General features: G+C 41.7%; 7 protein-coding genes, 3 long non-coding RNA genes and 1 pseudogene across 11 annotated transcripts; 2 read left to right on the top strand and 9 right to left on the bottom strand.

Annotated features, from left to right (window-relative positions):
* Nucleotides 1–627: 627 nt before the first annotated feature.
* LOC146716453 (ribonuclease inhibitor-like) lies at nucleotides 628–131,726 on the bottom strand (the record flags this gene model as incomplete). The annotated part of the gene is made up of 2 exons (XM_085441413.1): nucleotides 628–841; nucleotides 131,548–131,726. Coding segments are annotated over 2 exons (375 nt in total), but the record flags the coding sequence as incomplete, so codon positions are not given.
* On the bottom strand, nucleotides 9,446–14,608 carry LOC146716458 (protein NLRC3-like). Its single transcript, XM_085452557.1, has 3 exons — nucleotides 14,385–14,608; nucleotides 12,452–14,243; nucleotides 9,446–9,641 (listed from the first exon to the last, which is right to left on the bottom strand). The coding sequence occupies exons 1-3, from the start codon at nucleotides 14,590–14,592 to the stop codon at nucleotides 9,446–9,448; spliced, it is 2,196 nt and encodes a 731-aa protein (XP_085308683.1). The 5' UTR covers nucleotides 14,593–14,608.
* Nucleotides 33,672–34,908, bottom strand: LOC146716457 (uncharacterized; annotated as a pseudogene).
* LOC146716456 (neuroligin-4, X-linked-like) lies at nucleotides 39,166–41,180 on the top strand. The gene is made up of 2 exons (XM_085452505.1): nucleotides 39,166–39,288; nucleotides 39,594–41,180. The coding sequence occupies exons 1-2, from the start codon at nucleotides 39,188–39,190 to the stop codon at nucleotides 40,420–40,422; spliced, it is 930 nt and encodes a 309-aa protein (XP_085308631.1). The 5' UTR covers nucleotides 39,166–39,187; the 3' UTR covers nucleotides 40,423–41,180.
* LOC146716455 (protein NLRC3-like) lies at nucleotides 62,930–69,055 on the bottom strand. Its single transcript, XM_085452568.1, has 3 exons — nucleotides 68,832–69,055; nucleotides 66,920–68,690; nucleotides 62,930–63,151 (listed from the first exon to the last, which is right to left on the bottom strand). The coding sequence occupies exons 1-3, from the start codon at nucleotides 69,037–69,039 to the stop codon at nucleotides 62,956–62,958; spliced, it is 2,175 nt and encodes a 724-aa protein (XP_085308694.1). The 5' UTR covers nucleotides 69,040–69,055; the 3' UTR covers nucleotides 62,930–62,955.
* On the top strand, nucleotides 104,103–111,613 carry LOC146716454 (uncharacterized). The gene is made up of 2 exons (XR_014919218.1): nucleotides 104,103–105,285; nucleotides 107,177–111,613. It is a non-coding gene; the product is annotated as an uncharacterized LOC146716454 (long non-coding RNA).
* A 5,095-nt stretch (nucleotides 131,727–136,821) lies between the features above and the next one.
* LOC146716452 (protein NLRC3-like) lies at nucleotides 136,822–140,718 on the bottom strand. Its single transcript, XM_085452573.1, has 3 exons — nucleotides 140,457–140,718; nucleotides 138,513–140,340; nucleotides 136,822–137,002 (listed from the first exon to the last, which is right to left on the bottom strand). The coding sequence occupies exons 1-3, from the start codon at nucleotides 140,710–140,712 to the stop codon at nucleotides 136,822–136,824; spliced, it is 2,265 nt and encodes a 754-aa protein (XP_085308699.1). The 5' UTR covers nucleotides 140,713–140,718.
* Nucleotides 140,719–160,568: 19,850 nt separating this feature from the next.
* On the bottom strand, nucleotides 160,569–161,202 carry LOC146716451 (uncharacterized). Its single transcript, XR_014919196.1, has 2 exons — nucleotides 160,901–161,202; nucleotides 160,569–160,820 (listed from the first exon to the last, which is right to left on the bottom strand). It is a non-coding gene; the product is annotated as an uncharacterized LOC146716451 (long non-coding RNA).
* An 8,830-nt stretch (nucleotides 161,203–170,032) lies between these two features.
* LOC146716450 (uncharacterized) lies at nucleotides 170,033–173,028 on the bottom strand. 2 transcript variants are annotated; one of them, XR_014919191.1, is made up of 3 exons: nucleotides 171,012–173,028; nucleotides 170,501–170,684; nucleotides 170,033–170,339 (listed from the first exon to the last, which is right to left on the bottom strand). It is a non-coding gene; the product is annotated as an uncharacterized LOC146716450 (long non-coding RNA). The 2 variants fall into 2 exon arrangements; XR_014919190.1 differs by lacking the exon at nucleotides 171,012–173,028 and having other exon boundaries at nucleotides 170,501–171,001.
* Nucleotides 173,029–212,570: 39,542 nt separating this feature from the next.
* Nucleotides 212,571–215,925, bottom strand: LOC146716449 (protein NLRC3-like). Its single transcript, XM_085452711.1, has 3 exons — nucleotides 215,837–215,925; nucleotides 214,511–214,587; nucleotides 212,571–214,394 (listed from the first exon to the last, which is right to left on the bottom strand). Exons 1-3 carry the CDS (start codon nucleotides 215,923–215,925, stop codon nucleotides 212,599–212,601), a joined length of 1,962 nt encoding a protein of 653 aa, XP_085308837.1. The 3' UTR covers nucleotides 212,571–212,598.
* A 12,047-nt stretch (nucleotides 215,926–227,972) lies between these two features.
* On the bottom strand, nucleotides 227,973–229,851 carry LOC146716448 (uncharacterized). Its single transcript, XM_085452484.1, has one exon. The coding sequence runs from the start codon at nucleotides 229,783–229,785 to the stop codon at nucleotides 228,211–228,213; it is 1,575 nt and encodes a 524-aa protein (XP_085308610.1). The 5' UTR covers nucleotides 229,786–229,851; the 3' UTR covers nucleotides 227,973–228,210.
* Between the last annotated feature and the right edge of the window lie 13,942 nt (nucleotides 229,852–243,793).

Raw genomic sequence — 243,793 nt, 5'->3', positions numbered from 1 at the left:
GTGTCTGTAATCAAACCTCTGTAACTTTGCTTCACTTCAGCAGCATCAGCTCATGTTCACATGTTGATTCATGGTTTGCTTCAGTTTTTGATGGACTGCAGAATATTTTGAAGGTTATCTGCTATAAAAAGCCAGAACAGGAAAATCTGCTTCATGTGTTTCTGTTTGATCCTCAGTGACTTTGACACAAAGGCCTCTGCTGTGATGATCACACCTCTGATCAAGTCTCACAGTGTCAGCTTTGTTTTTATACATATGGATATGTGCTGATAAATGATCAGAGTTATAATATTTCCCACTGTCTGCTGTGTGCCGTGACCTTTGACCTGCTAAAGACAGTCAGCTGTGGATTATTCATTGTTGTGTCTGATACTTAGAACTGTGAGGAAGAACACTACACAGTTAATCAGGGTCCCCTCTCTCTGAATCAGGAAAGGTGGGCAGGCCGCGTGTGGGCCGCGGGCCATACGTTGAGTCTCACTGTTTGAAATGTGAACATTGTTCTGCTGCAGTCAATGGACTAAACCAGAGAAGAAGAAAACAGACTTTACCATGAAGATCCTCAGTGTGGATCAGTATAATATCAGCCTGATGTCTGCAGTTTAGTGTCAGCACAACTTTCACATCATATTCATCTCAGCACAACTAAAACATGCTGACTGACCCCAGAGTTTCAAGTCCACATCCTGGACTCTCCAGGAAACCACACAGATGCTTCACTCCTGAATCCTGCAGCTTGTTGTTGGAGCTCAGCTCCAGCTGTCTCAGATGGGAGGGGTTGGACTTCAGTGCTGCTGCCAGATAATCACAGCTGATCTCTGACAAACCACAGCCCCTCAATCTGTATAAAGAATGAAAGATGTAAGTTTATTAGACAAAGTGTGAGCTTGAAATCATTCAGTGTTTCATCATCTGTTCAGAGCTGAAGAAGGTTCAGAATGTAGAAGTTTAGAAAATGGAAACTCCAAACAGCTGAAGCCAACAGGAAGCAGCTTCAAACAAACACAACAAGAGAAAAAACTCTGAATGTTTCACATTAAAGTCGTACATTTCTCATAAAAACAGGACAAAGACTTGAAAAAGTCGTGTTTTTCCTTCCAGGAACCACAAGGCTTCACTTTTAAAGGTGAAGTGTGAAAGAAATGGACATATTTGAAGTCCAACACCTTTTTCCAGTCACATTATTAAAGCAGACAAACTACAAGCTCATTTTCATTCCAACAAGTCATCTTCTGACCTGGACTAACAACACTGGTCTCTATGTGCAGCTGGCTGTGAGACCAGTGCTCAGGGAGCGTCTACAAAGTGCAACACTGAAAGAACATCACACACTAGCTGTGTCCCAAAACGTCGGCTGCATCCTTCGGAGGACCCGGTATTCGCGGTCTACGTGGGCCGGGTCCTTCAAAGACCGAAAAGGCTGGAAGTGCGAGGCTGTGAAATGGGACGGTCTAGCCTTCAGATTTGCGTCACCGCTGTGTCGGTGGAGTTTAATAAACTCGGCCGTCTGCTCCTTGCTATCTAAAATATAACAGGACACTGGCGTAAATTCTCGACCGTCTCACACTTCTGTTTAATCAGTTTCCTGTTTAACGTTTATTCAGCTGTGTGAAAATCCCGGAGGAACTTTGATCTCAGCCAAACCGATTTACTCTGGAACAAATAAAACACAGAAAAAAGGCAAACAATTACATTTTTAAGTTATCCGAGTGACTTATATATCGTGTTTCACCTGAGTAGCCAAAGAGCGGGGTCTGAAAACGATGAAGCCGGGCGTCCGCTGCTCTCGCCGGCTGGAGTGACCATTGAACCCCCCGGCTTGCTAGCGAGCGGGTGGGTAACAGACATCTCCGAAAACGTCGGCACACTTTTGCAAATATGCGATGTCTTGATAAACCAAGCAGATATTTGAAGTTTACACAGCTACTTTCTCGCCTGAAAATATGTTAAAAGTTTATTTTGTGACCCAGAAAGATTAATAAGAGTAATTTGAAAACTTAGTAGCTGCCGCCATTGTTGGCAGCTGAAATTTGGCTGGGATATGAATTCTGGGATATGGTGGGCCACGAAGGACACACCCAACGAATCCTTCAAATTCGGGGAAATGAAGGACGCATTTGTCGGGCACATTTGAAGGAGTCGACAAATACGGACAGCCTTCATCGCCTGGCTGTGACGTAATCGGCCTTCAAATGCAGCCTCTGGAGGATGCAGCCGACGTTTTGGGACACAGCTACTAATTTGCTTCCATCATCCAACCTGAAGAGGAAACAGAGACGCCTCCCCTTCAAAGTAAAAGCTGCTCCTTTTGGACACAGTATCAAAGAAAGTCTACAGTATAACATAGAAAAGACAGAACAAAGTTTTGGTTGTTTTAAATTGTGCAGAAATGAAACTACACTAAGCTCAATTATGTGACAGACATTTCATCCCATGTCAGTTTGGCCTCATCCTGGGCCGGATTATCCAGCACACACTCTGACCACAGGCCCAGGGGCCACGCACAGCTGGGCTCCATCCAAGAGACAGCAAACAAACCAACACAATAATAAAAAGCACCATGTGATCTTCTTACATCTTCAAGACAAACATAGTAAAAACATGAGCATATTTGTTTCCTGATAAAATGATGTGACAGGTAGAACAGAGTAAAGTGGTGGTGTTACAGCCTTTCTCCCCTCTGCTGCCGAGGCTGTTAGTCTCTCCCAAACTCAGCTACAGGACTTCCAAATGAATGAAAGCAGCAGAAGTGGCTTTACAAATGAAAGAGGAAGAGGAGAAGAAGAGGAGAGGGAGGCCACCCTGACCATCACTCCAGCTGAAAACATCACACTTCCATTAAAGTTGGTGAGAAAATGTTGAGCAGGATGAGCTGCTGGCTAATCTGGAGGCTGTAGCAGCAGCTCACAGTCACAGTGGGTTTCCACTCATGAAAAAGCTCTGGCTGCTTCATTTCTCATCTCATATCAGAGACTTTAATGCTTCACTGAAGCTGTACTGTGATGCTTCCATATTCCAGTGAGGCCTCCATAATGATTTCAGCTGTTCTGTACACACACTGTGTGCCCTGTATGGCTCAAAGTCTCTGCAGCCTGTTTTTATCTGCTATCATCAGATCTTCATCATCCTCATTCACATCCCTCACACACTCTACAGCCTCATCAGCACTGACTTCATCTTCACTGACTGATGGAGCACAACATGAACCTGTGGAGGCTGAAACACTGTCCTGTCAAACATCTCCCCGTCACCACTCCACTTCTGTCAGCCTTTAAATGAACCCTGCTCAAGTCTGTCACTTCTGTTTGGAGCCAAAAGAGCTTAAAGATTACGCCACTACATTCTTGTCTAGAAAATATTAAAGTGTATTTGGTGACACACAAAAAAGGGTAAAAGTATAGTTTGGGTCCACACATGTCCAAACCCTGGTGTGTAGGCCTACTTAGTATTGAGAAAAGCCCACTAAAAGAACGCCCACCAGACCAAAGCAATGGTGTTGACTTGATCAGCATTAACCCCGCCCCCTGACTTTGATGGGTGAAGCTGACAAATAAAATGTATTTATGAACAGTGATGCAGGGCCAGGAGTAGCAACGTGAATTAAATAAATACATCATTAAATAATTCATTAAATGTGTCAGTAAAATAATTAAAATAGAAAACAAACCAACAAAATATGTAATTAACTAATTTGAATTGTACATAAATACTTAATGAATTATTTTAAATGAAATTAACCGATAATTCATTGTGATTTTGTTTTGTGTTTTGATGAGCTAATAATCAGCTCTCTTTTTCTCATTGTTGTTCTAAGCCGCTTATCCAAAGGTAAGGCACTACCTGTTGAATTATTTCCAAAGTGTGCCAAATTGGACATTACAAATTAAAGTCTACTCACTGAAATTACTGGGGAATGTCTGCTTTGATTTTGATGAGAATCTCATGACAGTACTGAGGATTTAATGCAGTTGGACTGCTAAAAATGATTGAATGCAGTTGGACCGCTAAAGGATTTAATACGGTTGGACCGTGGAAAGCAGTTGGACTGCTGAGTGATTTTAGTATATTAGGGAATTTGGTTATTGTTTGGGGTGGAGCCCGTATTGGTTATAAGGTTGGACCTGCTTCAGTCTTACACTTGTTTGGCTGTTTTACTGTTGTTCCAAAGTATTATAAATTATTCAAGAACGTCAGTTGGACTGATAGGAAGCACAGTGCTCAGAGGTAACGCTTGCCAATGCCAAGGACGCTTAGGCATTGTCCTCGAAGAGGGATAGTCAGTTGGTCACTGTGGAGCTTGGGGCACTCCAGAATAACTAGGAGTTAGAGTCTCCTTACCGTTTGGAACGGTAGTCTGCGCTTTTTTGGCCAGCAGAAGTTGGACTTCGGGCGTGTAACTTTAACTTAAAACTTCGGGGTAAGCCTTGGCTGTGAAATGCCAAAAATAGAGCTTCAGGCAAAGTTTGGGTTGGTTGACGCTTTTAAATTGAGTTAGGGATTTTAGAGATGAGGCCAGAAACTGTTGGACAGATACTGGTTAATTGATCACAAAAAAGTTGGACTTTATCGGTTGGACCGTTAACTTAAATTTGTCGAAATTGTTTAGGCGCTAAAGCTGACAGATGTGACAGTGGTTGTAAATATAAGACGTCTTTGTAATATAAAATAAGAGATCTCTGTGTGAAAGGAGTCTGAGGCAGTGCTGGAGCTATTTTTAGACTGTGTGTGTGTGAGTGTGAAAATGCAAATTAGTCAGCAGTGAACTGTTTAAACCACAGTTGGTTTTACAAATACTGCTGCAAACATTGTTGAGTGTGTGTTTAAGACGCCATTTATGTTCATTAGAGGGCTATAAATAAAGTTTTGAGTTGCCGTAGTGGATGTATAGTAATTGACTGAGTTTTGATATATAAATATAGTGAGTGCACTGTATATATTTAAGACTAACATATTACTTTTAGGAGTAACCTCTCATCAGCAATAAATGCTGGTGTGTTTTATTTTTTCTATTCTATGTGTGTGCTGTGAGAATTAATAGAGGTTTCAATTGTTTTCTTTGACTTGCTCTTTCTGATTATGAAAGGCATGTCTGAAATACTCTTAGGAAAGCGTGTTGTGAGTATATTCCTCAACTCTTGTCACAGTTTAAGTGTGTGAATGCTGTGAGTAGCAGGTTTTGAGTGATTGGGTGTGATTTGTACAAAATAATAAATAATAATAACACTATGAAAGTTGATAGTAGAGTGAGTGCAGAAGTGGAAGTGTGAGAGAAAAGGCGGTGTGTGTGTGAGACGATCTGACAAACGCAAAGAATTTAGTATATTTAGAAGTGTGTGCGTGAAATAAGGGTGAATTGTTTTAGATCAAGACTTAGTAAAACAAGAGTTTTATTAGCCTGTAAAAAAAACAAAACAGGAGAGATAGAAACAGAAAATATGGTTCTGAGCAGCTGCAAGGTTGACAGGAAATGGTGTGTGTGACAGGAACTTTGCATGCCCATAAAAGGAACTGACTGTGACAAGTGAGCACACAGAGAGAGAAACATACGAGTTAAACTCCAGGCAGATGAAGCAAATGGAGGTTTTAAGAAAAGAAATGAAAAGGATATTAATTGTATGCTTTAGTGTGTCAATACAGGTGGACTTCTTTCAACCTAGAATCTTGAGTACAAAACCATTGATTAACAGAATTGGGAGGAAAACAGGCCAGATTTTGGCTTAAAATTTTACAGCTTGACCTCCCACTTGTCCCGATCCTGAGAAGAAGCTCATAGGACAGTTAATCTCCTGATGAAGACCGACAGAACATCGTGGACTTCAAGAATTAACAGCAGGCAAAAGACAGTGCAACTGAAACTACACTGACGATACCAGCAGCAGCATGGAAGAAAAGCACGTGATGGAAAATGCACGGTGAACTGCAGGCTGGTAAGAACAGTGTGACATAACTGTTTAAAGACACTGAATGGGATATTTTGCCAGGCTGGGATTTAATCTAAAAGGAAAATACTGAAAAGAGCAACGGAGAAGAAACAGAGAAGAAACAGACTGTGTTTGCTGGGGATCACAAGACAACAAAGGACACTAAGAGAAGGGCACAGGGGCCAGTGGGAAGGTGAAGCCCAGACGAGTTCGACTGCGAGAATAGAGGGTACAATTGGGTTGAAATTGAAGCCGGAACTCAGGATGGTTTAGGGATGTCCACGTCACAAACAAAGAGGTAAACAAAAAGAAGGTAAAATAAAGAGAGAAAATAACTGACAATTACATTAATGAATAGAAGACACACATACAGATATTACATAGATTTATTTTTAGGATAAAGGGGAGAGCTTATACGTAGAAATGACTTTTTATACATATTGCATTTTGTGCCTTTAAGGGAGTTGTGGCTCAATTCGTCTCTTGTGGGTCACGAGCCTTTGGCTAGCGCTATGATTAGCCAATCTACTGTGAGGATGATATGAGTTATTGAAGGATTGCACACGCTTACAGACATATAGAGTCCATAAACACACATGACAGTATTGATTCCAGGCAAAAGGCCTCAAATTAATTTAGCGTTTAACTGAACTTGAGCTGGCCCTGTAACAAGTGACAGAAAAGAGGAACTGAATAGGAGTTTCTTGCTTTAGAGAAGGACCAAAGGAAGGAAAGCATATATTTTGGTTAAGTCTGATAAACTAGAATGAGAAGGTATTGTTACATCAAAGGAGCAAGATGAAATAAAAAGGCTGTACCAAAAACAGGCTATAACATAGGAAATGTGAGTTTTAAAATGAAGTTAGTGTTAACACACAGGAGTTGTTTCAAGGCAGCGTTTAGCTGTGATAAAATGTATGCAGGAGTAATTGCTTATATGTTTAAACTTAATTGATTAAAGTGGTTGTTTTTTTTTGGATCTTTTAGTAGAATAGGCGCTTATAATGATTTTCTTGTGAAAGGAGATTCTAGGTCAGAGTGGAGGCCTTGCAGCAGCGAGAGTTCTGTTTACAGGATGTTGATGATTAGATAAGGCAAGCGACAGGAAACGCATGCAGGGACGTGAAAGCAGCGTTTTAAGAGTTTTAAAATGATGAGTAACGTTGAAGAATATATATAAATACAAGTCAATAAGTCAAGAAGATAATTAGGATCAGGCTTTTGATTAAAGAGTCCCAAAGATGATAAGTTAGGGAGGTGCAGGAAAAGGTGTTTGGTTTGCTTTACACAAGATCTCGGCGACCACAGGGGGGTGAGGATCCTGGAGGCCCGAGGCATGATGGACCACAAGAGAGGGACGCAGAAAAAACCTAATCTTACGCATGGAGTGTTCTCGAGGGGGAGCTGGTGTTTATTACTGGACCACTTAGAGGACATGAGGTTGTCTGATTTGCTGAGCCAGAGGACGGCTAGAGAGGGTCAGAGCGGGAGTGGTGACCCCGATGTCCATGATGCCATGGATGGACATGGAAGCAGCTGAGTGGGCCGAGGAGTGACCCAACACAATGTATTGTGACCTCTGGTGTTCCAGAGGTCGAGAGAGGGAGTATTGAGATTGGAGAAATATTTTGCTGCTATTGTTAAAGGCTCATGTTCTCACTTAGATCATCGATTTCTACTTACATTTCTTTCTGGGAAAAATGGGGATTACTTTGGAAACAGGAAGCATTTTCCCCAATAAGCAGCCCTGGATTAGTAAATCACTCCAACATGTTCTCAGGCAGAAGAAGCTGTCTTGTTATGAGGGAGAGAAGAAAAAGATTGAGGCACAGAAACTTGTTGAAAGAGAGATAAAGCAGCTAAAATCAGGTGTAAAAGTAAAGCAGAGGATGAGCTGAATAAAGGACACTCAAGGCTGGCTTGGAAAGGAATGAAGTCCATGGTGGGGATGCAGAACAAGGAGCAAAGATGAATGTGATGCTGAATCAGCAGAAGACTTGGACTCATTTGATTCCAGCTTTGATATCATTGATTTCAATGAAGAGCTTTGTGATTGTAGCAAAGGGCTGGTAGCTCTGAGAGTCCCACTGATGAGGTGTTTGTGTGGAAATCTCTTAGTGGGACCAAAGAGAGAAAAAGCCCTGGTCCTGATGCTGTGGGAGGGAAATGATTGAAGTGTGCTGTGAGGAACTGACTGGGAGGTTTTCACACATTTTCCAGTCCTCCTTGGAACAACAGGAAGTTCCCAGCATATGGAAACAAAGGTTAAGTGTCCTATGGCACTCAGTGATGATGGTGCTGTGGCCCCACCACCTCCACCTCTTTGTAAAGGAACTAACTGTAATCTGAAGCTTCAAATGGAACTAAGACTTCCTCCACTAGGTGGCAGTGTCTGATGAGAAAGTGTTAGTGGAGCTGGCCTGGAGTCAGAAACAGGAAGATGCAGGATTTGGGCTGAAATGGGGAAAAGTGGTTCGCACTAGTGCCTTAAAGCAAGAAGGTTGTAGGTTGAAGCTTGTTGGCCTTTCTCTGGAGGTTGGATGTTCTCCCACAGTCCAATGAAATGCTGCTTAGGTTCATTGGTGCTTCTAAATTGGCTGTAGGTGTGGATGTGAGAGAGTGCTTCTCTGTCTCTCTCTGTTGGCCCTGTGATGGACTGCTCACCTGTGCAGGTGGACCACGCCTCTTGCCCTATGACAGCTAGGGCACAGGCTGCAGCCCTGTGAGCCTAAGCTGAATAAACAGTTAGCAAAAATGATCCATAGATGGCCTGAAATCCCCCAGTTAGCAGTTTGGTAGATAGCTATGACATGCTAATCCCATCCAGCAGCTGTATTCTACCTGTAAGCTGATCCCTGCTGAGCCAAAGCACTTTTTCATATACAAATTACAACCTTTAATAGAAACCTATTGGTCAGCATCTTATTAGCCTGCTGTTAGCTTCATTCCACAGAAAACTGAGAGAAACTAACAGAGTTGATAAAGAATAAAGAGAAATGTGCTGATTTACAGCCTTTGAAGTGCTTCAGATGATCTCTGTCCACTTCTGTCCACTCATTCATTCATGTAAGCTTTCTAATGCAGCTTTGATCTTCACAGTCTGCTTCATGAAACTCATTCTAACCCTGAATGTCAGAGTGTTCCTCCTTCTCTTTCCCATCATTCATGCTGGCAGTGGAGGAGATTTGGATGTTGGACTGTGTTTTGGATGATGTGTGTATGTTTGTGTTGGACTGCTGTCTGTAAAGCAAACGCACATTTTGCTTTGGATTTCAGTGTCAGACAGACTTTAAGGTGGAATGAAGAGTTGGAGAGTTTCACAGTGAATTATCCAGTGGAGGATTTTTCTTCTTCTTTGAAGGTTTGAAATGTGAACATTGTTCTGCTGCAGTCAATGGACTAAACCAGAGAAGAAGAAAACAGACTTTACCATGAAGATCCTCAGTGTGGATCAGTATAATATCAGCCTGATGTCTGCAGTTTAGTGTCAGAACAACTTTCACATCACATTCATCTCAGCACAACTAAAACATGCTGACTGACCTCAGAGTTTCAAGTCCACATCCTGGACTCTCCAGGAAACCACACAGATGCTTCACTCCTGAATCCTGCAGCTTGTTGTTGGAGCTCAGCTCCAGCTGTCTCAGATGGGAGGGGTTGGACTTCAGTGCTGCTGCCAGATAATCACAGCTGATCTCTGACAAACCACAGTCCCTCAATCTGTATAAAGAATGAAAGATGTAAGTTTATTAGACAAAGTGTGAGCTTGAAATCATTCAGTGTTTCATCATCTGTTCAGAGCTGAAGAAGGTTCAGAATGTAGAAGTTTAGAAAATGGAAACTCCAAACAGCTGAAGCCAACAGGAAGCAGCTTCAAACAAACACAACAAGAGAAAAAACTCTGAATGTTTCACATTAAAGTCGTACATTTCTCATAAAAACAGGACAAAGACTTGAAAAAGTCGTGTTTTTCCTTCCAGGAACCACAAGGCTTCACTTTTAAAGGTGAAGTGTGAAAGAAATGGACATATTTGAAGTCCAACACCTTTTTCCAGTCACATTATTAAAGCAGACAAACTACAAGCTCATTTTCATTCCAACAAGTCATCTTCTGACCTGGACTAACAACACTGGTCTCTATGTGCAGCTGGCTGTGAGACCAGTGCTCAGGGAGCGTCTACAAAGTGCAACACTGAAAGAACATCACACACTCATTTGCTTCCATCATCCAACCTGAAGAGGAAACAGAGACGCCTCCCCTTCAAAGTAAAAGCTGCTCCTTTTGGACACAGTATCAAAGAAAGTCTACAGTATAACATAGAAAAGACAGAACAAAGTTTTGGTTGTTTTTAAATTGTGCAGAAATGAAACTACACTAAGCTCAATTATGTGACAGACATTTCATCCCATGTCAGTTTGGCCTCATCCTGGGCCGGATTATCCAGCACACACTCTGACCACAGGTCCATGTTGAGCAGGATGAGCTGCTGGCTAATCTGGAGGCTGTAGCAGCAGCTCACAGTCACAGTGGATTTCCACTCATGAAAAAGCTCTGGCTGCTTCATTTCTCATCTCATATCAGAGATTTTAAAGCTTCACTGAAGCTGTACTGTGATGCTTCCATATTCCAGTGAGGCCTCCATAATGATTTCAGCTGTTCTGTACACACACTGTGTGCCCTGTATGGCTCAAAGTCTCTGCAGCCTGTTTTTATCTGCTATCATCAGATCTTCATCATCCTCATTCACATCCCTCACACACTCTACAGCCTCATCAGCACTGACTTCATCTTCACTGACTGATGGAGCACAACATGAACCTGTGGAGGCTGAAACACTGTCCTGTCAAACATCTCCCCGTCACCACTCCACTTCTGTCAGCCTTTAAATGAACCCTGCTCAAGTCTGTCACTTCTGTTTGGAGCCAAAAGAGCTTAAAGATTACGCCACTACATTCTTGTCTAGAAAATATTAAAGTGTATTTGGTGACACACAAAAAAGGGTAAAAGTATAGTTTGGGTCCACACATGTCCAAATCCTGGTGTGTAGGCCTACTTAGTATTGAGAAAAGCCCACTAAAAGAACGCCCACCAGACCAAAGCAATGGTTTTGACTTGGTCAGCATTAACCCCGCCCCCTGACTTTGATGGGTGAAGCTGACAAATAAAATGTATTTATGAACAGCGATGCAGGGCCAGGAGTAGCAACGTGAATTAAATAAATACATCATTAAATAATTCATTAAATGTGTCAGTAAAATAATTAAAATAGAAAACAAACCAACAAAATATGTAATTAACTAATTTGAATTGTACATAAATACATAATGAATTATTTTAAATGAAATTAACTGATAATTAATTATCAATATATATTTTTTTATTAATTATATACATTTTTAATTAATCACTGAAATAAATAATTCATTAGTGATGTATTTATTTAATACAACCATAAAATTATTGCTAGTTTAATCAAAATAAATTTAAGACATCAATATTAAAGGTTAAATTATGATAATGAATACATGCAACTATAACTGATGACGTAAGAATTTGGATTTTTTAAGCTAAAGCGAAGGTGCTGACTCACTTGGCATGTTAGGCTACGTTCACTCTGCAGGTCTTAATGCTCAATTCCGATTTTTTGATCAAATCCGATTTTTTTATCTGCTCGTTCACACTACAAATAAAATGCGACAGCAAACGCGCTCTAGTGTGAACGCTCAAAGCGGCCCGCATGCGCAAAAGAAGATGTCACACACAACGTGCTCTGTTTAGACCCAGAGCAAACAATATTGTTTGACAGATGACCCTTAATATAAAGACTTCGGACTTTACGTTTCCCAATTTTTGCTTTAAGTTATTTTGTTATTTACATAATAATGTAAATAACCTAATAATGATCCTTATTGCTGTTTTAGAGGAGCGGTGCTTCAAAGGATAGCTGCAGATTTCTGTCAGAATCTGCAGATTATACAGTACAAATAAAAAGTTCACGTTTCTCCAACGCTGTCTTCCCAACAGTTTCACTGACATCTACACGGGATGGCCAGGAAGCGTTTGCGATGTCTTATCGGGCGCTGATAATTGGCGTCTGTCTTGTGTTGGTGACGTAAAAGACGGATTTAATGCGACTTGACCATTCAAACAGCAGTCGCTTTCTAAAACATCGGATATGTATCGGATTCAGTACCACATACGAAAGTGACCCAGATCGGATTTGAAAATATCGGATTTACGCCGTTCACACTGTCATAGCATGATCGGATATGGGTCGCATAGGGTCAAAAAAATCGGATTTGATGCGCTTTCGCCTGCAGTGTGAACGTAGCCTTACTCTCAAATCCTCCCTAATAACAAGAACATAATTACACTTTAGCCACAAGAGGGCAGCAGCATTAAGTCGCATGTATATAAAGGTACAGTGATTATATTACAGTGATTTTGACAAAAACAAAACAGAGGTTCATGGCAGTGTGTTTTTCATAACATACCAACCAAATTAAATAATAAAAACTTTATAACTTACAGAACTTTTTTAGAGGCTTTGACCACTGGCAGCAGCCTCAGAAGAGCCTCCTCTGAAGCAGAGTATTTATTCAGGTCAAACACGTCCAGATCTTTTTCTGATGACAGTAAGATGAAGACCAGAGCTGACCACTGAGCAGGAGACAGTTTATCTGTGGAGAGACGTCCTGAACTCAGGGACTGTTGGATCTCCTCCAGTAGAGAACGATCATTCAGTTCATTCAGACAGTGAAACAGATTGATGCTTTTCTCTGCAGACAGATTCTCACTGAGCTTCTCCTTGATGTACTGAACTGCTTCTTGATTGGTCTTTGAGCTACTTCCTGTTTGTGTCATCAGGCCTTGCAAACGAGTTTGATTAGTCTTCAGACCCAAGAGAAAACGAAGGAACAAGTCCAGGTGTCCATTGGGGCTCTGTAAGGCCTTGTCCACAGCAAACTGGTAGAAGTATTTTTTTGAAGATTTTCTTGTTTGAAACACCTTCCAAGTTGTTTCTTGCTCTTCCAGCAGATTGAGTCCAGAGTTGATGAAGGTCAGGTGGACATGAAGAGCAGCCAGAAACTCCTGAACACTGAGATGAACAAAGCAGAACACCTTGTTCTGGTACAGTTGTTTCTCCTCTTTAAAGACCTGTGTGAACACTCCTGAGTACACTGAGGCTGCTCTGATATCGATGCCACACTCTGTCAGGTCTGGTTCATAGAAGATCAGGTTTCCTTTCTGCAGCTGATCAAAAGCCAGTTTTCCCAGTGACTCAATCATCTTCCTGCTCTCTGGACTCCAGTGTGGATCTGTCTCAGCTCCTCCATCATATTTGATCCTCTTCACTTTGGCCTGAACCACCAGGAAGTGGATGTACATCTCAGTCAGGGTGTTGGGCAGCTCTCCTCCCTCTCTGGTTTCCAGCACATCCTCCAGAACTGTAGCAGTGATCCAGCAGAAGACTGGGATGTGACACATGATGTGGAGGCTTCGAGCTTTCTTGATGTGGGAGATGATCCTGCTGGCCTGCTCCTCATCTCTGAATCTCTTCCTGAAGTACTCCTCCTTCTGTGGGTCAGTGAACCCTCTGACCTCTGTCACCATGTCGACACACTGAGGAGGGATCTGATTGGCTGCTGCAGGTCGTGTTGTTATCCAAAGGCGAGCAGAAGGGAGCAGGTTCCCTCTGATGAGGTTTGTCAGCAGCTCATCCAATGAGGTGGACTTTCTGGTTTCAGTCAGGATTTTAGTTTTGTTGAAGTCCAAATTAAGTCGACACTCATCCAGACCATCAAGTATGAACACAACCTGGAAGTCTTCAAGCCTGCAGATTCCTGATTCGTTAGTTTGATTGAAGAAGTGATGAACAAGTTCCACCAAGCTGAACTTTTCCTCTTTCAGCACATTCAGCTCTCTGAAAGTGAATGGAAATATGAACTGGATGTCCTGGTTGGCTTTGTCTTCAGCCCAGTCCAGGCTGTATTTCTGTGTTAAGACTGTTTTCCCAATGCCAGCCACTCCCTTTGTCAGCACTGTTCTGATTGGTTCGTCTCTTCCTGGTGAGGCTTTAAAGATGTCTTCTTGTCTGATTGTTGTTTCTGGTCTGTCTGGTTTCCTGGATGCTGTTTCAATCTGTCTGACCTCATGTTCCTCATTGACCTCTGCAGTCCCTCCCTCTGTGATGTAGAGCTCTGTGTAGATCTGATTCAGGAGGGTTGGGCTTCCTGCTTTAGCGATGCCCTCAAACACACACTGGAACTTCTTCTTCAGTTGGGCTTTAAGTTCACGTTTACAGAGTGGAGCAAATATTTCTGAAGGTAAGAAATTCAGAAACAAATATTATATAATAAATATCATAGCCTTTCAGTACCCTGAAAGGATGAATGTCTATTGGTCCATTTCTTGAGCTATTAGGAAAGATCAATATTCAGTCTTTAGAGAAATTCTCTTACTGCTCTGCAGATGGTCAGCCATCTCATGCTGCTTAAGTCTCCTCAAGAAGTGGAGTGTGATCTTCAGAAATGCTTCTCTGCAGCTCTTTCTTTCATCTTCATCCTCTCCTTCAAACATCTCCTCATCCTCCATCTGGCTCTTTAAAGTTTCTGGGTGATCTGGACTCAGAAGCTTCTGGATCTTCTTCAGCTCGTTCTTCACAAACATGGTGATGTTGTCCTCCAGCCGCTGGAAAAGAAGACTATATGAATTACCCAGTGGTAAATGGACTGGTTCTTATATAGCTCTCTTTGATACTCTGTGCACACAAAGCTTTTTATACAACATGCCTCATTCAACCAAGCACATTGTTCTATGCTTAAATACTTTCTTTCACACTCTGATGGATGCATCAGAGGGCAGCTTGGGTTTAGTACGTTACCCAGTACATTTGCCAGCCAGGGTTTGATTCACAAACCTTCTAACTAGTAGCTGACCTGCTCCCCTCCTGAGCTACAGTCACCCCAATCTGACTGAAATCATGGAGCCCAAACTCTGACTTATGTTGGACACACTGACAATCCTCTGGTCCACAAAGTGCAGCATAGAGGTGACTGAAAAGAACAAATGTAAACGTAGTACTACAAACCATAACCACAGAGTCCAGGTGTGTTTGATGTTGCTGTGCAGACTGACCAGTGGAAACCTCTGCTCTCTGCTGGTCCACTCTGTGGAGGAGTAATGTATAATTAGCTCATGTTATGTCTGTCCACACACAGACACAAGCTAAAGGTCCATGAAGTGATGTTTGGATGGGTTCAGTCAATCAGATGACTGTCATGGTGAAGCTTTGCTAGTCCTGCTGATCCCACTGAGAATTAACAACTCAGTTTCCAGATGTCTGTAGTTTTCTGCTCAGTTTCTTTGGTCCCAACAGCTCTTACCATCTCCTGCATAAAGCTTTCCCTCCATGCTCAGATGCCCTGGAACAAGGTGCTCTCTTTATATCAGTGACTGGTTTAAAGGGACAACTTGCAGTGCTCGCCAAACTTTGTGTCAGCAAAAGTAGTTCTAATGTTTCTTACATTTATTACATTTTTACATTTTTACACACACAAATCAATGAACGCAAAAACATAAACTTTCCAGATATTTTGTTTCACAATGTTACAAAACTCAGTTCAAAACTACACAGTCTGATTTACAAGTACAAAATATTTATGACCACAGTTTGAGCCGATGTATGTCCCGAGTCTGTGGACTCAGTAGTTTTGTTTTGATTGTTATTGTCTTTTGTTACAATTTCATTCTGATTAAGATTTTCTAGTTCTGAGGTTTTGGTTTCTGTGTTCCCTCTGTACTGTGTTAGTATTGTGTCTCTGTGTTCACTTCCTGTTTTATTTTGACAGTGCCATGTCCTACGTTAGTGTGTCTACTTTTGCTTCCCCTTGTCTGGTTATGTCCAATGAATCCTGCTGTGTCTCCCTTTTCTCATTCCCTGATGGCTCTTTTGTGTATATGAGCCCTTTGTTTTCTCCTGCTTGTTGCTGGTTCGTCTGTGTTGTCTCCCCGTGTCTCCGTTTAAGGTTTCAGGTTAGTTTTTTAGTTTTTCAGTAGAGGTTATCTTAGCTTCTGCACAGGCCATCTCCACTGCACTTCACCGTTTCAATAAAGCTCACTCACTTCACAGCAGTGTCGGCATCTTGGGTCCTTTATTAAATTCAACATGGCTCGCCCCGCTAGCCGTGACATAAGATGTGAAAACAATATCCAAAAAACACGAGAGACAAACAGGGAATAGTTTTTAAGGTGCAGGGCCAACAAACTGAGTCTAGCCATGAACTCAGAGTTGATTGAATTAGCATTTTGAATTGGCTGATCTGAGTTACTTCAATCAAGTCTATGTTCACTTTGAGTTAAGATTATACGTGATTAATGTAAAAGAAAAAAGCCGTCATCAGCAACTGATTCTGATTTAGCAGGTTTTCAAATCTAAACTGTACCCATCGCTAGCTGGCTGTAGTTAAACCTTTACTTAAAAAGCATCCCTAGACCCAGCTGTCTTAGCTAATTATAGGCCGATCTCCAACCTGACAATCCTTGAAAGAGTAGTTGGGGGGCGACAATCAGAGGGGCAGTGTGATGATCTTAGGTTACGAACTACCGCAGTCAAGTCATTAAGGGAGACGGGATCAAACTGCTCTAAGACAGCTGAGCACACAGGAGAAAGACTCTGATCTGAGGCAGCAGTCGGCGAGACAAGAGCCCTAATAGATAGAAGCTTGTTGTTAAAAAACGCTAAAAAGAGTGACGCTGAAAAACTAGTTCATGCATTTATTACTTCCAGGCTGGACGACTGTAATTCATTATTATCAGGATGTCCTAAAAACTCCCTGAAAAGCCTTCAGCTGATCCAAAATGCTGCAGCAAGAGTCCTGACAGGAACTAGAAAGAGAGAGCAGATTTCTCCTGTTTTGGCTTCCCTTCATTGACTTCCTGTTAAATCCAGAATTCAAAATCCTGCTCCTCACATACAAGCAGTGTTGGGACTAACGCGTTATTAACTCATTCACTGCCATTGACATCTATAGCCGTCAATGGCAGTGCATGAGTCAATGGGTTTAACTCATTCACTGCCAATGGCTGGCAGTGAATGAGTTAAGTAACGCGTTACAGTAACTACGTTATTATTGTGGTAACGAGCACGGTAACTAGTTATTATGCCAAAATCAGGAACGCGTTAGTCGTTACTGAGATTTAGATAGGGTCGTTACTCGTTACTTCGTGTGGTGGCTATCGCGGAGCTTCCACAGATTCAGTAACATTAGCAAGTGGTGGAGGCCAGCAGGTGGATGAAGGAAAGGGGACGCAGAAGGAAAAGAGACCCGAGGCGGCCGCCGGTCCAAGTGTGAACTGAACTTCAGGTAAGAAGTTATGACCTGCAGTCTCTCTGGGTCAGATATGAACCAAGTTTAGGTGGAGTTTATTTTCGTTATTCTGACTTTTTCCGTACTGCGTGCTAGCTAGCATGACGGAGTTTCTATACAGCTGGGTGGTGCTATGAAGTTAATGATGTTGAACTTTATTTTGTTCATAAGTTATTAGAGTTGCCAACCGTCCCGTCTGGTATTCAGAGAAAATATTACGCGTTTCTTATTGAGGTGAAAAGGATCAGTTTGTCCCGTAATTCAGCTACAATGAAAAAGGCACAAAGCTGGAGTTATTCTGTGTCTTTGCTGCACAGCTGCCTCTTCTTCTCTCATTCTCCCCCCTCCCTCTCCCGTTTCTACTTCAATCATGAAAACTGATCAATGATCAGCTGATCGGCTCTCTTGTTTGTTTATCGCTCACTTTGCGCCAGAAAGAGGAAACCAGCGGATGTCGCAGTAAACAACAGCAGCACTTTTAAGCTTGATCAGCTGTTGTTAGAATTTATTTAATATTAATTTCTAGTATCAGCTGATGTTTGATGGAGCCACAGCTGTAAAGCTGCTGGTCATGATGTCGGTTTGGTTATCTGGTGAGAGGGAAACATGAAGATGAAACCAGGAGATGTCCTTACTGGATCATCAGAGCTGAACAGGTGATGGAGAGATGGAGAAACAGGTTTACCTTTTAGGTGACATGAATGAGTTGAAGGGAAGTTATGAACTGTTTCTGAGAGACAAATAACACCAGGATCCTTTTTTAGGTAGCTGACAGCTGGTAACTGTGCAGGTGCGGATCTAGCAAAGTGTTGCCAGGGGGGCATGTAGGGCATTAACAGGGAGAGGTGGGCACAAGGAAATACTTTTCTTTCTTATTCTTATTTAAAATGTCTAGCTTTTAAAAAATAATTATCTGAATCTTACAACAAACGATTGATAGATTGATGCATATATACCATCAAAACAGTGAACATCACTGTCACAACAGCGTTTGTTTTCATTCAAAGGCTTTATGTTTTTCCTATAATGGTGGGCCGGCCTCTAGTCAAAATGCCCGGACCAATTTTCTGTCCCAGTCCAGCCCTGTATGCAGCTCATCTGCAGTCTGGTGTTACCTACATCTTCCTATTCAGAAGGCAGAATTTCCAAGTTCTGAGTACAATCAAAGCACCACGACTGCAGTTTTTGTGTTGGATGTAAAAGGCGCACATGACGCTGTGACGTAGGCTAGAATCATGGCAGCAGTCAATGACGGTCCAGGCGTGGGATTTCTCTCGTGGAAATATGCACATTATCTTTTCCTTTCTATTGGTAGGTGGCACAGTGCACTGTGGCAAGTAAGCAAGCTAGAAGACTGGCAAAGTTATGGAAGCAACACATTAACAAGAGAATTCTGAGTAAAACCAAAGTTACTTTCCCTAGTAACTAGTTACTTTGAAAATAACGAGTAACTTGAAGTAACTGAGTTACTTTTGAGAGAAGTAACTAGTAATGTAATTAAGTTACTATTTTAAAGTAACTTACCCAACACTGCATACAAGGTCTTAAATAATCAGGCCCCATCTTATCTTAATGCTGCACCACAACACCTGATCTCTGGTTTCCTCACCTCTTCAATCCCACTTTAATACTTGACTAAACTCATTTTCCTGTTTAGGTGTTGAGGCAAAGCCGCCCATCTACAATGCAGGCAACAGCAAACGGAGCTATTTTTGATTCCCTTTGGGTTTTTTCTACTTTTGTGCTACAAAATGTTCAAGCTGATTAAATTCATTAGAATAAAAGTTCAGATAATTTTCTCATATTAATGTTGGAGGTAGAAATTCAGGGAACTTTGCACAAAAACTGGCAGAAATTTCCTTCAAAGATGGCGTTTTTACTTTAATACTGTGAGTACATTTCAGAGCCTGGACTCTTTTACCTTTACTTGAGTAAAGAAGTTGAATCAGTATTTCAGCTTTAAGAGGGTATTTTAACACAAACATCAGTCCTTCTACTTAAGTATGTTTGACACTTTGTTTAATCATCATTTTTAATGATCAAATATAATTATGTTTGTTATTTGTGGATTTTAAATGTCCTTGACAGAGACAGATGATGATCATTATCCTGCACTGTGGTCTCAGGTTTGGTCGAGCTAGCACAAAGAATGGCTATGTTGAACTTCCTCCTGGGATCTACACTAAGAAGTGAGTCCAACATTAGCAGGGTCTCTTTCCTTTATCTGGATTCACTTTAGCATTCACAGTCACGTGAAGCTTGTTATTAACTCGATAAGTCAACCCAGGGTTTCAGCTGAGCGCTCACATGAAACACATGGTGTTGGCAGCATCTGATCAATCATATTCATGGAGACGTGTATCAGCAACACAGCAGCTGAGTTTGCAGAAGGAAGTCAAACTAAACCACAGGAACAATATGAGGAGATTACACACATAATAAAATACTAGCAGTAACACAGCTGCTGCAGACAAATCAGTCGTGTGATCGTGTGTGAGAGGAGAAGGACTGTAAAGGAGTTTGGTGTTAAAAGCTCTGTATGAATGTGGGAGACTTTGAAGGGCTTTAAAAAGGCCAATATAAAATAAAAGGCAGCAAAATTGCTGAGTGTGAAAGTCACCAGACTTATCAGAGCTCTGTGATTAAGACCTGTAAGAACACCTGTTTGTACTTGTTGGCATTATATCAAACACACACGTATATTAAGCCTTTGTTTGAACTCTGGTTGAATTTGTTACTTTCAGACTGTGAAACATCACAGAGGCTGCAGCTGCAGATCTTTTATTCACCTGGAAATTTACTTTAAATGTTAGATGGAAAATGTGTTGCTCAGTTTAACCAAAGTAAGAACAAGAATCCATAAACCTTCATAAAGACAAACATCTCCCAGAACATTGAGCTGCTGAAGTGTCACTGAAGGGAAAAACTATTTGTCCTCCTCCATCCAGCAACACCTGAAACACCTGAGTGGAAGCTCCTCCCTACACTGTGTTTGAAGCAAAGCACAAAGGAGACACCTGCTGGAGCAGCTGGAGTCCTACAGACACTCAGCCTCTTCACTACACAAACACCTCCTACAACATCCACTCTTTCCACTCTGACTGCTGTGTTTGTGGAAACACTCCAACACACACCGCTTCACATACCAACATAGAAATGTGTGTGAAAAAGAGCTGAGCTGATATTAAACATGAGGATTTATTCAGAAATACAGAGTCAGGAACAACATCTAGACACACATTACCTCTCAGCAGCAGAAGAACAGCCTTTAAAGTTTATAAAAGCACCCATCGACACGTTGCTCTTTAAGGAAACACAGCTGGGTTCAGGTCCAGGAGATTCTGGCCTCTTATTGATCCTAAAAGAAAAACAATAAATGTCACAGCTTCATGAGATAGGAAGAAAAACTGGAAACATTAAATTAAAGACATGATGAACAATGTGAAACTCATAAAAATAATGTACTTACTCTTTGTCACATAACAGTCTTTTGTTAAAGTTTACACCAACACCCTTCGAGTCGTTGCTCTTTAAGGAAACACAGCTGGGTTCAGGTCCAGGCTCTGGATTAGTTTCAGGGTTATGTCCAGCTGAGCCTGGTACGCCCCACAGCTCTGGGCTTTAAAACAACACACACAGAGGTATGAGTGTGAATAATGATGGAGCAGTGATGTGAGTGCTGAGCTGTGACATGGAGAAGAGTCATGGACAGTTAGAGATGGTCATCTCACCTCTGAGCTTTGGTCTGGCTCTCATGTTCCCCACACAGAGTGCTTTTAGAGGGAGGGACTCCCTCCTCTCTGTCCTCACACTGATCCATGCTGCTCAGTTCACATCAGCTCACACACACTTTCTACCTTCACCTGCAGAGGAAACACAAATCATTCATGTGCACATCAACTGAGAGCTGCAGAGGTCGTGTCTGATGTGTTGGACTAACATCCATCTGAGACGCAGCTTTCATCAGTTCACTACAAAAAGTGTCACAGAGCCCAGTTCAGCCTCCAAATCCTCCATTACTGTAGTCCTACAAAGCAGCAGGTCAAACATGGCTGCAGAGAGCAGCTTTATGTCAGTAACCATGTCCAGGACCGAGCTGACTGCTTACAGAGTTCATACTCTAACTGCTAGCTGCTCTGCTAGCTAAGCTAACTCAGTAACAGTGACTCTGACAGCAGTTACTGTGGAACAGCGGCCGAGCTCAGGACACATTCAGTGTGTTTAGTCTGAGTCCTGGACTCTGATTCAATGGATTCAATCCAGCTCAGAGTTTCATGTGTTCATCAGAATAAAATACATGTACTAATATAACAGAAGTAATGCTCTGAATGCAGGACTGTAATGGAGGATAAATAAGGTTTTTACAGCCTGAAAGAAACATTCAGTTCATGTATTTGTAGACAGTGAAGCAGTTTTTAATACTGCAGCTGTTTCCTTCACCTGTGTGTGTGTGAGCCACACCTTCATGTGCTGCTGTAGAAATATGTGGTCTGACTGCTCAGACTGAGTCTAGGAGGAAAGTTCACACGCTGGAGAAAGTTTTGTTCCTAACTTTGTCAGAGTTCGGCTCCAAAGCCAAAGAAGACGGAGCTCACAGTCTGTAGATGGTCCTCAGTGTGTGTGTGAAGCACACAGGAGTGTGTTTATGTCAGCAAATCAGTGTGTGTGAAGAGTCTGAGGGAGTGTGTGAATGAGACTCAACACTGAAACCAACAGTCCAAGAAAAGCGTCTGGACTTCTTTAAGTTTAACTTAAAGAAGTCCAGACGCTTTTCTTTTTGTCTCCATAATGTCTCCATAATGCTGCAATGTTATCTGCCCCAGAAACACTGTGCAGAAGCTCTGATGGTGACACAGAAAAGTCACAGTGGAGATACTTCTGTCCACCTTTGATTAGACTCATTATAAAAAGGAAACAAAGTTTGAACACAGTCATGTTTCCAGTTCACTGACTTACATTTATTCCATGGACACTCACTCTAACCTGAAGCACAGCTACAACCCAACATTGTTGAGGCCTCATCTCCTCCTTTCCTGACTGTAGAGGTTAAATATGCAACAACCAACAAATAAAAGAATTTGGTTCATTTCCAAGAAATTCACACGGTGACCAAGTAAAGTAACCGTAGTAAAGGAGACAACATCCCGTTGATGGTGGGATTATTTGAAAGATTTGCTTTAGTCACGTCACCAAATGCAGTTGAACCACCCGTGGATCCATGTTTGACCATTCTACCACTCTGAGCTCTGCTTTTGAATCATTTTATTATTATCATCATTCATTTATTCATTCTTTGGAGGGGGGCTATTTCCTAATGCCGCCCTAATAAGCTGATGTTCAAGGGGAAATATAACAGAAACTCTTTCAGTGTTATTCATTAATAAATTAACAGATAAACTGTGAAGAAGAAAAAAACTGAGATTTAAAGGAGAGAGTGAGAAACTTGATCATCCATCCTCATAATACATGTTTATCAGTATCTGCTGTGACCATACTGCAGTAATAACTACAAGTCTACATTTCTGTGACTGTTGATCAATCACAGCAGGAATCTGAGCTCATCTCTGCACACAGAGCAGCTTCAGCTCTGGGATAAACTGCTCGCTTCACGTCCTTCTCAGCTCACAGACACTCATCCTGATATTTTCCTTTAACATTTGATGGTATAATTCATCTGAGTTTACACTTTATCTGCATAAATACAGAAAAACAGACCCAAACACCAGAAACCATCAGTTTCACGATCAACGGGAAGTGGCTCAAACGTCACAGTTTCATAACGTCACCCTGAACTCCACTCACGGAGTTTCTGTCGCCATTGTAGTTTTTAAAGTCCCGTGATAAAGGCGGGTCTTTCTGTGAATCCGCACGCTCATTGGCTAATAGGTCGAGATTGACACATCATTATCCAATGAGCGTGCGGGAACTTCCGACATAAAGTTGTTTCCTTTGAAAAACCAAAGTCTGATTATTTTTGCCTCCACTGACGGAGCCTGTTGTTCCCGCCACAGAGACACAGTAATGTCAGAGCGGTGTTAACACTCACCCTGCCTCAGCACAGCTCTCACTCTCCTCCTGCTCTCTCACACTAAACGGAGGCTCAGCTAAACTCACTTCCTCTCTACTTACAGGAAACCAGCGCTCAGAGGAGCCTCACATTTCACCCACAGACACGAACAGCGTGGAATTATTTATTTTATGTCATAAGAAGAAACATATTCATGTTAACACTCACCTGCCTCAGCTCCACCTTCCTCCTCCTGCTTTCACTTTCACTGCTGCTCCCTAAACACAGAGGATGCTGGGACTTGTAGTTGTTTCCTTCCGGTGCGGTCTTCCTCTTTGTTTGTTTGTGTTTGTGTTCAAGTTATTTCGATCATGTAAACATCAACAGAACACGTGAAGCCACACAGAGTTTGTATGTCGAGGTGGGTAGGAGGGTTTGAGGGTTTGGGGAGGGGTCAGAGGGAAGAGGTCTCTCAGTCTTGACAATCCACATTGATGGCATTGCATCTTTCAGCGTGTTTGTGGGTCGATTTGGATGCTCCAGGTGTGAGAGCAGCCACTCAGCCTCTGCTGCAGATGTGTGTCACAAGTTCATCTAGTAGTGAGACGGTGGCGCAAGATGGCGAGTTGAGCAGTCGCACGAATTAGGAGCTCGTTGAACTTGTCCCAGAATTTACTTTGTGTTCGTTATTGTTTCCACTCGAAAGTAGTAAAATGACTGCCCCAAGTATAGTTAAACCTGCTAAATTCAAACTCGACCTCAAAAAACAAGAAACAACATCGCCATGTGATGGAAAGGAAGACCGCAGAGAAGGAACGGATCATGACTACGTAGAAAAAACCTTGAAAAAAGAGTGGACGAGCAGCTAGCTGACCTGAGTGTGCAATGCAAGCAAGCTAGTACGATGCTAGCCAGCCTAGCCAAAGCGGTTCAGTTCAACTCGGAGGAGGTGAAAGAATGTAAACAAAAGGTTAAAGAGTTGGAGAGACGAAACGAGCAGTTGACCAAAGATAACTACGATCTCAAGGAGAGAGTGTGAGAGCAAGAAAGGTACAAAATGAGGTGGTGCCTCCGGATTAAAGGATTAGAAGAGAAAAGAGATGAAGGTGTCAGATCGCTGGTTATTGGAATTCTTGGCAAGATCGCACCTGATATGATATCAAAGCTTGAAGAATCTGTGGATGTGGTGCATAGAGTTGGGAAGAAGATTGAGAACAAGGTCCGACATATCATCATTCTGTTTGCTCTGAGACACGTGAAAGAGGAGATTTGGCGTCGCACCAAAGATTCGGCTGTCTGTAAGAACGGCGGTTTCCACTTCGCTGAGGTACTGCCGCGGGAGGACTGGGAAGAGAGGAGGCGGCTGTGGCCGCAAATTGAACAAGCCAGACGGGCTGGGAAACGGGCCTTTTTCCGGGGTCCTCATGGATACATCGAAGGACGGAGGATCGTCGACGTTGAATGAAAGACTTGATGTAAGACTGTATACAGTGGAATATTATTAATGGGACAAAAGAGTTCTACTTAAAGTTAAAGGTTATTAGTCACTGAGTTGGTGACAAGTGTTACAATTTAAACTCATGTTTATATATTTTTCTTTTCTTTTTTAAAAAAAAGTTATTTTCTTAGCATACTCTTATTATGGTTCACTCAAAAATTTCTTTTGGTTCATTAAACGTTCGGGGTTTGAAGGAAATTGTTAAGAGAAAGGCACTTTTTTTATTTTGCAAGGGACAAAAATGTCACTGTCTGTTTTTACAAGAGACTCACTCTGTGGATGCCGATGTTACCTTTTGGGCTAATCAGTGGGGAGACAAGATTCTTTTCAGTCGTGGATCTAACAGATCTGGAGGTGTGGCGATTTGTTTTAATAAGTTCCCAGGGGAGATTATAACATATAAAGCTGATAGTGAGGGTCATTGGTCAACTGCAGCTTGAAGAGCGAAGGTATATTTCTAATTGTTACAAATCTTTATGGACATAATAACGAAGGTCAAAATAAACGTCTATTGGAAAATCTAACAAATGTTATTTCAGAGTTTAAAGTTATGTACCCCACAGATTACATCCTAGTAGGAGGAGACTGGAACATGACCTCAGATGAATGGATGGACAGATGGCCTCCTCGCTTAGGAAGGAGGCAACAGAATAACATTATTGAGAACTTTTCTAGTGATAATAATTTTACAGACATTTGGAGAAGTTTGAATCCTGGAGTTAAGAATTATTCATGGTTTAAACCTAATGGAGAAAGCAGGTCAAGAATTGATTATTGGTTAGTGAGCGATGACATTTTGAGGTGTACTTCACCATCTAAAATCTCCAAAGCACCCCTATCTGATCACTGTTTCATTGATCTTGTCTTAGAACCAACAAGGATGAAACGTAGTAGCAGGGGATATTGGAAATTTAATGCCAGCCTTTTAAATAAGGACAAGTATTGTGATAAAATTAGACATAAAATTACAGATATAAAAAATGATGACTCAGTAGTGGGTAATATACAGAAATGGGAACTTATTAAATTCAAAATCAGAGAATTCACTATAAAATTCTGCAAAGAACTGAACAGGGAAAAACGGGAATATGAAAGTAATTTACTTCGTGAAATAACTCAGTGCTGTAGTAAAGAAAAACTAAACGTGCAAGAAAAGAATAAATTGATGGAGTTACAAACTAAATTAGACGATCTTTACCTAGAGAAAGCCCACGGTGCCTTTATAAGATCGAGAGCCAAGTGGATTGAGGCAGGTGAAAAGAACTCATCATATTTTAGTAAGCTGGAAAAGTGCAGACAGCAGAGAAATCTAATCTCAAGCTTGTTGATAAATGGGACTGAATGTAAAGATTTCAGAAAGATTGGAAAAGAAGTCTTCACTTTTTATTCCAAATTGTACTCCTCAGAATATTCAGCAGCTGATTCTGATAGTTTCTTTGATAAGATTCATAATCTCATCCCATGTATTGACAAGCCGTTCAAAGATCTGTGTGATTCAGAGCTTAAAATTGAGGAACTGGATTTGGTGGTCATGAAAATGGCATTAAACAAGTCCCCAGGGACAGATGGACTCACTACTAATTTTTATCAATTCTTCTGGAAGGACCTAAGAACTTTATTGTTTGATGCATTAAAGGAATCGATAGAGAAAAAAGAAGTGATGCCGAGCACGAAACAAGGGCTGATAACCCTGATCCCTAAATCGGGTAAGGATAAAAGAATTTTAGACAATTTAAGACCCATCACCTTACTAAACACTGACTATAAGATCCTGTCTGGAGCTGTAGCTGAGAGGCTAAAGAAAGGCATCTCAAACATTATCAGTGAAACACAATCAGGTTTTTTGAAAGGAAGACTAATTCATAACAATATTAGGCTGGTTTTGGATCTCCTTGAATACAGTGAATTAATCCAAGAGAGAGGGTACATCCTGTTCTTGGATTTTTACAAAGCATTTGACTCAGTTGAACATACGTTCATATTAAAAACTCTGCAGTCTTTTGGTTTTGGAGAGGAATTTATCAATGTTATAGAGATGCTATATAATGACATTAACAGCTCTGTTTTGCTAGAACATGGTACATGTTCAAGGTTTGAGGTTAATAGAGGGATAAGGCAGGGATGTAGCAGCTCACCACTTCTGTTCATCATGGTTGCTGAGCTGTTGTCTATTTTGATTAAAAACAGTCACATTAAGGGGTTAACTGTGATGGGTGAACAGATAATAATCAGTCAGCTGGCAGATGATACCACCCTGTTTCTAAAAAATGAGGACCAGATTCCTTTAGCCTTGCAGGCGATCAACCATTTCTCCAAAGCTTCTGGCCTACAGCTGAATATTAATAAATGCAAAATTCTAGCTCTGCATGAGTGTCCCCTGCAAGCAATAAATAATATGCAGATCAAAAAAGAGGTGAAGTATCTGGGCATTGTAATTTGCAAGGATAAGACATCAACAGAAAATAAGAATATCTGTACCAATATAGAAAAGTGTAAGTCAATTTTAAACATGTGGCTGCAAAGGGACATAACTCTGTTTGGGAGAAGCTTGCTAACCAACATGGACAGTCTGTCCAGACTCATCTATCCAGCCTTTTCTCTGCCCATACCTCCAAAACTAATTAAATCTATAAATACTCTTAATTTTAGGTTCATATGGAGGAACAAATGTCATTATATAAAGAAAAATGATGTGATTAAGAATTATGAAGAGGGTGGGGCTAATGCCACTGACTTTGATGTTATGAATGGTGTACTAAAATTGAAATGGTTAAGATCTTTCATTAGGAACAAAAATTCCTTTTGGAACATTATTCCCAATGTGATTTTTGGCAAAATGGGTGGAATAGACTTTTTGTTACGTTGTGACTTTGATTGCAGTTCGTTACCTGTTAAACTCTCAGCTTTCCATCAGCAGGTCCGTCTCTACTGGAAATTAATCTATAAACATAGCTTTACTCCTCACAACACCCCTATATGGAACAACAGGTATATCCGTTTGTGTAGGAAATCTGTGTACGTGGATGAATGGAGATCTAAAGGGATTTGGGCTGTAGCTCATTTTATGGATGATAATGGGGTCTTACTAAAACATGAGACGTTTTGTGAGAAATTTGATGTAAGATGTACTGCTAAGAGATATAAATCCCCAGTGAAAGCCATCCCAGTCCCTTTGAGATCAATGATAAAAGAAGATATTGTGCACTCTAAAATTTCTCCTGGACTGAGGCAGCTCTGCATAGCTGGAGTTGAATTTGGTGACAGCAGGTTTACAAACAAAGTGATCAGGAATATTTTGATAAACGAAATTTGCCCAAATCCGGTTAAAAGAAATTATATCCTTAAAGAATTTGAGAGGTTAAGGCGATAAGAAAAAAGTATATTTCACTTCCTCTTTCCCCTAAAGTAAAAGAGGTTCACTTTAAAATCATTAATGAGGTTTATCCAACCAATGAATTCTTAAGACGGAAATTTAACTTAGATGTGAACGCCTGCACATTTTGTGAAAATGATATTGAAAGTCTGGATCACTTGTTTTTCTACTGTGAATCAGTGCACTCCTTCTGGACTGACATGTGGAGCTGGCCATTTACCATTTACCATTTAAAGAGTTTAATCTATGTTAAATAAAAAAATAAAAACCTCCCTATTTTATAAGCATGACTGCCCTTTTTTGCTCATGTTATTTTTTGCCTTTGGTTCAAATCCTTCAATGACTGTTCTTTCTTTTTGTGCTAACTCTTTTAGCTTTGTGCTTATTGTTTTTTTTTTTTTTGTTTGTTTGTTTGTTTGTTTTTTTCTTGCTATAATGCTCAACCGAGGATGTAACATAATCGGTTTAATGACGGTGCTGTGTATGTTATACTGTTGTTTGTAAATAAAGTTAAAATTAAAAAAAAAAAAAAAAAGTTCATCTAGTAGTAGGCTATGGCACTTGGCCACAGGTGGCAGCAGTGGACTGGCCTCCATGTGAGACTGCTCCAGCTGCTATGTGATAGTCCAGCTGCAAACTGAAGATCATATGCAAGTTTTGGAAATTAAACTGTACAATATAAAGCGCCTTGAGGCGACTGTCGTTGTGATTTGGTGCTATATAAATAAAATTGAATTGAAACTCAGAATATTCTTAACTTAGCTTTAAAACCAACCCAATCTAACTCTCCTCCACACTCACAAACAAAGACAAACCAACTGACACATCTGAGTCCACACAAAGTAAACTGCACACTTTAGTTGTGAAGCGAAAACGCTGAAATCGCAGTAATAACACGCACGAGGGGAACGATAACGAAGACAAGATGCTCCTGATCGTTACTCTTGCTGTCCTGTGAACAGCATCGGCGTGGTGTTAATGGTTTGCTTTTGTTTTGGCGAGCGCCCCGTGAATGAGAATATGACCAGGTAAACCTGCGACATTTTTAAATAGTTTGTCGTTCAACAGCAACAAGACTGACGGAGTGTGTTTGAGGAAACCTCACAAATGTCACAGATGAAATATTTGGTGTTTATTTGCTGGTTTGTCAGTAGCAGCTCCTTCAAAGTAAGTCTACCACACATCTGTTTGACCAACGCCAGTTGATTTGGATCACCGGTCCAAACAATTTGAACCATTGTTGTGTTTCCTTTTGTGTTGAGTTTGACTGATATTTGCTGGATAGCAAATGTTTTAAAGCTGTGCAACCTTTATCTGCACATAGCAGTTAAACTGTTTAGATCAATCTTTATTGATACATTATTTATTTATGAATTACTGTGTACACAAGAATAAGTTAATGTATTAAGTTAAACTGGCTGAAGTTTTTGTATTATTCTTGTGATTTTTTTTTTATTGGCCCTGTTTAGTTACAGGCCAGGTGACCCTTTAGGGGTTTAAAATGCCGAGCCAATGAACGGCTGGGAGCAGGAATCTTTCTTCACTGAAGCTTCCACTTCCACGGGTCTGGTAGGAAGTTGTCCAAGCCAACAAAACAAACAGACAAAAAATCCATCTATCAATCACCTGGATCACCTGTTGAGAAAGAAAAAAGAGAAAACAAGCAAACAAAAGAGAGCAATATAATAAACAACAGCATCGCGATGATCTATGTGAATATAATTGTAAATACTAAATATTGAATATTATTGTGCAGCACGTAAGATCGACAGAGTGACCGAGCCCCAGGCTGAGAGGCCAAAGGCACCCCACCCCCGAAGGAGCCCGAGCGAGCCCCAGGCTCCAGGCCCCGACAAGCAGTACCTGGACGCCCATCCCCGGACACAAAGAACCACCAATGCACCGATGTCTGAGGGCGTCTGCCACTGGCAGGGGGAGTGGTGGGGGGAGATAGGCCTCCATACCTTGGAGGGCCTGAGATGTCCCCAGAGAGGTGGCGTCTGATACCCGACCTGACATATGGACACAGACAAACAGGCACACACAGATACAAACATCCATTCCCACCCTCATGCTCTCATATGCACTTACTCAGCAGCAGGTAAGCGCATAGCCCCTCCTGATAGCCCTCAATGTCTACGTGTATTTAAAATTGAGAGGTGGGCAACGGCACCAGGGGTGAGGTCGTCACCCTGATGGTCTTCTGGATGCCGTGTAGCGTGCCCACCCCCAAGGTCCTATATGTATGTGTTATGAGAGTGTGAGTAATGTGAATGTCTAAGTTGTGGGATAAAATTGAGGCACAGGCAGCCAAAAGGGGACAGAGGGGGGATGCCTCCCCTGCACCCTGGTGACACACCTTTACCCCAAGGCCCTGCATGTGTGGGTGATTGTGGTGGAGCGGGAAGAGGGAGGCAGCTGGAGATGGGGAGGGAAGGAAAGGAGGGGCAAGCAGCATCGCCCGGCCCCACAGAGCCCAGGACGGCCCACCCGATCCCACCACAGAGAAAACTTCACGCACCCTGTCATCCACTCATCCTCCAGACTACACAAGACATAGACACCCAGGCTGAGTTCTTCCTCCACCTCTCCTGTATCTCCCCCACCTGCAGAGTGAGTTCCTGGAGAGAGGAGACCTCCTGCAAGATGTAACAGCCTCCCCCACCAGTCTTCCATACAAACGTTAGACATGCAAACACTTAACACAGCAACACTGAAAGCATTTGAGTGTAAATTTCATTCAAATCAAACTTTATACACAATTACAATAATGGAAAAAAGACTAAATATTAAAACACTACAACCGCCGAAGAAACAAATAAAACCAATCACAATCAACATCAAAATATGATCATAGAAAAATAGAAGAAGAAGAAGACAGCTCCAGCACCGCCCACGACCCTGAAAAGGAGATGTGGAAGCGAACGGATGGATGGAAAAATAGAAGAGACATATCATACAATTCATACACGTTCATGTGATATCTTTGGGTTCAAAAACACAATAACCTTGAATCCTTCTTTTAAATTACATTTAAATTTCAGCTGGCAGCAAAGAAATTAATCAGAAATTAACCACAATTAATCTGCAGCTTCATCAATGTGATGCTGAGTTTCTGACTGAGATTGAGTCTGAACATGTCTGACTCTGTGAAACAGTCAGAGTGTTTCTCTAACAGCAGGAGCCTCTTTACACTCAGCTTCACACAGACGAGCTGAGGAACGATCAAGCAAACTTCTTCTTCTGTCATTTTTAACAGCAGCTTGCATCCAAAGATGTTGCACTACTGCCATCTCCTGGCTTTTACTCTTACTTCTCCTCCAGATCCTCAGATCCTCTTGATGACATCAGTATTTCTCAAAAATGAAAAACCACTCCTTTCACCTCATCAGGACTTAACTGATTAACCACTTTTTCAAACGTAAGTTTCATTTCACCACCAGTTCCCACCCTCAACACTCTCCTTTGACTTCTATACTTCCTGCAACTAATAACCACATGTTCAACCGTCTCCATAGCATTACACCATCACATAACCCAGTCGGATGTTTCCCCATCATAAAAAGAGAACCATTCAGAAAGCAGTGACCTGTTTGTATTCTCCTGCTGCCTATTTAACCCACTACTCCTCTTAACTTCTATTGTGTTTTGTACCCCATGTCTCCCTTTTGTTCCATTATCCCATGCCATTCTCCAGAAGTTCTTACTTTGTGTCCAAACTATTCTTTTCCCTCAGATTTCAACAATGGTATCTGCACATCTATGTCTACTTTTTTAACAGCTGCTTTAGCCAACCTATCTGCTCTTTCATTACCCACAATACCTCGGTTGAGGGCGTCAGACCAGCACAGTCTCTTTCAGCACACATGGATATTTCATCAGTCTCATAGACACTGAGAACAATTTGTGTATGAGACTAAAGAAACAGTCCACACATAATTGAACAAAAGGCCTCTAAAGTTCTGTGGTTGCCACATTTCCACATGACTGTTTAATTACAGCAAAAACCATCATTATAATTATCTTGATTGATATTGTAATCTCAGTTTTCAACACAATTCAACACTCCGAGGATCTCACCTGGACGACCAACTGCTCCAAGCTGGTCAAGAAGGCTCACCAGCGCCTCTTCTTCTTGAGGACTCTGAGGAAGAACCACCTGTCCTCAGACATCCTGGTGAACTTCTATCGCTGCACCATCGAGAGCATCCTGACCAACTGTATAACAGTCTGGTACGGGAACTGCTCTGCCTCGGACCGGAAGGCGTTGCAGAGGGTCGTGAAAACTGCCCAGCGCATCGCCGGATCACCACTTCCTGCCATAAAAGACATCTACAGGAAGCGGTGTCTGAAAAGGGCTGGGAAAATCATCAAAGACCCCAGTCACCCATCACATGGACTCTTCACCGCCTGCCCTCTGGGTGTTATATGCTATTAAATACTTTTAAATAAATTAAAAAGTATTTTCACATTTAACTCCAGAAAATCATCAATCAAAACATGGATATTACCTGACCACAGATTCGTGGTGACGTCACTGCTCTTTTAACTGTTCGGTGTCTTTGTTTGTTTGCTGGTTGTAGAAATGGTTTATATGAGCTTTGAGCTGAGAGTCAGAGGTTTCTGTGGACACTGCTCATGTCGGCACTTATATTTCTGACCTTTTCTTATAACCGATTAAACATGATCTCCTCCCTTTTGCCCCCATTTTTGGTGGTGTAGGTACAAATGATCAGGCATGACATTCTCATAATAAATAAGATACTGCAAATAATTATTTCTGCATTTGTGCGATTGAAGTGAATTGAAAATGTGTATGAAATGACACTGTTTTAAAGATTTGGCCTAAATAATTTTGGAGTGAATGAGTCTAAACATGATGACCTAACTAGTGATACCCTGACACACACACACACACACACACACACACACACACACACACACACACACACACACACACACACACACACACACACACACACACACACACACACACACAGCATGTTATGCCAGTTTCAGCTGAAACTATGTTTCAAACCATATTCCGGGTTTTTAGTTCACCATTTATGAGGCTTCAAGAAGAAAATAAAAGACAGATCTGAATGTTTGAAAATGTTTTGGAAAGATTCTGTAAAGATGAGATGAAAAATACTCAAAGGATAAATTTAATTGGTTTATTATTTAGATAAGTTGAAAAAAGTTAAACAAGCAAGTAAATGAAGAAACAAGGCAGAGGAGAGAAAAGCCCAACAATCCCCTCTGAGCAAGCAGTTGGCGACAGTGGGGAGGAAAAACTGCCTTTAAACGGGCAGGAACCTCCGGCAGAACCAGGCTCAGGAGGGGACAGTCAACGGCCGGGACTGGTTGGGGGGGTTAACAGAGGTGGAGCAAGACGAGGCTACATCAGGTGAGGAAGCAGTAGCGTCTCTCCTCCGGAACAAGTGGAACCATTTTTTCTTTTTTTTCATGCACTTTTCCACGAGCGCTTTTTTCTCCAGGATGAGATTTCTCAGCTCATCGATGGTTTCTGCGTTTTGTTCTTCAAGTTTCTCACATCTTTGTTCCACCTCTTCCAATGTTGCTTGTTGTTCTTCAAGCTTGTCTTTGAGTTGTTTGGATGTTGCCTCCTGTATCAGCTTGTCCTTGTGCATGTCTGCATTTCTCTGTTGGACCTCTTTGTGCTTGTCTTCTAACTGCTCGTTTCTTTTCTGGATTTCTTGGAGCGTGAGCTGCAGGTCTTCATGTATTTTGTCTTCTTGTTGTTTTTGCGCCTGCATTTGAGTGTGTTCACGCTTCAAGTTATTGAATTCCACCAAAATCCCCTTAACGAGCTCGGAGTTGTTTCTCGCTATCTGATCGATCCTTCTCTGCATCTGTGAGCAGCGTTTCTCCAGTTTGTCCTTTTCTTCTTCCACTTTAGTTGCTTTGTCCTCCAGCTGATTACAAAACTCTTGCAGTTTTAGAATTTTAGACTCAAAGTCCTGGACGACACGTTTTCCTTCTTTCAGTCTTTCTTGCTGTTGCTCTTTCTGTTGAAGAAGGTCTTTATTTTGGCGCAGTGTTTCATCCAGGCTTTCTTTCAGCATGCGGTATTTTTCCTGCATGCTCTTCAGTTCGTGCTGCATGTCTCGTTGCTTTTTGTCCTGCTCTTCCTTCTGTTGGAGGAATTCTTTCTTTTCTTCCACAGCTTCATGGAGCTGTCTTTGGAGGAGCCGATTTTTTCGGTCCATGTATTGGAGATCCCGTTGTATCTTATCAGTCATCGTTTTCTTGTCTTGGAGCTGGTTGGTCATTTCTTTTAGTTCTGCACTCTTTTGCCTGTTTTCTTTAATGAGGTGCACAATCTGCTCTCGGCTCTGAGCAAACTTGATTCCCCAGCCCTCATTAATAATTTTTATGTCCGGCTGGCGCTGTTGTCTTTCTTCCAGCTCTTTATTTTGGGCTTCCATTCGTCTACATTTGTCCTCCAGTTGAAGTTTCTCTTCTTCAATTTGTTGCATTTTTTTCTGGAGAAGGTAGTTTTCCTTCCTACTCTCCTCTAACGCCCTTTGGAAGGATGAGGAGCCATTTGGGGAAATTGGCCGGCCACGCCAGGAAGGAGAGGCGGCGTAATCTTTTTGAATTGGTTGTTTTTTTCTTGGAAACATGTTGGAGTTTCTATACGATGACTTTGAAGAGCTTGTGGTGAACGTTTTGTAGGCTGCAAACACAGATGCTGCTGAAACGAACTAAAACTTGCTGTTTCTCACCCCTACTTAAGGAAAAACATCAAAGGACTTAAGATTCTTAAGATCTATGACATCATCACTCCCTAAGCCAATGAGATTGTCACAAGACATTTTGGAATGGGGTATTTTTTTTTAAACTGTTTTCAAACTTAACGTAAAATTTCAGTGTTTCCTGGTTGTGGACTATTGGTTAGTCCAGCCGATTAAGAAATTAATTGTCACAAACATCACTAATATTATATAACAGACGACAGAAAACACGAGTTTTTTTTTTCTACTCAATAGAGGTATAATAAAAGTTTTTTTAATTATCCTACTTTTTATAAAAGAGAACATTTATTAAAGAGTATGTATTTAATTAAAAAACTCTGTTAATCTAAAGCAGGGGTCAGCAACCTTTAAGACCCAAAGAGCCAAAGAGCCATAATTGGCCTATCTGGGGTTGAAAGGCTCGATAAATGCACGGCGTTTCGCCGGGTACACCAGCTTCCGCGAGTGTGACGCTTATTTTGAGCGATGAAAAAATAAGAAAATATAATTTTATTTGTATATTGCAAAATCACAATAATCTTCCAATTTAGAACTACAAGTTAAAAAAAGAACTAACATAAATAAAATACACTTCAGCTAATTTATTTTCACAAACCACGCGGAGCCGCACTATAAGGACTAAAGAGCCGGTTTAGAGCAGGTTGCCGACCCCTGATCTAAAGGGTTTAACAAAAAGGGGGAGCTTCCTGCTGGAAATTGAAATGTCCCCATGTCCCCACTGGGCGATCGTGGCTCAAGAGTTAGGAGTTCGCCTTGTAATCGAGCCCCGGCTTGGACAGTCTCGGTCGTTGTGTCCTTGGGCAAGACACTTCACCCGGCAAGACACTTCACCCGGCAAGACACTTCACCCGTTGCCTGCTGGTGGTGGTCAGAGGGCCTGGTGGCGCCCCAGGGTGGCTGTAGCTACATCACCAGTGTGTGAATGTGTGCGTGAATGGGTGGATGACTGAACGTGGGTGCTTAACTAGTTAAAAAAACAAACAAACATCTGTCTCTTATTTTTTATGTCACACAGGAAAGAAGCTTCAATGTCTGATGAGAAGACATTAATTTGTTGGTGTTTGTGGTGTTTGGTGCAGTTTTCTTGTTCTCTGGCTTGTTGTTTATTTACAGTGGAGATGAAGATCTCTAACAAGTTGATTTGTTCACATTTGCACATTTTTAAGAGGAATGTGTTTTTTTGAGTTTGTACACTATATGCATGTAAGGCAACCGTTTCCTTTTTCTGTATTTTTGTGTGCTGCTCTTTTAACAAAAGGGGAACAAAAGACATTTAAATCGACCTCAGATGATTTGTTTAAATTTTTACAAGGTCTTACTGAGGTGATGCAAAGTGAAACATGCTTCTTTTTTGGTAATGTGCTGGAAAAGCTTGAAAATTGACCTTGAATGTGTTTAAAAAGTGCTTGAATTTGACCCTAAAAATGTGTATGAACCCTGCATATATTGCAGTATTTACAGTTTATAGTAGGAATTTCATGGCAACAGCTAATCTTTATTTTGTTTACTGGGAAATGAAATGCTGCCAATTCACAAAGCTGTGCTTCAGCTGCACTTCCTGTTGTAGACTTGTGATGCACACAGGCTCTGTTCCAGCACTCAGCATGTTCTTCCTTATTTGCTCCACCAGGGGGAGCTCCTAAACTATGACATCTTGATAGGAGTGAACCAGGGAGAGGGGCTGAAGTTTGTGGACGACAGTGAGGACAACGACGGCATCTCAGCTGCGGCGTTCGACTACACCATCTCCAGCTTTGTTGACAACCTCTACGGCTACCCAGAGGGTGAGGACGCCACCTCTGTACACTGCCACTTTTTCAGTTTTTTTTTTTTTTTTTTTTTTTCAAAGTCAAAGTCAACTTTATTTGTCGATTCTGCCACATGTACAGGACATACGGAGAATAGAAATTGCGTTACTCTTCAATCCCTAGATAAATAGCAAATGAACATTTAAATATATTTAAATATAAAAGTGATTAAAAATGCAAGTAAAATAATTAAAAAGTAAAAATTTAAATAAATACAATTTTACATATAACAAGAAAGCTATATAATATACAATATAATGGGTAAGTGACATTGAGTGTAAACCAGGCAGAGTAGTGCAAATAGGCAAATAGTGCAAATGGAGATTTAGTAGTGTACGGTAAGAGAAAGTGTAACAACAAAGTCTTATGAGGTAATGGCAGTCCAATGCTCCACAAAGTGACTGGTAACTGGTGCAGGCCAGTGAGTGAGTCAGAGAGTGTGTGTGTTTGTGTGTGTGTGACAGAGTTCAGTGAGACCGTGGAGGAGAGAGGGGAGAGGGGGCAGAATCGGGAGGGAGTTTAGCTTCCTGACAGCCTGATGGATGAAGCTGTCCTTCAGCCTGCTGGTCCTGGCCTGGAGACTCCGCAGTCTCCTCCCCGACGGCAGCAGCTTGAAGAAGCTTTGCATTGGGTGTGTGGGATCAGCCGCTATGCAAAGGGCTTTTTTAGTGAGACGGGTGCTGTAAATGTCCTGGAGGGAGGGGAGAGAGACACCAATGATCCTCTCTGCAGCTCTCACTATGCGTTGGAGGGTTCTATGACAGGACGCATTGCAGGCTCCAAACCACACAGTGATGCAGCTCGACAGGATGCTCTCGATGGTGCCTCTGTAGAAAGTGTACATGATGGGGGCTGGAGCTCCTGCTCTTCTTAGTTTGCGGAGAAAGAAGAGACGCTGCTGTGATTTCTTGGCCAGTGCTGTGGTGTTGTACGTCCAGGAGAGATCCTCTGTGATGTGCACACCCAAGAACTTGGTGTTGCTCACTCTCTCCACAGACGCTCCGTCAATGGTCAGAGGAGCATGTTGGGTGTGCATTCTCCTGAAGTCCACAACAATCTCCTTCGTCTTCTCCACATTCAGAGAGAGATTGTTGTCAGCACACCACGTGGCCAGGCGTCTCACCTCACTTCTGTAGTCGGTCTCATCCCTGTTGCTAATGAGACCCACCACCGTTGTGTCGTCCGCAAACTTGATGAAGAGGTTGGAGCTGTATGATGGAGTGCAGTCATGGGTCAGCAGAGTGAAGAGGAGGGGGCTCAGCACACATCCCTGCGGGGCCCCCGTGTTTAAAATGATGGTGCTGGATGTATTACTGCCAACCCGTACTGCTTGAGGTCTTCCGGTGAGGAAATCCAACAGCCAGTTGCACAGTGAGGTGTTGAGCCCCAGCTGGACCAGTTTTTGAATGAGCTGTTGGGGGATTATGGTGTTGAATGCTGAACTGAAATCTATGAACAGCATTTGAACATATGAGTCATTTTTGTCCAGGTGTGTGAGTGCCGAGTGGAGTGCAGTGGAGATGGCATCATCGGTTGAGCGGTTGGGCCGATAGGCAAACTGGAAGGGATCCAGGGAGGGGGGCAGGACAGTCTTGATGTGTTGCATGACTAGTCGTTCGAAGCACTTCATCAGGATGGGAGTAAGTGCAACAGGACGGTAGTCATTAAAGTTATTCCATTTTACAGCCTCCTCTCACTTAACTGCATTTTGCAGCATCATCAGGTTTTGTCTCATTAGGAGCCGCGTTTGTTGATCTGTTAGTTTTTTTCTGTTTGCTGTATTCATTAAAATAAACGGATAATCGTCAAAATGACAAATGTGGACAATTATCAAAGCTTACATTACAATTCTGACAGCTTGAGTTCACATGAATTTTCAAAAGAATATCAAAACCTGTGAAAGTGCTTTAAGCGTTTAAAACATGCGAGTAAAGAATGGAATCAGTAACATGTGAGCCCAGTGAAGTGCATCAAACAAGACAAGCGTGCTAAAGAGAGCCACTCATCCACATCACGGCGTGTCTGCGCCTTAACCTTTGAGGCTCTGTGGGCAGTAATGCTATCATCCCCCAGGTAGTCGGCTCCCAATCTCAGTGTCGGTGTTTCTGACAGATCGGCCTGCGAACCCCTCACAGCCGGACCACAGTCACAGTACAGACATGTTTGGATAATGCAGTCATGCTTCCTCTCTGCTGCCTGTCACTCCTTCTGTTATCTGAAAGACTTTTTTTTCCTCTCTAGATTTCTCACTCACTTCCTGTTTACGGACCACCAGTGGGTGGCACCAGCTGTGGCCACTGCCAAACTCCATGCTGAGTTTCAGTCCCCAGTTTACTTTTACACGTTCTACCACCACTGCCACACCGAGACGCGGCCCGAGTGGGCCGACGCCGCACACGGAGACGAGATACCTTACGTGTTCGGCGTACCGATGATCGGTGCCACGGACCTGCTCCCGTGCAACTTCTCCAAGAACGATGTGATGCTGAGCGCTGTGGTCATGACTTACTGGACTAACTTCGCAAAGACTGGGTAGGCCTCATGTCACAGTAGTGTAAACTGTACACGTTACTGTATGTTCACTGATAGCCTTCTAGTCATCTTGAATACTTGAATCTAGGTTGCTAGTTTAATTCCCGTGTGGCTTTGAAGAATTGAACATACTGGTTCACCAAAAGCATCCAGATCCCAGAGCAGCCGGTTGGTCTTAGATAGTTTAAAGGTTGCACAGAGAATGGGCCTCCTGTCTGTATTCAGTGTATTGATGCCACATGTTACTTATAATGGAGACTGAATATAACTTTGAACTGAAACGTTTAACCTTTATGCTCCACCAGGGACCCCAACCTGCCCGTCCCTCAGGACACCAAGTTCATTCATACCAAGCCCAACCGCTTCGAGGAGGTCATCTGGACCAAGTTCAACTGGAAGGACAAGCAGTACCTTCACATCGGTTTGAAACCTCGTGTCAGAGACAACTACAGAGCTAACAAAGTGGCCTTTTGGCTGGAATTAGTCCCTCATCTTCACAGCCTGCACGACGTGCTCTTTCCCACCACTACGCGCTCCCCCGCAGGCCGTGACCCCGGCACCATGAGGCCCAGAAACAACGTTCCTCGAACCACTCGTCATCCTTACCCTACCTTCCCATCAGATCCTGAGCCCGAGGGCTCAGAGCGCCCGCCCCAGGACCTCTTTCCCAGACACACCCGCGACTACTCCACCGAACTGAGCGTGACAGTTGCAGTTGGAGCGTCGCTCTTCTTCCTCAACATCCTGGCCTTCGCCGCCCTTTACTACAAGCGTGACAAGCGGCACGAGATGCGCCGGCACCGGCTGTCCCCTCAGCGGGGCGGCCCCGCCAACGACCTGGCTCACAGCCAGGAGGAGGAGATCATGTCCCTGCAGATGAAGGACTGGGAGCACGACGCTCACCACGACATGGAGCCCCTGCGACCCCACGACATCCTGCGGCCCGCCTGCCCTCCCGACTACACCCTGGCGCTGCGCCGCGCCCCCGACAACGTGCCGCTGATGACGCCATACACCATCACCGTGATCCCCAGCACCATCACCAGCATGCAGCCTCTTCACGCCTTCAACACATTCCCCTCCACCGACCACAACAACACCCTGCCCCACCCCCACTCCACCACCAGGGTATAGTAGGGACAGGCCCGACACAGCGCCACCTAGGGACCAGGAACACTGGCTCTGCTTCCGCTCTGGAAGGGAGGCCTCTAGACGTGGGCCTTCGTTCTGTCCTCTTATTCTCTTCTTTCTCCAAAAGCAACTACACCTGCTGCGTCATGTGCTGTGAAACTTGGCAGCTCCCTCCACTGGTGGCATGTGGAGGTGCAACTGAAGTGTCCAGCAGCAGATGAGCAGTTTGGGGTGGGTGACTCAGATCTTTCAAAGATACTGTTTTCAAAGACGGTCTGCTGTTTCCAGGCTCAAGACCTCCAACATTTGTCAAAGGGACGAATGCTCTCTCGCTCCTCGCTGTTTTCTCTTTTTTACGTTGGCGTCATCTCTTTTTCCATCTCCTGTGTGTTATGTGCACATTATGCTTCTCTTTTCTACATCCGTGTTTTATTACTGCTCTCTTCCTCTCATTTGACACGCCTCCCTCCTGCTCTTCTCTAAAAATTCCCGATCTGCTGAGCAGTTTGGAGGCGGGAGGCGTACACTAAACATATAACTATGAAAACACTGATATCTTTCATTCGACCAGCATTTTTAGGTGCCAAGTAAGTACTGCTGTGTTTCATTTCTCATCGAGGGAGAAGAAAAACCAAAGAAAAATAGAGTTTCGCTATTTACCGTCAACTAACAGAGTTCTGTCATGTTCTCATGACAAAGTGCCAAACTGGCCTCAGTCGTGATTTTCTTTCTTCCATCTTCTCTCTTTTTGTTGTTTTGTTTGAAGCATTTGTTAAATTGTTGTTTCTTATTGTGTGGAAAGAATTTTTCTGAAAATATAGATATAGAGAAATGATATTATATATAGTTCTATATAAAATGTGTACAAAGGAGAAAGTATATAAAAGGGTTTTCTCAGTGGGGGATCTATGCATGAATTATTTTTAAAGACGCGGGGAAAAGGACACTGTACCTGTCGATGCACGTTTCCCAAAATCTAAACGAGTCATATCGCTCCATGTTTGCTACTTTGGGTTTTTGGTTTTCTCCCGCAGAGTAAGAGCATCGCAGGAGCATCGCAGGAGCATCGCAGGAGCATCGCAGGAGCATCGCAGGAGCTCCTGAAGTCAAACGACGCCTCCCAGCACTCATTTATTAAAACGGAGTCGATGCCAAAAGTCTTAAACGTTAGAATCAAAGCAACAGCTGTGAACTCAGTCATGGTGTCATGTGCAGCCTCCGTCTTACTGTCACTACTTTTTCATTTTAGGGTACGTGAGGTAAAGCGTCCGTCGATGTAGCTTGATTGTACAAAACTATTTTTCTACGTTATTAACAAAACAGAGCAGAGACTGATGCTGCTCCTGTCTGACCCCCTTATGTCTGCCACATGTGTATTCTGACTTCATATCATCACTGCTCCCTCCCTCCTCCTCTCTCCATCCTACACTGCCTTTGTTATTTAACACCGACCCCCCCAAACTGATAATCAGACAAATTCCCAAACAGCTGACTTCACTGTGTCGACACCGTTCCTGACTATTTCTGACCTCAGCTCAGCTCTGCTATTATCCTCACATTAAGGGTTCGTTCACCTGCCTGCAGATGATCTGTGAGCTCGTCGGTTGTAAATTAAACTCTAAGCACACTGAGGGTAACCGGGAGGCGTTCAGGGCCTGCAGTGCAGAGCTGCAACATGAAAAAAAGGGATGGGGGCTCAGATCTCCTGAACAGGGTGGAAACAACACGGTGGGTTTGTGCTGTTTGTGATTCCTGCTCCGTCACTCTGGTGGAGACCACTGCAGCTCAGCAGCGCTCCCTGCTGATCCTCTGATGAAGATGTCAACAGTATGTAAACTGAGCTGATGTGCTGCTGTTTGAGCCCACGTGGTAGCGTACGTCCAGTATGGGAGAACTTAGTCACCGGTGCTGTCTTTGCTTGTGCTCTAGCTTTAGCCTGTTTGATTGTTTGTTTTCTATTTTATTACTGCCTAAAAGGGGAGGTGGGGGAAACACATGCCTGACTTCTCCTGTCAGAGGTTTTGTAAGCTCAGTGGAAGGGAAACGTGCACAATGTAAATCATAAAACAACTGAGTGGGGCTGTGCTGCAGGTGGATCAGTGCTGTGGACAGTAGCTGTGGAAAAGAGACTGGACAAAGACTCTCAGCCTTAAATACAGGACAGAGGATGATCCGATCATCTTTCAGCTAACAGTGTCGAGCAGAAGGACGGCCGGCTGATGCGTCCGTACGAACCCTTTTGTACTCACTCCTGTGTATAAGGAGGTGGCGAGGGGTTGTGTAGTTAACCTCAGTGATAGGTTTGTAGCATAAACCTATTCGTTGGAACGTTAAGGACAATTTAATTACATAGCAAAGCAAGACACGAGTAGGCAAAGTTCTTCATGTTTCCCGTGCACGGGAGAGAACCGGACAAACGCCGTTCCTTCGCTTCACCCCAGTTGCTCTCGTCCGCTCCCCCGTAACACTGCTCTTTTATTGAGGTTACATGAATATACATATGACGTTCATTAACATATGACGTCTACATACAAACAAAGAGTACGTTGCCTGTGCGTGCGTGTGTGTGTGTGTGTGTGTGTGTGTGTGTGTGTGTGTGTGTGTGTGTGTGTGTGTGTGGTGGGGGGGGTCAGAGTGTGACCCCATAAAGACTTCCCTAAACCTGCTGGTCTGGAAGTCCAGCAGTTCATCTAAACAAAAGGCACTTAGCCTAAATCAGATATAGATACATTTATCCTAAATGAACAGAGGGAGTGACTTTAAGTCTGATTTCAGACTATGTCAGTATTAGTTAAGCCAAGAGTCGGCAAAAGCTTTATGACCCGGAAAGTTCTAATTCCCACAACATATTGTTGGATTAGTAAGCAAAACTTTTCTGTGATGAAGATTTTTGGGGTTGTTGTTTTAGTGATGGGTTCATTCTGTCAGTTAGCTTTGGCTTGTTTTCTTATTTCAATAGAGGGAGTTTTACTAAACATGGACATGTCGAGGAGCGGCTCATTATTTCTGTAACAGTGCACTTAGAGAAAACTGTCAGGTGTCGCCCCCTTTGGTGATGATGTTTTGTGCTCTGATGAGCTAATAATCAGCTCTCTTTTCCTCCTTCTTTGTTCTAAGCAGGCCTGCAAGATTGAATTAACAGCGCTGTAAAACATTGTTGTGAGAGCAAATATAAGGTGAGCTTTTCCAGATTACAATGGGCTGAGGAAAAGGTCACCTGTGGGAACCTGCCAGTTCCTGTCTAAAGGATTGCAGCGAGTCAATCCAGTCCAAGATCATAAAGAACTCTTTTTCTAAAAACAAAAGAAAGAACAAATAAATGAGCTCATATTGATGAGGGTGGAGACTCTGATGCTTTGCGCGTGAGGCTCCACTTGTCTGCTGTGCAGCCGTGACAAAGACTGGACCAGCGTTAGGATGAGTAGATGTTGACAAACAATTCACGACGCCGGTAAGAAAAAGGTGGATGCTTTGCTTTGCTTTTGGCAGGAGCACAAGAGAGAGAGAGGGAGACCGAAAGGTTCACATGAGAGTGGAGCTGCAGACTCCACCCTTGGGCGGCTAATTTTGGGTTGCTGATGTTTGCTTTAAGAAAATGTTGTTTTATTGACTGGGTTTAGATGATGGTGTCACATTATATTGTTGGGAAAATGCCAAATGCTGAAGGGGAGAAAATGTTTGATATTACTGATGTTACCATTAACCAAAGCAGGCCACTGTAGAAGTCAACGACATTTTATAGAAGGAAAACAGAACCAAAGCCAAATGTAGGAGTTATATAGGGGATTGGTGGACTTGTCACATTCCAAATCCAGTTATGGAATAACAAACACTGGTCCAAGGGAAAGGGCAGGTGATACGAGGTGGTGCTGGAGGGAAACGAGCAAAGTAAAGACAGCAAACCTATTTTGGTTCGATTTGATAAAGTCAGATTAAAAGAAGTACCATGACACTCAGAGGATCAACGTGAAACTAAAACATACGCAGATTTTGTATGAAGCACATGACTGATAACTGTTGTGTTTTAAGTTTAGTTTCTTATAGCACAGAGTGGATCACAGTGAGGGAAGGACAGGGGGGGAACTGAGTTTAAATGTGAAGTTGATGCTAATATACAGGTTTTGTTTCTAGGTCGTTCTGGGGATGCAGGCTCTGGGTGGAGCCAGGAGCTGAAAAGATCGAACATGATAATTAAACTGATTTTATTATTTAAACACAGGTTTGCAGGCCCGGAGCAAATATACTCGAGAGGAGAATCGCTGAGGTTTTCTGAGAAATGATCTGATGAACCTTTTTCTTTTAATTTTCTAGTTGTGCTTTTGTTTGACACATGAAGATGTGTCAAAAGGGGGAGTTTTAGGTCTAATTTGAAACAATGGATTATATGATCGATGATGCAATTCTACACTGCAATCATCGAGTCCATCCTCACCTCCTCCATCACCGTGTGGTACGCTGGAGCCACTATCAGGGACAAACAGAGACTGCAGCATGTTGTGCGCTCTGCTGAGAAGGTGATTGGCTGCAGACTCCCATCTCTGCAGGACCTGTACGCCTCCAGGACACTGGGGCGTGCAGCTCAGTCACAGCTGACCCTTCTCACCCTGGACACAGTCTGTTTGACCTGCTCCCCTCAGGCAGGAGGCTCCGGTCCATTCGCACCAGAACCTCTCGCCATAAGAACAGTTTCTTCCCCTCTGCTGTTGGACACATGAACAATAACCGTATGACTGTTCCCACCACTACCACGTGACCCTACGCTGTGTTCACTGCATCATTCCATGTTTGGCCCTGATCACCACCTGCACTCATGTATATATCTATCTACTTAGCACTTTTAATCCTTATTTTTATTTTTATTTAAGTGTTATATGACAGTATGTTTGCACTGAAGCACCGCAGCAATTTCCTAATGTTGTAAACCTGCTCAACATTTGGCAATAAAACCGTTTTTGATTCTGATTACTGTCAGCATTTTAATCGCTAGTTTAAAGGCTGCAGCTGTTGCTCTAACATAAATGTAACAGGCCTCAGTGCTGGTTCTAATAGTCTGAGCTGCTTCCAGCTTTATTTGTGAAGAGCACAGCAGCTTACAAAACACGTAGCTAGCTCGTACAGCTGCGACATTAAACTTTCATGAGCTAAGATGACCTTAAAATAACGGGGCTACGTGTGGTGATGCTAGCGTTAGCCACGTTAGCGCGTTAACTTCACAGGTGGTCAGACTGAGTAAACAGGCACTAAGTCAGAGGTTGGGCTCTCCGTTTCGCTGCAGGATCCCTTCATTCATGCAATTTATGCAGTTTATTAAAGTGCAATTGGAAAAAGGATTTTGAAATGCAGTTTTTAAAAGCATTTCAAAAATCAGTTTATTAAATGGGAATTCAAAAATGAATTTACAAATGCAGAATTTATTCTATAATTCATTACTTAAGCACAGAATTCTTTATTTCGATGCGCGTGGCTCTTGTGGTCCTCCATACAGGAGTGAGAACGTGTTGGCATTTGGGTCCTCCTTCCCCTCATCATAGTCTGCCACGCAGGCCGTGACAGAAAAGCCCACTAAAAGAACGCCCACCAGACCAAAGCAATGGTTTTGACTTGATCAGCATTAACCCCGCCCCCTGACTTTGATGGGTGAAGCTGACAAATAAAATGTATTTATGAACAGCGATGCAGGGCCAGGAGTAGCAACGTGAATTAAATAAATACATCATTAAATAATTCATTAAATGTGTCAGTAAAATAATCAAAATAGAAAACAAACCAATAATTGATTAAATATGTAATTAACTAATTTGAATTGTATATAAACAAATATTGAAAATTTTTTAATGAAATTAATGGATAATTCATTATTAATATATATCTTTAATTGATTATGTAGATTTTTAAAATTAATTACTGAAATAGTTCATTCATTAGTGATGCATTTATTTAATGCAACCATAAAATTATTGCTAGTTTAAGTAAAATCAATTTAAGACATCAATATTAAAGGTTAACTTATGATAATGAATACATGCAACTATAACTGATGACATAAAAATGAGGATTTCTTAAGCTGAAGCCAAAGTGCTGACTCATTTGTCATGTTACTCTCAAATGTTTTCCCTAATAACAAGAACATAATTACACTTTAGCCACAAGAGGGCAGCAGCATTAATATAAGTCACATGTATATAAAGGTACAGTGATTATATTACAGTGATTTTGACAAAAACAAAACAGTTGATGGCAGTGTGTTTTTCCATGACAGAATAATTACGCACACCCCACTTTGCAGTTATTTATTTGTAAAAAATGTTTGGAATCATGTATGATTTCCGTTCCACTTTGTGTTGGTCTTTCACGTGGAATTCCAATAAAACTGATTCATGTTTGTGCTGTAATGTGACAAAATGTGGGAAAGTTCAAGGGGGCCAACACTCGGACCGGCGGCCGCCTCGGGTCTCTGCTCCTCCCGCCTCCCCTTTCCCTCATCCACCTGCTGCCTCTGTGGAAGCTCCGCCATAGCCACCACCAAACAACTGAGTTATTTCTACACATCGACCAGCATCCGGCCAATCCACCACCTTCCATCGTTTATACCGTTACAAAAAAAAAAAATCATAAAAAAACATCATTGGCCCATAAAAATGAAAAATCACCACCAGTATGCCCGATGGCCAGTCCAGCTATGGTCGTGCCATCAGTTAACCCTTCGCTTGCCAGCTGTGACACACGTGCCCAGGGTTGCCGACCCCTGCTCTAAAGCATCTGATTTGGATTCCTGAGATCAAATATATTTTCCTTTGTGTTTGTTTTCTTCCCATTTGTGGCTTTAATGTAGTGTTACATCCTGTTTGTTTGCTTCCATCTGTATACATGTCCAGATTCACTGTTATGTTTCTATTCTTACATTGCTGTGTGATCACTGTTCCCTCTGCTGACTGATGTGACCTTTTGTATCTCACACTGATACTTGTCATGTTTGTATCTGCGCCTAAAAGATAAAAAGTTTTCCATGCTAAAACACAGCTCCACCTCCTGCAGTTCTCCCTCTGAACCACTAGATGTCTCTGTTATCTAAATGAAGACGTGCAGCACAGCAACCACAGCAGCGCTCAGATCACACGTGTCCTGTTATTATGTATAAAAGCATGAAACAGGTGAGACAGGTGGGATCAATATTAATGTTGTGGAAATATATGAAAAAGCAACAGAAGAGTGAAAACATTTCCTGTTTCTAGAAAGATCTTTCAGCTCACAGCTGCTCACAGACTGTATTTACAAGTGACAAACTGCAACTCTACAGTACATCTACAGTATATACCAAATATATTCTGTATTCAAATCTATTGAGTGATGTTTGAAAGTCTTTCCAGGTGAGTTTGATCCAGGAGGGTCTGAAGCCAGAGTCAGACAGAGACTGTGCAGAGACTGTAGAAGGACAGAGCAGCAGCAGAGCAGTCCAGATACACTGATGATCCTCTGTCAGATCCAGAGGGACACACAGGGATGATGCTGGACTCTACATTGTGTCTGACAGTGGAGCTGTTCTCAGAGCAGTTCACTCTGCAGCACTGACAGTCATCTGCACTTCTTCTCATTCCTCTGTCAGTCACTGCTGGATGAAGCTCTCCTCTCCACCTCCCAGTAACATGGCCCAGTCAGAGCGTCTCTACACACAAGCTGCTGCTGCTTCAACCTCTCTGGATCATCAGGACACAGCTCCTCCTCTCTCAGCACACACACCGTCCTGTTTACCATCATCGCCTCCACCTGCAGAGAGAAGAAGGAAGAGCAGAGGAGATAAACGAGTGTTTCCAGAGACTCTTCATCAGCTGTCAGTCAGTGATGCAGCACATCCAGTATAAAGAGCAGCAGGGACTTCAGTGCTGGGACTGTACTAGGACTCATTGTTGCTTCACTTTTTCTAATCTTTGGATTTTTATTGAAGTTGATGAAAATGTTTTTCCCTCCTAGTTTGAGTTTGGACTTTCATTCATTAGAAGAACCTTGGTGTGTCCACTCTGAGCTCTGTAGGAACCCCAACAACAAGCCCAACAATCCAGATGGACGGTTCCAGCTGTTAACTGGAGGAATTCCATCCAAACATCTGCTCTCACTAAATTCTTCCTCACCTACAGACTGTGTTCTTCACTGCTTTAAACTTGGAAACGAATGCAGTCATTGGTCTGCGTGCTGCTTTGTTCAGAGAGCTGATTGGCTGTTGACAGTGTTTGATCAGAGCGTGTCAGCCGTTACCATGGTGACCATAAAGGTCAGAAACAGGAAGTGTTTGTGTCCAATCCTGAAGCCTGTCACCATTCTCCTCTCACAGCTTCACTGAGAAGCTGCAGCTTTACAGGAAACACTGGATCTTTGTTTCATACTGACTGTGTTTAGTACAATACTGCTGACAGCACCACCCACTCACTCCATCACTCTACTTACACCAGAGTCTCCAGTCTGTAGTCTGGACTCTGCTGAAGATCAGACAGCTGCTTCACATCTGGATGCTTCAGGTTGTTTCCTTGCAGCTCCAGCTCTCTCAGATGGGAGGGGTTGGACTTCAGTGCTGCTGCCAGATAATCACAGCTGATCTTTGACAAACCACAGTCCATCAATCTGTATAAAGAATGAAAGATGTAAGTTTATTAGACAAAGTGTGAGCTTGAAATCATTCAGTGTTTCATCATCTGTTCAGAGCTGAAGAAGGTTCAGAATGTAGAAGTTTAGAAAATGGAAACTCCAAACAGCTGAAGCCAACAGGAAGCAGCTTCAAACAGGAAACTGTGCAGAGTTTCAGACTATATGTCCTGATGCAGCCAGTTGGATTTTGGAGATTTGAATCTCTGCTCTGTGACTAAGTCCTTGAATCATTTCTTCCAGTTGGTCCAACAAGACAGACTAAGTGTTGGACATGTGTTGTGGCTCCATTAGGGGAGCTTCTAAATGTGATGTGATGGCCCCTCTGGGTCTGTCAGGTCACAGCACTGACGAGAGCTCAAACTGGGCACACAGTTGTTCCAGTCTGGACCAAAGACTCTATACTGGGACTGAGGGACTGCTTTGACTGCACCCACTGGGACTTTTTAAAGGCTCATGTTCTCACTTAGATCATCGATTTCTACTTACATTTCTTTCTGGGAAAAATGGGGATTACTTTTAAAACAGGAAGTATTTTCCCCAATAAGCAGCCCTGGATTAGTAAATCACTCCAACATGTTCTCAGGCAGAAGAAGCTGTCTTGTTATGAGGGAGAGAAGAAAAAGATTGAGGCACAGAAACTTGTTGAAAGAGAGATAAAGCAGCTAAAATCAGGTGTAAAAGTAAAGCAGAGGATGAGCTGAATAAAGGACACTCAAGGCTGGCTTGGAAAGGAATGAAGTCCATGGTGGGGATGCAGAACAAGGAGCAAAGATGAATGTGATGCTGAATCAGCAGAAGACTTGGACTCATTTGATTCCAGCTTTGATATCATTGATTTCAATGAAGAGCTTTGTGATTGTAGCAAAGGGCTGGTAGCTCTGAGAGTCCCACTGATGAGGTGTTTGTGTGGAAATCTCTTAGTGGGACCAAAGAGAGAAAAAGCCCTGGTCCTGATGCTGTGGGAGGGAAATGATTGAAGTGTGCTGTGAGGAACTGACTGGGAGATCTTCACACATTTTCCAGTCCTCCTTGGAACAACAGGAAGTTCCCAGCATATGGAAACAAAGGTTAAGTGTCCTATGGCACTCAGTGATGATGGTGCTGTGGCCCCACCACCTCCACCTCTTTGTAAAGGAACTAACTGTCATCTGAAGCTTCAAATGGGACTAAGACTTCCTCCACTAGGTGGCAGTGTCTGATGAGAAAGTGTTAGTGGAGCTGGCCTGGAGTCAAAAACAGGAAGATGCAGGATTTGGGCTGAAATGGGGAAAAGTGGTTCGCACTAGTGCCTTAAAGCAAGAAGGTTGTAGGTTGAAGCTTGTTGGCCTTTCTGTGGAGGTTGGATGTTCTCCCACAGTCCAATGAAATGCTGCTTAGGTTCATTGGTGCGTCTAAATTGGCTGTAGGTGTGGATGTGAGAGAGTGCTTCTCTGTCTCTCTCTGTTGGTCCTGTGATGGACTGCTCACCTGTGCAGGTGGACCACGCCTCTTGCCCTATGACAGCTAGGGCACAGGCTGCAGCCCTGTGAGCCTAAGCTGAATAAACAGTTAGCAAAAATGATCCATAGATGGCCTGAAATCCCCCAGTTAGCAGTTTGGTAGATAGCTATGACATGCTAATCCCATCCAGCAGCTGTATTCTACCTGTAAGCTGATCCCTGCTGAGCCAAAGCACTTTTTCATATACAAATTACAACCTTTAATAGAAACCTATTGGTCAGCATCTTATTAGCCTGCTGTTAGCTTCATTCCACAGAAAACTGAGAGAAACTAACAGAGTTGATAAAGAATAAAGAGAAATGTGCTGATTTAAAGCCTTTGAAGTGCTTCAGATGATCTCTGTCCACTTCTGTCCACTCATTCATTCATGTAAGCTTTCTAATGCAGCTTTGATCTTCACAGTCTGCTTCATGAAACTCATTCTAACCCTGAATGTCAGAGTGTTCCTCCTTCTCTTTCCCATCATTCATGCTGGCAGTGGAGGAGATTTGGATGTTGGACTGTGTTTTGGATGATGTGTGTATGTTTGTGTTGGACTGCTGTCTGTAAAGCAAACGCACATTTTGCTTTGGATTTCAGTGTCAGACAGACTTTAAGGTGGAATGAAGAGTTGGAGAGTTTCACAGTGAATTATCCAGTGGAGGATTTTTCTTCTTCTTTGAAGGTTTGAAATGTGAACATTGTTCTGCTGCAGTCAATGGACTAAACCAGAGAAGAAGAAAACAGACTTTACCATGAAGATCCTCAGTGTGGATCAGTATAATATCAGCCTGATGTCTGCAGTTTAGTGTCAGCACAACTTTCACATCATATTCATCTCAGCACAACTAAAACATGCTGACTGACCTCAGAGTTTCAAGTCCACATCCTGGACTCTCCAGGAAACCACACAGATGCTTCAATCCTGAATCCTGCAGCTTGTTGTTGGAGCTCAGGTGCAGCTGTCTCAGATGGGAGGGGTTGGACTTCAGTGCTGCTGCCAGATAATCACAGCTGATCTCTGACAAACCACAGCGACTCAATCTGTATAAAGAATGAAAGATGTAAGTTTATTAGACAAAGTGTGAGCTTGAAATCATTCAGTGTTTCATCATCTGTTCAGAGCTGAAGAAGGTTCAGAATGTAGAAGTTTAGAAAATGGAAACTCCAAACAGCTGAAGCCAACAGGAAGCAGCTTCAAACAAACACAACAAGAGAAAAAACTCTGAATGTTTCACATTAAAGTCGTACATTTCTCATAAAAACAGGACAAAGACTTGAAAAAGTCGTGTTTTTCCTTCCAGGAACCACAAGGCTTCACTTTTAAAGGTGAAGTGTGAAAGAAATGGACATATTTGAAGTCCAACACCTTTTTCCAGTCACATTATTAAAGCAGACAAACTACAAGCTCATTTTCATTCCAACAAGTCATCTTCTGACCTGGACTAACAACACTGGTCTCTATGTGCAGCTGGCTGTGAGACCAGTGCTCAGGGAGCGTCTACAAAGTGCAACACTGAAAGAACATCACACACTCATTTGCTTCCAGCACTTTCACACAAACATCTACTGTCATTATTGTCACCAAACTCTGTGGATCCTTTATTGCAAATTCAAATGGGATCAAATGGTCAGACAAAAGAGGGTTATGAGGAAATATGATGAAATGTTGTGTATTAGCAGCAAGTTATTGAATCATTTTCCTCAGAAACCAAACAAAATGATTGACAAACATGTTTTTACAAACTCAGTGTTGGACTTGGATCAGCAGGATAAGCTGATGTTTAAAGGCATTTGAGTCTCGCTGTATGAGAGTCCAGTTATTACTCAATATTTATGGATGATGTTCTTTCAGTGTTGCACTTTGTAGACGCTCCCTGAGCCTCACAGCCAGCTGCACATGGACCAGCTGACATTACCCAGCATTAGAGGCAGCTGTAAAAAAATGGATTTTCCTATTTAAATGGTTTTAATTGGAATAAAGCGATGTTGATTCATTCAATCCTGAATCAATTTTTAATATAAATGTATTTTGCCAGAATCTCAGGTTAAAGCTCCCAAAAGTATTTCAACAACAAGCAAACAGATAAAACAGTAAATGAGAGCAGCTAAACACACAAAGATGGAAACACAGAGCGTGGATCGTTCACTCGACGGCACGTACACGGACACGCCGTCGGGGCTGAAAGTGGACAGCTCACAGATCCTGAAGCTGCAGGTTTCATCTGTCTCCAACCAAAACTGAGTGAACCAGCAGCAGAAGAAGATCCAAACTACGCTTTACGTTTGATGAACATCGTCATGAATTCTCTCTGACTTTGACGTTTACTTCCTGCACAGCTCTCTCTCTCTCAGTGTACTTCAAGAACAGTTTACCTTCAAAAATCTGTTTCCTGCATTATTCACTGCTTATTACGCACCAGTCTGCTGTTGTGTTCACTGCTGTCGGCCTCCCAAAACAAAGCCTCATTTCTGCTGTTCAATACTGAAGAAATTTAAACCTTTTAAAATGATGACAGATTACAAACTCTCAGCTGTGTCTGTAATCAAACCTCTGTAACTTTGCTTCACTTCAGCAGCATCAGCTCATGTTCACATGTTGATTCATGGTTTGCTTCAGTTTTTGATGGACTGCAGAATATTTTGAAGGTTATCTGCTATAAAAAGCCAGAACAGGAAAATCTGCTTCATGTGTTTCTGTTTGATCCTCAGTGACTTTGACACAAAGGCCTCTGCTGTGATGATCACACCTCTGATCAAGTCTCACAGTGTCAGCTTTGTTTTCATACATATGGATATGTGCTGATAAATGATCAGAGTTATAATATTTCCCACTGTCTGCTGTGTGCCGTGACCTTTGACCTGCTAAAGACAGTCAGCTGTGGATTATTCATTGTTGTGTCTGATACTTAGAACTGTGAGGAAGAACACTACACAGTTAATCAGGGTCCCCTCTCTCTGAATCAGGAAAGGTGGGCAGGCCGCGTGTGGGCCGCGGGCCATACGTTGAGTCTCACTGTTTGAAATGTGAACATTGTTCTGCTGCAGTCAATGGACTAAACCAGAGAAGAAGAAAACAGACTTTACCATGAAGATCCTCAGTGTGGATCAGTATAATATCAGCCTGATGTCTGCAGTTTAGTGTCAGCACAACTTTCACATCATATTCATCTCAGCACAACTAAAACATGCTGACTGACCTCAGAGTTTCAAGTCCACATCCTGGACTCTCCAGGAAACCACACAGATGCTTCACTCCTGAATCCTGCAGCTTGTTGTTGGAGCTCAGCTCCAGCTCTCTCAGATGGGAGGGGTTGGACTTCAGTGCTGCTGCCAGATAATCACAGCTGATCTCTGACAAACCACAGTCCCTCAATCTGTATAAAGAATGAAAGATGTAAGTTTATTAGACAAAGTGTGAGCTTGAAATCATTCAGTGTTTCATCATCTGTTCAGAGCTGAAGAAGGTTCAGAATGTAGAAGTTTAGAAAATGGAAACTCCAAACAGCTGAAGCCAACAGGAAGCAGCTTCAAACAAACACAACAAGAGAAAAAACTCTGAATGTTTCACATTAAAGTCGTACATTTATCATAAAAACAGGACAAAGACTTGAAAAAGTCGTGTTTTTCCTTCCAGGAACCACAAGGCTTCACTTTTAAGGGTGAAGTGTGAAAGAAATGGACATATTTGAAGTCCAACACCTTTTTCCAGTCACATTATTAAAGCAGACAAACTACAAGCTCATTTTCATTCCAACAAGTCATCTTCTGACCTGGACTAACAACACTGGTCTCTATGTGCAGCTGGCTGTGAGACCATGCTCAGGGACCGTCTACAAAGTGCAACACTGAAAGAACATCGCACACTAGCTGTGTCCCAAAACGTCGGCTGCATCCTTCGGAGGACCCGGTATTCGCGGTCTACGTGGGCCGGGTCCTTCAAAGACCGAAAAGGCTGGAAGTGCGAGGCTGTGAAATGGGACGGTCTAGCCTTCAGATTTGCGTCACCGCTGTGTTGGTGGAGTTTAATAAACTCGGCCGTCTGCTCCTTGCTATCTAAAATATAACAGGACACTGGCGTAAATTCTCGACCGTCTCACACGTCTGTTTAATCAGTTTCCTGTTTAACGTTGATTGATTGATTGAATCTTTATTTTGAACATGTTGAAAAAGTATAAAAAAAAATAGAATTAAAAGAGACAAATGAACAAAGCAAACAAAAGGAAAACGAGCAACCACAACTCCAAATAACGTCCATGTTCAAAAAGGAGCAGGAAGAAGCATAAGCTTATTTAATCCCACCCCTTTTCCACTATCTAGTATCAATAGACTACAGAAATACCTCCTTGTTATATGTTATGTGTATTTTTTTTTTATTTATTTATTTTTTTTAAATATATACACATATATGTTTCTATCTATCCATACATACGTATATACACACATTTTCAATAACCCCATTAACACCTCAAGGATACACAGCCTACAATTATATATATATATCCATACCAACAAACCCGTGCATGCAAACACACATGAAAATATTAGACAAGAACACCCTATCAAATCTCTACCTTTTCCCTGTACCCTGTAAAAACCATATCCTTAAACCGCTTTTTAAACTGCGCCATGCTCGGATATTGCTTCATATCTTTACTTAGTCTGTTCCACAGCTTCACTCCACACACAGAGATGCAAAAACTTTTTAATGTTGTACGGATACGAGGATGTTTTAAATTTAATTCCCCCCTCAAATTGTATCCCCGTTCCCTTTTAGAAAACATTTTTAGAATATTGTCAGGAAGCAGGTTATTTATTGCTTTATATATAATTTGTGCTGTGAGAAAATGAACCAGATCTGTGAATTTTAGAATTTTTGATTTTAAGAATAGTGGATTTGTATGATCTCTGTAACCAGTTTTATGGATTATCCTTATGGCCCTTTTTTGTAATATAAAGATTGATGATAGCGAACATTTGTAAGTATTGTACGTTTATTCAGCTGTGTGAAAATCCCGGAGGAACTTTGATCTCAGCCAAACCGATTTACTCCGGAACAAATAAAACACAGAAAAAAGGCAAACAATTACATTTTTAAGTTATCCGAGTGACTTATATATCGTGTTTCACCTGAGTAGTGAAAGAGCGGGGTCTGAAAACGATGAAGCCGGGCGTCCGCTGCTCTCGCCGGCTGGAGTGACCATTGAACCCCCCGGCTTGCTAGCGAGCGGGTGGGGAACAGACGTCTCCGAAAACGTCGGCACACTTTTGCAAATATGCGATGTCTTGATAAACCAAGCAGATATTTGAAGTTTACACAGCTACTTTCTCGCCTGAAAATATGTTAAAAGTTTATTTTGTGACCCAGAAAGATTAATAAGAGTAATTTGAAAACTTAGTAGCTGCCGCCATTGTTGGCAGCTGAAATTTGGCTGGGCCGCGCTATGAATTCTGGGATATGGTGGGCCACGAAGGACACACTCGACGAATCCTTCAAATTCGGGGAAATGAAGGACGCATTTGTCGGGCACATTTGAAGGAGTCGACAAATACGGACAGCCTTCATCGCCTGGCTGTGACGTAATCGGCCTTCAAATGCAGCCTCTGGAGGATGCAGCCGACGTTTTGGGACACAGCTACTAATTTGCTTCCATCATCCAACCTGAAGAGGAAACAGAGACGGCTCCCCTTCAAAGTAAAAGCTGCTCCTTTTGGACACAGTATCAAAGAAAGTCTACAGTATAACATAGAAAAGACAGAACAAAGTTTTGGTTGTTTTTAAATTGTGCAGAAATGAAACTACACTAAGCTCAATTATGTGACAGACATTTCATCCCATGTCAGTTTGGCCTCATCCTGGGCCGGATTATCCAGCACACACTCTGACCACAGGTCCATGTTGAGCAGGATGAGCTGCTGGCTAATCTGGAGGCTGTAGCAGCAGCTCACAGTCACAGTGGGTTTCCACTCATGAAAAAGCTCTGGCTGCTTCATTTCTCATCTCATATCAGAGACTTTAATGCTTCACTGAAGCTGTACTGTGATGCTTCCATATTCCAGTGAGGCCTCCATAATGATTTCAGCTGTTCTGTACACACACTGTGTGCCCTGTATGGCTCAAAGTCTCTGCAGCCTGTTTTTATCTGCTATCATCAGATCTTCATCATCCTCATTCACATCCCTCACACACTCTACAGCCTCATCAGCACTGACTTCATCTTCACTGACTGATGGAGCACAACATGAACCTGTGGAGGCTGAAACACTGTCCTGTCAAACATCTCCCCGTCACCACTCCACTTCTGTCAGCCTTTAAATGAACCCTGCTCAAGTCTGTCACTTCTGTTTGGAGCCAAAAGAGGTTAAAGATTATGCCACTACATTCTTGTCTAGAAAATATTAAAGTGTATTTGGTGACACACAAAAAAGGGTAAAAGTATAGTTTGGGTCCACACATGTCCAAACCCTGGTGTGTAGGCCTACTTAGTATTGAGAAAAGCCCACTAAAAGAACGCCCACCAGACCAAAGCAATGGTGTTGACTTGATCAGCATTAACCCCGCCCCCTGACTTTGATGGGTGAAGCTGACAAATAAAATGTATTTATGAACAGCGATGCAGGGCCAGGAGTAGCAACGTGAATTAAATAAATACATCATTAAATAATTCATTAAATGTGTCAGTAAAATAATTAAAATAGAAAACAAACCAACAAAATATGTAATTAACTAATTTGAATTGTACATAAATACTTAATGAATTATTTTAAATGAAATTAACCGATAATTCATTGTGATTTTGTTTTGTGTTTTGATGAGCTAATAATCAGCTCTCTTTTTCTCATTGTTGTTCTAAGCCGCTTATCCAAAGGTAAGGCACTACCTGTTGAATTATTTCCAAAGTGTGCCAAATTGGACATTACAAATTAAAGTCTACTCACTGAAATTACTGGGGAATGTCTGCTTTGATTTTGATGAGAATCTCATGACAGTACTGAGGATTTAATGCAGTTGGACTGCTAAAAATGATTGAATGCAGTTGGACCGCTAAAGGATTTAATACGGTTGGACCGTGGAAAGCAGTTGGACTGCTGAGTGATTTTAGTATATTAGGGAATTTGGTTATTGTTTGGGGTGGAGCCCGTATTGGTTATAAGGTTGGACCTGCTTCAGTCTTACACTTGTTTGGCTGTTTTACTGTTGTTCCAAAGTATTATAAATTATTCAAGAACGTCAGTTGGACTGATAGGAAGCACAGTGCTCAGAGGTAACGCTTGCCAATGCCAAGGACGCTTAGGCATTGTCCTCGAAGAGGGATAGTCAGTTGGTCACTGTGGAGCTTGGGGCACTCCAGAATAACTAGGAGTTAGAGTCTCCTTACCGTTTGGAACGGTAGTCTGCGCTTTTTTGGCCAGCAGAAGTTGGACTTCGGGTGTGTAACTTTAACTTAAAACTTCGGGGTAAGCCTTGGCTGTGAAATGCCAAAAATAGAGCTTCAGGCAAAGTTTGGGTTGGTTGACGCTTTTAAATTGAGTTAGGGATTTTAGAGATGAGGCCAGAAACTGTTGGACAGATACTGGTTAATTGATCACAAAAAAGTTGGACTTTATCGGTTGGACCGTTAACTTAAATTTGTCGAAATTGTTTAGGCGCTAAAGCTGACAGATGTGACAGTGGTTGTAAATATAAGACGTCTTTGTAATATAAAATAAGAGATCTCTGTGTGAAAGGAGTCTGAGGCAGTGCTGGAGCTATTTTTAGACTGTGTGTGTGTGAGTGTGAAAATGCAAATTAGTCAGCAGTGAACTGTTTAAACCACAGTTGGTTTTACAAATACTGCTGCAAACATTGTTGAGTGTGTGTTTAAGATGCCATTTATGTTCATTAGAGGGCTATAAATAAAGTTTTGAGTTGCCGTAGTGGATGTATAGTAATTGACTGAGTTTTGATATATAAATATAGTGAGTGCACTGTATATATTTAAGACTAACATATTACTTTTAGGAGTAACCTCTCATCAGCAATAAATGCTGGTGTGTTTTATTTTTTCTATTCTATGTGTGTGCTGTGAGAATTAATAGAGGTTTCAATTGTTTTCTTTGACTTGCTCTTTCTGATTATGAAAGGCATGTCTGAAATACTCTTAGGAAAGCGTGTTGTGAGTATATTCCTCAACTCTTGTCACAGTTTAAGTGTGTGAATGCTGTGAGTAGCAGGCTTTGAGTGATTGGGTGTGATTTGTACAAAATAATAAATAATAATAACACTATGAAAGTTGATAGTAGAGTGAGTGCAGAAGTGGAAGTGTGAGAGAAAAGGCGGTGTGTGTGTGAGACGATCTGACAAACGCAAAGAATTTAGTATATTTAGAAGTGTGTGCGTGAAATAAGGGTGAATTGTTTTAGATCAAGACTTAGTAAAACAAGAGTTTTATTAGCCTGTAAAAAAAAACAAAACAGGAGAGATAGAAACAGAAAATATGGTTCTGAGCAGCTGCAAGGTTGACAGGAAATGGTGTGTGTGACAGGAACTTTGCATGCCCATAAAAGGAACTGACTGTGACAAGTGAGCACACAGAGAGAGAAACATACGAGTTAAACTCCAGGCAGATGAAGCAAATGGAGGTTTTAAGAAAAGAAATGAAAAGGATATTAATTGTATGCTTTAGTGTGTCAATACAGGTGGACTTCTTTCAACCTAGAATCTTGAGTACAAAACCATTGATTAACAGAATTGGGAGGAAAACAGGCCAGATTTTGGCTTAAAATTTTACAGCTTGACCTCCCACTTGTCCCGATCCTGAGAAGAAGCTCATAGGACAGTTAATCTCCTGATGAAGACCGACAGAACATCGTGGACTTCAAGAATTAACAGCAGGCAAAAGACAGTGCAACTGAAACTACACTGACGATACCAGCAGCAGCATGGAAGAAAAGCACGTGATGGAAAATGCACGGTGAACTGCAGGCTGGTAAGAACAGTGTGACATAACTGTTTAAAGACACTGAATGGGATATTTTGCCAGGCTGGGATTTAATCTAAAAGGAAAATACTGAAAAGAGCAACGGAGAAGAAACAGACTGTGTTTGCTGGGGATCACAAGACAACAAAGGACACTAAGAGAAGGGCACAGGGGCCAGTGGGAAGGTGAAGCCCAGACGAGTTCGACTGCGAGAATAGAGGTACAATTGGGTTGAAATTGAAGCCGGAATTGAAGCCGGAACTCAGGATGGTTTAGGGATGTCCACGTCACAAACAAAGAGGTAAACAAAAAGAAGGTAAAATAAAGAGAGAAAATAACTGACAATTACATTAATGAATAGAAGACACACATACAGATATTACATAGATTTATTTTTAGGATAAAGGGGAGAGCTTATACGTAGAAATGACTTTTTATACATATTGCATTTTGTGCCTTTAAGGGAGTTGTGGCTCAATTCGTCTCTTGTGGGTCACGAGCCTTTGGCTAGCGCTATGATTAGCCAATCTACTGTGAGGATGATATGAGTTATTGAAGGATTGCACACGCTTACAGACATATAGAGTCCATAAACACACATGACAGTATTGATTCCAGGCAAAAGGCCTCAAATTAATTTAGCATTTAACTGAACTTGAGCTGGCCCTGTAACAAGTGACAGAAAAGAGGAACTGAATAGGAGTTTCTTGCTTTAGAGAAGGACCAAAGGAAGGAAAGCATATATTTTGGTTAAGTCTGATAAACTAGAATGAGAAGGTATTGTTACATCAAAGGAGCAAGATGAAATAAAAAGGCTGTACCAAAAACAGGCTATAACATAGGAAATGTGAGTTTTAAAATGAAGTTAGTGTTAACACACAGGAGTTGTTTCAAGGCAGCGTTTAGCTGTGATAAAATGTATGCAGGAGTAATTGCTTATATGTTTAAACTTAATTGATTAAAGTGGTTGTTTTTTTGGATCTTTTAGTAGAATAGGCGCTTATAATGATTTTCTTGTGAAAGGAGATTCTAGGTCAGAGTGGAGGCCTTGCAGCAGCGAGACTTCTGTGTACAGGATGTTGATGATTAGATAAGGCAAGCGACAGGAAACGCATGCAGGGACGTGAAAGCAGCGTTTTAAGAGTTTTAAAATGATGAGTAACGTTGAAGAATATATATAAATACAAGTCAATAAGTCAAGAAGATAATTAGGATCAGGCTTTTGATTAAAGAGTCCCAAAGATGATAAGTTAGGGAGGTGCAGGAAAAGGTGTTTGGTTTGCTTTACACAAGATCTCGGCGACCACAGGGGGGTGAGGATCCTGGAGGCCCGAGGCATGATGGACCACAAGAGAGGGACGCAGAAAAAACCTAATCTTACGCATGGAGTGTTCTCGAGGGGGAGCTGGTGTTTATTACTGGGCCACTTAGATGACATGAGGTTGTCTGATTTGCTGAGCCAGAGGACGGCTAGAGAGGGTCAGAGCGGGAGTGGTGACCCCGATGTCCATGATGCCATGGATGGACATGGAAGCAGCTGAGTGGGCCGAGGAGTCACCCAACACAATGTATTGTGACCTCTGGTGTTCCAGAGGTCGAGAGAGGGAGTATTGAGATTGGAGAGATATTTTGCTGCTATTGTTAAAGGCTCATGTTCTCACTTAGATCATCGATTTCTACTTACATTTCTTTCTGGGAAAAATGGGGATTACTTTGGAAACAGGAAGCATTTTCCCCAATAAGCAGCCCTGGATTAGTAAATCACTCCAACATGTTCTCAGGCAGAAGAAGCTGTCTTGTTATGAGGGAGAGAAGAAAAAGATTGAGGCACAGAAACGTGTTGAAAGAGAGATAAAGCAGCTAAAATCAGGTGTAAAAGTAAAGCAGAGGATGAGCTGAATAAAGGACACTCAAGGCTGGCTTGGAAAGGAATGAAGTCCATGGTGGGGATGCAGGACAAGGAGCAAAGATGAATGTGATGCTGAATCAGCAGAAGACTTGGACTCATTGGATTCCAGCTTTGATATCATTGATTTCAATGAAGAGCTTTGTGATTGTAGCAAAGGGCTGGTAGCTCTGAGAGTCCCACTGATGAGGTGTTTGTGTGGAAATCTCTTAGTGGGACCAAAGAGAGAAAAAGCCCTGGTCCTGATGCTGTGGGAGGGAAATGATTGAAGTGTGCTGTGAGGAACTGACTGGGAGATTTTCACACATTTTCCAGTCCTCCTTGGAACAACAGGAAGTTCCCAGCATATGGAAACAAAGGTTAAGTGTCCTATGGCACTCAGTGATGATGGTGCTGTGGCCCCACCACCTCCACCTCTTTGTAAAGGAACTAACTGTAATCTGAAGCTTCAAATGGGACTAAGACTTCCTCCACTAGGTGGCAGTGTCTGATGAGAAAGTTTTAGTGGAGCTGGCCTGGAGTCAGAAACAGGAAGATGCAGGATTTGGGCTGAAATGGGGAAAAGTGGTTCGCACTAGTGCCTTAAAGCAAGAAGGTTGTAGGTTGAAGCTTGTTGGCCTTTCTGTGGAGGTTGGATGTTCTCCCACAGTCCAATGAAATGCTGCTTAGGTTCATTGGTGCTTCTAAATTGGCTGTAGGTGTGGATGTGAGAGAGTGCTTCTCTGTCTCTCTCTGTTGGCCCTGTGATGGACTGCTCACCTGTGCAGGTGGACCACGCCTCTTGCCCTATGACAGCTAGGGCACAGGCTGCAGCCCTGTGAGCCTAAGCTGAATAAACAGTTAGCAAAAATGATCCATAGATGGCCTGAAATCCCCCAGTTAGCAGTTTGGTAGATAGCTATGACATGCTAATCCCATCCAGCAGCTGTATTCTACCTGTAAGCTGATCCCTGCTGAGCCAAAGCACTTTTTCATATACAAATTACAACCTTTAATAGAAACCTATTGGTCAGCATCTTATTAGCCTGCTGTTAGCTTCATTCCACAGAAAACTGAGAGAAACTAACAGAGTTGATAAAGAATAAAGAGAAATGTGCTGATTTAAAGCCTTTGAAGTGCTTCAGATGATCTCTGTCCACTTCTGTCCACTCATTCATTCATGTAAGCTTTCTAATGCAGCTTTGATCTTCACAGTCTGCTTCATGAAACTCATTCTAACCCTGAATGTCAGAGTGTTCCTCCTGTGTGTATGTTTGTGTTGGACTGCTGTCTGTAAAGCAAACGCACATTTTGCTTTGGATTTCAGTGTCAGACAGACTTTAAGGTGGAATGAAGAGTTGGAGAGTTTCACAGTGAATTATCCAGTGGAGGATTTTTCTTCTTCTTTGAAGGTTTGAAATGTGAACATTGTTCTGCTGCAGTCAATGGACTAAACCAGAGAAGAAGAAAACAGACTTTACCATGAAGATCCTCAGTGTGGATCAGTATAATATCAGCCTGATGTCTGCAGTTTAGTGTCAGCACAACTTTCACATCATATTCATCTCAGCACAACTAAAACATGCTGACTGACCCCAGAGTTTCAAGTCCACATCCTGGACTCTCCAGGAAACCACACAGATGCTTCACTCCTGAATCCTGCAGCTTGTAGTTGCAGCTCAGGTCCAGCTGTCTCAGATGGGAGGGGTTGGACTTCAGTGCTGCTGCCAGATAATCACAGCTGATCTCTGACAAACCACAGCCCCACAATCTGTATAAAGAATGAAAGATGTAAGTTTATTAGACAAAGTGTGAGCTTGAAATCATTCAGTGTTTCATCATCTGTTCAGAGCTGAAGAAGGTTCAGAATGTAGAAGTTTAGAAAATGGAAACTCCAAACAGCTGAAGCCAACAGGAAGCAGCTTCAAACAAACACAACAAGAGAAAAAACTCTGAATGTTTCACATTAAAGTCGTACATTTATCATAAAAACAGGACAAAGACTTGAAAAAGTCGTGTTTTTCCTTCCAGGAACTGTCACGGGGTGGAAAAGGACAAGTTATTTAAGTTTTACATGTTTTGTTGTTTTACCTTTTTAATATTTTAATATGAAGTGTATTTACTTAGTTTTTATATTGCATGTATTGGTCATGTTTTGTGCAGTGGTTATGGTGTTGCATGTTTTCGTTATACTGTCAAATTGTCCTGGAAAGACTCCGCCCCTACCTGATAGTAAACTGATCACACCTGCGAGAGATCCCAGAGAGGCCAATAAGAGGGCCTGGCAGACCATAGAGCAGGGGGGGAGGAAAAGCTTGAGAGAAGGCTTGAGAGGAGGAGAGACATGGCATGGTAACCGGTGTGGGCGACGGCCGCGCAGAGCGGCACAGAGGCCCGGCTATAGGCAGCTGGCCAAGGCGTGCGGCAAAGGAGAACGAGACCAGAGATCGCGGACGACCGCGCACTGGAGGGAGTGATCGGAGCTGAGCGGAGAGGTCGGTGCTGGTGTTGACGGGAGGTAGCTCCTCGCCGAGAGAGGCCCACGGCAGGGGATAGAGAGGCAGCGGGATGGCGCCTTATGTCCCCGGAACGGCGAGTCTATGGCTACGCGTGTGAAGCACAATACAGTGGTGGGCGGAGTTAGGAGCTCTGCCCATCTGGGGTAAGTCCCGATTCATCCCGTCTAAGACGAACCTCCAGTGGAATTTAAGAATGGTGACTGCCGCTGGCCCTCTCTCCTTTTTCTAGTTGGCATCAGAATGAAGAGGCCGACAGGACGGCGACAATCCTGTTGGTTTCTGCACCGTTTGGACTTTTATATCGTGGCGGATGCCACTGGACTTTTAATGTTGTGTTTTATTGATTTTTATTGTGTTATCCCTTGGCCAAGGTTGTTTTAATTTATCTTACATTTTTAACTATTTAAATATAATAAATTATATTTTAATTCTACAGTTTTTTAATCGTGTGCTTTCCCTTGGCGGCTCCACTGCTCTGTCCGTTTGGAGGAAGGTTTCCTTCCTTTAGAAAAACGACACTGTGGGAATAAAATCACCTTCGCTCCGTTACAGAACCACAAGGCTTCACTTTTAAAGGTGAAGTGTGAAAGAAATGGACATATTTGAAGTCCAACACCTTTTTCCAGTCACATTATTAAAGCAGACAAACTACAAGCTCATTTTCATTCCAACAAGTCATCTTCTGACCTGGACTAACAACACTGGTCTCTATGTGCAGCTGGCTGTGAGACCAGTGCTCAGGGAGCGTCTACAAAGTGCAACACTGAAAGAACATCACACACTAGCTGTGTCCCAAAACGTCGGCTGCATCCTTCGGAGGACCCGGTATTCGCGGTCTACGTGGGCCGGGTCCTTCAAAGACCGAAAAGGCTGGAAGTGCGAGGCTGTGAAATGGGACGGTCTAGCCTTCAGATTTGCGTCACCGCTGTGTCGGTGGAGTTTAATAAACTCGGCCGTCTGCTCCTTGCTATCTAAAATATAACAGGACACTGGCGTAAATTCTCGACCGTCTCACACTTCTGTTTAATCAGTTTCCTGTTTAACGTTTATTCAGCTGTGTGAAAATCCCGGAGGAACTTTGATCTCAGCCAAACCGATTTACTCCGGAACAAATAAAACACAGAAAAAAGGCAAACAATTACATTTTTAAGTTCTCCGAGTGACTTATATATCATGTTTAACCTGAGTAGCGAAAGAGCGGGATCTGAAAACGATGAAGCCGGGCGTCCGCTGCTCTCGCCGGCTGGAGTGACCATTGAACCCCCCGGCTTGCTAGCGAGCGGGTGGGTAACAGACGTCTCCGAAAACGTCGGCACACTTTTGCAAATATGCGATGTCTTGATAAACCAAGCAGATATTTGAAGTTTACACAGCTACTTTCTCACCTGAAAATATGTTAAAAGTTTATTTTGTGACCCAGAAAGATTAATAAGAGTAATTTGAAAACTTAGTAGCAGCCGCCATTGTTGGCAGCTGAAATTTGGCTGGGCCGCGCTATGAATTCTGGGATATGGTGGGCCACGAAGGACACACCCGACGAATCCTTCAAATTCGGGGAAATGAAGGACGCATTTGTGCATTTGCATGCGCAAAAGAAGACTTCACACACAACGCGCTCTGTTTAGACCCAGAGCAAAGAATATTGTTTGACAGATGACCCTTAATATTGTCACGGACCCGGTTCCGGGGACTCGGGGTTCGTGAACAGTGTGGACCTTTATTGTTATTAGTGTATTGGATGTATGTTTGCTGCACTGTGTTCTTGTGTTCAGTGCTGGTGTGTGTATGTGTGTGAGGCTGGAGGATGAAGGACAGCCACCTGCAGGCCTGATGGGTGTGGCCCTGCCAGCTGCTGGTCACGCCTAGCTTACCACACACCTGCTTCTGATCAGGATCGTCGGGGGAGCTACTTAACAGAGCGATGGAGCTTCCTCCGGCGCAGGATCGTTGAGTTAGACTCCATGTCAGTGTTTGTAGTGCTGGTCAGTGTATGCCTGCTGGAGTTGGTGCCATAACGGCTGTGTCTGTGTTTTTTCCTCAGGAGAGTGGAACACAGGACTGCAAGACACACGGGGTGTGTGAAGGCACAGGGGCAGAGAGCACGGGATACCAGCACTGGGAGAAGACACGTCACGGGAGTCGAGGGAGCACTTTTGGAGATTCAATGTGTGGTGTACATTTACCTCACTGTAAATAAACCCACTGTTCATTTCATTAAGTCCAGCGTTTGGGTCCTTTCTCCAACATCCCCCACGGTCTGCCCCCCAGACCGTGACAAATATGAAGACTTCGGACTTTACGTTTCCCAATTTTTGCTTTAAGTTATTTTGTTATTTACATAATAATGTAGATAACCTAATAATGATCCTTATTGCTGTTTTAGAGGAGCGGTGCTTCAAAGGATAGCTGCAGATTTCTGTCAGAATCTGCAGATTATACAGTACAAATAAAATGTTCACGTTTCTCCAACGTTGTCTTCCCAACAGTTTCACTGACATCTACACGAGATGGTCAGGAAGCGTTTGCGATGTCTTATCGGGCGCTGATAATTGGCGTCTGTCTTGTGTTGGTGACGTAAAAGACGGATTTAATGCGACTTGACCATTCAAACAGCAGTCGCTTTCTAAAACATCGGATATGTATCGGATTCAGTACCACATACGAAAGTGACCCAGGTCGGATTTGAAAATATCGGATTTACGCCGTTCACACTGTCATAGCATGATCGGATATGGGTCGCATAGGGTCAAAAAAGTCAGATTTATAAAGGTCAGAAAAATCGGATTTGATGCGCTTTCGCCTGCAGTGTGAACGTAGCCTTACTTTCAAATCCTCCCTAATAACAAGAACATAATTACACTTTAGCCACAAGAGGGCAGCAGCATTAATACAAGTCACATGTATATAAAGGTACAGTGATTATATTACAGTGATTTTGACAAAAACAAAACAGAGGTTCATGGCAGTGTGTTTTCCATAACATACCAACCAAATTAAATAATAAAAACTTTATAACTTACAGAGCTTTTTTAGAGGCTTTGACCACTGGCAGCAGCCTCAGAAGAGCCTCCTCTGAAGCAGAGTATTTATTCAGGTCAAACACATCCAGATCTTTTTCTGATGACAGTAAGATGAAGATCAGAGCTGACCACTGAGCAGGAGACAGTTTATCTGTGGAGAGACGTCCTGAACTCAGGGACTGTTGGATCTCCTCCAGTAGAGAACGATCATTCAGTTCATTCAGACAGTGAAACAGATTGATGCTTTTCTCTGCAGACAGATTCTTACTGAGCTTCTTCTTGATGTACTGAACTGCTTTTTGATTGGTCTTTGAGCTACTTCCTGTTTGTGTCATGAGGCCTTGCAAACGAGTTTGATTAGTCTTCAGACCCAAGAGAAAACGAAGGAACAAGTCCAGGTGTCCATTGGGGCTCTGTAAGGCCTTGTTCACAGCACACTGGTAGAAGTATTTCTCTGTCTCAGAGCTTGTTTGTTGTTCTTCCAGCAGATTGAGTCCAGAGTTGATGAAGGTCAGGTGGACATGAAGAGCAGCCAGAAACTCCTGAACACTGAGATGAACAAAGCAGAACACCTTGTTCTGGTACAGTTGTTTCTCCTCTTTAAAGATCTGTGTGAACACTCCTGAGTACACTGAGGCTGCTCTGATATCGATGCCACACTCTGTCAGGTCTGGTTCATAGAAGATCAGGTTTCCTTTCTGCAGCTGATCAAAAGCCAGTTTTCCCAGTGACTCAATCATCTTCCTGCTCTCTGGACTCCAGTGTGGATCTGTCTCAGCTCCTCCATCATATTTGATCCTCTTGACTTTGGCCTGAACCACCAGGAAGTGGATGTACATCTCAGTCAGGGTGTTGGGCAGCTCTCCTCCCTCTCTGGTTTCCAGCACATCCTCCAGAACTGTAGCAGTGATCCAGCAGAAGACTGGGATGTGACACATGATGTGGAGGCTTCGAGCTTTCTTGATGTGGGAGATGATCCTGCTGGCCTGCTCCTCATCTCTGAATCTCTTCCTGAAGTACTCCTCCTTCTGTGGGTCAGTGAACCCTCTGACCTCTGTCACCATGTCGACACACTGAGAAGGGATCTGATTGGCTGCTGCAGGTCGTGTTGTTATCCAAAGGCGAGCAGAAGGGAGCAGGTTCCCTCTGATGAGGTTTGTCAGCAGCTCATCCAATGAGGTGGACTTTCTTGTTTCAGTCAGGATTTTAGTTTTGTTGAAGTCCAAATGAAGTCGACACTCATCCAGACCATCAAGTATGAACACAACCTGGAAGTCTTCAAGCCTGCAGATTCCTGATTCGTTAGTTTGATTAAAGAAGTGATGAACAAGCTCCACCAAGCTGAACTTTTCCTCTTTCAGCACATTCAGCTCTCTGAAAGTGAATGGAAATATGAACTGGATGTCCTGGTTGGCTTTGTCTTCAGCCCAGTCCAGGCTGTATTTCTGTGTTAAGACTGTTTTCCCAATGCCAGCCACTCCCTTTGTCAGCACTGTTCTGATTGGTTCGTCTCTTCCAGGTGAGGCTTTAAAGATGTCTTCTTGTCTGATTGTTGTTTCTGGTCTGTCTGGTTTCCTGGATGCTGTTTCAATCTGTCTGACCTCATGTTCCTCATTGACCTCTGCAGTCCCTCCCTCTGTGATGTAGAGCTCTGTGTAGATCTGATTCAGGAGGGTTGGGCTTCCTGCTTTAGCGATGCCCTCAAACACACACTGGAACTTCTTCTTCAGTTGGGCTTTAAGTTCTCGTTTACAGAGTGGAGCAAATATTTCTGAAGGTAAGAAATTCAGAAACAAATATTATATAATAAATATCATAGCCTTTCAGTACCCTGAAAGGATGAATGTCTATTGGTCCATTTCTTGAGCTATTAGGAAAGATCAATATTCAGTCTTTAGAGAAATTCTCTTACTGCTCTGCAGATGGTCAGCCATCTCATGCTGCTTAAGTCTCCTCAAGAAGTGGAGTGTGATCTTCAGAAATGCTTCTCTGCAGCTCTTTCTTTCATCTTCATCCTCTCCTTCAAACATCTCCTCATCCTCCATCTGGCTCTTTAAAGTTTCTGGGTGATCTGGACTCAGAAGCTTCTGGATCTTCTTCAGCTCGTTCTTCACAAACATGGTGATGTTGTCCTCCAGCCGCTGGAAAAGAAGACTATATGAATTACCCAGTGGTAAATGGACTGGTTCTTATATAGCTCTCTTTGATACTCTGTGCACACAAAGCATTTTATACAACATGCCTCATTCAACCAAGCACATTGTTCTATGCTTAAATACTTTCTTTCACACTCTGATGGATGCATCAGAGGGCAGCTTGGGTTTAGTACGTTACCCAGTACATTTGCCAGCCAGGGTTTGATTCACAAACCTAACTAGTAGCTGACCTGCTCCCCTCCTGAGCTACAGTCACCCCAATCTGACTGAAATCATGGAGCCCAAACTCTGACTTATGTTGGACACACTGACAATCCTCTGGTCCACAAAGTGCAGCATAGAGGTGACTGAAAAGAACAAATGTAAACGTAGTACTACAAACCATAACCACAGAGTCCAGGTGTGTTTGATGTTGCTGTGCAGACTGACCAGTGGAAACCTCTGCTCTCTGCTGGTCCACTCTGTGGAGGAGTAATGTATAATTAGCTCATGTTATGTCTGTCCACACACAGACACAAGCTAAAGGTCCATGAAGTGATGTTTGGATGGGTTCAGTCAATCAGATGACTGTCATGGTGGAGCTTTGCTAGTCCTGCTGATCCCACTGAGAATTAACAACTCAGTTTCCAGATGTCTGTAGTTTTCTGCTCAGTTTCTTTAGTCCCAACAGCTCTTACCATCTCCTGCATAAAGCTTTCCCTCCATGCTCAGATGCCCTGGAACAAGGTGCTCTCTTTATATCAGTGACTGGTTTAAAGGGACAACTTGCAGTGCTCGCCAAACTTTGTGTCAGCAAAAGTAGTTCTAATGTTTCTTACATTTATTACATTTTTACATTTTTACACACACAAATCCATGAACGCAAAAACATAAACTTTCCAGATATTTTGTTTCACAATGTTACAAAACTCAGTTCACAACTCCACAGTCTGATTTACAAGTACAAAATATTTATGACCACAGTTTGAGCCGATGTATGTCCCGAGTCTGTGGACTCAGTGGTTTTGTTTTGATTGTTATTGTCTTTTGTTACAATTTCATTCTGATTAAGATTTTCTAGTTCTGAGGTTTTGGTTTCTGTGTTCCCTCTGTACTGTGTTAGTATTGTGTCTCTGTGTTCACTTCCTGTTTTATTTTGACAGTGCCATGTCCTACGTTAGTGTGTCTACTTTTGCTTCCCCTTGTCTGGTTATGTCCAATGAATCCTGCTGTGTCTCCCTTTTCTCATTCCCTGATGGCTCTTTTGTGTATATGAGCCCTTTGTTTTCTCCTGCTTGTTGCTGGTTCGTCTGTGTTGTCTCCCCGTGTCTCCGTTTAAGGTTTCAGGTTAGTTTTGTAGTTTTTTCAGTAGAGGTTATCTTAGCTTCTGCACAGGCCATCTCCACTGCACTTCACCGTTTCAATAAAGCTCACTCACTTCACAGCAGTGTCGGCATCTTGGGTCCTTTATTAAATTCAACATGGCTCGCCCCGCTAGCCGTGACATAAGATGTGAAAACAATATCCAAAAAACACGAGAGACAAACAGGAAATAGTTTTAAGGTGCAGGGCCAACAAACTGAGTCTAGCCATGAACTCAGAGTTGATTGAATTAGCATTTTGAATTGGCTGATCTGAGTTACTTCAATCAAGTCTATGTTCACTTTGAGTTAAGATTATACGTGATTAATGTAAAAGAAAAAAGCCGTCATCAGCAACTGATTCTGATTTAGCAGGTTTTCAAATCTAAACGGTACCCATCCCTAGCTGGCTGTAGTTAAACCTTTACTTAAAAAGCATCCCTAGACCCAGCTGTCTTAGCTAATTATAGGCCAATCTCCAACCTGACAATCCTTGAAAGAGTAGTTGGGGGGAGACAATCAGAGGGGCAGTGTGATGATCTTAGGTTACGAACTACCGCAGTCAAGTCATTAAGGGAGACGGGATCAAACTGCTCTAAGACAGCTGAGCACACAGGAGAAAGACTCTGATCTGAGGCAGCAGTCGGCGAGACAAGAGCCCTAATAGACAGAAGCTTGTTGTTAAAAAATGCTAAAAAGAGTGACGCTGAAAAACTAGTTCATGCATTTATTACTTCCAGGCTGGACGACTGTAATCCATTATTATCAGGATGTCCTAAAAACTCAGTGAAAAGCCTTCAGCTGATCCAAAATGCTGCAGCAAGAGTCCTGACAGGGACTAGAAAGAGAGCAGATTTCTCCTGTTTTGGCTTCCCTTCATTGGCTGCTCCTCACATACAAGGTCTTAAATAATCAGGCCCCATCTTATCTTAATGCTGCACCACAACACCTGATCTCTGGTTTCCTCACCTCTTCAATCCCACTTTAATACTTGACTAAACTCATTTTCCTGTTTAGGTGTTGAGGCAAAGCCGCCCATCTACAATGCAGGCAACAGCAAACGGAGCTATTTTTGATTCCCTTTGGGTTTTTTCTACTTTTGTGCTACAAAATGTTCAAGCTGATTAAATTCATTAGAATAAAAGTTCAGATAATTTTCTCCTATTAATGTTGGAGGTAGAAATTCAGGTAACTTTGCACAAAAACTGGCAGAAATTTCCTTCAAAGATGGCGTTTTTACTTTAATACTGTGAGTACATTTCAGAGCCTGTACTCTTTTACCTTTACTTGAGTAAAGAAGTTGAATCATTATTTCAGCTTTAAGAGGGTATTTTAACACAAACATCAGTCCTTCTACTTAAGTATGTTTGACACTTTGTTTAATCATCATTTTTAATGATCAAATATAATTATGTTTGTTATTTGTGGATTTTAAATGTCCTTGACAGAGACAGATGATGATCATTATCCTGCACTGTGCTTTCAGGTTTGGTCGAGCTAGCACAAAGAATGGCTATGTTGAACTTCCTCCTGGGATCTACACTAAGAAGTGAGTCCAACATTAGCAGGGTCTCTTTCCTTTATCTGATTCACTTTAGCATTCACAGTCACGTGAAGCTTGTTATTAACTCGATAAGTCAACCCAGGGTTTCAGCTGAGCGCTCACATGAAACACATGGTGTTGGCAGCATCTGATCAATCATATTCATGGAGACGTGTATCAGCAACAGAGCAGCTGAGTTTGCAGAAGGAAGTCAAACTAAACCACAGGAACAATATGAGGAGATTACACACATAATAAAATACTAGCAGTAACACAGCTGCTGCAGACAAATCAGTCGTGTGATCGTGTGTGAGAGGAGAAGGACTGTAAAGGAGTTTGGTGTTAAAAGCTCTGTATGAATGTGGGAGACTTTGAAGGGCTTTAAAAAGGCCAATATAAAATAAAAGGCAGCAAAATTGCTGAGTGTGAAAGTCACCAGACTTATCAGACCTCTGTGATTAAGACCTGTAAGAACACCTGTTTGTACTTGTTGACATTATATCAAACACACACGTATATTAAGCCTTTGTTTGAACTCTGGTTGAATTTGTTACTTTCAGACTGTGAAACATCACAGAGGCTGCAGCTGCAGATCTTTTATTCACCTGGAAATTTACTTTAAATGTTAGATGGAAAATGTATTGCTCAGTTTAACCAAAGTAAGAACAAGAATCCATAAACCTTCATAAAGACAAACATCTCCCAGAACATTGAGCTGCTGAAGTGTCACTGAAGGGAAAAACTATTTGTCCTCCTCCATCCAGCAACACCTGAAAGACCTGAGTGGAAGCTCCTCCCTACACTGTGTTTGAAGCAAAGCACAAAGGAGACACCTGCTGGAGCAGCTGGAGTCCTACAGACACTCAGCCTCTTCACTACACAAACACCTCCTACAACATCCACTCTTTCCACTCTGACTGCTGTGTTTGTGGAAACACTCCAACACACACCGCTTCACATACCAACATAGAAATGTGTGAAAAAGAGCTGAGCTGATATTAAACATGAGGATTTATTCAGAAATACAGAGTCAGGAACAACATCTAGACACACATTACCTCTCAGCAGCAGAAGAACAGCCTTTAAAGTCTATAACAGCACCCTTCGAGTCGTTGCTCTTTAAGGAAACACAGCTGGGTTCAGGTCCAGGAGATTCTGGCCTCTTATTGATCCTAAAAGAAAAACAATAAATGTCACAGCTTCATGAGACAGGAAGGAAAAACTGGAAATATTAAATTAAAGACATGATGAACAATCTCATAAAAATAATGTACTTACTCTTTGTCACATAACAGTCTTTTGTTAAATTTTACACCAACATCCTTCGACCTGTTGGTCTTTAAGGAAACACAGCTGGGTTCAGGTCCAGGCTCTGGATTAGTTTCAGGGTTATGTCCAGCTGAGCCTGGTACGCCCCACAGCTCTGGGCTTTAAAACAACACACACAGAGGTATGAGTGTGAATAATGATGGAGCAGTGATGTGAGTGCTGAGCTGTGACATGGAGAAGAGTCATGGACAGTTAGAGATGGTCATCTCACCTCTGAGCTTTGGTCTGGCTCTCATGTTCCCCACACAGAGTGCTTTTAGAGGGAGGGACTCCCTCCTCTCTGTCCTCACACTGATCCATGCTGCTCAGTTCACATCAGCTCACACACACTTTCTACCTTCACCTGCAGAGGAAACACAAATCATTCATGTGCACATCAACTGAGAGCTGCAGAGGTCGTGTCTGATGTGTTGGACTAACATCCATCTGAGACGCAGCTTTCATCAGTTCACTACAAAAAGTGTCACAGAGCCCAGTTCAGCCTCCAAATCCTCCATTACTGTAGTCCTACAAAGCAGCAGGTCAAACATGGCTGCAGAGAGCAGCTTTATGTCAGTAACCATGTCCAGGACCGAGCTGACTGCTTACAGAGTTCATACTCTAACTGCTAGCTGCTCTGCTAGCTAAGCTAACTCAGTAACAGTGACTCTGACAGCAGTTACTGTGGAACAGCGGCCGAGCTCAGGACACATTCAGTGTGTTTAGTCTGAGTCCTGGACTCTGATTCAATGGATTCAATCCAGCTCAGAGTTTCATGTCTTCATCAGAATAAAATACATGTACTAATATAACAGAAGTAATGCTCTGAATGCAGGACTGTAATGGAGGATAAATAAGGTTTTTACAGCCTGAAAGAAACATTCAGTTCATATATTTGTAGACAGTGAAGCAGTTTTTAATACTGCAGCTGTTTCCTTCACCTGTGTGTGTGTGAGCCACACCTTCATGTGCTGCTTTAGAAATATGTGGTCTGACTGCTCAGACTGAGTCTAGGAGGAAAGTTCACACGCTGGAGCAAGTTTTGTTCCTAACTTTGTCAGAGTTCGGCTCCAAAGACGAAGAAGACGGAGCTCACAGTCTGTAGATGGTCCTCAGTGTGTGTGTGAAGCCAAGAGAGCACACAGGAGTGTGTTTATGTCAGCAAATCAGTGTGTGTGAAGAGTCTGAGGGAGTGTGTGAATGAGACTCAACACTGAAACCAACAGTCCAAGAAAAGCGTCTGGACTTCTTTAAGTTTAACTTAAAGAAGTCCAGACGCTTTTCTTTTTGTCTCCATAATGTCTCCATAATGCTGCAATGTTATCTGCCCCAGAAACACTGTGCAGAAGCTCTGATGGTGACACAGAAAAGTCACAGTGGAGATACTTCTGTCCACCTTTGATTAGACTCATTATAAAAAGGAAACAAAGTTTGAACACAGTCATGTTTCCAGTTCACTGACTTACATTTATTCCATGGACACTCACTCTAACCTGAAGCACAGCTACAACCCAACATTGTTGAGGCCTCATCTCCTCCTTTCCTGACTGTAGAGGTTAAATATGCAACAACCAACAAATAAAAGAATTTGGTTCATTTCAAAGAAATTCACACGGTGACCAAGTAAAGTAACCGTAGTAAAGGAGACAACATCCCGTTGATGGTGGGATTATTTGAAAGATTTGCTTTAGTCATGTCACCAAATGCAGTTGAACCACCCGTGGATCCATGTTTGACCATCCTACCACTCTGAGCTCTGCTTTTGAATCATTTTATTATTATCATCATTCATTTATTCATTCTTTGGAGGGGGGCTATTTCCTAATGCCGCCCTAATAAGCTGATGTTCAAGGGGAAATATAACAGAAACTCTTTCAGTGTTATTCATTAATAAATTAACAGATAAACTGTGAAGAAGAAAAAACTGAGATTTAAAGGAGAGAGTGAGAAACTTGATCATCCATCCTCATAATACATGTTTATCAGTATCTGCTGTGACCATACTGCAGTAATAACTACAAGTCTACATTTCTGTGACTGTTGATCAATCACAGCAGGAATCTGAGCTCATCTCTGCACACAGAGCAGATTCAGCTCTGGGATAAACTGCTCGCTTCACGTCCTTCTCAGCTCACAGACATCTGAAGATTAAACCGCTACATTTTCGGCTAAAAAATATTAAAACGGTATTTGGTGAGACACAAACAGGGTTTTTCAAAGTTCAGTTCTGTTAGTTTCCACATGGCAGTTGTTGGTGTGCAGTAACGCCTTCTAAAAACAATGGCCACCAGGCCAAAGCAATGGTTCTGACTCGATCAGCGTTAACCCCGCCCCCTGGGTTTGATGGGTGAGGTTGACAGATAAAATAAATTTATGGTGAGACCTGAAGGAGTCAACTGTGCCAAAATGAATTAATTAAATACACCATTAAATAATTATTTAAATGTGGCAATAATTAATTAAAACGTGAAATAAATAAATAATTAATTAAATGTGTCAAAAATTATTTATTTAATTAATTATTTCAAATTTTAATTAATTATTTCAAATTTTAATTAATTATTGTCACATTTAATTTATTATTCAATGGTGCATTTAATTAATTCATTATGGCACTCCTGGCGTTCCATACTGTGGTTGGGTCGACTTTACTATATAGATGTTTCACATGTTTCCATCTCAGCAGCCCCGTTGACAGATCACAGTATTATTACTTTTAAACTTAACCCTGAAAATAAAACGCAGTTTAAAAAAGATTACTGGAAATTTAATGCAGATCTATTAATTGATGACGGGTATGTTAAGATAGTTAAAGAGCTCCTCCATAACATTTACAACAACGTAACAATTGGCAATTACATACATAGATGGGAATTTTTTAATTTAAAGTTAGAGAATTTTCAATTACGTTTAGTAAAATGAAAAGTAGACAACAGAAGGAATTTGAAAGTAAATTACTTTACGATATAAATAACTATTGTAATAGACATTTTATGTCAGAGGCTGATAAGAAATCCCTGTTGTCTTTACAGGCTCAATTAGATGATCTATACAAGAAAAAGGCTCATGGAGCTTACATTAGAGCTCGTGCAAAATGGATAGAAGAAGGTGAAAAAGTGCTTCATATTTCTACAATTTGGAGAAACGGAGGCAAGAAAAGAAATCTATTAATACATTAATCATAAATGGGGAGGAATGCACAAATCATAAGACTGTAGCGGAAGAAAAACATAAATTTTACTCAAATTTATTCTCCTCAAAATATTTAATCACTGATTCATTAAGTTTTTTGATCAGATTGAATCTTATACTCCAAAAATCGATTCTGTATTCAGAGAAATTTGTGATTCTGATATATCACTGGATGACTGAGATCAAGCCTTAAACAAACTGAAAATGGACAAAGCTCCTGGTCAGGATGGCTTGACTGCAATCTTTTATAAATTCTTCTGGAAAGAAATAAAAAAGTTTTTCTTCAAAACTATTACTGAAATCATTAGTAATGAAATGTTGGCAACGACAATGAAACAATGATTCAAACAGTATTTGGTTTTATTTCCCCAAAGTAATTTTGGAGAAGCTGGGTGGAATTGAATTTCTTTTAAAGTGCGACTTTGAAATTTCCAAATTAAATTATCCAATTTTCACAAACAGGTTCACCAGTACTAGAAAAAGATATTAGCATATTTTTTCTCCACATACAAATTCGATTTGGAACAACAGATGTATACGATAAAAGAAAATCCATCTTTTATAAGGATTGGATGGATCATGGCATTTGGACGGTTTTACACCTTTTAGACAATGACAGAAATGTGTTAACATATAACAAACTCATAGATAATTATGGCATATCATGTACTCAGAGTAAATTCATTACAGTTGTGAAAGCCATTCCCCCTGCAATGATTCAGATGTCTTCCCCCGATTGAACAACAACGCGTCAACAACATGCTGAGCTGTGACTCTTCTTCCCTCTAAAGTCCTGGTGTTAACACTCACCCTGCATCAGCTTCACCTTTTTTTTAATTGTTTTTACTTTTCAAACCGACGGATCATTTGAAGCCAACCATCCAAAAACTGCTTCAGCTGTGTTTGATGTTTATGCTACAGCCTGTTTAGAATGTGTTACATACTTAAAAGGATAAATCAATATGAAGAACATGAAAGTAATTTGGGCTAAATGTGGAAGGAAAAATCGTCATTGACATTTAGTAGTGCTGTATATTGCTGATTATCCTGATTTGTTGTTTAGTTTTGCATTGTTACATAAAGATACATGTTAGAGGGATTTTTGGGTTGTTGGCGCCCTCTTGTAAGAATAATTACATTGCAGATAGGGGGCAGGTGCTGAGAAGAATTTTTTCTTCTTCCTGTTCCTTTTCACCCATGGGTGCAGTGTTATATTAATGGGAAGGAGGATCTGTATGTAGGAAACAAAACACTGTTGAACCACGTGTGAAATAAATAAAGAAATGAAATGAAATATAATCAATATCAGATATCAGAGCAACAGAAACCTCGGTGATCAGGACGCTGGGACTGAGAACAGGAAGTGGCTCAAACGTCACAGTTTCATAACGTCACCCTGAACTCCACTCACGGAGTTTCTGTCGCCATTGTAGTTTTTAAAGTCCTGTGATAAAGGCGGGTCTTTCTGTGAATCCGCACGCTCATTGGCTAATAGCTCGAGATTGACACATCGTTATCCAATGAGCGTGCGGGAACTTCCGACATAAAGTTGTTTCCTTTGAAAAACCAAAGTCTGATTATTTTTGCCTCCACTGACGGAGCCTGTTGTTCCCGCCACAGAGACACAGTAATGTCAGAGCGGTGTTAACACTCACCCTGCCTCAGCACAGCTCTCACTCTCCTCCTGCTCTCTCACACTAAACGGAGGCTCAGCTAAACTCACTTCCTCTCTACTTACAGGAAACCAGCGCTCAGAGGAGCCGACCGGCCTCACATTTCACCCACAGACACGAACAGCGTGGAATTATTTTATGTCGTAAGAAGAAACATATTCATGTTAACACTCACCTGCCTCAGCTCCACCTTCCTCCTCCTCTCAACGGAGGCTCAATACTTTCACTTTCACTACTGCTCCCTAAACACAGAGGATGCTGGGACTTGTAGTTTTTTCCTTCCGGTGCGGTCTTCCTCTTTGTTTGTTTTTGTTTGTGTTCAAGTTATTTCGATCATGTAAACATCAACAGAACACGTGAAGCCACACAGAGTTTGTATGTCGAGGTGGGTAGGAGGGTTTGAGGGTTTGGGGAGGGGTCAGAGGGAAGAGGTCTCGCCAGTTGCAGGATCTCTAACATTAGAATCTAAAAATGTGTCTTATATAGGTGTTATTTTGGTACTTTACACGTCACACAGTTTCAACAACTCCTTATATGGTACAAGTTCCTCTTTTCTGTCTGGCTTCCTGTATTTATTAATATGCTTGTATATTTCTACACTAACTTCCTGTTTTTCAGTCTGGCTGAGCACTTAGTTTGTGAGTCAAAAGTGGCCTTGCTTTACAAACCTTCATTATTAAAGTACATAAAACTATATAATCAGAAAATAAGCACTAAGAATATATTAATTACATGACAGTTCTCCCCCTTTTCGTGTTTGCTAAGAAACACGACATAATTCCTAATTTATCCCATTAAGTTTACCTGCATGTTAAAAGGCTAAAATATAACAAAAGAGATTATGCTAAACAAAATGAAACCTTTCAATTGCCCAACCCTATCTGTCCCCTCAACGGGTTGTATGTTTTCAATGTTTCCTTATTATTCCGTCATAATTACTTCTATCCACAACAAATAAATCAAGCTCTAAGACAGCACCTGTGAAATGTGAAATGTCCTAAATCTACTTCCTACACCCCCTTTTTTACCCAGAATCCCAATTTAAACCCACTCCTGACTTCCCTCAGTGCTCACTGTAAACTCCAAACAGATACAATCAGCTTTTCTGGTAAAAGGCCCTAGATTATTTTGTCAATCTTTGGAAACATCCTCCATAGAGTTAGCCCATTTCATCTTCCAAACTTAGTCCTGGTTTCTTTGCCCCCTTTAACGTGTAGAGCATATCCGGCCTGAATACTGTGTTTGGGCAATTTACATAACATAGAAATCCTGCAACTGTTCCTAAAGTCCCTCTCATTACTCTTCATTACTTTTATGCTCACATTTAATCTGTGTCTAACGAGCTTTTAATCTCCTAAACAACACATTTTCTGGAACTATGGTTCTCTGTGCTCTGTGCTTCTTTTGGTTCCCCTTTCTCTGGTTGGTTCCGTGCGGTCTGGGGCTTCCAGGATTCTCGCCACCCCTGTAGTCGCTGTGGTCCTGAAATCTTCTCCTGTAAAGGATAGAAAACAAAACGCCTCTCTCTGCTACACCTCAATAATCTACTGTGTGCATCTATTGTTCCCTTAATTATTCAAAGTTGGTTCAAGATATCATGTTCTGGGCTCTGTCCTTTATATTAACTTTACTTAATCTTTAATTAATCTTAATTTACTTGATCTCAATGTTCTTTATGTGTGTGAGCAACACTTTTAATTTTATTAAACACACCCAGGGTCAGATATACACCATCACCATATCAGCATAAAAACAGACAGAGACGTTCCTCTTTCTGTCACATTCTTCCATACATGGCAATTTGTTTCACCTTCCAGATGATTCCTGGGGACTTACAATTTCTTGACTCTTCTTCTGTCACTTGTTACTAGGCAGCTCAAATGCAGTTAGAAGCAAAATGAATTCCAGGCCCTCGGCCTGGCCTATGTTTAAATCATTTGTGTTTGTAAGCGTGTATGCGGTTTAACCTTCTGCTGCTCCAAGTCACTTACACAATAGATCATCGGGACATCGTGCCCAACGAAGCTTAAGACCTTGAATAGACTGAGCATCAACTCTGTCATGAGCACAATATGCAATGTGTGTATACAATGATTATAGCTGCACCTTTAATAAAAGTTTTAGTCTAATGCCAGTAGCTTTAATAAACATTTTAATGCAATGTTAATGATGAAGGCTATATTGTAGCAGTAAAGTATTTTCTTTATTCCCACATTCCCTCTCTTGACCTTTCAAAAAGAAAGGTCACCACACTTCGTGTTGTGTCACTCCTCGGCCCATTTGGCCGCTTCTAAGTCCATCAATGGCATCATGGCCACTGGAACGACCGTTCTGGGGTCCACTGCCCTCGTTATTACCTTTTCCAGCAGTCCTCTGGCGCAAGGAATGAGACAACAACCGCAGGTGACCAGTATCGCTAAAAAGTGGCAGTAGAAAACATTGCAGACATGAAAAACCCCTTCCATTTCCCAAACACTGAGGTCATCCAGCTGTCCAGCGGATTGTCAATTCCTGAGTGCTCATGCATGGTTTTAGACAGAGTTTTCAGCCCCTCCGTATCCGTATCCGTTGAGAATTTAAAGCATGTGTAGTTGTTTCGTTTGGGCATGAATGGTCCTACTTGTGTTTGCTTGTGAATTAGGGGAAATAAGCTGGACAAGATAGTCCAGTTGCCAGTGCTCACCGCTTCTCTAGTCAACCGCAACATGCAGTCATAGCCCCACTTGTCCTCTGGATACAGTGGTGCGGGCTCCGTGAACAAACGTGGTCTAGCTGAAGCACAGGCAACACAATCAGATACATGTTGTTCTTTAGCATTTTGAGCCACCCAGTCCAGCCAGAGAGGTTACTGTCACTGAAGCCGGTGGCACGCTCAATCAGGTCCTCAGTCCTAGTGTAATCCACCGTCAGGACTGGCCTCCCGTTTGTTTCCTGCTCCTCTTAATGTAATGGTACATTTTATTTTACTTTATCAGACTTACCCAAAATATATATGCTTTCGTTACTTTGCTGCTGTTTTAATAATTTACTGTTTAAAAGTCAAGTCAAGTCAAGTATTTATTTATTGTCATTGTCAAAGAACAATGAAATTGCGTTTGGGGCTTCCGTACAACCCGTAAAGAAAAAAAAAAAATACCCCTTAAAACCCAAGTGTAAATATTTAACCCAGTGTGACTTCAGTGCAATGAGACAATCCTTAGCAACAACATGAGAACAAGACAGGTAATGTTCATAGGACATTCAGACAAAGACCTGAGAAACATGACAAACTGCAACAATGCAACCCGTTCAATATTATTATACTGTGAGATATGATGGTTGTCTATTTAAGAAAGGGGGGGGGGGGCAGGGGGGGAAAAGGGAAAAAAACCTTGGTCACTTGGACAAGTCTTTGTAATTATTTTCCTCTATCAAATTTAATTGACTTCTACAGTGGCCTGCTTTTGTTAATAGTAACATGAGTAACATCCAACATTTTCTCCCCTTTAGCATCTGGTATTTCCCCCTACTATATAATGTACTACCATAATCTACACCCAGTCAATAAAACAGAATTTTCTCAAAGCAAACATCGGCAACCCAAAATAAGCAGCCCCAGAATTAAGTCTTCCGCTCCTCCTGCTCATGGCAAAGCAAAGCAAAGCAAAGCAAAGCATCCCATTTCTCTTGCCAGCATGGTGAATTGTTTGTCAGCATTTATTCATCCTACTCTTGGTCCAGTCTTTATCTCAGTGTCCAGTCAGTCCAACCTTTAGTCCACATCGTCAGTCCAGTCACAGTCCATTCACACACATTCACACCAGATATTGCTGAGGGTGGAGACTCCTGCGCAAATAATCAGATTCTCCACCCTCAGCAACGTGAGCTCATTCATTTGTTTTATTTTGTTTTGTTTTTTGTTTTTTAGGAAAAGAGTTCTTTATGCTCTTGGACTGGATTGACTCGCTGCAATCATTTTAGACAGGGACTTACAACCTGATCAGGTCCCCACAGGTCAGCTTTTCCTCAGCCAGTTGTAATCTGGAAAAGCTCACCTTATATTTGTTCTCCCGAAAAATTTTACAGCGCTGTTAATTCAATCTTTCAGGCCTGCTTAGAACAAAAATGAGAAAAAGAGAGCTGATTATTAGCTCATCAGAGCACAAAACATCATCACCTGACAGGTTTTCTCTAAGTGCACTGTTACAATGTTAAAGGGCCCAGTTCTAACCATGTCCATGTTTAATAAAACTCCCTCTATTAAAATAAGAAAACAACCCAAACCTAACCGACAGAATCAACCCATCACTAAAACAACAACCCCAAAAATCTTAATCACAGAAAAGTTTTGCCTCAAGTTCTTTAGCGTCCTGACAGTCTGAGGTCAACTGACATAGTCTCACCTGCTCAATACACAGAAAATCTTGTTAAAAGCTGCACAGTTTTGCACACCATTGATATTCTCATTATGCCCTTTCTAAAGACGTTATAACCATCTATCATCACTAAATTCTAAATTTCTTTTCCAAATCTGGACGACTGCACGTAGTCACAGACCTGACCACTTTATTTAATTATCCTGTCTGTTACCAAGCCTTTCTTCTCACACAGTCACAGTGTGTGTTTCAGTGCAAGCTTCACTCATCCAGTCAGACAGGAAACACAAGTTCTCCTTTTTCTGTTCCTGTCCCCAGTCATTCAACTCATTTGCATACTGAGTCATATCTCAACGTCCCTGAGTTATTCCTCAACTTCAGGGTTTAAGTGTGTTACATTCACACTATTTTAACACTGATGAAAGATAACAAGCTGATTTTCATTGCATGTGTGTTATTAGTCAGGTTTAATCGATGTCTGTGCAGTGGAGCTGCAGATCCACCAGGACATGTTCTCAAAGCTGCCTTTCCTACACATTTCTCTGCTATAACTGGATCATTTTTAACTACTTTGATATTAGTCCAATGATCTTTGTATCACTTTTTCTTCACACTAAGTGACTTGGACAAGATGATAAACAGACTCACATGCTGAAGATGTTGTCTAATCTTCATGAGCTCTCTTGTATTTGTAAGTGTCAGTAAGGTTAATACATTTTCTGCTTGTGTGTGTGATTTTGTGTATGTTTCTTTTTGCAGTGTTTCAGACTCCTTCACAATTTTCCCACTTAAGCAGTCAGTTTTCTTTTCCCCAGGTTTGCTAACCCAAATTTAGATTTCCCACATTAAATAACAGCGTTCCTCTGTGTTCTCACCTACTGCTCTCACTCCTTTGTCCTCTCCCACTTCAACAATCCAATAACAGGAAGTTCTCTTTCAGCTTTGTCCTGCATTCTCCACTGTCGCTCTTTAACTGCCGTGTTATTGCTCTTTGGAGCTGCATTCCTCGTCTTCAGTTAAGAGTGAGAGCTCGCTTGTCAGGTTTAGTGACACATGACGCTGTAAACAATTCAACCAGAAACTTGGCCTGAAACACCAGAAACACCAGAAACTCCAATTTTCCATTCATGAGTGTAAGCGTGTCTTTGTTGCGTGTATGTTGTGTATTCATATTAATATTGAGTGTAAGCTGGTCTTCGTTGCCTCGATGTGTTTTTATAATCAGGTTTAATTCATGTATCCACTACAGAAGGCCTAAATACCGTGGCTATACATTTATAGCCCATAATTCTTCGGGTTTCGACAGCTATATTCTCCTGGAATACCTCGTTAAACAGGGTATTGCTCCGGGTGTAACAATGAGAGGGAGTCGTGTCGTTCTATTGTATGACAAATCCTATGATCAGAGATGGATGGACTCATTTAGCTCTCTGCCTTCTGCCTTGGGATTCGAGGACCTTGAAAAAGGCTTCTTTCCACACACATTTAACACAAGGGCTGACGAATTCTATGTGGGTCCTTATCCTGCCCCGTCTTTTTACGGGTATGAAAAAATGTCTGAATTTGAAAAGGAGAAATTGATGACGTGGTACAAGCCTGCCTGCAAGAAACCATTTGATTTACAGGCTGAAATGCGTAAGTACTGCATTAATGATGTCGAAGTGTTGAGAATGGCTTGTAAAATATACCGCGAGACCTTGATGGAGTGCACGCAGATTGATCCATTTTCACACGCCACCCTGGCATCATACTGCATGGGGATTTTCAAAACCTTGTTTCTTCCAAAAGACACCCTGGCACTGACTCATCACGGTGCGCATGTTGATCAGAATAAGACATTTTCAGACGTGTCTCTTGAATGGCTTCAATAGGAAACAAAACATTGTTATCAAGCATGCTCTCAGAGGCGGCGAACAAAAAGTAGGACCTTATTTTGTGGATGGATTTGATGCTTCCAGCAGAAGTGCATATGAATTCTTTGGGTGTTTCTATCACGGTTGTCTCCGCTGCTACCCGGAGAGTGATGTTAACCCTGCCGCCAAGCTGTCATATGGCGAGTTGTATCATGCAAGTTGTGAGAAGGTGAATGCTCTAAGAATGCATTATGGTCTTAATGTCGTGGTCATGTGGGGGTGTGATTGGTCATCATTAAAGTCGACTGATCAGTCAGTCAAGGACTTTATGCGCAAATACAAAAAGCCTGAGCCTCTGGACCCTAGAGACGCGTTGTTTGGGGGGAGGACTAATGCGATGAAACTGTACCACAAGGTTGATGATGGTGGAGATGAAAAGATCAGATACTATGATTTTACAAGTCTTTACCCCACTGTTCAGTGCACGAAACATTATCCAATAGGTCACCCTCAGATCATATCCAATCATTTTGACAGAGTTGAAAATTATTTTGGGTTTGTTAAGTGCACTGTGCTTCCTCCAAGGGGTCTATTTCATCCTGTTCTGCCCTACAAGTGCCACAATAAGCTGATGTTTCCTCTCTGCAGAACGTGTGCTGAAGAGCAGCGCCAGCACAGTGATTGTGTGCATGCTGAGCGTGAGAGGCAACTGTCAGGTACTTGGGTTTCCTTTGAGCTTGAAAAGGCTATTGAAAAAGGGTATCAGATTGTCTGCATCGCTGAAGTTTGGCACCTCCCTAATAAGACTGACACACTCAAAACATTTTTGAAATTGAAGCAGCAGGCATCTGGATACCCGAAAAATGTCAAAACAGCTGAGGAGCAGCAGAAGTTTGTTCCAGACTATTGTGAGAGAGAAGGCATCAGACTTGACCCTGCTAAGATTTGTGTAAACAAAGCAATCAGAAGTTGTAATAAACTGCTTCTGAACTCTCTCTGGGGGTGATTCTGCAAGCGAACAAATATGCCATCTTGCGAGCTGATTACAGACCCTGCCAGATTCACACAGCTGATGTTCAGTGACCATTATGACGGACGCCAGTTTTGTTTCATCTCCGATGATGTTGCAGTGGTTCAGTGGTGTCACGCTGATGGTAGAGGGTCGCGGGTGAAGGATGTGAATGTCTTTGTCGGTGCTATGACTACGGCCTATGCGAGGCTCACTCTGTATAACTTGTTAGACAAGCTGCAGGAACACATTCTTTACTGCGACACATATTCAGTTATCTTCACCTCTCATCCCGGGGAGTGGGTACCCCCTTTAGGACCACACCTCGGTGAGCTGACTGATGAGCTCAATGATGGCGGGTCTGGAGAGGATGATCACATTACTGAGTTTGTCTCTGGAGGTCCAAAATGCTAATGTTATTACACAAAACAGGGCAAGACTCAGGTTAAGTGTAAAGGTGTAACACTCAATGATGTTAATTCTAAAGTTGTTACCCACGAATCGTTGAAAGGCTTAGTCAAGGCATTTGTGGCCAACAGGGATGCGCGTTTAGTTGCAGAGTCTGACACCATCAAACGCAATAAGAAGAAGTTTCATCTCAGGAATGAAACAGTTGTAAAAAAAGTTCAGGTGGTCTATAACAAGAGAAGGGTGCTGCCTGACTATACAACACTCCCTTATGGATACTGATCAGGATCAAGCCTTTGATGGGAGGCTCCAGCACCCTTTAGTTTAGTTATTAGCGGGCCGAGTAATTGTGGAAAGACTTTCTTTTTCAAAAGCATCATTGAAAAAGCATCTACTATTATTTCAGCCAAAATTGGCATATTGTTTACATCTACTCCTGCTGGCAACCTTTATACAATCAACTTCTTCAGATAAGAAAAATCACCTTTGTGAATGGTATACCGGAGTCTCTGAGTGACGATGTCCTTTTACCTCCGGATAAGAACAACTTGCTCATTATAGACGATGTGATGAATACTGCGTCTGACAGCATAGAAGTTCAAAATGTGTTCACACAATATGTTCATCATAGGAACTTGAGCTGCATGTGTTTAGTTCAGAATTTGTTTATGCAACAATTTCGTTCAACACTAATTATTTTACTCTGTTTAACAACCCGAGAGATAAATATCAAATTTCAGTTTTAGGTAGACAGATGTTTCCAGGTAATACAAAATACTTCTTAGAAGCTTTTAATGATGCCACATCCACCCCATACGGGTATCTTCTAATCAATTATAAATCTAAGACGCCTGACTATTTAAGACTCAGAACCAATTTGTTGTCAGATCGTCAAGTTGTTTATATCCCCAAAAAACGGCTAAAGCGGTAAAAAGGATGTCGTATTCACGGATGCAGAGAAACATTGCACTGTTGGAGTTGTTGTATAAATCCCCACCCAGCGTACGGAGGAATATTATTTGTAATGCAAGCATGGATTTTATTAATGCTCTGTGTGAGATATCGCTCAATGTTTTGAAAGGTGTTATCCTGCTGACTGATCAACAGTACAGACAGCTAAAAAAGAAAAAAAAGTAATCAGGCTGGTTGCAGACAAAAAGGTCAAAAGTTTGAAAAAGAGAAGATCCATCAACCAATCTGGAGGATTTTTGCTACCATTATTAGGGGCTACCATACCCTTCATCACCAGTCTTATAGCAAATAGGTGAAAATGGAGCACACACAGAAAATGTTTCTGGTCCTGCAGCATCAGTTGGACATGTTAAACCATCAGCAGCAACAACATACAGGCTCCGTCAGACATGTAGAGCAAAACAAGCGAGACAAAGCTATAGTTGAAGTGCTGCAGCTGCAGATTTGGATGTGTATGAGAGGCTAAAAAGTATTCTGCCATTCTTCAGAGATACCGTTCACTTGTGAAACAAGGCATGAGTGAAAAAAATGTGCTAACACTATCTTTGCCTTCTGAAACCGGTCAGGATGCATCTGACCGCCAAAGCAATGTTGGTGGCGACAGACAAAAAGACATGTTTGGGATGAGATTTTGTCCTATATGGCAAAAAGGAGCAGAAAAAATGCAGAGCTTATTTTAACAGCGCTCACTCGTGCGTCGGGAGTTTCTTGGAATGATAGGGGTGAGATTATTATTGACAACCAGAGAATCAGAGGTTTGCATCTCTATGATTTGATCAAAAGTGCAACAGCAACACGTAGAGCAACAGATGTTTCATGGCCTGCAGGGTGGTCGACATTTCTAAAAACACTCGCCCGCTTAAATGTTCCTCTGTCTGCTTTTCCTAATGCTGAGGTGAGGAGGACTATTAGCCAATATAAAGGCGACACTGGCGACCCGAGTGTGGAAACAAATGGTTTGCACAAGAAGCGGTCACTGAGTGATCAAAGCTTATTTACCACACATAAAAAATCAAGGCAGAGTAGAAGCGGGTGGATCGATTTTTAATGAATTTTAAAATTATGTTTGTTTTTCTTATTCTTGAAAAAAAGATCATTTAACCTCGCATTTGTTTCCCTTTTTATAAACTACTACTTATGTGTTTTTTTCTTATTTATGTCTATATTGTTTAGTTAAACAGATGACAGTTTTCCCCTTTTTACTACTTTTTGAACTCTATGCTGATGTTTAAAGATTTTATTATTACTAAATAATGTTTTTAGCAATTAGGTGAAAATAAATACCAGATGAAACGATATTCTCTTCTGTTATCTTTTATTATTTGTTACTTGAATCAGTATCCGCACTGCACACAATCAAAGTTATTTTCAAAACATGCAGAAACAGGTCTTATTTTGTTAACAAAATGACAAACCATTGCATCGTTACAAACAAGGTTATCACTGTACATATTAATTAGTCTTGAATAAGACGCTCCTTTTTGGACATGATATAGAAAAAGCACACAGTGTTGTCCGCAGGTTACCGAAAAGTCCTTCTGAACCTGTCTCCCAGAATACAATATCCGAGTGGTGTTTTTAAAAGAAAAAGTTTTATCTCGGGTGAAAACTTATCAGGTGAGTTACCAAAGCTGTCAAAAAAGTGCCCTTGCTTGTCTTTTGTGATATTGAACGCCAACCAGTGCTTCCCAGGTAAGTCTGATGGATCTGTATTCACAATGCCCATGCATGGATATCTGATGGGCTTTGTTGGCAGCTGGTCACATGCTAAGACGCCTAGAAGATGAGCCCTGTTACTAATCCTTTTAACAATGCTGGTTAGTTCTATTGTATTCATTTTGAATCTTTAGTAGTCGTCCAGCAGCACTTGTCTCATATTAGATATTTGGATGACTGAATCAAATACAGAGTAACACACCAGGTTCATTGTTCGGGGTAGCGGATTTCTGAAACGGGTTTCCAGCCTCACGTTCCCTGTTTGAACTAACGATACATTCCCTGAATGTCCTTCATCAGCTTCCAGATTGAAACAGAATAATGTGTAGCCAAAGTCCTCACGTGTTATGGCCAATGGTCTATCCTTTAAATGTCTTCCAGTGGTTTGTATCAGCTGATAAAATTCTCTGGTGTAGTGTTTTCTCTGAAAATTTGGCTGGAATTGTTTGGCCGGATACGACTGTCCATCAGCGTATAAACACATGAATTCTATAGTTCACAGTTCACAGTTTCAAAATTAAATGGATTACGTGTAAAAGAACCAGGATAAGCTTCGTTATCCACGAAGGCGATGATGACAAATTTAGGCAACCTGCCCATAAATAAATTAGTTGATATTCTTGCCCCAGCAGGTGTGGAGAAGGTCTTTAAAGAAACTCTGTCTACAGCATATTTTGCATTTGCATGATGCAGCGCCTTGCCGTGTGCCAGCCTGACACTTGGTGAGACACTGATTCTTTTCACAAATAAGCTGGCAGAGACGATTTTAACTTTATACGCGGTGTTAGCTCCAGTCATGAGAGCAAATTCGTCTTTAGAGCGCACAAATTTCAGCGACAGATCGATTCCATTAAGTAATAATTTTTCTTGAAAAACCAGGTCTGCGTGTGCTGGAGCAATCAATTCAACAATACTGCTATTCGCTGTATAAGTACCTCTGGTCACCAGACCCTGGCTCTCCCCTTCTATACATGTATCATTCATGTGTGAGGCTGTGTCTGTACAGAATAAAGCGCTGCTGAACTGTGTGTCTAAAGTCTGCTTATTATAATTGATAAGACATTCTATTATGCCTCTGTATGGATACGTGTTGGATGATTGGCTCATCAAGCGATCCCCCAAATTTACATCTACCTGACTAAATAAGGTGCAACCTGGATAATTAACAAGTCCCACGTTTGCATCCCTGCCTAAGTTTGTGCCGTCAGCATCTGTGATTCTTACTCGTGTGTAGATATAGGAATCGTTTAGATCCAGGTAATCCTCTCCGGACGATGAGATTTAAACTCGATTGGACCTCCGTCTGTGATTGCAGAAACTGGTGGAATTTCAATAAAGGTCGTTTTCTCTATGGACGTTTGTGTGTATGGGACAGTAAAAAGATCGAGCTCTGTTTTTAGACATTCTCTGATTGGTTGTGTAACAGAGCCATTTAGAAGATGTCACATGCTGTAGTTTTTGAACGACTGGTTCTGGGTCTTTTCACTCCGCGTGGTTGTCTCCGTTTGGTGGCTTTCCTGGCAGGTTTTTGTCGTTTTACGCTTTTTAGGCGGCGGCGTATCACGCATGCGTGCAGTGGGAGGGGTCTTAGAAGGTTTGGGTGTATACACATACAAGCTGTTGCCATCCTGCTCAGTAGATGTTGGCTTGGTTATGTTGGATATCACATCAGACACTATGCCTGATGCTGCTGTTTTTAGGTGGGGTTTGACTATGCTGACTCCTTTTTTAAACAACGGTACAGCAATTCTAAACAGGCTGCGGAACAAACCTCCCAGACCTGCGCCACATTGCGTGCTGGTCCCAATATATTGTATTGTATTGTATTGTATTGTATTGTATTGTATTGTATCTTTATTTGTTTCAGACATATAAAACAAAAAACAATATATACACACTACATATATTTTCATTTACAGATACGAATATATATGTAGATATACACACACACACGTATGTGTTCAGATAAACAAAAAATATATAATGAAATAAAACAAAATCGTCTGACATAATGTAACAATGTTTGGTCTGAAAAGGAGTAGGAAGAAGTATGAACATACTTATTAATTCCTACCCCTGCTCAACATCTTATTGATCCCACATAATTCACCTAATTCCCATCATCACATACTCCACACGATACACGAGGAGAACCTATATAAACTTGGCTACCGTGACTGATATAATTTGGATATAATTTGATATTTTTATACATACAATGGGTGATCATCTTTATCGGTATCATATTCTTCCAAAATCAGTTTTCGAAGTATTTTCATGAACTTACTAATTCCTGAGCATTGCTGTAGATCTATAGTAAAACTATTCCACAGTTTTACCCCATAAATAGTGACACAAAAGGTTTTAACCTTTGACTGTGCTTTAAGAATCCTTAGATTCAATTTCCCCCTCAATTCATAGTCTCCTTCTCTGTCATAGAACATCCTCTGTATATTTCCTGGTAACATATTGTATCTGGCCTTGTACATAATTTTTGCAGTTTTATATTTTATAAGATCCATAAACTTCAGTATTTTTAATTTCAAAAACATGATGTTAGTATGGTCTCTAAATCCTGCTTTATTAATCATCCTGATTGCTTTTTTTTGAATTTTACATATTGGTTGAAGTGCAGTTTTATATGTGTTTCCCCAAATTTCCACACAGTATTCCAAATATGGCAATATAAGTGAACAATAAAGTACCCGGAGTGATTTGGAAGGCAAAAAATATTTAACTTTACTTAGTACGGAGATGCTTCTTGACAGTTTGGCTTGTATATGCTTTATGTGAGGTTTCCAGCAGATTTTGTTATCTATTATCACACCCAGAAATTTTGTATCCGAAACTTGCTCTATTTCAACATTGTTTACTAATAATTTTGCTCCTGCATCTTTTTTACAATTTCCGAATAACATAAATGTAGTTTTTTCCAAATTTAATGATAGCTTATTTCTATCAAACCATGTTTTCAGTTTAATCATTTCTTGTGTGACAATTTCCAAAAGCTGATGTAAGTTCTCTCCAGCACAAAAAATATTTGTATCATCTGCAAATAGAATAAACTGTAGTATATCTGATGTTCTGCATATATCATTGATATAGAGGATAAACAGCTTTGGTCCCAATACTGACCCCTGCGGAACTCCACAAACAATGTCCATACACTCTGATTGATATTCCCCAATTTTCACAAATTGCTGCCTGTCTCTCAAATAACTCTTTACCCATTCTAACACCACTCCTCTAATGCCGTAGTACTCCAGTTTATCAAGTAATATGTCATGATTAATTGTGTCAAAAGCTTTTTTTAGGTCAATGAATACACTAACTATACATTGTCTTTTATCTATATTGTTGGTGATATTTTCGATCAGTTCCATTAATGCCAATGATGTTGATCTATTTGATCTGAAACCATACTGACTATCCGTTATTATTTTGTGTTTATCTATAAATTTGTCAAGTCTATTACTAAAGACTTTTTCCAGTATTTTTGAAAATTGAGAAAGTAGAGAGACAGGCCTATAATTTGTGAATTGGTGTCTGTCACCATTTTTAAACAGTGGTGTTACTTTAGCTGTTTTCATTTGTTTTGGGAATGCACCAGTTTGTAAGGACAAATTGCAAATGTGTGTTAAGGGTTTGGAAATGCCCTCTATCACTCTCTTAACGATTTCCATATCAATGTCGTCAGAGTCTGTAGAGTTTTTTGTTTGTGATTTCCCAACAATATCAATGATTTCCATTTCTTCCACCACCGTTAAGAACATTGAATGAGGATTGCGGTCAATGAGTCTAGTTTCTTTCTCTACAGAATCTGTTATATCAGGAATTGTTTCAGCCAAGTCTGGCCCAACACTTACAAAGAATTTATTGAACTCATTTACCACATCTCTCATATTAGTAATATTTCTATCATTATTTGCGAAATACGAAGGACAGTCTGCCTGCCCCGAGCCCTTTTTGATGATGGTATTTAATGTTTTCCAGATCCCTTTAATATTATTTTTATTCATAATCAGTAATTTTTCATAGTATTCCTTTTTACATGACCTTAAAATACTCGTTAATTTATTTTTATATTTCTTGTATTTATTTTCAGCTTCTGTGCTTCTGTTCATTATAAATTCTCTGTATAAGGTATTTTTCTTCTTACATGCATTTTGCAATCCTTTTGTAATCCATGGGCACTCTGCATATTTTTGTTTTTTACTATATTTCTTTACTGGGCAATGACTATTATATAACAGTTTAAATTTTCCTAAAAAAATCTCATAAGCTTTATCAATATTTTTTTCCTTATACAGCATCTCCCATTCTTGCTTGAGTAAATCACTTTTGAATGCGTTTATTGACTCTTCTGTTCTCACTCGTTTGTATTTTATTGTGTTTTGCTGTTTAACCTTCCTGTAATTGCTGTTATACACTATAAAAACAGGTAGATGATCACTGATGTCATTAATTAGGAGACCACTTATGGTTCTATTTTCTATTTCATTAGTAAATATATTGTCTATTAGGGTTGCCGACTGTGCTGTAATCCTGCTGGGCTTAGTGATCACTGGAAAAAGTCCCAAGCTATACATTGTATTAATAACCATTCAATTCTCCACCAGCCTGATTTAAATAATATCTTACATATTTTGCTTCATCTGTGTTGTAGACAGACATCCTTATTTTTTAAAAATGGTGTCTTATGGGTCGGAAGTTGAACTTGACAAACACCTTCCCGTATAAAAAGGGTATGTGTTGATTTTGGTCGTCTTTCAAATCAATTTCTATGTCATGGATTAAGGATTTCGAGACCGGTGTGTAGTGTGGGCTGTCAAACTGAAGAATGGCTCCCCGACGGTCATCGTCTGTTATATTTATTGCTCTTAATAGCTGCGCATGGGCGTCACCCACAAGCTGGTAATCAACGATATCTGCATAAATAAAAATGTTCTATTTTCCGCCGTATACGTCTGCAGGATGTGGTGCGTATGTGTTTTTATAATGAAGTACAAACGGGTCTTCTGATTTGAATCCTAAGATTCCTGCCAGTCTCCCTCTAAATGTGAGAACTGTGCCCCGAGGGCCCATAACACTAACATGGTTACTAACTTCACTGTATTGTGTTTTAATGTCGGTGTTATGTTTTAATGTTTTATTATCTGCGCCACAGATGCATAATGCCCCACAGACAGCTCAATCACGGTTATGGACAATGCTCCATCTTTGACTGGATCATAAATTTCCACTCGCGAATCTGATTGTGGAAAAGACAAGCATAGTCTTGGGTATTGAAATTCTATAACACCGACCTCATACGGTTCATTTAAAACAACAGGTTTTGCTAGCTTTGTTCTAAAATTAGATTTCTTATTGCCTGGATAAACATGTGCTGAAGCATTCGAGAAGAGGCTCACATAAAAGCCTGCGTTGTTGTTGTTCGTTTTATCCATTCCTTCCTTCCTTTATCAGTCTTTGTCTAGTGCAGAATGAAAGTATGCAGAGCTGCGGCGTCTCTGTTAATCACACTTCAACGATGTCTTTTTCAGGGATCCATGATTTTCAAATGAGAAGGCCAACCGAGCCATTTGACCAGCGCTAACTTTTTTCGGTCCTCTTTTTTCTGCCAAGTATTTTCTCTATTTGAAACCTTTTGTTTTTGTCAATAGTCACCTGCTGTGTATTCATAAAATACACCTTTCACTGCAGCTCCTGTGAGATCCTCTAGTTTGTATACGGGAGGGTCTCTTCCTAAACGCTCCTTTATGGTAAAGTACTCGTCTGTGTAGGTCTGATGGTAACCCTTTCAGAATATGCCTCGTAGTTTAGATATTCTCTCTGTATCGCCCACATTAAATTTAAAAGTCACCGGTTTTTGGGGTTTCATTTTGTACAGGGTGTTAAAGACTGCTTTCTCATTATCTTTGCACACCTCGGTGGGGTCATTTTGATAGAGCTGTGATAAGACAGGTTATAGGACTGTACAAGATCTTGGATCACATTAACATATCTTGGCGAGTTAACTGATGTTAAGTATTTCCACATTTTCCCCTTTAAGGTGCGGTTAAAACGCTCTACCACACATGATTTCATTTCACTAAAGGTTGAAAAATGTGTGATGTTATGCTGCTCCGTTAGTTTTTTAAATGTTTATTATAAAATTCCTTCCCTAAATCTGTTTGGAGTTTTTCAGGCACACGGCCCTCTCTCAGAATATCACCAAAAGCCTCAGCAACAGCCTGTCCTGTCTTGGTTTCAAGGCACCTAACCCATGCATACTTAGAAAACACATCTATGCATGTCAATAAGTACCTAACATTATCATTATCCGCAGAATATTCACGCATGTCAACCAAATCAGCTTGAAACTGTTTGTCAGTCCCGTTAACCAAAACTCTATTTCTGTATCCTTGCATTTCTGTATCCTTGCATTTCTGTGTCCTCTATCCTTGCAGGTTTATGAAGAGTATATGTGTCATCTCCTTTTAAAAACGCTCCACGTCAGGTAATTACGGCTTTAAGCCTGTTGCCTCACTGACAGCGATACGGAGCTTCTTTACACTTCCTAAACCCCCTGGGTGTGCAGGGTTGTGATATATTTTTCTCAGCGTGTTTTCCATAATCACTTTGACCAAACACAAATACAAATGACCAGAAAAAAGTGTTAGCATACGTTTTTATTTCATTTTCTGTGTAGTGCACAGTAAGGTTTTTATAACAGATGTACATTAAATCTTGTGTCTCCCAGACCAGTAGTTTCCAATCATGTGGAGCAGCGCTGATTTAACTCGGCGGGTGTGATGATTGGTATTTAGCAGGTATCCGACATTCTCATCAGTGGTGCAAACAATGTGCGGCACTGATCTCAGTTCACACAGAAGACGCTCTGCAGTGCTGATGAACAGACGGATGGCCGGGATGAATCGGGGCGTCCGGAGCTTTTCCATCACCTCATCATAGTAGGTCTCGAAGAAAAACACAGGCAGCTCAAACAGGCAACTGTGTTGTAACTGGCTGGGGTGACCGGATTGGCATCCATAACATATCTCCTGCACATACTCATTCAGTGCCATCGACAGCAGGTGGAAGGTTGCGAGTTTAATGTTGAGTTCCGTTTCCTCAGACGGGTGTGATCCTGCAGAGTCCTGTGAGCATCCTGGAGAGGGGGGCGGAGTCGGTGGGGTCTGGTGTTAGAGTGAATTGTTAAATGTTTGTCATTTTTATGTTTACCATTTGTACATTGTTTTAACTCTGATGAAAGAAATTCCACTGTCCTTCCCCCCAGATTCTCGAGGATCAAGGTGGGGGGCTGTAGTCTTTTATCACAGACACATCCTTGTGCTTCTTTTGATGTAACCTTCCTGCGTTTATGACCCTTTGGTCAGCAGGAGGTCTGACTGACACACACACACACACACACACACACACACACACACACACACACAATGCCTTGTCTGGGCGTGGCTTTGTTCTGACGTGTTTTGTGTGAACGGTCTCTCAATAAAGGCAGCAGGAGGAGGAGGATCTAGAGGTCATTTTCATGGTGGCCTCCCTTGCGCAAATAATCGATCGATCGACTGTCTTGTTTTCTTCATGATGAATAAGTCTCTAGAATTCGCGGGGCTTGTGGAAACACAGATCCAACATCTGGATTAGCAGTGCTGGAGGGGGAGAGTCTGAGCGGTCCACAACATGGCAGATGTTGTCTGTAAAAGAAATCCACACATTGCATTTTTTTAAAAATATCGGGTATAATGCCAACGTCTCTCACACAGAGACAACCTACCATTTGTTTTTTTTTTGTTTTTTTCTGTCCTCAGGGTTTTTGGCCTCAACATGGCAGAAGGTAAACCAATCTTCGGGCCATGTGCGAGCCGATCATATATACAAGACGCGTCCTAATATTCTCATAAGAAGAGTTGTTTGTATGTGCTAAAAAAAAAAAACAAGCCTCAGAATGAAAACAAAATGAGGCTAATTAGTTCTTTGCCTTATGTAGTGTACAAAGGTTGCAGCCTTGTTCTATCATGGAAATGTTAGTAGACTCCTATGACTCACAGAACATTTGAGCCGACCTGGTTTTCCATTTTAGGATGAAACCTCTTCTCACCCACACTCTGCTATTCATCTCTGTTTTTATGTTGCGGCTTTTGAGCCGGGTCGTAACACTGAAGATTACAAAGATCAACATTAAGACCAGTCTGTGCATTCAAAGCAGTGACAGAAAAGAGTGTGGGGCATTAACCCCCACTCACTGAAATGGCATCCAAGATGCCTTCATAACTTTAAGAAAAGGAAAGAAAAAAGGCAATAAAATGTAACTCTAGGAATCACTCATTTCATCCACCTTTGCCACCATTTTCCACATTAATTAGAAGATGAAATGAATCGATTAGCTCAAAGAAATTCCACTGCAGACGAGTGTTTTGGTGGTTAACCCTTGGTAAGTCCTAAAAAAAAAAAAAAAAAAAAAAAAAGTACCCCTTATGAAGACCTAGAGCCAAAAATCGACCACGCCATAAAAAGTGCTATAAAAAGATTATACATTAATATTTTTCCACTTTAAATTAGCCAATATTTTAGACCTACTTCTCCTTGAAATATTCATATAAAGTTTTAATTATATTTCGCGATTTTAACCTTTTATATCCCGGTTTTGTCACATGAGCACACTGCCTTTTTTGGCAAAAAAAAAATGAAAAAATTAAATATTTTCCATAAAATACATTTGAAAGTTATATTTTATTGTACTTTTAATTAGGCCTTTGGATGGTCTAAAAATTACTACTGACCTTCATTTTGATCGGCCGTTAGTTTTTTTTGCAGGAGAACGTTTTTCACTCTTGCCCCAATAAATGCATATTACCTTGTTGCCATCTAAAATCAAATAAAAAGCATTATGTAAATAAAAATACAAGATCAGTTTGAACCAAATAAACATTTATTTTTCAACAATGAACAAGAACATGTATATGGTAAATGTAATTATGTATATTGTTGTTGGGAATGGGGAAATGTATGAGAGAGAAAGAGAGTGTGAGAAAGTGAGAAAGCAGTGAGAGGGTGGGGGGCGTGTGTGTGGCTGGGGGGTAAATGTCTTGCTCAGGTAGAGCAGTGGCTGCAGACAAATTTGCTGTGGGCTCGGCAGCTGAATTTTCCACATTTGCTGCATGTGTTTCCCACTCGCCTCCTTTTCCCAACACAGAGCTCACAGAGCTTCCTGCCCTTGGGATTTGTCACTCCAGAGGGGCCTGCAGCAGCACCATCCTGCGCATCTCTTACTAACTCAGCAGCGGCTGATGAGCGGGGAAGACGCTGTCTTTGTGACAAATGGGGCGTGATCAGGCCTTCTCCCACCTCTTCAATGAACATCCTCCTCCTGTGTGGCTTCTGCTGATGCCAGGCCTGATCCACGGAGGTCCACAGCATGAAGGCGTTGTAGAGGGAGACGTCTATGATGTGATGAAAAAGGGCCATTGGCCATCGATGCATTTGCCTTGCAAGATGGCGCCGGTGTACGTGGCTTGCCGTCCTCGGCTACATCTGCTTCGCTGCTTCTTACCCTCTCTACGCTCTTTATGGACCTTGGCATTGTATTTTTTTTATCCTTTTAGTTGTATGCGCATCTAATGGCTGTGCACTGATTACATACGACAGGCAAACACTTTTAAATCTAAGACTCTCTCATTCTTCTCGGCCTGATCCTTGCTGGAACCTGAGTGACGCCACCGCGCCCCGACCGGACCCTCCGACCGGCTTCCTCCACCTACCTATTCCGAATCTACGCAAGAAACGCTATAGGAAACGCGGTAGAAGGAGCGGCCGTCGCGTTCGCTTCAGGCTCTACTTTAAAGCCAGAGCCACAGGCTACCCACATGCCAGCCTGGATATTTTATCTTCTTTCCCTCCTTCCCAGGAGCGCTCTGATGCTAAGTTGCTCACCCACCGTTGGATCTGCTTGGCCGACCACGAAGTCTACCCTGCGATTCCTGTGGCATGTTCTCCTGCTCGGGTTTGGATAACATCGCTCCGACGCGGCGTTTGCCGAAGCAACCTAAGTGTCCTACGACGCACCACCCGTGGCGACTTAGCCCCTAGGATACGGATGGCATTGCTTAATGTCAGGTCGCTGGTCAATAAGACCTTTCTTTTAAATGACTTCATCTCCACTAATGGGATTGATGCCTTATTCCTGACTGAAACCTGGATTCGTCCTGGTGAGTTCATCCCTTTTACTGAACTTCTTCCGTCGGACTGTGTTGCTTTTAGCTCACCAAGGCTTACTGGTAGGGGTGGCGGCGTAGCCTCGGTTTTTAAGAATTCGTATGCAGTTCGGCAGCTACCCTCACCTACCTACTCTAGCTTTGAAGTCCAATTATTGGAGATGACTGCATCCACGACCACACTCTGCGTGGTGGTTTATCGACCGCCTAAATATAGCAAATATTTTATCACGGACTTTGCTGATCTCCTAGGCTCCGTTCTTTTTAAGTATGGTTGTGTTCTCATTGTCGGTGATTTTAACATACACACTTGCTGTAAGGATGACTCATTTGCTAAAGACTTCCTTGCCTTAACGGACTCTTTTAACCTGGCTCAGTGGGTTAATGACCCAACGCATGTTAAAGGACATACTTTGGACTTGGTTTTCTCATATGGTCTGGACATTTGTATCAAGGATATAAGTGACGCTGGGATCTCGGATCATTTCCCAGTTATATTTGATACTGGCTTATGCACTAATGAACTACATCCTGCGGCTCCCCTTCGCCCGCTACGTGTAATTAATGCTGAAGCGATGTCAAACTTCTCTATGTCTTTCTTGGATTCTGCATCTGTCACTCTCGACGGTTGTTCTTTTCACTCGGTTGATGACTGTGCTAATTCCTTGTTATCGCTGATTTCTTCAATCCTTGATACTGTTGCCCCCATTAAGATGAAGCGCCCTAGAACCTACTCTCAGTGTTGGCTTAATGACACTACGCGCGCCTTACGTCGCGTGTGTCGGCGCGCTGAGAGAAGGTGGAAAAAAGATAAACTTCAGGTTTCCCATGACATGCTACGGACTAGCCGCTTAAAATTCCAAAGTGCTGCTAAAACGGCCAAAACGTCCTTCTTGTCCAAAATCATCCTGGCCAATGACCATAACCCCCGTACCTTATTTAAAATTTTTAACTCTGTGGTTAACCCTTCCCCGGACATGCCTTTAATTCATTCTCAGGGTCTTTGTGAGCGATTTCAAACTCACTTTTTAAAAAAGGTCTCATCTCTTAAGTCCTCCCTTCCCCCTGCTTTATATCCTCTCCCCATTCCTGAGTGCATTTCAACTTTCCACCAGTTTGAGCCTGTGTCACTTTTGACTCTTAAGCGGCTAGTTGCTCAAATGAATAACACCAATACTGTGCTTGACATTCTTCCATCTCGTTTAGCTAAGGACTGTTTTGATGTAATCGGACCTAGTATCCTATTTCTTATGAACTTTTCCTTGCTCTCAGGCTGTGTTCCTTTGTCCTTTAAGCATGCTGTAGTCCACCCGATTCTTAAAAAAAGAAATTCTGACTGTTATGACCTTTCAAACTATAGACCGATCTCTAAGCTTTCGTTCTTGTCCAAGATCCTGGAGAGACTAGTTCTCTCCCAACTCCAGGCGTACTTGGACACGAACAATATTGCTGAGAAATTTCAATCTGCCTTTAAGCCATTGCATAGCACTGAAACAGCGTTGGTTAGAGTTCTTAATGATATTCTTGTAATCACTGATACTGGACGCTCTATGGTCCTAGTTTTACTGGACCTCTCTTCGGCCTTTGATATGGTAGACCATAACATTTTATTACTAAGACTTGAGCACACTGTGGGTATTAGAGGCACTGCCCTCGACTGGTTTAAATCATACCTCGCTGATAGATCCTTATCAGTTCACTTAGGCACCTTCTCCTCTTCCTCCGCTCCGGTCTGTTGTGGTGTGCCTCAAGGATCAGTTTTAGGCCCTATTCTCTTCTCATTGTATTTGCTCCCTCTAGGCGCAATCTTTGAAAAATACAATATCGCCTTCCACTGTTATGCCGATGACATACAGATCTATTTTGAACTTACTGACGACCTTGCTGTGTCCCTGCACTACTTTCAAGAATGCATGCGGGAGGTCAAAGAATGGTTCCTGAGTAATTCCCTCGTTTTAAATGATAAGAAGACTGAGATTGTGGTGTTCAACAGTAAAATCCCTCGTGCCCAACTCTGTGCTGCCCTGGGTTCCTTTGCTAGTTTTTCTTGTGACTATGTCAGTAACTTGGGTGTACTGCTGGATAGCTCGCTCAAACTCGATAAGCAAGTGTCTGCTGTAGTGAGATCTAGCTTCCACCAACTGCGCCTTATCTCTAAGGCTAGGCATTATATTCCGCATGAGGACCTGGAGAAGCTTATTCACGCTTTTGTGACCTCCAGGTTGGATTATTGTAACTCCTTGTACTATGGTCTTCCCTCTTCTCTTCTTCTTAAACTGCAAACAGTCCAAAATGCAGCAGCCCGCCTTTTGACTGGTACCAGGAAATTTTGCCATATTACCCCTGTCCTAGCTAGCCTGCATTGGCTGCCCATAAAGTACCGTATTCAATTTAAAATATTACTCCTTACTTTCAAAACTATTAATAAATTAGCGCCAAGTTATCTTAGTGAACTTCTCAAACCACATACTCCTGCTAGAACACTCAGATCTGCCACTCAACTACTTCTGACCCAACCCAGATCTCGACTGAAGTCCCGGGGTGACCGTGCGTTTGCTCTCGCTGCCCCGGTACTGTGGAATACCCTTCCTCTCGACCTCCGCGCATCTGATTCCATTGCACTGTTCAAATCACGATTAAAAACCCACTTATTCAATCTTGCCTTTCCCTCTAGTTAATATTCTTTTATGATTTTATATCATGCACTTTTATGCTCATTTAAATTCTTGTTTGCTCTGTACCTGTTGCTTTCCTATGTATTAGTGACAGTTATCTGCTTGCATATTTAGTACTTGCTTTGGTCCTATTTCTATTATCCTCCTCCTATACTCTATTTTACTTGTTAAGCACCTTGGCATACCCTTGGTTTTTAAGTGTGCTTTATAAATAAAGTTTATTATTATTATTATTATCGATTGGTCCGTCTCCTGCAGGAGTAGGTGCCGACAACCTAACAAAAAATAAACATAACAAATAAAAACAACAACATAAAACCTCTGTATATTTTACACAAGAATATATGAAGAAAAATGAATAAAGGTGTGCGTAACTGATGCGTAATGACACCCACCTTATCAAGGTTGTCGACACCTCCTTTGCATCGATTGTAGTCTGTGATGATCGCTGGCTTTTTTCTCTCGTCATCGCTGACCTCCGGCCTGCGATGTTTCGTGCTCAATAAAAGCACATTCCTGCCCCGTCGGGGAATGTACGACACTAGGGTCTGTTTCGCTGAAAAGGCAAAGATCGAGGAGTAGACGGCTCTCCCTCTCATCTGGCGCAAAACGGGTGGGATTCCTTTTTTGTTCTGGCGGATTGTGCCGACCAGAGCCATTTTATTTTTGAGGAGTTCCTCTGCCAGTTCAGATGAGGTGAAAAAAAATTGTCGACTGTGACGACATGCCCATGGAGCCCGTCAGTCATCTGCTGGACGACCCTCATCCCCTGGTTTACCTCGGCCGGTTCGCCCGCTGCTCTCCCGGTGTAAACCTGCAGCCGCCAGGCGTATGATGTCTTGACATCGCATGCTGCCCAGACCTTTATGCCGCATTTCGCAGGCTTTTTGGGGATATACTGGCGGAAACTGCACCTTCCCTTGAACGGTACCAGCTGCTCATCCACCGTAAGGTCCCGGTCTGGACTAAACAACATCCCCAGGCGGTGTGCCCACATGTCCCATATCTGCCGAATGGGAGCCAATTTGTCCGCACGTCGTGCAGGTCGGGTGAGTTTGTCATCAAATCGGAGCGCTCTGGTTATGTGACAAAATCTTTTCTCAGCCACTGAGGCACGGAAAATCTTCCTTCCCGTTTTCTCACTCCAAAGGCTGGCGATGGCCTCGTGCTTTGACCGGTATACACCGGACAAAATTAGCAGCCCCACATAAGCGAGCATTTCGTTGCTATCTAAATCTCTCCAGAATGAGATGTAGCGTCTGCCCTGAAGGTTTGTCATTGCAACTATATGCTGTATAATCCCATCAGTTATGTACAACCTGAAGCTGGAGAGTGGGTCCGTAATTCGGGCTACGGCGTAGTGGGTCGGTCCCGGAATAAGCCCCGTGGGTGCTGCGACGTAGCGCAGCGTCTCGGCGTTTGTTGCGGACCATTTCTTCCCATCTTTGGAGGTCCACGCCGCTGCTTCCTCCGGCGTCCTCCCCTCGTTCTCATCTTCAGAAGAAAAATCAGAGGACGACTCCTGGTGATCAGTGTCGAGAGACGAATCATCCGTGTCACCCCCGGAATCAGAGTCACTCTCGGCAGATGAAGAGGAGAGATCCTCGCTGTCAGAGCGCATCAGGATGTCCACTACTTCCTCGGTACCGTGCCATCGTGAAAATGCCTACTCCCGCGCTACGGCTTATTCTTATAACCTCTCCTGCCTGCACCTGCATAAACAAGCTGAGGTTGGCGACAAAATAAAGTCTAATTTGTTTTTTATTCTTGTTTTCATGTTAGATTTGTTTGCATTGCAGGGTGTACTTCAAAGAGGGAAGGCTTTTATCTAAACTTAGAATGAGACAGACACAAATTTTTTTTATTTTAGGCAGAGAGACCTTTATTTTATTTATTTTTAAATATAAAGGTCAAAATGCACCCTCTAACAGCCCTAAGGGCAGAAAATGGTCCCGAACGAGCAGCGGGCAAAGCTGCTGCTGCACTCGGGGAATGAGTCTGCCTTTCCCGGGTGTATGTCTCGAGCAGCCCGCTGGAAAAGGTCTATGTTCCAGCAGGCGTCACATGTGGAACAAGGGCGCCACCCGGTGGCCAAATAAAAAAAATTACAATTCTAAGGCCCCTTGTCCAACACGGAACCGAAACAGAAGCCATCACCCATACGTTAATGGTAATAATTCTGCAGTGAAAAATAGCGTTTATAATGGGTTTCAATGGGGCGATTTATGGCTCTAGGCTCAGAGTAGAGTCACTACTCCTTCACATCAAAAGGTGACAGCCACCTTGGCCAGGAGGCTGTTCCAGCTGGGCACGTCCTACCAGTAGGAGGCCCCAGCATCCTTGGTCATGCTAGCCAGTTTACATCTATCAGCTGTGGTCAGGAGTAGTCCTTCCTGCTGCCCCCACAACCTGACTAGAAAACGGCTGTATAATGCATTACCTGAATCATTCTCGCCACACTTAGACGTACTTTTAGATTCTCAAATGATTGTCATATTTTAATAGAACATCTTTTGTAGTAACGCATTTTCATTTGTATTTAACAGAATGTGATGAATGGTTTAAGATACCTCTGCGTCTAGTTTGACAGTTTCTATTAATCAGTTCTGAAAATCAACTCAATATCTGAATGTTCCTTAGTTTTACATTAGTTGGTTAGTCTAATTATTTCCCCCTCGATTAGTCGACTAGTAAATAAGACGCCAGGAACATCCCTACTCTTCAGACAAAATGTGAGTATGAATTACACACCAAGGTATTGTCGAGAAAGGAAATTATTTTACTGCTATAGTTAAATAATTGTCATCATTACCATTGCATTAATAATAAAATCTGGAGGTTCTTGATTCAGGGGTAGAACAGTGTGTGTCTCTTTCAGAAAGACTGAGTTGCAGGCTGACAGGAAGTTGTATGCAGAAGTGAAAGCAGGAAGTTATTTTGAGCCGCAGGCTAAGACGAGGCTTTAACAATGTAACAGATAGCTTTAAGAAGGCCTTAAGCAGTTATGACTATTTTATACACAATGCATATCTGTGCTTATTAAAGAGTTGGAGCTCGGTCAATTAATTGGGGGTCGGAAGCTTTGTTCGGCGCGATGTTCGGACAATCTATTGTGCAAGTGACTTGGAGCCATAGAAGGAATCGCAATACATGCTTACAAAACACTTATATCAGGTCATTTTATATTAAGGTTTTAGTAGAGGTTCTTGGTTAAAACATTTATTTAGTAGAAGACATACACATAGTTTCAGTGAGCTTCTGGTCTGGTAAAAGGTCAGAAGTGCAACAGGTGAATTGAGAAAGAGCATTTGAGGACGAGACACAGACAGTAGGTGAAGAGGTGACACAAAGAGCATGTGAGGTCAACACACACACACACACTTTAAATTAGATTTATTTAGAGGAGAGGTTAGTTATGTTTGGCTGTAACTGCAAAATTGTCTTGGTAAAAGAGGAACCGTTTCTTGGTGTCTCGGCAAGAAAGAGGAACAAGACAAGAACTGAAAGGTAGACAGGAAGGGCTAGCCATGAAAATAGAAGATGATTTTCTGGGTGAAAAGTCATGATGATGTTGATCTGATCTATGTATAAAATGTACCGGTGACGCATGAAGGGGCGTCAGTAAACAAACCCTGATGCTATAAAATATCTGTTCATGCTTTGATTAAGTTGAAGACTACTTCCTGTCTGCGTACAGAGTTGTCTTCCCACGCGTGTATTCATTAAAATCATCGTTTGACTTCACCCGGCCGGATTGGTGTGGTTATTCTTCGATCACCTCTTGTACCCTTCCTCAATATTGAATCTTAACATTTGGGGGCTTCGTCCGGTTATTGAGGAGGGAGAGTTGGAGGTTTAGACGGAGAAATCCGGGGTCTTAGGTGGTCTGACGGGCAGACATGAATTCCAGTGGTCTAAGTGAGTGGGCATAAGCCGGCTTATCCAAAAGGTAAGGCACTACCTGTTGAATTATTTCCAAAGTGTGCCAAATTGGATATGATAAAATTTAAGTCTACTCACTGAAGTTACTGGTGGATGTCTGTTTTGATTTTGATGAGAATGTCATGACAGTACTGAGGATTTAAAGCAGTTGGACTGCTGGTAATGATTGAATGCGGTTGGACCGTTTAGTATGTTAGGGAATCTGGTTATTTTTTGGTTATAAGGTTGGACCTGCTTCAGTCTTACACTTTGTTGGGTGTTTTATTGTTGTTTCAAAGTATTATAAATTATTCTAGAACGCCAGTTGGACTGGTAGGAAGCGCAGTGCTCAGAGGTAACGCTTGCCAATGCAAAGGACGCTTATGCATTGTCCTCGAAGAGGGATAGTCAGTTGGTCACTGTGGAGCTTGGGGCACTCCAGAATAACTAGGAGTTAGAATCTCCTTACCGTTTGGAACGGTATCTGCGCTTTTTTGGGCAGCAAAGGTTGGACCTTGGGTGTTGGACACTTTTAAATTGAGTTAGGGACTTTAGAGATGAGGCCAGAAACTGTTGGACAGATACTGGTTAATTGATTACAAAAAAGTTGGACTTTATCGGTTAGACCGTTAACTGAAATTTGTCAAAATTGGTTAGGCGCTAAAGCTGACAGATCTGACAGTAGTTGTAAATATAAGACGTCTTTGTAATAAGAGATCTCTGTGTGAAAGGAGTCTGAGGCAATGCTGGAGCTATTTTTAGACGGTGTGTGTGAGTGAAAATGCAAATGGGTAAGCAGTGAACTGTTTAAGCCACAGTTGGTTTTACAAATACTGCTGCAAACATTGTTGAGTGTGTGTTTCAAATGCCATTTATGTTTATTAGAGGACTATAAATAAAGTTTTGAGTTGCCGTAGTGGATGTATAGTAATTGACTGAGTTTGGATGTAGATATATAAATATATTGAGTGCACTGTATATACTTAAGACTAACACATCACTTTCAGTAGTAACTTTTCTCCAGCATTAGTTGCTGGTGGGTTTTATTTTTTCAATTTCTTGTGTGTGCGGTGAGAATTAATGGAGGTTTCAATTTTTTGTTTGTTTGTTTTTTACTTGCTCTTTTTGATTATGACAAGCATGTCTAAAATACTCTTAGGAAAGTGTGTTGAGTTATATTCCTTAACTCTAGTCACAGTTTAAGTGTGAATGCGGTGACTAGAAGCTTTGACATGATGAATAAAGGTGTGAGAGGTATTTCTTGGGTGATGTAAAGTAGGACGTTTTAAACTTTGAAAGTGTTTTAATTTGAGAGAGGCATGAGTGATGTTATAAGAGTTTAGTTTATTTAAAAGGTGTGTGTGAGAGGATTATGAAATCATTGTGTGAATGATGCTACATTTTAGGTCAAAAGTTAGTAGAATTACAGAGGGTTTGTAGATTGTAAATACAAAATAAGTTTGATTAGCCTGGAGAAACAGCAAAGCAGTTTGAGCTGCTCTGAGCAGCTGCGTGCGGTGTGTGTGTAACAGGAAATGGTGTGGGTGACAGGAAGTTTGCATGCCCATATAAGGTGATGTGTGAACAGAGGAAGTCTGAGAGAGAAGTGTGTGTGTAGGCAAAAGGCAGAGTGTGTGCGTGAAATAAGGGAGTATTGTTTTTACATCAAGGTTTAGTAGAGCTAAAGTAGAACGTCACAAACAAACAAAAGAAGGTAAAATGAAGAGAGAAAATAATGTGGTTCCCTGACCGGGAGAGAAAATAACTGACAATTACATTAATGAATAGAAAACACACATACACAAAGTGCCATATGTGAAATTATTCTAGGAAGGAGTCAGAATTGAGATAGCTTATTATAGAGATAGTTTAACATAAGATGCAATGAAGGAAGCAGCTTACATTCCTTTAATTCCCAGAGCCAGTGTGTTCCCTCCCCTGCCCACTTGGGCCCCGTATCAGGCGAGTATGGAAGGCTGGATAGCCCATGACGGGTAAGATCCCACCTCGAAACCCTGGGACAACCTAAGGCAGGCACAGTCACGATTACTCTCGGCTTCAGTAAGAAGACGGGTCCTGACGGGTAAGGCCGCTGGGCTAGGGTGGAGGTGGAAAGTGGCAAGTGGAGCCCTACCTTCTGGCTGAGGACAAGGAATGCTGCTATTTAAGGTAGGAAATCAGAATTTGGGTTAGTAAATTTGGGGAGGAGAAAATTGACTGTTTAAAGGCAAAATTATGAAGGAGTCTGACACACTGTAAAAGCACCATATGCAAATTCACACACACAAACAGAAAATGCATTAAACTTATAAAGACAAGACAAGCTCATGGAGTTTAATGCATAGACACTGATTAAACCTGGCTAAGAACACAAACATAGGCAATGAAGAACAGCTTGCTATTTTGTATGAATGATACAAGGGTGTGAATGTTTAATAAAATACATTTGAGTTTGTAATTGAGGAATAGAATAAGCCATATGACAAAGGGAGTTATGAAAACGAAAAAGGGATTAAAGTAGTTTTAAAAAAGAGTGACTTAGGAGTGCTCTCGTACTGAGTGATCAACACTAGTGATCACTGTTGGAAGAAATAAAATGATTTAATGAGTTGGGAATGTTTAAACATATGTTTCTGTTGTTACAGCTTCTTGAGAGATGACTCGGTATGCAAATTAGCTGGAGTGTGTGTGTGACTGTGACTTTCAGGAAGAGGAAGCATAGCAGAGACGAGAAGTGCAGATTGGGGTAGGGAATTTATAGTTTAGTGATTATATGATGTCGTAAGGGGTCTTATGCTGAATTTAAGAGTATAAGGGGGTGATTTTTGTTTGCAAATTGTGTGGTTTTAATGAGACTTTTGGTGTATTGAGGAGGTGAAATTATGTGGTGGCAAGATTTGTGTGTTTAAGGTTGTTGTGGTGATGGGTTGATTCTGTCAGGTAGGTTGTTGTTGTTATTTTTGTTTTTAATAGAGGGAGTTTTAGGAAACATGGACATGTCTAAAATTGGGCCCATTATTTTGTAACAGTGCACTTAAAGAAAACCTGTCAGGTGATTTTGTTTTGTTTTTATGAGCTAACAATCAGCTCTATTTTTCATTTCTGTTTTAAGCAGGCCTGCAACAGTGAATAACGGCGCTGAAAATTCTCGGGAGGAGCAAATATAAGGGGGCTTTCCAGATTACAATTGGCTGAGGAGAAAGCTACCTGTGGGGACTGATCAAGGTCGTAAGTCCCTGTAAAAAGGATTTTATGCGAGTCAATCCAGTCTAAAAGCATAAAGAAATATTTTCCTATGGAAAATAAAAAATGACGGAGCTCATTTTGCTGAGGGTGGAGTATCTGATCGTGCGGGAGGCTCCACTATCAGCAAATACATGGTGTGACTGCATGTGAGTGAATGTGAGACTGTATGTGAGTGAGGATGAATTAATGTGGACAAACAATTTGTTTTTACCAGAGAAAATTTCTGTTTTGTTTTATTAGGTGGGGTTAGATTATGGGATTATAGTATATTGTTGGGAGAAGGCCAAATGCTAAAGGGGAAATATTTTTGATGTAACTCAGTTACCATTAATTGTAGAAACACATGACTGATAACTGTTCTGTTTTAAGTTTATTTTTATGACATAGATTGGATCATGAGTGGGGAAAACTGAGCAGTTTTAAGTTTTGTATAGTATCTTGACACATGAAATGTATCAAGATAAAGGGGGGTTTAGGGTTTAATAATTTAATTGTTTAATAATTTAGGATCATTTTAGGACCTTTTGGGTTTTTGATCATTTGGATATGGTAAAACTGAAACTGGTATTTTTAAGTTAAGGTTAAAGGATTAAAAGTGAACTTGTCACGGTTTGCGAGGCAAGCCGTGTGGAGTTGTAGAAAAGGACCCAAAAGGCGGCAGCTCTGGTGCAGGTGAATATTTATTTACAACGGTGGGCACAAAACAGCACTGGTGGAAAAAACAACCTAAACTGGGTAAGCTAATAACACAAACCAGAAACGAGGATGCAGGGAGACCGAGGGGAAACAACACAGACAAACCAGCAACTACCATAACAGAAGACACAACTTAAATACACCCAGAGCACGGGGAGAACACAGACATAACAGGCTGGGGGAAACATGGAATAAACACAAAGAGAGACGAGAGCTCATAAATACACAGAGGGGCACAAGGGGGTAAGAGTCACAAAGGGAAAAAACACTTAGGGAACACCACAACAGGACACCTCAGAAAACCTGGCCTAAATAAGGAGCGAAAATACAAGGAACCAAGAATGCTGGGCCAACATGGCCCAGGACCATGAATCCTGTTTAGAAGATACAATGCCGGTTTTTCAAAGCTGTGAATAAATCTTAGAGGGAAAATTAGTGAGGGTTGAAGGGGTAGAACAGCTTTGATTTTTGATCTTTAGAAGAAGTGGTTATAATGTAGGCTTATACATACAGATATTACATAGGAGGTATTTTTAGGATAAAGGGGGAGCTTATAAATAGAAATGATTTTTATACATATTGCATTTTGTGCTTTTAAAGGAGTTGTGGCTCAAATTTGTCTCTGGAGGGTCACGAGCCTTTGGCTAGCGCTATGATTAGCCAATCTACTGTGAGGATAATATGAGTTCATGAAGGATTGCACACGCTTACAGACACAGAGTTAAGAAACACACATGACAGTATTGATTCCAGGCAAAAGGCCTTAAATTCATTTAGCTTTTAACTGAACTTAAAGAAGGACCAAAGAGGAAGGAAAGCAGATATTTTGGTTAGGTCTGATAAACTAGAATTAGGAGGTATGGTTACATTAAAAGGAGCAAAATGAAATAAAAAGGCTATACCAAAATGGGTTATAACATAGGAAATGTGAGGTTAAAATGAAGTTAACACATAGGAGTTGTTTCAAGGCAGCATTTAGCTATGAGGAAATGTATACAGGAGTAATTGCTTATATGCTTAAACTTAATTGATTAAAGTGGTTGTTTTCTTTTGGAGTAGATTAACTTGCAGCAGCGACAACTTGTGCACAGGATGTTGATGATCAGATAAGGGAAAATAGAGCAAGCAACTGGACGTGAAAGCAGGGCTTAAAGAGTTCTAAAGGGATGAGTAACGTTGAAGAGTATACATAAATACAAGTCAATAAGTTAAGAAGATAATTAGGATCAGGCTTTTGATTAAAGAGTCCCAGATAGGATAAGTTAGGGAGATGCAAGAAAAGGTGTTTTGTTTCCTTTGCAGAAGATCTCGGCGACCACAGGAGGGGCGAGGATCCTGGAGATCTCGAGGTTCGAGACCACCAGAGAAGGGTCTGCGTGAGGACACAATGTATTGTGACCTCTGGTGTTCCAGAGGTCAAAAGAGGGAGTGTCGAGAAAGGAAATTATTTTACTGCTATAGTTAAATAATTGTCATCATTACCATTGCATTAATAATAAAATCTGGAGGTTCTTGATTCAGGGGTAGAACAGTGTGTGTCTCTTTCAGAAAGACTGAGTTGCAGGCTGACAGGAAGTTGTATGCAGAAGTGAAAGCAGGAAGTTATTTTGAGCCGCAGGCTAAGACGAGGCTTTAACAATGTAACAGATAGCTTTAAGAAGGCCTTAAGCAGTTATGACTATTTTATACACAATGCATATCTGTGCTTATTAAAGAGTTGGAGCTCGGTCAATTAATTGGGGGTCGGAAGCTTTGTTCGGCGCGATGTTCGGACAATCTATTGTGCAAGTGACTTGGAGCCATAGAAGGAATCGCAATACATGCTTACAAAACACTTATATCAGGTCATTTTATATTAAGGTTTTAGTAGAGGTTCTTGGTTAAAACATTTATTTAGTAGAAGACATACACATAGTTTCAGTGAGCTTCTGGTCTGGTAAAAGGTCAGAAGTGCAACAGGTGAATTGAGAAAGAGCATTTGAGGACGAGACACAGACAGTAGGTGAAGAGGTGACACAAAGAGCATGTGAGGTCAACACACACACACACACTTTAAATTAGATTTATTTAGAGGAGAGGTTAGTTATGTTTGGCTGTAACTGCAAAATTGTCTTGGTAAAAGAGGAACCGTTTCTTGGTGTCTCGGCAAGAAAGAGGAACAAGACAAGAACTGAAAGGTAGACAGGAAGGGCTAGCCATGAAAATAGAAGATGATTTTCTGGGTGAAAAGTCATGATGATGTTGATCTGATCTATGTATAAAATGTACCGGTGACGCATGAAGGGGCGTCAGTAAACAAACCCTGATGCTATAAAATATCTGTTCATGCTTTGATTAAGTTGAAGACTACTTCCTGTCTGCGTACAGAGTTGTCTTCCCACGCGTGTATTCATTAAAATCATCGTTTGACTTCACCCGGCCGGATTGGTGTGGTTATTCTTCGATCACCTCTTGTACCCTTCCTCAATATTGAATCTTAACAGTATTAAAATGGATATGGAGTATGGCTTTGGTTTACCATAAACAGCTGATGTAAGGACATCATTAATGTACTCTGTCCAATGAACACTGGAAACAAGACTGCACTGACCTTGCTGGCAAACCTCAATGAGTTCAGAGTTTCCCCAAAGCTGTCGGGCTCCGGAGCAATGTTAACAAACATCAAGCTGCAAATAAAGACATCCAAAATTAGTGCCGAAGAATAAACAGTCACAATCTGAAGTGATGAGATCAAACGCTGTTAAATATTTTTTGGGGATAAATTCCTTCAGTTTTATGTGTCGTCATTATAAAGATTTGTGATGTCAACAAACTCACGTTTTGCCGTTTCCCCCCCAAACATCCCTGCAGGAGGTACGTGAGCTTCGAGTTCCTGTAAGCTACGTAAGTCTCCTGGAACACAAAGGCCAAAAAAATCATTAATACTGTAAATGTAAAGAAAGCAGGTGTGACATCTAAGACTACAGAAACTGCAGCTGCAGACCTTTTTGGCCAGAGCGGCGATAACGACGCCCAGGTTGGACAGTGAGCTGTTGATGGCGGTCATCTCTTTGAAATGGTCACCCTGAGACTGGCTCTTCACCATTCGCTCACTGCCAGCCAAGTCCACCAGGCACAGAGTGGCTACACACACAGAGAAAACCAACTCTTATAGGAAGCAGTGGCTGGTGCCACCAAGGCAAAGACTAGTGCACTGCCGGGAAGCTTGCCTCAGGTATGCTTTTATCCACACCTGACTAGGTGTGGCCAATTAGCACCAGCTGAAAACACTGAGACGATTAGAAGCTGCAGAGGGACGTAACATTCAGTATTGATATTTGTAAATGTAAACTATGAGGATTTATTTATTTTTAATTCTTTTCTTTTTTTTCTTTTTTTTCCCTCTTTTTTTCTTTTTCCAAATAAATGTCCCGATTGAGTAATGAAACTAACCCAAAGGAGAATTCTAACAATATTAGACAGGCCATTCAATATGCTTTATCGTGGACAACTCGTGGCTAAAAACCCACACACACACACACACACAAACCTCTAATCAAACATGAAAACGGATAATCCAGCTGAAGCTTCAGACAGCCGTCAGACAGTGAAACACTGCCATCTGCTGGACTCGAATAACAAAGACGCTGCTTTGACGGGTGAGGGAGTTTCAACAAGTCTGCAACGACTCAAGCATCAAACTACAGAACTATTCTAGCGGACATGGTGCTCTAATGACTGCTTCATTAACGCAGGTTAGAAAGGATCAAACATATCAATAAATCATAAAACACAAAACGTCTCTTATTGCCCAGGGCTCAGGAAGTGAGTGTGTTCCTTATAGCCTATTAAACCTTAGCAGGTTATTTTGATGTGTTACAGATGAAACAGCTATCCAGTAACATTCAGCTACAAAAACGCTTTTTTATAATTACTTTTTTACAGCTTCGCACTTTTACACAAGTTTTATCATCAGTGTCACAATGGCTGCTGCTAAAATTGAGTACAAGATATTTGTTGGCCTGATTAAAAGGTCTTGATGCGTGCTCAATCATCAGGGAAGTAAATCTCCAAAAGTTGATTCTGTTCTTCTGGACGTAGCGTTTTCAGTCAGAGAAACCAGCCGACTGAAGGAACAATGGGCTGGGAGGTCAGTTCCTTAATCATGATTATGCAAATTCTCATGACCATTGATCAACAACCACTGATCAATGGTCCTGAGTACCATTCACAGAGAGTTGGAGAACGGCTGCAATCACAGCATTGTAAGATGGTGACAGATGTACCCTTAGGCCCCCTCCTTGATTCAGAGAGGGTCTTTCCCTTTTCACGTAAATGGCCTCCTTGACTCCGCCCTCAAACCAGCGTTCATTGCAGTTATTGTTGACAATCACATTGTGTCGTGTAACCATCCAGCTCACATATTCAATGTAAATGATTTGTTGAACTGAAGACATGATGAATGTTCCTGCATTAAACCACATCCAGCCTAGTGTTCTCACTCTCCCTAAATGGATCTGTTACATTAGTGATATATGGGAGTTGTGTTTCAGTCTTTTCCACATGAGGACATTTACATTTAGTTTTTGCTTTACTGATGAGTGGCTGGTTAACCTGCAGTGGTTGAAGTATGTGTCGGTCGTCTGGAAGAGTAGGTGTAGAAGACGTCTTTAATGAATGTAATGCTCTGAAGGTGTCAGTGATTACTGTGAATTCATTATAAAAGTGGATTTCAGTGAATAAAGTGAATAAAGACAGGCCCTCATGGTGACGCTCAGGTGTCCATAAAGTGTAACAGGAGAGCTTTGTCATACTTTCAGAGATTTTACATGAGCCAGTCTTTCAAAAATTACATAAATAAATAATTCATTCATTCATCCACAGGAAACACAATGCTCATATCTGAAAGTAAACTCTGATATATATCCCCGACTAGAGTTACTACTAAATAAGGGATCGCCCCAAAATGACTAAATATATAAAGACACTCTCCAGAAGAAGTTAAAGGGATTTTATTTATTGTACAAGCAATATCTTCATAAGAATTACAAATTCTGCAGACATATTACCTTCTTACTGAACCTGAACAACTCACACACAGACGTGTCTGCTGCTTATCTTTGTTCAAACATGATGTTTTATCTTCTCTTCAAAACACATTACTCATCTTTCTGGCATCGTGTTACATGAAAACACCTGCATTCTACCTGTGTCTTTGTACCACAAAGACAATGATTGCAACACTGTGCTTGCAAAATAGAAGAAATAAGACGACCAGCAAATACATAAAAGATGGTAAAAGTGATTCCATCTTTGTGTCTCCTCCCATTGTTTCCCCAGTCTGTCTAGTTCCCATATTCCCAGGACACCGCTGGACAACAAGTGGGTATTCCAAGACTGAGAGACAGCCAGAGTTGGCAAAAGATCAGACATTCTCCACTTAAGTAGAAGTAAAAATACTATTGTTCCAGTGAAAGTTAAAGTACTGATTCAACTTCATTACTCAGCTAAAGCAAAAAAGTACAGGCTCGAAGCGCTTACAGAGAAAAGCAGACAACAGAATACAACAGAATGCTGATGGCGGCAGTAACACACACTTGGAGGAGAGGCTCCAGCCGTCCATTCCAGCCCTATCCCTAACATTAACTCTAACCATAACTTTAACCTTAACCCTATCAGGTCTTGTTTTACAAAGCGATTCATGATTAGAACAAAAAACACATTTACACATACCGATGATTTGTCACATAGCATCGTTACCTGTTGGGATGAGAACGTGTTGTTTCCAGAGCACCACAAATTGGGGTGTCTGTAGCTCAGGTAGAGCAGGAAACCTACTAATCAGAAAGTTGCTGGTTCAATCCCCGCCTGCTCCAGCCTGCATGCCAAATATCCTTGGGCAAGACGCTAACCCCAAGTTGCTCTCCGATGCATCCATCGGGAGGATGAATGCGTATTAATGTTAGATAGAAAGCACTTACAGAGAAAAAGCATAGAAAAAAGTGAGTGCATGAATGAGGCAAGTTGTAGAGAGTAGAAAGGTTTTATACAAGAACCAGTTCATTTACCGTTATATTTTAGTTTCATTTTCAGTTCTGTACTTTTTACATGTAATATTGATTCATTAGATTGACTACATGTATTAGACCTAACTTGCTGACAGCAAATTTAAACAACCGTAATAATTTATTTTCAGCGTCTGAAATATTTATTTAGTTTGTTTTTTGTTTTCTTTTTGGCTCCTGATATTAGTCAACTACTATTTGTCAATGTTGAACTAATAATGAATCTAAGAAAAGCTATTTGTCACGGTTGGCCAGCGTCAACCGTGGGGATGTGAGGAAGGAGGAGCCAGGCACGGAGCTCTGAATGCAAGCAGTGCGTTTATTTACAGTGAATGGAAAATAACAATAAATCCGCAGTGCGTTCCCGACTCCCGTGAAATGTCCTCTTCCCAGTGCTAGTGTTCCTTGTCTCCGCTCCTCAGTGTCTGAGCACCCCGTGCTCGCTGCCCTCTCGTCTCCACGCTTCTCCTGGGGAGATAACAAACAGGCAGCCGTAAGACACATACAATGCGGCAGACTATCCGTACTGACTGGGCCGAGAGACTAACGTGAAGTCACGCAATGATCCAGCGTCAGAGAGAGCGCCACCGCATTCTCAAGTAGCTCCTCTGACAAGGCTTGATCAGCTTCAAGTGTGGCCAACCACCTGGCAGGGCCACACCCACCAGGCCTGAAGGTGCCTGTAAACAGGTGCTCTCAGAAACTCCGGCATCCACACACACACACAGATATACCTGCAAGCAGGGAGAACGAGGGACAGCACACCAAAAACACACATGTCCATAACTGCTGGGTCGTTTAGACTCCTGAGCTGTGCACGAGGGGTCGAACACCCACTGGAAGGCCGGGCACTGGTTTTCAACCGTAATATACCTGATGTGCTCAGGTAACCTGTAGCGCCATGAAACCTCTGTCACACCAGGGCGCATAAAAATGATGCTTTAAGAGACTGATGGGATCGGGCAGCAGGGAAAACATCCACAAAATGCTACTTTCAGTTTGACTCCCTAAGACTACCTAAACTAAGTAGAGTCATTACATGCTTGTTAAAAGCAAACTCTCATATAGTTTTTAATGTGCTTCTTTCATTACAATGACTAGATAAAGAATGTGGCCCTGTCTCTATTTAACACTGGCTACCCCAAAATGTTTCCAAACCTACAACCGTAACTTTCACTGAGAGATTTTTAGATACGGTTATTGAAGCTGTGGGGTTAATTTTTTAAGTAACATGAGAGAGAGGCAGCAGCATACTGTTAGATTATAATATTATTTTATGCCATGTTATACCCCTAACTAAAGATTGTGAATTATTATGTAGTTTTAGTTTGCATTATTCTCCTGAATTAGAAGAAGCTGACAACTATTGCATTAGTTAAACTGATTTGCATTAAAGTAGACTGCTGATTTATTGTGGATGAATGATATTGTTTTATGATGCATAATACTGCTGCAGAAAGTCATCGCCTTATTTGTCTGATTAGAAGAGAACAGAGCATGCTGGAGTTTTCTGCCCCAACTCAGCAGGAGCAGATAAACGGGGAGCCAAGGTCGTAGCTTAGGCGCCGTGTGAGAGAAAAGCATGTGAATGTTTAGGCTTTTATGATAAGGTGGGAGAACCAGAGGCTATAAGAGTTTGATCAATGCTCCACCATTTTGAGATCTGAGGCTGTCTGCATCAGTGTCCATCTCCCACGCGTGTGATCATCATCGTTTGACTCAACCCGACCGGACCAGTGTTGTTATTGTGATTTTTCTCTTGTCTCCATCCCCAGTATTTTGAACCTTAACAGTACCGATTTAAAATCCTACATGTCTTTGTTCTCAGGTTTTCACGTTCACAAACTTTGGTGTCCACGCTATTTGCCTGCCAGGCTGACAATGATTTAGATCACAGAAACATTTTTAAGCTGTTATTCCTGGTTTCACAGTGGAAAACTCCGGGTAACGTCCATTATCTTTGCTCCTGTATAAGACTTTCCTGAATGTTGAGGTTTGGTCTTCCACATGAAATTCAGTACTTTTGTTTCAGTTTCATTAATGATGCATTGATTTTGGACATCGATGTAATATATATGTGATACACGACAGTCTTTGAGTCCGTCCTTCTCATATATAATCCCACTGTTTTTGCACTTCAGATGATTCCAGTAATGACTGATTTAAAAAAGAAAAGTGAAATGTTTCTAATGAACTCACCACGATTCTTATTTCAAACTTCATTAAGAGCTGCTGGATCAACAGGGGTGTCCTGGATTTGTTAGTAATATAATATAGTAATATATTATTATTAGTTTTAATTATTTAGTCAAAAATCAATTCCAGACTGCTCTGAGCAACATGCTGCAGCGAGAGTCCTGACAGGGACTAGAAACAGAACATTTATTGGCTCCCTGTTTTATCCAGAATAAAAGATTCTTTTTTCTTTTGTGTGACCCGTTTGGATCTATAGCCATCAGAATTGTTGTCTTAAGGCCAAGGAAGATGCCAAGAGGATTTATTTTACCAAGTGGATCATCATGGCCTTGCCATATTGGTCCATTTGATTGACCTTTATTATAATTATGAATTTATTTTATTTTCAGTTGCAAACGGGACAGACATGACTGTGGGATAGGACAGGGAGAAAGAATGAAAGAAAGAGAGGGAGAGAACGAAAACCAAAGGGGAGAAGAGACGGTGAGAAGGGGGGGAAGAGAGAAAAAAAAACCAAAACTCCTGGGTCACCTGTATGGAGAAAAAAAAAACAGAAGAGAAAGCAAACAACAAAGAGCAACATAATAAGAAAAAAAAAGCACCATCACAATAAACTAGCTAGCAGTAGATATCAATAGTTACTAAATAATAAACGATATTGTGCAGCACGCAAGATAGACAGCGCACAATGTGCTTTGAGGCAGCAGCCAAGAAAGCTGTAGTCCGCGTCTGTGAATACCCGTGTGTACACCTGTGTGCATACCTGCGTGGATCAGCATGCTTGTATTCCAAAGGTTTCTCCATGTAACGATCTGCTAGGGAGTGTGTGTGTGTGTGTGTGTGTGTGTGGGGGGGGGGGGGGGGGGGGGGGCACAGCCCCGTCCTCCAGGGCATGAAGCAGGTATGAAGGAGATCAAAACTCGAGACATCCAGAGGCCCCCAGAACACAAGACACCAAGGAAGACCCACAGAGGGGCAGCCGCGCCACAGTCCCAGTAAGAGCTGAGGAGAGTCCCAGATGAGGGCTCATTCAGCAGCCGCAGAGCAGAAGCCAAGGGGAGTTGCAGTGACGCGCCCGTGAGCTCCGCCAGCAGCCAGCTGTGCCTGAGTGACCAAGCCCCAGGCCGAGAGGCCGGGGGCACCCCACCTCCGAAGTGCCCCAGGCTCCAGGCCCCGACAAGCGGCCGCCAAGGAGTGAGCCGGTGTGTACCCGGACGCCCACCCCCAGACACAAAGAACCACCAACGCACCGACACCTGAGGGAGTCCGCCACCGGCAGGGGAAGTGGTGGTGGGGGGAGATAGGCCTCCAAACCTTGGAGGGCCTGAGATGTCCCCAGAGAGGTGGCGTCTGATACCCAACCTGACATATAGACACAGACATACAGGCACACACAGACACAAACATCCATTCCCACCCTCATGCTCTCATATGCACTCACTCCACACTCAACCGACGTGGAGACAGACATAAAGAGACGCTGTATACACGATCACACTCCCCAAGCGTACTCTACGAACTGGGTCTAGGTACCCTTGCCCCTGGAGGGGGGAACTGCACCCAGACCCAGGTAGTGTTACCCTTTTCCCTGCGGTGGGGAGAGGCAGACCGCCCCGACTCCGCAGCAGCAGGGAGGCCCCACACCCCAGACCGCAGCCGGACGGCCAACTCCTCCTAGCCCCCCCGCTCCAGCAGGCCGCAGAGGATGGGGGTGAGAGAAGACTCCAAACCTCCCTCCACCCGCTCATTGTAGTGTTGATGCATGTGTGTTCTAAGGTGCAATTAAAACCCAGGAGGGCATGGAGCTACCTGCCAGAGAGCAGCAGGTAAGCGCATAGTCCCTCCTGCTAGCCCTCAATGTCTACGTGTATTTAAAATTGAGAGGTGGGCAACGAGGCCAGGGGTGAGGTGTACACCCTGATGGTAACTTGGACTCCGTGTATCGTGACCACCCCCAAGATCCTATATGTATGTGTAATGAGAGTGTGAGTAATGTGAATGTCTAAGTTGTGGGATAAAATTGTCCATCTCCCACGCGTGTGATCATTAAAATCATCGTTTGACTCAACCCGGCCGGACCAGTGTTGTTATTGTGGTTTTTTTCTCTTGTCTCTTGTCTCCATCCCCATATTTTGAACCATAACAATACACACAGAGCATCAGTGATAGAAAGCTAGGCTAACATAGGGTAGCTACCTGTTCAAGGAGAAACATGTATAGGCCCATCTCAAGTGCCAGTGAACATCTAAATGATTCAGGGAAGACTTTGGAGAAAGTGCTGTGGGGAGATGAAACCAAATTCCAATTATGTGGCTTTAACTGACCTTTTGAAATACGAGTGTGATGCAAAAAATAGCATCCCCGCAGTCAAGCAGAGAGATGGAAACATTATGATGTGGGCTACAGGACGACTTAGTCGGGGTTCCAAGCAGTCAGGAAATGTGACATCGTCAGACTGCAGGCCACGGATTGGCTCGTCAGTCGCGGCACTCAATGAGTCATGAGACGGTGTCTTTCACTAAAATCAAAACTGCAGTTTTTTAAAAACCCTGCAACAAGGCAAATAGCTGCACAACACCGTGGTTTCCAAGTGTGACAAAAAGCCACAGATACATCATTCACACATTCACACACTGGTGATGGCAGCTACATTGTAGCCACAGCTGCCCTGGGGCGCACTGACAGAACATTGCAGAACCTTCAGCACCTCGTATGAAAAATATTTGACTGTGTGCATGCTTTTAGCACTGTTTGGATTTGAGAAAATCTAAAATAAATCGAAATTTGCTTTTAGAAGTTGTTTTATAAAGTTCAGTGGTATATTATGCATACAATAGGACATCTATTTAGATTTACATCTTCCACAGAAAAAACTGCACATTACTGAAACTTAGTATACTGGACTTTGTTGTTGTCCCACACAGGTTCAATTTCGAGTGGTAGATGGCTCAGTGCTCAGTCAACCAAGATTTTATGATAGTGGGCACAATGAGATAGATAAGCTGCTTGTAAACAGTACTTTTATGCTCTCTTTTTCCATTTGGATAAGAAAGAAAGAACCAGGAAACAAAGGCAAACAAATAATCTGTGCCTTTATCCCAGATTCACATTATAGGAACAGCTGCTCAATGACCACTGTAGTCTTTGCTTACAGCACTTTTATCTAGATCTATGCAAAGTGATCCACTACACCTACTTTTACAGTTAAATCATTTTATGAGCACTGATGCCATTTTAATCTGAGTTTCTACTCAAATACAATCAGTAAAGAAAAACACAGTCTGTGACGTTTGTTTTGAAGGAAAAGGTATTCCCTGCAAATGTTTATCTGTGTGAGACTATTCAGAAAACAGTCATTTTGTTTTATAGGTGAGACACTTGGCCTCTTTTTTCCTTGTTCTACGTTTGTCTTTTGTCCGATTACTCTGGAACACAAGATGGAAAACTGATATTCTCATGTTAAAAATATAGAAAAAGGATTTTATCACCCATAAATGTTAACTTCTCATGCCCCTAAGCACAAGCAGGAGCAGAAGTGCCCTCTGCAGTTTGTGTGTGGAAGTGCAAAAGCTTACAGGACCTGGTATTCCCAGGCGGTCTCCCATCCAAGTACTGACCAGGCCCGACCCTGCTTAGGTCACGATATCGGGCAAGCAGAGCTGAAGAGGAGGATGCAGGAGGCCTGTGTGTGTTCAGCAGCCTGCTGCATTGGAGTTTGCCTGGTAACAGATGACTCAAACAGCCCACACACCCGCTGGACGTGACCGCAAACATGCCCCCCTACACCTTTTACATAGCCCGGCTGCTCGAGTTCTTTTGCTGGTTTTTCCCGCGACCCCCCACCTTCTTCAAATCCAACAAAACGTTTATGCTACGTTTGTGCTGTAAAAATTTTTGTTTGTGCTGCTATCATTTTAAAGATATTCAAGAAAATTTCTAGAGGTCCCCAGAGGTCAACCAGCCCCCCCACATTAATTAAATCAAACAAAACTGGTGTCAATCAACTGTGCTACGCTTGTGCTGGTTTGTGCTGCTAAAATTCTCGTTTCTGCTGCTTCTGTTTTAAAGATATTAACGAAAATGTAAAGGTCAAAAGGTCTCTTCAGTATCCTTCCTGATGGCAGCAAACTGAAGACGCTGTTGAAGAGATGAGTGGAGTCACATGTAATGAAGAGGACCTTTCGAATGAGGCAGGCACAGTAGATCTCCTGGGGAGGGAGGCAAGAGAGGACCCTGCAATCCTCTCCACTGCTCTCACTACCCGTTGTCATATTTTTCCTGCAGGACCCAGTGCAGGAGTCATACCACACAGTGATGCAGTTGGTGAGGATACTCTCAATGGTGCTCTTTAGAAGGTGCTCATAGTGGGGGTTGAATCTCTTGTCAGCAGAGTGAAGAGAATTGTTATGTGCATTATTATTCAGCCCCCTTTGGTCTGAGTGCAGTCAGTTGCCCATAGACATTGCCTGATGAGTGCTAATGACTAAATAGAGTGCACCTGTGTGTAATGTAATGTCAGTACAAATACAGCTGCTCTGTGACGGCCTCAGAGGTTGTCTCAGAGAATACTGGGAGCAGCAACACCATGAAGTCCAAAGAAACACTCTGATGGACGTGTGGACAGCAATGCTGCCTTGAACAGTACCGATGTTTCAGGGCTGGGTGACGTTGTTGGGTGGGACATCTATATCCTGACATATCAAGGTTACTTTACTTTTAGGTCAATTTGCTTTACAGAAAAATAATAGCATTTGTCATCAAGATATTTATATGACTGCACTTGCTCAGGTTTGTCCGGATTTCAAACTGTTCTAAAAGTCTTTTGATTCAAATCTGGGGCTGTGTTATTGAAAGAAGCAGAGAAATCGATGAACTGAAGTCCTTTACTCTCTACATGTTTGACAATCAGGTGAAGTAGAATCAAAAGCACGTCCTCCACTCCTCTATTGGGCTTATGTGCAATCTGCATTGAATCAAGCTGAAGTTCAGTGTCTTCCATAATCACATTTCTGATGATTTTTTCAAAGACTGAGGTGAGGGCAGCAGGCCTGAAGTCGTTTAGAACTTTTGGACGACTAGATTTAGGACCAGGAACCACAACAGCTTCTTTCCCAAGAGAGGGCATGAACGATTTATTCAGAATAACCTAAAATATGGGACTGAGTTGTCTGTGACGGTTCTCAGTCATCCAGGTCATTGTAGACTAAGGAGCTTGCAAAGAAAAGCGTCTGGACTTCTTTGAGTTGCTTGAAGACGTTTCACCTCTCATCTGAGAAGCTTCTTCAGTTCTAAGGTCAGTTGGTGGGGAGTCCCAGATTTAAACCCAGTGGGAGTTTCCCCCCAAAGAGGGACAAAGGACCCCCTGATGATCCTCTACCTAATCACATGAGCCAAGGTGTGAAAGCGGGTGGGGGTCCTAATCAGCCAGGGTTTCGGGTGAGCTCATTGTGAAACCTGGCCCCACCCTATCATGTGATTTCCTGAGGTCAGATGGCCCAGGATGTGAGTGGGCGTTAAGGTGTCTGGGGAGGGAACTCAAAACTGGATTATAGATTATTTATATTATATATTGATATTATTTATCTGAATATTTATTTATCATAACTCTGTTTCTACACTCACTTTATATGAGTGCTTGTTGTTTCTTGTGTATTTGCTGCTATGACAACTCAGTTTCCCTCCTGGATTAATAAAGTTTCTCTGATTCTGAAATACAGTGAGCCATTATATTTGTAGTTTCTAACTAACAATATAAAGGCTCAGCAACCGATAGAGCCACAGCACGTCCCACTGGCAGCTGAAGGAGCTTTTATACAAAGGACTTTGTAATTGAAGCTTTATTTATACAGGTCGGCTCATTGAGACTCAATGTCTCATTTACAAGAGAGACCTGTTCCAGACACACATATTAAAATTACAACAATAAGAGAAAAGTTTGTGTAATGTACTCAGTCACATTAAAAACGAGAACAAGTTCCCAGAGATGGTTTCACAAAAACATGTGTACGTCTTTTGAAGTCTGCAAGTGAAATCAACGGAGAGCCTTAAATCCTTCGGTTATGTTTTCCATGAAGACGGAGCAGAAAAGGAGAACGCCTTCTTCCCAAGCTCTGCATGAACTGATGGAACAGTGAATGTAATGATGTCCTGAGACTGCAGGCTGTGACTAAACTGTTTGCCTAACATGTACTCTGATGAATAGGAGGCAGTAACCCAGAAACAGATTGATAGATAAAATGATACTAATGGACCATCCTGTGTAAGACCAATGAGGACCAGTTAACCAGAGAACACAGAGTATAGTGGTGTTCTTCTGTTGTAGAGAAAGATTAAAAATATAAGACACTGGCTCAGCTATGATATTTGCAGCCAAGTGCAAGAAGGAAGGAGAACGATTGTGAGGACGAGTTTCTGGTGTTGGGGCTATTCAAAGCCTTACAAACCTCTTCTACTGTGACAGGTGTGAAGGAAAAGGTATCAGTAAGCAGGAACTACGAGCAGAGTTGTGTGCAAGAGGTTTACCATCAGATACTGTGCTGAACAAAGAGCAAGAAGCAACAAAGTGTTTGTTAAAGCAACATTTCAGTTTTGTCTGACACAGGAGTGGAGTCGATATTTAAGTGAGGAGGAAGCTCTGAGGAGTCACAGCTGGCAGAGACACTTTATAGTTTGCCAAAACCTCCTACGGTCGTTTGGACTGTCAGTCGTTAAAGTAAAAAATAGTTACATCTTGATGATGGAGGCAGTAATCCGATTACACAGCTAATGAAAACGTAGCCAATCAGCATCAGAGCCAGACTTCCTGCCCAGGCCTGGTTTCTCTCATGTAGGAGATCGGCCGGTACTGAACCAAACCAGGCCTGTCCCGACCTTTCACCCTGACCTGGCAAAAAGGGGCGTGTCTGTCCACAAAGTAGACACAACTCTCCTGTAAATGTTCCCAAACTGACATTGTCAGCCTGTTTAATACGACCCCAGTTCAAACTGATGCGAGCTCAGAGCGTGAGATTTTAGTGTTTCTCACAGTGATCACTCAGGTCGTTGGCAAAAACTGCAGATGTGGAAAACTTACGCAGCATATTAGTTAAAAAAGGTCAATAAGAGCAGATTTATCTGGGTGTTTAGGATCAAGGCGTGTGAGGCTTTAAATAATTTGAGTCAGTTTTAAAAACAAGCAGCATGCCTTAAACTCATCAGACACAGAAGAAAGCCAGTCCCAATGAAAATCATCCATCTGAAAGACGTCATTAAAATGCAGCTCAGATAAAAGTTGAACCAGAGACGGTGATGTGCTGGGGGAAGCAGGTGGAGGCTGATAGCAGCCAACAACAGTCTGATTTCCAAACAGATCAATAGTTAAGGCCAAGATTTCAAATGGCTGAGGTGCAGATGGAGAGAACAAGACTTGAGCAGCAAGACAGAGCTTCACATAAACTTCCAGACCTCCGCCTTTTCTGGGACAGTCTGAGAGCTAAATGTTAAATCCATCAGTTGCTACGTTTTTATCCAGTAAAGATTTGGAAAGTCTCAGAAACAACAACGATACCAGCACCGCTTGAACAGGCCCAGATTCCAATCATATCCATGTTAGGAAGCACACGACGTGATGCACGTGTAACCCAGACAGTTTTTAACATCTGCTGGTGTTTCACATTCAGCCAGAGGCCCAGGGTTAGGTTGGATACCAGACAATAATAAAAGCATCGTTATTAGACTCTAGAGCTCGTTTATAGCTGACACCACATGTAGAGTTTAAGTTCACACAGAGACGATGACATTTTTCTACAACCAGCAAACAATAAACAAGAAATGTAACAAGAGTTTCAGAAGAAGCTGTTTTACAGAGAAATGATTCCCTGAAGACAAAATTATTATTATCATCTTTATTTCTCCAGGTGAAAATTTAATTGAGATTAAAAATGTTGTTTTCAAGAGAGACCTGGCATCATGGCAGCAAGAGTCAGAAATACATCATAATTCAAACAAATACAAAATAGGAAAAACATCCTACATAAACTTCATAAAGTTTCATTAACAGACTTTGAACAATGGACTTCAAACTTCCCCCCAAAACAACAGAAACACATTTGAAGACAATGAATGACATTTATCCCTCTAAAGAAGGACTTAGACTACGATTTAATATGAATGAGAACATGTTCATAAATGGATGCAACCAAAGATTTCATCAATCCCTGATTTAGAGACAACAGAACATTTGGTTTGATTTCACAAGATAAGAATGACGACTGAGTTGGAAGATTGTTTTACGTTTAGTCAAATCTTTCATACATAAAGTCGGATTACAAAATCATCCCCTAAGTTTGTTGTTTTATTCAAGGAATTGAAATTATAGAGAAAATCTGTGAAATGACTTAAAGAAAACAAACCACAAAAACTCTATGATACTCTAAACCCCCTGGTTTAGGTCGGCAAAACTTTACTAGATCCGCCCCTGCACAGTTACCAGCTGTCAGCTTGACAAGATGACATGATCAACATGACAAGAACTAAACATAACCACGCAGACATGACACATGAACCAGGGAGACTTAGTACAGGGGGAGATGACATAAACAACTAAGGAACAAAACTAAACTGCAATCTAGAAATTAACTAGGTGAACTAAGCTAGGTGCAAATGAATACAAAAGATACATGAAACTCAAATACTGGGTCGCTTGACCCAGGACCATGACACCGATACTCTAAACCTCCTGGTTTAGGTCAGACACCTTTCTGATGATGAGTGCATCTAACATTTCCTCAGAAGTCAATGTGCCATATGATTGCATTAGCAATAAATTACACACTATATAGAACCACTTCATAGGATTATATTTGTGCGCAGATGTTTGCAGCTATCAGCGAATATTTATCAGCTACTTTGAAACAAAGAAAGACTTTTTATCCATAACAGCAAATGAACTGTACAACAGAAAATACAAATGCTATTTATGGTCTCCTCACAACAATGATAAGAAAAATAAACTGGGCCAATATGTCATGTTTCTTAATACAGAGACACACATGTTAATGTGATCTCTGGTCTCCCACTCAGAGACACAGGTCTCCGAGTGTCCAGCATTCAGACCTGAGGACTCTCTTCATGTGAGAGAAAATCTGCTCACACAGATATGTAGAGCCGAATACTGTCAATAAGGCCTCTGCAATGTTCTGAAGACAGTTAAACCTGTCAGGTAGTGATGTCCAGCAGGTGAAAATGCAGCTCCATGAACTCCAGAGTCTTGTTGGTATAACTGTCAGCTACTTAGAAAAGGATCCTGGTGTTATTTGTCTCTCAGAAACAGCTCATAACTTCCCTTCAACTCATTCATGTCACCTAAAAGGTAAACCTGTTTCTCCATCACAGCTCTGATGATCCAGTAAGGACATCTCCTGGTTTCATCTTCATGTTTACCTCTCACCACATATCCAAACCAATATCATGACCAGCAGCTTTACAGCTGTGGCTCCAGCAAACATCAGCTGATACTAGAAATTAATATTAAATAAATTCTAACAACAGCTGATCAAGCTTAAACGTGCTGCTGTTGTTTAGCGCGACATCCGCTGGTTTCCTCTTTCTGGCGCAAAGTGGATGATAAAAAAACAAGAGAGAAAAGCCGATCAGCTGATCATTGATCAGTTTCATGATTGAAGTAGCAACAGTAGAGGGAGGGGAGAGAATGACAGTGTAAAGACACAGAATAAATCCAGCTTTGTGTCTTTTCCATTCTAGCTGAAGTCCGGGACAAATTGCGTAATATTTTCTCTGAATACGAGACGATTCTGTTTTTTACAGGACGGTTGGAAACTCTACTAAAATAAAGTTCACTATCAGTAACATCATAGCACCACCCAGCTGTATAGAAACTCCGTCATGCTAGCTAGTACGCAGTAAGAGTTATTGTCACTAACTGTAAAAAGTCAGCACAAGGAAAATAAACTCCACCTAGTGTTACATCCTGTTTGTTTGCTTCCATCTGTATACATGTCCAGATTCACTGTTATGTTTCTATTCTTACATTGCTGTGTGATCACTGTTCCCTCTGCTGACTGATGTGACCTTTTGTATCTCACACTGATACTTGTCATATTTGTATCTGCGCCTAAAAGATAAAAAGTTTTCCATGCTAAAACACAGCTCCACCTCCTGCAGTTCTCCCTCTGAACCACTAGATGTCACTGTTATCTAAATGAAGACGTGCAGCACAGCAACCACAGCAGCGCTCAGATCACACGTGTCCTGTTATTATGTATAAAAGCATGAAACAGGTGAGACAGGTGGGATCAATATTAATGTTGTGGAAATATATGAAAAAGCAACAGAAGAGTGAAAACATTTCGTGTTTCTAGAAAGATCTTTCAGCTCACAGCTGCTCACAGACTGTATTTACAAGTGACAAACTGCAACTCTACAGTACATCTACAGTATATATCAAATATATTCTGTATTCAAATCTATTGAGTGATGTTTGAAAGTCTTTCCAGGTGAGTTTGATCCAGGAGGGTCTGAAGCCAGAGTCAGACAGAGACTGTGCAGAGACTGTAGAAGGACAGAGCAGCAGCAGAGCAGTCCAGATACACTGATGATCCTCTGTCAGATCCAGAGGGACACACAGGGATGATGCTGGACTCTACATTGTGTCTGACAGTGGAGCTGTTCTCAGAGCAGTTCACTCTGCAGCACTGACAGTCATCTGCACTTCTTCTCATTCCTCTGTCAGTCAGTGCTGGATGAAGCTCTCCTCTCCACCTCCCAGTAACATGGCCCAGTCAGAGCGTCTCTACACACAAGCTGCTGCTGCTTCAACCTCTCTGGATCATCAGGACACAGCTCCTCCTCTCTCAGCACACACACCGTCCTGTTTACCATCATCACCACCACCTGCAGAGAGAAGAAGGAAGAGCAGAGGAGATAAACGCGTGTTTCCAGAGACTCTTCATCAGCTGTCAGTCAGTGATGCAGCACATCCAGTATAAAGAGCAGCAGGGACTTCAGTGCTGGGACTGTACTAGGACTCATTGTTGCTTCACTTTTTCTAATCTTTGGATTTTTATTGAAGTTGATAAAAATGTTTTTCCCTCCTAGTTTGAGTTTGGACTTTCATTCATTAGAAGAACCTTGGTGTGTCCACTCTGAGCTCTGTAGGAACCCCAACAACAAGCCCAACAATCCAGATGGACGGTTCCAGCTGTTAACTGGAGGAATTCCATCCAAACATCTGCTCTCACTAAATTCTTCCTCACCTACAGACTGTGTTCTTCACTGCTTTAAACTTGGAAATGAATGCAGTCATTGGTCTGCGTGCTGCTTTGTTCAGAGAGCTGATTGGCTGTTGACAGTGTTTGATCAGAGCGTGTCAGCCGTTACCATGGTGACCATAAAGGTCAGAAACAGGAAGTGTTTGTGTCCAATCCTGAAGCCTGTCACCATTCTCCTCTCACAGCTTCACTGAGAAGCTGCAGCTTTACAGGAAACACTGGATCTTTGTTTCATACTGACTGTGTTTAGTACAATACTGCTGACAGCACCACCCACTCACTCCATCACTCTACTGACCTCAGAGTCTCCAGTCTGTAGTCTGGACTCTGCTGAAGATCAGACAGCTGCTTCACATCTGGATCCTTCAGGTTGTTTCCCCACAGGTCCAGCTCTCTCAGATGGGAGGGGTTGGACTTCAGTGCTGCTGCCAGATAATCACAGCTGATCTCTGACAAACCACAGCTCATCAATCTGTATAAAGAATGAAAGATGTAAGTTTATTAGACAAAGTGTGAGCTTGAAATCATTCAGTGTTTCATCATCTGTTCAGAGCTGAAGAAGGTTCAGAATGTAGAAGTTTAGAAAATGGAAACTCCAAACAGCTGAAGCCAACAGGAAGCAGCTTCAAACAGGAAACTGTGCAGAGTTTCAGACTATATGTCCTGATGCAGCCAGTTGGATTTTGGAGATTTGAATCTCTGTTCTGTGACTAAGTCCTTGAATCATTTCTTCCAGTTGGTCCAACAAGACAGACTAAGTGTTGGACATGTGTTGTGGCTCCATTAGGGGAGCTTCTAAATGTGATGTGATGGCCCCTCTGGGTCTGTCAGGTCACAGCACTGAAGAGAGCTCAAACTGGGCACACAGTTGTTCCAGTCTGGACCAAAGACTCTATACTGGGACTGAGGGACTGCTTTGACTGCAACCACTGGGACTTTTTAAAGGCTCATGTTCTCACTGAGATCATCGATTTCTACTTACATTTCTTTCTGGGAAAAATGGGGATTACTTTGGAAACAGGAAGTATTTTCCCAATAAGCAGCCCTGGATTAGTAAATCACTCCAACATGTTCTCAGGCAGAAGAAGCTGTCTTGTTATGAGGGAGAGAAGAAAAAGATTGAGGCACAGAAACTTGTTGAAAGAGAGATAAAGCAGCTAAAATCAGGTGTAAAAGTAAAGCAGAGGATGAGCTGAATAAAGGACACTCAAGGCTGGCTTGGAAAGGAATGAAGTCCATGGTGGGGATGCAGAACAAGGAGCAAAGATGAATGTGATGCTGAATCAGCAGAAGACTTGGACTCATTTGATTCCAGCTTTGATATCATTGATTTCAATGAAGAGCTTTGTGATTGTAGCAAAGGGCTGGTAGCTCTGAGAGTCCCACTGATGAGGTGTTTGTGTGGAAATCTCTTAGTGGGACCAAAGAGAGAAAAAGCCCTGGTCCTGATGCTGTGGGAGGGAAATGATTGAAGTGTGCTGTGAGGAACTGACTGGGAGATTTTCACACATTTTCCAGTCCTCCTTGGAACAACAGGAAGTTCCCAGCATATGGAAACAAAGGTTAAGTGTCCTATGGCACTCAGTGATGATGGTGCTGTGGCCCCACCACCTCCACCTCTTTGTAAAGGAACTAACTGTAATCTGAAGCTTCAAATGGGACTAAGACTTCCTCCACTAGGTGGCAGTGTCTGATGAGAAAGTGTTAGTGGAGCTGGCCTGGAGTCAAAAACAGGAAGATGCAGGATTTGGGCTGAAATGGGGAAAAGTGGTTCGCACTAGTGCCTTAAAGCAAGAAGGTTGTAGGTTGAAGCTTGTTGGCCTTTCTGTGGAGGTTGGATGTTCTCCCACAGTCCAATGAAATGCTGCTTAGGTTCATTGGTGCTTCTAAATTGGCTGTAGGTGTGGATGTGAGAGAGTGCTTCTCTGTCTCTCTCTGTTGGCCCTGTGATGGACTGCTCACCTGTGCAGGTGGACCACGCCTCTTGCCCTATGACAGCTAGGGCACAGGCTGCAGCCCTGTGAGCCTAAGCTGAATAAACAGTTAGCAAAAATGATCCATAGATGGCCTGAAATCCCCCAGTTAGCAGTTTGGTAGATAGCTATGACATGCTAATCCCATCCAGCAGCTGTATTCTACCTGTAAGCTGATCCCTGCTGAGCCAAAGCACTTTTTCATATACAAATTACAACCTTTAATAGAAACCTATTGGTCAGCATCTTATTAGCCTGCTGTTAGCTTCATTCCACAGAAAACTGAGAGAAACTAACAGAGTTGATAAAGAATAAAGAGAAATGTGCTGATTTAAAGCCTTTGAAGTGCTTCAGATGATCTCTGTCCACTTCTGTCCACTCATTCATTCATGTAAGCTTTCTAATGCAGCTTTGATCTTCACAGTCTGCTTCATGAAACTCATTCTAACCCTGAATGTCAGAGTGTTCCTCCTTCTCTTTCCCATCATTCATGCTGGCAGTGGAGGAGATTTGGATGTTGGACTGTGTTTTGGATGATGTGTGTATGTTTGTGTTGGACTGCTGTCTGTAAAGCAAACGCACATTTTGCTTTGGATTTCAGTGTCAGACAGACTTTAAGGTGGAATGAAGAGTTGGAGAGTTTCACAGTGAATTATCCAGTGGAGGATTTTTCTTCTTCTTTGAAGGTTTGAAATGTGAACATTGTTCTGCTGCAGTCAATGGACTAAACCAGAGAAGAAGAAAACAGACTTTACCATGAAGATCCTCAGTGTGGATCAGTATAATATCAGCCTGATGTCTGCAGTTTAGTGTCAGCACAACTTTCACATCATATTCATCTCAGCACAACTAAAACATGCTGACTGACCTCAGAGTTTCAAGTTTACATCCTGGACTCTCCAGGAAACCACACAGATGCTTCACTCCTGAATCCTGCAGCTTGTTGTTGGAGCTCAGGTCCAGCTCTCTCAGATGGGAGGGGTTGGACTTCAGTGCTGCTGCCAGATAATCACAGCTGATCTCTGACAAACCACAGCCCCTCAATCTGTATAAAGAATGAAAGATGTAAGTTTATTAGACAAAGTGTGAGCTTGAAATCATTCAGTGTTTCATCATCTGTTCAGAGCTGAAGAAGGTTCAGAATGTAGAAGTTTAGAAAATGGAAACTCCAAACAGCTGACAGAGTTCATACGCCTTTGTCAGGGTCAAATTCAAGCAAGACCATGTGAAAATTAAAACACATCATCCTAGGTGAACTTAAACACCTTTGTTCCCCTTTTGTTAAGACATAGAAAAGTACACCACACAAAAATACTGCAAAAGGAAACGGTCGCCTTATATACATAGTGTATAAACTCAAAATGCACATTTCACTTCAAATTAAGATTAAGGCTTTGAACAGATCACATAGTTCAGTTCAACATATAAGACTTTAAGAATGCACAAGCATCTACTTAAAATCTATTTAATTTATCATCCATGATATTATTTTGTACAATTCCAATGTATTTTGTTCATCTCCCTTAAATAAACAGGCAGTCTTAAAGTATGAAATATTCATATACAAACACATATAAATGTGTGTACTGTCTCAGTGGCTGATAGTACCCCACAGGCCTCAGTGTGAGCTTGAAGACATTTATAATGTTTAAGTAGTTTAATGTGCAGGTGCTGACGATAAACACATTTTGAATGAAAGCCGGGGAACTTTGGTAGCACAGAAACAAGTGGCTATTCTTTGTGACTATATGGATCACTCACAATACCATTATTTCACACAAAGGCACCAAATTAATACTCAAAAAAGCTGCAGCAATACACACAAATATAAACAGTACTTGGTGACAACTTTGCTTTTAGCCTTTAACCCTTCTTGACTACTTTTGATGTGGCCTCTATATTTTACCTTTAAAAACAGTTTATCTGTTATTTTCTCATTTTGACCAACTGTATCAGCACAATTTATCTAAATTCAGACAAAATTTAAAATACACGTAGAAAGTGATATTTTGACTGTAAAAACCACACACATGTTTAACGAATCATCTTCATAACTTGAAATGCAAATAGAGATTGTACATTTTTAAAAATACGCACACGTTTTGCAAACAACAAAGTTATATGGTACTATTTACCAAAAAATGCAGCCAAGGCTCAGACGTTTTTCATATAATCATTTCAAACTATTTACAGAACAATCAGGTGTCAAACAATAGTTTGTGTCACTCTAACACATATGAGAACAGCACAGGGATAAACCTGCAGGTCTGACAGCAGGTGTGTCACTCAGCGTTTACACTGCAATCTGCCTTTGTTGGCTTTAAGGCAGCAACTGTGACGATCACTAGTAGAACTGACACACAAAACAAAACAACAGCTACACACTAAATACACAAGACAATAAACTAACTTGAGACCAAACACGGTAAACGTCACAAATCTCTCACGTATCAAAACTCTCTCTCTCTTTCGCTCACTCGCTCTCTCTTGCCGGTCACTCCTAAAACTTCCCCCTTTTGCTAAACAACCAAATGTCATGTTTCCATATCATTTTTGATTGGTCGACATGGTACATTTTCCCACCTATAGGGCTTTGGAGCGTGATGTCACGGGAGATGGGCCATGCCCCCTTCCGCCATGACAGTAGGCCAGCCAAAGGATACCATTTCAGCTATGGATCGTACGTGTTGTGTTGTCGGTTGCAACGTTAGATCACACGATCGTGAAGGCAAGAAGCTGGATAACGGGCTCTCTTTTCATCGTTTTCCATCCTGGAGGCAACGTGAGGGATCCCATGTATCCGATATTACTAAACAAAGACGTCAGACTTGGATTGCAGCGGTGAGACGAGCGGATATCGAGTTCTCTGCAATCCCCAGCTTTTTGTTGGTTTGCTCACGGCATTTTCTTTCCGGTGAGTTCTAAATTAATTCATATCACTCTTGAAAGGCTTTTAGTGTGATTTTCAATGTGCTGCGGTCATAGATAATGAGATAAAACATGCTAATGTGTGATGCTGCAGAACCACATCATGTCGACTGAGTAGCTTATGATTTGGCATTATTGCAGGCAAACCAGCATATGAAATGGATGTAACAAATCCAGACTGGGCACCAACACTGCACATGGGGCATGACGACATACCTGTATCAGACTCGGACCGGCACTCAAGGCGTACGCAACGGAAGCGAAAAAGAGCACCCATCGGAGGTAAACAACCCCCCCCCCTCTAAAAACATACTAAATTGCTATCACTGTACACTAATCCGCACATAACTTCCAGATGAATCACACACCTGTCATTGGAATATTGGTGTACATTTACCTTATGTCTAATTTTATCTTACAGGCTTTCGTTATGCAGCTGCAGAGTCTGAAGGTGTGCCCCGTGCAGAAGTGATTGATGAAGATCTGACAGAAGACCAACAGCAAAATCACAATGTCATGGAGGCAGTGGACAGCAGTTGTGTTGGACAAGTGGAGGTTGAGGTACCAGCTGCAAATGTGGATATACTGAAGAAATGTAAACCTTTTAAAATGATGACAGATTACAAACTCTCAGCTGTGTCTGTAATCAAACCTCTGTAACTTTGCTTCACTTCAGCAGCATCAGCTCATGTTCACATGTTGATTCATGGTTTGCTTCAGTTTTTGATGGACTGCAGAATATTTTGAAGGTTATCTGCTATAAAAAGCCAGAACAGGAAAATCTGCTTCATGTGTTTCTGTTTGATCCTCAGTGACTTTGACACAAAGGCCTCTGCTGTGATGATCACACATCTGATCAAGTCTCACAGTGTCAGCTTTGTTTTTATACATATGGATATGTGCTGATAAATGATCAGAGTTATAATATTTCCCACTGTCTGCTGTGTGCCGTGACCTTTGACCTGCTAAAGACAGTCAGCTGTGGATTATTCATTGTTGTGTCTGATACTTAGAACTGTGAGGAAGAACACTACACAGTTAATCAGGGTCCCCTCTCTCTGAATCAGGAAAGGTGGGCAGGCCGCGTGTGGGCCGCGGGCCATACGTTGAGTCTCACTGTTTGAAATGTGAACATTGTTCTGCTGCAGTCAATGGACTAAACCAGAGAAGAAGAAAACAGACTTTACCATGAAGATCCTCAGTGTGGATCAGTATAATATCAGCCTGATGTCTGCAGTTTAGTGTCAGCACAACTTTCACATCATATTCATCTCAGCACAACTAAAACATGCTGACTGACCTCAGAGTTTCAAGTCCACATCCTGGACTCTCCAGGAAACCACACAGATGCTTCACTCCTGAATCCTGCAGCTTGTTGGAGCTCAGGTCCAGCTCTCTCAGATGGGAGGGGTTGGACTTCAGTGCTGCTGCCAGATAATCACAGCTGATCTCTGACAAACCACAGACGCTCAATCTGTATAAAGAATGAAAGATGTAAGTTTATTAGACAAAGTGTGAGCTTGAAATCATTCAGTGTTTCATCATCTGTTCAGAGCTGAAGAAGGTTCAGAATGTAGAAGTTTAGAAAATGGAAACTCCAAACAGCTGAAGCCAACAGGAAGCAGCTTCAAACAAACACAACAAGAGAAAAAACTCTGAATGTTTCACATTAAAGTCGTACATTTATCATAAAAACAGGACAAAGACTTGAAAAAGTCGTGTTTTTCCTTCCAGGAACCACAAGGCTTCACTTTTAAAGGTGAAGTGTGAAAGAAATGGACATATTTGAAGTCCAACACCTTTTTCCAGTCACATTATTAAAGCAGACAAACTACAAGCTCATTTTCATTCCAACAAGTCATCTTCTGACCTGGACTAACAACACTGGTCTCTATGTGCAGCTGGCTGTGAGACCAGTGCTCAGGGAGCGTCTACAAAGTGCAACACTGAAAGAACATCACACACTCATTTGCTTCCATCATCCAACCTGAAGAGGAAACAGAGACGGCTCCCCTTCAAAGTAAAAGCTGCTCCTTTTGGACACAGTATCAAAGAAAGTCTACAGTATAACATAGAAAAGACAGAACAAAGTTTTGGTTGTTTTTAAATTGTGCAGAAATGAAACTACACTAAGCTCAATTATGTGACTGACATTTCATCCCATGTCAGTTTGGCCTCATCCTGGGCCGGATTATCCAGCACACACTCTGACCACAGGCCCAGGGGCCACGCACAGCTGGGCTCCATCCAAGAGACAGGAAACAAACCAACACAATAATAAAAAGCACCATGTGATCTTCTTACATCTTCAAGACAAACATAGTAAAAACATGAGCATATTTGTTTCCTGATAAAATGATGTGACAGGTAGAACAGAGTAAAGTGGTGGTGTTACAGCCTTTCTCCCCTCTGCTGCCGAGGCTGTTAGTCTCTCCCAAACTCAGCTACAGGACTTCCAAATGAATGAAAGCAGCAGAAGTGGCTTTACAAATGAAAGAGGAAGAGGAGAAGAAGAGGAGAGGGAGGCCACCCTGACCATCACTCCAGCTGAAAACATCACACTTCCATTAAAGTTGGTGAGGAAATGTTGAGCAGGATGAGCTGCTGGCTAATCTGGAGGCTGTAGCAGCAGCTCACAGTCACAGTGGATTTCCACTCATGAAAAAGCTCTGGCTGCTTCATTTCTCATCTCATATCAGAGACTTTAAAGCTTCACTGAAGCTGTACTGTGATGCTTCCATATTCCAGTGAGGCCTCCATAATGATTTCAGCTGTTCTGTACACACACTGTGTGCCCTGTATGGCTCAAAGTCTCTGCAGCCTGTTTTTATCTGCTATCATCAGATCTTCATCATCCTCATTCACATCCCTCACACACTCTACAGCCTCATCAGCACTGACTTCATCTTCACTGACTGATGGAGCACAACATGAACCTGTGGAGGCTGAAACACTGTCCTGTCAAACATCTCCCCGTCACCACTCCACTTCTGTCAGCCTTTAAATGAACCCTGCTCAAGTCTGTCACTTCTGTTTGGAGCCAAAAGGAAAAACTGTTGTTCAGTCGTTTGGAAAGACAACATTTCTGAAAGCACTCAAACTCCTTCACATTTGTCTTCAGACACATCCTGAACATTTAGGAACTAAAGAAAGTTTCAAACATCAATCAAAGACCTGAAATATAGAAAAACAACAACAGCCGCAGTCAGTGAACTCACCTCAGAGTCTCCAGTCGACAGTTTGGACTCTCCAGTCCAGCACACAGAAGCTTCACACCTGAATCCTGGAGGCCATCATTTCCACTCATGTCCAGCTCTGTCAGATGGGAGGGGTTGGACTTCAGAGCTGAGGCCACAACTTCACAGTGAGACTCTGAGAGTCGACAGTGAGTCAGTCTGTGATGATAGAAAATATAAAATGTGTTATTATAAAAGCAGAAAATCTGCATTATAAACACAGACTGAATGTATATGAAGACAAAACAGAGTGAGGTCATAATCTGATGAATCTGCTCTTCACATCTGTGCTTCAGCTCCTCTTACTGTGTTTGACATGACACAACGATTGAGTCTCTCTCAGACCTGCAGACTTTTAATGAGAATCTTTGTTTGGCTTTAATCTGCAGATGAAGGAGGAAGATGGTGTCACATTTAGGCTTCCATAATGTCCACAGTCTGTCACTGAGATCTGATCCAGAGTCAGAGTGAAGACACACATTTGGACTGTTTCCTGTTTTGACTCCAGAACATTTTGAATGAGTTCAGCTCAGTGAAGAGTTCCAGCTGGAAAGATGATCTCTGTTTGCTACCTGCTGTCAGGTACGACTGTTCACGTCCACACGCAGGAAAAACCTGCTGACTGTTACCAAACGGAGCAGAAATCTCATCACTGGACAATAATGATGAATGAACTCAGAGCTGCTGATATCAGATCTGATTTCAGGGGAACTAAACACAGAAATGATTGGCTCATTTGAGCTTTCTGAGCCATTATCTGCTGGTGTGTCGCTAGTTGGCAGAAAATGATTTGTATTCCTGTTCAGGGCTTCAGTGTTTATGAGTCCAGATCCAGGTGACAGCAAGTCAAAATGATGTTACCTGTCTGTGTCCAGCAGCAGCCTGTATTCACTTTGAATATTGTTATAACCTGACATGGATCAGTTTGTCTTTGATTGGTTTGTAAATGTCACTGTTTCCATTGGACCTGAGTGACGTACAAAGACAGAGAGGGAGAGAAAGGAGAGAGAGGATGGAGACAGCAAAGAGAGAGCAAACACAAACAGGTGAGAGTGGACAGGTGACCAAGGTCAGCAACCAATCAGAGAGCTTCTGTTTGACCCACAGTCACTGATGATGACTGCACATAACCAAGCAGTGTGTTACTCTGATATCAAATATGGATCCTGCTCTTATAATAATGATCATCAGATGATATTATTGTGTTATTTTGTAGCTGAATACGATGTTTGTGTGATTATCAGTGAAAGAAGCAGTGAGGAGGATGGAGAGAGAGAGAGGACAGAGGGTGAAGTTAGAAACACTAAAAGGATTTTTCATGGATTTCATGGATGATTTGAGTGATTTCCAGCAGGACACTTAAACATGTCAGTGGACGTCCTAAAGAACATATTCACTGATATGAAACGTGTCATTGAACAGGATTAATATCAGTGGAAACATGGTGGAAACAGCTGTGACTGCATGGATGTGACACACTTCAAATCTGTTCTCCACTCTTGGATTTGGGATCCATGGAGCTGCTGCTGAGTCTGTACAATAAAGGAATGGTGTGGAAGGTTGCAGCGTACGGACACAAACACTTTGTGGTTACAATCTGATTTTATTTTCAACATTAAACTACTAACCTACACTGATCAATGATGTTAATGATCACATCTGGACTCACCCAGCCTTTCTGCAGTTCCTCACAGCTGGAATCAGTCTCTGTCGTCCCCGCTCTGATGTGTTGTACTTCTGCAGGTCCAACTCATCCAGAACCTCCTCTGACATCTGCAGCATGAAGGCCAGAGCTGAGCACTGGATCTCAGAGAGTTTCTTCTCTGATCTGTTCTCTGACTTCAGGAACTCTTGGATCTCCTGAAATAATGAGAGGTGGTTCATCTCCATCAGACAGTGGAAGATGTTGATGCTTCTGTCAGGAGAGATTTCATCACTGTTCATCTCCTTCAGGTTGTTGATGACTCTCTGGATGGTTCCTGGACTGATCTCTGTCTGACCCAGCAGACCTACTAAGAGTCTCTGGTTGGACTCCAGACAGAGGCCATGAAGGAAGCGAACAAACAGGTCCAGGTGGCCGTTTTTACTCTGGAGGGATTTCTCCATGACTCTCCTCAGAAATACATTAAGTGATTGGAGATCTTTGTTATCAAAAAGATTGAAAATCATCTTGGTGAAAGATTCTGATTTTAGAAACATCTTCAGCACCTCTGTCTTCCTGCTGGTGTGACAGTGGAACATGTAGACAGCAGCCAGAAACTCCTGAATGCTCAGATGAACAAAGCAGTAGACTGGTTTCTGGAAGATCACACACTCTCTTTTGAAGATCTCTGTACAAACTCCTGAGTACACCGAGGCCTCTGTCACATCCAGACCACACTGCTCCAGGTCTTCTTGGTAGAACATGATGTTTCCTTTCTCCAGATGTTCAAACGCCAGCCTCCCCAGCTTCAGAAGAACTTCCCTGTCAGCCTCCGTCAGCTCCTGTGGACTCGTCTCACGTCCCTCATGGTACTTGTTCTTCTTCCTCTTTGTCTGAACCAGCAGGAAGTGTGAGTACATGTCAGTCAGGGTCTTGGGCAGCTCTCCTCTCTGCTCTGTAGTCAACATGTGCTCCAGAACTGTAGCAGTGATCCAGCAGAAGACTGGGATACTACACATGATGTGGAGGCTCCTGGATGTCTTCATGTGGGAGATGATTCTGCTGGACAGCTCTTCATCACTGAATCTCCTCCTGAAGTACTCCTCTTTCTGGGCGTCAGTGAAGCCTCGTACTTCTGTTAGCCTGTCAACACATGTAGGAGGGATCTGATTGGCTGCTGCGGGTCGGGAAGTTATCCAGACGAGAGCCGAGGGAAGCAGATTCCCCTGGATGAGGTTTGTCAGCAGCTGGCTGACTGATGACTTCTGTGTGACATCAGACAGCAGCTTCCTGTTGGTGAAATCCAATGAAAGTCTGCTTTCATCCAGGCCGTCAAAGATGAACAAAAGCTGAGAGACAGCCAGCTTCTCTGCTGTGACCTTCTGTAATGTTGGATGGAAAACATGGAGCAGCTCCAGAAGACTGTACTGCTCATCTCTGATCAGGTTCAGCTCCCTGAATGAAAGCAGAACCACCACACTGACATGTTGGTTCTCCAAGCCCTCTGCCCAGTCCAGAGTGAACTTCTGCACTGAGAAGGTTTTTCCAACACCAGCCACGCCGTTGGTCAGAACCACTCTGATGGGTCTCTGTTGGTCAGGTAAGGCTTTAAAGATGTCCTGGCACCTGATTGGAGCGTCATGGAGGGCGTCCATCTTGGAAGCTGTCTCCAGCTGCCTCACCTCATGTTGGGTATGAACCTCTTCACTCTGTCCCTCTGTGATGTAGAGCTCAGTGTAGATCCTGTTGAGGAGGGTTCTACTTCCTGTTTCATCACTTCCTTCAGTCACACGTTCACATCTCCTCCTCAGACTGATCTTATGTTCATCTAAAACCTCCTGCAGACCAACATCTGCTGAAAGAAAGAAAAACAATGAGACTAAAGAGAAAGAAAACTCTTCAATGTCTGAACAACACAAGAAGTCCAGTTTTCAGAAATGAGTCCATCAGCAGACAGATGTTCAGTCTTACTTTGTACACAGCTGCTCTGACTGGCTGTCTGCAGTCCAGCTCTGCTTCTGGATCTTTCTCCACACTGGGGACAGGAGGAGTCTCCTGATGAAGCAGACTGGTCCCAGTATGAGGAGATGCACTGTCTGCAGAACCAGTGTCCACAGCTGGTAGAGACTGGATCCTTCAGGACGTCCTGACACAAAGCACAGCAGGACAGCTGCTCCTCCTCACAAACACCACTCCTCTTCCTCTCTCTGTGAACACATTTCTTCATCACTAAAAACATTTACTGTCAGTGAAAAACATCCAGATGTGACCAAACTGCAGTTCCTCACAGTTCCTTTGATTTCATCAACACTAATTAGCTGCTCCTCCTGTCTGCCTGTCTCATTAAACACTGAGTGATGAATACAAACTCAACACTTCCTGCAGACTTCCTGACTTCACAATAAAAGCTTTCCATCAGAGAGACAGTTATGACTTTCACTGTTTTACAGCCGCTGTGTGCAGATTATCTGGGTCAGTTCACTCTGAAGCAGCTTAGAAGTGTCTGTGTAGAGCCGTGGTCTGACACACAGAGACTTCTGATTTTCTCTGTTTAAACAAACATGATGAAGATGAGCAGGTTTCTCTTCTAGTATAAACTCTGTGTCTCTGGCTCATGATGGCTTTTCAGGTTTTGTGTTTTGCTCTCTCCTGCTAGCGTTTTGCCTGCCTGGGTGGAGATTGTAATGGCCTCTCGCTCTTGGTCCACCCAGCTATGATGATTACACCACCTGTTGCTGATTCACCTGGGCTTACCGGGAACCATTTAACGCTGCGGCATGGAGCAGTTTGTCGCTGGGACATTGACCCTCCTGTGTTCATGATCTCAGCTCCTTGCTAGGAAATCTCTCTCTAAATTCACCAGCTGGGTTAACTTTGTGTATACTTTGAGTAAATATTTCCCTGGACCTGGTTACAGACGCTTACCTGTGATTCCTGTGTGTGGCTGTGTGAGTGGAGAGCAGGACAAGAGTGACTGAAGAGGAGTGAGTGTGGACTCCCGTCCCTATTTTCCCTGGAGCCCTGGACCCCCTCCCCAACTCACTGTACATATATAGAGCACTGTGGTTCACCCCTTTGGTAAATAAACTGTCACCTTTTTGTTTGTCAGAACTCAGTCTGTGCTTGAGTTCCTCTGTTAGCCATGACATTTTGTTGGTTCTCTCTCTTCAGGTCCCTGTAAGTGTTTGATCTAAAACATTATATTTATTCTGCTTTGATTGTTTTGTGTGCTGAGGGACATTGTTGCACGATCCACTTTTTCTTATCACTCAAATATCCTGATACTTTCAGAAAGTTGGAGAGCTCTCCTGGCTTGCTTAGTCTTTGCTCTGTACTGCAGTACTTGCACTGGTTTCACTGGACAAGTCTGCATGTGAATCTACAACTGATCTGACATTGTGGCACAAACACAGTAAACACTACGAGCACCTTGTTTCATGTGCAGTGGCTTTCTTCTCATTCTGTTACTGAACACTGTATGAAAAGCCTCTCACTGCCAGCATCCTTCCAGCCCCACGACAACAAGACCAACTCACATCTTCACAACACCAAGAATTTTTCCCCTTTTCTTTGGAGAAACTGAGAAGCCAATAGGATTGTAGCTCAAACTTGCCCACAGTCCTGCTTCATCACTGCTCACTCCTACCTGTGTTGGTGCTCAGTGGACAGTCATAGCCTACTGCTAGCATGAATGCTAAACGTACTGCTGTGGATGATCAGCAGAAAAAGATGTTGTCAGGTTGACTGTTTGCTGTATTTAAAGTGGTTTTCTCAGTTCATCTGTATTCAAAGTGCATTCGGGGCTTTAGCTGACAGCTCTTTGTGCTAACAAACTAAACTCTCTTAGTTTAAGCCAACAGACAAAAACACGTTGATGTTCTCTCGTCACCTAACAAAGTCCAAACCCTGTGAACTATTTTAGCTTTAATAATTGTGGATTCAGGTATCCTGAACCCATCTTTGGACATTTGTAATTAAATATTTTAAAACTCCATCAGAGACTCCTGATGTGGCTGTTTGGAGAAGGAAAAGAGGGACAAAGTGGAGCGTTGAGCTGAGGCTTCATTCACTGCAAACCTACAGTTGTGTTTCCTTATTTCTGCTGTTTGCATGTTCACAGCTGAAATAAAGCTGCCTCTTTGACTTCATCCTGTTGTGTTTGGGTCCAATCCTGCCTGCCACACAGCGCTACAGGACAAAGTCTAATATTTTTATCTTTTTAATGAATCTTTGGTCATATTTATCCAGGAAAACACAAACATGTAAAGGAGTCATCACAGGTCTCTGACCTCGTTGGTCCAGGTTCAGCACTGAAGAATGGAGGTTCAGGTTTGGACCAGTCACTCCTCACAGACGGACAGCTGGATCCTGCAGACTGTGACCTCTGACCTCTGCAGACACAAACATGTTTTATTCAATGATCAATTCTCTGATAAAGTGATTGAAGCAGCTGTGATCACACAGACTGCAGATAATGCAGCTGTTTCCTGTCAGTAACAGTCCTCTTAGATTAGAGTTCAGCTTTTTACAGGAAAACAAATGTCCCTGAATGCAACAGTGAGACACAGTCTGCCTGTGTGGCTGTGATAGCTGCCGTTAGGAGCGCTCATGTGTTTGCAGTTAGACGAGGAGATGTTACCATCATGGACACATTAACAAATCCTGCAGCATCACGTGGCACAAACACTTTGTGTTCCTGTCATCTGCAAGCAACAGGAAGTTCATTAATAAAGGCGGGATGGAGACGCGACTGTAATGGTTCTCCTTCATCCAGCTGTTACACACATCTGGGCTCACACGACGAGCCTTTGTCTAATACAGCAGCTGCTCTCTGAACACTTTTCTGAAGAGGAGCTGCACAAACCTTTGTTTGCTTTGTAGAGCAGCGTATCAAAGTCAAACTACCCACTGCTAGCAGCTGTTTCTATCATAGTTTAGGATCCAGATGTGTGAGGTCTAGATTTACACCTCTGATTAAAATACATAGTTAAAAACAGCCAATTGTGTCCAAATGTGTCTTAAACCAGATAAACTGACAGTTACAGCTGAGCCTGTGTGTCCTTGGAGACACTGCTCTGCTACAGAGATGCATTTTAGAAACCAGGAAACATCAAAATCATTTAATCAGTGAGTTCTTGTTACTAACAGCTCACCTCTCTGCAGCAGAGACTTTAGAATCAATGAGGAAACCTCTAGACACGTCACTCTGTAAGGACACAGAGCTGGGTGGAGGTCCAGGTTGGTCCCTGTGAACAATGATGGAGCAGTGATGTGAGTGCTGAGCTGTGACATGGAGAAGAGTCATGGACAGTTAGAGATGGTCATCTCACCTCTGAGCTTTGGTCTGGCTCTCATGTTCCCCACACAGAGTGCTTTTAGAGGGAGGGACTCCCTCCTCTCTGTCCTCACACTGATCCATGCTGCTCAGTTCACATCAGCTCACACACACTTTCTACCTTCACCTGCAGAGGAAACACAAATCATTCATGTGCACATCAACTGAGAGCTGCAGAGGTCGTGTCTGATGTGTTGGACTAACATCCATCTGAGACGCAGCTTTCATCAGTTCACTACAAAAAGTGTCACAGAGCCCAGTTCAGCCTCCAAATCCTCCATTACTGTAGTCCTACAAAGCAGCAGGTCAAACATGGCTGCAGAGAGCAGCTTTATGTCAGTAACCATGTCCAGGACCGAGCTGACTGCTTACAGAGTTCATACTCTAACTGCTAGCTGCTCTGCTAGCTAAGCTAACTCAGTAACAGTGACTCTGACAGCAGTTACTGTGGAACAGCGGCCGAGCTCAGGACACATTCAGTGTGTTTAGTCTGAGTCCTGTGTTCAGATTCCTGCTGAATCCAGCAGGAATCTGAGCTCATCTCTGCACACAGAGCAGCTTCAGCTCTGGGATAAACTGCTCGCTTCACGTCCTTCTCAGCTCACAGACTCTCATCCTGATATTTTCCTTTAAAATCTGATGGTATAATTCATCTGAGTTTACACTTTATCTGCATAAATACAGAAAAACAGACCCAAACACCAGAAACCATCAGTTTCACCATGTAGAATATATTGTTGTTTCCTTTTAATTCAGAGAAAAACTCTGATTTTGATTTTCTCTGTTCTCTTTGCTGCTGAGTCTCTATCTCATCTTCACTCTCAAACATTTAAACAGCAGCGAGTCTGCAGCTGAGGGAACACAAACTCAAACTATCGGAACAGGTTTGATCGTTTCTTGCCTGTATTAATTCGGTGATTCATTAAATGTATAACTGTTATAATCTGCTGCTGAGTGTCTTACGCTGATGAAAATGCAGAAAACACAGATCACGAACACCAGTTCAACCAATCACATTCATTCCACTTTGATCTGTGACAAACTGACACGTTCATCTCTGTTAAAGTGTTGCGTTAGACTGCTATATATTTTTGTGTTCTTTATGCTGTCGATTTTCATGTCTCTGGAATAGTTGGCAGTAATAAGGATGATTTTCTGTAAAATCATATTGATATGAGCCGTGAATTATTCGTAGATGAGCGTTAGATTAGTTTGATGGGTTAACTCAGAGAGCTGAAGATATGGTGGACATGCTGACCTCGCTCCGTGGTGTACAGGGCCGTTTACCCTCATGATTAATATTCACAATAAAAAAACGAGGCGAACATCATGAAGTCTGTGTGTGTTTCATAGTGTCGAACCACCTTTGTACAGTTAAACCTAACAGTTACTACATGACGGAAACACCAACGTTATTTCTTTTATGTGTTTATCAGGTCACGCTGATTATTGAACAAAAACCCAAACATCAGATGTTAATCGAATCTTTTTGCTCTCTCTCCTCCTTAAACATGTTTTTAATGTTAGTTATAATTCAGAATTGGTGACTGGAACACGTATGACACATACGAACATCAGGAAATAAAAACACGATAAATATAACCTCTGTAAATGAAGTCAGTGTGCAGCGGGGGTTATTACAGCTGTGTACCGGCCTGCGCTTTGTCGGTGGTAATAACAGCTCGATTGCTTGCGAGGCGAGCGGGTCTGTCCCACGCTTTGCCGTGAGCAGGGTTCATACGCCCTTTTCAGGGTCAAATTCAAGCACTTTTTAAGCACTTTCAAGGTCCCTTTTCAAGATTTTTCCTGCACATCAGCCCCCCCGCCAAAAAAAAGAAAAAAAAGAATGCATGTTTCAACTCGCATTACCTCAGTAAGACCATGTGAAAATGAAAACAAATCATCCTAGGTGAACTTAAACAGCTTTGTTCAACTTTTGTTAAGAAATAAAAAAATGCACCACACCATACAGTGGAACCCCGACTTACAAATGCCCCATTTCACGAAAAATTCAAGTTACGAAGGCACTGAATGGCAATATTTGTGGCCGTGTTATGGCAAAATGCCCGAGTAACAAAATCCGCTGGCTCCGATTGGCTGAGCCTACCACGCCCACAATGCCTTCCGAATCATGTGACAACCCCTTGGTTTCCACACTTGCGCTTCGCTGTTCCACTTGAACGATGTATTGTTGTTCTAGTTAGCAATTAGCCTATAGCCTATCGTTCAGCATCGCCTCACTCAAAACGCGCAACTCAATTACGAAAGACCCTCGGGAATGAATTCATTTTGTAAGTCGGGGTTCCACTGTACTGCAAAAGGAAACGATCGCCTTATTTACATAGTTTATAAACTCTAAATGCCCATTTCACTTAAAAATTAAGATGTGAAAATGTGAACAAAAAAACAAAAGAAGAAATAAATAAGTCTGCTCATCAGATATTGATGCTTCTTTCTTGTGTGACAAGAATTTGGAGACAGATGTTTGTTTGTTTTTTAAGTTAATTCCCAATAAAACTGTTTTATTGCTAACTACCTTGCTGTCTGTATTATTGCTGAAGTCCTAAATGATCACTTTTAAAATGTTTGTGCTAATAACATCCTGTAAAGTCAGACAGGCATGGAGAACAGCACTGACTGGGAGGCTTTGAACACATCAAATAGTTCAATTCAACATAAGACTTTAAGAATGCACAAGCATCTACTTTAAAATCAGCCTGATGTCTGCAGTTTAGTGTCAGCACAACTTTCACATCATATTCATCTCAGCACAACTAAAACATGCTGACTGACCTCAGAGTTTCAAGTCCACATCCTGGACTCTCCAGGAAACCACACAGATGCTTCACTCCTGAATCCTGCAGGTTGATGTTCAGGCTCAGCTCCAGCTGTCTCAGATGGGAGGGGTTGGACTTCAGTGCTGCTGCCAGATAATCACAGCTGATCTCTGACAAACCACAGCCCCACAATCTGTATAAAGAATGAAAGATGTAAGTTTATTAGACAAAGTGTGAGCTTGAAATCATTCAGTGTTTCATCATCTGTTCAGAGCTGAAGAAGGTTCAGAATGTAGAAGTTTAGAAAATGGAAACTCCAAACAGCTGACAGAGTTCATACGCCTTTGTCAGGGTCAAATTCAAGCAAGACCATGTGAAAATTAAAACACATCATCCTAGGTGAACTTAAACACCTTTGTTCCCCTTTTGTTAAGACATAGAAAAGTACACCACACAAAAATACTGCAAAAGGAAACGGTCGCCTTATATACATAGTGTATAAACTCAAAATGCACATTTCACTTCAAATTAAGATTAAGGCTTTGAACAGATCACATAGTTCAGTTCAACATATAAGACTTTAAGAATGCACAAGCATCTACTTAAAATCTATTTAATTTATCATCCATGATATTATTTTGTACAATTCCAATGTATTTTGTTCATCTCCCTTAAATAAACAGGCAGTCTTAAAGTATGAAATATTCATATACAAACACATATAAATGTGTGTACTGTCTCAGTGGCTGATAGTACCCCACAGGCCTCAGTGTGAGCTTGAAGACATTTATAATGTTTAAGTAGTTTAATGTGCAGGTGCTGACGATAAACACATTTTGAATGAAAGCCGGGGAACTTTGGTAGCACAGAAACAAGTGGCTATTCTTTGTGACTATATGGATCACTCATATTACCATTATTTCAAATACTCCAGAAAGCTGGTGTCCAGGGTGTAATTGGCCGTTTTTGACTACTTTTGATGTGGCCTCTATATTTTACCTTTAAAAAACTGTTTCTCTTGCCAATCTGTTATTTTCTCATTTTGACCAACTGTATCAGCACAATTTATCTAAATTCAGACAAAATTTAAAATACGAGTAGAAAGTGATATTTTGACTGTAAAAACCACACACATGTTTAACGAATCATCTTCATAACTTGAAATGCAAACAGAAATTGTACATTTTTAAAAATACGCACAAGTTTTGCAGACAACAAAATTATATTTACCTAAAAATGCAGCCAAGGTTCAGACGCTTTTTATGTAACTATTTCAAACTATTTACAGAACAATCAGGCGCAAGGCAGCCCAGGCGGGGAAATTTTGCTTTTACATTTTGCAACGCATTTTATTTCTCTATCTGATAAGAAAACTATTCAATCAGATAGTTGTTTGTGGTGAGCAATAATAAACAATGGATAATCCGTATACAAACAAATTCAAGCCTTTCTCCTCAACGGAGAGCCTCCCCCGATTGAACAACAACCCGTCAACAACATGCTGAACTGTGACTCTTCTTCCCTCTAAAGTCCTGGTGTTAACACTCACCCTGCATCAGCTTCACCTATTTTAAATTGTTTTTACTTTTCAAACCGACGGATCATTTGAAGCCAACCATCCAAAAACTGCTTCAGCTGTGTTTGATGTTTATGCTACAGCCTGTTTACCAATATAATCAATATCAGATATCAGAGCAACAGAAACCTCGGTGATCAGGGGCCCGTTCTTCGTACCGCGCTAAGTAAGTTAGCCGGATTTGATTGTTGACGATTTCGCGTGATCCTGGATCGTTCGGTTCCCCGAAGCTCATCCGGGACTTGCTGTCATAGCAACAGAGCCGTAAGCGTAAACCTGCTCGGGAGCAGGTTTACTTTATGTAAACAGGATTAGATCACGGCCACTCAGGTATGTCCGCTTCATTTATACGAAAGCAACAGCGATATTTCACCACTGTTTCACCATAAATAAATAACATCAATGTAACTAAAGATAATGCAGCACTTGATCCTTTTATTGATGTCACACAGATACATACAGGTCATTTCCTAAAAAAGGGAAATGTACTATTAACATTCTATTACATGTATGTGATTATTACAGATGTAATTCATATTTCAGAGTAGCAATTGCAAATTACTTCGTGTAATCAAGATGGGAGACCACGGCTATAAAAGCGAAGGTGGATTTGGGAAGTCTGTCGCAGCCATGTCCTGTCCGTATACGCGAGCCACCCATTGCGGAAGGTGCAAGATTGATAAGGAGAGTTTTCAGAATTCAGCATATATTGCGGGATAGACAGGATCCTTTAGCTCAGCGCGACAGTGTGCTCATAGAGAGATATCGATTTTCCCGTGAGGGTATTATTCACTTAACCAACTTGTTGACGAGGGGGTGCAGGACCACCACCTGTCTTTTTTTGCTCTGCCCTTTTCTTGGTTGCTGTTATAAACAAACAAACAGATTATTCCAGGGTCTCTTTCCAAGAGACTAAAAGCAATATAAGTGATAAATATTACCATTCTGTAGAATATTCTTATATTTCACTTTTACTTGTTCCCATGTTCTAGTGGGTCCTGTTGTGGCTCTAATGTGAAAGGGGATATAATATAACATATTATAATATAATATAATGTAATATTGGATAATATAGTGTGATATGATAAATCTACCCTACCGCCTACTGGAGTTGGCCAGAGGGGCCGATGGCGCGATATGGCAGCCTGGCTTCTGTCAGTCTGCCCCAGGGCAGCTGTGGCTACAACCGTAGCTGCCTCCACCAGTGTGTGAATGTGAGAGTGACTGAATAGTGCTATTGTAAAGCGCTTTGGGTGCCTTGAAAAGCGCTATATCAATCCAATCCATTATTATTATTGTTATTATTAAATTACTTACAAGTTTAATTTGTCAGCAACTTCCTGCCAGCCCTCGCTCCTTGCTTTTGCAGCCTTTGCAGTGTTCCCTTGCGTTCTGATTAAACTCTGAAACTCCTGAAATCCCTCACTCAAGAGTTCTTGCTCTGCTGCCGAAAAATACCGAGCCGAGCGCGGTCCTTCGACATTTTCGCCGACCAATCAGAGGGTTGCCGATCAATGTTTCCACTATCGATGCGTAGCCCCTTTTACGACACCCAGTGATGTCACATTACTGCGTCCAGCTGTACTAATCGTCAACAGCAGGTGTGTTCGGGGAACCGGATTAGCGAGCTCACGGTTAGCGCGATGGTTTGGTCTTGGATGTTTCATTTGATCTTGGATGTAGTGAGCGACATACGAAGAACGGGCCCCAGGACGCTGGGACTGAGAACAGGAAGTGGCTCAAACGTCACAGGTTCATAACGTCACCCTGAACTCCACTCACGGAGTTTCTGTCGCCATTGTAGTTTTTAAAGTCCCGTGATAAAGGCGGGTCTTTCTGTGAATCCGCACGCTCATTGGCTAATAGCTCGAGATTGACACATCGTTATCCAATGAGCGTGCGGGAACTTCCGACATAAAGTTGTTTCCTTTGAAAAACCAAAGTCTGATTATTTTTGCCTCCACTGACGGAGCCTGTTGTTCCCGCCACAGAGACACAGTAATGTCAGAGCGGTGTTAACACTCACCCTGCCTCAGCACAGCTCTCACTCTCCTCCTGCTCTCTCACACTAAACGGAGGCTCAGCTAAACTCACTTCCTCTCTACTTACAGGAAACCAGCGCTCAGAGGAGCCGACCGGCCTCACATTTCACCCACAGACACGAACAGCGTGGAATTATTTTATGTCATAAGAAGAAACATATTCATGTTAACACTCACCTGCCTCAGCTCCACCTTCCTCCTCCTGCTTTCACTTTCACTGCTGCTCCCTAAACACAGAGGATGCTGGGACTTGTAGTTGTTTCCTTCCGGTGCGGTCTTCCTCTTTGTTTGTGTTCAAGTTATTTCGATCATGTAAACATCAACAGAACACGTGAAGCCACACAGAGTTTGTATGTCGAGGTGGGTAGTGTTTCATCTTGTTCTCTCTATAAACTTCACAAGATGCTCGGTTGAACTTTCCCTCCAACCGGGGTAAACTTTTATTAAACTCTTAATAAACAGTCATGAGTCTCTGGTTCTCACCTTCCGGTGTTACACTCTCAAACCTCCGGGTGGAACACACAGGTAAATGCAATTCCCATTGCTACATCCCTTTTCTTTTACAAAGACAATGAACTATTCATAAATTGAGAACTCAGTTTGCAGCTGGAACAAAACTTAGACATGACATTTCTTTGTTAGACACAATTTTCTTCAAAAATAAAAAATTCTTTCTTCCACTTACTTTTTTAGCTTTCTTTCTATTTTCCTTTAGTATTACTTTTATTCATTTTTTCTGTTTTGTTTCTCTTTTCCTTATTTTTGTCTTTTTTTTTTCCAAACAAGTAGACAGATCACAAAGCCATAACTCAAAATATTATCTCAGATGTTTTGCTCTGTTCCAGTAAACAAATCACAACATATCACTCACACATTACCCCTTAATTGCATACATAGTCCTTCAGATATCCAGGTTGTTGTACTACCCGTCCTGACCTGGGGCCCGTTCTTCGTACCTCGCTTACTACATCCAAGATCAAATCATCGCGCTAACTCTGAGCTCGCTATTCCGGTTCCCCGAACACACCTGTTGTTGACGATTAGTATAGCTGGATGAAGTAATGTGAGATCACTGGGTGGCCCAACAGGGGCTACGCATCGATAGTAGAAACATTGATCGGCAACCCTTTGATTGGTCGGCGAAAATGTCGAAGGAGCGCGCTCGGTATTTTTCGGCAGCAGAGCAAGAACTCTTGAGTGAGGGATTTTAGGAGTTTCAGAGTTTAATTAAAACGCAAGGGAACACTGCAAAGGCTGCAAAAGCAAGGAGAGAGGGCTGGCAGAAAGTTGCTGACAAATTAAACTCGTAAGTAATTTAATAATAACAATAATAATGGAGTGGATCTATATAGCGCTTTTCAAGGCACCCAAAGCGTTTTACAATGCCACTATTCAGTCACTCTCACATTCACACACTGGTGGAGGCAGCTACAGTTGTAGCCACAGCTGCCCTGGGGCAGACTGACAGAAGCCAGGCTGCCATATTGCGCCATCGGCCCCTCTGGCCAACACCAGTAGGCGGTAGGGTAGATTTAACATATCACACTATATTATCCAATATTATATTAAATTATCCAATATTATATTACATTATATTATAATATGTTATATTATATCCCCTTTCACATTAGAGCCACAACAGGACCCACTAGAACATGGGAACAAGTAAAAGTGAAATATAAGAATATTCTACAGAATGGTAATATTTATCACTTATATTGCTTTTAGTCTCTTGGAAAGAGACCCTGAAATAATCTGTTTGTTTGTTTATAACAGCAACCAAGAAAAGGGCAGAGCAAAAAAAGACAGGTGGTGGTCCTGCACCCCCTCGTCAACAAGTTGGTTAAGTGAATAATACCCTCACGGGACAATCGATATCTCTCTATGAGCACACTGTCGCGCTGAGCTAAAGGATCCTGTCTGTCCCGCAATATACGCTGAATTCTGAGGACTCTCCTTATCAATCTTGCACCTTCCGCAATGGGTGGCTCGCGTATACAGACAGGACATGGCTGCGACAGACTTCCCAAATCCACCTTCGCTTTTATAGCCGTGGTCTCCCATCTTGATTACACGAAGTAATTTGCAATTGCTACTCTGAAATATGAATTACATCTGTAATAATCAAATACATGTAATAGAATGTTAATAGTACATTTCCCTTTTTTAGGAAATGACCTGTATGTATCTGTGTGACATCAATAAAAGGATCAAGTGCTGCATTATCTTTAGTTACATTGATGTTATTTATTTATGGTGAAACAGTGGTGAAATATCGCTGTTGCTTTCGTATAAATGAAGCGGACATACCTGAGTGGCCGCGATCTAATCCTGTTTACATAAAGTAAACCTGCTCCCGAGCAGGTTTACGCTTACGGCTCTGTTGTTATGACAGCAAGTCCCGGATGGGCTTCGAAGAACCGAACGATCCAGGATCACGCGAAATCGTCAACAGTCAAATCCGGCTAACTTACTTAGCGAGGTACGAAGAACGGGCCCCTGGTAGTGCTGTTTTGTGTGTTCTCTTTGCTCTGTGTAATGTTCTGTCCCTCAAGCTGGAGATGTGCTGACATGTCTTTTTTGACCTCAACAGCTCTCCTCAGATGGCGACGATTCCTTCTGAGGACTCTGCCGTTGTCCAACTCCACATCATAGGATCTGTTTCCCAGAGTGTTACACACTCTAGCCTTGGTCCATAAGTTGTGTGGTTCAAAAGGTTGGACTCGCACCAAGTCCCCTGGGTTTAATGTGTCCATGTCCTTCGCTGTCTTGTTGTAGTACTTTGTTTGTCTCTCTCTGTTTTTCATCAGTGCTAACTTGTTGTCAGTCACTTTGGGTTGCAACAATCTGTCTCCTATTGGGAGGAGTGTCCTCGTCCTCCTGCTTAACAGTCTCTGTGCAGGGCTGGTAGTTAAACCTTGGGTTGGGGTGTTTCTGTGGTCCAATAAGGCCAAATATGGATCCTGTCCAGCCAATTTTGCCTTTTTCATGAGTCGTTTGGCAGTTTTAACGGCAGACTCAGCTTTGCCGTTGCTCTGCGGATAGCCAGGTGATGAGGTATGGTGTCGAAATTCCCATTTCTGGCTGAAGTTGGCAAACTCTGTTGAGCTGTACTGGGGCCCTGTTAGAGATATTCTATTATCAAGTACTCAGATGCAATGAAATATCACTCAGACACTTAGAGCAGTTTTAAACGTGCACGGGTGAGAGACTCAGGGAGAGACTCACACACCATGGAGCAGCTCGCTGCCTTTATTTATACACAACAGGAAGCATACAAAAAAGGAAATATCATGCTTATCTTGTCAAGCAAGCAGGTGTGATTTCTCAAGAACTTTGTATTTTCTACAAGGTTGTTTCTTACTCTTGGGTGGCGGTTTCCTGCTGCTGACAATTAATGTGAAGGCAAACAGTTTCCGTTATAGAGTAGAGAGCCAGCAATTAAAATATGCAGCTGGTTGAGTACAAGAATATGTATCTGTTTGAGTACTAGACAGAAATATAAACACTCTTAGCTGATTATTATATGAATAATAAAACCTTTAAAAACAAAAATACTCTGACAGGCCCGTTGTCAGAAAAAACAATATTTGGGATTCCCTGACGTGCGAAATGAGCCTTTAGTTTCCTAATCACAGTACTCGACTTGGTATCAGGTAGATAATCTATCTCCCAAAAGTTGGAGTAATAATCAACAGTTATTAGGTAGTCCCTACCCTCAAAGTTGAATAAATCTGTCCCAACTTTGGTCCATGGTCTAGTGGTCAGCTCGTGTGGTTTTAGTGTCTCTTTCTGTTGTTTTGCATCCACAGACCGACATATGTCACATGCAGCGATGTACTTTTTGATGTGGTCGTTCATACCGTGCCAGTAGACGCAGTCTCTAGCTCTCCTGAGGCACCCTTCTGTGCCGATGTGTGTTGAGTGAATTTGCTGGGTTATATCTGCCTGCAGTGCTTCTGGAATCACCACTCTCTCTCCCTTGAAGACCAATCCATCCTGTGTGCTCAGTTCATCCTGCAAAGATTGGAACTGAGTTATTTCAACAGGTACATCTTTCTTACAGGCTGGCCACCCCTTTTGTGTTGTTTTTATCAGCGTTTGTAGTGTGTGGTCGGTTCTTGTCCCTGCTCGTATTCTGTCCATGCTTTCTGTTGAAACAGGTACATAGTCCACCATGTTGACACATTCTGTCTCCAACTCCGTCTGGCTTTTGATGCCATCCTGCAGGTAGGCCCTACTCAGCGTATCAGCAAGTAGCATGTCGCGGCCTGGAATATATGTTATGGTTATATCATATTTTTGCAGCCTTAATAACATCCTTTGTAGTCTCTTAGGTGAATGTAACAGTGGCTTTTTAATAATGTTCTCGAGTGGCTTGTGGTCTGATTGCACTCTCACAAGACGACCATATGTATATTGGTGGAATTTCTCCATCCCAAACACAATAGCTAAACATTCCTTTTCAATTTGTGCATAACCTCTTTCAGTGAGCGTCAGTGCATGACTTGCAAATGCCACTGGTTTTCCATGTTGAGTCAGAGCTGCTCCCAGTCCTGTCTCGCTGGCATCACACTGCAGCGTCAGCTCTTCTTCAGGGCTGTAATATTTCAAAACTGGGACTTGTGTTAGTTTTTCTTTCAGTCTTTTAAATGCATCTTCCTGCACGTCTGTCCACTCCCATAGGCTGTCTCTGTGCGTCAGTTGTCTGAGAGGCTCACAGTCGTCTGACAGATGCTTGTAAAACTTTGATAAATAGTTGACCATTCCAACTAGTCTCTGCACCCCTTTTATGTCAGTTGGTGCTGGCATCTCTGTGATGGCCCGTACCTTCTCTGGGTCAGCTCTCAGCCCCTCTGCTGTGAGTAGATGTCCGATGTATGGTACTTCCTGTCTTCTAAGCTTGAGTTTTTCCACATTTAATTTGATGTTTCTCTCTCTGCAGCGTTCCAGGAAAAGTCTCAGGTTTCTGTCATGATCCATTTCTGCCAACTCAGTCGTCTCTCCTTTTCCAGTGATCAGGATGTCATCAGCAATGATGTATGTGCCTGGCAGGTTCTCTAACGCTTGCATCAGTTTGCGCTGAAAGACCTCTGGCGCTGGGCTGATCCCCATCGGCATTCTCAGCCAACGAAAGTGACCCAATGGTGTTGCGAATGTCGTCAGATGGCTTGACTCTTCTGTAAGCTTCACATGCCAAAAGCCATGTTTCACGTCACAAACTGTGAAAACTTTCGCTTTTGACACATCTGGCAAGATGTCATCTATTGTTGGTAACGGGAAGTGACTACGCTTCAAAGCTTTGTTGAGCGGTCTTGGGTCAATACATATCCTGGGCTTGCCATTTGGCTTCTGCACTGTCACCATCCCACTGATCCAATCAGTACTACCTTCTGAAAGAAATCTCCGTCCCGGGTTTCTCCGTGGATCGGGTTTCCTCCAAGGCGTGAGCACCGATAAGCAGAGTTTTGTCCTTTCCTTATAAGATTCCTAATTATTCAAAGTAACACTCAGGTATGCCGTTCAGCAGGTTAGTTACGACGTCGGGAGCAGTTAGGAGAACAAAATGATACAGAGACTGTTCAGGTTGCTCTCCCACAATCAACTCAAAGGTTTATTCAGTATACAACAGTTTATATAGAGGAAAAAAAGGTTCGTGTGTCAGCAGGTTCTCAGTTCAAACCGGTACAGACCAAATAAGGAAACGTCTTCCTGCCTTCTGAGCAAAGAAGTATCCTTTGTGTAGTTTATCAGTTCAGCTACAATTTATGATCATTCCAGCAAAATACACTCCTAGACATAGAATACAGAGTTCTTTCATTAGTGAATTCTGAAACAAACCACCTGGCCTTTAACAAGCTCTTTTCTAGGAGATAAAGAAGGGAAGATGGGAGTAAGGGAGTGATCTCTGTGGTGTTTTCGACCTTGGGGTACCAGCCTGTGAGTCTTACACATCAATTCTTAGGTTACAGAGAAAGAGAAAAACAACTAGTAAATGGGCCTTATTGAGTAACAGTTTTCCTGTATAATATCACTATAAAACAATATCCTGTAAATGCTAACCGTAGTATCAAAATATCACAACACCTTCCACTGGTGCTATTATTTGTCTGTCTGCAAGGCTCATCAGTTCCTCTTTCAGTGGTTTCATCATCGACACTGGGACTCTGCGTTTTGGCAGTTTGACGGGCTGCACTGTTGTGTCGATTTCCAGCTCATATTCACCTTGCAAACATCCATCTCCTGTAAACACATCCTGAAACTCTGTCTTTATCTCTTGCAACAACCATGCGTTTTTCTCTGACTGAGCTGTCCAAAGCACAGATGTTATCATATTTAACTTGTATTAGCTTAATCGCTTCACTAGCTGTTCTCCCAAGTAGAGGTGTTTTACAGTCCTCCTCTACCACTTGGAACTCGACTCTGTACTTTTTGTTGTTTCTTGGGTTTGTCAGCTTGACCTTACACTTTCCTAATGGACACAGCCTTGACTTATTGTACATCACAAGAACCTTGTCTGTGTGCTCCATTTTGATGTTAGGGTTCAACAAGTTGATGGGAATAACGTTGCAGGTTGCACCACAGTCAACTTGAAACTTGACCAGGCTGTTGCCAATCATCATGCCTGCAAACAGCTGCTCTCGTTTTTTCATGTCTGATTCTTTGATCTGGTTCACTTCTACTGCAGTCTGTGTCATAGCTGTGACAGTCATTATGTCCTCACAGGAATCCGAGTCCTGCTCGGATTCAATCCATCCATCGTAGACGCCGCTGCGCTCTTCTCGTCAGCGTCTCACCTGCTGTCCTGAGCCGTTAGCACCTCCGAGGCTAACTAGCCTAGCTGGACGCGTCGATAATGTCCGCTCAATCTGTTGTCTTCAAAGCGCGGTGTGGATCACTCTAGACCCCGCTGCCACCATGTTTCATCTTGTTCTCTCTATAAACTTCACAAGATGCTCGGTTGAACTTTCCCTCCAACCGGGGTAAACTTTTATTAAACTCTTAATAAACAGTCATAAGTCTCTGGTTCTCACCTTCCGGTGTTACACTCTCAAACCTCCGGGTGGAACACACAGGTAAATGCAATTCCCATTGCTACAGGTAGGAGGGTTTGGGGGTTTGGGGAGGGGTCAGAGGGAAGAGGTCTCTCAGTCTGGACATTCCACATTGATGGCACAAGAGCATCTGGCTGCAGCCAGATTGTATATTCTACAGCAGGGGTGTCAAACTCAAATACACAGTGGGCCAAAATTCAAAACTGGAACTAAGTCGCGGGCTAACATTAATATTTATTGAAAAAAAAATCTTCCTCCAGATATAAGAATGGACTCAAACACGTTTTGCTGAAAAACTGAATATGGAACAAGCAAAGCTTAATACTAAACGGTATATACATTAGCTGTATAATACCAGTAGGCCAGCTCTAATACTAATTTGACATGGCTTAGGGCCAGAGCTTGACACCTATGTTCTACAGTCAATGCTGCAGTCACAAGGGAGCGCCATATTGCGACCGCCACACTAACCAGAAACACGTGACCTCCACAGTAACCGGAAACACGTCACTTCAGTTAAATCGACTTTGACAGTGAAAACTAAATTGTATTTTTGTTACTATTGATGCTGCTGATAAATAAATTTGATTCTAAGTGGTTTTTTTTAACAATCTGGGGTCATTAAAAAAATCACCATCCCTTCAGCTTGTTCGTGGCCAAAAGTGTCCATGTGTTATGTTTTTGTTTCTTTGCTACTTTTTCTGCATAAAGTTTTTTCATAAATATAAAATAGTCATTACTGTTTACATTTTTAATCCTTTAAACACCCTTTTCTAGTACAATGCACTTGTTTGAAGACAACCTCAAAACTCACCATTTCATATATCAGCAGTGCTACTGGAAATTTTTGTACAGCGGTCCCTCACTGTAACGTGGTTCACCTTTCGCGGACTCGCTGTTTCGCTGATTTTTTTCTCTCTTTAACAGCACATTGTGTTGTGCGTTCTGATTGCTGTAGACCATTGTCAATCAATCTAGTGCCGCGTATTTTTGTTTTAATTATTTAAAATTTTAACTGATGGGGCTTCATCTGCCCATCACTATACAAAATATTTATGACCACAATTTGAGCCCATACAGCCACAGACTGACGGAGGCAGGAGAAGCTACCTACAGTCATCAGTCAGTGGATCCACAGTAACATCGAGTTCAGCTGCTGATCATCAACTGTTTCTGTCTCGTTCCCAGACTCTGATCTCACATAAAACGAAGCAGATTTATGCTGAAACTAAGCTGCACACAGCTGATGTCAGCCAGGAAAACAGTACAGACTGCTAACGTTACCTTAACATGGAGACGATCAACTGCGCCACAACATTCACGAAAGCGACGGAAGGAAACGCCCAGAGAGGCGTTTGAGGGACGGTCAGAGTCAGGAACCTCAGAAACTCATCAGGCTGGAGTTTAAGTTTTAATCTGTAGTCTCACACACCACTTGTGCAGAGCACTTTTTGGTTTTGGTTCACATTGATTGATATTCTGCTGCAAACAACTAATGAGGACATTTTCTAAAAGCTTTGAGTGTCCATCAGGATCCTGTAGAAACAGCTTCTGGCTGCAGCCACTGTGGAGCTCCACAGTAACCGGAAACACGTAACTTCGGTTAAATCGACTTTGACAGCGAAACTAAATTGCGTTTTTGTTACTATTGATGCTGCTGAGAAATAAAAATGGTTTTAAGTTTTTTTTAACACTCTGGGTTTGTTCATAAAAATTCCCCTAAATTGTTCGTGGCCAAAAGTGACACTTGCTGTTTCGCTGATTCATTTATTTTTTTTACAGTACATCGTGTTGTGCGTTCTGATTGCTGTAGACCATTGTCAATCAATCTAGTCCAGTGTCTCCTGTACAGGAGCGGTCCCTAATAGGCCCACGGACCGGTCCGTGAGTCTTTTGGTACCGTTCCGCGAGAGTTGATCCTCCGGTGTGAAATGTATGGTTGTAGTTGTGTCTTATTTTGGAAGAACTATGTGTTACCATAGCGACCAGAGAGCATTAAAAAGCAGAGAGGAGGATGTCACTGTCATTGTTGTTGGCGCACAGCTCAAGTCACGTTTATTATTATATTTACAAAACACCACAGTTTCTTTTTTTTATTCTTTTGTTGTATTTATCCGCGACACCTTAAAGGTCGTTCCCTGAAAATATTGTCTGACATTAAAGTGGTCTGTGGTGCAAAAAGGTTGGGGACTCCTGCTGTACAGTACAGAATGCGTTTAGCTGTTGAATTTACATAAATCTTCGATCGCTAGCAGTGTAACTCTGAAGTGCTGCACTGTGTGTTTGTACGTTTTCTCCCAAACAAACACAACAATGCCGACGAAACGTTTTGCACCCTCAAATGCACCTTTAGGTTTCATTCCATGATACTGGACTTATGTTTCTACGAAGGTTTGAACTCTAAGAGTGTTTAACATGATAGTGATTTATTGATTCTAACCCTAAATCTATCCAGTAATGTCTGCACATATTTTCAGTACTGATTTTAAAGTGTTTTAATCCTTCTGTCACTCAGGGAACCCAATAAGGATTCAAATACTTCAAAAGTCAACCAATGACATTGATGTGTAAGACTATTTAATAATTATTTATTGTTTATATTTCATTTATTCATTCATTCTTTGCACTGTGATTTAACCCATCTTTGTGTAAAGCAGGGGTGTCAAACTCCAGGCCTTGAGAGCCAGCGTCCTGAAGCTTTTAAATGCATCTCTGCTGCAACACACCTGAATAAAATTATTAGGTCATTAGCATGACTCTACCCTACTCAAGTAAATTTAAATAAATGTAAGTACATACCACCAGGTAGCTCCACTCGTACCCAGTGTAACGGGAAGTGAGAGGGTTAGGTTTTGGCGCTTTGAATGTTCAGTTGTGTGATGCAGCGATTAACGTTTGAGTAAAATATTGGGCTCCCTCGTGTCTTCCCTACATTCCTCCACAATGTCCGTTTTTGCAAAAATGTACTTCTAGAAGTACTTTTATTGCACGATGTTCATTCACTCATGAGCTGCTGCAACATGAATCAAATGGCTGAACTGCCACCTTGGCGTGCAGTCAAGTTCTACAGTCTGCTAATGATCTAATAATAAGTATTAATATTCCTCACTCACCTTACTAAATGTTTGTGAACACAGCCAGAAACATTTGCATCACAAACACAGACTAGTGTTTATTAGCAGAAGCTTTTGGGTGGTTGCTCTCAAACCTGTGTACAAGTTTAAGCATTAATGGTCCCTTCACTGATTTCCAGGTATCCAATGTCAGGGCTAACAGATGGATTCAGACGCAGGCAGCGTTCTGGCAAGCAAAGGGTTGACAATTTATTAACACAGAAGGGAAACCACAGTGATGTGTATATACAGTGCATGGGGCAGGGCTTCAGGGCTCCAGGGGAAGGAATCCACACTCGCTCCCCACTCGGCCCAAACTCCACCACTCCTCTTCTTACGCACACTCGCTTCTCCACAGCCACTCTCGCTCCAATTTCCACTTATGTTGACACACACAGGGATCACAGGTCAGGGTCCGCCACCAGTTCCGGGGAGATCTAAACACAAAGAGTCCAATTAGATCAATACGCCACACAACACTGAGAGAGTTTGTCTTAGGAGAGCTGAGAGCACGAACATGGGAGGTTCAACGTTCCAGTGCCGAATACTCCGTGCCGCAGCGTTAAATAGGCAAGGGGGACGCCGCCTGATCAGCAACAGGTGTAGAAATCACCGCAGATACGTGGGCCAAGGGTGAGAGCCCACAATGAGCTCCACCCAGGGAAGCAGGAGAGAAAACAAAACAAACCTGTGGCCAACATGAGCGAGCCGGAGAGGCACAGGGACCATGACAGCCAATACCAAGTGCACAAGTTCACCCCAGATGGTTCCTCTTCTCTGTAACTTGGAGGATGTGGAGTAGGCTGTATTTTAATCAAAGACATATCTATCAATCAATCAATCAATCAATCAATCAATCAATCAATCAATCAATCAATCAATCAATCAATAACCATGTCTAAAAACAACACAGGTTGACCAAAGTGCTGTACACAGTAAAAGAAAAAGTAGAAACAAATACACACAATGAACAAAACAAAAAATAATCCCAAATTTCGTTTTTTTTCTGAAGGGGTCAAACACTTTTATGCAAGAATGACAGCGAGGTGAAAAACCTTCACCCGCAAGAAAACTCCAGCTGTGACTCATAGTACGAACACACACCTCACAGTAACACACTTTGTTTAATGTGAACTTTTTGCCAAGCTAGCTAATCCTGACCAACACACCAGACACAGAAGATAAAGGAACGATGTTTTACTGTTAGAGACAGAAAGGTTAAAACATTTTGGCAGAGGGCTAAAAGGGGCTAAAATTACCCAAAAAGAAATTCCATTTGACCAAAAACACTTAATTTTTAAAAAATTAAGTATATAGTTATGAATAATGAACAAATAATTAACAAACTTGGGTTTATAAATCGTGTAACACATCCTTATGGTAAGAAATTTTACCTTAATGCGTTACATGTGTTAGAAGTCAATGTATCTTTAACAATATACTCCTTATTTTATATCTCCTGATCCTTCACAGAGCTGCATGAACCTGTTGTTGATGTCAGAGAGTCAAACTCTGCTGAAGAGTGGGTTGTTTCCTGTTCAGCCACTGGTCGACCTGCTCCCACTGTAACACTCTCACAACAAGACCTCAGCTTCTCACAGTACAACACTGTCAGTGTGTCCAACACCAACGCTACATTCACTGTCACCACTACAGCTGTGCTCTCAGGTTCACGTAAACACAGCACACAGGTGGGATGTGCAGCACGAGTGCTCTCTGCTCCTCACAGAGAGGTGATGGAGACGATTCCTGAGGTCCAGCAGACGTCAGGTTATCAGTGATGGTGAGAAACTGAGATGCAATAACAATGCATTGTGGTAGTATGCATTTTCTCTTTGATCAATAATTGATGTATTCATTTTGATCAGTGTCACATTTTTCCTGCTTTTTCAAGTTTCCTCCTGGATCATTGTATTAGCTGCAGTATTGGTGATGATGGTCTTTGTCAGTGTTGCTGCTCTGCAGTAGGCTACTCTTTAAAGAAAAAGACCAGATAACTTTCATTTTTCATTTCTTGTCATTTTTTTCTACACCAAAATCTATCCAATAATATCTGCATAACATTTTCTACTTGTGATTTAGTTATTAATTCTTTGCTTCATGATTCAATCGGTCTTTGTCTAGTATTAAATTTTATGTTTCCCATTTAATCCCACTGGCTTTAAAGTGTTTCACCAGATTTTTACGAAGTATTTCCAGTCTTTTGTTGTCTCTGTCCCAAATGTTCTGAAATGTGTTGCATGTATTAAAAGAAGTTGGACCAAAAAATGTACAATGTACTTATAAACTTACATTTATGAAAGCTGAACAAACATTGATGTACTTGACTTTTGTAACAGTGAAAAGGCGATCTGTTTTTATTGATAAATATATATGTTTGCATTACTGTTATTTAGATTGCCATGTTAGAACGTAGCAAACAACATTGTTTGTTCCTCTATGGTTTCTTTATTTTTACAAATCTAAATGTTTTTGGTCAAAAGATTAATAATTTCATATTGAGGTCAGATGGTCAGCAGTTTTGATGTTTTTGCAGAGATTTTATTTTTTGCAAAATAGCACAAGTAAACATTAAAAGTAGTTCCTAAATCAAGGCATTTATTATTAAGGCGGCCATTATTATGGCCCTGTGTGGAAAAAGTGATTGCCCCCTAAACCTAATAACTGGTTGGGCCACCCTGAGTAGAAACATCTGCAATAAAGTGTTTGGGATAACTGGCAATGAGTCCTTTACGAGGTGCTGGAAGAATTTCTGCCCACTCATCTTTGCAAAATTGTTGTAATTCAGCCACACTGGAGGGGTTTTTGAGTATGAACCACCTTTCCAAGGTCACAGCACCTCAATCAGATTCACGTATGAACTTTGGCTAAGCCATTCCAAAGTCTTTCTTTTGTTTTACTTAAGCTGCTTAGAGGTGGACTTGTTGGTGTGCTTTGGATCAAGTGCACTTCAGCTTGTGGTCGTGAACAGATGGCCAGACATTCTCCTTCAGGATCCCAGAAACTGGATTCTGTTCATCTTGACGTTGCATCTCCAGACTGAGAGATCTCAATTACTTTGTTTCTTATTTGCTTCTGAATTTCCTTGGATTGCGCCATGATGTGTAGTTTTTGAGGATCTTTTGGTCTACTCTACTTTGTCAGACAGGTCCTGTTTAAGTGATTGATTCAGCACAGGTTTGGCAGTAATCGGGCCTGGCTATGACTATGGAAAAATTGTATATTTTCTATTGATAAATGCAAATATTTTATGTCTGTTATGTGCATTGCCGTGTGGAGAATATAAGGAAAGAAATTGTGTGGTTTACATTGTTTCTTCCTCTTAGATTTCTTGATTTTTTTTAAAAATTGCAATAACTTTATGTTAATTTCAGTGCACTTTCACATTTCTTTAAATTCAAACTACAGTCCTGTGAATAACTAGAAACACTTCTAGCAGCACAAATGTGAGCTAATTGTTTTCTGCTTGACTTTATCAGTCTCTCATATTGTTGTGGAGGAATGTTGGCCCACTCTTCATTACAACGTTGCTTCAGTTCTTTGAGCTTTGTGGGCATTTATTTAAGCACAGCTCTCTGAATGTCCCAGGTTGAGGTCTGGACTTTGCTTTTCAGCTATTCTGCTGTAGATTTGCTGCTGTGTTTGGGATCATTGTTCGACTGCAAGACCTAAACTTTACCTATTAAACAGTTAACTCTGTATTTTACACTTTATGTGAATATTGTTGCAGATTTCAATTATTAATGTTTTTATAACTTTGTTCTTTCTTATATTTAATATTATACAATATTTATACTTCATGTCTCTGTCTTCTTTTGAACACTCCAGCACAGCATCACTATAACTTTGTCCTCACTGACAATAAAGCTGTTTTATATATTTCATTGCAAATGTTTCAAGCAATTTGTAGCTGTATCTTAAGATATTTTGTTAATAATATAGTATTTTATATTGTTTTTTAACATGTAAAAGTCTGTTTATGTACAATTTGGTGATATTAGCCCTGATTATTGGAGGAACTTGTACATGAAGCAGATTTCTGAGACTTCAGATTTGAAGGTTGTTGTCATATAATCTAAATGATGGCAGATTAACGTTCCCTACCTCTGTCCTACAACCACAGGACTCCTTTGCATTCGACTGATAGAAATTTCAAGCTCAGTGTTAATGAAGATTTCAAAGGCCTTAGTGCAGGGGTAGGGAACGTCTAAAACCTGCAGGGACACCGGCCCTCGAGGCCTGGAGTTCCCTACCGCTGCCTTAGTGTGAAAGGAATGAAGCTGTAGCGCCTCCCAGTGGTTGAAAAGAGGTACACAAGAGGTTAGAAATAAGAGGCTGTAGAAATAACATTACAGAAAAGCAGGACATGCTCAAGCAAAACATTATAGAAAGTCTGTCACGGTTCTGGGTCAGTTTGACCCAGTATTTTGAGTTGTCATGTTTTTGCAGGTTTAGTTTAGTTCCATGTGTCATTTTCTGTCTCTCTCTCTATGTCGAGTCTGCGTCTTAGTGTGATGGTTTCTTGTTCCTGTTTTATTGTGAAGGTCTGCGTCTCATGTGAGTGTGTTCAGTTTGACCTCTGTCTCGTCTTGGTGATTATTCCCAGCTGTGTCCACCACCTGTGTGTAATTCCCCTGTGTTTCTCTGTGTATTTAAGTCGTGTCCTCTGTCATTGTAGTTGCTGGTCCGTCTGTGTATCCACCATGTCTCACCCGTGTGTTCTCCCTGCTGTCCATCTCCTCTGCTCGTTCTTGTCCAGGTTTGTGCTCTGTAGTTTAGTTGTTTCCAGTCTAGTTTAGTTCGTGCTCCATTTGCTGTTTGTCCATATTTATTTTTGTGTTCAATAAACCACCTTCACTTCTCCACTACTGCCTGCGATTGGATCCTCATTTATTATTTTCACACGGCTCTCCTCACCCGCCGTGACAGTACGGACCAGCCAGATATGGATCCAGCGGCAGTCACCCCACCTAGGGAGCTTCAGGAGGCCGTTATCGACTCTGCTTCTAAATTGATTTACCAGCTGTTAGAGCATGAGGGAGAAGTGTCTCTTTACACTGTGGAAGCCAGCCTACAACACCTTATTTCCAGTTACCCCTGGTTATTGGACTCACTGCGTCCGCTCGTACAGAATTTTGTTCTTCACGAGCTTCACCTACACCCCCCCCGCCGCTACCGCTCGCCTGCTCATGCAGTGATATCATCAGTGACAAGTCAGGTGATAGAGGCTAATGCAAAATGGTGTTTCAGTGAGGCAGAATTTATTATGACAATACATTTTTTTAAATAATACTCAATGTGAATTAAACAGGTTAAAGGTCAATCCTCTGTTGTAATATAAAGACAAAATGATTGACAGCAGCCCAGCAATATCAGTAAAACACAAATTAGCCACATGGTGCAATGTAAGGAGCTCTGTGATTGGTTAGGAAAGGACAGACTGGCCACCTCGATTTTTCTTCACTGCACATTGATCCATAGCTTTGCTCTGTAAAGGCTAACAAAGTGCTTTTGCTTTACAAAGACATTCAGCGTCGGTATTCACTCTTTTAAAATGCCACTGAACACTGGAGTGAAATGGAGCCCTGATCCTCAGAGTTTTATTGTTGCTAACATTTCTTATAGATAGCACAGATAGTGCCCCACTGCAGTAATCACTCATGTCTAGATATTCCTGTTAAAAATGAGTTTTTCCTCCCCACTGTAACATGGCAAACATAGCAAACGGATAATCCAGCTGAAGCTTCAGACAGCCGTCAGACAGTGAAACACTGCCATCTGCTGGACGCGAGTAACACAGACGCTGAAGGAAAAGCACGCACACTTGGAAGACTTGACTATTTGCACAAAATGAATGGCTGACACTGGACAGATGAGAGAATGTGGATGGTCACACCCTCGTGCATTAAAGAGGGCTTTCAGTTCATTGAAAACACAAAACCAAACACACAAAAGACACAATGAGACAGCTGATCAGTTTGCTTCACTAAATCATCGACACAAGCCGTGTTGTAGAGGGTACTGCAGCCGTGGCAGGTTATCATCTTAATGTGGCCCTGACACTCCATCGTACGCCACAAAGCTGTGAATAAATGAAAAGCAAAGAGGCATCATCACTAACATAATAACTGTAGAAGTTATCCCGCTGCATTACATTTATCAGGATATCGTAATAAATGTTCATATGTTGCTTTGACCCATCATTGTTGTCATTAATATCGCTACGTGACACTGGACACTTCCTGTCATTCATATGTCCTGACTTTGTGATCAGTGTAGCAGCTTGAAAATAACTGCTTGGTTAACAGCAGGTGTACAGGCAGGTGCTCTGATCAAATAACATGTTTGGCTAAAGAAACAGAAAATAAAAACATGTAAATAGGAACACCCACATCTCTACTTCTTCTTCTATTTTCCATTTCACACTTACAAAAAAGTTCTCCTGCGTAGGTGTTGAGACAAATATATGTCAATTTAATACTTCAGACAGGCCCCAGAGCAGGTCTGAACAATTAGTCCACTTAAAATCAAAACTGCAATTTGAAACCCTGCAATTAGCAATTTTGCAAAGAAAACTTGGCTAGGCTAAGCTAAGCTAACTGTTAGACAAAGTAGAGGAGTTGGAAGAGTAAAGGATTCTGGTTAACTCCAGTTCAACTTAACATTAAATTAAACTGACAAATATCATGTTTATATTCATATCTTAGTCTTTTGATGAGCTCTATCTTATAAATCTATTAGACTCAGACGAGGTCGGCACAGGGACAGGCCTCGGGGGTCCAGGCCCACCCGGTGAAGTGCTTCTTCCCCAACATCTTCTGATGTACTTCATTTATACATTTTGGTAATGAAGTACTTAAACTACCACCTCACTGATTAGTTATTGCAGTGTGAGCTCAGTTCAATTAATCAGGTCACAGTAGTTTAGCACTTCTACAGCAATCATGCAACCAGCATGACTGAGGAGGACACTGGGTGGACGGGCTTTGCAGGTCAGACTTTGAAACTATCTTTTATTGTCATTATGCCAAAAGCAGTGAAATTATATGCTGTCCCATTCAGTGCAAATAAAGAATCTGTGTTTACTGACAGGACAAAGCACTGAACATGATTTCATCTGTTAACCTGGACAAATTCCAAAACAATTCCTTATTATTTCTTTTTCTTAAGTAAAACCAGTAAAAGCTTCTACTTCAAAAATATGGACTTAACACTGAGATCCTGATATTTTAGACCAGTTGAATTTAGATGATCTTTTTTAGTTCGTTCAGTTTGCTGGTTCTAACGACGACGGTCTTCATCAGTTTTAATGTCACTGTGACTCATATCTCTGCATGGCTGTTTTGTTCTGAGTGCACTGTGACAATGAAGTTAAGATCCGGTGATCAGCACAGCAGCCTGGGAGTGACTGCTTGGTTAACGACAAGGTTTACAAGACCTGATCAAATGTCACACTGGAAATATTTTGCAAGTGAAACAGCAAATGAAAAAATGTAAATATGTTAACTGGACCACCTACATTGTTTCGAGAGCAGGGGTGAACTAAAGAGTGCGACCCATCACTTCAGTTTCAGCATATAATTTCTATTTAACACTCAAAAAAATCTGTTGTACAAGTATTAAAAATATATTCACAAATGAAATTGACATGCCTGAGATGAAAACATTACTCATACAAGTTGTCAGGTAAAGTCTATAGCACTGTTACATCTAAATATGGACACTGAGCTGGGACGATGTCACAGATCTGAGCCTCTGCACCTTCACTATACGTTTGTGTATGTCAGGCCTGTCCTGTATCTCTCCACCACCTGATCCAACACACCACCAAATCCTGATCAGCTGATCATCTCTGCTCCTCTAATCACCTGAATATCCAAGTATCCGAAAGTGTCCATCGATCTGACAATACAATTGTAAAACCGATCACTGACCTGTGCCCTAATGTGTTCTGTGCACTTGTGAACACACTTCCTTATGGAGTACGTTTATTAAGGACACTCTTTCATTAGCACACAGGTTCAATAACACAACAAATAACCTCCAATAAACCTTTTAATAAACTGTCATTGGAGGCTGATGTGTTCTCTCTTGGCTTGTTTTCTTGTTGTGTGCCACACAGAAAATAAATGCATGGTGTCTTAACTCACTGATACGGGGATATCAATGAGCACAGAGTCCAGCCAACGATGGCACAAAGTCAAACCTCCTTCAAGGAAACTGGAGAGTCCAACACTGGCATTGAGGCTACCCCAACAATATCAATATGGTGTAACTTCCTGCTCTAACTCAGGCTCCTTCCCCACAAGAAAGATGATATTTTATGTACTCGAAGTCAGACCTGGAATCTGCGGGTCAGACTTCCTGGGCCCCCGACCCCTGACCTCTGAGATTTTCATGTCTTGTATTTTATAATATTTATCTTTTGTTCTCCTGCCAAAATTGTAAACACTGTCATCATGCCATATTGCACTGTTGTTCGATCAGCTTCATTAAATATACTTTTATATATACTTTTATCCTTTGTTTTGTTATACATCCATGTAAATCCTCATATGAAATTATTACAACCAACTGGTAGTAAAACAAAAATAAAAAGATTGTTCAACATTTTAACTGCAAATGGTCAAAACATTCACTTTATTTGCCAAAAATTATACTTAAAAAGGGGAAAAAAGAAGTGTTAATAGTTTATTTGAAAGGTCAAAATATACCAACACATCTTTTTATTTTAAATCTATTTGTTTGTGCATTAATTTTTTTTCTAAAGCCAGATGTGGAAAAACAGGCTGCATCTACATGCAGGTTCTTGTGGTCAGTGGTCATCATATTTGCATTATCTTTCTGAGTCACAAGCAGGGAAGTGTTAAAGTTTCCTAGAAGTGGTGGGCCAGTGATGTAGGTGTGGATGCAAAGGATTATTTGAGGTGGTGCTGATCAGAAGTATAAAAATCAAAGTGTCCAGATCCAAACACACTTTGTTCCTCTGTGACAGAAGTGAACTAGAACTCACAGCAGCATCTGAACTGCAGAAGAGATCTCTGCTCATCTCCGTCTGCATTCCTCTTTTGCTAAGAACTTATTATGTATCATTTAAAATGATTTTCCTTTTAAAGCTGGGCAGCAGGCTCACGTTGAACATCTCCATAAACTGTCATAATTCTGCTGCTACACTAAACACTGCATTCGGTGAGCACACTAAACTTACGTAAGCTGTATATTTGCACGGTGAGAGACCTGTTTTTGCTGATTTGTGTTCAAATACAACAAGATCTTATTTAAACTGACTGTCAGATGTTGCCTATCCAGTTATGTAATGAACCCACTATATACATGAACCACAGACCCTTCACCACATCTTCATCACCTGCTGTTCCAGACAACCAACTTATACCTGAACCACTGCAGGTTAATCATCATCATTAGTAAAGGAAAAAAAGGTGAGTGTCTTATTATTTTTATTTTGCAGTGTGTCACTGTTACTACAGAGCACACTGAAACATGTGACAGGAAAGAATAACTGAGTGCAGAAAGGCATTTATATTAAATCGGATTTAAACTTTGTTCTTAATGAACCGGATCTATTATGACCTGGACTTTTATCTATAAAATGGGCTTGTGAAACCCAGAGAAAAACTCTCTCAATATATCTGTAGATATAAATATATATTTATCCAAATCACATCAAGTAAAAAAGGCAAAATGACAAAATTAAAAAAAATAATAACAAAAAGTATAAATGAAAACACAAAATTTTAAGGCAAAAACAAATATCTTGATGTCTTAATACGATGAATATAAAATATAAAGTAATACAACAAGGTTAAATATCTAAACATTTAAACTACTTCAGCTTTTCAAAGCTTCTTTTTCCAGTTGAAAATGACATCATCACGCCTGAATCTGCTTCCAGGAGCCGTCCAGATCAGGCTTGTTCAGGATATTTAGAAATCGTCCTAACAGTTGAAAAATAAAAAATAAACAGAGAACAAAGTAATATATATGATTAGAAATAAATAAAAAAGAAAACTATAAATAAAACGACTTCTTTCATTTAAAGAAAAAGGTCTATCAGTCCTCTTGTCGTGTGTGTTTGCAGCTCACAAAGACGACTTACTGAGCTTCAGGATCCAAAAGGATGTATCTGCCAAATTCTTAATGTGGAAAAATGTCCATGTGTTTTCTTCTCCAGGAGACGATGAAGACACTGTTTGTCTGCACGATGCTCGTGCTGCTCTTTGCTTCCGGATTTTCCAAAGTGAACAATTTTCAACCAAGCGAGCACCGACCTGAAGAAACACCTTATGAAAAGTTTAGAAGACAGCATGTAGATGCTAAGATGACTGAAAAGCTGTGTAACACAGAAATATCAAATAGGAATATCTACAAACTTGACAACAGTTGTAAGGAAACCAACACATTCATCCTCAGCATTCCAGCAAAGGTCAAATCCATTTGTAGAGGTGATGGGAGGTACGATGAAAATAGCGGCATGACGTATAGTACCGCAACGTTTCGCATAATTAAATGTAAGCTAAAGCATCAGGGAGCCAGGAAACCCAGCTGCCAGTATGAAGGCAGGCTTCTCACCAACAGGATCATTGTCGTGAAATGTGAAGGGAAGTTACCTGTGCACTTCGATCGGGACCTTCTACCCTCTGAGCGCAACGATGGCGAGCAACTATGAGGAAAGAGTGGTGTGGAGGGGGGCGTGGTCTGCGATGCTGCTGCAGGTGAGATGGATGTACCTGCGCTGCATTTGCTATCACGCCTCGCCAACTTAAAAGGCTTTGTGCTGTCTGAGTTGTTGGTGTTGTGGATGTGTTGGCTGGCAGTCCACAGACAGACTGATTTACACAACTGTGGAAAAAATAAAATTAATAAATAAAATAAATTGGAAAACATAGATGTGTCATTATTTCATATAGATTTCAAATAACATACCATTTGATGTCAACATGGTTTAGTTGCATTTGCAGTGCTCGTGCTGTTATATTCTTATGATTCTGTTCATTTTATGAGTGTATCCTTCAGCCTTGCTTCACATATTTACTGCTGCTTGATCAGCTTTAGTCCTGCTAGCATCAGCACAGGTAGAAACAGATCACACATCAGAGAATCGGCCGTGCATCTAAATGCAAATGGAAACTAAAAATGAAAACATAGATAACTGAGCTGAACTTCATAGATCTGAAAGTTGACCAATGCATACATAGTGCTAAAAATCAGGTATCGGGAAAACACATTATTTTATATTATGCTGAAGTCAATTGTTATCCTTTTTTAAAACTATATCATATAATAAAGTCTGTTTTGAAGTTTACTATGGTAAAAAAAATATTTTAAGGCTCTTCAGATATACTGTAACTTCATAGGTATGAACCATCAAAGCATTTTCATCATGAATATAAAACTTCATTAGGTAGATCTGTTCAAATACTCATTAATGCAAATATCTGATCAGCCAATCACATGGCAGCAACTCAATGCAGGTGTAAAAGGTGAGGTCTAAAAAGAACCTTTAAGAAAATATGAATCATCTTAATCAGTCTTTAATTATGAAGCAATGGCCTAACTCCCTCTGACAAACAGACCTGTGGCAAAATTTATAAACCACTTTTGACTTTTTCCAAGGTGAACATTGTCTGGCAGCAGGTGCCCTTCCCCTCCCAGATCACGGTTCATATCTGATTTTCAGCTCTAAAGTTTATTTTTCTCTTCATAACAACTGTGCAAAGGATGATTTCTGAGGATGATGACTCATTTAAAATGCTTGGATGCTGACAATTATGCAGAGTCAGGCATGGAAAGGCTGCTCTTTGTGACAGGTGGGTGCTGTCATACATGGGTGTAGCTGCCAGCTGTCCTCGAGGCTTCACCTCTGCTAAACGTGTGTCTCTGAACTTGACCTCGTCTCATAAACTCTCCTGTGATTTTTATTTTGCATCCTTGGTTATTCAAATGAATGATTAATATATTAATATGAATCTATACAGATTTGTCCACACTGGATATGACAGTAAGAGTTAGTAAAGCTCTGTTAACGTGTCCCTCTACAGCCTGTTGTTTCTTAGTTTCACCAGTGAAACTGAATTAAAAACAAAACATAGATGACATATTGTCGCCTAGGCAACCACCAAGCTCCCAGTGCCTACAGACATTCACTAAAACATGCTGGTCATTGGATCGTTTGAATAAATACCTTTAACTAAATATCAATGTTTTCGACATGTCTTAGTTTACATTATTACACAGTTATTATGAGAGAGCATGTCTAATATTTTTCCACTAAACAGTCGTCTTCTCCTTTGGTTTGTTTGTAACAACCATTTATAAAAACTTGTGTTTTGCTTTTGTTTTATTTTTAACTGCAATTCTGGTCGAGTAGCTTTTATAGTGTTAATTCAACATATACTACAAAATAAAATGACTTTTTTTAAAGTACATTTGTGGACATTTTATTTTCAAACTATCCAATCACAGAATCAAATGCACAAAGCCTGTGATGTCATCAAAGGCACAAAGCTTGTGATGTCATCACATTCTGTCATTGGAAGGAGAAATTCAGTCAACTGTAGCAACTCTTTGGTGGCAGAACTACAAAACAACCTGTTTGTTAAAACCAAGATAAGGAAGACACAGAGACGCAGAAGCAGACGCAGACGCAGAAGTAGACGCAGAAGCAGACACATATAAAATGGCAGAAGCATAGATGGAAGTGGTCGTGAGCCCAAATATAACAGTTTTGCAAAGATCGGAAAATGACCTCAAAAAAGCCCAAACACCAAATCCTGAAACACGTCCTCTGGCACAAGTTCAAACAGAAGTGGTCGTGAAAGGCAAGAAAAAAAGGGGGCAAAAACAGAAAAGAGTGGCTGAAGAACCCAGACGACCGATTACTCGGGCGTATGCTCGGGCTCTTCTAGAAGCCCAAAACAACGTGGCTGATGGAAGCAACCTGAGAAATGAAGAAGTGTCAGGAAACCCTGAAGGAACCTCTGAAAGGGAAAACCCTGAATCCCTCCCTATGTCAGAACCAAAGGACGACGTGAATATGGAGACAGAGGCAAACATGAATAACGCCAGTGGACAAAACCCTGGGCCAAATGGAGGGACGTGGCAACATCAGCCAAATCCCAGATTTATACCCGATCATGGCAGAGTCCAGTATGATTCATGTTGTGAGATTGCTGCTCTCAGGCATCAACTACAAGCTTCCCAAAACCACCAGAACGAGCTTTACTGGAAACTGGTAGCTGCTAATAAGAGGGCTTCTTATTACCAGTCTAAGGTGACCAAACTTCATGCACAGATGATCGCCGACAAAAAACAGCATGAAGAAACAATTAAAGAGCTCATAGAGCAACTGGAGGAGGCTAATGATAATAATAAGCCTGATAAGAGCAAAACAGAGGTTCAAGCAAAGGACAACCAAGCAGTTGTCATGCTGGATGACATGATCCGTGTCCTGCACGAAGACGTCAGCGACCCTACCACAGAGCAGTGTGTGGATTCTTCTACACAAACCACAGAGGCTTCACACACGGACTGTGTAGGTCTGAAGGAGGCTCAATTTGAAGTCCAATACAAGACTCAACAAGAGCAAATAGGAACACTCCAACAACAGCTCCTAGAAGCTCAACACCAACTCAAGGAACAGGAAGACAAACATAGGCAGGACCAGGAGACACTGAACATGGAAATCAGTGAGCTTAAATCCCAGCTCTGCTCCAACAAGGAGCTTCATGACATGAAAGTAGAGACTCTTTATCAAGAGTTGAAAGAAGTCAAAGCGTCCTACATTAAAATCACACAGGAGCAAAATGAACAAAATTCCAACACAGCAAATGGAAAATCTGAGCTTCTGGTGGAAAAAGACACCAAAGAACAGGACAAGGAAGAAGAAGAAGACTCCCTGACATCAACTGAGATGTCTCTGCATGACTCTCTACAACAAACAGAAGACAGAGAGAAAACGATAACTACCAATCCAGCTGAACTCGAAACTGAAGATAAGACTGTGCCAGAGAACAAACCCAAGAAGAAGAAGAGGAACTGGCTGCGTCGGCTTTTCAGCTGTACCAGTCCACAGACAGACTGATTTACACAACTGTGGAAAAACTAAATAAATACAAAAAAAATAAATAAATTGGAAAATATAGATGTGTCATTATTTCATATAGATTTCAAATAACATACCATTTGATGTCAACATGTTTTAGTTGCATTTGCAGTGCTCGTGCTGTTATATTCTTATGATTCTGTTCATTTTATGAGTGTATCCTTCAGCCTTGCTTCACATATTTACTGCTGCTTGATCAGCTTTAGTCCTGCTAGCATCAGCACAGGTAGAAACAGATCACACATCAGAGAATCGGCCGTGCATCTAAATGCAAATGGAAACTAAAAATGAAAACATAGATAACTGAGCTGAACTTCATAGATCTGAAAGTTGACCAATGCATACATAGTGCTAAAAATCAGGTATCGGGAAAACACATTATTTTATATTATGCTGATGTCAGGGCTCTGAGTGCGGGCAGGTGGAAATGTGGATCCAAATGCAGGACTCCGAGACGAAATGTAACTAAAACCACAGCTTTTATTGCTGGCATGAAACAAAAACAGAAACCAAACCATGAAACCAAGCAGGAACACACAGGCAGGGTCTGAGGGTACGACGCGACACCAAGCGTGGGAAAACACAGGGCTTAAATACACAGGGTAGTAATGAGGGAATGGGCCACAGAAGGGAGACACAGCTGGGGGAGCTGAACTTCATAGATCTGAAAGTTGACCAATGCATACATAGTGGCAACACATTATTTTATATTATGCTGAAGTCAGTTTTTATCCAATTTTATAACTATATCATATAATAAAGTCTGTTTTGAAGTTTACTATGGTAACAATGCATCTTTTTAGGCTTTTCAGAAACACTGTAACTTCATAGGTATGAACCAACAAACCATTTTTCATCATGACAATAAAAAATAAATCTAAAGGAGATAAACATCACAACTGTTCAACCAAGCATTAAGTCCATTTTGAAACAAAGAACGATGTACACTCAGCCAATCACATGGCAGCAACTCAATGCAGTGTAAAAGGTGAGATGTAAAATAAAACAATTAAAAATATTAATTAATCTTAATCAATCTTAAAATATGAAGCAATCTTCTAACTCCCCTTTACATACAAAGCTGTGGCCAACCTTACAAACCATTTTGAATTTTTTCCAGCCGAGGTGTTCAAAATAACCAAACTGCTAATAGTCACGGTTTAATTTGGGCAGCTGCCTGCCTAATATAATGTAAAATCATCACAATATTTTACACAAAGAGAGTAAATGTATCCTTGTACTCAGCTAAGACAGCTGGGCTGCTGTGGCTTGTGTTTATGTTCAGAGTGACATCTGATTTAAAAGCAGACTGTCATGGTTGCGGCTGTGTGCAGGCAGGATGAGGACCCAAACGCAAGCTCACGGAGGCAGGAATGAACTCAAAACACAGCTTTATTGCTGGAGAGAGAAACCATACAACCTAAACGAGGAAACTATAACGTAATACACAGAGAAACACACGGCCATGAATGAGGGAGAACGCGACACAGAACTGAGGGAGACGCAGACATAAATACACAGAGGGTTAACGAGGGAAGTGGGAGCACACGGGGAACACAGGTGACACTGATAATCATAACAAGACACGGCAGGAGTCAACGCAACACTGACGGGAGACTGTCAAAGTAAAACAGGAAGTACACGGAGGTTCAGAGAGGAGGAGAGACAGCACGGGGAGAGCACGGACATAACGGGCTGGGAAAACATGGAATAAAACTCAAGGAGGGGAAACGAGGGCTCACAGATACACAGAGGGGCACACAGGAGGTAATCAAATAAGGAACATCTTAACAGAAACCATGGCATAAATAAAGAACAACACACAAAACATACGAAAACTAAGAATGCTGGGCCAACATGGCCCAGGATCACGACAGACAGCAAAAGACACTGAGCAGCATATCAGTCAGCATGGGAAAAATGCCATAGATTTAAGGAACCAGGCTAAAATAATTGGTTTCTAGTGGGTTCTATTGTAAGTGCTCTATATTTCAGCATGACATACTGTATGCATCCTACACTGAGAACCCTTGAAGCTGATCATCAGGGTATGCTGTGTACTTCTTACACAGAAGATAAAATAACATGCAAAGATTTTAGATGGTTGTGGTTGGTCCTTACACACAGATGTAAGGTCAAAAAAAATCACCCACAATGGATCGTTCACAGACGCTGGTCCAGTGGAACCCACTTCCACAAAGGGTGCACCTGCTCTGGCAGAACAGGAAGCATCAACTACATAGTAGCTATTTTCATAATTAAGACATCAACTATAGGTGTTCCCAAAATGTGCCATGTTGTCTGCACACCTGACAGCTCAATAAGTCCTGTGTTGATTACAGATGGTGGTTGTTTCCAGAAACAGCACTTGCATAAAACAAGTACAGAGCACTTTATGAGCCAACCTGCTTCTTTAATGAGCATTTAGGTTGTTTGTATTCAGTGTTCACAGATAATATGCTCATTAAAAGGGGGGATCCACTATGTCCTTCTTCACAATCCTGTCTGCCAACTTTAAGAAGAAATCAGAGTGACGCAGAAGCTTTAAAACAGTGTTCAGAATAATCAGTGATGCTTTTATCTGAACTGATGACAGATAAAGATGAACGTGAGTGTGGCAGAAGAGTCAGTTCTCCCTCTTTCTTGGAAGTATACAAAAGTCTGTTGTTTCTAAAAAGTTCATAAACAAACAACAAGTTCTTACAGAATGAGACGTGAAGCCTGGAGACGAGCAGTTCAGACACGCTGTTATTAAATTCTACCTGAGCAGGTTATAGTTCACCTCAGTTACGGAAGAACAAATAACACTTGGCTCTGGGAGCTTCAGTTTTTATACACTGTCGTAGCACCACCCTAAGCCATCATTTGCATCAACACCTACATCACTAGCCCAGCAGTTCTAAGAAACTTCTCTGTTTGTGGTTCAGAACCTAATGTGACACCAATGAGCACAACAGCATGCAGCTGCAGGTTGTTGTTCATACCTGGCTTTACAATAAAGAGCCATGTTTGCAGGCAGCTGTTTGAAGTTTTGTGTAAAATATCATTTTTATAGAAATAAACCAAATGTGTCTAAATATATTAAGTAAACAATCAGAATAAGAACATTTTGAAATAAAATCCAAAAACTGCATCTGGCTTAGTTTTTGTTGAATAAATAATGACTCTGTGTAATATGTCATGTGTTGTATATGTAAGTTGTATTTGTACAATGAAGCCAGGCTTTCTTTGTGTTAGCTGCCTGACAAAACCTAAAACTCTAGTCAGAGATTGCAGGTGTCACAACAGACATGATCAGCTTTCTCTGTCGATCCTATCTTTCTGTTTCACACTCTGTGCACTCATAGAAAAAAAGCTTTAAAAAAAACAATCACATGACTCTTCTTCCACACAACATGATCCCTGAGTGCCGCCTGCTCCAACCAGACATGTTCTCACAGCGACGATGGTGATAATTAAAATCTACAAAGAACGTGATAAACATTATTAAAATGCAGCACTGTTAAAGCAACGTGATTAATGCTGCATTAAAATGAGCCTTTAGCACATAGAGATGATTCAACAGTTTCATTTGACTTCATTGTTTCTAAGGCAGATGCTACACCAGTGAAGGTGCACTTAGTTTTCACACACTGCTTCTGCATTGTGTCTTAGTTTTAGTGGATTAAATAATGACACAGTGTTTGTTTGTTTTTCTTTAGTAACAAATGACCTCAGACCAGCTTATAATATTTTATAAACAAATAAGCATAAATGCATAAACTCAGCCTGGAATCACATGGGATAAACATGGGATGTGCATTTTTTTATTTGTTTTGTGTTACTGAGTCTTGCAAGAATGCCAACCTTACCAGCAGCAGCTTGGTTTTTTGTTTGTTGTTTTTTTAATTGAATGAGTGCTGAAAGTTGAGCAACAGCTGTGACAACGAGAGAAGATGGAGCCAATCAGAAACAACTGTGAAAATGTACAATATGCAAGCTAAGAAAGCAAAGTGTAGCAATGTTGCCATCATTTTTGTTGTTGTGGGATTTTTTTCAACATTCACTGAAAATCACTTCTCTCATATTTCCTCTTTATTATTTTCATCACTGTTTAAGAAACGTAACAAAGTCTTATAAAGCATCTAAACCAGCATCATGAAGTGATGTTTAAAGATGGCAGCAAGCTCACAGCATCTCTCAACTCAAGAGCAACATTCAAAGTGCACAGGCTGAAGGAAAGTATTGATTTTATCACATGCAATTACAATACGCCTTTTCATCTGTATCTGGATGTACAATGGGTATCGTTGTTTGTCCCAGCAGTTTACAATACAGAATGTGCACGTCTGTGGGGCTTTTATAAAGATTTCTATTTGCATTGATACGATTGCTTGGATCACAAATTGTTCTAACTTGATTAAAGTCACCAATGATAAAGGTATTCTTGCGCTTACAGTTACCATTATTATCTCTGTTTGCTATCAGATCATCACATCCCCCTTGTGGGATCATGTTGATGATCTGCTGGTTTTCTGAACACGTCCGTTAGTCATGCAGAGCACAGTGCCAGAGAGCGCCACCAGCAGGAACATGGAAGTCTTCATTGTATTTCTATATCGAAAAAGTAAACAGAGTGAATATATAAATCAGTATTATTTCATTTCATTTATTAACTTGTTTATTTTTCCATTTTCCTAAATGTTAATCGTGCTTAACTATTAAAGTAAAAATACAGATAGATAGGAAACTCTCTGAAAAGTCAAACTGTTTTCAGTGAGTTTATATATTTGCCAGAGGAAAGGTCAGGATCTGCATATCTGACCACTTTGAATCAATTTATATCTAAACAGAAATCAGTAAAAGTTCAAATCAGTTTATCAATATCCTCACTTATGAGGATATTGATATCCGTATAACTGGAGTTATTATAGATTTTCATACATGACATTTGTGAAAAAGGCGAGGGTGTCAGGGTCCCTGTGTCTACCCGGTCGCCTCAGTGTGGCTACATGTGTTTTTTTGTTTGGATTTTGTCCCCGCTCTCTCCCTCCCTCCTTCTCTCACTGCCTGGGCGGAGCTCATCTGTGGGCTCCTGCCCTTGGCCCACGCACCTGGTGACACCTGTGGCTCATCACCCAACAGTGTTCCAGTCTCCTTATAAGATGGCAGCCCTGTATTTCTCGTCGCTGGACCGTTGCCGACTCTCGTCAGTGTTAACCCCAGCTCAGTTCGTTCTCGTGTTTCCCTAGCGATCTTCTTACAGTAACCTTTTGCATCTCTGTGAATAGATTTCCCTGGACCTGCCCCTGTGTTACCTGAGCGATCAAGTGTGTGAGGATTGGAGCGAGCTTTTGTGTTTCTTGTGGAGTGTGAAGAGGAGCGTGGAGCGTGGATGGAGTGAGGACTTTGGAGCGTGTGTGGACTGCAAGTGTCTTTCCCCCCTCCTGTTCGTGTGTGGATTCCCGGAACCCGTCTTTTCCCCACTGTGTAAATAGATCACCTGGTGCTTCTGTAAATAAAAAACCTTTATTGTTCCCTACTCAGAGCCTACGCGTGAGTCCGTTCAGTCCCGTTGTGACAGAGGGTAAGGACGTAAATCGACTGGTAAAGAGGGACTGGTGAAGAGTCTGCAGCCGCAGCACCGATCCATCTGTCCATCTCCTGTTCCCTTCTCTGATCACTCGTGAACAAGACTGCGAGTTTTGTAACTTAATAAAAGCAGTAATTTGTTTGCCAGAGGGCCCCTTCCACGTCACACCCTGTTCTTTCCTTCTTGTCTTATATGAAAATTCACTTTGTGGAGCTTTTTGGGAAATTGTTAAACTTCAGGAAGATTCTGAACATGCCCCATCGTTTAGCCAGCTCTTTGGAGCTGAGCAGGTTCAGGCCTGTTGTTGTAAGTTTTATAAAACGATCTCATTTAAACGGATAATCCAGCTGAAGCTTCAGACAGCCGTCAGACAGTGAAACACTGCCATCTGCTGGACGCGAATAACAAAGACGCTGCTTTGACGGGTGAGGGAGTTTCAACAAGTCTGCAACGACTCAAGCATCAAACTACAGAACTATTCTAGCGGACATGGTGCTCTAATGACTGCTTCATTAACGCAGCTCAGAAAGGATCAAACATATCAATAAATTATGAAATAAAAAAATTACTGTTTCACTGCACACACAAACCTTCTCTTATTAGCACAACACTGCCCAGGCCTCAGAGTGTATTCCTTATAGACTATTAAACCTTAGCATGTTATTTTAAAGTCTTACAGGTGAAACAGCCAACCAGTGATCCTAACTGTAATTTAAAATATTCAGCTGCAAAAATGCTTTTAGCAAATAGTTTTTTATGACTGTGCTAAGATTCAATACTAGATTTTTGCTGGTCTGATTAAAAGGTTAAATGTAGAAGTTTTGGGATCATATATTAATACTTCCAAAACAATAAAGTTGTTGTAGAGAATCTATGTTCATTATTGTTGCTCATCATGGAAAGACAAAGACGTCAGACTCTGCTGAAAGATTTTACACTCCTACTCTCTGCACACAGCGGTCTGAGGGACCTTCCAGGATCGGGGATTTTATTTATTTTGTTCTTTTTCGGTCTTACTGGTTAGTAGGTTGTGATTTTCTACCTGTTGATCTCTCATTTGGAACATGATTTGCTCTGGAGCAGATTAGGTTCAAAGCATGAGTTGACCTGGCATTATGTCTTGGATTACAAAAAAATCCCACATTAAACCTTGAAGTTAGCCGGATAAGACAGCGTTCTGTTTCACAGTAAAGGCCTCAGAGAGTTGTTGCTAACCAAAGTCTATCTTGTACAGCCACGCAGCATCTAATGACATTTTGTAACCTGTCACTACAAAGGAGCAGTGAAATGATTGCTGTTTTAGTGCACATACACAGTGTGGTGATCAGTATAAGGACATTAAAGTGATGTTGCAGAAAGCTGCATCTGGTCAGAAGGAAAAAAAACACGCACACTTGGAAGACTTGGCCAGATTTGCACAAAATGAATGGCTTGACAGTGGACAGATACAAGGATGTGGATGGTCACACCCTCGTGCATTAAAGAGGCCGTTCACAAAACCAAACACTCAACAGACACAATAAGACAGCTGATCAGTTTGCCTCACTAACTCATCTACACAAGGCGTGTTGTAGAAGTAGAGCAGGGCGATATGGCCAAAAATATTCATCACGATATAAATTTGAAAATGTGCGATAACGATATAACTGACACGAGACAAAATACTTTACAACTCCACTTCATTTGTGCAAAACAACAACAATCAATGTATTTTCACTTAAATAAGCAACTGCTTTTCATGTGCATTAAACTTATATAAAAATGTAACAGTGCAAATGCAAATTCCTCCCTGACAGTTTAACCAAAAGGCATTTCCAGTGGAAACTGGCCGACATATCCTCAGCACAACCATGTATAATATCCACAAAACTTAAAAAGAGGTTAAACAAACACACAATACAGTAATATTATGTTGAAGCACAGTACGAGGCTCCTGCCTACGATAGCCGTAATGCTCCAACAATCCATCAAGCGGTGCGGCTTCGTAGCTTAGCAAAGTCGTACTAAAACATTTGACAGATTTTCGAGCGCCGTGCACATAAAATCGTTTCCAGGTCAGTAAACACAACCAAATACTTGCAAAAGTATTCGGCCCCCTTGAACTTTTCCCCATTTTGTCACATTACAGCCACAAACATGAATCAATTTTATTGGAATTCCACGTGAAAGACCAACACAAAGTGGTGAACACGTGAGAAGTGGAACGAAAATCAGACATGATTCCAAACATTTTTTACAAATAAATAACTGCAAAGTGGGGTGTGTGTTCAGCCCCCTTTGGTCTGAGTGCAGTCAGTTGCCCATAGACGTTGCCTGATGAGTGCTAATGATTAAACAGAGTGCACCTGTGTGTAATCTAATGTCAGTACAAATACAGCTGCTCTGTGACGGCCTCAGAGGTTGTCTAAGAGAATATTGGGAGCAACAACACCATGAAGTCCAAAGAACACAGCAGACAGGTCAGGGATAAAGTTACTGAGAAATTTAAAGCAGGCTTAGGCTACAAAAAGAAACAACGTCCCACGGAGCACTGTTCAAGCGATCATTCAGAAATGGAAGGAGTATGGCACAACTGTAAACCTACCAAGACAAGGCCGTCCACCTAAACTCACAGGCCGAACAAGGAGAGCGCTGATCAGAAATGCAGCCAAGAGGCCCATGGTGACTCTGGACGAGCTTCAGAGATCCACAGCTCAGGTGGGGGAATCTGTCCATAGGACAACTATTAGTCGTGCACTGCACAAAGTTGGCCTTTATGGAAGAGTGGCAAGAAGAAAGCCATTGTTAACAGAAAACCATAAGAAGTCCCGTTTGCAGTTTGCCACAAGCCATGTGGGGGACACAGCAAACATGTGGAAGAAGCTGCTCTGGTCAGATGAGACCAAAATGCAAAATGCTCTGTGTGGAAAACTAACACTGCACATGACTCTGAACACACCAGCCCCACTGTCAAATATGGTGGTGGCAGCATCATGCTCTGGGGGGGCTTCTCTTCAGCAGGGACAGGGAAGCTGGTCAGAGTTGATGGGAAGATGGATGGAGCCAAATACAGGGCGATCTTGGAAGAAAACCTCTTGGAGTCTGTGTTATTGAAAGAAGCAGAGAAATCGATGAACTGAAGTCCTTTACTCTCTACGTGTTTGACAATCAGGTGAAGTAGAATCAAAAGCACGTCCTCCACTCCTCTATTGGGCTCATGTGCAATCTGCATTGAATCAAGCTGAAGTTCAGTGTCTTCCATAATCACATTTCTGATGATTTTTTCAAAGACTGAGGTGAGGGCAGCAGGCCTGAAGTCGTTTAGAACTTTTGGACGACTAGATTTAGGACCAGGAACCACAACAGCTTCTTTCCAAAGAGAGGGCATGAACGATTTATTCAGAATAACCTAAAATATGGGACTGAGTTGTCTGTGACGGTTCTCAGTCATCCAGGTCATTGTAGACTAAGGAGCTTGCAAAGAAAAGCGTCTGGACTTCTTTGAGTTGCTGTAAGACGTTTCACCTCTCATCTGAGAAGCTTCTTCAGTTCTAAGGGTCAGTTGGTGGGGAGTCCCAGATTTAAACCCAGTGGGAGTTTCCCCCCAAAGAGGGACAAAGGACCCCCTGATGATCCTCTACGTAATCACATGAGCCAAGGTGTGAAAGCGGGTGGGGGTCCTAATCAGCCAGGGTTTCGGGTGAGCTCATTGTGAAACCTGGCCCCACCCTATCATGTGATTTCCTGAGGTCAGATGGCCCAGGATGTGAGTGGGCGTTAAGGTGTCTGGGGAGGGAACTCAAAACTGGATTATAGATTATTTATATTATATATTGATATTATTTATCTGAATATTTATTTATCATAACTCTGTTTCTACACTCACTTTATATGAGTGCTTGTTGTTTCTTGTATATTTGCTGCTATGACAACTCAGTTTCCCTCCTGGATTAATAAAGTTTCTCTGATTCTGAAATACAGTGAGCCATTATATTTGTAGTTTCTAACTAACAATATAAAGGCTCTGCAACCGATAGAGCCACAGCACGTCCCACTGGCAGCTGAAGGAGCTTTTATACAAAGGACTTTGTAATTGAAGCTTTATTTATACAGGTCGGCTCATTGAGACTCAATGTCTCATTTACAAGAGAGACCTGTTCCAGACACACATATTAAAATTACAACAATAAGAGAAAAGTTTGTGTAATGTACTCAGTCACATTAAAAACGAGAACAAGTTCCCAGAGATGGTTTCACAAAAACATGTGTACGTCTTTTGAAGTCTGCAAGTGAAATCAACGGAGAGCCTTAAATCCTTCGGTTATGTTTTCCATGAAGACGGAGCAGAAAAGGAGAACGCCTTCTTCCCAAGCTCTGCATGAACTGATGGAACAGTGGATGTAATGATGTCCTGAGACTGCAGGCTGTGACTAAACTGTTTGCCTAACATGTACTCTGATATATAGGAGGCAGTAACCCAGAAACAGATTGATAGATAAAATGATACTAATGGACCATCCTGTGTAAGACCAATGAGGACCAGTTAACCAGAGAACACAGAGTATAGTGGTGTTCTTCTGTTGTAGAGAAAGATTAAAAATATAAGACACTGGCTCAGCTATGATATTTGCAGCCAAGTGCAAGAAGGAAGGAGAACGATTGTGAGGACGAGTTTCTGGTGTTGGGGCTATTCAAAGCCTTACTAACCTCTTCTACTGTGACAGGTGTGAAGGAAAAGGTATCAGTAAGCAGGAACTACGAGCAGAGTTGTGTGCAAGAGGTTTACCATCAGATACTGTGCTGAACAAAGAACAAGAAGCAACAAAGTGTTTGTTAAAGCAACATTTCAGTTTTGTGTGACACAGGAGTGGAGTCGATATTTAAGTGAGGAGGAAGCTCTGAGGAGTCACAGCTGGCAGAGACACTTTATAGTTTGCCAAAACCTCCTACGGTCGTTTGGACTGTCAGTCGTTAAAGTAAAAAATAGTTACATCTTGATGATGGAGGCAGTAATCCGATTACACAGCTAATGAAAACGTAGCCAATCAGCATCAGAGCCAGACTTCCTGCCCAGGCCTGGTTTCTCTCATGTAGGAGATCGGCCGGTACTGAACCAAACCAGGCCTGTCCCGACCTTTCACCCTGACCTGGCAAAAAGGGGCGTGTCTGTCCACAAAGTAGACACAACTCTCCTGTAAATGTTCCCAAACTGACATTGTCAGCCTGTTTAATACGACCCCAGTTCAAACTGATGCGGGCTCGGAGCGTGAGATTTTAGTGTTTCTCACAGCACCAACTATGCAGTGATCACTCAGGTCGTTGGCAAAAACTGTAGATGTGGAAAACTTACGCAGCATATTAGTTAAAAAAGGTCAATAAGAGCAGATTTATCTGGGTGTTTAGGATCAAGGCGTGTGAGGCTTTAAATAATTTGAGTCAGTTTTAAAAACAAGCAGCGTGCCTTAAAATCATCAGACACAGAAGAAAGCCAGTCCCAATGAAAACCATCCATCTGAAAGACGTCATTAAAATGCAGCTCAGATAAAAGTTGAACCAGAGACGGTGATGTGCTGGGGGAAGCAGGTGGAGGCTGATAGCAGCCAACAACAGTCTGATTTCCAAACAGATCAATAGTTAAGGCCAAGATTTCAAATGGCTGAGGTGCAGATGGAGAGAACAAGACTTGAGCAGCAAGACAGAGCTTCACATAAACTTCCAGACCTCCGCCTTTTCTGGGACAGTCTGAGAGCTAAATGTTAAATCCATCAGTTGCTACGTTTTTATGCAGTAAAGATTTGGAAAGTCTCAGAAACAACAACGATACCAGCACCGCTTGAACAGCCCAGATTCCAATCATATCCATGTTAGGAAGCACACGACGTGATGCACGTGTAACCCAGACAGTTTTTAACATCTGCTGGTGTTTCACATTCAGCCAGAGGCCCAGGGTTAGGTTGGATACCAGACAATAATAAAAGCATCGTTATTAGACTCTAGAGCTCGTTTATAGCTGACACCACATGTAGAGTTTAAGTTCACACAGAGACGATGACATTTTTCTACAACCAGCAAACAATAAACAAGAAATGTAACAAGAGTTTCAGAAGAAGCTGTTTTACAGAGAAATGATTCCCTGAAGACAAAATTATTATTATCATCTTTATTTCTCCAGGTGAAAATTTAATTGAGATTAAAAATGTGGTTTTCAAGAGAGACCTGGCATCATGGCAGCAAGAGTCAGAAATACATCATAATTCAAACAAATACAAAATAGGAAAAACATCCTACATAAACTTCATAAAGTTTCATTAACAGACTTTGAACAATGGACTTCAAACTTCCCCCCAAAACAACAGAAACACATTTGAAGACAATGAATGACATTTATCCCTCTAAAGAAGGACTTAGACTACGATTTAATATGAATGAGAACATGTTCATAAATGGATGCAACCAAAGATTTCATCAATCCCTGATTTAGAGACAACAGAACGTTTGGTTTGATTTCACAAGATAAGAATGACGACTGAGTTGGAAGATTGTTTTACGTTTAGTCAAATCTTTCATACATAAAGTTGGATTACAAAATCATCCCCTAAGTTTGTTGTTTTATTCAAGGAATTGAAATTATAGAGAAAATCTGTGAAATGACTTAAAGAAAACAAACCACAAAAACTCTATGATGCTCTAAACCCCCTGGTTTAGGTCGGCAAAACTTTACTAGATCCGCACCTGCACAGTTACCAGCTGTCAGCTGCTTAGAAAAGGATCTACCTAAAAGGTAAACCTGTTTCTCCATCACCTGTTCAGCTCTGATGATTCAGTAAGGACATCTCCTGGTTTCATCTTCATGTTTCCCTCTCACCACATATCCAAACCGACATCATGACCAGCAGCTTTACAGCTGTGGCTCCAGCAAACATCAGCTGATACTAGAAATTAATATTAAATAAATTCTAACAACAGCTGATCAAGCTTAAACGTGCTGCTGTTGTTTAGCGCGACATCCGCTGGTTTCCTCTTTCTGGCGCAAAGTGGATGATAAAAAAAACACAAGAGAGCCGATCAGCTGATCATTGATCAGTTTCATGATTGAAGTAGCAACAGGAGAGAGAGGGGAGAGAATGACAGTGTAAAGACACAGAATAAATCCAGCTTTGTGTGTTTTCCATTCTAGCTGAAGTCCGGGACAAACTCTATTCCTTCTCAGCTCAACACAAAACGTGTAATATTTTCTCTGAATACGAGACGATTCTGTTTTTTACAGGATGGTTGGAAACTCTACTAAAATAAAGTTCACTATCAGTAACATCATAGCACCACCTAGCTGTATAGAAACTCCGTCATGCTAGCTAGTAGCAGTACGAGTTATTGTAACTGACTGTAAAAAGTCAGCACAAGGAAAATAAACTAGAGATGGACCGATCCGATATTACGTATCGGTATCGGTCCGATACTGACCTAAATTACTGGATCGGATATCGGAGAAAAATAAAAAATGTAATCCGATCCATTAAATATCACGAAAGCACCTCGCAAAACTTGCAACACGCTGTAACTCACCTCAGAACGTCGGAGCAGTATGCATCACGTGATAGAGCAGCTGTGGCATGCGGGACCTGTCGGTGGTCTGGATAGCATTTGGAGCTTCGCTAGCAACCTGGCATTTCATCTCCGACAAAGTTATCCCCGAGAGAAGTAAAGCAAGTGTGTAAGTCCATCTCTGAATGTTTGTAAAGCATTCCCACGTTAAGCTTAACGAGCGACTGCCTCTCGCTCTCCGGCTGCTACTTCAATCGTGAAACTGCTTAATGATCAGCTGATCGGCTTTTCTGTCGCGAGTCTGTCTCTCGTTTGTTTTTGGTCCACTTTGCACCAGAAAGAGCAAACCAGCGGCTGAACAACAGCAGCACGTTTAAGCTTGATCAGCTGTTGTTAGAATTTATTTAATATTACTTTCTACTCGAGGATCTTTTTCTACGTAGCTGACGGCTGGTAACTGTGCAGGGGCGGATCTAGCAAAGTTTAGCCAGGGGGGCCGATAGGGCATTAACTGGGAAAAGGGGGCACAAAGACATACTTTTCTTTCTTATTCTCATTTAAAATGTCTAGCTTTTAATAAATAATTATCTGACACCCAAAGTTTTAATTTGATGTAAAATGAATAGAAGTCAATTACTGTATATAGTAACTATTAAGTCTAATATATATACCCTAGTAAGCTATAGTACATTTTCCTTTGGGAAGGTACCATCTGTGCAGTCTGCAATTTTGCTGAAGAAAGATGTTGAATCTATTTAATATTTCTTGAAAAATAATTGATTTCTGTGCATTTTTTTTCACACTGCATCAAATTAAGGTTGATTACGTTGATTAAGCATCATGAGGTGGAGCGTGAGGGGTGGTTCCCTATTTTTTATTTATTTATTTTTGTTGTTGCTGGGAGTTGGAACCCTATTAGTTAGGTTGCTTAATATTTACGCTAAGTACTCTTTAAAATACCAGAATAGGGAGGATGGTGTAGGTCTAAGTTTATTAGATTGATCAGTATTGCTGAACTATGAAATATTTTTTTTGTATACAGGTATAACAGAATAGCTTTAGTGTAGTTGTTGTTTTAAACTTGAGTATGAACTTGCAGACTTGCAAAATGCAGCAAGATATTTTAAAAAACAGTTTTGTTGATTAAAAAACACTATATCGGATTCATATCGGTATCGGCAGATATCCAAATTTATGATATCGGTATCGGTATCGGACATAAAAAAGTGGTATCGTGCCATCTCTAAAATAAACTGCTCCTAAACTTGGTTTATATCTGACCCAGATAGACAGCAGGTCATAACTTCTTACCTGAAGTTCAGTTCACCTGACACTCGGACCGGCGGCCGCCTCAGGTCTCTGCTCCTCCTGCCTCCCCTTTCCCTCATCCACCTGCTGCCTCTGTGGAAGCTCCGCCAGAGCCACCACCAAACAACTGACTTATTTTTACACATCGACCAGCATCCAGCCAATCCGCCATCTTTCATTGTTTATACTGTTACAAAAATAAAAATATAAAAACATCATTGGTATGCCCGATGGCCAGTCCAGCTGTGGTCGTGCCATCAGTTAACCCTTCAGGTGGCAGCTGTGACACGCGTGCCCAGGGTTGCCGACCCCTGCTCTAAAGCATCTGATTTGGATTCCTGAGATCAAATATATTTTCCTTTGGCTTTGTTTTCTTCCCATTTGTGGCTTTAATGTAGTGTTACATCCTGTTTGTTTGCTTCCCTCTGTATACATGTCCAGATTCACTGTTATGTTTCTATTCTTACATTGCTGTGTGATCACTGTTCCCTCTGCTGACTGATGTGACCTTTTGTATCTCACACTGATACTTGTCATATTTGTATCTGCGCCTAAAAGATAAAAAGTTTTCCATGCTAAAACACAGCTCCACCTCCTGCAGTTCTCCCTCTGAACCACTAGATGTCTCTGTTATCTAAATGAAGACGTGCAGCACAGCAACCACAGCAGCGCTCAGATCACACGTGTCCTGTTATTATGTATAAAAGCATGAAACAGGTGAGACAGGTGGGATCAATATTAATGTTGTGGAAATATATGAAAAAGCAACAGAAGAGTGAAAACATTTCGTGTTTCTAGAAAGATCTTTCAGCTCACAGCTGCTCACAGACTGTATTTACAAGTGACAAACTGCAACTCTACAGTACATCTACAGTATATATCAAATATATTCTGTATTCAAATCTATTGAGTGATGTTTGAAAGTCTTTCCAGGTGAGTTTGATCCAGGAGGGTCTGAAGCCAGAGTCAGACAGAGACTGTGCAGAGACTGTAGAAGGACAGAGCAGCAGCAGAGCAGTCCAGATACACTGATGATCCTCTGTCAGATCCAGAGGGACACACAGGGATGATGCTGGACTCTACATTGTGTCTGACAGTGGAGCTGTTCTCAGAGCAGTTCACTCTGCAGCACTGACAGTCATCTGCACTTCTTCTCATTCCTCTGTCAGTCACTGCTGGATGAAGCTCTCCTCTCCACCTCCCAGTAACATGGCCCAGTCAGAGCGTCTCTACACACAAGCTGCTGCTGCTTCAACCTCTCTGGATCATCAGGACACAGCTCCTCCTCTCTCAGCACACACACCGTCCTGTTTACCATCGCCTCCACCTGCAGAGAGAAGAAGGAAGAGCAGAGGAGATAAACGAGTGTTTCCAGAGACTCTTCATCAGCTGTCAGTCAGTGATGCAGCACATCCAGTATAAAGAGCAGCAGGGACTTCAGTGCTGGGACTGTACTAGGACTCATTGTTGATTCACTTTTTCTAATCTTTGGATTTTTATTGAAGTTGATGAAAATGTTTTTCCCTCCTAGTTTGAGTTTGGACTTTCATTCATTAGAAGAACCTTGGTGTGTCCACTCTGAGCTCTGTAGGAACCCCAACAACAAGCCCAACAATCCAGATGGACGGTTCCAGCTGTTAACTGGAGGAATTCCATCCAAACATCTGCTCTCACTAAATTCTTCCTCACCTACAGACTGTGTTCTTCACTGCTTTAAACTTGGAAACGAATGCAGTCATTGGTCTGTGTGCTGCTTTGTTCAGAGAGCTGATTGGCTGTTGACAGTGTTTGATCAGAGCGTGTCAGCTGTTACTATGGTGACCATAAAGGTCAGAAACAGGAAGTGTTTGTGTCCAATCCTGAAGCCTGTCACCATTCTCCTCTCACAGCTTCACTGAGAAGCTGCAGCTTTACAGGAAACACTGGATCTTTGTTTCATACTGACTGTGTTTAGTACAATACTGCTGACAGCACCACCCACTCACTCCATCACTCTACTTACACCAGAGTCTCCAGTCTGTAGTCTGGACTCTGCTGAAGATCAGACAGCTGCTTCACATCTGGATCCTTCAGGTTGTTTCTCCACAGGTGCAGCTCTCTCAGATGGGAGGGGTTGGACTTCAGTGTTGCTGCCAGATAATCACAGCTGATCTTTGACAAACCACAGTCACTCAATCTGTATAAAGAATGAAAGATGTAAGTTTATTAGACAAAGTGTGAGCTTGAAATCATTCAGTGTTTCATCATCTGTTCAGAGCTGAAGAAGGTTCAGAATGTAGAAGTTTAGAAAATGGAAACTCCAAACAGCTGAAGCCAACAGGAAGCAGCTTCAAACAGGAAACTGTGCAGAGTTTCAGACTATATGTCCTGATGCAGCCAGTTGGATTTTGGAGATTTGAATCTCTGTTCTGTGACTAAGTCCTTGAATCATTTCTTCCAGTTGGTCCAACAAGACAGACTAAGTGTTGGACATGTGTTGTGGCTCCATTAGGGGAGCTTCTAAATGTGATGTGATGGCCCCTCTGGGTCTGTCAGGTCACAGCACTGAAGAGAGCTCAAACTGGGCACACAGTTGTTCCAGTCTGGACCAAAGACTCTATACTGGGACTGAGGGACTGTGTTACAGGCCTTCGATGGGGTCTGTTTTTAAACTGTTTTTTTTAACAGAAATGCAGAGACAGGAGACATCAGTTGCGTTCGGTCTGCAGGCTCTTCCTCGTCTAGTTTATTAACAGAATTTAACAACGTCCTTTTCTTTTCATTTAGACACACAGATTTCTCTTTTAACAACACAAACATTCAATTAGGTCCATAGCTCAAACCCTTTTGGTTACCTTGCACTCTCGCAAGAATAAACTTACAAAATAATCATTGTATGAGTGTCCTTATTTACAATAAATCTGTAACCAATTCTACTGCATTTCAGCATCCAAAACATTTCTGTGCAGCACCACTAACACTGCAATTAACCCGCTTATATACCATTATACATTCCTTATCAGGGCTCGCAAAATCGCTAGCCCGACGTCCCGGGGCTAGTGATATTCCCAGTCGGGCTACCAAAATCTATCTCAGCCCTGCCCGTTGGGCTATCATAGGAAGTAAAAAATATATGACAATGCCTTTGCTTTCTTTCGCAAATGTAGCTGAGTAATTAGCTCAGTCCTCATCAAAGAACAGTGCTCTTTAATGAATGCAGCACATAACTTTACATCGTAGAGGTAACAGGGAGACATATCGAGTTATCAGATAGCTGTCTTAACTATATTCTAACTCTACAATTTCCCGGCTGCACTTTCCTCTTATTTCACGACACCACCCTCTAGTGGTGCAATATGGTATAGTCAGACAGGACACAACATCACTCACTAGCTTACTCTTCAAACGTGGCACGTGAAATCTCCCGCAGCAAGCTTAAACGTGCTAGAGGTTGACTGCGCAGAGAATTAAAAAAAAAAAAAAATCTCTGGCATGTGTAAAGACAGATGGATTTACGCAGGTATTTTAGTTCTGCTGAGCCAAAAAAGACAGGTCAGGATGAAGAAGGGACAGGCAAAGAAAGGCCTACCACAAAGCGGAAAAGTTATGATAAATCAGATTACGAGGCAAAAAAGAAAGCGCAGTTTTTTGGATTCATGGACAAAAGAATTTCTGTGGCTGGAATATGACAAGCTAAATAACATGATGTTCTGCCGGGTGTGTCGTGAGTTTCCCTCTATTGCTGAGTCGACAAGCGCCTTTGTTACTGGGACCAGTAATTTTAGGAAAGACCCCATCAGAACTCATGAGAAATCTCTGCATCACAAGAAATGCATTGGTGCTCAGTCTGCAGCATCTGTCCCAGAACAAACACCAATTGCAAAAACCATACTAAAAATAAACCAAGCACAACAAGAAGTCCTGAAAAAGCTGTTTAGAACTGCGTACTATGTTGCAAAGAGTGACCTACCACTGGCAAAATTTAGCAGTCTTTGCAAACTTCAGAAAGCAAATGGCCTAGATCTTGGTTCCACTTACCTCAATGACCATGCTTGCAGAGAGTTTATTGGAGCAATAGCACAAACTTCAAGAGACCAGATTGAAAAGGAAATTCAAGAAAGCAGGTTCTTATCCATTCTTGCAGATGGCAGTACAGACACTGGTATAATAGAACAGGAGTTGGTTCACATCAGGTATGTGAGGGATAATGGTGACATAGCCACATACATGATCAAATGTCAGCCAGTCAAGAGTGCAAATGCTGCAGGTATTTTAGAGGCTATTGATGAAGCAGTGAACACCATGGGTATCAGAGAGGACACATGGAAAAAGAAAGTAGTGTGTGCAAATTTTGATGGTGCTGCAGTGATGATGGGTGAGAAAACAGGAGTAGCTGGGAGACTGAAACAGAGGATACCCCACATCATAACAATCCACTGTGTGGCACACAAACTAGAGCTAGCCGTGCTGGATAGCGTGAAAGGCTGTGAGTACCTGGTGAAATTTGAAGATACACTGAAATCCATCTTTAAGATGTACTACTATTCCCCAAAGAAGCGAAGAGAGCTGACAGAAATAAGTGAACTGCTAAATGAGAGGCTGGCACATTTCAGTGGGCTGAAGAGCACACGGTGGCTTCCAAGCCGGCTGAGATGTCTAAAGGCTATGGAAAAAAATTACACTCCCACTGTTGTTCATATGGAGAACATGGCAGAAGGAAGTGATGTCAAAGCCGAGGATGCAGCCAAGGCTAAGGGGGTGGTGCAGGAGATGAAGACTGAGAAATGTGTTCGCTTCCTGCATTTCATGTTGGACTACAGTACCATCTTATCCAAGTGCTCTACTGATTTTCAGCATGATAACCTAAACATCACACGAACAAATCAGTTAGTTGAGAGCACAACATCACGCTTACTCAGCCTGAAAACAAAACCAGGAGAATATCAGAAAAGCTTGGACACAAAGTTCACAGCGAACCAGGATGGTAGCATTTGCTACTGTGGAACTCAGCTAACAAAAAGTCAGCGACCTGCTAGAAGAGGTGAGGGAACAGACAACGACACCTTTGGTGCAGAGATCCAGAAGATTATTGACAACACAGTCAAGTACATGGACAACAGATTTAAAAATCTCCATGAAAAGCCTCTCTCTTGTTTCAAGGTTTTTGACCCTTCCACTCTTCCCTACCCCAGAGAAGAACTAGCAAATTATGGGGATGAAGAGGTGGATTATCTTGTCACACATTTTGCCTGTTTGCTAGATGCAGAAGAGAAAGAGAAAATTCCACAAGAATGGATGGATCTAAAAGTGTGGCTTGCAGAACGCCGGGGTCGCAAAGTAGATTGCTTGTACAGAGATCTCCTCTCTGAGAATCCAGAACATCTCTCTCATATCTTGTTGCTGGTGAAATTAACGCTGACACTTAGTCTAGGGCTGGGCAATATGACCCAAAATTCATATCTCGATATTTTTTAGCTGGATGGCGATATAAGATATACATCTCGATATATTTTTTTAAAGCCATAAAGTAAGAACAAAAAGAGAGTTCTTAGTCAAAGCTGTGTCCTAGATGTCACACAGGCACTTTTATTAACATAGAGCAGATGTACATAAAATTTACTCAAAAATAAATTATGAGCATTTATTAAATAATAATGCTCCATAAATAAAAGAAAACAATGTTTTTGTGCATAAAAAAAAAAAAGCTCACAATTGTGCAGTCAAAATGTAAACTAAAAGACGCTGAGCACAATAACAAAGACAGATTTCACAGCCGCTCTGTTCCCAACTTGTACCGCGTGACTGATAGCCTGGAGTTTGAAATCCGCTTCGCAACCACGTCTCTTAACAGGTGCCATTTATGGTCCTTATACACAGTAGGGTAATATTACGTTGAAGCACAGTACGTATCACTCCGCGAGGCTCAGCCGTAATGCTCCGACAATCCATCAAGCGGTGCAGCTCCGTAGCTTACTAAAGTCGTACTAAAACATTTTGACAGATTGCTGAGCGCCGTGTTCCACATAAAATCGGTTCGCGGCCATCAAGCACAACCAGAATTCATACATAAGGCGCGCTGTCAACTTTTGAGAAAATGAAAGGATTTTAGTCTGTGCAGCACCTCTGGGCTGCATGGCGTTAGCGTGGTTAGCTCGTTAGCGTGGTTAGCTAGCTAACACGTTGACGCCGTCCAGCCACACGCACGGGGCGATGCGCAGTAACTCGTTAACGGAGATTTGCCATGTCCATCTTGTCGCTTCCTGCAGGTGAAGCGATGGGGGAGGAGGGGGAGTTCTGTTCAGTGAAGGAGAGGCGAGGCCGAGTAACGTTGCGTAAAGACAAAAGTGGACGAAAGAGAGGCAAACTTGAATCTTTTTGCCCTGACAAGTCGATTCGTTTCTGGATGTTTTCTGGAAAAGGTTCAAGACACCTGGATCATAAAACCCCGACAAGAACAAAGAGCAGTGAAATGGAGGGCAATGCACAGGAAGAGAAAGCTGATGAAGGAGATGCTATGCCCTCAACGTCGAGTGGCATTTTCTCATCCGAGACTTCAGTGGAAATTTCAGATTCAGGATCTGACACAGACTAATTCATGTTCTACACAGTTCTAACAAGTTCACAGAAAATTCTGTTTAATTAGAACCAGATATTTTAGTTGATTGTAATGTTTACACAGTTGTTGTAATTTGTGTTTTAACAATTTTTTGATTGATGTTTTGTTTCCTTTACAATATTATACAAAAAAAATAATCTTTTTTTTATTCGGGCTACTCAAATTTATTCCGGGCTACCAAAAATTAAAGAGTGCCTGCCCGAAGGGCTACCAGGGATTTTAAAATTTTGCAAGCCCTGCTTATACTTTAACAGATTCAACAATATATTACATTTGTAACCAATAAACAAAAATATTCTTCCATTCCTCACAAACAGTTCACAATCATCCACAAACAGTATACATCAGACTATTTACATTTGACACATAAGAACTGGGTAGGTCCTAATCAACTGTAACTTCCAATAATGTCAGGATAAAAGAAGCGTCTTAAGAGCTGCGTTTGTCACAAAATAAAACAGGTAATAAGACCAGCTGCCTATTTAGACTACGAGTGAAATGGCGGCTGCCATTACAAATGGCGGTATAGTTAGCTTTCTCTCAGTCAGTGAAAACACTCTCTCATAACATTTGCGGTCTTTAAACTAAGACAGAAAAAGGTTTCTTGCCTTTATATGTACATTGCGGTGAGCAAACTTGAACTACTGACCTGTTTTTTAACAGAAAAGCAGAGACAGGAGACATCAGTTGCGTTCGGTCTGCAGGCTCTTCCTCGTCTGAGGCAGAGACGCGTTGCAACGGCCTATCGCACTCACCACTATCTCCCCCTTGTGGCAATGCCACGCAATTACATTGTCCATAACGCTAAATGAAAAGTACAATACCACCATAAAATCAGGTCTTTTACATCAAAAACAATTCACAAAAAAATTACAATTGTGACCATACACTTGTGGGCGTCACAACTGCTTTGACTGCACCCACTGGGACTTTTTAAAAGCTCATGTTCTCACTTAGATCATCGATTTCTACTTACATTTCTTTCTGGGAAGTATTTTCCCCAATAAGCAGCCCTGGATTAGTAAATCACTCCAACATGTTCTCAGGCAGAAGAAGCTGTCTTGTTATGAGGGAGAGAAGAAAAAGATTGAGGCACAGAAACTTGTTGAAAGAGAGATAAAGCAGCTAAAATCAGGTGTAAAAGTAAAGCAGAGGATGAGCTGAATAAAGGACACTCAAGGCTGGCTTGGAAAGGAATGAAGTCCATGGTGGGGATGCAGAACAAGGAGCAAAGATGAATGTGATGCTGAATCAGCAGAAGACTTGGACTCATTGGATTCCAGCTTTGATATCATTGATTTCAATGAAGAGCTTTGTGATTGTAGCAAAGGGCTGGTAGCTCTGAGAGTCCCACTGATGAGGTGTTTGTGTGGAAATCTCTTAGTGGGACCAAAGAGAGAAAAAGCCCTGGTCCTGATGCTGTGGGAGGGAAATGATTGAAGTGTGCTGTGAGGAACTGACTGGGAGATTTTCACACATTTTCCAGTCCTCCTTGGAACAACAGGAAGTTCCAAGCATATGGAAACAAAGGTTAAGTGTCCTATTGCACTCAGTGATGATGGTGCTGTGGCCCCACCACCTCCACCTCTTTGTAAAGGAACTAACTGTAATTTACTATGTGCACGAGACAATGCTAACTTCCTGGTTTGAGACCGGATGTGGGGTTGTGCATTTCAGGTAGCTTTACTTTGCAATCGGATGTCACTAAAATCAATATTGAATCGGTGTGTAACTTTGCCAAAACAATGTCGGACTCTGTAGTTTTCTCTGGTCCCCTCCCCAATCAATCAGACCAGGAGTGACATGTTTAGCCCCATGTTCTCCTTAAATTGCTGGCTGTCTGAGTGGTGTCCCAGAAACGATGTGGGCTTCATGGATAATTGGCAAACCTTCTGAAGGAAACCTGGTCTTGTTAGGAGAGACGGCATCCATCCCACTTTGGATGGAGCAGCTCTCATTTCTAGAAATATGGACAAATTTATTAAACCCCCCAAAATATGACTATCCAGAGTTGGGACCAGGAAGCAGAGTTGCAGTCTTACACGCCTCTCTGCAGCTTCTCTCCTCCTGCTACCCCCCCAAAAACCCATCTCCATAGAGACTGTGTCAGCTTCCAAAAAGACAAATAACAAACTAAAAACCAGCAACAAACAACTTAAACATAAACAATTACAAAGAAAGAACAATACAGTATCCACATCTGAACCAAAGAGTAAAACAGTGAAATGTGGATTATTAAATATTGGGTCTCTCTCCTCCAAGTCTCTGTTAGTACATGACTTAATAATTGATCAACAAATTGACTTACTCTGCCTTACAGAAACCTGGTTGCAGCAGGATGATTATGTTAGTTTAAATGAATCAACACCCCCGAGTCATTCTAACTACCAGAAATCTCGAAGTACAGGCCGAGGGGGCGGTGTGGCAGCAATTTTTCACACCAGCCTATCAATTAATGAAAGACCAAGACAGACTTTAAATTCATTTTAAAGCCTGATGCTTAACATTGTCCACCCCAGCTGTGAAACTCAGAAACCAGTCTTACTTGTTATCATCTATCGTCCACCTGGGCCTCACACAGAGTTTCTGTCTGATTTCTCAGACTTTATATCTAATTTAGTTCTGAGCTCAGATAAAATAATTATTGTGGGTGATTTTAACATCCATGTAGATGCTAAAAATGACAGCCTCAACATGGCATTTAATCTGTTATTAGACTCAATTGGTTTCTCTCAAAATGTAAAAGAACCCACCCACCACTTTAATCACACTCTAGATCTTGTTTTAACATATGGCATAGAAACTGAACATTTAACAGTGTTTCCTGAAAACCCTCTCCTGTCTGATCATTTCCTGATAACATTTAGTTTTACAATAATTGATTACACAGCGGTGGAGAGTAGACTTTATCACAGTAGATGTCTTTCTGAAAGCGCTGTAACTAAGTTTAAGAATATAATCCACCCACTGTTATCATCTTCAATGCCCTGTACCAACACAGAGCAGAGCAGCTATCTGAACGCTACTCCAACAGAGGTCGATCATCTTGTTAATAATTTCACCTCCTCACTACGTACGACTCTGGATACTGTAGCTCCTGTGAAAACTAAGGTCTCTAATCAGAAGTACCTGACTCCATGGTATAATTCTCAAACACGTAGCCTAAAGCAGATGACTCGTAATCTGGAGAGGAAATGGTGTGTCACAAATTTAGAGGATCATCATTTAGCCTGGAGAAATAGTTTGCTGCTTTATAAGAAAGCCCTCCACAAAGCCAGAACATCTTACTATTCATCACTGATTGAAGAAAATAAGAACAACCCCAGGTTTCTCTTCAGCACTGTAGCCAGGCTGACAAAAAGTCAGAGCTCTTTTGAGCCAACCATCCCTTTAACGTTAACTAGTAATGACTTCATGAACTTCTTCACAAATAAAATTTTTATCATTAGAGAAAAAATGACCAATAATCATCCCACAGATGTAATATTATCTACAGATACTCTTAGTACCATTGATGTTAAGTTAGACTCTTTTTCTCCAATTGATCTTTCTGAGTTAACTTCAATAATTACTTCCTCCAAACCATCAACGTGTCTTTTAGACCCCATTCCTACAAAACTGCTCAAAGAAGTCCTGCCATTAATTAATTCTTCGATCTTAAATATGATCAACCTATCTCTAATGATCGGCTATGTACCACAGGCCTTCAAGCTGGCTGTAGTTAAACCTTTACTCAAAAAGCATCTCTAGACCCAGCAGTCTTAGCTAATTATAGGCCAATCTCCAACCTTCCTTTCATATCAAAAATCCTTGAAAGAGTAGTTGTCAAACAGCTAACAGATCATCTGCAGAGGAATGGTTTATTTGAAGAGTTTCAGTCAGGTTTCAGAGCTAATCACAGCACAGAAACAGCTTTAGTGAAGGTTACAAATGATCTTCTTATGGCCTCTGACAGTGGACTCATCTCTGTGCTTGTCCTGCTAGACCTCAGTGCAGCGTTCGATACTGTCGACCATAATATCCTATTAGAGCGATTAGAACATGCTGTAGGTATTACAGGTACTGCACTGCAGTGGTTTGTATCATATCTATCTAATAGACTCCAGTTTGTGCATGTAAATGGAGAGTCCTCTTCACACACTGAGGTTAATTATGGAGCTCCACAGGGTTCAGTGCTAGGACCAATTCTGTTTACATTATACATGCTTCCCTTAGGCAGCATCATTAGAAGACATAGCATACATTTTCACTGCTATGCAGATGACACCCAGCTCTATCTGTCCATGAAGCCAGATGACACACACCAATTAGTTAAACTGCAGGAATGTCTTAAAGACATAAAGACCTGGATGGCCGCTACCTTTCTGCTTCTTAATTCAGATAAAACTGAGGTTATTGTACTCGTCCCTGAAAATCTTAGAAATATGGTATCTAAGCAGATTCTTACTCTGGATGGCATTACCTTGGCCTCCAGTAACGCGGTGAGGAACCTTGGAGTCATTTTTGACCAGGACATGTCCTTCAACGCACATATTAAATAAATATGTAAGACTGGTTTCTTCCATTTGCGCAACATCTCTAAAGTTAGAAATATCCTGTCTCAGAGTGACGCTGAAAAACTAGTTCATGCATTTATTACTTCCAGGCTGGACTACTGTAATTCATTATTATCAGGAAGTCCTAAAAACTCACTGAAAAGCCTTCAGCTAATCCAAAATGCTGCAGCAAGAGTCCTGACAGGGACTAGAAAGAGAGAGCATATTTCTCCTGTTTTGGCTTCCCTTCATTGGCTTCCTGTTAAATCCAGAATTGAATTCAAAATCCTGCTCCTCACATACAAGGTCTTAAATAATCAGGCCCCATCTTATCTTAATGACCTTGTAGTACCATATCACCCTATTAGAGCACTTCGCTCTCGCTCTGCAGGCCTACTTGTTGTTCCTAGAGTATTTAAAAGTAGAATGGGAGGCAGAGCCTTCAGTTTTCAGGTCCCTCTTCTGTGGAACCAGCTTCCAGTTTGGATTCAGGAGACAGACACTATCTCTACTTTTAAGATTAGACTTAAAACTTTCCTTTTTGCAAAAGCATATAGTTAGGGCTGGACCAGGTGACCCTGAATCCTCCCTTAGTTATGCTACAATAGACGTAGGCTGCCGGGGATTCCCATGATGCATTGAGTTTTTCCTTTCCAGTCACCTTTCTCACTCACTATGTATTAACAGACCTCTCTGCATTGAATCATATCTGTTATTAACCTCTGTCTCTCTTCCACAGCATGTCTTTATCCTGTCTTCCTTCTCTCACCCCAACCGGTCGCAGCATATGGCCGCCCCTCCCTGAGCCTGGTTCTGCCAGAGGTTTCTTCCTGTTAAAAGGGAGTTTTTCCTTCCCACTGTCGCCAAAGTGCTGCTCATAGGGGGTCATATGATTGTTGGGTTTTTCCTCTGTATCTATGAAGCGCCTTGAGGCAACTTTTGTTGTGATTTGGCGCTATATAAATAAAATTGAATTGAATTGAATGAAATGCTGCTTAGGTTCATTGGTGCTTCTAAATTGGCTGTAGGTGTGGATGTGAGAGAGTGCTTCTCTGTCTCTCTCTGTTGGCCCTGTGATGGACTGCTCACCTGTGCAGGTGGACCACGCCTCTTGCCCTATGACAGCTAGGGCACAGGCTGCAGCCCTGTGAGCCTAAGCTGAATAAACAGTTAGCAAAAATGATCCATAGATGGCCTGAAATCCCCCAGTTAGCAGTTTGGTAGATAGCTATGACATGCTAATCCCATCCAGCAGCTGTATTCTACCTGTAAGCTGATCCCTGCTGAGCCAAAGCACTTTTTCATATACAAATTACAACCTTTAATAGAAACCTATTGGTCAGCATCTTATTAGCCTGCTGTTAGCTTCATTCCACAGAAAACTGAGAGAAACTAACAGAGTTGATAAAGAATAAAGAGAAATGTGCTGATTTAAAGCCTTTGAAGTGCTTCAGATGATCTCTGTCCACTTCTGTCCACTCATTCATTCATGTAAGCTTTCTAATGCAGCTTTGATCTTCACAGTCTGCTTCATGAAACTCATTCTAACCCTGAATGTCAGAGTGTTCCTCCTTCTCTTTCCCATCATTCATGCTGGCAGTGGAGGAGATTTGGATGTTGGACTGTGTTTTGGATGATGTGTGTATGTTTGTGTTGGACTGCTGTCTGTAAAGCAAACGCACATTTTGCTTTGGATTTCAGTGTCAGACAGACTTTAAGGTGGAATGAAGAGTTGGAGAGTTTCACAGTGAATTATCCAGTGGAGGATTTTTCTTCTTCTTTGAAGGTTTGAAATGTGAACATTGTTCTGCTGCAGTCAATGGACTAAACCAGAGAAGAAGAAAACAGACTTTACCATGAAGATCCTCAGTGTGGATCAGTATAATATCAGCCTGATGTCTGCAGTTTAGTGTCAGCACAACTTTCACATCATATTCATCTCAGCACAACTAAAACATGCTGACTGACCTCAGAGTTTCAAGTCCACATCCTGGACTCTCCAGGAAACCACACAGATGCTTCACTCCTGAATCCTGCAGCTTGTTGTTCAGGCTCAGGTCCAGCTGTCTCAGATGGGAGGGGTTGGACTTCAGTGCTGCTGCCAGATAATCACAGCTGATCTCTGACAAACCACAGCTTTCCAATCTGTATAAAGAATGAAAGATGTAAGTTTATTAGACAAAGTGTGAGCTTGAAATCATTCAGTGTTTCATCATCTGTTCAGAGCTGAAGAAGGTTCAGAATGTAGAAGTTTAGAAAATGGAAACTCCAAACAGCTGAAGCCAACAGGAAGCAGCTTCAAACAGGAAACTGTGCAGAGTTTCAGACTATATGTCCTGATGCAGCCAGTTGGATTTTGGAGATTTGAATCTCTGTTCTGTGACTAAGTCCTTGAATCATTTCTTCCAGTTGGTCCAACAAGATAGACTAAGTGTTGGACATGTGTTGTGGCTCCATTAGGGGAGCTTCTAAATGTGATGTGATGGCCCCTCTGGGTCTGTCAGGTCACAGCACTGAAGAGAGCTCAAACTGGGCACACACTTGTTCCAGTCTGGACCAAAGACTCTATACTGGGACTGAGGGACTGCTTTGACTGCACCCACTGGGACTTTTTAAAGGCTCATGTTCTCACTTAGATCATCGATTTCTACTTACATTTCTTTCTGGGAAAAATGGGATAACTTTGAAAACAGGAAGTATTTTCCCCAATAAGCAGCCCTGGATTAGTAAATCACTCCAACATGTTCTCAGGCAGAAGAAGCTGTCTTGTTATGAGGGAGAGAAGAAAAAGATTGAGGCACAGAAACTTGTTGAAAGAGAGATAAAGCAGCTAAAATCAGGTGTAAAAGTAAAGCAGAGGATGAGCTGAATAAAGGACACTCAAGGCTGGCTTGGAAAGGAATGAAGTCCATGGTGGGGATGCAGAACAAGGAGCAAAGATGAATGTGATGCTGAATCAGCAGAAGACTTGGACTCATTTGATTCCAGCTTTGATATCATTGATTTCAATGAAGAGCTTTGTGATTGTAGCAAAGGGCTGGTAGCTCTGAGAGTCCCACTGATGAGGTGTTTGTGTGGAAACCTCTTAGTGGGACCAAAGAGAGAAAAAGCCCTGGTCCTGATGCTGTGGGAGGGGAATGATTGAAGTGTGCTGTGAGGAACTGACTGGGAGATTTTCACACATTTTCCAGTCCTCCTTGGAACAACAGGAAGTTCCCAGCATATGGAAACAAAGGTTAAGTGTCCTATGGCACTCAGTGATGATGGTGCTGTGGCCCCACCACCTCCACCTCTTTGTAAAGGAACTAACTGTAATCTGAAGCTTCAAATGGAACTAAGACTTCCTCCACTAGGTGGCAGTGTCTGATGAGAAAGTGTTAGTGGAGCTGGCCTGGAGTCAGAAACAGGAAGATGCAGGATTTGGGCTGAAATGGGGAAAAGTGGTTGGCACTAGTGCCTTAAAGCAAGAAGGTTGTAGGTTGAAGCTTGTTGGCCTTTCTGTGGAGGTTGGATGTTCTCTCACAGTCCAATGAAATGCTGCTTAGGTTCATTGGTGCTTCTAAATTGGCTGTAGGTGTGGATGTGAGAGAGTGCTTCTCTGTCTCTCTCTGTTGGCCCTGTGATGGACTGCTCACCTGTGCAGGTGGACCACGCCTCTTGCCCTATGACAGCTAGGGCACAGGCTGCAGCCCTGTGAGCCTAAGCTGAATAAACAGTTAGCAAAAATGATCCATAGATGGCCTGAAATCCCCCAGTTAGCAGTTTGGTAGATAGCTATGACATGCTAATCCCATCCAGCAGCTGTATTCTACCTGTAAGCTGATCCCTGCTGAGCCAAAGCACTTTTTCATATACAAATTACAACCTTTAATAGAAACCTATTGGTCAGCATCTTATTAGCCTGCTGTTAGCTTCATTCCACAGAAAACTGAGAGAAACTAACAGAGTTGATAAAGAATAAAGAGAAATGTGCTGATTTAAAGCCTTTGAAGTGCTTCAGATGATCTCTGTCCACTTCTGTCCACTCATTCATTCATGTAAGCTTTCTAATGCAGCTTTGATCTTCACAGTCTGCTTCATGAAACTCATTCTAACCCTGAATGTCAGAGTGTTCCTCCTTCTCTTTCCCATCATTCATGCTGGCAGTGGAGGAGATTTGGATGTTGGACTGTGTTTTGGATGATGTGTGTATGTTTGTGTTGGACTGCTGTCTGTAAAGCAAACGCACATTTTGCTTTGGATTTCAGTGTCAGACAGACTTTAAGGTGGAATGAAGAGTTTGAGAGTTTCACAGTGAATTATCCAGTGGAGGATTTTTCTTCTTCTTTGAAGGTTTGAAATGTGAACATTGTTCTGCTGCAGTCAATGGACTAAACCAGAGAAGAAAACAGACTTTACCATGAAGATCCTCAGTGTGGATCAGTATAATATCAGCCTGATGTCTGCAGTTTAGTGTCAGCACAACTTTCACATCATATTCATCTCAGCACAACTAAAACATGCTGACTGACCTCAGAGTTTCAAGTCCACATCCTGGACTCTCCAGGAAACCACACAGATGCTTCACTCCTGAATCCTGCAGCTTGTTGTTGTAGGTCAGCTCCAGCTCTCTCAGATGGGAGGGGTTGGACTTCAGTGCTGCTGCCAGATAATCACAGCTGATCTCTGACAAACCACAGCCCCACAATCTGTATAAAGAATGAAAGATGTAAGTTTATTAGACAAAGTGTGAGCTTGAAATCATTCAGTGTTTCATCATCTGTTCAGAGCTGAAGAAGGTTCAGAATGTAGAAGTTTAGAAAATGGAAACTCCAAACAGCTGAAGCCAACAGGAAGCAGCTTCAAACAAACACAACAAGAGAAAAAACTCTGAATGTTTCACATTAAAGTCGTACATTTCTCATAAAAACAGGACAAAGACTTGAAAAAGTCGTGTTTTTCCTTCCAGGAACCACAAGGCTTCACTTTTAAAGGTGAAGTGTGAAAGAAATGGACATATTTGAAGTCCAACACCTTTTTCCAGTCACATTATTAAAGCAGACAAACTACAAGCTCATTTTCATTCCAACAAGTCATCTTCTGACCTGGACTAACAACACTGGTCTCTATGTGCAGCTGGCTGTGAGACCAGTGCTCAGGGAGCGTCTACAAAGTGCAACACTGAAAGAACATCACACACTCATTTGCTTCCAGCACTTTCACACAAACATCTACTGTCATTATTGTCACCAAACTCTGTGGATCCTTTATTGCAAATTCAAATGGGATCAAATGGTCAGACAAAAGAGGGTTATGAGGAAATATGATGAAACTTTGTGTATTAGCAGCAAGTTATTGAATCATTTTCCTCAGAAACCAAACAAAATGATTGACAAACATGTTTTTACAAACTCAGTGTTGGACTTGGATCAGCAGGATAAGCTGATGTTTAAAGGCATTTGAGTCTCGCTGTATGAGAGTCCAGTTATTACTCAATATTTATGGATGATGTTCTCTCAGTGTTGCACTTTGTAGACGCTCCCTGAGCCTCACAGCCAGCTGCACATGGACCAGCTGACATTACCCAGCATTAGAGGCGGCTGTAAAAAAATGGATTTTCCTATTTAAATGGTTTTAATTTGAATAAAGCGATGTTGATTCATTCAATCCTGAATCGATTTTTAATATAAATGTATTTTGCCAGAATCTCAGGTTAAAGCTCCCAAAAGTATTTCAACAACAAGCAAACAGATAAAACAGTAAATGAGAGCAGCTAAACACACAAAGATGGAAACACAGAGCGTGGATCGTTCACTCGACGGCACGTACACGGACACGCCGTCGGGGCTGAAAGTGGACAGCTCACAGATCCTGAAGCTGCAGGTTTCATCTGTCTCCAACCAAAACTGACTGAACCAGCAGCAGAAGAAGATCCAAACTACGCTTTACGTTTGATGAACATCGTCATGAATTCTCTCTGACTTTGACCTTTACTTCCTGCACAGCTCTCTCTCTCTCAGTGTACTTCAAGAACAGTTTACCTTCAAAAATCTGTTTCCTGCATTATTCACTGCTTATTACGCACCAGTCTGCTGTTGTGTTCACTGCTGTCGGCCTCCGAAAACAAAGCCTCATTTCTGCTGTTCAATACTGAAGAAATGTAAACCTTTTAAAATGATGACAGATTACAAACTCTCAGCTGTGTCTGTAATCAAACCTCTGTAACTTTGCTTCACTTCAGCAGCATCAGCTCATGTTCACATGTTGATTCATGGTTTGCTTCAGTTTTTGATGGACTGCAGAATATTTTGAAGGTTATCTGCTATAAAAAGCCAGAACAGGAAAATCTGCTTCATGTGTTTCTGTTTGATCCTCAGTGACTTTGACACAAAGGCCTCTGCTGTGATGATCACACCTCTGATCAAGTCTCACAGTGTCAGCTTTGTTTTTATACATATGGATATGTGCTGATAAATGATCAGAGTTATAATATTTCCCACTGTCTGCTGTGTGCCGTGACCTTTGACCTGCTAAAGACAGTCAGCTGTGGATTATTCATTGTTGTGTCTGATACTTAGAACTGTGAGGAAGAACACTACACAGTTAATCAGGGTCCCCTCTCTCTGAATCAGGAAAGGTGGGCAGGCCGCGTGTGGGCCGCGGGCCATACGTTGAGTCTCACTGTTTGAAATGTGAACATTGTTCTGCTGCAGTCAATGGACTAAACCAGAGAAGAAGAAAACAGACTTTACCATGAAGATCCTCAGTGTGGATCAGTATAATATCAGCCTGATGTCTGCAGTTTAGTGTCAGCACAACTTTCACATCATATTCATCTCAGCACAACTAAAACATGCTGACTGACCTCAGAGTTTCAAGTCCACATCCTGGACTCTCCAGGAAACCACACAGATGCTTCACTCCTGAATCCTGCAGCTTGTTGTTGGAGCTCAGGTCCAGCTGTCTCAGATGGGAGGGGTTGGACTTCAGTGCTGCTGCCAGATAATCACAGCTGATCTCTGACAAACCACAGTCCCTCAATCTGTATAAAGAACGAAAGATGTAAGTTTATTAGACAAAGTGTGAGCTTGAAATCATTCAGTGTTTCATCATCTGTTCAGAGCTGAAGAAGGTTCAGAATGTAGAAGTTTAGAAAATGGAAACTCCAAACAGCTGAAGCCAACAGGAAGCAGCTTCAAACAAACACAACAAGAGAAAAAACTCTGAATGTTTCACATTAAAGTCGTACATTTCTCATAAAAACAGGACAAAGACTTGAAAAAGTCGTGTTTTTCCTTCCAGGAACCACAAGGCTTCACTTTTAAAGGTGAAGTGTGAAAGAAATGGACATATTTGAAGTCCAACACCTTTTTCCAGTCACATTATTAAAGCAGACAAACTACAAGCTCATTTTCATTCCAACAAGTCATCTTCTGACCTGGACTAACAACACTGGTCTCTATGTGCAGCTGGCTGTGAGACCAGCGCTCAGGGAGCGTCTACAAAGTGCAACACTGAAAGAACATCACACACTCATTTGCTTCCATCATCCAACCTGAAGAGGAAACAGAGACGCCTCCCCTTCAAAGTAAAAGCTGCTCCTTTTGGACACAGTATCAAAGAAAGTCTACAGTATAACATAGAAAAGACAGAACAAAGTTTTGGTTGTTTTTAAATTGTGCAGAAATGAAACTACACTAAGCTCAATTATGTGACAGACATTTCATCCCATGTCAGTTTGGCCTCATCCTGGGCCGGATTATCCAGCACACACTCTGACCACAGGCCCAGGGGCCACGCACAGCTGGGCTCCATCCAAGAGACAGGAAACAAACCAACACAATAATAAAAAGCACCATGTGATCTTCTTACATCTTCAAGACAAACATAGTAAAAACATGAGCACATTTGTTTCCTGATAAAATGATGTGACAGGTAGAACAGAGTAAAGTGGTGGTGTTACAGCCTTTCTCCCCTCTGCTGCCGAGGCTGTTAGTCTCTCCCAAACTCAGCTACAGGACTTCCAAATGAATGAAAGCAGCAGAAGTGGCTTTACAAATGAAAGAGGAAGAGGAGAAGAAGAGGAGAGGGAGGCCACCCTGACCATCACTCCAGCTGAAAACATCACACTTCCATTAAAGTTGGTGAGAAAATGTTGAGCAGGATGAGCTGCTGGCTAATCTGGAGGCTGTAGCAGCAGCTCACAGTCACAGTGGATTTCCACTCATGAAAAAGCTCTGGCTGCTTCATTTCTCATCTCATATCAGAGACTTTAATGCTTCACTGAAGCTGTACTGTGATGCTTCCATATTCCAGTGAGGCCTCCATAATGATTTCAGCTGTTCTGTACACACACTGTGTGCCCTGTATGGCTCAAAGTCTCTGCAGCCTGTTTTTATCTGCTATCATCAGATCTTCATCATCCTCATTCACATCCCTCACACACTCTACAGCCTCATCAGCACTGACTTCATCTTCACTGACTGATGGAGCACAACATGAACCTGTGGAGGCTGAAACACTGTCCTGTCAAACATCTCCCCGTCACCACTCCACTTCTGTCAGCCTTTAAATGAACCCTGCTCAAGTCTGTCACTTCTGTTTGGAGCTAAAAGGAAAAACTGTTGTTCAGTCGTTTGGAAAGACAACATTTCTGAAAGCACTCAAACTTCTTCACATTTGTCTTCAGACACATCCTGAACATTTAGGAACTAAAGAAAGTTTCAAACATCCATCAAAGACCTGAAATATAGAAAAACAACTACAGCCGCAGTCAGTGAACTCACCTCAGAGTCTCCAGTCGACAGTTTGGACTCTCCAGTCCAGCACACAGAAGCTTCACACCTGAATCCTGCAGGTTGAGGTTGTTACTCATGTCCAGCTCTGTCAGATGGGAGGGGTTGGACTTCAGAGCTGAGGCCACAACTTCACAGTGAGACTCTGAGAGTCGACACTGAGTCAGTCTGTGATGATAGAAAATATAAAATGTGTTATTATAAAAGCAGAAAATCTGCATTATAAACACAGACTGAATGTATATGAAGACAAAACAGAGTGAGGTCATAATCTGATGAATCTGCTCTTCACATCTGTGCTTCAGCTCCTCTTACTGTGTTTGACATGACACAACGATTGAGTCTCTCTCAGACCTGCAGACTTTTAATGAGAATCTTTGTTTGGCTTTAATCTGCAGATGAAGGAGGAAGATGGTGTCACATTTAGGCTTCCATAATGTCCACAGTCTGTCACTGAGATCTGATCCAGAGTCAGAGTGAAGACACACATTTGGACTGTTTCCTGTTTTGACTCCAGAACATTTTGAATGAGTTCAGCTCAGTGAAGAGTTCCAGCTGGAAAGATGATCTCTGTTTGCTACCTGCTGTCAGGTACGACTGTTCACGTCCACACGCAGGAAAAACCTGCTGACTGTTACCAAACGGAGCAGAAATCTCATCACTGGACAATAATGATGAATGAACTCAGAGCTGCTGATATCAGATCTGATTTCAGGGGAACTAAACACAGAAATGATTGGCTCATTTTAGCTTTCTGAGCCATTATCTGCTGGTGTGTCGCTAGTTGGCAGAAAATGATTTGTATTCCTGTTCAGGGCTTCAGTGTTTATGAGTCCAGATCCAGGTGACAGCAAGTCAAAATGATGTTACCTGTCTGTGTCCAGCAGCAGCCTGTATTCACTTTGAATATTGTTATAACCTGACATGGATCAGTTTGTCTTTGATTGGTTTGTAAATGTCACTGTTTCCATTGGACCTGAGTGACGTACAAAGACAGAGAGGGAGAGAAAGGAGAGAGAGGATGGAGACAGCAAAGAGAGAGCAAACACAAACAGGTGAGAGTGGACAGGTGACCAAGGTCAGCAACCAATCAGAGAGCTTCTGTTTGACCCACAGTCACTGATGATGACTGCACATAACCAAGCAGTGTGTTACTCTGATATCAAATATGGATCCTGCTCTTATAATAATGATCATCAGATGATATCATTGTGTTATTTTGTAGCTGAATACGATGTTTGTGTGATTATCAGTGAAAGAAGCAGTGAGGAGGATGGAGAGAGAGAGAGGACAGAGGGTGAAGTTAGAAACACTAAAAGGATTTTTCATGGATTTCATGGATGATTTGAGTGATTTCCAGCAGGACACTTAAACATGTCAGTGGACGTCCTAAAGAACATATTCACTGATATGAAACGTGTCATTGAACAGGATTAATATCAGTGGAAACATGGTGGAAACAGCTGTGACTGCATGGATGTGACACACTTCAAATCTGTTCTCCACTCTTGGATTTGGGATCCATGGAGCTGCTGCTGAGTCTGTACAATAAAGGAATGGTGTGGAAGGTTGCAGCGTACGGACACAAACACTTTGTGGTTGAGATTAGGAATCTGGAGAACTGGTGCCAGAGGAACAACCTCCTTCTAAACGTCAGTAAGACAAAGGAGCTGATAGTGGACTTCAGCACTAAGCAGGAGAGGAACTACCAGACCCCTGTCATCAACGAGTGCCCAGTGGAGAGAGTGGACAGCTTCAAATACCTCGGAGTTCACATCACGCAGGACCTGTCATGGTCCTGTCACATCAACACCGTGGTGAAAAAGGCCCGTCAGCGTCTCTACCACCTCAGATGCTTGAGAGACTTCCAACTGCCCTCCAAGGTGCTCAGGAACTTTTACTCCTGCACCATAGAGAGCATCCTGGCGGGAAACATCTTAACCTGGTTCGGGAACAGCACCATGCAGGACAGACGAGCTCTACAGAGGGTTGTGCGGTCAGCTGAGCGCACCATCCGCTCCGAGCTCCCTGACCTGCACTCAATCTACAGCAGGCGGTGCTGGACCAAGGCCAGGAAGATCGTGAAGGACCTCAGCCATCCCAACAACAGACTGTTCTCTCTGCTGAGGTCAGGAAAGCGATTCCGCTCCCTGAAGACCAACACAGAGAGACTGAGGAGGAGCTTCTTCCCGCAGGCGATACGGTCTCTCAATCACACCACCACACGGTACTGACCCACACATATGGTTCTTACACACACACTGGACTTTCTGGACATTGTTTTCACTTCATCACTTAAATCACTTTAAGCATATTTGCACTGCACAAGACATAATGTGGATTGCACAACACTGGTCACTATATTCTTCATTTCCAGTTAATACTTGTACAGCTGCTGTTATTGTGTATATATTTATTTATTTATATTTCTTCATACATTCTTATATAGTTCTATATTGTGTATTTTGTTGTACAGTTATTTTATTTTCAACTTTAATTTATATATTTTATCTTATTCTCCCAGTTAAATTTACCCTTCATTCTAATTTGTGTTGTACAGTTATTTCATTTTTAACCTTAATTTATATCTTATTCCCTCCTAGTTAAATTTACCCTTTTTAATTTTTCATATTTATTTCCTATTTACCGTAATTGTCGGGCTATAAGCCGCTACTTTTTGCACAAGCTTTGAACCCTGCGGCTTTTAGTCAGGTGCGGCTTTTCTATGGATTGTCCATGATTGTTGTCATATCGTAAGACGATTTGTTTTGTTTGTTCCGCTGTTGTACGGCACTACGTTGCCTGGCGGAAGGATCGGGGTTCAAGAGTGGTATGTTAGTCACATGTCCGTCCGCCAGGCAACGTAGTGCCGTACGAAGTAGCGCGAAAAACAAACTTCAAAGTAGCGCTACGCGTTCAGCGGGAGTCGTGGATGATGAGCGGCGATAAACTTGCAAGTTATGCCCAACTCCACCGGTGGATTCTGACAGCGTGGAAAAGTGTGAAAACATCCACGATCACCAACGGATTTTGAAGGGCTGGACTGCTGCATGATGGAGAGGAGGACACCGCCACGGCCCTTCTGAGGGTGTTCGACTCTGACACTGACAATGAGGATTTCTTTGGTTTTGAAAGTGACAACGAAGGAGAGAAGAAGAGTGGATGACGAAGCCATTATGAGCCTGTTTGTATCCGACACTGGAGAAGAGGACTTTGGTGGTTTTAGTGCGCAGGAAGAAGAGAAAGATGGTGAATGACTGACTTTTCTTCTTGTTAAAGCTGTGTCACTGCACCTGAGCCTAAAAGGTAGTCCGAATCTATTTTTCTGGTGTGCTGTAGGTTATTGTTATGTACTACATGTGCAAATATGTACCCATAACTTGTTTTTCAAAATATTAATAAAAGTGATGTCTCCAAACAGCCATCTCTTTCCTGACAATTCCCTTTGTGCATATTCTCTTACATATGATAAGTCAACATTGAAACACCTGCGGCTTTTGGTCAGGTGCGGCTAATGTATGTACAAAACAGGATTTTCCCCTGATTTTAGCTTGTGCGGCTAATATTTAGGTGCGCTTTGTAGTCCGGGAAATACGGTATTTCCTTTTTTGTTTTCTTTAGGTCACGAGCAGTTGTCCAAGCATTTCACTGCATATCGTACTGTGTATGACTGTGTACATGACAAATAAAATTTAAATTTGAATTTGATTTGGTTACAATCTGATTTTATTTTCAAAATTAAACTACTAACCTACACTGATCAATGATGTTAATGATCACATCTGGACTCACCCAGCCTTTCTGCAGTTCCTCACAGCTGGAATCAGTCTCTGTCGTCCCCACACTGATGTTTTGTACTTCTGCAGGTCCAACTCATCCAGAACCTCCTCTGACATCTGCAGCATGAAGGCCAGAGCTGAGCACTGGATCTCAGAGAGTTCCTTCTCTGATCTGTTCTCTGACTTCAGGAACTCTTGGATCTCCTGATGTACTGAGAGGTCATTCATCTCCATCAGACAGTGGAAGATGTTGATGCTTCTGTCAGGAGAGATTTTATCACTGTTCATCTCCTTCAGGTTGTTGATGACTCTCTGGATGGTTCCTGGACTGATCTCTGTCTGACCCAGCAGACCTACTAAGAGTCTCTGGTTGGACTCCAGACAGAGGCCATGAAGGAAGCGAACAAACAGGTCCAGGTGGCCATTTTTACTCTGGAGGGATTTCTTCATGGCTCGTTTAAGGAAATCATCCAGAGAGGACTCGTTGTATTTTTGTCCCAAGAAGTTCTTCAGCACCTTTGTCTTCCTGTTGGTGAAACAGTGGAACATGTAGACTGCAGCCAGAAACTCCTGAATGCTCAGATGAACAAAGCAGTAGACTGGTTTCTGGAAGATCACACACTCTCTTTTGAAGATCTCTGTACAAACTCCTGAGTACACCGAGGCCTCTGTCACATCCAGACCACACTGCTCCAGGTCTTCTTGGTAGAACATGATGTTTCCTTTCTCCAGATGTTCAAACGCCAGCCTCCCCAGCTTCAGAAGAACTTTCCTGTCAGCCTCCGTCAGCTCCTGTGGACTCGTCTCATGTCCCTCATGGTACTTGTTCTTCTTCCTCTTTGTCTGAACCAGCAGGAAGTGTGAGTACATGTCAGTCAGGGTCTTGGGCAGCTCTCCTCTCTGCTCTGTAGTCAACATGTGCTCCAGAACTGTAGCAGTGATCCAGCAGAAGACTGGGATACTACACATGATGTGGAGGCTCCTGGATGTCTTCATGTGGGAGATGATTCTGCTGGACAGCTCTTCATCACTGAATCTCCTCCTGAAGTACTCCTCCTTCTGGGCGTCAGTGAAGCCTCGTACTTCTGTTAGCCTGTCAACACATGTAGGAGGGATCTGATTGGCTGCTGCGGGTCGGGAAGTTATCCAGACGAGAGCCGAGGGAAGCAGATTCCCCTGGATGAGGTTTGTCAGCAGCTGGCTGACTGATGACTTCTGTGTGACATCAGACAGCAGCTTCCTGTTGGTGAAATCCAATGAAAGTCTGCTTTCATCCAGGCCGTCAAAGATGAACAAAAGCTGAGAGACAGCCAGCTTCTCTGCTGTGACCTTCTGTAATGTTGGATGGAAAACATGGAGCAGCTCCAGAAGACTGTACTGCTCACCTCTGATCAGGTTCAGCTCCCTGAATGAAAGCAGAACCACCACACTGACATGTTGGTTCTCCAAGCCCTCTGCCCAGTCCAGAGTGAACTTCTGCACTGAGAAGGTTTTTCCAACACCAGCCACGCCGTTGGTCAGAACCACTCTGATGGGTCTCTGTTGGTCAGGTAAGGCTTTAAAGATGTCCTGGCACCTGATTGGAGCGTCATGGAGGGCGTCCATCTTGGAAGCTGTCTCCAGCTGCCTCACCTCATGTTGGGTATGAACCTCTTCACTCTGTCCCTCTGTGATGTAGAGCTCAGTGTAGATCCTGTTGAGGAGGGTTCTACTTCCTGTTTCATCACTTCCTTCAGTCACACGTTCACATCTCCTCCTCAGACTGATCTTATGTTCATCTAAAACCTCCTGCAGACCAACATCTGCTGAAAGAAAGAAAAACAATGAGACTAAAGAGAAAGAAAACTCTTCAATGTCTGAACAACACAAGAAGTCCAGTTTTCAGAAATGAGTCCATCAGCAGACAGATGTTCAGTCTTACTTTGTACACAGCTGCTCTGACTGGCTGTCTGCAGTCCAGCTCTGCTTCTGGATCTTTCTCCACACTGTGCAGAAGCTCTGATGGTGACACAGAAAAGTCAAAGTGGAGATACTTCTGTCCACCTTTGATTAGACTCATTATAAAAAGGAAAACAAAGTTTGAACACAGTCATGTTTCCAGTTCACTGACTTACATTTATTCCATGGACACTCACTCTAACCTGAAGCACAGCTACAACCCAACATTGTTGAGGCCTCATCTCCTCCTTTCCTGACTGTAGAGGTTAAATATGCAACAACCAACAAATAAAAGAATTTGGTTCATTTCAAAGAAATTCACACGGTGACCAAGTAAAGTAACCGTAGTAAAGGAGACAACATCCCGTTGATGGTGGGATTATTTGAAAGATTTGCTTTAGTCACGTCACCAAATGCAGTTGAACCACCCGTGGATCCATGTTTGACCATTCTACCACTCTGAGCTCTGCTTTTGAATCATTTTATTATTATCATCATTCATTTATTCATTCTTTGGAGGGGGGCTATTTCCTAATGCCGCCCTAATAAGCTGATGTTCAAGGGGAAATATAACAGAAACTCTTTCAGTGTTATTCATTAATAAATTAACAGATAAACTGTGAAGAAGAAAAAACTGAGATTTAAAGGAGAGAGTGAGAAACTTGATCATCCATCCTCATAATACATGTTTATCAGTATCTGCTGTGACCATACTGCAGTAATAACTACAAGTCTACATTTCTGTGACTGTTGATCAATCACAGCAGGAATCTGAGCTCATCTCTGCACACAGAGCAGCTTCAGCTCTGGGATAAACTGCTCACTTCACGTCCTTCTCAGCTCACAGACACTCATCCTGATATTTTCCTTTAACATTTGATGGTATAATTCATCTGAGTTTACACTTTATCTGCATAAATACAGAAAAACAGACCCAAACACCATAAACCATCAGTTTCACCATGTAGAATATGTTGTAGTTTCCTTGCTTTTAATTCAGAGAAAAACTCTGATCTTGATTTTCTCTGTTCTCTTTGCCACAGCCCATCCCAGCAGCAGCTGAAGCAGCTGACTGTCACAACACTGAATAACACTTTAGGAGGAATTTCAGAGGTCAGTAAAGCTTCAGTTTCAACATCAGTTAATTAATCATAGTTCATCATAAATGTTAACCTGGCTGGCACACATGTTAATGTTAGCCATTTAAATATTAGCAGTTAGCTGAGGCCACAAGAAGAAGAGGCCCTAGAAGAACAATGGATGATAAGATTAGATTTTCAAGACTAGGCAGAGACGTGTTTTCCTTTACTGTCTCTTACAGAGGAGGGAGCAGATACCAGACGAGGTCACGGAGGTACGGGGAGGATTCGCAGCAGACAGCAAGACTGCCACGTCCATGTGAGAGAGCGATGGCTACGATAATCTCTGTTTTTGTCTCCCTATATAATGTTGTACAGCCCATGTGAGGGTTAACACAAACATCAGTCCTTCTACTTCAGTATGTTTGACACTTTGTTTACACCTAAATTAACTTTACTGTTAACGAGTTTTCATGTTTCTGTAATCCACCAGTGTGCTCATGCTTTTTTAAGTGAAAACATATTTTAATGATCAAATATAATTATGTTTGTTATTTGTGGATTTTAAATGTCCTTGACAGAGACAGATGATGATCATTATCCTGCACTGTGGTCTCAGGTTTGGTCGAGCTAGCACAAAGAATGGCTATGTTGAACTTCCTCCTGGGATCTACACTAAGAAGTGAGTCCAACATTAGCAGGGTCTCTTTCCTTTATCTGATTCACTTTAGCATTCACAGTCACGTGAAGCTTGTTATTAACTCTATAAGTCAACCCAGGGTTTCAGCTGAGCGCTCACATGAAACACATGGTGTTGGCAGCATCTGATCAATCATATTCATGGAGACGTGTATCAGCAACAGAGCAGCTGAGTTTGCAGAAGGAAGTCAAACTAAACCACAGGAACAATATGAGGAGATTACACACATAATAAAATACTAGCAGTAACACAGCTGCTGCAGACAAATCAGTCGTGTGATCGTGTGTGAGAGGAGAAGGACTGTAAAGGAGTTTGGTGTTAAAAGCTCTGTATGAATGTGGGAGACTTTGAAGGGCTTTAAAAAGGCCAATATAAAATAAAAGGCAGCAAAATTGCTGAGTGTGAAAGTCACCAGACTTATCAGAGCTCTGTGATTAAGACCTGTAAGAACACCTATTTGTACTTGTTGGCATTATATCAAACACACACGTATATTAAGCCTTTGTTTGAACTCTGGTTGAATTTGTTACTTTCAGACTGTGAAACATCACAGAGGCTGCAGCTGCAGATCTTTTATTCACCTGGAAATTTACTTTAAATGTTAGATGGAAAATGTATTGCTCAGTTTAACCAAAGTAAGAACAAGAATCCATAAACCTTCATAAAGACAAACATCTCCCAGAACATTGAGCTGCTGAAGTGTCACTGAAGGGACAAACTATTTGTCCTCCTCCATCCAGCAACACCTGAAACACCTGAGTGGAAGCTCCTCCCTACACTGTGTTTGAAGCAAAGCACAAAGGAGACACCTGCTGGAGCAGCTGGAGTCCTACAGACACTCAGCCTCTTCACTACACAAACACCTCCTACAACATCCACTCTTTCCACTCTGACTGCTGTGTTTGTGGAAACACTCCAACACACACCGCTTCACATACCAACATAGAAATGTGTGAAAAAGAGCTGAGCTGATATTAAACATGAGGATTTATTCAGAAATACAGAGTCAGGAACAACATCTAGACACACATTACCTCTCAGCAGCAGAAGAACAGCCTTTAAAGTCTATATCAATACCCTTCGACCTGTTGCTCTTTAAGGAAACACAGCTGGGTTCAGGTCCAGGAGATTCTGGCCTCTTATTGATCCTAAAAGAAAAAGAATAAATGTCACAGCTTCATGAGACAGGAAGGAAAAACTGGAAATATTAAATTAAAGACATGATGAACAATCTCATAAAAATAATGTACTTACTCTTTGTCACATAACAGTCTTTTGTTAAAGTTTACAACAGCACCCTTCGACCTGTTGCTCTTTAAGGAAACACAGCTGGGTTCAGGTCCAGGCTCTGGATTAGTTTCAGGGTTATGTCCAGCTGAGCCTGGTACGCCCCACAGCTCTGGGCTTTAAAACAACACACACAGAGGTATGAGTGTGAATAATGATGGAGCAGTGATGTGAGTGCTGAGCTGTGACATGGAGAAGAGTCATGGACAGTTAGAGATGGTCATCTCACCTCTGAGCTTTGGTCTGGCTCTCATGTTCCCCACACAGAGTGCTTTTAGAGGGAGGGACTCCCTCCTCTCTGTCCTCACACTGATCCATGCTGCTCAGTTCACATCAGCTCACACACACTTTCTACCTTCACCTGCAGAGGAAACACAAATCATTCATGTGCACATCAACTGAGAGCTGCAGAGGTCGTGTCTGATGTTTTGGACTAACATCCATCTGAGACGCAGCTTTCATTTCAGTAACAGTGCCCAGGACCAAGCTGACTGCTTACAGAGAGTTCATACTGTAACTGCTAGCTGCTCTTTGGGCTCCGCCTCCAAGACTGTGTTGTAGGTTGAATGACTTCTTTGTGAGCACGGCTGCTGAGTTATTGCATTTATGTGCAAGGAATTTAATTGTACCCTTGAAATGAAATTATTTGCTCGGATCATGTTTTTGCTAATGCTTGTGTTATGACATAAAAAAACAAACTGTAGGACAGGTGAGAAGTGGGAGGAGATTTTCAAATTAATTTGTAGCTGTTTATCTTTGTCTTGTCAGAGTTAAATGTATCTTATATCTCCCTTTTTTCACTGAGCAGTTTCAACTTTTATTAAAAATGGAATGATATTTTTTTAAGTCTGTAACTTGTGGATTATCAATAAAGTGCATTTATTTTTTCAACATGAATAGTGTACCACTCTTCAACCTTCTGCATGACTTGACTTCGTTTACTTTTCAAACATACTTTACTAAGAGCATAAACAGGACATAATGCCAGCATAAAGATGATGATTGGTGATGGGTCTGCCTCGCACAACCCCTCGCTGGAACAGAGACAATTCAACTACAACAGCAAAAAGCTTTGAACACCAGGCAGAGCTCTTTGAGTTTCTTGTGCATGAGGGAGAGAACTGGACAAAACTCATACTGGAGACATACAAACACATCTGTGTTTGTATGTGTGGGGGTCAAGATGTGACCCCATAAACAACTTCCCTAAACCTGCAGTCCAGCTATTGTTGGGATTTAAATATATATTCTTAATTCTTATTTTCTCATTATATTTTTTATTTATTTTAATATGAGATGCCTTCAGAAACTGAGCTCAGAGGAGACAAGACTAGGTTAAGGCATAAAACAATAAAAGAAGGTATGACCTCTCTCATGATCCCAAGTTGTGTGTGCATGCCAGAGCACTCTGGAAGGCACACAGAGTCTTTACAGACTACTAAGGATCAAACCTCTGTCATCATGCAATCGATTATAAAACTCTAAGCATATATGAGTAAATATTTCTAAGCATAAATGACAATCAACAATATTAACCTTACAATTGGCATCAGGGATTTACTTTTAGGCAATAGGGCAGTTTTACTTGCTGATCAGCAAAAACATATTTATGTTACAGTTTTTTCAGCTAAGAAGAGCTTAAAGACTCTCAGCTTTTATACTCAAGCCCCTGTAAATAGTTGGACAAAAAAATAATTTTCTCAGAAGTGTTCATGTTCCTTTATTCACAGATTATTTCACAGATAGAGACTGAATAACATTTGTAACCCGGCACTTTGCAAAAACCAATGACTTTAAATAAGTATTGTATTATTTTAAAAGTCGGAATATAGTATAAATACTATGCCTAACCAGAAACTTATGACTTTTATTAAAAAAATATTTTTAAAAAATTGATCGTTTAAATGCATTTATCTTTAAATAGTTTTTGTCATTAACCAAAATGCAGTGAGTTTATTTTCGAAATGTAAAACCTGTCAAACCCGTTTATGGTGTGAACAAAGCGGACATTTTATGACGCAGTATTTTAAAGCAGAGTCAGACATGAGAATCTAGAAACTATCAACTACATGTAGGTAAAAGACTAACTTGTGACTTTTTTTAGCTTGTGCTGTTTCCATGAATACAAAGACAAATTGTTAAAGGAGGAAACAAAGCAAACTTACAGTTTCTTCACACACCAACAAGCTCCGCTCCACACCTGGACACTAAACACGGACACACAGGTGAGCTGCTTCCGGGAAGGAGGCGGGACTCCAGCTGAAGCTCACAGGTGGGAGGGGCTCAGCTCTGTGTGTGCTGATGTGTTAACTTTAAAAATATGCCGTCTGACTGCTCAGACTGAGTCAGAGTAAAGTTCACATGCTGACGTGTGGAGACATGAAACCTTGTTGTAGCTGCAGGTGTGAACACACTGATCCCAGATCAGCTCTGCTGTATTTGTAACATGAACATTTCTGCTGCAAAGCTTCAAATGTTCAGCATGTTTCTTTGTTTCCAGTCTATAGATCAGGGGCCCGTTCTTCGTACGTCGCTAAGTAAGTTAGCTGGATTAGATTGTTGACGATTTCGCGTGATCTTGGATCGTTCGGTTCCCCGAAGCTCATCCGGGACTTGCTGTCATAGCAACAGAGCCGTAAGCGTAAACCTGCTCGGGAGCAGGTTTACTTTATGTAAACAGGATTAGATCGCGGCCACGCAGGTATGTCCGCTTCATTTATACGAAAGCAACAGCGATAAATAAATAACATCAATGTAACTGAAGATAATGCAGCACTTGATCCTTTTATTGATGTCACACAGATACATACAGGTCATTTCCTAAAAAAGGGAAATGTACTATTAACATTCTATTACATGTATGTGATTATTACAGATGTAATTCATATTTCAGAGTAGTAATTGTAAATTACTTCGTGTAATCAAGATGAGAGACCACGGCTATAAAAGCCAAGGTGGATTTGGGAAGCCTGTCGCAGCCATGTCCTGTCCGTATACGCGACCAACCCATTGCGGAAGGTGCAAGATTGATAAGGAGAGTCCTCAGAATTCAGCATATATTGCGGGACAGACAGGATCCTTTAGCTCAGCGCGACAGTGTGCTCATAGAGAGATATCGATTTTCCCGTGAGGATATTATTTACTTAACCAACTTGTTGACGAGGGGGTGCAGGACCACCACCTGTCTTTTGTTGCTCTGCCCTTTTCTTGGTTGCTGTTATAAACAAACAAACAGATTATTTCAGGGTCTCTTTCCAAGAGACGAAAAGCAATATAAGTGATAAATATTACCATTCTGTAGAATATTCTTATATTTCACTTTTACTTGTTCCCATGTTCTAGTGGGTCCTGTTGTGGCTCTAATGTGAAAGAGGATATAATATAACAATATAATATAATGTAATATAATATAATATAATATTGGATAATATAGTGTAATATAATAAATCTACCCTACCGCCTACTGGTGTTGGCCAGAGGGGCCGATGGCGCGATATGGCAGCCTCGCTTCTGTCAGTCTGCCCCAGGGCAGCTGTGGCTACAACCGTAGCTGCTCCACCAGTGTGTGAATGTGCGAGTGAATGAATAGTGGCATTGTAAAGCGCTTTGGGTGCCTTGAAAAGCGCTATATAAATCCAATATATTATTATTATTATTATTATTAAATTACTTACGAGTTTAATTTGTCAGCAACTTTCTGCCAGCCCTCTCTCCTTGCTTTTGCAGCCTTTGCAGTGTTCCCTTGCGTTCTGATTAAACTCTGAAACTCCTGAAATCCCTCACTCAAGAGTTCTTGCTCTGCTGCCGAAAAATACCGAGCCGAGCGCGCTCCGTCGACATTTTCGCCGACCAATCAGAGGGTTGCCGATCAATGTTTCTACTATCGATGCGTAGCCCCTTTTACGACACCCAGTGATGTCACATTACTGCGTCCAACTGTACTAATCGTCAACGGAAGGTGTGTTCGGAGAACCGGATTAGCGAGCTCACGGTTAGCGCGATGGTTTGATCTTGGATGTGTCATTTGATCTTGGATGTAGTGAGCGACGTACGAAGAACGGGCCCCAGGTCACACTTTCTACCTTCACCTGTGCAGTAAAGACTGAGAGCAGAGCTGAAACCAAGCGTCCAATCAGGGAGCAGCATCAACACCTGAGCTTCCTTCAGACTCTGTTATTGAAGATGTTGTTGGTACAAAGTTCATCTGCTGCTCACATGAATCCTGTGATGAAAGCTTTGTTTCACTGAAGGTTTCTTCAAAGCTCATTTCAACCTGTTGAAGTCATGAATGAAAGTGCAGACTGAGAGTGGATCACATGATGTTTAAGGTGTGTCATGTGACATGTTCAGTATTGTCACACATGTCTAGTTTGTCCCTGATATCATAACTGCTCAAACACTGATGATTATATTTGAAGAATTATTACTGATGGCAGCAAAGTTTGAATTGAGCTCTCTGTCTGTGCGGATTTGTCGCCCTCTGGAGGTCAAAACACAAACTGCATGATGTCACTGGTTACAGTGACATCATGCAGATATATATACATATATATACATATATATATACACACATATACATATATCACTGACTTTCAGCTTGTTGTGTTTGTGGATATATGACTGACTTTAATTATTAAACATTCGCACATAAATAAGTGACGTCATATTCAGTACTTTTGACAGTTCACTCTTCAGCTGCTCCATCTTATTAGGGAAATTCCATGTACATAAATGTAAATTTCAAAACTCAACCCCATCATTTAATTTGTTTTTGATTGAAATTGAATATTACTTAAACTCTCTTAAATTAACTTCCAATAAAAAAGGTTTATCATTGATTTAAATTCATTCAGAAATGTTTAACGAATGAGCTGTCACAATTTTCAAGTACAAAGTTGTTATGAAGTCTGTCACATCCCCCCCTTTTTTTCTTCTTTTTTTCTCCTTTATTTATTCATCCTTCTTATTTCATTGTACTGTATATTGTTACTCTTATTTGCCTTGTATGTCTACTGTACAAACTGGAACTGGAATGACTGACTGTTCACTTTATAATTTCAATAAAGTTTGGGGGAAAAAAAAGAAAATCTCTTCGGCCACTCCCTTCTGCCGTATTTTGCGGCAAAATTATCCACACCCACCGCTGCGCTATGAATTGTGAGATATATGGGACCACGAAGCGTGCGCCGGACCACGCTTGATATTTGGGGAAATCGACAGCGCATTTGAAGTACACTTCGAATTGGGACAGCCGTCGTCGCGTGGCGGTGACGTAACCGCACTTAAAATGCGTACTTCAAGCATGCAGACCCTGAATTGGGACAGAGCCATCAAGCCATCCTGTCACACTGAGCATGTGCAAACACAGCAGCCAACATTCTGTTACACTGAGCATGTGCAAACACAGCAACCAACATCCTGTCATACTGAGCATGTGCAAACACCACTCTCAGCTTCCATCACTCACAAGCTCCACCCTCCACTTAAAAGCCCAGAACAAAGCTTGTGACCAACACAGCACAGACAGAGGTGATGTTCACGCTCTGTTTCTGGGTGGGAAACTCACCTGTGGGTGTGGCTGTTCCTCCCCTACAATCTCTGATGTCACAGCTGCTAAATTAGACTGAACTGAAGCCAGACTCAAACAGAAAACATCCTCAAAGACTTAGAGAGAGCGCTGCTCTATCTCTGGACCCAAAATATATGTTCCACCACCTGTGCTTCAAATCCAGGGAGAAGGTGGACATGTTTGTGGGAGGCTAGGATTCTGGACGCCCTTTGCGGCCACGCTGTGATGTCATGGACCTTCAGAGGAAGCAGAGGCTGAATTTAAACACACCTGCTGACTTCATGTGTTCGGCTCTGACAGCTGCCATGTGTCACAGCGTGGATAATAAAGCCATCAAACTTCACTCAGCTCCAATAACACCATCAGTGTTTGATGTCCAGAGGATTCATCAGCTTTAACCATGATAGAAGCAGGAAGTTAAGATGAAGATGATAAACCACACTGAGCGACACACTGCGAGCAGGTTCGCAGAGATCTGAGCAAGAGCGAATGAAAAAACTGAGCGAGAGGGGCTGTTATTGAATGAATGAAGTCCTCATTTCCCAGCTTCAGTCAGACTGGTTCACCTGTCCCCACACCAGTCACACCACTGGCTGAGAACATGGATCAGCACTTGCACTTGAGCACATGGATAATGTGACTTGGAGCTCTTTTGGTTCAGAGACAGCAAGCAGTTAGGCAAAGAGAGAAGAACTCAGCCTGTGGGATTCACTGAAAGAAGTCATATAAATCCTCAGCACCATCCACAAGCATTTGTATTATTTGCAAAGAACATGGAGAACATCGGTGTATGAACGCAGCAGTATTCATGTATATTGGAAAACAACATTTACAGCTACATTTACCAGAGGATCACAGACCCGCGCAGTAAACACAAGAGAGATAAACATGTTTGTGAACACAGGTTTGTTCTTACAGATTTATGACTTAATGCCAAACTATTCTGATCTCATTTTAAAATGAAACATGTCCATGTAATGACTGCATTAACCTGATGGGCCTGAGGTCAAGTTTAGGATATATTGTTCATTTCTTCAAAATATATTTCAGATTGGTCGTACCTGATAAGTAGAAAAAGTAAAAATTATCTTTGAATGGTGTTTTTCTGTTTATTTATTTCTAAATGCTTGGACTGGCCAAAATGAAAGGGATTAGCAATGAGTATGTAACACTGGTGGTGCAATACTAGTAATGGGCATGTAAGACCTGTTAGTGCTACTTCTTGCCTTCGTTGCCTGTTGTACGGCAGTATAGTTACCTTTAACCACAGTACGAGGACAGAAGGGAAATATGGACCAGATCAAACAGGTTCTAGATTTGTAGGAGCTAAGGGTGTATGACAACAGAGGACTTGTACACAGTAGGTGTAGAAAACACAATTGCATTTATTAGCAATTATTAAAGTTGTGCACATTTAACAAAAGTAGAGCGCGCTTCTTGAAAACAAAATAAAATAAAATAAACCCCACAAATGGTCGACCCAAGGATATATTGTCTTTTGTGTCTTTTTTAAAGTCAATTTCAGTCTTTCAATGTTCAATAGTCACTCAGTGTGTTTGTAACCAGTCGGGTTACAATCTACCAGTTCATCCGGCTCTTTGGGCTGGGCTCGCCATCCAGTACTGGAAAAGGGATCCTCGATTCTTCTCAGGTCCTCAAAACCAATCCAATCCAAATAAGCAAAGGGAAAAAACCTGACCTGGGGACCAGGCCAGAACACAGTAGTTCAACATTTAAGCTATCATGCCTGTAACTTATTATTACTACTGGTTGCTTGTAGTGCTTCTAAATTTCTTTCAAAATATTCTATGTTGTACAACAAATTATTCTCATTTCAAAGGGAAAAAGTGCATAGGAAATACACATTTAAAACAATACTAAATAGCTCAGCAGTGCATTAAAAATACACATTGGCTTGAGACTTATCAAGTTTCAGCTAAGTACAGTGCAGGTGAAGGCACTTAATTTTACGTTGCTAATACTTAATTGTGCAGAACTATAATTAGCACCATGAGAAAAGTGAACATGTGCTAACATAACAACTTCGCACAAAACCATACATCAATACCACAGTAATGTGACATAAACCTTTAAAGAACATCTCGTATAAAGTGCAGCAGACTCAGTGCTAATTGCTTTAGCCTCGGAAAAGGCACTTTCATTGCAAAATGGCTAATGGAAGTTAGCATCGGAGCTAGCGGCAAGTAGCATGCTATGCTAGCGCACGTGTTTTGGTTTTTTTTGCGATCAACTTTTTTTTTTATTAACAATTGAAACAATACAGTCACAAACAACATAACACATTATAGTGCAAATGAACTCTCGTGGAGGATTAAAAAAAAAAACACAGTCAATACAACAAAACTAACAGCAAGGATCTGGGGGGACGGGGGCTAGACAAAAAATCCACAGGATTAACGGGGAAGAATTCAAAAAAGAGCACAGGTTGATATACAATAAAGGTAATAATCAAAACAGTTGCAAATGGGAAATGTCATCACAGATTGTGGCAAATCTGCTTGACTTCAGTTTTTTAAGTGACATGAAATAACGTTTAAAGTCATTGATGAACCATGTAAAGGATGGTTTTCTATTCCTCCATTTACAACAATGTATATGGTATTTACCTAACAGGATGACAATGTTAATCACAGTAGAGACAGATGGATGTTGTTTAGCCATATAGAAAATAATATCAGAAATATTAAACTGGGGAATATCGTTGATCTTGAGGGATAACCAACTGTGTAGTTCTAACCAAAAGGCAGCTGATACAGGACATGAGAAAAACAAATGGTGTAATGTTTCACAGGCTGAATCACAAAATGCACACTGATCAACCTCAAATTTAAACCTCCTCTTCAAAAATTCAGACACAGGATATATATTATTAATTATCTTGAAATGAGTTTCTTTTACTTTTGGGGAGACAGGCCACTGAGTGAATTTTGAGAACGCCTTTTCCATGAGTGACTGGTCCCCATGAAGGGCAGGCAAATATCTACCTGAGTTAAACCCCAGGAAAAGAATAGATTTAAAATTCACACTGATAAATTTATTGTTACATTTACTATCATTTAGGATGCGGTTACCAATTTTTAAGTTTGGCAGCGCTGAATTGACCACAGAGAGTAGCATTGAGTAGCATCAGCTGCCTTAGGGCCAAAGGGATAGCACAGCAAACTTTTCTGTATTCTTTTAATGGACAATTAAAGTCGTGTCTTTTTGAGAAAGACACGTAATCCAATAGAGCACCACTCGAATCCAGCAAGTCAGTTACAAACAAGATACCACTCTCAAACCAGTTCCTGATAAATAATGTCTTTTTGTTAGCAGTTATCACTCTATTGTTCCATAGGGTCGACATGTGAGGAGAAAAGTTGTGTGTAAACACCATTTTCCAAAAATGAAGAATCTGTTTGTGAAAATTACAGAGTGTAACAGGTATTTTACTAGTCTCAAAGTCACATTTTAATAGAAAATCAATTCCTCCTAATTCCTTAAATAAAGATCTGGGTATATGAAACCACATGGAATCAGACTGACATAAGCAAGCTCTGAGCCAGTTGATCTTAAAAGTTCCGATCATTGATTCAAAGTCTAAGGCTCTGACACCACCCTTCGGTTGCAACCCGTTCTCACTCCCGACGCGTAAAATTTAACCAACTGTGATCTCTTAATATAGTGGGTTTTGTTTTTCCATAGGAATTGAAAAATAATTGAGTTGGCTTTCCTAATATTTTGGGGAGAAATATAAAGAGAATGACATGGGTAAATTAATTTAGAGATACCTTCAGCTTTGGAAAGGATGACTCTGCCAAATATAGTGATATCCCTGGTTAACCAACGACTAAGGGATTTCTTCATGTCTATGATACGATTGCAGATGTTGTCTTCTCTTCGGGACATATTTTTAGAAATCACCATACCTAAATATTTAACTTCCAATTCAACTCTTATAGAAGCTATATTAGAATCAGAACACGTGTGAATAGGTAACAATTCACATTTGTTAATATTCAGAGACAGTCCTGACACCTGGGAGAATAATGAGATAGTGTTAAGCGCTTTAGCTACCATGGATTTATCTCTTAAAAACAGTGCAGTATCATCAGAAAACTGGCTTATTTTGAATTCCTTGTCAAAGATGTTAATACCATATAAATCAGGGTCTTTTTGGATGATAAGTGCCAGCAGTAGAGTGGTTAATATGAACAATTTGGGGGAAATAGGGCATCCCTGACGGATACCTCTCTGCACATCAAACCTAGGTGTCATTCCAGGGTTAAGTGAGACAGAGCTAGAAATGTTACTGTTAGGAGAAAACTCTGTAAAAAACCCAGGAGAAACAAAGACACAATGAGACAAAGTTACTTTCTTTGCTAAACGTGTACACGGGTGAGCTGCTGAGAACAACTCACACCATGCACAGTGGCTTGGCATTTTTTATAGGCACAGAGCACAGAGACAGTGAGAACAGGATAAGAAAATAATAAACAGATAAAATAAACAACTCCATATGTGGTACTAGTCTCGTCAGCAGAGAGCTGGGAGAAAGCTGCGAGAGATAAAACAATCTAAAACAATATGTCCCAAAACAATATGTCTTCGCTGGGAAAGTCTAAAAGGATAATTCTAAACTAATCTAACCATAGACAAAGGGCATCTTTGTACATTTAAAAGAAGGTAAAGAAACATAGAATCATTTTTCCTGTAACATTCCCTCCTGTTTTAACTTATTTTAAATGTATACAACAATGTCTATTAAGGTTATTTATTAAGTGTCTTTAGCAATGTTTTAATTGTCAAAATGTCAGCATAGCAGAAATGTAAATCATGTGGTCTAAATAATGAAACAAATAAAAGAATAAAAGAATTAAGGAAAATACAATAAAAGAAAATATAAAAGTAATAATGAAGAAAAATAATAAAACTAAAACTACAAAAAATAAAATAAAAGAATAAGCAAACCATATGTTGTACCTGTATAAACTACTAATGTGTTAATCAGTGCATGATCACTTGACAAGTCATTTTTAATCACCACGTCATTTATTAGCAGCTATTACAAGTTCCTCTAACAGAATTGCAACGGGATGCTGTTCTTCTTGAGGCACGGCAACATAAGCAGTCATTGTAGTTGTTATCATCTTTGAAATCATCACTCTTAGACATGGCAACACACACAACACTAATATGAGCAGTGCTATCATGATGAAACCTAAAAGGACAAACGGTTTTGTTACAGCAGCCAGCCATGGACCGCCGAACAGCCAGTCCAGCCAGCCTTGTGCTGTAGCTGCTCCAGGTGTGTGGTCAGTGACATATTGTTGCAAAACCGTCAAGTTCTGCAAAGCTTCATAAATGTCTCCTCCAGCTTCGTAGCCATCAGGGATAAAAGTGCAACATGTCTCCCCGATCAGCTTGCAAACTCCTCCTTGTGATGCTGTCAGCAGATCCAGAGTCAGTCTGTTCTGCAGTACCATCGTTCTGATGGCCTGCTGTTCTCCTGCTAAGGCCGTTCCCAGGGTCCTAGTTAAGTTGATGTGTCGTAGCAGAGCATATCGGTTGATTTCCACGTGATCCCGCACCTCGGCAACTCCAATGCCGGGGATCAAGCTCTGTAAGAATTTCACTCCTCCTCCCCAGATGCGAAACTCACCCGGCACTCCAGTGTCCACTGTAATGCCGAAAGAATTGGGTGAGGCGATGTCCACTTCACGTCTCTGTCGGCTGCTTGGGTGATGTGCAACACGTTGCATGAAGAAGACGTGATCTGATAATTGCACCAGGGCGCACAGACCCCCCCAACCTTCAGGGAGTGACAGATAAGCCTTATTGCCACATAGGAAGTACCAGTCAGCCAAAACTCTGGTTCCTCTACTGCTGGGTGCCGTCCGTGCACATCCTGTCTGGTACTGAGTCTTTGTGTGTAGTGGCATTCGGTAGCTGTAGTCGGAGCGACAGTTGAGGCTCATCAGCGTCGCGTTACTGGCACAGGTTGTGTTGGTTGAACAGGCCATACACTTCCTCTCATTCCTCGGTGGGCAGAAAGTGTATATGGACTTACATAGGTGAGTAGGCAGCTCCCCCACTGCCCGCGATCCATTGTTCATCACACATACTGGCAGTTGTGATGCGTTCAGTTTGTTCAGTAGAATTACATCAGGCAGTGGGTCTGAGACTTGGGGCCAGGTCAGTAGGTTGATCTGTCCGGAACAGTGCACATTCGTGAGTGACGATGACCTCCAGGTTGCTTTTGCTGGGATGCTGTAGTTGGCCTTGGACCAAAGAATACCGTAGCCTGGATGTGTTGCCAGACCCAACAGGCACCAACTGCGATCTTCAGGTATGCTGTACGGCCACAGGCCAGACGTCTGTGAGGATAGGGGCATATGGGTACATGCATAGCAGTCAGTTTTATTATTCAGGTGAGCTGTAGTGTTCATAAGCTGCCACCAGAAGTTAGTGGCGTAGCCATGGGGAAACTTGGTGTACTTTCCTTTGTCATACAGTGTCTGTCTTTTCCTCATGTAGCGTGACTTGTTGTCCCTCACGGAAGCAAAGATGAGGAGCCCGGCCAGGGTCAGGGCCGCTGCAGTTATTAGGAGCCACCACCTCATGACAACAGGACACACCCTCCTGTCGTGAGTAGACCCCCCGGCCAGAAAGGCTGTTCCCTCCACCGGGCGAGATCACGACAATTGGGCGAACCTGTGTCGGCTGAGTTTAGATGGCTTCACTTACTCGTCTGCAATGTCTTCTCATGGATCCAAGATGCTCGTTCCGCTATTTTGCAAGCGGTGGGCGTGGTGAGGAGAACCTGATGTGGTCCCTCCCACCTGGGTGCGCTCCAGTTTTTCCTTTGGAGCACCTTGATCAGAACCCAGTCACCGGGCTGTAATCTGCAAGACACTTGATAGACATCATTACATTCTTCGTTATTTACAATCATCTCTTTATTTTCCTACAACTTAGACATACATTTTGCTACAGGTTTCCCTGAGCATTATATTTTTGACACGTCATGCACGTTCTGACAAATTGTTTTGCTGAGGTTTCAGCTGTTTTGTGGAGGGATTTTGGCAACACTGGCTTGCCATAACACATCATTAAGTCGTTTGTCAGAACTCCACTGTTTTAGCCATTTTGCCTGCTCTGCTGTGCTTGCTGCTTTTTGTTCATTTTTCAACACATCCAGTGGAATCTGATGCGTGTTTACTGCCATCAATGTAATGTTTGTCGTTTGTGCCGCCTGTTTTGCTGCTCTGTCAGCAAAGTTATTGCCTGTAGTAATGAAAGAGCCATCAGTTTTGTGTGCTGCACATTTACACAATGCGAGTTGTTGTGGTAAATGTATTACAGTCAGTAGGCGTTGTAGCAGGCTGGCATGCTGAACCAGTTTTCCGGTTGGTCTAATCATTCCTCTGTTTTGCCAAATTTTTTGCAAAATGATGCACAGCAGAGAAAACATACTGGCTGTCTGTATGTATATTTATTAGTTTGTCTTTGTGTATTTCACTTTCGCGTATCACAGCTATCAGCTCAGCGCTCTGTGCAGGACACGAAGAAGAAAGTGGTTTTGCTTCTATTATCCTACTATCTGTGGTTACTGCGTAACCTACACAATTTCGGCCTGTGCTGTAAGGTCAAATGCTGTTCTCCTAGCTTCCACACTTGCTGATCATAAGGTGGATCTGGGCCTGGAGTTTGTTTAAATCTCAGAATGTTGTGATACTCGGTTGGTTTCTGGAAAGTGGATGTGGCGGGTGTGTGTTGATGGGCCACATCGTGTAGTGCTTTTAGCTCTGGTGGGGTGTCATTTAGCATGCACTCAGCAGTTAATTGGTGTACAGTTGTGTGGCCTGCAGCTGACTGTACAACTAATTTGTCCTTTGAAAACTGTAAGTTCGTAAGTGGCTGCCTCAAAACTGTTTTGCATTATTTCTCTGTGGCCTACTCCTACAATCTCGTGTGAAGTGACCTTCCTCTCCACAGTTCTAGCAGGCTTTGTCTCTATGTTATCTGCTGTTTCTGCGTGGCTGTCTGCAGCCTTGGTGTTTGTGACTTTGCTCGCCTCTCTGTCCCTGATAGCCACCTGCGGATTAGTGTTTTAGTCTATTGTCAACACGTCAGCCTTATTTTTAAGTTATAGAATGCTTCTTCTTTTTTTGTCTTGGTTTGGGAGAATAGATGCAACACTACATTTTCACTTAAGGCAGTTTTAAATAATTTCTAGTTTTTCAAACAAATCATGGAGGAGGTATTACAAGGAGGTATTTCTGTAGTCTATTGATACTAGATAGTGGAAAAGGGGTGGGATTAAATAAGCTTATGCTTCTTCCTGCTCCTTTTTGAACATGGACGTTATTTGGAGTTGTGGTTGCTCGTTTTCCTTTTGTTTGCTTTGTTCATTTGTCTCTTTTAATTCTATTTTTTTTTTTATACTTTTTCAACATGTTCAAAATAAAGATTCAATCAATCAATCAATGGATCCCACACATGTCAAACTTTGAAGTTAGGGTTGTTTCCCATTTATACAAATATATATATATTTAACTTTGCATTGCTCACAGCTCATAGCTCACAGCTCTAAACCTAGGCATTTTTCAATCATATGCCTAATCACTATGCGTCATTGTGATTCTCAAGTATTGTCACAAGTTCGTTTAAATTCGTTTCCAAAACCAACAAAATAATTAAACAAAAAACAAAAGCATAAACGTGTCAGGACACAAAAGAAAAAAGAAAAATGCTGCCACCCGAACAAGGCAGAAGTCTGCATATGTTGGCTTTTAATAGCATGCAGCTTGTAACATGGTAGACTAATGTGCCTGTGTTAATTCAGCTCCATATTATTGTGTCAAGTTGCACTGGGTTGTGAGTGGTTTTGTGTGTGTCACATTTTTGGTGAGCCAATGGCTGGAATGGCGTTGGACTAATTAGAGGCAGGTGTACTTGATTGCACTGATACACTGGTCTACATATAGCCCACACTACAAACACTGCTGTGTCGTTTTGTCTCTCTGTGCAGGTGTGTAATGTGATGAAATTAGATATGTTTGGGATGGATGGGTTTTGCCCTATGAATTTTATATTAAGTGTGTCGTTTTGTCTCTCTGTGCAGTCCAGGGCCTATTATATGCCACAGCCTAAAGGCAGCAGGGTTGCAGAGGCTTGAGTGACCACTGACTATATGCTTGCAGGGTGGTGGGTCTCCAAGGACAACTTCTAACCCTGTTAAAGGCAACATGTGGAGTGTAACTTGGCCGTGTGGCATAGCTGGCTCTGGCCTTGGGACTCTGTGTTTTTATACAATTCATGGGACACTGGACTGTTTTATCTTTTATCTCTTGATATATTTTTCGTCAATAAATTATCTTTTAGAATTTTATTGACTGTCATCTTTTTGCCCACGACTGGGACAGTTGGTCAGACCTAGAGTCTTTCTTTGGGTGTGTTACAGCAGCTTCTGCTCTAAAAGAAACAAATAAATAAAAAGAAAAGAAAAATGTGGAACATGCTCATCAGCTTAGCAGTGTCTACATATTTAATTCAGCTTCTCAATCCTGTAGTTTTAGCTGTTGTCTACAGGGTTTTGCTTATTGGTTGTTATTATAGGTGTGCTCTATATCTCAGCAATGTGTCATTCTAGGATGATAGGTTTCAAGCTGGTCAAGTGCCTCTATGCACTTCATTAGTTAGTTATTCTCTGTATTGTCTTCATCTCACATGTCATTACACTGAGTTTCAGCAAACCTTAAGCTTGATGCAGACTACTGCTTAACAATTATCCACCTCACATCATAACCGACTAAGGTGCCTCTTCATATTAATATTATGTCATTGTTAATATTATCCTCTGTCTTATATACCAGCAATAGCATATTATAATATTTTATCAGTGTGTACCATTATACTACTACTGAGCCAATTTGATAGTTAGGATCATCTTATTCAGCAAACAGATAATTTAGAATTCATCCAATCTGCGGTCACATTTGTTCTCTCTGTTGCATGGCGGACCAGGCAGTTCTATTATAATATATTATTTATATTTTATTTTGTGTCCATCAAGGGCTTCAGATGACCTGCAGAATCATCCTTTTCCCAGGATGGAGACAGTTACCTTTTCACACCGTTTTCCTTTTGTTTATCTTTATTTCGTACTTTTTATATTTATATCTACTCAGTGGGGTCTGTTTTCAACCCTTTTAAACTACCTCAAACTACTTTGATCTCTAGTTTTCACTTAATAAGGGATTATTATGTTCTTCCTGATATGGGTGGTGCTGCAGATGCGGCTGCAGGAGTGAGTGATGGTTTACTAAAAGGGTTGTGGGAACTGCACAGTGTCTCGTCTTCTGGTTTTACTAAACTGGCAGTTGGATTCTGTTCTTCTGACTGTTTATATTTTGTTTTCTTAAATCTCTCAATTTACAGACATTGTTTTGTCCGGCGTCTGGACTTTTCTTTTCTCACCACTGCTCGTCAGCAGGAGTGAGTTTCAATTTCACTTGCTTGATTACCCATCTTATTTATGTATTTACTTATTTTTGTTTAAGTAATGTATACACGATACAGCTGCTATCACCTTCGCTGGTATTAGAGACGAGAGTGGTTGCTCACACGCCCTTCGACTTTCGGACTAGTTCCGAAAGCGGTGTGAACTTTACGAGACGGAACTCGACCGTTCTCTCAACTCACCAGCACGTCAGTGAACAGCAGTAAAAGAAAAAACACAGTAGGAGCAGCTCAGTCTCTTATTGGACCGTGAAAATTCAGCTTGCTCCGTTAATTAAAACAATACACACACACACACACTCACATTCACAGCTTCGACGCGCGCGCGACCGGAACCCTTATGATAAGGGGAGCTCCCAGAGCTACTTACTCCCTAGACCCAGTCTAGACCCAGCTGGGGGAGCTACCCAGAGCTCCAAAGCTACCAGTCGACGAGCTCCCAGAGCTACCAGTCGACGAGCTATGCTACCAGTCGACGAGCTCCCAGAGCTACCAGTCGACGAGCCACTTCCGCTATTTTAAATTCCCTGAATTTAAAATACGTTTTTACGCAAGATTGTGTCAGTGTGTCTGTATCTACCTGGTCAGCGTCGCCGGGTCTGGTCCACCTCGATCGGGCCCCACCACCGTGGGTCGCTTTCTAAGACGTTGGCCAAGACCCGAATTTAACGCTCTTGGTCTTTTATCACACACCTGGTGTGTGAGCTGTCGACAGGCGAACAACGTGGACTGGTCACGGAGATGGGACACGATGGAGGCGCTCCGGCTCAGAAGGACCAAGAAATGTTAGGAGAAAACTCTGTAAAAAACCCAGGAGAAACAAAGACACAATGAGACAAAGTTACTTTCTTTGCTAAACGTGTACACGGGTGAGCTGCTGAGAACAACTCACACCATGCACAGTGGCTTGGCATTTTTTATAGGCACAGAGCACAGAGACAGTGAGAACAGGATAAGAAAATAATAAACAGATAAAATAAACAACTCCATATGTGGTACTAGTCTCGTCAGCAGAGAGCTGGGAGAAAGCTGCGAGAGATAAAACAATCTAAAACAATATGTCTTCACTGGGAAAGTCTAAAAGGATAATTCTAAACTAATCTAACCATAGACAAAGGGCATCTTTGTACATTTAAAAGAAGGTAAAGAAACATAGAATCATTTTTCCTGTAACAGTTACTGTAAAACATTTTGATCACATTACAAAAGTTTTCCCCAAAACCCAGGAAATTCAAGGCTTTATGTCACGGTCTGGCTGGCAGACCGTGGGGATGTGTGGGGAAGGAGGACCCAGGCGCGGTGCTCAATGTACAAACAGTGAATTTATTTACAGAGTGGTAGAAAGTAACAATAAACCCCAGTGTATTCCCCAGACTCCCGTGTCGTGTCTTCCTTGTGCTCTCTGCTCCCGTGTCAGCACCCCCCGGTGCTCGCTGCTCTCCCAAGCCTTCCACGCTCCTCCTGCGGGAAACAATAGCGGCAGCTGTCAGGACACTCAGTAATGGCAGGCATACACTTTAAGACCAAACCTAGACAGGGTGACTAACGTGGCGTCTCAAGCAATGATCCCGCGTCGGTGGGAGCTCCAAGACTCTCTTAAGTAGCTCCCCCGACGAGGCCTGATCAGCAGCAGGTGTGTGGCTTCGGGTGTGGCCAGTCCCCTTGCAGGGCCACACCCTCCAGGCCTGACCTATAAACAAGTGCTCAGCCACCCACACACACACATATACACAAGCACAGAGAAGGGGAAGCAACACTAAAATACACAACAATAACACAGGTCCATGACTGCTCAGGGGTCCTGGGTCGCCCAGTCCCAGGACCCTGACACTTTAAGCAGGAAGGGATGTTCAACCGTGTCAAAAGCCTTATAAAAATCCAAAAACAACACTAAGCTTTCTGTCTTTATATGCTGGCGATAATCAAGCATATCAAAAATCAATCTAATGTGATTGTGTATATGTCTTCCTTTTATAAACGCCGACTGACATTCATCCACTAAATGTGATAAACAATCATTTAAGCGGTTCGCATATACATGAGCCAGTAATTTATAATCATTACACAGAAGGGTTATGGGTCTCCAATTATCCAGAAGTAGTTTGTCTTTGTTGGGTTTTGGAATTAAAGTAATTAGACCTTGTTTCATTGTAGGTGAAAGATTAGTTGATGAGATACATTCTAAGTAAGCACTGTAAAGAGTTAATCTAATGTCATGCCAGAAAAAGGAGTAAAATTCCACTGTTAGCCCATCAATACCTGGTGATTTGCCCCTGGGCATTTGTCCGATTGCCTTGTCCAGCTCTTCGATTGCAAGTTTACTCTCCATACGAACCTTTACATCCACATCCAATGTCCCATTAAGGCCTCTAAGACTTTCCAGAAACACAGTGCCATTCTCCGTTGAATAGGTTGACTTGTAAAGGTTACTGTAAAAATGAAGTATTTCCACGTTTATTTTGTCATGGTCCTCAGTCAAAACCCCCTTGATATTCAGTGATTGGATCTTCTTATTTGATTGTCTGTATTTCTCTAAATTAAAAAAGTAGGAAGAGTTTTTCTCAATCCACCGGGCTCTTGAACGAACATAGGCACCATTGGCTTTCTCTAAGAACATTTTGTCTAGTTGAGATTGAAAAGTGTTTAGTTGTATATGTTCGTCCAGAGATAAATCCTGTTTGCAGCATAGCCTGTTAATTCTTTCTATAATGCTTTGTTGCTCCTGTCTTTTCTGTTTAGCAATGGATTTGCTAATTTGAATTGCTACCTGTTTAACTTGGAATTTAAATCATTCCCATTTGCTCACATGTGACATATCTAGTTTATCAATTTCTATAATTAAATTTCTCACTTCAAGGCAGAAGTTGTCATTATGCAGGAGGTTGTTGTTGAATTTCCAAATAAGGGATTGATGTTTCACCTTGGTTAATGAGATGAATAAGGAAATCAAACAGTGATCAGTTAGAGGGGAAGCTGAGATTTCACACTTAGAAATATTGTTGATCAAATTGTTAGAGACTAACCAGTAATCAATCCTGGAACACTGACCATTATTAGATGAATTAAACCAAGTAAATTGAGATACAGATGGATTTTTCAGCCTCCAAGCGTCACAGAGACTAACTTTGTTGACCAAATTAAGAATACTTACATCGTAACTGTGGCATGAGGTCCCGGATGGAAGACGATCAACAGAGGGATCAGGAGCTAAGTTAAAGTCTCCCCCCACAACAACTTTGTCAACAAGATAGCTCAATTTCCATTGCTCTAACTGTTCGCAAAGGAAGGTTAGAAGTTTCTTATTCTGAGCTCTATTAGTATAACCATACACACACACACAGCAGAATGTATTTTGAACCATTAATCTCTGACACTGTCATCAGCCAATGACCATCAGAATCACTTTTACAGTCTATGACATTTCCCGGAAACCTATTAAATAAAATCATCACTCCAGCTGAGTGAGACGTACCATGACTAAAGAAAACAGATTCACCCCACTGTGTTTTCCAGAACTTTGTGTCTGCCTCTGCCGAATGGGTCTCTTGTAGAAAGACACAGTTAGCCTGTTGCTCCTTGCAAAAAAGAAAGATAGCCTTACGCTTCACAATGTTTCTTAGCCCCCTGACGTTCAAAGAAATAACAGATAACATATAACACTATTACAAAAGTATTGGGGGAAAAAAAAGAAACTTAAGAAGACACGCAGGAACGAGCAGCTGTGTCCTGTATAAAAGAACTATTCAGTGCAATAACCCATAACAACCGGGAAATTTTTAATTAAATGACATGCTAAGCAATAGGCTTAATCAACAGCAGCATACCTGAGAGGTGAAAAAGGTCACACAAAAGAAAATCAGTTCGGGTCCACTCTTTGGTTATCAATCAGAGCGTAGCCGTCCTTCAAAAACGCTCTCTTTCCCTTACTCCTGGCGTCCTGGACCAGCGGCCACAGCTTCACTCGAGCCTCCCGATCTTCCTTGGAGAAGTCTTCCTTGAAGCGGATGTTCATCTCCTTGCAAACCCTCGCATGCCTCGATTTCTTCCAGACGTCGTCCCGGACCGTTCTCATGCCAAACTGGATAATTATGGCTCTCGGGGACCCGGAAGATGCAGCGTTCCCCTTCTTTCCCAGCCGATGAACAGTATCAACAGTCTCTCTCAGTTTATCCACAGACAAGGGCACAACTCTGGTGAGAATCCCGATAACTGACTCTCTCGTGTTTTCATCATCTTTCTCAGGAAGACCAGTCAGCCTTAGGTTCCATCTCCTCTTATATCGAGCATGTTCCTCACAGGAGCTGCGCAGGGATTTGTTTTCTTTCTGCAGCTCACCAACTTTCTCCTGGAGTTCTACTATACTCTCTTTATTTTTTCTTATTTCCGCCGTGTTCATATCAATGCGTTTTTCAAACTTACGCAGCAACCCGGTCTGTTCATCCATCTTATGCTTTAACACATTGACTGCTTGCAAGATAGCTGCGGCGGTGTCCTCCTCCTCCAGCCGCTGCGCTCGCTCCCCTCTTGCTTTCTTCGGGTTAGGGCTTTTCGTCGGAGTGTGAGCCCAGTTGATTCTGGAGTCCTTGGAAGTCATGTCAGTGATCTCCAAATCTTGAATATCCTCCTCGTCACACGCCTCTCTCAACACCGAAACGTTGTAGTCATGATCCATCGTGGTCATAGGACAAGTATCAAAATTAACCCCGGAAAAGTTACAACTTAAAGCTGGTTTATAGTTAATTCTTCAGTGGCTGGTTGAAGTGCACAAAAAGCGCAAAAGACGGGTTATTGCTTTTAATAAATTCACAGTTTCAGGACAAAAGAAAGCCAAAAAAGTTCGGACGCCTGCAGTAAAGTTGCTGCACACTCCGCCATCTTGTTTCCTCCCCTGAGGGAAGAGGTCTCTCAGTCCCAAGAGGACCTGGCTGCAGCCACTGTGGAGCTCCACAGTAACCGGAAACACGTGACCTCCACACTCGCCGTAAACACGTAACTTCGGTTAAATCGACTTTGACAGCGACAACTAAATTGCGTTTTTGTTACTATAAAATGGTTTTAAGTGGGGTGTTTTTTTAACACTCTGGGTTTGTTCAAAAAAAATTCACCATCCCCTAAATTGTTCGTGGCCAAAAGTGACACTTGCTGTTTTGCTGATTTATTATTTTTTTTACAGTACATCGTGTTGTGCGTTCTGATTGCTGTAGACCATTGTCAATCAATCTAGTCCAGTGTCTCCTGTACAGGAGCGGTCCCTAATAGGCCCACGGACCGGTCCCGGTCCGTGAGTCCTTTGGTACCGTTCCGGGAGAGTTGATCCTCCGGTGTGAAATGTATGGTTGTAGTTTCTGTGTCTTATTTTGAAAGAACTATTCATGCGTTACCATAGCGACCAGAGAGCGTTAAAAAGCAGAGAGGAGGATGTCACTGTCATTGTTGTTGGCGCACAGCTCAAGTCACGTTTATTATTATATTTACAAAATACCACAGTTTCTTTTTTTTATTCTTTTGTTGTATTTATCCGCGACACCTTAAAGGTCGTTCCCTGAAAATATTGTCTGACATTAAAGTGGTCTGTGGTGCAAAAAGGTTGGGGACTCCTGCTGTACAGTACAGAATGCGTTTAGCTTGTTGAATTTACATAAATCTTCGATCGCTAGCAGTGTAACTCTGAAGTGCTGCACTGTATGTTTGGAAGTTTTCTCCCAAACAAACACAACAATGCCGACGAAACGTTTTGCACCCTCAAATGCACCTTTAGGTTTCATTCCATAATACTGGACTTATGTTTCTACGAAGGTTTGAACTCTAAGAGTGTTTAAACAAAAGAGAAAAGTGTGAAAATGTTCATGCCTGTCTGAGAAAAGTGTATAAAGCATGTAGTGAGGGGTTTTACAGTCTTAACATCTATAATAATTGTAAAAAATAAAGTTGGCTACTTCATGGATTTCACCTACCGCGGGTTATTTTTTGAACGTAACACCAGCGATAAACGAGGGGCTGCTGTATTATTGATAGTAGAGTCTGGGACATCTAATTGATTAACATCGACATTGATTATTATGCACTATTATTTTTGTTCAAGGAGAGCCAAAAATATAAAACTCTCTCTCAGCTTGTTTGTTGCCAAAAATGGCCACTTTTTGTGTATGTTCACAAAATGCTATAAAATGTATATTTCTTAAAACATTTTTCTACTTTTACCGACGTGACTCTTTAAAATAGCACCAGTTCTTTTCATCAAAATCAAAATTGTATCTAAATTTTTTACTCTTTATAGCCAGTTAGGTTATATATTACCATTAACTTTTCAGATAAAACGGTGATAAAGTCCTAATGTTTTCATGAAACTTCCTTTTTTTCCCCATCTGAGCATCGGGGAAAAGGCTGTCTTGCAATTGTTGAGGTCACTAGTGTGTGCCCCATTTCTTCCAGGATCACTCTCTTTATAGGTTTTAGTGGAATCCTAGTACTGCGAAGTGGTTTCATGGTACAAAGGGATTGTATTCCAAGATCTGGGAGATTGTAGAAATGAGCAGTGATGCCCTTCCTACCATCTTTCCAGAAAAATAATTGATCTGGAAGCTGTTAGGCTGACTTACAGCAGCAGCACTTTCTGCACCTGCATAAACTCCAGGACACATTTACTAACGGTGTTTGTTGCTGTATGTGCAGCTTTGAATTTTTTAATAATATATATTTTGTTAATATTTCCTCTATGGTGTCTTGTTATGAAATGTACAAGAGTAAAAGTGTTTTTAGCAGGTGCTTCAAAGCTAAGTTTGACTGGGAAACTCAAAGCTCAATAGGCTGTATCAACAGAAATTCACTGCAGCCTGTGTAATATTTCATGCATCATAATTTATTCTACTCTATCTTGCAAATACATATTTGTGTGGCAATGTCATGCACAACACACACAACTATTAGATCCTTAAGATCAAACCCGTGTCATTCTTTTGGTCCACTGCAGTGCAGTAGTCAAAAAAAAGAACAAGTGAAGTGTCCACAAATGGCCAGGATAGAGCCCAGAGTGTTAATGTTTAAAATGTATAAAAATATTATTGATTACAATTCTTTACTGTTAATATCAACAATAAGCTTTTTATTTTGAAATTGCAAGTTTAAAAAAAATGCTGTTACATTTACATTTAATGCTGTTACACTGTAATCCTTTATTATAAGTATGGACACAGAATAAAGTGAACAACATTTTGAAATAAGTTTAATTGGAATTTTGTACTACGCAAAAAACAAAACAAAAAACAACAACAACATATTAAACAAACAAACAAACACAGCCAGTGCCTTCATTTGTCCATTACATGTCATAGCACTGACCCTTAGCCCCTGCTCATCAGCACATGCTTTCAAAAAGAGCTCCATGTCCTCTGCAAACTGAAAAACAAAGAGGAACAAGTCCCTTGCTCCAGTGTCTTCTTCCTCTGACATGTCTATTAAGACCCTCTGCTGGTCCTCTTGATTTAAGGACAGATATTTGGGCATTGTTACATGTCCACGGAAAAGTGCCTTATTTTGGACAACCCAGTGCACAGCAGGACGCAGATCTTCAACAACTGCTGGCTCCTGTGTCAGGCAAATGGGGATGAAAACATAGTTATTTCTCTGTTGCAGAACAGTTTTTTAACAGTTATTCAAATGTCACTAACCATGTAATTACACTACTGTTTAAAGTGAATACTGACCTGACTGACTTCCTGGAACTTGCGCTTTTTCAGTCTGAAAATGGGCACGTGTTGTCCTTCAAGCACAGCTTTGGCTTCCTCTCTCCAGTGTGCAAATAGCTTGCCAGAGCTACGAAGAGTAAGGCCACAGTGAGGGCATGTCATTTTCATGGACTTTCCATCAGCTGCAGTTTTATTGAACACAGAGGGTAGAGCATATGAATGTTCTAACAAAGACTCAGAAAATGGTTCAGATCCCAAAGACAAAACCTTGGGGGGGAGACGGGGCTCCTCGAAGAGAACTGCCGGAGGAATACGGGTCTCCTCGGAGAGTTCAGCGGGGAGCAGTCCTGATAATGGTGGCTGACTTGGTATTGAAGAATGCTGACAAGACAATAAATGCCTTGCCATATCCCCACGCCGTATGATTGTAAGATTACAGACAGGGCAGTGAAAGTGTCCTGTTGTCCTACAAGGCAGCCTGCACCGGCATATCATTTTATCTGTAAGAGAAAAAAACAAACAAACAAACAAACAAACAGACGTAATTTAAATGTAGTTGTATAGAATGCAATCAATTTGTCTAACAATCAGATTGTACATGTTAACAAAAACATCCAAGCCAACCTCAATAATGAAAGCAAAATGGTATGGATCACAAAACTTATGTCAAGAAAAGTGGTGAAAAGTAAATAAAAATATATTTTATAAAAACACTATTTTTGTTGCAGATGAATGAACTGAACTGTACAATATCAACAGCAACTTTTAAGTCAACAAAGATACTGCAGAAGTGCTTAAAAAAGTGCATATTTATAACTATAAAGTATATTTAATACAAACATACCTTTGAAAGGCAAAGCATTTTTTATATGCACACTTAGATGCTCCTCAATCTTTGCCCTGACAGTAGGGCTGAAAGTGGGGCACAGAGGGCAGTGAAAGAGTCCTCTGCAACACGTGTTGCATTCCTGCAATTCTGGCTTTAAGCCCGAATTCCAGATTGATAAGTGCATCTAAAACAGAGAGAGAAACAGATAAACACCATATATACATTTAAGTTAAGGTTTTAGCAGAAATAACAATTTACAGTTGAAATGTAATAGATTTGGGAAGAAAATCCTTGAAAAAAACCCCACAAATATTTTACAAGACACTTTAATTTGTGAGATATGTTTCTATTGACATATAACAGTCAATTGAACAGGGGCTAACTAAAATCTGGGCAATAAAAAAGCTGTACAGAAAAGAATAACGAATAGAAGTATTGATAAATATCTAAATCTGTTTGTGACGAAATTTGCAGTGTTGACGCTAACCAAAGGTGTCACAAGTACACACGTTCCTTACTACAGTTTAGATACCTCTGTTTAGAAAGCACTGACTTGACTTTTTAGTCAAGTCGAAGTAAGAAGTACAGGGTCTAAAATATAATTTATGTACAAAATTTTGAAGTAATCTTGCGTCCAAAGCACGCGTGCGGCGGGCTGATTTACAAATGTACGGATTACAAAGTACAGATACGCGTGCTAAAATGTGAGAAGTAGAAGTATAGAGAAGTATACAGTAGGCACAAAAAAGTACAGCAGTAAAGTAAAGATACCAGAAAATTCTACTTAAGTACAGTATTGAAGTATTCGTTATTTCGCATCTCTGACGCCAACAATAAATCATACTCTAATGCAAAATGTGTTTTTTGCTTCTTCTCGCCCACAGAAGCCGTTAATCCAGCTCTCTTACTGAAACCAGGCCCAGGAAAAAGCATATTTGTGTGTTTCTCTGCCATGGAGCACGATGAAAAAACATTAAAATAAGGAGGAATGTTGTTGTAACGCAAAAAAAGTGGCAACATGATCATTGTAAGAAAACTAGACGATTTCTAGAATTATGAAATCACTAACGGCAAATTTATTTAAGAAAGACTTAACCAACCTTTGTGATCAACTTGCAAGACTTCCACGGTATCCATGCGTGTTTACGGCTACTGTGGAGGTCACGTGCTTTCGGCTACTGTGGAGGTCACGTGCTTTCGGCTACTGTGGAGGTCACGTGCTTCCGGCTACTGTGGAGGTCACGTGTTTCCGGTTAGTGTGGAGGTCACGTGTTTCCGGTTAGTGTGGAGCTCCACAGTGGCTGCAGCCAGACCCTTCTCCTCAGTCCTGACAATCCACATTTTTTTTTATTTTTTTTTTTAAGGAACTTTATTTACAAACAACAGTATAACATACAAGGCACCATCATTAATCCGAATATGTAACATCCTCGGTTGAGCATTATAGCAAGAAAGAAAAGGAAGAAAAAACAAACAAAAAATAAATAAATAAATAAATAAACACAAAGCCAAAAGAGCTAGCACAAAAAGAAAGAACAGTCGTTGAAGGATTTGAACCAAAGGCAAAAAATAACATGAACAAAAAAGGGCAGT

Source organism: Copadichromis virginalis, linkage group LG3, assembly GCF_057382275.1.
Source record: "Copadichromis virginalis isolate Kocher_CV1m ecotype Utaka linkage group LG3, C_Virginalis_male_GT1.1, whole genome shotgun sequence".
In the NCBI taxonomy this organism is placed as follows: Eukaryota; Metazoa; Chordata; class Actinopteri; order Cichliformes; family Cichlidae; genus Copadichromis; species Copadichromis virginalis.
The sequence above is the reverse complement of the archived record's forward strand: the minus strand, read 5'-3'. Positions and strand labels throughout refer to the sequence as shown.

Excerpts from the sequence above, each read along its gene's own strand:
- LOC146716456 (XM_085452505.1), top strand. The coding sequence starts at position 39,188 with ATGATCGGTGCCACGGACCTGCTCCCGTGCAACTTCTCCAAGAACGAT. Across the intron at positions 39,289-39,593 it reads ACTAACTTCGCAAAGACTGG|GGACCCCAACCTGCCCGTCC; the intron begins GTAGGCCTCATG and ends ATGCTCCACCAG.
- LOC146716449 (XM_085452711.1), bottom strand. The coding sequence starts at position 215,925 with ATGGACGTGGCAGTCTTGCTGTCTGCTGCGAATCCTCCCCGTACCTCC. Across the intron at positions 214,588-215,836 it reads TCCCTCCTCTGTAAGAGACA|AGCTTCTGCACAGTGTGGAG; the intron begins GTAAAGGAAAAC and ends TGTCACCATCAG. Across the intron at positions 214,395-214,510 it reads TCAGAGCAGCTGTGTACAAA|CAGATGTTGGTCTGCAGGAG; the intron begins GTAAGACTGAAC and ends TCTTTCTTTCAG.
- LOC146716448 (XM_085452484.1), bottom strand. The coding sequence starts at position 229,785 with ATGAGGTGGTGGCTCCTAATAACTGCAGCGGCCCTGACCCTGGCCGGG.
- LOC146716455 (XM_085452568.1), bottom strand. The coding sequence starts at position 69,039 with ATGTTTGTGAAGAACGAGCTGAAGAAGATCCAGAAGCTTCTGAGTCCA. Across the intron at positions 68,691-68,831 it reads GGCTGACCATCTGCAGAGCA|AAATATTTGCTCCACTCTGT; the intron begins GTAAGAGAATTT and ends TCTTACCTTCAG. Across the intron at positions 63,152-66,919 it reads AAAGCCTCTAAAAAAGCTCT|ATTGTGGGGCTGTGGTTTGT; the intron begins GTAAGTTATAAA and ends TTCTTTATACAG.
- LOC146716452 (XM_085452573.1), bottom strand. The coding sequence starts at position 140,712 with ATGAAGAAATGTGTTCACAGAGAGAGGAAGAGGAGTGGTGTTTGTGAG. Across the intron at positions 140,341-140,456 it reads TCAGAGCAGCTGTGTACAAA|CAGATGTTGGTCTGCAGGAG; the intron begins GTAAGACTGAAC and ends TCTTTCTTTCAG. Across the intron at positions 137,003-138,512 it reads AGGAACTGCAGAAAGGCTGG|ACTGACTCACTGTCGACTCT; the intron begins GTGAGTCCAGAT and ends CTATCATCACAG.
- LOC146716458 (XM_085452557.1), bottom strand. The coding sequence starts at position 14,592 with ATGTTTGTGAAGAACGAGCTGAAGAAGATCCAGAAGCTTCTGAGTCCA. Across the intron at positions 14,244-14,384 it reads GGCTGACCATCTGCAGAGCA|AAATATTTGCTCCACTCTGT; the intron begins GTAAGAGAATTT and ends TCTTACCTTCAG. Across the intron at positions 9,642-12,451 it reads AAAGCCTCTAAAAAAGTTCT|ATTGAGGGACTGTGGTTTGT; the intron begins GTAAGTTATAAA and ends TTCTTTATACAG.